Here is a 219,858-nt window from a genome sequence, read left to right as displayed (position 1 = left end):
AATGAATCAAATGGACTTTAATTGAAAGTAGATGTCTACAAGAACCATAACTATACCACGGATTCAAATCCTCAGTCTTGAATTTTTCCTTTGCTACTCATTACACATGAATAATTAGTGGTCATCAGAGTATTTGCAATAAGATATTGGAGAAATTTAACCAGTTTTTATTAAGAATAAGATTGCATGCTAACATTTGTATATACTGAAAAGCATTGACTTGCTGTAACATACAACAGTATTGAATAGCACCTAACTCAAACATTTTGTATCACACGAAAGTAGCAAACATCATCCCTATCTTATACTACTAAGATGTCAAAAGAATAATTAAATAAGACTACCAATGGTTTAGTCATTGAAGTGCTAGAAATAACATGAAAATGAAACTGTGTGACTCTTAAATCCTGAGAATCAGAACACTTCTGTCCCAGTAACTATTTCCAACATAAAATTCCATTTCCTTCATGCTCGATATTTCTGTAATACAAACATAATAAATTTCTTTCTGATAAATGTTCCTTTGCCAGTTAAACTGTAGATCTAATGCATGTTAAGAACAAGATCATGACATAAAGTATTTTCATACTTGTTAGTAATTCAACACCTATCCAGTGACTTTCACATAGTAGGTATAGTAACAGGACAGACAAAATGAGAACACATATATAAGACTTCAAACAGTCTAACCTATTGTAATCACATCCCAGATGTAAAGTGATAGAATGTTACTATAACAGCACAGATATCTTAAGTAAACTTCACAGCAACTCTAAACATTTTCTCAACTTTTCACAAAATCATCAGCACAATGAGAGTATAACATTACCAGCATAGTGAGAGTAACTGTACAGACATCATCAGTAAATATTACACCAACTCTCCTCAAAACTCATACTCTGGTTGTATTATCAAACCACAGATTATTAAAAGCGCCCAAAGTTTGTACTCTTATCCAGATAACCAGAAAAGCGAAAGTGGCTTACTATAAAATATGTGCACCAGTTTCTTTTGGCATCCAGTCTCTAACTATTTGTCTGAATCAGAAAGTAGAAGAGGATGAGATTGTACAGAAAAGTAAGAGAGGATGAGACTTGAAAAGGAAAAAGTCACACCATCTTGGAGCCTTGGGTTTGCCACCTCCAAATTGCAAAAAGAGCTTGCAACCTCCTAAGGACAGACAATTCTTGTGATGTTACATGAGTGATGAAGGCTGTTTGTATAGTTTCAGCTGCGTAACATTCCTGTGTCCAAATAATCTTTTGGACTTAGGATATACAAGTCTATAAGCATTTGGGTGTGGGTTTTCAACAATTTCAAATGGTCCTATATAAATATCAAAAAAATTCTTTATTTCTCTGTTTAGTGCTTTAGATTTGGTGTAACTCTTTGTCAAAACTAGATCCCCAACTTTAAATTCTGTGTTTTTTATCTGTTAATCATGTCATTTCTTTCTTTTTTCATAATAATCTTTCATAGTTCTTCTAACTATCTCCTCTCTTTCAGGTGCTGTTATACTCTTACAAGCTGGAAACTCTATAAGTTCTTTGATTAAGTAAGGTCGCTTTTCGTCAAACATGATCTTATAAGGAGAGTATCCTGTGGTAGTATGTTGTAGGGTATTCATAATGTCTTCAAATTCATTAATTTAACATAATCAATTTGTGTGATCTTTCTGACAGTAAGTTCTACATAATCTACCAAATTCCCTCATGTACCGTTCTGTTGGGTTGAATTTAGGTGAATAGGATGATATTAAGATATGTCTGATATTATGTTCTTTTACAAATTCCTTCCAAAATTTTGAACTACATTGGCTCCCATTGTCAGATAAAATTGCCTTACGTGTACCCACTTTAATGAAATAGTCATTTTCAAATGTGGAAGCTATTTTCTTACTAGTTGCTTTATTTAAAGGATAAAATTTCACATATTTAGAAAACCAATCTACAATGACGAAAATATACTGAAATCCGCCTTCACCTCTTGGAAGTTGACCATACATATCTATCCCTACCAAATCCAACTGTTTATGTGGTACCACATTTTGTAAAAGTCCCTTGTTGGTTTTGTTACTAACTTTTCTTCTTTGTCATTTTTCGCAGCAAGCGAGTAAGTCCTAGCTCTCCTAGAAATATTATCAAAATATATACATTCTCGTACCTTTTGAATACATTTCGATGCACCACAGTATCCGAAGGTTTCATGTATGTACTTTATTAAAGTATTTATGTGAGAATGTGGCCAGCAAACTCTCCAAGCATCACTATCTGTATTGTGTCTATAAAATAGAATACCTTTGAAGACCTGGTAGTATATTTGTACTTTCTCATGACCTTTCCTCCCTAGATAACTTTTAACAAGCTTCCAATGATCATCACCATTTTGATGTCTTCTCAATTGATTACAATTTTTTCTAATTTCACCCTCCTCTTTGACATCTTTAAAATACATTATTTTAAATTTTCTCTCCTGCCTATTGTTTTCATTATCATTTCCATTCCCCACTGTCATCCTTGACAGGGTATCAGCGATGACATTTTCCTTACCCTTTATAAAATGAATTGTGTACTTGAACTGCTGTAAGAACATTGACCACCTGGTAATTCTCCCATGATACAAATTACACTCTTGTAAGTAGCTTAATGCTTTATGGTCTGTATAAACTTTGACTTCATGCCCAAACAAGTAATTTTTAAATTTTTTGAATACCCATGCAATTGCCAAAAGTTCCTTTTCAGTTATCATGTAATTTCTCTCATGTTTTTGTATGGGTCTGCTTGCAAATGCTATAGAATGATGTTTAATTTTCCTGTTAATTTCTTTCTCTTGGAATAAATGTACCCCCCATTTCATAAACACAACTGTCTGTCATCAAACAAAATGGTAAAGATAAATCAGGTCTATGGAGGATTTCACTTTCTACCAATTCTTTCTTAATTCTGTCGAAAACTACCTGACATTCATCAGACCAATCCCACTCTGCATTTTTTCTAAACAGGTTTGTTCAAACACAGTGCATTAAGTGCCTGTGTTTCCATATATTTTCGATAGAAGTTTACGAATCCAAAATAAGACATTAAATCTTTTTATTTCTAGGTTTTGGGAATTTTGCAATAGCCTCAATCTTTTCCCCATCAGGCAAAATTCCTTTTTCATTTATGCAGTGGCCAAGAAAATTTAATTCTTTCACTGAAAACTTACATTTTTCTAATTTCAAAGTTATACCCTCCATCTCATTTTCTCTCCAATTTCCTTTAAAATTTGAATATGTTCCTCCCAGGTCTTACTTGTTACCAAAATGTCATCCACATAAATAATTAACCTTTCTCAGAGTTATTTAGCCAAAACAAAGTCCAATCCCCTAATAAATTCCGCCACAGATACATTTAAACTGAATGGTACAACACAATATTGAAAATATGCCTCATTAAACAAAAATGCAATGAATCTGATGAAATCCAGAAGTCAAGTCAAGGCTAGTCATATGTTTTACATTTTAAAACTTACTTAGTAGTTCATCTATACTTTCAAGGTGGTCAGTTTCTCTCTCCAAATATTTATTCAGGTGTCTAGAGTCGAGCCCTAAAAGAATACCACCATCTCGTTTTGAAACTACCACTAATGGGTTATTGTACGAACTACAACTTCTTTCTATTATTTTCCACCTTTCAATTTTCTGAAGTTCTCTTTGTACTTTCTTTCTCTTACAGGTAGGGCTAGCATACGGTTTTATGAAAAGCAGATCATGAGCTTTCAATTTTAGTCTACACTGATACCCTTTCACTCTCCCTGGTTTTATATCAAATATGTCATTATAATCCCATAAAACATTTTCAAGCTCTCTCCTGTTCTCTGCAATAAGGCTTTCAGTTTCAGATACCTTTTTAGCTAGTAGTTTACTGTAATATATAACACTACCCTCATAAATATCAAATTCTTCCCTTTCTTCACAATAACCATCACTGTTAGTGTCTTGCATCCCTCTAATCAGACTACTTAGACCATCATTTTCCATTACAATACTCGTTTCCCCATGAGTTCCACTTTTTGGTTCAACAAATGTTATTTTCATGCCACCCCAGATAATATTTACTTTAGCCTTAACAATATAGTTCATCAATTATTAAGCATCCTTGTACAAAATGTACATCATTAATCTTAAATTCTAGTATACAATTTTCTGGTAATCAACTTATTGCTTTTTCCTGTTGCCCCTTTTATCCTTACACCTGTGAAATTTTTATTATTTTGATCCTGTCTCTTAGCTTTCTCGATATTCCTGTAACTGGGCTGCCTGTATCCAGAAGACAGTTTCCTATCAAATCGTTAAACTACTACAATATATAGACTTCCAAGTTCTTTAACCATTTCATTGATCTTATTTTCAAATATAAATCCTCTTCTATATCCCCAAAATTCACCCCTTTATCACAATCACTACCTTTTATTACAGATTCTACACATTTATTAATCATATTACCGCCAGGAGAATGTTCCATATTTTTCTTGGCAATTTTATCATCTGAGTACACACTTTGACAAATTTCATTTAACACTTTACACTTTTGATCACTGTACTGACATTTGCTACTATAGTCAGTGACTACACTTAGTACTCTATCACTAATTAGATCTTCTTTTCCATTTTCACAAACAAGTTCAGACACAACATCACTAACATTAACTGGTTACACTAATCTATCAGGCACTGCTCTACTGGTTTCTAACTCATTACTCAAACACACACCAGAATTTTCACAATCATTCAGCTTCAAATAATCAACTTTAACTTCTACATATACCATTCTATCTAATTCTGTAAGAAATATATCATCATCAACATCATTATGATCATCATCTGAGACATTCTCATCAGAAACATTATCACTGCACTTAATATTTTTAACACCAAACTCATTTCACTCTTCACACACTTCTTTAACTACCTCATCACTGTGACTACTCTGTTCTACCACATCCTCATTTTCCTGTCTATTGTCTACTGCAATTTCATCTGGAATTACTCTGTCATTCTCATTTCCATTGCCAAGCCCATGAACATCAGCTTCCACACATACAGCAGCAGTATCAGCTTTTTCACTCATTTCACAGTCACTCAACATTCTCACTAAACCACACTCATCAGATCTGTTCTCATTACTATCAACAACTACTACTGCATTACTACTGTTAAAGAAATTTGTCAAAGTGTTTTCTTCTAGTTCAAATTCCAATTTTCTACTTTTTGTTCATCTTTGTTTCCAGGTAAAAATTTTTTCCAAAATTCCCTATGAAACTTCATTCTATTCACTTCAGGTTGTATTCTGTGTACAAAATTTTGGTATATCCTATTTGTTCTGTTACTCCCCCTTTTGAAATTACTACAATGTGCCTGATTTTAATTCCCATGTCTATTTCTACCATTTCACCAGGCTCTGAAAGGGGCAGGTTTTAGTTTACCGGACCATTTCTTCTGTTTTCAAAATTGTTTCTATTGTTTCCCTGATTTTGCCCCCACTGTCTATTTCTTGATTCGAAATTCCTGCTATCTGGTCTCTGCATTTCATTCCTCTCCCCATTTCGTCTGTTGTCATTTCTGAATCTACTATTAAAATGATAATTGAAAGCTATGTTACTCTTATTCCTGCTGTCATCAGGTATGTCATTACATTTGTCATTTCTCTCCCATGCTAAGTTCAATTTATCTTTATATCTAAGAAATTGTTCAATTGTATCATCAGATCCATAGACAAGACTCTACTGTACCCAGTTCGACAAGCCATGTTTTAATGCATCTACCTGGATCATCTCGTACAGTGGTTTATCAAGATAAGTTCGTAAGCGTTGGTTATGAAAGATTTTCATCCATCCACTACTGGGTTTGAAATTTGGCCCATTCAAAAACTCTGACTTAATTCTGGCTTGTTTAGTTTCTGACCAGAATTTGTTCATGAAAGCTCGTTCTACCACATTAAACATTTTGCCTTTGATTGATTGGTTCGCCCATGACAAGGTCCCCCATCGAAAAATTTAAAAAAAATTAATTTTAAAATTATCGCTCATTTTATTTTCGAAATTATCTTTAATCTGGTACATGAAAATCAACTGGATGTATATTGCCCTCTCCTGAAAATGTTTTTATGTTGACATTGTTCCACAATGGACTGTATCTACAGAAAGATTTCACAGCAACAGAATCTTAGATTTCTTGAAATTTAGATTTGAAGTTTGAAATTTCACCTAAACAGGTGCCTACATCTTCTTTAAATTCTGCGAAATTCTCATTTGCGATTTTAGTGAAATTGTGTATATTTCGGTTTTTTCAAGAAATCTTTGTTGAGTTTTTTCAATTGTAACAGTTCTGCTTTTTCGAAACTGTCCACGGAATATAGCCTCTCTTCCAATTTTTAGTATTCCTGTTTTAAGCTAACGATTTCCCCTTCTACAGTCGACACATTTTCGGTATTCTCATCTACCTTTTCCCAGCATCTATCTAAAGTACCCCCCTCCCCCCTCATGAACCATGGACCTTGCCATTGGTGGGGAGGCTTGCGTGCCTCAGCGATACAGATAGCCGTACCGTAGGTGCAACCACAATGGAGGGGAATTTGTTGAGCGGCCAGACACACACGTGGTTCCTGAAGAGGGGCAGCAGCCTTTTCAGTAGTTCCAGGGGCAACAGTCTGGATGATTGACTGATCTGGCCTTGTAACAATAACCAAAACGGCCTTGCTGTGCTAGTACTGCGAACGGCTGAAAGCAAGGGGAAACTACGGCCGTAATTTTTCCCGAGGGCATGCAGCTTTATAGGAGGACAATTTTATGGAAATGGAAGAGGATGTAGATGAAGATGAAATGTGAGATACGATACTGTGTGAAGAGTTTGACAGAGCACTGAAAGACCTGAGTCGAAACAAGGCCCCCGGAGTAGACAACATTCCAGTAGAACTACAGACGGCCTTGGGAGAGCCAGTCCTGACAAAACTCTACCATCTGGTGAGGAAGATGTATGAGACAGGCGAAATACTCTCAGACTTCAAAAAGAATATAATAAATCCAATCGCAAAGAAAGCAGGTGTTGACAGATGTGAAAATTACCGAAATATCAGTTTAATAAGTCACAGCTGCAAAATACTAACGCGAATTCTTTACAGACAGATGGAAAAACTGGTAGAAGCCGACCTTGGGGAAGATCAGTTTGGATTCCGTAGAAATATTGGAACATGTGAGGCAATACTGACCATACGGCTTATCTTAGAATCTAGATTAAGGAAAGGCAAACCTACGTTTCTAGCATTTGTAGACTTAGAGAAAGCTTTTCACAATGTTGACTGGAATACTCTCTTCCAAATTCTGAAGGTGGCAGGGGTAAAATACAGGGAACGAAAGGCTATTTACAATTTGTATAGACACCAAATGGCAGTTATAAGAGTTGAGGGGTATGAAAGGGAAGCAGTGGTTGAGAAGGGAGTGATGTTATTCAATTATTGAGCGAGCAGTGAAGGAAACAAAAGAAAAATTCGAAGTGGGTATTAAAATCCTTGGAGAAGAAATAAAAACTTTGAGATTCGCTGATGACATTGTAATTCTGTCAGAGACAGCAAAGGACTTGAAAGAGCAGTTGAACAGAATGGATAGTGTCTTGAATGGAGGGTATAAGATGAACATCAACAAAAGCAAAAGGAGGATAATGGAATGTAGTCGAAGTAAGTCGGGTGATGCTCAGGGAATTAGATTAGGAAATGAGACACTTAAAGTAGAAAAGGAGTTTTGCTATTTGGGGAGAAAAATAACTGATGATGGTCGAAGCAGGGAGGATATAAAATGTAGACTGGCAATGGCAAGGAAAGCGTTTTTGAAGAAGAGAAATTTGTTAACATCGAGTATTGATTTAAATGTCAGGAAGTCGTTTCTGAAAGTATTTGTATGGAGTGTAGCCATGTATGGAAATGAAACATGAACGATAAATAGTTTAGACAAGAAGAGAATAGAAGCTTTCGAAATGTGGTACTACAGAAGAATGCTGAAGATTAGATGGGTAGATCACGTAACTAATGAGGAGGTGTTGAATAGGATTGGGGAGAAGAGAAGTTTGTAGCACAACTTGACTAGAAGAAGGGATCGGTTGGTAGGGCATGTTATGAGGCATCAAGGGATCACCAATTTAGTATTGGAGGGCAGCGTGGAGGGTAAAAATCGTAGAGGGAGACCAAGAGATGAATACACCAAGCAGATTCAGAAAGATGTAGGTTGCAGTAGGCACTGGGAGATGAAGAAGCTTGCGCAGGATAGAGTAGCATGGAGAGCTGCATCAAACCAGTCTCATGACTGAAGACCACCACAACAACAACATCTAAAGTATCCTTCGTCTTGGGAATTTGGGTTCCATGATTGTCTAATTTTTTATTGATTGAATTAAGAAGAATCTTCTGTTAATGAATTGATCTTTTTTGTTCTTCCAGTAACTGAACTTACCTATCGAAGGCAGATACATTTGATTCAAATCCACAAAAGGGTGAACATACACTACTGTGGTCATCATCCTCTTCGATTTCACTGTCCCGATTAACTACATTATTTTCAGTAACATCTATGCTGTTTTGCAACTTTCCATTAAGCTCCCCATTATCGTCAACATCCCTATTGTTGTTAACCTCCGTATTATCCTCCATAATGACAATGCAGACGAAAAACAATTTCCAAAAATAAAAATTCAAATAAGTTTTGTACTTGTCTCCAAGTTGCGTTTTCACATAAGTATCATTACATCCTTTGTAGTGTTACTCACTTTTTTCGTTTATCTGTTCTCGAAAAAAATGGAATATTATTTCAACAAGCGGGTTAACTCTGAAACAGTAAACAAGATAACTTTACAGAATTAAACTGCATCCGTGTCTTAACAATCCCAAACAATCCTCGGCATTGTTTAGAATCATTTTTTGATTAATTAATTATTAACATTTACATAGAAAAACTGAAAATACGTATATAACTGTATGTTTATTCCAGTAGGGATAGTACACTACGATATTAGAACTTGTCTGTTATTTTATTTGAGAATAACTTCTCGAATAAGAGATTACAATAATACATTAACTTTTTTATTAATTAATACAGGTTCCCTTCCTCGAAAGTGTTCCCTTCATTTACAGAGCTTCTACACATTTGTGTAATTAAGATTCCATAATTATATTCTTTGTAAATTTTCCACAAATAAATGCACTACTGGCCATTAAAACTGCTACACCACGAAGATGACGTGCTACAGAAGTGAAATTTAACCGACAGGAAGAAGATGCTGTGATATGCAAATGATTAGCTTTTCAGAGCATTCCCACAAGGTTGGCGCCGGTGGCGACACCTACAACGTGCTGACGTGAGGAAAGTTTCCAATCGATTTCTCGTTCACAAAGAGCAGCTGACCGGCGTTGCCTGGTGAAACGTTGTTGTGATACCTTGTGTAAGGAGTAGAAATGCGTACCATCAAGTTTGCGACTTTCATAAAGGTCGAATTGTAGCCTATCGCGATTGAGGTTTATCGTATCGCGACATTGCTACTCGTGTTGGTCGAGATTCAATGACTGTTAGCAGAATATGGAATCAGGAGGGTAATACAGAACGCTGTGCTGGATCCCAACGGCCTCGTATCACTAGCAGTCGAGATGACAGGCATCTTATCCGCATGGCTGTAACGGACCGTGCAGCCACATCTCGAACAATGAGCCAACAGAACCTTTGCAAGACAACAACCATCTGCACGAACAGTTCGATGACGTTTGCTGCAGCATGGACTATCAGCTCGGAGACCATGGCTGCGGTTACACTTGACACTGCATCACAGACAGGAGCGCCTGCGATGGTGTACTCAACGACGAACCTGGGTGCGCGAATGGCAAAACGTCTGTTTACAGCATCATGATGGTCGCATCCGTGTTTGGCGACATCGCGGTGAACGCACATTGGAAGCCCGTATTCTTCATCGACATACTGGCGTATCATCCGGCGTGATGGTATGTGGTGCCATCAGTTACATGTCTCGGTCACCTCTTGTTCGCATTGACAGCTCTTTGAACAGTGGACGTTACATTTCAGATGTGTTACGACACGTGGCTCTACCCTTCATTCGACCCCTGCGAAACCCTACATATCATCAGGACAATGCATGACCGCAAGTTGCAGGTCCTGTACGGGCCTTTCTGGATACAGAAAATTGTCGACTGCTGCCCTGGCCAGCACATTCTCCAGATCTCTCACCAATTGAAAACGTCTGGTCAATGGTGACCAAGCAACTGGATCGTCACAATACACCAGTCACTACTCCTGATGAACTGTGGTATCATGTTGAAGCTGCATGGGCAGCTGTACCTTTACACGCCATCCAAGCTCTGTTTGACTCAATGCCCAGGCGTATCAAGGCCGTTATTATGGCGGGAGGTGGTTGTTCTGGGTACTGATTTCTCATTATCTATGCACCCAAATTGCATGAAAATGTAATCACATGTCAGTTGTAGTATAGTATATTTGTCCAATGAATACCCGTTAGTCATCTGCATTTCTTCTTGGTCTAGCAATTTTAATGGCCAGTAGTGTATTTCAGTACACCTGTATGTCAGAAATCACTGTTTATGGTTAAAGTTTACGTGTTTAAATGGGTTTCATTTAGACTGTTACGTTTCAGTTAGATCTGAAAGATTATCAGCGATTCTAATTGAACAGTGATTAACTACAAACAAGGTAAGAGCAGCTTCTGCAGCTGCACGTTGGTTCGCATGTTTGATAGACTGAAATGGCAATGTTGACTGTCGCGAAGGAGAAAAGGGCTCAGCTGATTTTTAATGTTTCGTACTTTTTCCATGCAGAAGTAAATCTGACAGACGCACATTCAGGTTTTTTTTTTTTCTAAAATATCGTACATACCGCTTGACATTCTTCTGGGACTTGTTCAGTCAGTCATAAAAACAAACCATAAGAGCTCTAGACACTAGTTATTGAACACACAACAACTCACTACAACGCTGTAGTCTGTAACCTGGTACACAGCTCCCAAGTTACGATCAGTAGCACCTGGCAGCAGCCGAGAGATTTCGTGCCCTAGTAATTGGCTGGTGTTCGTTGTCAACAGTGCAGCGTACCATTAGCTGGTGTTGACTGCATTGTCGTCTTCTTTGTTGCTGAGCTGAGCTGTATGTCTTTAGTTGCGCTATATTCATTGTGGTTTCTACAAAAATGAATGATGGTACATTTGCTGACTCATCCCGGGGGCTATCTTCTACTCCATTTCGGAAAAGAAAGACGGTTCTCAGGAGCTCATGCAAGATCAGTTCGTTCTACCCCTCCCCAACCTCCTCCATCCCTCGCAACCCATCACTCCACGCAGTGTAGCTCATCCGCTCTCGTCTCTGCCCTCAAACCCCGCTCGACAGATGCCATGTCACAACTTGTGAGAAGTACAGTACACTAATGTATCCCGCTCGCTACCTAGAATCTGGGGCATTAACTCATAGAGCAAAGCACATTTTTGGTAGCGTGCTGCTGGTACTAAATGCATGTATCGCATGTTTAAAGCCAGCTCGAATCCTGGTGGTGGATGATTTTTGCTGCCGTATTTGGCTGGCCAGGTGAGGAGAATTGGTGGTTTAAAGTTCCTGATGGCTGGTTTTCGCGCCAATTTCCTGGATTACATTCCAAACCTCTCCACAAACTCTCATGAAGAGAGGACATGTGAGACTGTTTGACGCTGAGGCATCCGCCGAATGGAGCTGTTAAGATCGGCGGACCCCTTGATGCTGTTCGTGAGAAATACGATATGCACCAGCTCCGAGTATCAACCTCTCCCTCCTCCACATTCATAAAAAACACAAACACAACACCACACAGTACCAGAACTCATCCCATATGTACAAAAACAAGCTCTATGCTTCACAACTGGTCGGAGGAGGGCAATGGCAAACCACCTCCACTCGGACCCTTCCCAGGATGGCGTTTTGGGATTCCTGCTTTGGCTCTGTCCGCTCAGTTTGTGAGTATGGGACTCTTAGCTACTATTGTACCTTTGTTTACAGGAGACATTAGAGCCATTTGCCACTGCACTATGTTTGCATTGCTGAGTTTGCCAGTCAATAGAGATGTTTGATACTGTTATCTAAAAAATGGTCATTTACATTGCTCAATATGAAGGAAATTTAAGGAGTTAATTTCAGTTTTGTTTTCGGTTATGTGCTACATGTATTAAATTTGAAAGGACAGATCAGAAATACAGCCCGTCTTTGCAACACACTGAGTGAAACTTAGAGTTTCAGTGCAATACATCCATGGCACTATCTTGCAGATGCACAAAGATTTGCATTAATCATAGTATTACCAAATAAATTTTTTTTTCCAAAATTGAGTGAAACCAGAAAAAATAGTCAAAATAAGGCCAAGGATTTATAAGGTGGCTTGGTCTCCTGACCTTCATTTCTTACATATTCTGACCTCAACATCGTACTCTGCATATCAAGACGTTTCAGTCGAGAACAAACTCGATAGGGGGGAGTCAATTTTTACATATTTCCATTTAATCGATATGCAAATCTAATAAATAAATCGCAATTGTGCACCGAGATTAGAAAGTCGAGGCTGGCGAACACAAACATTCAAGACACAATGGCCACAGAGTTTTCGTTTGGCGGTGGCAACCAGCCCGTTGGAAAGTCCACAGGAGGGTGAGTTAGCATGCAGCTGCACTGGCCGGCGGACCATCAAGGGACCAAAATAGTTTTTTGCCAGAGAAAAGGGATAATGGCCTGCGTGTCCACCTTAAAAGGAAAACCCACTGCATTGTTTGGGAAAGCCCCAGCATACGCAATTTTAATGGACCTAGTGTGCAGTTTCAGAGTTCTCACAGGTGGACAGTAAACGCCTAACCAAGATGCTATATATTTCAGAATTGGTCGGATTAAACGGAGCGCCATTCTTATGTTTCTAAGACTAACACTAATTGAAGGACTCTTTCTGACACAATGAGCCGGAGGAGTGAGGGAAAGACAGTGGATGATATACCCTTTTGCTTTTTGTGTGGACAGGAGTAGTTCCAGTGACACTCTTGAAGTGGGAACATGTAGCGGGAGCGAGTGGGCTCATGCGTGTATGCAGAGAGTGAGGAATAAAGTCTCTACTCAGTACTGCACTGAGAGAGCACCTCTGTCACTAGTGAATTGGAGTGATACTCTATATTGAGTTGCTCGCAACAAAGCATTTGTTCACTGTGTTAGTCACTACACTTAATGTGCAGTGTGAACACAGTCAGAGTATTAGTTAGTACCTGCGAGTGAACATTGAGTGGCATCATGGTGGACTGGTTATCTGACCTGTGTACCATGCCAGTAGTTAGACTACGGGCAGATAGGAGTCCTTGACTTCATCTAGGTGTAGTGAGAGTTCGATTGGCGAAGGTCAATCCATATAGAAACAGATAGTTTTGTTGTTTTTCAGTGGCAAACGATGCAGGCAGCAGTTGTCACAGCTCACGGTATTGGCACTGCTGTGTAGGCGAGCCCCATCTTTCCTCCGTTAGAAATAACATACTTCATTCATGTCACTCCATTACCTTCCTCACGCAACAGCCTCGACTGTACTTTGAAAAATTCAGTCCGATAATTATACAAGTTGAGTAGGCGTGGCTCTCAGCCATTCTGCTGAGAAAATAACATTCATAAGGAAAAGGGATAAAAGAGCTTTCCCACACTTCGTATATAAATTTCATTAACAGAATTCCTATCCATAAGAGGTAACCTCCTATTCCGAAAATAACTCAGAAATTAGTGTATCAGTTTATAAATAAATGTTTCACATTATTTTCTCAGCTTTTGCAGTAAATAATATTTTCCGTTTGTTTATTGTTTTTCTTACTCTAACTAGCAATACTCCAGTAGCCAAGTATTCCACTAGTTACATAAGGAAATAGAATATTTTTGTGTCTTTTCTTTACAGCAGACGACTCCAGAAGATATTTATTGCTGAACGTTTTTCAGGCATTTCATTTTGGTATGTTAGGAGCATCTGTCTGACTTCTATAGTAGTGTCGAGTGGAAATTGCTTCTTGCAGGAGCCAAAGAGTACTTGTCAGATCAATCCATTGTGAAACTCGTCAACATAACACCCACACACTTACAGAAACGGCGACCCTGCCAGGATAGATGAGATAGGTAGGTTACCAAGATAGGACAGTGTCAGAATAGGTGATAGATGATAGTGAGGTACAGCAGGTCGCAATCTTAAAAAAAAATGGGTGCTACAGAAAGTTTGTTGATATTGACGCAATGTTAAGTTTAGCGAGAAAGAAATCATTGTAATTTTTTGGACTAAAGAAATTTAGGTCCTTGGAGGATTATTATCACTTTGAAAAATTTTCTTTCAAGTCTTAAAGAGTTATATCCAAAGTTTGAGGACTAGAATAGATACAAATAGCGAGGAAAGCAGATTTGTAGTGAAAAGGTCTTGTGTTATTGTATTGGATAATTTTTGGATTTTTACGATTTTTGAGTAGCTGTTAGGGCAAAGGATTTTCAGCTGATAGGCACAGACGCAGTGTGACGCAGAGACGCAGACTGACGCAGTATCAAATAAGTTAGAATTAAGAAGTAATACTTTTACTCCCTTTGCATGTGCACAGGTGGAATTGGAGACTGTCATAGAGAAAACAGAACAATAGCCGAGAATTCACGACGCTGTTGTTGATGGTTCAACCAAGTGGTAAGTGTTTGTACAGTTTTGGAGATATAGTTGTGGTGTGTTGATGTTTGTACAGTTTTGTAGATAGGGTTGTGGTGTGTTGAAAGAACTTCAAAGTTCACGAGAGCACAAGGCAAAACGTTACATGCTAGACAGCAAGTACACAAGATTAAGGGGTTGGAGGGGGGGGGGGGGAGAATCAATCAGATAAAGCTAGTAATCGAGCTCATTGAGAATAGGACAGACGGTGAACCAGAGAATAGGACAGTCGGTGAGCTGCAGAATCAGCAGGCTCAGGTAGATTTGGATAGAATTGAGACAGATCAGACAGATGGGAATCAAAGGGACGAGAACACAGAATTTTCAGAATACGAAATTCCGTGAAGGGCACATTCTGAGCCATAAATAGACAGCCTACGCAGGAAACGGCAAAAGTTTGCAGCGAAACGAGCTCAGGTAACTCGTTTGCTTGCTGCATATTCAGAGACAGAATACACGTCAATACAGTCAATGAACCGGCAGTTATTTAACGTTCAAAGAGAAGTAGACAGTGAGGAAGAGGGGGAACATTTAGAATACGTCAAACCTCTCGTACACATTCTACATATGCCTCAGCAACAGGCACAGATTTCTGTGGAGTTACGAGTGCGGCGGAAGGTACCTTAGCAGACGCAACTGTAACTGCAAACATAAGACATACACAACAGAGAGGGAAGTGTGTGGAGTTGTTTGCGGCACGAAACTGTTCAATGACAAACGCAACTAGGCCTCAATATAAAGAGCAACACAGGGAGAACGGAAGACAGCACGGATTGTTGCAGTTATAGAACTTAGAAACGTCACAGCACAATCCAGTAAACGACGTAAGTGATCGAGTAGAAAACAACAGCTCAGCAGAAGGTAGTGTTACAGGACAGAAACGCGCTCATGGAGATGTTACAAAACATGAACGATAGTATAACGACACAAGTAGCGAAACAGAATCAGGATATCAATACACAGATGACGAAACAGTATCAGAAATTGAAACAGGATAATCAGGAATTTGGACAGGAGATTAAGACACAGATTCAACAGGTTAAAATCCAGATGGAAGAAGGGATCGCAAGAATTGATAGATCACTCAGATAAATAAAGACGCGAAGAATTTGAAACACGAACAGCTGCTAGCATGAGTTTCTTAGAAGTAGATACCTTAGGGGTTGCGAAACAACTCAAATAGCTTGATGCGGGCAAGTCTTCAGGTCCAGATTCTATACCGATTAGGTTCCTTTCAGATTACGCTGATACAATAGCTCCCTACTTAGCAATCATATACAACCGCTCGCTCACAGATAGATCTGTACCTACAGATTGGAAAATTGCGCAGGTCGCACCAGTGTTTAAGAAGGGTAATAGGAGTAATCCATCGAACTACAGACCTATATCATTGACGTCGGTTTGGATTAGGGTTTTGGAGCATATACTGTATTCAAACATTATGAATCACCTCGAAGGGAACGATCTATTGATACGTTATCAGCATGGTTTCAGAAAACATCGTTCTTGTGCAACGCAGCTAGCTCTTTATTCGCACGAAGTGATGGCCGCTATCGACAGAGGATCTCAAGTTGATTCCGTATTTCTAGATTTCCGGAAAGCTTTTGACACCGTTTCTCACAAGCGACTTCTAATCAAGCCTTTGGGCCTATGGGGTATCGTCTCAGCTGTGCGACTGGATTCGTGATTTCCTGTCAGGAAGATCGCAGTTCGTAGTAACAGACGGCAAATCATCGAGAATAGGCAAGACAACGCAAGCAGTGGCAGATTATTTGAGTCTATGAATTAGCCACGACCCGAATTTACGAGTAGACACGATACGGATCACTTCTTGACAGTTAGAAAATTCCAGCAGTTCAAGGAAGACGGCGATAGCTTGGATGCACGCACATTCATCGAGCAGTTCTAGGTAGGCTTACAAAATCATTAGAGCTTGGCTCACAAACTTGACTTCATTTGTGTGCACATGTCATCGAGCAGTTCTAGGTAGGCTTACAAAATCATTAGAGCTTGGCTCACAAACTTGACTTCATTTGTGTGCACATGTCAGCGACAGTATCGGAGGTGATGCAGAAGATCACTGCTACCTGTACGTCTTACCTACAGTTCAGAACAGCATTTCTCGAAAGATACTGATATGAGGAGGCGCAAAACAAAATTAAATACGAGTTACTTCAGATGAAACCATATGAAAAATGGTTCAAATGGCTCTGAGCACTAAGGGACTTAACATCTTGAGGTCGTCAGTCACCTAGAACTTAGAACTACTTAAACCTAACTAACCTAAGGACATCACACACATCCGTGCCCAAGGCAGGATTCTGACTGAAGCGCCTAGAACCGCTCGGCCACACCAGCTGGCACCATATGAAAACTCAGGAGAGAAAAGCATTGTCAAATTCTTTGACACAATGGACAAAAAGAATCAATGCTTAGATAAACCATAGAGTAACGGAGAGCTGATACGCCTATGTAGAATGAAGTTACCAGTTAAGTATCAGCAGGCGATAGTATGAAACAATGAATATACCGAAGAATTCAAAGAGGTCTTAAGGGAGCTCGAATTCATGTTTAAAGAAAACGAGGCGAAAGAAAAAAGAAAGGACTAGGAACGAATATTCTAATAATGATAATCATAATCCTAATAATAATAATTTCAGACAATTTAACAGCTCAGGACAGTGGCATAATGGAGGTAATTGGCATAGAAACTGGAACCAGAATAATTGGTAGCGAAATAGGAATGGTAATGGACACTCATACAGTGGTGGATATAGGTTTAGGAATCAAAATTCCAACGGTAAGGGGTATTTTGAAAGAGGTCACGATGCCAGAAACAGCAACTGGCGAGACCAGGACCCGAATAATTACAGAGACAAGAACAACGCAGCAAAGGGAAACAAGAAGTAGAAGTTAGGCCATCGAATCCTGAAAAACGTAAAGATTGACGGGAAAATACCGAAGAGGTTAGGCACACTAACGTCCACCCATTAACACAATCAAAACAGAACGTTTATTTCTTCGAATTAGATAAATCAGATTTGGAAAAGAACTGACAATAGCTACAATTCAGATATACAGGGACTTGCAGAAATTTCCGATAAAGAGTCAGCACAACATAGTACCACAACTTATCTACCAACTACAGTATTGAAAAATTATGGATCCAGCAGAAAAAATAAAAGAAATGATTAAATATCCAGTGATTCCCCGAAAGCAACACAGACAAATCGTCGTTTCTGCCTTACAGAACATTCACTTAGCAGCAATGAGACGTAAGATCAGCCAAGACGAGTCTGCCACAAAGAAACGCTTCACCTTGGGCCAGAAAGTATTCATAAAGATTCATTACCTTTCACACAAGATCCAAAATAAATCCAGTAAATTTTTTTCAATCTATAAAGGGCCGATGATAATTTTCAGAATCGCTCACGAAAATGCCATAGAGCTAACGATACCAAAAACAGGTAAGTATATTGGCATCTATTATGTGAACCATTTAAAAGCATGCAAATGAAAAGGACAGAAAAGAAAAGAAAAGGAAAGATACAAAGGGACAAAAGAAATCTCATATCTTACACTAATCACTAAATAAAAGATAATTAAATAATCAACAAATTAACATATTAATTAAAAGAAAGAAAGAGAGATACAAAACAGACTACTAGTTTTCTTGTATCATTGAGTACACTGCAACATGCACACAAACAATAAATGATACACAACTAATAAAAGAATGAAGGAGTGGTAGGGTATATATATATATGGTTTAATTAGATTATCTTTTTGCAACTGTCAAAAAGTTTTTGCATTATGTAGAGTCATAAGTTCCTGCAAATATCAATAATAAACGCCTGTAAAACAAGGAAAAAGATCTACACATCATAGGGACATTGCCACCAACATCAATTGCCAGCTCCCTCAACACGAGATGCTTCGAGATAGCGACGGAGAGGATACAGACATGTTGAGAAAGCACTTAGGGCAATGATAACAACATGAAGATCAACACGGTAGTAGAAATGCAGGGTAACCAGGTTGGACTTCAGGAGGACAACGCGCAGCCCAGATATTTTATGTCATGATACTGCTACTCAACAGACGAGAGTGAGGAGAATCATGGTATGAGGAGACTACAATGAACGTACAAGAAATGCTAAGATCTAAAAACTCAACAAACAATATTTGGGAAAGGCAGTCAGATCCTACAAATACTATACCTCTCCTACATTAGAATCCACAGATTCCTAGTCCAAGAAGAACAGAAGAATGCAAGAAAGAAGAGAAGACCAGAAAACGCAAGACGAAGAAGGGCAGAAAGGAGCAAGGTACCTTTCTCTCCTATCCTAAAAATTATTACAAACGTCTTTCCCTGAACTTTGAGGCATGGTAACCACTTCACCCATCTCTCAAAATATAAATCTTGCATAGTGAAAATAATGTGAATGAACGTCAAACAGCATATTAATCTTGTACCAACAAACATTATCAAGAAATGGATTAAGCTAAATGAACATCATTCTCCTTACTACATCTCCAAACTGCCATACTGAACCAGGTGTGGAGTACCAAGACGTCACTGCACATATAATGGGGGACAGTTGTCGGCAGTCATCAACTTACTACAATCATTGAACTACCATACTGCACCAGCTGTGACAGTAACTTTCAGCAATAAATATCTTCTAGAGTCATCTGCTCTTAGGAAGAGACACAAAAATATTCTACACTCCTGGAAATTGAAATAAGAACACCGTGAATTCATTGTCCCAGGAAGGGGAAACTTTATTGACACATTCCTGGGGTCAGATACATCACATGATCACACTGACATAACCACAGGCACATAGACACAGGCAACAGAGCATGCACAATGTCGGCACTAGTACAGTGTATATCCACCTTTCGCAGCAATGCAGGCTGCTATTCTCCCATGGAGACGATCGTAGAGATGCTGGATGTAGTCCTGTGGAACGGCTTGCCATGCCATTTCCACCTGACGCCTCAGTTGGACCAGCGTTCGTGCTGGACGTGCAGACCGCGTGAGACGACGCTTCATCCAGTCCCAAACATGCTCAATGGGGGACAGATCCGGAGATCTTGCTGGCCAGGGTAGTTGACTTACACCTTCTAGAGCACGTTGGGTGGCACGGGATACATGCGGACGTGCATTGTCCTGTTGGAACAGCAAGTTCCCTTGCCGGTCTAGGAATGGTAGAATGATGGGTTCGATGACGGTTTGGATGTACCGTGCACTATTCAGTGTCCCCTCGACGATCACCAGTGGTGTACGGCCAGTGTAGGAGATCGCTCCCCACACCATGATGCCGGGTGTTGGCCCTGTGTGCCTCGGTCGTATGCAGTCCTGATTGTGGCGCTCACCTGCACGGCGCCAAACACGTATACGACCATCATTGGCACCAAGGCAGAAGCGACTCTCATCGCTGAAGACGACACGTCTCCATTCGTCCCTCCATTCACGCCTGTCGCGACACCACTGGAGGCGGGCTGCACGATGTTGGGGCGTGAGCAGAAGACGGCCTAACGGTGTGCGGGACCGTAGCCCAGCTTCATGGAGACGGTTGCGAATGGTCCTCGCCGATACCCCAGGAGCAACAGTGTCCCTAATTTGCTGGGAAGTGGCGGTGCGGTCCCCTACGGCACTGCGTAGGATCCTACGGTCTTGGTGTGCATCCGTGCGTCGCTGCGGTCCGGTCCCAGGTCGACGGCCACGTGCACCTTCCGCCGACCACTGGCGACAACATCGATGTACTGTGGAGACCTCACGCCCCACGTTTTGAGCAATCGGCGGTACGTCCATCCGGCCTCCCGCATGCCCACTATACGCCCTCGCTCAAAGTCCGTCAACTGCACATACGGTTCAGGTCCACGCTGTCGCGGCATGCTACCAGTGTTAAAGACTGCGATGGAGCTCCGTATGCCACGGCAAACTGGCTGACACTGACGGCGGCGGTGCACAAATGCTGTGCAGCTAGCGCCATTCGACGGCCAACACCGCGGTTCCTGGTGTGTCCGCTGTGCCGTGCGTGTGATCATTGCTTGTACAGCCCTCTCGCAGTGTCCGGAGCAAGTATGGTGGGTCTGACACACCGGTGTCAATGTGTTCTTTTTTCCATTTCCAGGAGTGTATTTTCTTACGTAACTAGTGGGATACTTGGCTACTGGAGTAAATATTATTTATTGCAAAATCTGAGAAAATAAAGTGAAACATTTATTTACAAACTGATACACAAATTTCCGAGTTCTTTTCGGAATAGGAGGTTACCTCTTATGGATAGCAATCCTGTTAATGAAATTTATATACGAAGTGTGGGAAAGCTCTTTTATCCCTTTTCCTTAAGAATGTTATTTTCTCAGCAGAATGGCTGAAATCCACGCCTACTCAACTTGAATAATTATCCCACTGAATTTTTCTAAGTACAGGACATCATCCTAAATTCAGTAAACCACAGGCATCAATAACCATTGGTTAGAAGTACCTCTTCAGGATGACAACGTCAACAAATAAGACCCGGCATCTCATACTATAGTGCTTCTCACATGATTTGTGACACCCATATAAATGAGTAGACGCCTTCCAGTACTTCAATGGGGATTGTCAAGCACAGATGCTGACAGAGTAGCACAAAACGAAAAGACTATTTCGAAAAAAAAATTCTCTCTGTACTAAAACAAACTTAAATTTATGAAAATTATATACATTTGTAATACGATATTTTTCTTCTCTTTCTTTGTAAAAGTAATTATTTTTATTAAATATGTAAAGTCCATAATTTATAGATACCTTAAAAACTTTTGTGAAGAAACTTAGTTAGTACAGTTATATAATCGCACAAACGCAAGGAAAGTCTATTTATTTCTTTTATATGTAAAATTAGAAAAAGATTTACGCAGGATTTGTCTTCTTTAAGTAACATTCAAAAACACCTTTTGGGGGTATTAATATTAATACTAAGGATAGAATTGAGAGGAAACGCTTCTGCATTCTTGCACAAAAAATACAGTGACACATAAAAGAAAAGATAATGCCTAAATAAATAAAACAAAGTAACACAACAGAGATTTTGAGAACATTTACGCAAAAACTAACTAAAGAAAAGAGATAACCACACCTAGACATAATACACTGTACACTAACGTGTGTAGATAAAGAAAGGATTGTAAAACAACTTTTGAAAATGGAAAAGAAAAACAGAGACATGTAATGGCAATTGCAAAGACAACTAATTTTGTATAGTCCATTTCTGCCTAGCAACAAAACACAAATTGTATAATTAGAAACTAGAAACAATAGCTATAAAGAAATAATTACAAAAATTGTTAAGAATGGGTGAGAAAGTTAATTGGAAAATCTGAAAGAACAATTTTTGCCTGACTTTATCAATGTTTTTTGTTTGGCATTGACGAATCCCAGACAAAAATTTTGTCACAAGGGGGGTGATATGAAGCTTGCGTGATCTCCTGACCTTCATTTCTTACATATTCTGACCTCACCATCGCAGTCTGCGTATCAAGATGTTTCATTCGAGACCAAACTCAATAGATTAGAGTCAATTTTTACATATTTCCATTTAATCAATATGCAAATGTAATAAAAAATCGCAATTGCGCACCGAGATTAAAAAGTCGAGGCTGGCGTACACAAACATTCAAGACACGATGGCCAAGGAGTTTTCGATTGGTGGAGGCAACCAGCCCATCGAAAAGTCCATAGGAGGGTGAGTTAGCATGCAGCTGCGCCGGCCAGCGGACCATCTAGGGACCAAAAAAGTTTTTTGGCAGAGAAAAGGGATAATGGCCTGCGTGTTCACCTTAAAAGGAAAACCCACTCCATTGTTTGGGAAAGTCCCACCATGCGCATTTTTGACAGACCTAGTGTGCAGTTTCAGAGTTCTCACAGGTGGATAGTAAACGCCTAAACCAGATTCTATATATTTCCGGATTCGTCAGATTAAATGGAGCGCCATTATCCCACTCGTAAGAGCAACGCTTATTGGCAGACTGTTTCTGATGCAATGAGGCGGAGGAGCGATGGAAAGACAGCGGATGATATACGCTTTCGCTTTTTGCATGGAGAGGAGTAGCTCTGGTGACACTCTTGAAGGGGGAACACGTAGCAGGAGCGAGTGCGCTCGTGTGTGTATGCAGAGAGTGAGAAACAAAGTCTCTACTCAGTACTGCACTGAGAGAGCACCTCTGTCGCTCGTGAATCGGAGTGATACTCTATACTGAGTTGCCCGCGATTAAGCATTTGTTGACTGTGTTGGTCGCTACACTTAATGTGCTGTGTGAACACAGGCAGAGTATTAGTTAGTGCCTGTGAGTGAAGATTAAGTGGCATCGCGGTCGACTGGTTATCTGACCGGTGTACCACGCCAATAGTTAGACTAGGGTCAGATAGGATTCCTTGACTTCATCAAAGTGTAGTAAGAGTTCGATTGGCGACGGTCAATCTATATAGAAACAGATAGTTTTGTTATTTTTTAGCGGAGAACGATGCAGGCAGCAGTCGTCGCAGCTCACGGTATTGGCGCTGCTGTGTAGGCGAGCCCCATCTTTCCTCCCTGAGAAATAACATACTTCATTCATGTCACTCCATTACATTCCTCACGCAACAGTCTCGACTGTACTTAGAAAAATTCAGTCGGATAATTATTCAAGTTGAGTAGGCGTGGCTCTCAGCCATTCTGCTGAGAAAATAACATTCATAAGGAAAAGGGATAAAAGAGCTTTCCCACACTTTGTATTTAAATTTCATTAACAGAATTCCTATCCATAAGAGGTAACCTCCTATTCCGAAAATAACTCAGAAATTAGTGTATCAGTTTATAAATAAATGTTTCACATTATTTTCTCAGCTTTTGCAATAAATAATATTTTCCGTTCGTTTATTGTTTTTCTTACTCTAACTAGCAATACTCCAGTAGCCAAGTATCCCACTAGTTACGTAAGAAAATAGAATATTTTTGTGTCTTTTCCTTACAGCAGATCTCTCCAGAAGATATTTATTGATGAAAGTTTTTCAGGCATTTCTTTTTGGTACGTTAGGAGCGTCTTTCTGACTTCTGTAGTAGTGTGGCGTGGAAATTGCTTCTTGCAGGAACTAAAGAGGACTTGTCAGATCAATCCGTTGCGCAACTCGTTAACATAACACCCACACACTTACAGTTTAATAATACCCGTCAAAAAATCCATGAACCGTCAGAACTAAATTTTACCCATCAAACAACATGAAATTCCGTCAAATTTGTCGCCAAATTCGCCAGGTTGGCAACACTGGTCTACTGTAACACAGCATCCTTTGAAAAAACTTATGTCGCTGTACACACATGTACGAGTGAACACAGGGGTGAGAACCAGGAAGGACACTGTGTGTTTGGCCGCGAGCTTTCCAAGGAGATCAAACCAGCCAGTCTGACACAGCCCAGGGAAATCACGCCAACGGCGTCTGATGCAACAACCTGTGTCTAATGCCATGATCCGTGTCTGGGGACTCGCAGCCAGCATTCCATACACGTTCAAGCCCCCAAGTCTTTGGAATTGATGCTCAGCCCCAGAACTTCATGTCGCATTGAAGTAGGATTGGTAGAGGACAAATTTGTACCTAGGACATCACAATGATGGAACGGAGTGCCTTATGGATACGTTTTTACTGAGAAAAGAGAGACGACATCTACATATGAACTTACCTTTACAATGTGTAAAGGTTGAGTGACTACTCACATAGAAGCAAAGAACTGTATCATAATCATTCAGGCGGCATTATAATACTCCTTCAAAAAAAAAAAAAACTATTGTGTGTAAAATATTAAGTTAACATTGTGACCAAAAAGGCGATATTCATACTTGTGTTGTCTGTTTAAAAACGTGCGGTCACGAATACACAATGGCTGGGAGAGCGGTGTGCTGTCCATGCCCGTCGAATCCACATCCGGTGACACCTAAGGCTTGAGGATGACATGGCGGCGGGTCGGTACTGTTGGGCTCTCAAGGCCTCTTCGGACGGTGTTTGTTTGCTTTTATGTTATAAAAGTCTTCATACTTTTTAGAGAGCAGTTACGAGTCGCATGTCTGTTCGCTCTTGCGAAATGCAAGCAGTGTGAGGTGCAGTTGTGATCTCACAATATACTAACTTATTTTGAGTTACTTAAGTGCTATTTTACTATCGGTTAACCAATCGACAGATCGGTGCAACAACGAAGTGTTACGTATTCCCTGCTTAAAGTACGGAAAAATAAAATTCATAATAAAATGAATAATGAAATAAACACGTGGATGTTTATTTCATTATTCATTATATTGTGAATTTTATTTTTCCGTATTTCTAATAGGGAAGACGCAACACTTCGTCGTTGCACCGATCTACCATTGGCGTGATTTCATTACTAATTTGCAATGTTCATTCTCCCTTATTGTATGTGTGGAACCTGCAATCATTCAGAAAAGAACTCCTTTTTTTCCAAATCAGTCATACAGCATACAGCAACTACCGAACTGCGACATTAAAATTATATTACGTTTAGGCCCACAGCCTCTGTTGCGCCGCTCCCAAAGCCAATCTGGGATCACAGTCTTCATTCAGGTGACGACATTTTAAAACGTTTGTGTTGACGGAACTGGAAGTCAACTCACAACTAGTCCTTATAAGATTGTAAGTCTTCCACATGTGGGAAGATCTCTTCTGGCTTATCTTAAGACCAATGAAATGAAGGGATTATATGCCTACCACTGTATGAAAAGATAGTTAAATAAATGAATGATCGTATTTCCATTATACGTGGTGTCTCATATTTAAAGATAAATTTTTGTAATCTTCCACTGGTTTAACCAATGTTATCAGTGGAAACTATAGTGCACTTAAACACTCGGTAAGCCTTATGCTACCTAGGCTATTTAGATATTTTTTGCTTTATATGAATGTGTAACTAGTAGTAATAAGAAAAGTAAAGAAAACAAACTCTGTGGTGTTAGTTGAAATACTGCTCAAAAACACACATCCTAATCGCTATAGTGGTCTACGACATACTTATCTTAGCCTAAGAACAGCTCAATTAGGTGTCTCTCTCTTTTAATTCCGTGGAGTAATCATCATTCAGGTCCATAGAACACCAAGCTTTCTCATATCATTGTTATAACATATCTGGATGCGCTCTATCGGGTAACACTCGTTTCAAACTGCTTACCGTATTTCGTGACATCGTTTTGACGTCAAGCGCAATATCGACGACAACACGACCGGTTATCGATTTTGTGATAGGAGAGAATATGAATGTTACTATTCTTCGTTTCGCTCGCAGCGATCGTAGCTGTCCTCCTAGGTTTCTGAGCAACCACGCACTCGAAAATGTCCACATATTCCGATATAAAGAGCCAAATATTTGTGAAAAGGCAGAATATGAATTTTCGTTGCTGCGCGTTTTAGTCTCAGCAATAGTATTGGGGGTAGGTCATTTGTAACCCAAAGTACAGCTATTCAAGAAGACGGCGATGACGTCATCCAAGATGGCGACAATGACGTAATCCAATATGGAGGATTTTGGCGGGAAGTTTGAATTTTGGTGGGAAAGTGCAACAAACCCTCCACCAGAAAACGGCGGCAAGTTCAAATTCCAACAGAATAATGTGTCACACCAAGAAAAATGGCGGGAAAATGGGACTTCTCTTCATTATTTAACCAGTTCCAAGCATATGTGTTCTCCACGAGCTCTAGAACCCAACTGGCTTAGTTGATATCGTCACCAGCAGAGAGCGCCACTGTGACGTGATCCAAGATGGCGACCGTGATGTCAATCAATATGACTGCCCCCCAGTGTATCCACCACATGGTGTAATTAGATTAGATTAGATTTACTTTCATTCCAATTGATCCGTAGTGAGGAGGTCCTCCAGGATGTGGAACATGTCAGAAAAACAACAATACATGACAAATATTTACAACTAAAACAAATAAGCTAATGTACCATTCCACAGGTCCCAAGTGGAATGATCGTCATTTTTTAATGAACACTAAGAGTCATTTTACAAATACTAATGCACTGAATTGAAATAAAAAAGTTTTTTATTTATTTATAAGGTAATAAACATGTAATACAACTACTGAAATACTTATTTACAATGAACACATTACTGCACTGAAATGGTGCAGAAGTTAGATTATACTTACACACAACCACACACACACACACAGACACAGACACACAAATTTTCAGTGAACACATTACTGCACTGAAATTGTGCAGAAGTTATGTTGTGCTATATACAAATCAGTTGGTTTTACTAAGAAATTCATCAATGGAGTAGAAGGAGTTGGCCACCAATAAATCCTTTAGGCTTCTCTTAAACTGAATTTCATTGGTTGTTAAGATTTTTATGGCTGCTGGCAAGTTATTGAAAATGTGTGTTCCTGAATAATGCACCCCTTTTTGTACAAGACTAAGTGACTTTAAATCCTTGTGAAGATTATTCTTATTTCTAGTATTGATTCCATGAATTGAGCTGTTGGTTTGAAAAAGTGATATATTTTTAATGACAAATTTCATTAAGGAATAAATATATTGGGAAGCTGTAGTTAGTATCCCTAGTTCCCTAAACAGGCTTCTGCAGGATGTTCTTGAGTTCACACCACATATAATTCTTACTGCACGTTTTTGTGCCCAGAAAACTTTAGCTTGGCTTGAAGAATTACCCCAAAAAATAATCCCATATGACATTATGGAATGAAAGTAAGCATAGTATGACAGCTTTTTCATTTTTATATCCCCTATGTCTGACAAAATTCGCATTGCAAACAGAGATTTGTTAAGACGCTTCAGCAGTTCTGTGGTGTGCTCCTCCCAATTGAATTTATTATCAAGCTGTAATCCGAAGAATTTAACACTGTCCACTTCTTCTATCTTCTTGTCATCATATGTTAGACATATACTCTTGGGACACCCCTTACAAGTTCTGAACTGCATGTAGTGTGTTTTTTCAAAGTTTAGTGACAAAGAATTGGCTAGGAACCAGTGATTAATGTCCACAAATATTTTATTGGCTGATCTTTCTAAGACTACACTTGATTTGCTATTTATTGCAATGTTTGTATCATCGGCAAACAAAACAAACTTGGCATCTGGTAATGTTACTGATGAAAGGTCATTGATATACACAAGGAAAAGTAAGGGCCCCAAAATGGAACCTTGTGGGACCCCACATGTAATTAACTCCCAGTTGGATGATGCCTGATAGCTTGATACATGTCTCTTTCCTAATAACACCCTTTGTTTCCTGCCAGAGATATAAGATTTGAACCATTTTGCAGCATTTCCTGTTACACTATAATACTCTAATTTACTTAAAAGGATATTGTGATTTACACAGTCAAATGCCTTTGACAGATCACAAAATATACCAGTTGCCTGCAATTTTTTGTCTAATGAATTAAATACATTTTCACTGTAAGTGTAGATAGCCTTCTCAATATCAGAACCTTTTAGAAATCCAAACTGTGACTTTGACAGTATGTTATTTGAGATAAGATGGTTATAAAGACGACTGTACATTACTTTTTCGAAAATTTTTGAGAATGCTGGCAACAGTGAAATTGGACGGAAATTTGATGCTATTTCTTTATCTCCCTTCTTAAACAGTGGCTTAACTTCAGCATATTTCAGCCATTCAGGAAATATTCCACTGATAAACGACTGGTTACACAGATAGCTTAATATGTTACTTAGCTCAGAATCACATTCTTTAATTAACTTTGTTGATATTTCATCATACCCACTAGATGTTTTTGATTTTAAAGATTTTATGATGGACATTATTTTTGTTGGGGTAGTGAGGGTCAAATTCATATTATGGAAGTTACTTGAAATGTCTGGTCTAAGGTAATCCATAGCAGCATCTACCGAACCTGACAACCCCATCTTTTCAGTAACAGTTATAAAATGTTTGTTAAAAAGTTCTGCAACACTATACACATCTGTCACCAATGCATCATTTACTCTTAATGCTATTTGTTCCTCTTCATATCTGGTTCTACCGGTCTCCTCCTTCACTATATCCCATATTGTCTTTATTTTGTTATCTGATATGACTATCTTTTCCTTGTAATATATTTGCTTTGACATCCGTATTACAGTCTTTAATATTTTGCAGTATTTCTTATAATGTGCTATAGCATCAACATTGGAAATGTTTCGGATTGACAGATACAGTTTTCTTTTGGTTTTACAAGATACCCCTATTCCTCGAGTAATCCATGGCTTCTTTGTAGACTTTGCTCTAACCTTGGTAAGTTTTGGGGAAAGCAGTGTTCGAATAAGGTAAGCACTTTATTAGCAAAAATGTTATATTTTTCATTCATGCCATGAGCACTGTAAACATCAGTCCAGTGAATGTCTCTGAGGAGTGTCCTAAAATAATCAATTTTTGGCTTACTGATTACCCTCTTGAGCTCAGATTTAACAGATTTTATATCCTGTTCAGTATTAACATTTAACAGAAGGAACTGCATGTCATGGTCTGAGAGGCCATTGACTATTGGTTTTGTAATATAATTTTGTTCATTTGACTTTTCTATAAAGATATTATCAATGGCTGTTTGTGAGCAAGTGGCTATCCTAGTGGGGAACTTTACTGTGGGAATTAAGTTGAATGATAGTGTTACTAACTCAAATAAGTTCTTATTGGGAGAGTCTTTAAGGAAATCTACATTGAAATCACCAGCAACCACTATTTCTTTGTTTTTGGTTGTTAAATGGGCCAGTACAGCTTCAAGGTGGTTTACAAACAGATTAAAGTTACCTGCAGGTGCTCGATATACACTTAATATTATGAAAGATTTTTTGTGAAAATCTAATTCTGTTGCACATGCTTCCATATGCTGTTCTAGGCAAAATTTATGAATGTCTATGTTCTTAAATTTATGACAGTTCCTGATGAATGTGGCAACTCCTCCTTTCTCCATTTCTGATCTACAAAAGTGAGATGCTAACCTAAACCCTGTAACACTTAAAAGTTCTATACCAGTGGTCACATGATGTTCAGAGAGGCAGATTATGTCAGCTGGGTTTGAAGACTCTAATTCATCTATGCAGATAGTTAATTCATTAATTTTATTTCTCAGTCCTTGAATATTTTGATGCAATAAAGATAGCTGACATTTCACATTGACTGAGTTAAAATTGGGTGGAGTTAAAATATCTGCTGACAGTTGAAAATTCTTAACCAATGGCTGTTTATGTTGATGTAATAAGCTGGAATTATGTTTTTTGATTTCTTTCTCAAACTGAAGGTTTGTCTCAGTTCTAACCTCTCTTAAAATTTGTTTTCTTTCTGTCCTCCCTACCCTAAAAAAGGGTCTTTTCTGAATCCTATAACCACTGGTATTTTACCACTCATGACAGTGCCTCCCCCCTTTAACTTTCCTGCTATTTCCCCAGCCAATTTACCCTTCCCCTTCCTGTTGAGGTGAAGGCCATGCCTAGTATAATCCCACCTACTGATAGAATCAACATGAACCACACCAATGTGTAACCCCGCACCCGACATGAGCAGCCGTTCCAGCTCCAAATTAACTCTCTTGACAGAAGAGTTCAAATGAGGTCGGTCATGGCGCCCAAGAACAGATACAAACTCAAGATTGGCCACTTGGCCTACCTCCACTAACCTAACCCCATCTCCAATAAAAATCACGCGAAGTTCAAATTCCAACATGATAATGCGGCACACCTACGATAATGGCGGGAAAAAAACAGACTTGTCTTTACTATTTAACCAATTTCAAACAGATGTGTTCTCCATTGGGTCTGGACTCCAACTGGCTTAGTTCATATCGGTGCTGCCAGAGGGCGCTCTCCTGATGTCAGATCATGATGCAAGTACCGTTATTCAAGATGGCTGCAACCGATGTATCCACAACGAGCTCCAGAGCTCAAGTGGCTTACTTCATATCATGACCACCAGAAGACAACGCTACCGTGATGTTGCGTGATGACACAAGATTGTCTGCACTGTCTCGTGCGCATGCATTATAACCGGACACATGCCACGCCGCCAGACCGCGAGCATCCGACCATTTACGTCACACACCCAAGACCACCACCACCATACGCGTGATAGACATTGTCTTCTGTAAATATGCTAATACCCACATTGTGCATCTAAGCTATTAATTACCTAAGTCCTTACTTACATTTCAATTTTAATCATATTAAACGATTCAATTTACAATTTGATATAGGTATTAAAAGGAATTCAACTACCTAGTTTCAACTACTTTTCAAGGTCCAGACAGCCAACTCGTCCTAGAAACCAGTATCGGGTGTGAATTCTGACAGTAAAGAAAGGTCACTTGCGCTATCGCCATCAACCTAAGAGAATTGGGCGGGAAAGAAAGGACACTTATACTAACCTCATCTACTCGACCGCCACTTCCTCCTAGGAACCGGCGCCAAGTTTGAATTCTGCCAGTAAACAAAGCTCACTTGCGTTTTCGCTACCAACGTAAGAAAATTGCTGCAGACGAAGCTCACCTTCGCCACTAACCTAAGTCGCCAGACCCCCACCTCTTCCTAGGGGCGGGTGGTAAAAGGACAAACCCCCACTGGGCTGATGAAGAGAGGAAGGAGTATACTTTATTTATTTGGGAGCAATTTATTTATGTTTGGAGTATATCTATCACGGAACACACGCTCTGACATGCCCAACAGCATACAGACCTGCAAACTACTCCTACATAACTCATGTATAAGGCTTTACATGCACTCTTGCTAACTGTAAACCGTCAAAAATAACACATTGCACAACCTACATACATACGAACCACTCATAAATAATGCATTATATTTACGTCCAAATAGTCAAACAACTCTTAAGTTCTCAAAAAAATAATCCAACTGAAACACTCTGCTTGCTAATCTTCAACTGTCTAAATCATACACCAGCCTTTATTTAAACAATTAGAGGTAGCACCACCACCAAGTGTATTTGCCACTGAGTCCACAGCCCAACTGACTTAGTTGATATCGATGCCACTAAAGGACGCTGTAGTGACGCAAGTACCATAATCAGAGATGGCACCACCTAGTTGGTTCACCACGATCTCCAGACCCCAACTGCCTTAGTACATTTCCTAGCCGTCAGAGGACACCTCCGCGTCACCACCTGATGACGCAGGTACAGTTATCAATGACGGCGGCAAACAGTATTTTCTCCACAAGGTGTAGTACCCAGAACCACCGGCAGAGAACGCTGTCGTCTTTTTCGAGACGTAAACCAAGATGATGAGTGGAAAAGACTCAGCCTGGTCTGACCAACTGTGGACAGTAAGGAATTACTGCACTCTATCTATTTTCGAACATTTTATTTAGGCATCTATTATATTTATCACACTATCACAAAACACCCACTCAGAAGTGCCTGGGGTCATGTTGCGCTGCCCACAGACGCGCAAACAACTCCTAATTTCAGTGCACAATAGCAAACTGCTCCTAGTTAATGCAGTACACACATGTGCAATCATGCTCAGTACCCATAAACTGTCCAATAACGCATAGAACAGACTACAGGGCCGCTCGCAAGATAACGCCATAGACGCGCGCAAGCACAGTCCACAGCCCCTCTGTCCATTGAGTACACGGGAGGTAGCGCTAAGTGACGTATGCGTCACATGTCAAACCGCGTACAGCCCCTGCTCGGCTTCTACAAACATGAGGTGGCGGCAGCACCCATTCATACGTAACACCTGAGAAATTCCAATCCAAATACGCGTTCACCTACACACACATATGCTGACGTGATCGGGCGGGAGCGCAACCGCGAGCTGCAGCCGAACGCAGGCCAAAGTAGTGTGTAGGCGCCGTAAGTGACCGGGTGTTTATATTCATAGCGTGCAATCCAAGCAGAGCCGCGAGCATTCGGCGTTCCACTCTACCCTTACTCTAACTGCGGTCTGGTGAAGACGTCCCAGAATTCCATTCCACAATAACAGAACCTACTTTCTCCTTAGCGATTCTAACGGACCCTACGTCACGTTTGACTCACGCTTCACCACGCTTAGCTACATAGTACTGCGAAGTCAGGCAGCCGTATCTCGGGTCCCGCGAACGTCGTCGAACACCGGTGAAAGTTGCATTCCAAGCATCGCTCACACCAGTCTCATATGCCAGGCATCACCAGGTGCCAGTTGTCTTTACCGTTGAAGGCAGGGTGTGTTGACACACAAACACTCGTTTAACCATACTTAACTATACATCATGGGTCTCGCCTCTGCGTGACGACTCGCCATCTGGAGCGTTCCCAACATTATTCTTACTTTACATCGTTCTTTACAAAAATAACATCGAGGCCAACCTCTCGGAATTCGTATAATGCCCCATAAGTAGTTAACGCTCGCTTTCTAGATGACTCACGCTGTGTGCACCGATATTCTTCCCATAACAGAACCTGTTTACGAAAATAACATCTAATCCACTCTTCCCAACAATACTAACCTGGTACCCTTCCAGCTCTCAAAATACGCAAACGTTCCTGCCTATATCCCACCGCAATCAATCGAGCATTCTGATTCGCTCTTATCGAATTTACCCGCCGAATTAGTGATGCAGGCGGTATCGAAGCAAGATCCACTTTTTCTTTCCGAGGCTTTCTGTGCTTATTTTGCACAGATCGCTAAATTCCACTGACAGTTAATAACGCTAAATTGCCTGTACATTATCAAATACATGTCAGATTAACAAGAATGTTGGAAGAGAGGAAGACAATTGCCGGTGTAACTAAGATTAAATATTGCCATTGCTGCTATATTCTGACACCGGACAATGTACACTCAATGTCTCCGCTTGACGACTGCGCCGCAGTATCCATAGCGCATATAATTTTCCACGTAAAAAGTCGCTCACTGTTATCCATGCACTCAGTCTATACGTCCCTCACAATACTACACACAGTCATCTTCTCTAGTCATCCCATAACATAAAAAATACTAACTTAACAGTGCAATATATACACAGTTCACATAGTGTAAGCCACTCTGACTTTAAAATACAATATATGCACATTCTACACGAACAGCGCAGTTATGTTTTATATCTGTACAGCACCCTAAAAAATTATCGTATGCCCACACTCACACTGCCTATATGTCACTATGCCAGTCCTACGGAAGCAGCATCACCCTGTTCTTTCTTTCTACAGACGCTACACTGCGTGGCAGCAAACTATTTTACACTGATCATCATTTTGCACCAACAACTAAATATTGCAATCTTGTCTACAGTTCATCAAATACATACGAGACTCGCAGGAATATTGGAACGTCAAACTGATCTCCGACCATTGAATATATCACCGAGTACCGTCTCGATCTAGTAAGCATGCAATTCATATCCCTCAAAACACCAAATCATCCCCTTTACATCAGCGAACCGGACTCACTCTCAGAACTGATGTGCGCGGAGAACAGCGCTACCCTGCAGCACAAACGCATTACGGTTTCCGCTTTCTTGTTCGCATTTGTACAGACATCTCCAGACTCGTCGATTACGAGAACATCCACATTTTCTCTATAATATTACACCATTTTAGCTGTACTTCTCGATATCAAGCACCAGGCAGCATCCTGCCGATGACTCACAAGATAGTTCTGGACATATAGACTTGGAATTATTTCTTTACAAACCGAAACTTTAGCTAAGTGGAGTCTGCTCTAGACAGCTCCATAACTAGAAACAAACAGCCAATCCACCCTCGTCATAAAATCTGTCAATTCTGAAAGTCTTTCGGCTAAGAAACGCGGTATGTGACCGGTATTTGCAACTCCCTCACACCGCTAGATATTTATCGAGTATGTGTAACATATTCTGTCTAGATACCATGTCAGAAGCTTTGTTATATATCCACTCAGTTAAAGGCGATGACTGACAAGGATCACAAAATCGTATACTTACTTGACGTCATAAGAAATGTACACTAGCTTTTCACACCTCTAGTGTTGCGCTATCCACTAGAAATGATGTCTATGATTTGGAATCAGGTGCTCCCTTTCAGCCACATACCTGCGACAGATCACAGCCACAAGTGAATATTATCTCTGGCGCTCTCATATCTCGAAACGAGTCACCTTTATCAAACCTATCCGCTGCAGTAAAAATCCAACATCTTCGTAGTCAGTCCCTAAAAATCTTGCAACTGCTTCCATAGTCACCTTTCTCAAACCTATCCGCTGCAGTAAAAATCCAACATGGTCGTAGTCAGTCCCTAAAAATCTTGCAACTGCTTCCATTTCTACAGCTTTGCGCACGTGATCATGTCATTTTAAGTCCGGATTGAGCAGAAGTCAGACAAAGCCATATCCACCACCTTCTGCAGCCCGTCTACATACAGAACGAACTGAGTTACTGCGACACGACCGTGTTTTGACCATTCGGCGGAATTGCGCGCATTGTGGTGCGTTCCCAAACTACATACAAATACTACCGATCCACGTCCATTCAAATCTATAAGCCCAACATCCTATCAACGTTATTCTCTACCCCTCCCCCCCCCTTCAGCAGACAACAATTAACAACTATACAAGCTCAAATAACTTCTTCCGATATAGAACTCACATAGACGCCATTACTTACGCGATGACGCAGAGCTGCATTGGGAGTCCAGCGCGAAGAGAGTGAGACAGAGAGAGGCAGAGAGAGAGAGAGAGAGAGAGAGAGCGAGAGGGAGATAGAAAGAGAGAGAGAGAGAGGGAGGGAGGGAGATAGAAAGAGAGAGAGAGGGAGTTCGCAATGCTTCACAGAATAGCACAGCGTGCAGCCCCCTCACTGAATTTGCCCGTCAAAGTGCAGCTGCTACTGATCCCTGTGTCGAACAAACCTATTAAATACACACTTATTGATACAATACACAGGGTAGTTTAAAGTTTCATCACCTCTACTCTAGGAGAATGATCGTATCCCACGTACTATACTGTATATCGCAAGAGACGCCCACTGTGACCCTGTTTAGTTCTTTGAAACACTGTTTTCTAATACGCTTTGTACAATCCCAATCATGTATTTTTTCTGCCACTACTTCGACCTCTATATCAGATTCTAAACCGGCAGTATGACGCTCTGAACCACGACCTCCAGAAGAGTTAGTCAGCGTTGTGGAGAGTTTCCACACAACCGTCCGAATGCCTTTCATGACCTCTGCATTTAAGTTCATATGTCGCCGTGACAGAACAGATGATGGCACAGCGTTGCATTTCGAGTTAGTCGTAATTTTGCACTCATGTACGTGATCGCTGTTCAGCTGCTAGCAACCGTCAGATGTAGTCTACCACCCACAAAACGTCTCCCCCAACTCAAACAAGATATGTCAACCAATAACTACGTGGTAACCGATGCACGGATGTGATGGAAAAGAGACCTTCGATGTACTGTAATATTAAGCAACAGACTTAAAAGCGCGAAGAATTTTACACTAATTTCAGCACCGGCAATTGATGTGAGAGCATCGCACCCGGTTTCAGTATCACGGCTAAACCGACCCTTTCTCACATGATTGCCAATGTGGGTAGATTACTGTGCAGTACGTGCATTCGTTGTTAATTCTCGAACGCATACATGATCAAAGTACATCAGACAACGCTCTACATATTTGTAACACTTCGAGCATAGTGTTTAATTTACGATCTGTCTCTTGGTGTATGGGATTCACAGAGAAGTCTCCCCATCTTAGGGTAAAAGACCAACCTCAAACAATCATTGACCACCACACTCTGCAGCACGTCTCATGAATGAATATAGCTCTCCAAGTCCCAACCCATCCAAGTGCAGATTTCTCGAGATGTTACCATGTCGAGGAGCTTAGCACTCCTTATCGATGTATAGTTACAGATTTCAAAGAGCCATAATGTAATAGCATACAGTTAAGAAGAACAAGAAAAGACTGATTTTTATACGCAGTTGAGTTCGAGGCGAATGTAGTTGGACACATTTTTACCTAAATAAACGAAGCTGTCAACTCTAAATTATTGTTCTACACTCTAGGATCTGTACTTGGAAGGTGTTGGTAAGATAGTGATCATAAACACACACACTCCTAAGACTACATCGTTCTGCACTTAAAAACTGGCAATAAGGTTAGATCGTAAACCTTTCCACTCTATGAGAAGTGCATCCTTCTTCACCGTTTCTCTACGCTGAACTATCTTATCGAATGGTAAAACATTTGCTTTGCAAAATACGAGCGCAATATAACTTTGCGAAGACGTATAGTGTCCACTGTTCACATCCGATCACGGTTTTTGAAATTATACGATGCCTGCATAAGGCCTACATAAAATAATAGTTACTAGCAGGGGATACATCCTACAAGGAAACAGATAAATGCAAAGCAGCAGCGTCCGACAGGTGAACATTACAAGTCATTCCGTCACTAACTCTGTAAACAGCACATCAGTCGGGCAAATGCGTACACAGGGATTGCAGCACATCACAAACTCTTACCAACAAGTTAGTTATAATCCTGAAGTCTCGATTTTACACCCAAGATGCGACAGGGGTGATCGCTTAAATGAAAGCTCCTTTAGAGGAGTGTGTCAAGTTTCTTCACGTATGAGATGGAAGTCCTCTGATAACCGATAGGTTTACCGTTAACGATCGCAAGCAGACAGTGCTTTAAAACACATACGGAACATATAGCTGTATACGTGTAGAACGCAGACTATGTCACGCGACTGATGCATCCGGAATCGCTGGACCCTCAATAGACATACAGTATAATGCAGTCTCAATGGGGAAAATATTGACTGCCTGCCTTATTCCCTTCGTTTCGATGTTTACGTTTTCCGGGATTCCTCCTGTTGCAGCATACTTATTCGGATATACAAATTGTTCGGCGCAAACCAGAAGATAGCAAAGTACTTCCTCAAGTTCACTGTATTAGGCTCTATATTCGGTCGATATATACCTATTCCCGGGTCACTTTTCGCAATTTTATCGACTTGAGGTCTGATCTACAGTGTGGTCCATTGATAGTGAGCGGGTCAAATATCTCACGAGATAAGCATGAAACGAAAAAACTACAAAGAACAATACTCGTCTAGCTAGAAGGGGGAAACCAGATGGCACTATGGTTGGCCCACTAGATGGCGCTGCCATAGGTCAAACGGATATCAGCTGCGTGTATTTAAATAGAAATCTCCATTTTTATTACACATTCGTGTAGTACTTAAAGGGATATGAATGTTTGAGTTGGACCACTTTTTTCGTGTTGTGGTAGATGTTGCTGTAGTAGTCACAAACGTATAATTACGTCGTATCACGTAACATTCCGCCAGTTTGGATGGTATTTGCTTCATGATACATTACCCGTGTTAAAGCGGACCGTTTACCATTTGCGGAAAAGGTCGATATCGTGTTGATGTGTGGTTATTGTGATCAAAATGCCCAACGGGCGTGTGCTATGTAGGCTGCTCGGTACCCTAGACGACATCATCCAAGTGTCCGGACCGTTCGCCGGTTATTTAAGGAAACAGGAAGTGTTCGCCATATATTTAAGGGAACAGAAAGTGTTAATCCACATGTAAACGTCAACCACAACCTGCAACAAATGATGATCCCCAAGAAGGTGTTTTAGCTGCTGGTGTGGCTAATCCGCACATCAGTAGCCGACAAATTGCGCGAGAATCGGAAATCTCAAAAACGTTGGTGTTAAAAATGCTACGTCAACAACGATTGCACCCGTACCATGTTTCTATGCACCAGGAATTGCATGGCGACGACTTTGAACGTCGTGTACAGTTCTGCCACTGGGCACAAGAGAAATTACTGGATGATGACAGATTTTTTGCATGCGTCCTATTTAGCGATGAAGCATCATCCACCAACAGCGGTAACGTAAACCGGCATAATATGCACTATTGGGCAACGGAAAATCCACGATGGCTGCGACAAGTGGAACATCAGCGACCTTGGCGGGTTAATGTATGGTGCGGCATTATGGGAGGAATGATAATTGGCCCCCTTTTTATCGATGGCAATCTAAATGGTGCAATATATGCTGATTTACCACGTAATGTTCAACCGATGTTATTACAAGATGTTTCACTGCATGACAGAATGGCGATGTACCTCCAACATGATGGATGTCCGGCACGTAGCTCGCGTGCGGTTGAAGCAGTATTGAATAGCATATTTAATGACAGGTGGATTGGTCGTCAAAGCACCATACCATGGCCCACATGTACACCAAATCTGACGTCCCCGGATTTCTTTCTGTGGAGAAAGTTGAAGGATATTTTCTATCATTATCTACCAACAACACCTGGCAACATGTGTCAGCGCATTGTCAGTGTATGTGCGGACATTATGGAAAGCAGACTACTCGCTGTTGAGAGGAATGTCGTTACACGTATTGCTAAATGCATTGAGGTTGATGAACATAATTTTGAGCATTTATTGCATTAATGTGGTATTTACAGGTAATCACGCTGTATCAGCTGTATCTCAGAAATAATAAGTTCACAGAGGTACATGTATCACATTGGAACAAACGAAATAAAATGTTCAAACGTACCTATGTTCTGTATTTTAATTTAGAATCGTAGAGGGAGACCAAGAGATGAATATACTAAGCAGATTCAGAAGGATGTGGGTTCCAGTAAGTACTGGGAGATGAAGAAGCTTGCACAGGATAGGGTAGCATGGACAGCTGCATCAAACCAGTCTCAGGACCGAAGACCACAACAACAACAACCTATTACCAACTGTTCGTCTAAAATTGTAAGCCATATGTTTGTGACTACTACAGCGCCACCTATCACCAAGCAAAAAAAGTGATCCAACTAAAACGTTCATATTTCTTTACGTACTACACGAATATGTAATAAAAATAGGGGTTCCTATCTTAAAAAACGCAATTGATATCCGTTTAACCTATGGCTTCGCCATCTAAGGGCCAGCCATAGTGCCATCTGATTTCCCCTTCAAGCTAGACAAGCTTCGTTCTTTGCAGTTTTTTCGTTTGACGCTTATTTCGTGAGATATTTGGCCAAGTCACGATCAATGGACCACCCTGTACATATGCGATCATGACATAACATCTCGTTCTGTGTTCTAAAATTGATTGTAAATGTAGCACAGATGCCACCACCTAGCCCTTGTGCATCGATCGGGACATTTAATATAGCACTGCACTCGACTGTATCCAGTCACCTCCACATTCAGAGAGAATTTGCTCTGCTTTCTGTATGTCTCTGTATATGCACCCTTCGTGGACGATTCCCAGGGCCCACAGGAGAGTAGAGTTAGCGGTCGACTGTGGATCCACCGCATGTTATATCCAGATCGGTGCTGAGATGCAGATCCACAAGATGTCACGCATGGGATAAGGTTCAGAGGAGGATCCGTCATGCGCAATGTACGAAACGTTGTTTGGATGCAAATCACAATCTATCACATTCGAGTTAGCGATTGGGTGTGGATCTGCCGTAGACTATATATACGGAACTATGTTCGGTGATAGATCCACCATGCGCCACATCTACTATAGGTTTCGTGGGTAGACCAACCACATGTCCAGACATGTATTCTATTTTCGAAGTTTGGTCCACCAGCCGATGGGACTGGGTCCTGAGAGCCGCCCACGAGACGTGCATATACAGAGAGAGCAGAGCAAATGCTTTCTGAATGTGGAGGTGACTGGATACAGACGAGTGCAGTGCTATATTACATGTCCCCATCAATGCATTTGGGCTAGGTCGTGGCATCTGTGCTACATTTACAATCAATTTTAGAACACAGAACCAGATATTATGTCATGATCGCATATATAGATCTGACCTCAAATCGATAGAACTGCGAAAAGTGACCAGGGAATAGGTATATATCGACCGAATATAGAGCCTAATACAGTGAACTTGAGGAAGTACTTTGCTATCTTCTGGTTCGCACCAAACAATTTGTATATAGGATCAAGAATGCTGCAACAGGAGGAGTCCCGGAAAACGTAAATATCGAAACAAAAGGAACAAGGGAGGCAGTCAATTTTTTTCCCATTAAGACTGCATTATACTGTATGTCTATTAAGGGTCCAGTGATTCTGGATGCATCAGTCGCGTGACATAGTCTGCGTTCTACTCGTATACAGCTATATGTTCCGTATGTGTTATAAAGCACTGTCTACTTGCGATTGTTAATGGTAAACCTGTCGGTCATCAGAGGACTTCCATCTCATGCGTGAAGAATCGTGACACACTCCTCTAAAGAGCTTTCATTTAAGCGATCACCCCTGTCGCATCTTGGGTGTAAAATCGAGACTTCAGGGCTATAACTAACTTGGCGGTAGGTGCTTGTGATGTGCTGCAATCCCTGTGTATGCATTTGCCCGACTGATGCGCTGTTTACAGAGTTAATGATGGAATGATTTGTAATTTGCACCTGTCGGATGCTGCTGCTTTGCATTTATCTGTTTCCTTGTAGGATGTATCTCCTGCTAGTAACTATTATTTTATGTAGGCTTTACGCAGGCATCGTATAATTTCTGAACTGTGATCGGATGTGACCAGTGGACACTACACGTCTCCGCAAAGTTGTATTACGCTCGTATCATGCAAAGCAAATGTTTTACCATTCGATAATATAGTTCAGGGTAGAGAAACTGTGGGAAAATGATGTACATCTCATAGGGTGAAAAGGTTTTCGATCTAACTGTATAGCCAGTTTTTAAGTGCAGAACGTTGTAGTCTTAGGAGTGTGGGTGTTTATGTTCTCTATCTTACCAGTACCTTCCAAGTACAGATCCTAGAGTGTAGAACAATAATTTAGAGTTGACAGCTTCGTTTATTTAGGTAAAAATGTGTCCAACTCCATTCGCCTCCAACTCCATTGCGTATAAAAATGAGTCTTTTCTTGTTCTTCTTAACTGTATGCTGTTACATTATGGCTCTTTGAAATCTGTAACTATACATCGATAAGGAGTGCTAAGCTCCTCGACATGGTAACATCTCGAGAAATCTCCTGCACTTGGTTGGGTTGGGACTTGGAGAGCTATATTCATTCATGAGACGTGCTGCAGAGTGTGGTGGTCAATGATTGTTTGAGGTTGGTCTTTTACCCTTAAGATGGGGAGAATGCTCTGTGAATCCCATACACCAAGAGACAGATCGTACATTAAACACTATGCTCGAAGTGTTGCAAATATATAGAGCGTTGTCGGATGTACAGTCATATTCAAAAGTATCCGAACGACCTGAATTACATTTCACCTGATTCGCATGCAACACACATAACGTAGCTGTCTAGCAGGTCCTCTAATCGCTCCTGGTACAGTCGTTTGACTATTGAAAATGGTCCCAACAAGTCACCACTAGAAAACACTGCTCTGTATCGCAATAACTCAAGATGTAAAGTAATAACACGATACTACAAATATCAGAGAACACCTTATCACAGATAGGACTGTCCTTAAGGCTTGTAAGCTCTCATTTATTACAATAAATGACATACCTGATACGTTACCACCCTCATTATTACGTCAAATAGGTAATGCATGTAGTAAGTTCGTCGGATTCATGATATCCTCTTCAAAGTAACATACCGTACTTAGCATTTAACACAAGATGAGATTAAAAATTTAAGTTATTCACGAGCAGCTAGTTGAGGATATGTATCACCTTCAAATGGCACGACGAACCGTCGCGTTCTGCATATGGATTCAAACCCAGGTCATGCAGACTAAGCAAAGATTTCGTGACTGACGGAAACTAACAGTCACTCCTGATTAGGCATACAGAGAGTGATATACCTCGATTTTAGACAGTATCAGTTAGCAAATATCAACTTTGAATTACATAACGCAAGCATTTTTAACGGACGCGAATTCCTACCCAGCACCTATTGTCCCTGTTAGCGAACTACCAGAGATGTTAAATATTGCTTCTTAACAAGTTAGTTACTTGAATTGCCGTGAGGTAAAGCTTTGTGTCGGACAGGGATTCGAACCCAGAACCTAATCGGATAGATATCGACGCACAATCAACTGTGACATTTCGGATTTTTTCGGCAGTAACTAGATGTTTTAACTGAAATGACGAGACGAAACATTAATTTTTTTCCTTGCCAGGACTCCAACCCGGCACCTATCGCTGTTATATTCTAGAGAAAACGAACGTTAAATATGGGTTTGTTGCACCAGCGGCGACATATGAGCATGTTTGAACTAGAAATAATATGACGAAGAGTTCAGTGCTGACTAGGAATAGAGCTCCACACATATCGTTGTTGACTACACACAATGAGACGTCAGCTACCGAATTTTTCTCCAGCTCGGACTAACATCTTGAACTTACAGTGATCTCGGAAATACTTCTGTGTCTCACTGGGAGTCAAAAAGTCACATATCGTTAGTGTTGACAACGAATGAAAATACATTAAAAATCAAAATTTTTATCCACCAGCAGATAGGTGTTCTCATGCTAGAGCTTGATAATACGTAATGAAATCTTTAGTGCCAGGCCAGGATTCGAACCCATTCATGCGTAATATGTGGAGATGTTGAGGAATCTGCAGTTTTGAACAAACAACAAATTGTAGCCGAGATGTATTGTCATGAAGGGATCAAATTCCGCGTCAAGGACGGTCTGATTTGGATTCCCAGTTCAGAACCAATTTTAACGACGTTCAGAAGCTCAGATAAAAGATGGAATAAGAGTTCTGTGAGCTTACATAGCGTTTGTTTCGTCACTAGAAATAAATAACTAATATAAGAAAGGTTACTGGTGATAGAGTTTCTATATGCCGCCACTCCAGACTTCATTGTGGTTCAACCTAACGTCTACTTGGTAGAGAAGGAACTTTTAATGTTAATTTCAGACCACAATGCCATTATATCTTCTTCACTTGGTGTAGCCAGTAGAGAATGTAATCTGTCTCTCCCTGTCTAAATTAATTGTCAGAAGTTGGAGTCGAACCCAGACCACAGATATACAAACATATCATCGGTCCAACAGACCACCAATCCATCTTCTCCGTGGCTCATTTTTCTATCATAACGCCATTGCGCCACACTTGATGAGAATTTTGACGCACAGGCTCCTTGTAGTAATTTGCAGCATGTTCAGTAAATTTATTTACTTGGTTGACCGAATCACCATGAACTAGCTGCCTCGGCTACCCAGTGCATACATTCGACTTTATTTTGTAATCACCGAAATAAAATCACGTAACTGCCACCTACACAGAACTGCCAACAGTGTAAGATGCAGAAATTGAAACAGGAAATGTTTCTTTCCACTTGAGCTACCCTATTGCGCTATCTCTTTGTTGAAAACGTTGTGCAGTGCAAATGTGGTATTTCATAAATAAAGTTTTGTATTCCTAGAAACCCAAAATCTGCTTGTCAGCGGCGAGAAGAGGAGTTACCTGTTGTACAGCATTGTAAGATTTTCATCGTTTCACTATGAGCTGAAAGTATTTTCTTGCGATTTCCTTATCGATGTTCGATCTGACTGCTTGTAGCTCTTTCACAGAAGGGATGAAAACGGTACAGTCAGCGAGACTGGGACTGCGAACCGTAACAGACGCTTTTTCACAGGTCAGCACGGTACCACATAGCTAGCGAAGAAGTACATGTCTTAGCTTCCTCTTACGAGATCAATTGTGCCTAGAGCTCGTAAACCGCTATTTAAAGGACGAGATTAGTTGCGATTCCACGTGCAACGACTTTCCTGGGCTGAAAACCGTACATTTACAATCTTTTTTAAGGCCTTGTAACCTCCCCCTCACTTATCGACCTTAATGACAGTGAAAAATGAAACCGCGTGTACCTAATGGAAATTTGGGAAAAGCAATCGTCACCGAGGTTAATTTGTCGGTAAAGAGGGAGGAAAGGGTTACATCTAAATGAAAGAAAAAATGCTAATGAAACTGGTGGAAATTAATTTTGAAAAGGGGTAAAGTTAATAAAGAAAGTAAATGTGCGGCCGTTACATTAACAGTTAACTAGTGGTAATTAGATATTTGAGATTTGGGGGAAATTACGGTCGCCAGTCCTAAGGACAATTGCTATAGTAACTGAAAAAGAAAGGTTATTACACATATAATTAGCACTAGAAGCGTGGCAACTGAAGGTTGACACGGGTAGTGTGAAAACTGAAAGTTTGTCAGAAGTAATAAATTTCGCTACACTCTGACTTAATTTAGCAAAAGAATTAATAAAACCGGAAAATCGAAAGTTAATTTAGTGACTGAAGTTAATAGTGAGCTTTCTTTCTGAAGCACATCGAAATTCAGTAAAATACGGTTAGTCTTGGACTACCTCAACAATCATTTCAAAAGCTACTTGAATCTACGCAATTTAGAAATAAGAGATTTAACTTTGAACTTGAATTAAATGATTCTGAACAATTAACAATAGTAAAATTTAGTACGTACCAAGCTGAGCAGCAGTCACAGGTAAGCTAAAACACGGTAACAAAACTCGCACTCTTAATTTGTGCTTGTGTAATCTAAGTATTGTAGCCAGCTATGAATACTTTAACTGAACTTTGAAATTAAAGTAGTGAAATGGAATGATTGTATTTTAATGCTGGCGTCTGAATTTGAACGACACTCGGGTTCATTTCGGAAAAGGAAGGGACCCTGCTTGGTAATGCAATTGGGACAATGAGCAACAAAGGTTCATGCTAAGTAGCTGTAATTTTGTGATGCAACAATTTTAAAAGTTTGACAAGCTGAGGTCTGCCATACAGTTCTAAAACTTTACGTGCTTCCAGTCTTCCTTGTTGGTTGATTGAAGGTTTGAAGCCGTCGATCGAGGAGGTGGCGACAGTCACTCATTGTCGGCCGTCGCTGTTGCAGAAGCTGGATGTTGGCGCGCCTTCTTCTCGACACGGTCACCAGACGAAACGGGCTCTTGATGTGCGCCAGCTAATGCTTCCCGTCCGCGACATAATGTCAGAAACTATCATCGCAAGTCGAGCGCAATTACATGCTGCCAAACCCCGAAAGCGCGGCAACTCGCGGGAGCGTCACACAACACACCTGCTCCACGCGCTACTCCAGCCATACTCTCTCTCTGCCCGCGCTCCACGCGACAGAGTTAACACTCCCAAAGATCCTCAACAATTTGGTTCTCCACACGACCTATCGATGTATCCGTTGGATAGCATAGTTTTCCCTAGGCCAGACCCAGCGTATAAATACAAATAATATTCACAAAACAAACAAACATAAATGCATAAGTATATATATATACAAACAGTAAAACAATTACAATATATAAAGAGACAGAAATGTCATATCTTGAGCTAACAAAGCAAGGAAAAAAATTATAGTACAATAGATGGAAATAGGAGGATATACATTTCCGGCGTTACAAACTCTAGCGACAATAACTCAGATTATTCAATGGAAATGACGGGTAAAATCAAGTTAACTTTGGAGCTTAATTCCGTGCACACCAGGAAGTAACTCGTCGATCACAGAGTTGCCAAACATACGATGCCTTGTGGCCAAATCTCAGTTACAGTACCAGCAGGAAGAAGAAGAACCGATGTGATCGTACAGCGGGCTGGGAAGTGACCTGGATTTGTTCACAGTACTATTTATAAAATCTAACAAATACATCGAACGCCACTCTGGTGTGCAGCGAGACGAAATTACTATAATCTATCAATTAAAGTAAAATGTCTTTAAAATTGTTTTAAACAGTAAGAGTGGGCTCGTGTCAAAACTTTAAACATTGGATTCGCCGCGTTTTGAGCTCTAGTTACTTACAAAAGAAAATGGGATATGGGAATCATGTCAACTATAGGTGCCAAAACTGTCAACTTTACGAGCAGGTCCATTTTAGAGTATTAATTTTATGTGCACTTCAAAGGTTCATTTCCCACTATTTTTACAAAAGTTTAAACTATCAGTTTAAAAAAAAAGATATTTTAGATGAAAGGTGAGACTTTGAAGTTTCAGAAAATAATTTTGGAGCCTACATTTATTTAATATTATTAGAAGGTAGAAAAAAATTCTCTTCACTGTGTCGACTATAGGCGCACTTACCTTATTATAATCTCACTTGTATATACAAATCCTTGGTACCTGTGGGCTATTAAGTGCCTCAAAATGAATAATGCATGTACCAAAGTGAATGCTGTGCACCATAGTAAAAGCTGTCAATTATGACTCAAGAAACCTATAAAATTTCAACTGAAACAGTCGTTACAGCTCTCACTTTAACCAGGGCAGGGCATAAATTAAAAGTTCCAAGAGGCTATGCAATGATTTTAATTTTTTACCGGTATTTATTCACAGCTGATGTAAACAATCTCAAGGAAAACTCTTGTCAAGGTTAAAACACTGTTGTCAACTTCTGTCTTAAGATAATCATTCTGTGGGAAAACAAACTGCAAAATAATTCCCAGAATGAACTGTGAAAATTGTCTAAGGGACACTTTCCAGTCCTAATATTGCAAAACTGTACTGACCCTCTTCCAGGTTAAGAGCTATTTTTCAGGGCACAAACAGGTCAGAGCTCATATGCCAAAACAAAAACGGTCTGCTTAATTTTGGCAGTCTCTCAGTACAAGAAGAATAGGGGCTCTTATTTTAGAAAAATAATGCCTGTACAGTGATAATTTTTCTAAAATAAGAGCCCCTATTCTTATGCCTGTACAGTGATCTGCCTCCCCCATGAACCATGGACCTTGCCGTTGGTGGGGAGGCTTGCGTGCCTCAGCGATACAGATAGCCGTACCGTAGGTACAACCACAACGGAGGGGTATCTGTTGAGAGGCCAGACAAACGTGTGGTTCCTGAAGAGGGGCAGCAGCCTTTTCAGTAGTTGCAAGGGCAACAGTCTGGATGATTGACTGATCTGGCCTTGTAACAATAACCAAAACGGCCTTGCTGTGCTGGTACTGCGAACGGCTGAAAGCAAGGGGAAACTACGGCCGTAATTTTTCCCGAGGGCATGCAGCTTTACTATATGATTAAATGATGATGGCGTCCTCTTGGGTAAAATATTCCGGAGGTAAAATAGTCCCCCATTCGGATCTCCGGGCGGGGACTACTCAAGAGGATGTCGTTATCAAGAGAAAGAAAAACTGGCGTTCTACGGATCGGAGCGTGGAATGTCAGATCCCTTTATCGGGCAGGTAGGTTAGAAAATTTGAAAAGGGAAATGGATAGGTTAAAGTTAGATATAGTGGGAATTAGTGAAGTTCGGTGGCAGGAGGAACAAGACTTCTGGTCAGGTGACTACAGGGTTATAAACACAAAGTCAAATAGGGGTAATGCAGGAGTAGGTTTAATAATGAATAGGAAAATAGGAATGCGGGTAAGCTACTACAAACAGCATAGTGAACGCATTATTGTGGCCAAGATAGATACGAAGCCCACACCTACTACAGTAGTACAAGTTTATATGCCAACTAGCTCTGCAGATGACGAAGAAATTGAAGAAATGTATTATGAAATAAAAGAAATTATTCAGATAGTGAAGGGAGACGAAAATTTAATAGTCATGGGTGACTGGAATTCGAGTGTAGGAAAAGGGAGAGAAGGAAACGTAGTAGGTGAATATGAATTGGGGCTAAGAAATGAAAGAGGGAGCCGCCTGGTAGAATTTTGCACAGAGCACAACTTAATCATAGCTAACACTTGGTTCAAGAATCATGATAGAAGGTTGTATACATGGAAGAACCCTGGAGATACTCAAAGGTATCAGATAGATTATATAATGGTAAGACAGAGATTTAGGAACCAGGTTTTAAATTGTAAGACATTTCCAGGGGCAGATGTGGACTCTGACGACAATCTATTGGTTATGACCTGTAGATTAAAACTGAAGAAACTGCAAAAAGGTGGGAATTTAAGGAGATGGGACCTGGATAAACTGAAAGAACCAGAGGTTGTACAGAGTTTCAAGGAGAGCATAAGGGAGCAATTGACAGGAATGGGGGAAAGAAATACAGTAGAAGAAGAATGGGTAGCTTTGAGGGATGAAGTAGTGAAGGCAGCAGAGGATCAAGTAGGTAAAAAGACGAGGGCTAGTAGAAATCCTTGGGTAACAGAAGAAATATTGAATTTAATTGATGAAAGGAGAAAATATAAAAATGCAGTAAGTGAAGCAGGCAAAAAGGAATACAAACGTCTCAAAAATGACATCGACAGGAAGTGCAAAATGGCTAAGCAGGGATGGCTAGAGGACAAATGTAAGGATGTAGAGGCTTATCTCACTAGGGGTAAGATAGATACTGCCTACAGGAAAATTAAAGAGACCTTTGGAGATAAGAGAACCACTTGTATGAACATCAAGAGCTCAGATGGAAACCGAGTTCTAAGCAAAGAAGGGAAAGCAGAAAGGTGGAAGGAGTATATAGAGGGTCTATACAAGGGCGATGAACTTGAGGACAATATTATGGAAATGGAAGAGGATGTAGATGAAGATGAAATGGGAGATACGATACTGCGTGAAGAGTTTGACAGAGCACTGAAAGACCTGAGTCGAAACAAGGCCCCCGGAGTAGACAACATTCCATTGGAACTACTGACGGCCTTGGGAGAGCCAGTCCTGACAAAACTCTACCATCTGGTGAGCAAGATGTATGAAACAGGCGAAATACCCTCAGACTTCAAGAAGAATATAATAATTCCAATCCCATAGAAAGCAGGTGTTGAGAGATGTGAAAATTACCGAACAATCAGTTTAATAAGCCACAGCTGAAAAATACTAACACGAAGTCTTTACAGACGAATGGAAAAACTAGTAGAAGCCGACCTCGGAGAAGATCAGTTTGGATTCCGTAGAAATACTGGAACACGTGAGGCAATACTGACCTTACGACTTATCTTAGAAGAAAGATTAAGGAAAGGCAAACCTACGTTTCAGTATAGACTTAGAGAAAGCATTTGACAATATTGACTGGAATACTCTCTTTCAAATTCTAAAGGTGGCTGGGGTAAAATACAGGGAGCGAAAGGCTATTTACAATTTGTACAGAAACCAGATGGCAGTTATAAGAGTCGAGGGACATGAAAGTGAAGCAGTGGTTAAGAAGGGAGTAAGACAGGGTTGTAGCCTCTCCCCGATGTTATTCAATCTGTATATTGAGCAAGCAGTAAAGGAAACAAAAGAAAAATTCGGAGTAGGTATTAAAATCCATGGAGAAGAAATAAAAACGTTGAGGTTCGCCGATGACATTGTAATTCTGTCAGAGACAGCAAAGGACTTGGAAGAGCAGTTGAACGGAATGGATGGTGTCTTGAAGGGAGGATATAAGATGAACATCAACAAAAGCAAAACGAGGATAATGGAATGTAGTCGAATTAAGTCGGGTGATGTTGAGGGTATTAGATTAGGAAATGAGACACTTAAAGTAGTAAAGGATTTTGCTATTTGGGGAGCAAAATAACTGATGATGGTCGAAGTAGAGAGGATATAAAATGTAGACTGGCAATGGCAAGGAAAGCGTTTTTGAAGAAGAGAAATTTGTTAACATCGAGTATAGATTTAAGTGTCAGGAAGTCATTTCTGAAAGTATTTGTATGGAGTGTAGCCATGTATGGAAGTGAAACATGGACGGTAAATAGTTTGGACAAGAAGAGAATAGAAGCTTTCGAAATGTGGTGCTGCAGAAGAATGCTGAAGATTAGATGGGTAGATCACATAACTAATGAGGAAGTATTGAATAGGATTGGGGAGAAGAGAAGTTTGTGGCACAACTTGACCAGAAGAAGGGATCGGTTGGTAGGACATGTTCTGAGGCATCAAGGGATCACCAATTTAGTATTGGAGGGCAGCGTGGACGGTAAAAATCGTAGGGGGAGACCAAGAGATGAATACACTAAGCAGATTCAGAAGGATGTAGGTTGCAGTTGGTACTGGGAGATGAAGAAGCTTGCACAGGATAGAGTAGCATGGAGAGCTGCATCAAACCAGTCTCAGGACTGAAGACCATAAGAACATAACAACAACCACAGTGATCTGCTTTTGTTCTGACACTGTGTAGGATCATGAGGAAATTTTTCCTTGCCTCTGCATAATAATCATGTCAGCATAAATTAAATAAAAATCCCCTTTAATTACATATTAATGTTTATCATTGCAGTTTGTGAACAATTTGAAAAGCTTACTACAAATGCAGCAGAAGACAATTAGTCAACCTTAGAGCTTAAAAACTCACTTTTTAACAGAAATTTTAGGCTTACCTTAGGAGTAACCTTTAGAGATAGAAAAAGTTGTTCTTACACTGAAAAGTGAGGCCTGTTTTCTGCAGAGTTCATAAACTGCCAATGCCATGCACAATGTCACATTTTCATGAAGTTTTGTACAACATTTTGGGAACTGTTGCGTATGAATGAAATATACATACCTGTACTTGCTTCACTCAAACAGCATTCTGAATTTTTTATTGCAAGCTCATGTGACAAATCCTTAGTACCTGGTGTCTGTAGTGGATGTATTTTATCAGAGGTGAACACTATCCACTGCAGTAACAACTGAGGTAGTAGAAATACTTTTGTGATTGACACTCCAATGATATTTACAAACATGCACTGCCAACACCATACACAATCTCACATTTTCACTAAGTTCCGTAGCAAATTTTGAAAGCTGTTGCATATGAATGAAATACAAATACCTATACATGCTTCACTTAGAGTCTACTGAATTTTGTATTACATTCTCATCTGACAAATCCTTACTACCTGGTGGCTATAAGGTATTTATAGCAGACACATTTTACCAAAGTGAACACTATTCATTGCACCAACTACAGTTGACTAGGAATCAAGAAACTGGTTTAAACTTTTATGTGAAACAACTTTTGGGGGTTTCAATTTCCATAGATAACAAGAAAAGAAATACATGTTGATTCTTTCAAGTGCTTTTCTCATTTTAAATTTATTACACTTTTTTCTCAGTTGCTGCAAGTATTCAAAGAAAACTAACATCTCTTGGGAAAAAATAGATATTCAGGAAAAAATTAACTCAATACTTTATTTCACAACATTATTTTATTTCTTACAAAATTTTATTTCACATTTTCTTTCTTACAGCAAAATATTTTCCAACAGATTTATTTCTTAAGTCCATATTCTAAGAGGGCAGACAGTGTTTAACAGATAAAAAGATATAGAAGACACTGACAAGAGAATAAATCTAGTAAAAATATAAGGGCCCAAACAAATTAACAACACAACATACAGACCTAGATGAAACAAAAAATAAAAAAGACAGTACATAAATATATATTCTGTTAAGAGAAAAAGAATATCTAGGTTTACATAAAACAAATGGATCCAATTGGTCTGAAAACAGAAGTAAAGTCCAAACATATACTGAAAAAGGCTTTGTGGATGCTGTATGGGCACTTAGAAAGGCTAAGAACTCCAGATACCTCTGTCTGTACTTTGTGTAGACATCAAGGTTCAAATATCACCTTGGCAATTATTATATCTAATGTAATAGGGATCAGACATAGAATATTTAATATCCCTTAAACAACACATTTTTTGTGTATAAACTCCTCACACAACCTTTCTGGAATGTTTCTGTCACAGTATTTCCAAAATGGTGATTTCTAATTTTAAAATACTCAAATAAAATTGATTTAATTAGAGCATTTCTGTAATTTTCTGTGGGCTCAAAGTCCATAATATGTTCGTTGATGGATTGAAAAACACTACAATCAACATCTGCCATAGCACATGAAACAAGAACAAGCATAGCGTTTTTCTTTTGCTACATTCCCTTCGCCTGTTGCAACCAATAAGTTTGCTCTGCTGCTTTGCAAATTTTAATAACGTCGGCAGAAGGCGTAACTAAACCTGCCACATTCTTTCTTCTGATTAGTTTAATGTCGCTGTCCACTGTCCCACATAAGGAATTTGCACATTATACACAATGTACTGACTTAGTCAATTTACGCACAATGAATCCTGCTATGTATGCAACAACATTCCGTACATAATTTGACAACTGTTCAAATGAGACAGCAGGAATGCTGTATCAGTGAACATGAGAGACTGATGCAACATCTAGGCCTAACATTTCTGAATTACAATTGATAACTGATGTAAACGGATTAGATTGCGTCACATCCAGTCCAGAAGATACACTGACAATGGAACAATCTGCAGTATCCAAAGTAGATCCAAATTCTGACCCTCTTACCTGCTGATGGATAAGCAATCGTTTGTAGGCTGCTTTGAATTGACCTGCTGTGGGATTGTTGTTATCACCTCCATATCTTCTGACTGAGCTGAAAAAATGTCTCTATGTGGTACTGTAGCAATTTATATGTAAGCAAGAAATTTGGTTTTGGTTGAGAGCTGTTTATGAGAGAAACATATAATTTTCTTAGGCTCTGTATACATACAAGAAAGCCAAGGTAACCAGTCTTTCTGTTAGTATACAAAATAGATGGCCCATTAGCCTCAAGCCTCAGCTCCTGAATAAATTTTTCCACTTCATCAAGAAATGGTAAAATATGGCCAGCTGTCTTCATTGACAGAGGTGATTTATACCATTTGGACAGGCAATTCCTACTATTGAAACAATCGAAAGGGTTGTTCATTGTCCTTATAAATTTAACAATATGTTCACAGCCTTTAAAGTCAACTAGCTGCAAATCTTTGCAAGGAATTCTAGAGCATTAGCTGCACTACCACTAAATGTTTGCACAGCAATCCTTACATTCATTTTATGGCGATACCACTCAACGTCTTTTGTTCTTACTTTTGTAGCAGCCAGAAGTTTCTCCACTTTTTGCAGCTCATGTAATTTTAATACATAATCCCATTTTATTTGATTTCTATTTCCATCAAAAATGACACCTTTACCAGCTAATGTATTGAGTATCAACTTGAACATGTGACACAGATCAAGGAATACGCAAACATCATCCTTACATAGAGGGTGATTAAAAAAAGATTTCATTCTGCACGTTGAAAGACAGGCTACCATTGTAGTGTTTACGAGAGCACCATCAAAAGTAACAGAAATTACTTCTACTACAGCATCATATGTAAATTTCAATGCCTCCTTAAGTAGGTTTGATTTTTCAACAGCACCTAGGCCATTGACTAAAATGTATCCAACTGGAATTTTCCATGAACCATTAACGACAGTCAACATGAATGTTAATGCCTCATTTGCAACAGGCAGATTGTCATTTTCAAGATCTGTACCATAATCTATGTAACCAATAAACTTGTTTCACGAAATTCAACATGCTTCCTTATGGCAATCTCATCAAATGACAGGGCACAAAGCAATTTCTTACCTTTGCTAATGAGTTCCTGACTCTTTATTCTAAGCGCTATTGCTGCTTCTTTACTGAAACCAGAATCCCCATCAACAACACTGTACCACTTTCTTAATGTTCGTGGATGTGGCAGTGATGTTTGAAAATTTTTCCTTGCATAGCTATATGCCTTGCTACTGTAAAAATTTAGTGTTATAGCAAAGGTCTGGAGAGCCGCTGGATACATATTTGCTTCTTTACCTTTACTGACACATTGGAGCAACTCTGAAGTACCAGGTGGCAGCATCTGATAGCAAAAAGCCGCAATCATTTAAGCACAAATATTCCAACCTGCAATCAGTCATACGTTTTAAAAATGACAGGCATTACAAATATACTTGCCTTTAGTAAATTAGCCAGGGATTCATTTATAACACGATTATTTTCAAGATTATTTATCAAAGATTTCAAAGACAAGACTTTCTTCTTCATCCCACGACATGACCACTGCAGGTTCTTTAACTTTCTGGCTTTGATGCTAATCTGCCGTCTTGCCGCATCTACCACTTTTTCTGCAATGCGAGGAGTAAACAAATCGATCTTAGAAAAGTCCCCAATATACCTGAAACTTTTGTTTTTCGCCGGCCGGAGTGGCCTTGCGGTTCTAGGCGCTACAGTCTGGAACCGCGTGACCGCAACGGTCGCAGGTTCGAATCCTGCCTCGGGCATGGATGTGTGTGATGTCCTTAGGATAGTTAGGTTTAAGTAGTTCTCAGTTCTAGGGGGCTGATGACCTCAGAAGTTAAGTCCCATAGTGCTCAGAGTCATTTTTTTGTTTCTCGGGGTGTTCGTTTCCATATCGCATAACGTGACTGTAAACAAAACAAAAATGCATGTTTTGAGGTGTAATTTGTGGGCGAAGCCTGTCCGAAATGGCACTTAACGTAACGTGCTACAGTTCTATTCTAATACAATATTTTACTAACTCGCAGTTATCACACACATCCTAACAACATTCAGACATACAGGCATTGGAAGCACAGAATTCAGAAGACGAGGCATCATCTAACGAACGCCTTCTAGTGTGTGATTTACGGAGCTTAGGCCTCTTCGATTTCATATGCTCCGGAAAATCAAAAAGTGTCGGGATAGCATCACTACTTAGCCAATTCCCTCCAGTCTTAGCCCTATACAAACATCAGGTTTAAAAATGACAGACACTGTAAATATAAATTATAAATATACATTGTAAATAATAACTAACCTATCAAAACACTTCTACTCGAAGTGCTTCGAGCAAACGCGCGTATGTGCAGATGGCTTAAAAGCTTTTCCGTTTCAGGGCCTGTATCCAAATCTGCCTTCGGTTTTCATCCTTAGGGAACCTATGAGTAGGAACGAGAAACAGTTATACTTACTTCTGTAACAGAATTATCACAGATACTTTCCAAAATGTAATATGAGTCTGACTTTACAGGCATCACTTTCAACACTTTAATTAACGTGATACTGTATTTCAAGTGTAAAAAACATATAAAAGTCACTTCAGCATATTTCAATAAACGCATCTGCACTATCATAGAAACACTTACACGTGAAATGTAATGCCATTTCCCCCGACAAAACGCTGAGTACAGCCATAAGCACAACACGAAACAACCATGTTTTGCCAACATTCACGTGACATCAGACCAGAGATGTTGGAGCCACGAAAATGACGTCAGGGCCAGTCTATTATATTTATGGTCAAAGTACGAAGGGCCGCGCGGGATTAGCCGAGCGATCTGACGCGCTGCAGTCATGGACTGTGCGACTGGTCCCAGCGTAGGTTCGAGTCCTCCCTCGGGCATGGTTGTGTGTGGTTGTCCTTAGGATAATTTAGGTTAAGTAGTGTGTAAGCTTAGGGACTAATGACCTTAGAAGTTAAGTCCTATAAGATTTCACACACATTTCTGAGTTACGAAGGTGGAGGCATTACTATTCAGTCAACGCTCGTAGATAGCTCGCCAGGCCACATAGCTTGTGCGCAAGTATTTCCCGCGTACCCTTACGTCTAGCGGCAGTGCTGCACGGCAGGAAGGTTGAGTACTATCTATTTATCTATCGCTTGCGCCTTTGTCCCGCATTTTCCGAGGGGTTGGCGTGGTTAAATCAGATTTGGCATGTTAATTTGAAGGGGTGGCCGGATGCCCTTCTTGCCGCCACTCCGTACCCCGTACCCCCTGGGACGGAATCAGAGTACCCCATCTGTCTGCGTCTAGTGGAAAGCATGGAACAGTGCGGATGTGTTTCAAATGTCTGTGAGTCGTGTAACGGAGGCGGGACGTGGGGACCAGCCCGGTATTCACCTAGAGGAATGTGGAAAACCGCCTAAAAACCATATCCAGGCTGGCCGGCACACCGGCCCTCGTCGTTAATCCGGCGGGCGGATTCGATCCGGGGCCGGCGCACCTACCCGAGTCCAGGAAACAGCGCATTAGCGCTCTCGGCTAACCTAGCGGGTCAGGAAGGTTGAGCACTATCTGGCATAATTATTACCGCAGCTCACGCTGCGGAACTGGCAGCCACGGCCAGCGCGTGAGCGAAATACGTCGGAAAACAATACAACACAGCACATTTAGACTTACCACACGACAATCCATCAGCATCGAAAAGAATAAACTGGATAAATTTAAAGGTACTTTGCAGTGACGTTAAATGTACCACTTCATAACCGATGTTTATATTGAACATCAGTGGCAGAGTAGGTACGTGTGTGTATTCCGAGATACATTTTCACTGCGTGTTTGCAACCTGCGGTAACCTGTCAACAGCTCCGGTGCAGTGTAGTAACAGTGTTTCTGCTTGGGGCTGGTAGCGGACGGTGTCTGCCCAACCCCCCCTGCCCCGAGATCGTGGAGCAGCCTACAATGACACTTCGGTCGACACAGCAGCCATGTAACTACCTGACATAGCAAACTGTTATGAATCGGTAACTTCAAGAACAGCTCCGAGCCAAACGCCCTGCAGAGCACCATTTATGGTATGCAGGATATGTGTTTATGATCTCTAGGTGAAGTTTAGACAAGGTTTTCACATCTGCAATATATTTGGATCACGAACTGTGCATATAGATGGTTATGATTTTATTTTTATTTTCTTTCCTTCTTTCTTTCTTTGGGCCTTCATCCCGCTTCAACGTTGGGTCGGTATTGTTATCACGGATTTGTCAGTGTTAGTTGCAGAGGGTGGCCGGATGCCCTTCCTGCCACCACCCCAAACTCTCTGGTTGAAATGGCTCTGAGCACTATGGGACTTATAAGGTCATCAGTCCCCTAGAACGTAGAACTACTTAAAGCTAACTAACCTAAGGACATCAGAAACATCCATGCCTGAGGCAGGATTCGAACCTGCGACCGTAGCGGTCACGCGGTTCCAGACTGTAGAGCCTTTAACCGCTTGGCCACCCCGGCCGGCCAAACTCTCTGGGACGGAATTAGTGTACCCTAGCTGCCTGCGCCTAATGTAAGCCATGAGATAGTTTGAACGTGTTCACATGTCTGTGAGTGTAACTGAGGCAGAACCACATCCAGGCTGGCCGTCATACCGGCCCTCGTTTATCTGCCAGGTGGATTCGATCTGGGGCTGACGCGCCTCCCCCAGTCTTGGAAGCAGAGCATTAGCGCTCTCGGCTACACTGGTCGGTCTATGATTTTCTTTTTATGGCCAGTATTTAATAAAGGCATCCCCCCCAGGATAACAGTTGCACCTTCCACACCGGCAGCTAAGCTTTTTCTGCTAGTTTGCAAGGGTGCATGAACTCTATGATGCCACAGTTGTGAGCACCCTCTGGTGGCAGTATTGTGAAAGAGAGGTCCTTCCACATCCAGAAACACGCACACACAAACACACACACACACACACACACACACACACACACACACAAGTGGTATCGAGAAAATGGGGGGAAGCGGCGGGATTGTGAATTCTTCTTCCAACAAAATAACACTGGCACCTTCCGAAAATGAGCTATTCCATATCCTTCCACAGCACAGATTGAGCATTTCCCTCCAATTTCCAAAGGGAGCGATGGGAAATGGGGATAGGGAGTAGTATTGTGAATGAGGCCGGTCGACTACAATTCAGGTCTCAGCCAGAATTCCACACTATTACATACATAGCCCTGCAGGTCGGAAGTGGCAGCTGGCCTTTGTCAGGCAGGGTGAGAGGGGAAACATATTACGTCACAGTTTCTGGTCCTGGTATTGACGTCAATGTGAACAGGCCAGTCAGCCCCGCATGTCAAGGTGGGTACTTGTGACAAGAAAGAAACGTGAGGGCGGGTGGACGGTGGAAAGTCGGAGCAAGGGGTAATATTGTGAATTTTTCTTCCTATAGGATACAAACTGTCTGACACTTCACTCCTTTTCGCTTTTGTCAGAAGTCAGCAGAAATACACTTTGAGTGCATTAACGTCTGTAGAATAAATGATTGGGGTAGGGAGTGTACCCTTACTTCTATGGCAGAGCACAATGGCATTTAAGCTGTAAACAAATTAGTTTTAATCCTGAAATTTTTATAAAAGAAATACACGAATTTAAGCAGTTTGCAACGTCACAATGTTAGGACGGTTGTCAAGATAATGCATCTCGTCCTGAGTAATCGAAATAACTCGAAACACAACAATATCAAATTTTACCCAGAAGTTTCTTTACAGCATTATTAATGAAATTGGCCAATATTACGATAAATCATCCAATTCTGGTTTTAAGTTTGGTACTATTTAGGGTGTCAATCAAGTCTACAGAGAATGGTTAGTTTTGTGACAAGCTGAGCAAACGCTTACCAAAGGTTGCTCGAGTTCACAGTGGTTGCAAGGTGGTGAACCAACAAGTTACACCACTGTTCGCGGTATTTACCTTAGCTGCAATGAGATTTTGTCGGTATGGCAGCTCTCGTCCTCTGAAGTTCCTATAAAGAATAATCAAAACCTTTGCTAATTTTATCAGCAGAAACCCTCCTATGTTTCTCGTTAGGCGAGAAAACATGCCCTCGTCCCTAGTCTTGAAATATAGCGATATGCACGCGCATGGCTCGAACAATGTTAGAATGTCCTCTCAGTTCTCACAAGAACAATTAACTAAGTGGCTACTTCGTTTCACCACAGTTGGAGCTCAACGATGTTAGAGCTAATATCTAGCTGGATGCCAGCCACAGTGAACGCAGTGTTCATACAAATTTTCTCCTCTGCATCGTACAGAGCATTATGCGTCCCGTTGTGCACTTGATGCCAGTTTAGAGGAGAGTATCCCGAAATTTTCGGTCTTGTCTTTCTTGTAGCAAAACTGTCCTCATCTGAGTCCTCTTGTGCTCCACGTCATGGCTTTTTCCAACCAATAGGACCATTCCTCTTTTTTGTGAAAACTCTCTGCCAATGGCAAAGGCCCCACCACTAAACTGCATCGAAATCTCAGCACTTTACTCATTCCCAGTTCGTTTCCGCTTTCGGACATTTTGAGCCCACTCCATATGACTAAAAGTTACATGCCTACATCATGTGCGTACCACACGCTGTTCACATGATCAACTGCATCACTGGTTTGTTCGTATCCATTTGGAAATTTCGAAACGCATTTTTCTAAGGCTACTTTCTGTCCCACTCCGGTGGTCAGCTAGTTGCCTTCCTTGCATGAGTCACCTGGGCCGTTCGTTGACTTTCGCCATGGGACGCCCCTTAGACCTTTCCATTGTACTGCCCCTGGCGCGCCTTTCTAGCCGGCTCTCGCCTGCTTCTAAACGATACGCTTCCTCTAGCTGTTTATCCTTTTGCTCCTTGACACGCAGTATACAGGATCGGTGGGTTAATACCGTCGATTTAGTGTCATCCCTTTGCATTGCATACCGTACGTTTGTATAGGCAAAACTGCTCTTTTTCGCCGAAGTAAGTCTGATATCTTATTCACCTTTCTGTTACAATGTACAAAAACTGTCATGTAAGTTGCGAAATTGTCCTTCATTCACCTTACATATCCTCCTCCTTCTGTGTTCAACTTTGTGCTGGGTCAATCAATGGTTGAGAAACTGATTGAAGTCAGTGCAAAACTATTTGCAGTTGCTGACTGTAGCAATTGACATAATTACTGACCAACCTCTTCTTTTAATATTTTGCATAAATAAACAATCGTATGGTCTAGCCTCCTTATCGTTCTTTTACATTGTAATTGATCTCATGTTTACAGATTTAAGCATTAAAGTAATATTATGCCAAAATTTGAGATGTTCATTCTAATTTTCTGATTTAATACAATTATTTAAGTTATTTTATGGTCTTTTTCTTTCTTTGAGGTTGTCTACGTTTTAATTTTTAATTTAAATTCAAACAAATCAGACCTTTTCTACGAATTTGTATCATTCTTAAATTTATTTTTTCAGACTGATCTGTTTTTGACTATACAACTTATGTTAAATGATGATGGATATGTACTGAAGATGAGAAAACCTTCATTTAACATTATCCTCTCCTTTTTCAATATTTTTCGCGTTTTCTTAACCTTTTATATCAATTATAATAGAAGAAAGTTTCATTTCTTACAATAATTTTTTTATCTATGTTAAACTTAACCGCATCATTCTCATGACTTTAGAGGCATAAACCTATTCATAAACATATTTATAACCCCCAAAAATCTTAAATTTATACGCTATAACTTTACAAAAATTTTTAAATTTAACTTTTAGAAATATATTAAATTTCTAATCCTACTAATGACTTTGCAAACATTAAATTGACGTGATGGAATAGCTAAACCCATTCATATTTATATACCCTATATTTTTAACAAACACATCACATATTAGAACCTTAATCTCCCAAGAAAATGTTAACATTTGGTTTTCTTAACTTAGACATGTTACAAAATATGAAATAGAAGGTAATATTATTGATATGACAAGCTTAAAATTTTAAAAGCATTGTTAATGAAGATCTGTTGCTGACATGCAAGCTCCTTCGAAAATTAAATATTTTTAAACACAATCATAAAAGTTATATATTTTTTTCTCAGTTTACTCGGATACTAGTCTGTCACAAACAGTTCTTTCTCCTATATTTTCAACTTGGTTCATTGAAGTCGACGCTCTCCTTTTCCTGCGTCTCGTCGTGCCTCTGCCGAAAATGAAATGAGTGTCACCATGCGCCTCACTGTGTTTCCGCTGAGCATGGAATGACAGTCGGCGGAGAGAAAGGTTGTTGAAGGTCTGAGCATGTCTCCAATGCTTAGTTCCCTTTGTTCCATTTCGCATGTGCCCATGGCGACATTGTATTGCAGATCTATTCTTGGCAGCATAAAAAGTTTTCTTCATTCATCGAATCTTTATGCCAGTCCATCGTTGGTCAATGCGTCTCCAAATTTCCATACGAGTAGGCATCTCCCATCTCTCAGTGTGACATCCGAAAGTGTACAGTAAAAATTGGATTTTTTGTTGGTAGTTAAATACAATAATGGTCTTATATGGGACGGGATTTGGAAAGTTTTGTTGATCTCTTCTGGTCCAGGCTCTTATTTCTTCCATATCTTCTGTGTTGCATCTTCTGGTCTGGTTGCACCTTGCTGTCTTCTCACTTGTGTTTTAGTTCTCCTCTGGACCAGGAATTTGGATTGAAGAACTGCTTAACCTCGTTATCGTTTAATCCGTTCTTATGGTGTCTCCTTTCAAACTGTTGTGTATTCTTTATTGTATCAGGTTGTTCATCCAGATAGATTGGACAGCCTTCCATCGCTTTCTTGCTTAGTCCCATGAGTGCTCAGGGACTGCTTCGCAGTGGTTCAATTCCGTGTAGTATGATAACAGTTTCACCTATTCTGAACACTGAGTTACAAAAAATGGCTCTGAGCACTATGGGACTTAACTTCTAAGGTCATCAGTCCCATAGAACTTAGAACTACTTAAACCTAACTAACCTCAGGACATTACACACATTCATGCCCGAGGCAGGATTCGAACCTGCGACCGTAGCGGTCGCGCGATTCCAGACTGTAACGCCTAGAACCGCAAGGCCACCCCAGCCGGCAACACTGAGTTACAGAAATGTGTCTCTTCTTCAAGTGAATTTAAACACCCGCTTGTCCTTGATGCAATATGTCCGCCTCCATTCCGGTTAGCTGGACATCCATCATCTCTCCTTATTCTGCTCTAAACAGTTCACGATAGAAGTGCTAAGTATCTAACACTTTCTCAAAACCGTTGTTATAACGCTTATATGTGGCTTTCATGTGAATAAAGCTCATGTCATGGTACATGTTGGTCGTATCCAGGATGCGTTGTAGATCTCCAAACTTTTCCACAGAGGTGTTATCCTCTTGGACCATTGCTTCCACCAAGGCCGCTTCTTTCGTCATCTCGTAAGTTGACGTACCAGACACTCACACTCAGTGTCCATTCCTCTCACACCTAACCGCTCTCCTGATGTCTGCTGTCGATCTGGCTACAATGATGCTGCATCATGTTTGATGAATTCATATCTAATACAATATTTGTCCCAATTTTTGGTTTATCTTACCTTTCTTACATCCTCACCTATTCTCTAATTTACATGATGTCATTATCTATTTTATTATAACCTTTATCCCCTTAAATTACGCTAAAAGCTTTACAAACATTAAATTCTTAATAAATTTTACAAAAAGTTATTATTTAAACAATACATAAACTTTTTATTGTCACTGTTTTTATTAGTTATCTCGTAACCCCATTCTATGTAATGTTTCTTGGTATAAAGGCCCTGGCTTCCTCATCTTTATCAAGATGGATAGTAAGAGTGAAATTGATGGTGATGAAGGTTAGTGAGCTCCTTTCTCCCTCTTCTTTTTCTTTCTAACTATAGGTGAATCATATTGTCATGAAAACTTCGCACCTTGACTCCGACTCCAGCGTCTTTTCCTCTGCAATATCTTCTTTTCGGTATTAGCTGTAACAGAACTTCAAAATACAATGTATCTCTCCTCTTTGCTTTTCCTTTTCAAAAACTTTCTCTATTGTTCTATTGCATTGTTTTAGGGTTTATTTTTTTCTCCTTTTTCTAGATAGTAAACTTTTATATTCCTTTCTTCCCCCATCATACTCTTCCTTATTGAAATCCTTTCTGGGTTAAACTTACCTCCCTCTATCTACTTCCTTGCATGAAATAATATGTTTCTTGCTTAGGTTAATAATTCAATTCTCTCTCTTAATTCTTACCTCCTAACGCCCTCTTATATTTATTTCCCTCATATCTCTATTTTCATGTCAACCTGTGGTACCTTCCACAAATCTTATATGCTTCTTATATTCCCCCAAAATATCTTCTTAACTATATGTTCACCGTCCTCGACAGAACAAATTAGAAATGACTGTCTCCTTCTTACCTAATTCTATGCTTCCTTCCTACTTCTTTACTTCCGTTTGTCCACTTAAATCAACTTCCTCCTCCTTTACAGTACATCTTTAAGAGAGAATCTACTACTGTTCCGTCAAACTATCCACATGCTGATCTCTATCTTCCTCCTTGTTTTCTACTCTTTCCCCAGAACATGTTTCCTTTGCAGAAGAGTTACTTTAGTTCTTTCTTTACTGTTTTTCCTTCACAATTATTCGCTTACCTTATGACGAAATTTGCTTTATTTATTCAAATGAGATAAGTAAAAGTTAAAAAGTCTTATCTGTGTGCATTTTGTTATCTTTCCTACTCTTTGATTTCTGAATATTTAATAGAAATAAATTTTCTTGTGGAGTTACTCTTTTACTTTGCTTTTACCCTTTGTACAATTTCAAATGATTGACATGGTGCAAACCCAATGACTTTTCTGTTTTTAGATTAGTCAATTCAACTGCAATATCATTGACTACTTTACTCGCTTTCATGGGGCCTTTGTATATTGAAGAGAACTTGCTTCAACGCCATAACCTTCCTGTTGCTTAGTGCTAGTTTTACTTGATGTTGATGTTTCACTTTGGGTACTGGTGGGATTTTACTTCTAACTTGGGTATCACTATTGGTGTTGTCAATGGTGCATTATCCTCTTAGCATATCATTTCTCTCTCACTTTCGTACAAATGAACTACATCTTTCACAAGTTGGTCATCAGTTTTTGCGCTGCTGTGTATATTAACTGTTAACAATTCCTGTTCCTCATCATCGGTCGATTCCCAGTCAATAGTCTCCCAGCATGCTGGTGTTTGTATCCGATCACCCCCTAAACCTACTTCAGAATCTTGCTGGTCAAAACTAAGTCTATTTACATGTTTAATTATAAAATTAAATTCAGTTGGCGACTGAATCACTTGTGACTGGTCTTCGTACCGTTTGGTGGTCTCAACTCGACTTCCTGCAGCGGTTCACTTCGTGTGTTTTGTCCTGCTGAAGTCTGATTTTCCCGACCTTTCTGCGTTCTAGGCATTCAAGTTCTACCTGAATAATTTGGGTGTTGTTGTGGAAAAACCTCTAAACTTTCCTGCTTCGTTTGCACAGTGATTATACCTCGGATCATAGTTACCACCATAGTTTCTGGGACCAAATCCATTATTGTAATTCCATGGTTCACCAAAAAGATCCGTTTACTTTTCCCGTTACTGGATCAGGAACTTGAGAATTTGTTACATGTGTAGTCGTAACTTGCTCTGTTGTCACAACCTCGCATTCGTTCGGAGGGTCGGTTGGCGCTCTGTTGGAATTAGAAATGGGCAAAACTGTTCTTTTCAGAGATTGGATCAGAACTGTTCACTCCCTGAAATGAATTAGCTCTTTTTCATGACTCACCACTCATTTACAATAGAAAATAAATGGAAGGCACATTGCCCTTTAAACTTGGTTTATTCCAGTACTATACCTGTATTTGGATCTTATTTGATCCTATTTTGAAGTAACACAGATAATGAGTAAGAATTTTGTATTGTTTATTGAAATTTCCACGATATGACAAAGTTTTTGATTATTGATTTATTTTGCACTATCGTGGTTTTTTGGGTGATCGGAAAGTGTTGTAACTTGAGATTTACATTAACAATATATTTGGCTATAATGTATTAAAATTTCATTAACCTCGTACAAATACATCGCAAGCCATATATTTTTAAAGTGAACGTTTCCTTTCGAAGACGCCTAAAATCGCAAAATCCGTACCAGAATAAGAAAAAAAAATATAAATTTGACTGTAAAACGAAAGTGCTGCATATAGCCTTATGCAGAATAAAACAAGGAAAATATTGGTTTATCACATTTTGCGATACGTTTATCGGTTCGCTCGTAATTAAAGCGTAAATTCGAGTGTCCATAATAAAAATCCTATAGTAAGAGGAGTCATCAGGAACCTAATCTAATCAGTTTAAACAAATAAAAATAAAATAAAAACAATTGATGTATACATAACATAATAATGTAATATACATAGCGGTATTACTACGAAGAACAATATCCAGTGGGGACGAACTCCGATGCAGAGGCGCTGAGTCGAGCAGGTCGAGCCGCGGGCTGTATTACTGCGTGAGCTGAGACCGCAGAGACCAGAGTGACACCTGAGTCGCTTTGCTCGACGCTCTGGCTAGAGTCGAGATGGTGGGGTGAGCGTTGAGCGGGCGAGTTCTGAGGGTGGGGGGGAGCGGTGAACTTACCCGCTCTGAGACAAATCGTCCGTTCCCTTGCGAGCAGGTTTTTGCAAGTAGTTCCTATGTTATCCGCTAGGTGGCTCTCTGTCCTGTTGCTCGCATCAACTGCCCAGAGGGCAGGACGTGCGACTGAAACGATCGCTGACAGAGTGTGATGCGAAGTTAAGCTGCGCCAGACACTGCACAGTGCACACGACAGACGACGCACAGAGACGGCACGGCATATGTGAAACACAAAATCCAATGGGGCACTGCACAATGCAGGCAGCCAAGGTAGGAGCAGGGCAGAGGCCGGCGCTGGCTGTGTTGTGTGGCGTGCACTGTGCTCTGACAAGCAGAGGCGCTGCTGATATGCTCCGTCTCTCTCTCTCTCTCTGCCGTGGGAAACGTTTGGAGCTACCGTTCTTTTTTTCTGAATCACTGATTGTTCACTCGTTTGAAAGATTGAACTCTATGAATTAGTTCAAGAGCGGATCCCCCATCTCTAGTTGGAATGCGCGCAGTTACCGTTTCTCGCACCATTGTCTGCTGTGAACGCACCGTACCTGCCTCGCTCACCTGTGTTAATTGTTCTCTTCCCATTTGAATCTGTTTCGCATTGGAAATTACTGACGCAACCTCTTGTGGATATATAAGTGGAATCTCATGACTCTTCTGTTTTTCCGCTACTGCCACGGATGCTTGCATAACTGACTTGTTTACCTCTGGATTTCTCTCTACCACTATGTCGCATGATACTGCAGATTCCGTCGCCTCACTACTAATTTACTACTTTCTGTGCGGTTCTCGATACACTGTCTCAGTTCTGTACGAAGCTGTTCATACTGTTGCTGATTTTTTCGAGACGATGTTTTCAATGCGTGTATCGAATCATTTTAATGCGGCTCGCATGACACGTTTTCTGACATTGAGCCCTTCCACGACCTGTTGCGCCTTACCAGACGTATTACGTGCTAACTTATCAACTCTTTGGTCAACATTAGACACTGTACCCTGCACCTGGTCAACGTCAGAACGCATCTCTTTCTGTTCAGCCATTAGAAATTGTATAAGCTCGCTCGAGTCTCTCGCCTCTCCCCGGATTTCAGTAAACTGTTCATTAACTTCCATTCGCAACTTTTGCTGCGCTTCGCGGACTTTTTCGAATCCAGCGTAGGTTTGAAATCTGAGACCATTCAAGGCCGCATTTGTCTCTGTTTTTAGATTTCCTAAGCCTGCATTCATTTCCGTTTTTTAGTCTGCTAACACTGAATTTGTTTCTGTTTTTAAATCCGTCTATGCATTTGTCGTTTCCCTCGTTTGCTTTACGACAACAGTGGGTTGCTTCAACACGCTATCAGATTCTTCGCCATCGTCACCTGCGCCATTTGCTGTAAAATTTGTCTTTCGCCTCTTTCCCGTGACGTCTCACCGACTTCCGTAAATAGTGCAGACGCACTTACACACACACATTCTGTTGGCAACTGTCCCGTTTGTTTCAGAATTACTACATTTGGCTCAACGTACTGAAGTTTCTCGTCCTCTGATTCTACTTCTGACCCACTAGATCCGTCATTTGTTCGTTTTTGTGCATTCTGAGAGTGTGATACCAATAGCGAAACTGCCCCCACTCCATCTGTACTATCACTTCGTTAGGTTCTGTGACTCACACTCGATACTTTTTGTTGTACATCAATCTCTATCCTGTCAAATTCTTCAGTTTTCCCTATATGCGATATCCTCCGTCCTTCCGCCATCTCCGATTGACTAACTAAGCTCCGTCATTCTCGAATTGCGAGAGACTGAGCTCTCGTCATCATCAAGTTACGTGATCTTACACATCTCCAAAATATCACAGAAAGTTTCTTAGCCTAAGCACACATCATTAGCAACGCCGTCCACTGTTTGTGATTATTCAAACCAACTCAACAACGCCGCGAATAACTTCGCGCGTGTCAGCAGGGTCAAGCATCAGCTACTTTTACACAAAAACAAACTTTATCGTACTTGTTAATATAATTTTTCAACTTTGTGGATCACACATTTACTGTATTCTGAGCACTATGCATAAACATACATTGATTAAACCTGTCACAAAAACAAAAAACAACAATTTTTTTGCTTCAGTACTAAACTTTAATTTCTCTTCTAATTTCACTAATTGCCATCCTGGTTCAAATGGCTCTGAGCACTATGGGACTTAACTGCTGTGGTCATCAGTCCCCTAGAACTTAGAACTACTTAAACCTAACTAATCTAAGGACATCACGCACATCCATGCCCGAGGCAGGATTCGAACCTGCGACCGTAGCGGTCACGCGGCTCCAGACTGTAGCGCCTAGAACCGCACGGCCACTCCGGCCGGCAATTGCCATCCTGGCAGGGTCACTATTCTCTGACACTTCACTCCTTTTCTCTTTCGTCAGAAGTGAGCAGAAACACTCTTTGAGTGCATTAACATCTATAGAATAAATGACTGGTGTAAGGGGTGGACCCTTATTCTATGAAAGAGCATAACGGCGTTTAAGCTGTAAACAAATTGGTTTTAATAATGAAATTTTTATCAAAGAAATACACGAATTTAAACAGTTTGCAATGTTAGGACAGTTGTCAAGATAACACATCTCGTCCTGAGTAATCGAAATAACTCTAAACATGACAATAACAAATTTTACACAGAAGTTTCTTTACAAAATTATTCTACATCACGAAGTTGGCCAATATTTCGATAAATCATCCAATTCTGGTTCTAAGTTTGGTACTATTTAGGATGACAATCAAGTCTACAGAGTTTTTCTGACAAGATGAGCAAAAGATTATCTAAAGTTACTCGAGTTCACAGTGGTCGAAAGCTGGTGAACCAACAATCACATCACTGTTCGCGGTGTTTACCTTAGCTACAATCCGCTGTTGTCTGCATGGCTGCTCTCGTCCTCTGAAATTCCTATAAAACCTAATCAAAACCTTTGCTGAATTTTATCAGCTGAAACTCTCCAATGTTTCTCGTTAGGCGAGAAAACATGCCCTCATCCCTAGTCTTGAAATATGGCAATATGCACGCGCATGGCTGGAACAGCGTGCATGTTAGAATGCCCTCTCAGTTCTCAGAAGAACAATTAACTAAGTGGTTACTTCGTTTCACCACAGTTGGAGCTCAACGACGCTACAGCTAATATCTGGATTTCAGCCACAGTGAACACAGTGTTCACACAAATTTCTACTCTGTGTCATACAGAGCATTATGCGCCCCATTCTGCACTTGACGCTGGTTCATAGAAGAGTGTACCGAAATTTTCGGTCTTGTCTTTCTTGTAGCAAAACTGTCCCCCACCTGAGTCCTTTCATGCTTCACATCATGGTTTTTTCCGACCAATAGGAGCATTCCTCTTATTTTGTGGAAGCTCTGCCAATCGCAAAGGCCTAACCATCAAACTGCATCGAAATCTCAGCACTTTACTCCTTCCCAGTTCGTTTCCGCCAATCGGACTTTTGTGCCCGCTTTAGGTGCCTAAAAGTTACATGCCTACGTCATGAGCGTACCACACGCTGCTCACATGATCAACTGTGTCACTAGTTTGTTCGTATCCATTTGGACATTTCGAAACGCAGTTTTCTAAGGCTACTTTCTGTCCCACGCTGGTGGCCAGCTAGTAGCCTTCCTGCATGAGTCACCTGGCCCGTTCGTTGACTTTCGCCGTGGGACGCCCCTTAGAGCTTTCCATTGTACTGCCCCTGGCGCGCCTTTCTCGCCTGCTCTCAACTGCTTCTAAACGAAACGCTTCCTCTAGCTGTTTGTTTCACCTTTTGCTCATTGACATGCAGTATATAGGGTCGGTGGGTTAATACCGTCAATTGTCATCCCTTTGCATTGCACACTGTACATTTTTATAGGCAAATCTGCTCTTTTTCGCTGAAGTATGTCAGGTGTCATATTCACCTTTCTGTTACGATGTACAAAAACTCTCATGTAAGGTGCGAAACTGTCCATTTATTCTGCCATCTTACAACTACCCTTCACCAGAAATTATGAAATAAAGAAAATGCCAACCTATGTTCTTCCACGCTGTCATATCAGTACAACTGAGCTTTTCCCATCAATTACCAGGTGGGGGAAGCGAGCTGAGGGGGGGTGGGTATGGGTGGGAGGAATCCATGATGTCCCAATTTCGAGAACCCTGTGATGGCAGTATTGTGAACTAGGTCTGTCAGTCTACGTTCTTGGAAGAGGACATATCGTTGGAATCGTGTGTGCTTGCCTGCAGGAAGAACCATTATTACTTCAGCGTATTAGTACGATCGCGTGGTGTCCACCACACACTGTAGAATCTACACTGATGTGCCAAAGAAACTGGTTAAAGGTATGTGTATTCAAATATGCATATACACTCCTGGAAATTGAAATAAGAACACCGTGAATTCATTGTCCCGGGAAGGGGAAACTTTATTGACACATTCCCGGGGTCAGATACATCACATGATCACACTGACAGAACCACAGGCACATAGACACAGGCAACAGAGCATGCACAATGTCGGCACTAGTACAGTGTATATCCACCTTTCGCAGCAATGCAGGCTGCTATTCTCCCATGGAGACGATCGTAGAGATGCTGGATGTAGTCCTGTGGAACGGCTTGCCATGCCATTTCCACCTGGCGCCTCAGTTGGACCAGCGTTCGTGCTGGACGTGCAGACCGCGTGAGACGACGCTTCATCCAGTCCCAAACATGCTCAATGGGGGACAGATCCGGAGATCTTGCTGGCCAGGGTAGTTGACTTACACCTTCTAGAGCACGTTGGGTGGCACGGGATACATGCGGACGTGCATTGTCCTGTTGGAACAGCAAGTTCCCTTGCCGGTCTAGGAATGGTAGAACGATGGGTTCGATGACGGTTTGGATGTACCGTGCACTATTCAGTGTCCCCTCGACGATCACCAGTGGTGTACGGCCAGTGTAGGAGATCGCTCCCCACACCATGATGCAGGGTGTTGGCCCTGTGTGCCTCGGTCGTATGCAGTCCTGATTGTGGCGCTCACCTGCACGGCGCCAAACACGCATACGACCATCATTGGCACCAAGGCAGAAGCGACTCTCATCGCTGAAGACGACACGTCTCCATTCGTCCCTCCATTCACGCCTGTCGCGACACCACTGGAGGCGGGCTGCACGATGTTGGGGCGTGAGCGGAAGACGGCCTAACGGTGTGCGGGACCGTAGCCCAGCTTCATGGAGACGGTTGCGAATGGTCCTCGCCGATACCCCAGGAGCAACAGTGTCCCTAATTTGCTGGGAAGTGGCGGTGCGGTCCCCTACGGCACTGCGTAGGATCCTACGGTCTTGGCGTGCATCCGTGCGTCGCTGCGGTCCGGTCCCAGGTCGACGGGCACGTGCCCCTTCCGCCGACCACTGGCGACAACATCGATGTACTGTGGAGACCTTACGCCCCACGTATTGAGCAATTCGGCGGTACGTCCACCCGGCCTCCCGCATGCCCACTATACGCCCTCGCTCAAAGTCCGTCAACTGGACATACGGTTCACGTCCACGCTGTCGTGGCATGCTACCAGTGTTAAAGACTGTGATGGAGCTCCGTATGCCACGGCAAACTGGCTGACACTGACGGCGGCGGTGCACAAATGCTGCGCAGCTAGCGCCATTCGACGGCCAACACCGCGGTTCCTGGTGTGTCCGCTGTGCCATGCGTGTGATCATTGCTTGTACAGCCCTCTCGCAGTGTCCGGAGCAAGTATGGTGGGTCTGACACACCGGTGTCAATGTGTTCTTTTTTCCATATCCAGGAGTGTATGAAAATCGGCAGAATATGGCGCTGCGGTCAGCAACGCCTAAATAAGTCGAGTGTCTGGCGCAGTTTTTAGATCGGTTACTACCACTACAATGGCAGCTTATCGAGATTTAAGCGAGTTTGAACATATTGTTATAGTGAGCGCACGAGCGATGGGACACAGCATCTCCAGGGTAGCGATTATGTGGGTATTTTTCCATGCCACTATTTCACAAGCGTTCTGTGAATATCAGGAACCCAGTAAAACATCAAATCTTCAATGTCGCTGTAGCTGGAAGAAGATCCTGCAAGAACGGGACCAATGACGACTGAAGAGAATCGTTCAACGTGACAGATGTACAACCCTTCCGCAAATTGCTGCAGATTTCAGTGCTGGGCCATCAAGAAGCGTCAGCGTGCAAACCATTCAATGAAACGTCATCGGTATGGGCTTTTGGAGTTGAAGGCCCACTTGTGTACCCTTGATGACAGCACGAAACAAGCTTTACACTTTGCTTGTACCCATCAACACTGAAATTGGACTGTTGATGACTGAAAACATGTTGCCTCGTTGGACGAGTCTCGTTTCAAATTATATCGAGTGGATGGACATGTAGAGGTATGAAGACAACCTCATGACCCATGGATCCTGCATGTCATCAGGAGACTGTCCAAGCTTGTAGAGGCTCTGTAATGGCGTGAAGTGCGTGCAGTTGGATTGATATGGGACCCCTGATACGTCTACATACGACTCTGACAGGTGACACGTACATAAGCATCCTGTCTGGTCACAAGCATCCATTCATGTCCATTGTGCATTCCGACGGACTAGGGCAATTCCAGCAGGAATATGTGACACCTCACCTCAGAATTGCTGCAGAGTGGCTCCAGGAACACTCTTCTCAGTTTAAACACTTTCGCTGGCCACCAAACTCCCCATTATTGAGCATATCTGGGATGTCTTGCAATGTGCTGTTCAGAAGAGATCTGCATGCTCACAGGGGCCGTACACATTATTAGGCTGGTGTACCAGTTTCTTCGGCTCTTCGGTGTAAGAGTAATATTACCTACCTGCTGGATAAGTGGCTCAAATGGTTGGTTCAAATGGTTCTAAGCATTATGGGACTTAACATCTGAGGTCAGCAGTCCCCTAGACTTATAACTACTGAAACCTAACTAACCTAAGGACATCACACATATCCATGCCCGAGTTTGTATACGAACCTGCGACTATAGCAGCACTGCGGCTCCGCACTGAAGCACCTGGAACCGCTCGGCCACAGCGGCTGGCGATAAGCGGCAGTTGCCTCTTGCGCCACCAGAGCCCTAGCGGTTGCTGCATGCAGCGAGTATCTTTGCAATAACCGGTCCGTGGGCCCGAGATAGTGCAGTAATGGTGTTTCTGCTCAGAGCAGTCAGCGGTCGTAGCGTTCAGTGCAGTGCAGTGGTCGTGTTTTCTAGCACTGTACATATGCTTGGAGCTGTTAGTCGACCGTGCAGGTATCATTATACTCCATTTGCAGTGCTTGTTAGGTAGCATTCTTAGATCTTCGTTAGTGACATTTTACATCTTTACAGACACGGCTTTTTGCGATATGTTATTCCCGCAATCTGTAGTAGTGTAATTATGGCAGGGCATAATTGCAATCTGTAGCTGTGTAATTATGCGCAGTGGATGTTTTATGTACCTGTGCTGCCGTTTTTGGCGATATATGTGGTTTATCATAAACTTTTGTGTTTAATTAGAGCAGGACAGCTCCCCAATAGTTTGCAACACTTTCCGTTGAGATAACAACACTTGTGATACTGTGTACTGAATTATATGATTGATTATGTGTAATTAGGGCATAGATTAGTGTTTCCCGCCAAAAACTTGTATTTAGTGCGGTATTACGAACTAGGTCACACATGTAGGCTGCAGACTAACTACCAATTCTATTTCCAACCAAAATTTTTAATTTACCAGCAATTTTAGCCCTGGAAATGATGAAGTAAGGAAAATTTTCCACCAGGGTAACACCCAGAATAAAGAAAATAAACTACACTTTTTGCTTCCACATCAACAGCTCAGGACATACTTAGTTAACTTTTCCATCAATTTACAAGTATCGGAGGGGAGTAGAGGTGGGGAATAGTAGGGGAAGTGAGGGAGGAAAGGTGGCGGGATGCGGCATGGGAGGAAAATGCATGCGATCATCCAGTGATGTCTTTAGTGAGACACTGCCACATCTACACCAGGGACAGCAGTGGGGTGAGGCTGAGGATTTCTTCGACGTGGAGTGGATTAATTTAATTAACTAATTAATTAATTATTTTCATATCAAAAGTTTGATGTTATCAGTGTGATCATCCAGTGATGTCTTTAGTGAGACACTGCCACATCTACACCAGGGACAGCAGTGGGGTGAGGCTTAGGATTTCTTAGAGGTGGAGTGTATTAATATAATTAACTAATTAATTAATTAATTTGATATCAAAAGTTTGATGTTATCAGTGTGATCATCCAGTGATGTCTTTAGTGAGACACTGCCACATCTACACCAGGAACAGCAGTGGGGTGAGGCTGAGGATTTCTTAGAGGTGGAGTGGATTAATTTAATTAACTAATTAATTAATTAATTATTTTGATATCAAAAGTTTGATGTTATCAGTGTGATCATCCAGTGATGTCTTTAGTGAGACACTGCCACATCTACACCAGGGACAGCAGTGGGGTGAGGCTTAGGATTTCTTAGAGGTGGAGTGTATTAATATAATTAACTAATTAATTAATTAATTAATTAATTTGATATCAAAAGTTTGATGTTATCAGTGTGATCATCCAGTGATGTCTTTAGTGAGACACTGCCACATCTACACCAGGGACAGCAGTGGGGTGAGGCTGAGGATTTTTTAGAGGTGGAGTGGATTAATTTAATTAACTAATTAATTAATTAATTATTTTGATATCAAAAGTTTGATGTTATCAGTGTGACATTACCACATCTACACTGGAGGGAGGGGGGCCAGGGGATGGGATGGGGGCTGAGTCTGCCTTCTTGAATAAATTAGGCAACAATGCTGACTGCACCTGCTTCTGTTTCACTTCACTATTGGTGTTATTCTCTTAACCTAAGTGCAGAGTAGTGTTATCATTAAACCATTGTCATTCTCTACAGCTAAACTCATTGTCACACTGCAGTGGTGGTTTCTGCTGAGATTCAGATGAAAGATGTTGGGTTATATACCTGTTTCGAAAGGTGAATAAGGCAAAAGGAGGAGATGTACTCCACGTCAACATAACAATCTGATTGAATAGCCTGGGAAGACAAGAATCTTTAGGGACTGTGAGTGAATGTAGTTCTGCAGTTTGGAAAATCCCTAATTCGATCCAACTCTTGAATATTCTCGCATTCTCGGACAGACCTTTTCTTTTTAATTTTACTGGTTTTCCCGAACGTTCCGCGACAGCCCTCCCAACAATGGAATAGTTATACTACAGTTTGTCACAATATACAGGGTGAACAAAAGGTCAGTATGAATTTGAAAACTGAATAAATCGCAGAATAATGTAGATAGAGAGGTACAAATTGACACACAGTCTTGGAATGACATTGGGTTTTATTAGAACCAGAAAAATACAAGCGTTCAAAAAATGTCCGACAGATGGCGCTTCATCTGATCAGGATATCAATAACTATCATAAGAAAGAAAGACAAAGCAAAGATGATGTTCTTTACAGGAAATGCTCAATATGTCCACCATCATTCCTCAACAATAGCTGTAGTCGAGGAATAATGTTGTGAACAGCACTGTAAAGCATGTCCGGAGTTATGCTGAAGCATTGGCGTCGGATGTTGTCTTTCAGCATCCCTAGAGATGTCGGTCGATCACGATACACTTACGACTTCAGGTAACTCCAAAGCCAATATAGCACGGACTGAGGTCTGGGGGCCTGGGAGGCCAAGCATGATGAAAGTGGCCGCTGAGCAGACGATCATCACCAAACGACGCGCGCAAGAGATCTTTCACGCGTCTAGCAATATGGGGTGTGTTTTTTTTTTGGTTCTAATAAAACCCCATGTCATACCAAGCATGCGTGTCAATTTTTACGTCTCTATCTACATTATTCCGTGGTTTCCAGACGAATGTTCCTCTAAAGCAACGGGTCAGAGACCTTTGAAGACCTTCGATGATTTGCTTGGAGAGAGAGGAAACCTGATGACTCATCAACGGAACTAATATCATCAACAGAATCTGGAGGCTGCCAAGCACTTTCTTCTTCATTTTCATCATCTTGAACGAGAGCCGCTAACCAGCTTAGCTCACAAAGACACACTGAGGTTGAAGAGAACCGAGAAGAGTTGCGTCGATTTGTGAGCTGTATTTCGGTACCTCAGTTGACAGAGCACTGGTCCACGAAATGCAAAGGTCTCGAGCTCGAGTCTCGGTTAGGAACACGGTTTTAATTTATCAGGAAATTTCGTATCAGCACACACTCTGCTGCAGACTGAAATCTGGAACTCTTCCAGTGCCTCACATATAAGCAAAACCACAGAAAACAAACTCATTGACGTATACAAAGAAGAATTAAAGACGAAATTTTATCCAGAGTTAGAGAAGTAAATTTTTTTTACCAGTATGCTTGGCAAAACCTCCGACACTTCTCACTTTAAACAGCTCAGTTTATCTGTCTGTTACCTTCACGATAGAAATCGAAGGAAGGATTTTATTAAATTTTGTGATGTTTATGAGAATAATCGTCTATAAAATGCAAATGAAGAGTTACAGTCTAACTGGATTCGCTCTTGGCGAAATAGTTAAAGATCTTCCCAAGTAATTTAATGTTAATAAGAAAATGTTTATTGAGAGTTATCACTGACAGCTTTTCAGTTATGGTTTCTGAATTAAAGGGTACCATTCGGGAGCTCACAAACATCCATCAATGCAAAATACTGCACTTGTAGCAATCTTTTACTGAACAACTGTCTCGAAAATTCTTCCAAGGTCACTATTTGTCCGAACGCATCAGCAGCAATGAAGAAGATAGTAGCATTTGATAATGCCTCTGCGAATAGACATAATGTCTTTAAAAAAGCGCTTGGCGGATTCACAGTGCACGAAATCCGCAAGACGCGTTGAGTGGAGAGGCCTGACGGTCGTCTGTAGTTTCAAGGTGACGATTTGCTAAAATACGCAATGCCCCCCACAAGATTTAACGGTGGCGCGACGGTGCAATCCCTTTCGAAGCCCAATGTCTTCGGCAGGATTTACGAAGTCGTCAGTTTATTCTCGCCGCTGTCTGCTTGGGCAATTCGCGAGTATTACGTAAGTTGTGAAATATACTAATGTTTTTAACTTTTCTTTCTCTCACCTATTAGAACTCAAATTATTATCTTTGTTATTTTCTTAAGTTCTTCACGTTTGTTTTCTGATACATTTGCAGGGATAACTGTAACGCTCAGCAGATTCCTTCGTCAATTACTGTACATATAAAGAGAGCAATCGATATGCGAAGGCTACCAATATGTGGATTCAGTTTACCGTCAGTTTGTTCTTTGAAGCTCAAGAAGTCGCTGAGCGCTTGGATGTGGATATGAAAGCACCACGTATTGTTTCTTGATAGGTCCTCCGAAGAATTCTTTCGAAGACCCTTGTACATCCCGTTGTTGGAGAACATCATATCGGATCAGAAGGAAAGACACTACCCAGGTGTGATGAATCTGTATCATGTGCATGATACAGTGAAGAAGACACTGTAATTGTGAAAGAACCAAAGGAGATGTGGAAGTACCTTCTGGGTACTTCTATTTCATTTGTAGTACAAGAGCTGAAATTATGGGTGGCTAGGTGAAAGTGCTACGTGGAGACTGGTTTTAAAATTCCGCGATCTCTTCTTGATATAAATCGAGATGTACGACAGATTAATTGTATCCTTTCATTTGCATGATTATAAAAATGTCAGCCACTCCACCAGTTAGTGTAGCAACATCTGAAAGTAGTTCTCGACCCTTTGTCGTCCGAAGACTTGGCTTACAATAGCTGCGGGTGACGAATGACTCTTTGGTCTAGCTTTATTGTATATTCACTGTAATATTGATTTTAGATTGATTTAGTTATTACTAGATCTACAGATGTTAAGAAGAGGCTTCTTGGGTTCGTCCTGTGAGTTTTTTAATGCAGTACATTACAGTTAACATTACAGTCCTATGCAGTAGTTATTACTAGATCTGCAAAAGTTAAAAAGAGGATTCTTGGGTTCGTGTTGTGAGTTCTTTTTAATGCAGTAAACATTACAGTTAACATTACAGTCCTATGCAGCTATGACAAGCTATACAGTATTTATACAGGGAAGTGGGAGGGGTGGGGGAACGGAGCATAGGTAATTTACAATAAAAGTATAAAAGTAACCTAAACACTAAAATGGTGTTACTTTCATTCCCTCCCACCCCTCTTTTGCTTCAAAAGAGATGTCAGTGGTAAAACATTTTAAATATCATTCTAGATCATGAACAGTTTGCTGTAATAGCAACGAAAAATAAATGCCAAATTCCGATCTTATTCTCTTATGTCGTCGTTCAACTTTCTGAATGCTAATAATAAATATTCTTTAAAAAGAATATGCGGACAGTAAAAGATATAAGGGTGAGTAACCCATATTACAAGAAGTGTGATATTAGCAGGTTGTTAGTTCTCTGTCACATAAACCAAGGCACATCACAACCAAATCTACTGATCATACATGAAATTTAAATAAATATTGCTCCTCCATGTTTCTAAGCTGCATCCATTCTCTCTATCACATTTATTTCGAGTGACTGAAAGTTTGAAAACAAATATTTTGTTCTTGATCCTTTTGTTAATTATTAATTTCATTGACAATATTTACTCAGATCTATGATTTGAATATACGAAAATGAGGCTTAGGCATGGGTCCTTACAGATCAGCTTTTTTTTAATCACTGTACATTTGTGTTCTAGCTTGATCAATTGATTCTGTGTTAGCTGAAATGGTTACCACATAGAAACTATCAAAATATGAAAATGTTTTCTTATGTTTCAAATTTTACGTTAAAATTTCGTTATTTTTGTTGTCATGGTGCAGTTAAAATAATGTACCTCATTGACTATTTATTTCATTCAATTAATTATCTTGTTAGTTAAGATAAGGAACCAGTCGTTTTGCATTCACATCACAAATTACTTTCTAAATATAACTACACATGGAACATAAATAAGACTTTTAATATTTCATTTTCATTAATTTTTTGGAATATATGAATGAGAAATAGTAATTTCTATTTACCTGTTACATTAGTAGAACTTCTTCTATGAAATGGAAAGAACTGTCAAGGAAAACCTTTTCTGGTTTGTTTTCAAATTTTACTTCGCTGCCGGTCAGACATTTTATATCACTGAATAAGTTCCAAAACATTTTTGTAGTGACGTTGTGCACCACTTTTTGTGCTAAAAACAAACTTAATGTGGAGTAATGACTGTCATTTTTCCTTCTGGTATTGTAACTATGCTTATCGTTCTTCCTTTTGAACTGCATCATTATTTACAACAAATTTCATGAGGGTATAAATATACAGTGAAGCAGTAGTCAAAATGCCCTAGTCCTAAACAGATGGCTATAAGATGATTATGTGAGAGCACCACATATTATTTTTACAGCACATTTTCGAGCTTTGAAAACATTCTTTCTTAAAGATGAGTTAGCCTAGAACATTTTTCCATATCATATTAGTCACCGAAGATACGCAAAATACATGGCCTTACTGGTTTGTGTCTCCCCAAGATTTGTAATGACTCCACGAAATGACTCCAACTGCAAATGTGGTTGAATTTATGTGTTACATTCTGTAATGAAGTCAGACTAATGTCCTGTTTGTATCATTATGACGCATAAATGAATCTGGGCGAAGGTATCTGTCTAAAAACAGTTGAAATATAATAAAATAAGAATGCAAATACGTGACTTTTACCAGCCATTGCAGTAGCTGTCTTTCGCCAATCACGAGCTAGATATTGTTCTTAGATGCGAGTAATTGCGCGTACCTGCGTTTTACATCTGTTTCAGCGTAATTTTAAGAATCATAAACAAAATCTGCGTCCTACAAATTTTGTTGTACAGGCGAATTCGAAGGTGCAATGAGTTTGTCTTGTCAACACAACGTCTTTGTGGTACTTACTTTTAATGTTGCTTGTCTGTAATCACAATTCTGCAGTTCACACGTGGCAGTTAACAGGAGGTCCTGGAGCTGCAATTAGCATAACTTCCCTAGGCTTTCAGTGAATGCACCTGTTGTACCTATCACTGCTCCATAGACTTTCATCCTATTCAAAACCTTGTCCAGATTAACAATAGCCATATATTAAAGTGCACCACTAAAGTCAAAGCACAGAATGAGTACAGACTTTCACAATTGAATATACTTACAATGAAGGTCATACATTCTCCTGAATGCCTTTTTCCTGTCTCTAACAACACCTTGTGTAACAGAGGTGAAAGAATAAAATATGCTCTGTTGGCCAAGAAACAGTACCTTGCTTTTGACTTAAAAAGTGTTCCAGTTTCATCTGTGGGCCTCTGTCTAATATCAGTTAAAATTTTCTCAAACTATACCATTGTATGAGAAACGAGAGAAAACCGACTATTCCAATATTATCTGCATTTTCAAAAATTTCCTAATACTATGTTTCCATAAAATTAGAAAGCTTTTTGAACTCCAACAGCATTATAATATCTTCTCAATACGTTTTTCACACAAACAGGTCAACCATAAATGCACTGTATGAATTTTAAAAATGTGCTCAGGTCTAATCGATCATAAACAGCCTGTTCTCAGTATATTACTTAACCAATCCAAATCTTTTAATATTGTCAACCATAAGCTGCTCCTTGCACAATTTGAGAAATTTGGAATCAGGGGTACAACCCACAGTTGGTTCAGTAGTTATGTAAGTGAAAAGATACAATATATAGGAATCAGATACACTAAATGTATCTTGAGATGTCCCACAGGGGTGTGTTCTTAGCCCAGTCCTTTTCACTTTGTTTATCAATGACCTCCTAGAAAACACCGTTAATGCTAATTCTTTTTTGTATGCTTATGACACAAACATTTTAATTTCCAATGGAGAAGAAGCGCTTCAAGAAACAGTCAATGAAACTACCAGACACATAAAACCTTGGTTTGAGGCAAACAGACTGCTAATAAACACTTAGAAAACTGTAAGCGTCAACTTACACACAAGGCAGAACATTACCAGCTTCAGTGCAAACATACATATTAGGAAATATGGAACTTTCAGTGTACAGGACACCAGATTCCTTGGACTAACTGGCAGTGGTACACTAAACTGGAAATTGCGTGGCTGGCTGTTGTGGCCACCAGTTTTAGGCGCTTCAGTCTGGAACCACGCGACCGCTATGGTCACAGGTTCGAATCTTGCCTTGGGCATGGATGTGTGTGATGTCCTTAGGTTAGTTAGGTTTAAGTAGTTCTAAGTTCTAGGGGACTGCCGACCTCAGATGTTAAGTCCCATAGTGCTCAGAGCCATTTTTTTGAAACTGCATGCAGAGACAATTATAAAGAAGCTCAGCAAAATGTGCTACCTACAATAATAGGTGCAGCCAACACTGACAGTTTGATGCTCATGTACCATACCAAATATTAGTTTTGGTCTAATTTTCTGGTGAAATAATTCTGAATCCAATATCATTTTCACGTTATAAAAGCAAGCAAGTGATCAGAATAATGGCATCAGAAAACAGTAGTGAACACTATAAACCACTGTTTAAAGCATTAAAAATCCTGACAATGCCATGCCCTCATATAATGGGACTGGTTTGTTTTGTAACTTACTATTTAGGAAATCTACACATAAATACAGACTGCCACACGCATAACACTAGAAACAAATCTCAGTTAATAATTATAACACACAGATGGGTTTCAATAAAAATTTACAACCATCTCCCATCAGAGGTCAAGAATATTAATAATCTGAACGACATGAGAATAAAACTGAAACATATTTTTTTAAATACGGTTTTTACTCCATTACTGTATTTCTTGACACAAAATTCTAGTTTCTTCAACTTATATACAACGTAACTCTCTTTAAATTGTTATGAATTTGTAATACAGAAGTGAGTTTGTCCTTTGTAATGTGCTTTTAATATATGCTTTTAAATTCCCATATTATTTGTTCTGTCCATGTTCTTTACTTTGTATGTAAACCCAAACGCTTTAATACAGAAGTGTGACAACTTCACTGTTTTGATTTAGTAACGAATTTTAAAATGTATATGCTACTTTCGTATTTCTATTTTATTTGCTTACATATTTCTTTCCCTTAATAATGCAAACTTAGAAATATTAGGCACTTCTGAATTTTTCACAAGATATCCACCTATATATTTTTCTGTTTCTTGGCATTACATACATATCATATGGACATTTGTATCATTATAATATCACTGTCATTTTATGTATGTATCATCTCATCTTCATTTTTGACTTGTTCTATATCATCATGTGTTTCTCTGCACACAAAGTATGATCTACAAGATAAATAAAATTACAAGTTACAAATCACATGAACTCTTTCAGAGTGCTTTGATCAGGTACAGCTAAATATTCATTAAGGTAATTGATATATTATCAAGAGAAGTAGTGGTAGTATAACTGTTAGAAGCTTTTTAAACATTATTTGTATTATATATATTTGACTGCAATTTTTTTCTTCAACTTTTAGAACTAACAGAAAATCTGTAGTGACCTACAACATAATTATGTAAGCTCACTAGTTGTTAGATGTACTATACAGGGGTACATTCTGTGTTTGAGGGAAACTAAAGTACTATAATTTAGTGACCACATAAGAAACAGAAGAAGGGATCGGTTGGTAGGACATGTTCTGAGGCATCAAGGGATCACCAATTTAGTATTGGAGGGCAGCGTGGAGGGTAAAATGGTAGAGGGAGACCAAGAGATGAATACACTAAGCAGATTCAGAGAGATGTAGGCTGCAGTACGTACTGGGAGATGAAAAAGCCTGCACAGTATAGAGTAGACAGAGAGCTGCATCAAACCAGTCTCAGGACTGAAGACCTCAACAACAACAAAAGAAACAGCTAATATCACTTTACTCATTCCAAGAACGTTTATATCATTCAGTGAATAAAAATTTAATTATAAAAATCAGTCTCCTAGCTGATTATTCCGTTGTGTGGAATTTCATATTATCAGTAGGCCTGCATGATACATTATCTTAACGTCAAATAACTGGAGTAGTGGTCTGGTAATGATATGTCATTTTACTGATGTTCTTGTTTTGTAAATAAGACCGGCTTTTCCTGCTGCCACTTAATTTATTTTTCCCAGGCTGGTTTCTTCTTTTCCTTGTTCTAAGGCGCCATCAGGGGGATGATTTGCTGTGATCTGCATTTCCTCTCATCTGGTTTGGAGGTCACACTACCACTTTATTTAGGACACATAAGCACAATTTTGAAATCCGACCTTTTTCACACTGATTACCATGTTTCTCCTTTTTTGTTGTGTACTATTGTTCGTTTAACGTTATTAAAAGCAGTGCCTGAAGAAATAGTTATAATGAATGCCAAAACAAGTATTTCTGCACTTTCTGTGGAGTATGGCCAAGCAAACGAACTTGTACTGATGTTCTGTTGTTTCTGTAAGCCACTTCTGCTAAATGTCTGGACAGTTCATTTAGAAATGCTATCTCAGTTTTGTTCATCTGAGAATGTACACCTTACATAGCAACAAGCAGTCTGTAAGCTTTAAATTTCTATCCATCAATATGTATCTCCTATTACTAATATTTTTCAACTTTAACTTCTTCTCTGTGAATAGCAGAGGCAGTTAAGAGCGACTTTTCTCAATATGTTGTTCTATATTACTTATGCTGCTATAAGAAGAGAGATGTATCCCAATGATCAAGAAATCATCAAGAACTATACTCTCTCAAACTGGCATTGGTCTTAGGAGTATATTTTTTATACATAAATGTTATGCACAAATGAGTGAGTTTTATTGTGAGAATTAACAAAAAACTGTAGATCAGGAAACCCCTTTAATTATTAAGATCTACAAATGCAGAAAGGAAATTTATTTGCAATACTTCCACATAAAAATTTAAGGAAAGTAAATTATGAACATATACTAAGAAGTTTATAATGGAAAAAAATTACTGGCAGCTGAGAGGTGCTTTGGAATGATTTTTTTTTTTTTTTTTTTTGCTATCCCTGGGAAAGCATTAGCACAAGTTGTGAAGAAATGGAGACAATGTACACACAACAAGTCTTCATTGTGATCTCCACTGCAAAGTATGATTGATGAAGCTCTTTATCCAAGTCTGTTCTCTGAAATTTTGTTCTTCTCTGTGTAACTGCTAAGACCTACACCAATATGAACACCTCTATTGAAGTCAAGCCTTGGTCTCTCTCAACAATTATAATTTGCACTAACTTCCACGTTGTTACCAGACAAGTTATTCCATGTGACCTCTAGACATGTCTTATCGATACATATCACAGTGAAATTCATCATAGAAGAAACAAAAAATAATTTTATATTTAACTTTAATTATTTACAAGAATTAGAAAATGTAATGTAACTGACATTCTTTCCAAATTCAAACAAAACAACAAATTGTTAAACTATTATCTGACAAAATAAAGATCGATGTACAGTTTCAAATACAGAAATTGTTACATACAATAAAATGCTCATAAAAATGAACAGAGAAGAAACAAATGATGAAAAAATACTTTATAAAAATACTGCTGACACATATTTTTATATATTCTGGTCTGCATAAAAGAAACATACGCATTCAATTCTTAGGAATATATAAAACTAACATTTGAAATAAATAACTACAAAAGTTTAAATACACATTTCTCTGTTATGGGGCAATACTTTTCATCAAATCACTACCAGTATAAGAGGGAAATGTTCTGTTTGAATAATGTTATTACATTGATAACCATTATTGTTGAAATTGTTTTTAACATAATTTTTTGCAATTAATGAAAATAGATTATGGTTTATTGTCCTGGTGATGATGCTGCATTAGTGATGGAGCATAGGCTGCATTTGGGTCATGTTCATTTAGAAGAAATATTCGCCTTAAATATTCATGTGTAGTTAGTTAACATAACATAACATAAATCTGTGTAGCTAAATAAGAATGTTAATCCACTCTTCATAAATGTCAATACAGTGTCTCAACAACTGCAACACCCTGCTTGGTTACAATGGAGGAGATGTGTTTTTTTTCATGTGGTACATATTTTTTTGTAAAAAAATCTTAAAGAAGTAACAGATTCGAAAAACACATTAATTTAGTCGTCTTAGGAAGAAAGAAAAAAGTAATAAGGAACATAGGGGTAAAAATTTGAAAAAAAGAATTAGATAAAGTTATAAAGAGAAAAAACAATATGTTTAAATATATGAATCAAACAATAGAGAATAATCATCAAATTTACGAAGAAGAGAGAAAAGCAGCAAACTGAGAAGTGAAACAAGCTCATCAAATATCTTGTGACGAGTTTATAAGCAAATGACAGGTTGCAAGACAATGAAAATGCTCAGCCAAACAGAAAAAAAAGTTACTCAAACAAATAACATCCAACAAGCAAAATGGATAGAACATTGTGAGAACTTTGTGTATGAAGAAATATGCACCACAGAGAATAAAGAGGATAAAACTGAAATAAAATGTGAAGACAATTTACATGTGGACGAATTAAAAGAAGTTGTCAATTCCACAAAGAATAGAATAGTTACTAGTACGCCGAATTGATAAGATATGGATGCATACGAGTGCAAAAGAGGTTACTACATTTATATGCTGGAGAAATTGAGTTATTCCAGAAGCACTTGCATGGACAAAGATGCTATCACTGTTCAAAAAGGGAGATCATTACAACTGCGAGAACTTTAGAGGAACCAGTTTACTGGACCTGCATAAGTTTATGGAAGAATAGTGAACAAGAAGTTGAAGATTATAGCTAAGAATTCATTGGGCCAGGAACAAATGGGATTTCAGAGGGCAGCTCGACAACAGATTCAGCATTTACAACTGAACATATAATCGAAGAACATGTGGAGTATGGCAGGGAAACCAACTTAGTATTTATTGATTTTATTAAGGCATACGATCATGTTGGCAGGAGGAAACGGTGGGCAATTATGACGAAAAGAATATATCCACAACAACTATAACGTTTTGAAAATCTGCACAAACACACAGCTGTAATTTCAGATTTAAATGGTACAGACTATAGCTGCAAACGAAAGTGTTAGATAAAGGTGCAGCATTTCACCCACACATTTTAATACACATTTTAAGATTTATTTTGTTGGTGCATTTGGGAAATGGAAGGAGATTTTTTTAAAGGGAGGATTGATGTTAACAGATATTCCTGCTTGAATTGTGTTTTATGTGCAAACGATGCCACACTGCTAGTTGAGAATGAAGATGATCTAGAAAGGCGAATAAAATTATTAGTAATAATGGTGAAGAAAACCATTTGACTATTTCAGAAAAGAAACAAAATCAATGACGTTCAAAGGAAAACATCCTTTAGTGACAAAAACAGAACAAAACAACACATTGAATATTAGCTGTTTAGGGTATGGCGCAACATATGATTATGAGGAAGATGTAGACAAGAAATTGGAAAAGCTTGGGAATATATGTGGAGCAATATACAGATATCTAGAAAATGAAGCGAGGAAAGGAACAAGGCTGAAATTATCTCAGGGTTATAAGTAAACGTGAAGATAGTCACATACAAGCAGCAGAGATGTGGTTTTTAAGAAAAGTAAAATGGTGCTCAAGAAGTGACAGATTTAGAAATTCAGAAATTAAGGAAGAACTGAACATATTTAACATTTCTAATAAAATGCAAAAAATAAGAGAAACTCGAATGAAGGCCCCAAAAGGATGAGTTGAGAAAGATTGCCTCTCCAGATCAGAAGATTTAAGCAATTTTGGAGAAGAAATCAAGGAACATGGAAGGAACGATGGGTACTGTAATAGGCGAACCAATAAAGGGCCTAATGCTTGAAATGAAGGTGATGATGATGAAATTAATCACGAAAATTAATCTTACCTTAATCATATCAGATTTGCAAGGAAAATCATCAACAGTAACATGCACGTTGCCATGCACTAGATACCTGCATGATAATGAATCTCATATATACATTTGTTTGACCTGTAATATGCGTGCAGAACATTGTTACACTAAGTACAGCATTCACATCACTTTTTCTGAAAACTTCTGTAAGTAGAAATATTCTGCTTGATTTTTGTATATTTTCAAAAAAACGTCAATGATGAAGGAAAGATGGTGCTCCGATATCCCCTTTGGATGTTTAAGGAAACAAAGAATCTCCGTTTTTTTACTTGTATTTTATGAACAAACCTTATTTCTGAATGCAATGTGCCGATTTCCGATTGAAGGGATCCAAACCAAATTCTCACTCATTACTCAGCCATTGTTTATGGAATGAAAAGTAGTATTTCAGAAGTAATGAACACGTTCAGAATTCGGAATTCGAAATGGATACCTTCATGTGTAGTAGACGAACATGCTATTTGTTGATTTCTCTGATATGAACACCATCTAAGACCCATTAAATGCACTCATCCGATATAAATACGTTTCCTGCTTGCGAACCTTTGTGTTCGTTCAATTAAGTTGACGCTTACTGTAGAACTGTTTATAATTAGTTTGTATTAAATATATTAAGCGGTCTATGAACTAATTCTGTGCATGCCACCACGTCATATTTTACTAATTATTGATAAACTAGACATAATGTCACTCATAAACAGACAGCGATATCTCAGACAATCAGTAGTACTGAATAAAGACAAAGTGAATCGTGACTCTGGGCGGTACAGAGGATTACATTCAGCAGCTGAGGCTTCTGGTGCTTTGGTGGAAACATATGAACTCTTAGGAACTATTTTCTACATTTATATGGGTGAAACGAGGTTTTTTGCTGCAGACATCATGCAAGGAACATTGAGGGTGGCCATGGCCATTATGACCGAAGCATAGACTCCGTGTCAAGGATGATGTGAAGCACGGCGCCTGCACCTTGCCATGCAGGTCCGGCCGGCTCTTGTTTTCTGAGCGATATCTCTGACCGACGATGCGATTCACGTCAGTGAGCAGCGACACCAGGTCCTTGGATCTGCCGTGGGCTTCAAGTTGAGAACACAGTGTCTCAACGTACCACGAGCCTTTTTTTGGATTGCGGAAGGAGTATAGACCTGCAACATCACAGAAAGCTCCCAGGAATGACAGAAGCACAGTTTGTCCAAGTAAGGCTCTGTCCATGGAAGAAATAGTTACTCCAAAAAATATAAAAAAGGTGGTTCCAAGACAAGTTGTGGAAAATGCACAGTCATTCAGGGTAAATAGCAAAGCTCTGAAAGAATAGTCTCAATAATTGCAAACATGGAGTACATGTAAAACTGTGAATTAATGATAGTTTACTACTATAGCACAGAGTTCCTTGCAAATGAGTGTTGCATTCGTGCTCACATCCTTTGTCCATCCCGAGAGTAAATTCATATTTCGAATATTTCGTAGATATAACTGCTTGAATTTAGACATTTACACCAAGGTGACAAAAGCCATGTGACAGCGATATGCACAGGCACAGATGGCGATAGCATCGCGTACAGAAGGTATTGTATTGTATTGTATTGTATATTAACTGGGGACCTAGAAACGACAGAGAGGCTCCGTCCCCGCCGCAGCCGCAGTGGTCCACAACCCCACGACGGCTACCGCAGTCCACTTCACCCCTCCGTCGCCCCACACCGAACCCAGGGTTATTGTACGGTTCGGCCCTCGGTGGACCCCCCAGGGAATGTATCACACCAGACGAGAGTAACCCATATGTTTGCGTGGTAGAGCAATGGTGGTGTACGCGTACGTGGAGGACTTGTTTGCGTAGCAATCGCCGACATAGTGTAACTGAGGCGCAATAAGGGGAACCAGCCCGCATTGGCCATTTCACCGGACCTCAACACAAATCCGCCGGGTGGGTTCGTGCCGGGGACCAGGCGCTCTTTCCTGCCCGGAAAGCCGTGCGTTAGACCGCACGGCCAACCGGGCAGGCCACACAAGGTATTCACTGATCAGTCCGAGCATTATGACCACCGATCTACAATCGATATAAACCGGTCCGGGCGATATCAGCATCACCTGACGAGGAATGAGTGCTACTCAGACACAAGCTCGATGGGTGTAGTATCTGTGAACGTGCTGTCTATGTGTAGAATGTGGAAGGCGCGCGATCTATCTGAGCCTGACCGAGGCTCGGCACGAGGATTTCGAAAACTACACGACTTGTCGGGTGTTCGAGAGGTGTCTTGAACACGTGGCGAAACCAAGGTGAAACTACGAGCAGACGTCCTGGGATTGGGCAGCCACTCCTCATTACAGATGTCGGACGTCGTTGGCTGTGCACACTGGTAAAACAGGACAGGCGGCGAACTGTGGGGGAACTAAGACCAGACTTCAATGCTGGGCAGAGTACAAGCGTACTGAAGACGCAATGCACCGACGCTCATAACGATGGGCCTCCGCAGGCGAGGACCTATGCGTGTCCCTGTATTACCACCACGATGTCAGCAACTACTATTGAAATGGGCACGTGACCATCGGCACTGGAGGTTGGCGTAGCGACAGAGGGTGGCACGTTATGATGAATCCCGACACCTTCTTCATAATGCCGATGAGAGGACGCGAATCCAGCGCCTTCCACGGGAACAGCTCCTTGACATCTGTACTGCAGGACAGAAAGAAGCTGTCGGGGGCTCCCTTATGCTCTAGGGAACATTCACGTGAGCATCCTTTGGTCCAGAGGAGCTCGTGCAAGGCACTTTGCCGGCCAAGGTGTATCGACACTGATTGCAAACCTCGTACACCTCTTCACGACTAACATCTTCCCTATTGGCAGTGGCATTTTTCAACAAGATAATGCGCCATGTCACAAGGCCAGGAGTGTGATGGGATGGTTCGAGGAACACAGTGGCAACTTCCAGTTATTGTGCTGCCCCCCATTCCCCTCCCACTCGCATGATCTAAATCTGATCGAATACACTTGGGATTTGATTGAACATGGCGTCAGAGCTCATTGCCCCCTTTCCAGAAATTTACTACGTTAAGGTGACTTGTGAGCAGATGTCGTGCCAACTCCCTCCAGTGACCTACCAAGACCTCATTCCTCCCGTGCCAATACGTGTCGCCACTGTTATCTGTGCCAAAGGTGGCCATATGGGCTATTAGGAAGGTGGTGATAACGTTCTGGCTGGTCAGTGTGAAAAGGCAGTGGTTTGGTGGAGCTGTCATTTGTACTCACTCACAAGGGAACCTCCCCATCGCACCCCCCTCAGATTTAGTTATAAGGTGGCACAGTGGATAGGCCTTGAAAAACTGTACACAGATTAATCGAGAAAACAGGAAGAAATTGTGTGGAACTATGAAAAAAATAAGCAAAATATACAAACAGAGTAGTCCATGTGCAACATATGCAATATAAATGTGAACATTCACTCAGGAACGCCGTGGTCCCGTGATTAGCGTGAGCAGCTGCAGAACGAGAGGTCCTTGCTTCAAGTCTTCCCGGCAGCGAAAGTTTTAATTTTTTATTTTCAGACAATTATTAAAGTTCAAGCACTTACACAAAATCGACTTCACTCTCCAGAATTCCAGGACATGTTCATATTTGCTTGGACATATGCAGGATTTGACGGCCTACAAGCGTAAAAAATTGAAAACGTTAAAAACATATGTTTTGACAGAGCACAAAGAAAACTGTGCGACTGCGAAACTGTTGCATTCATTTGTTGCAGTTTATGTGAAAAACTCCTATGTTTTCATCACTTTTTGGGAGTGATTATCACATCCACAAGAAAAGCTAAATCGGGCAAGGTAGAAGAATCTTTTTACCCATTCGCCAAGTGTACAAGTTAGGTGGGTCGACAACATTTTCCTGTCATGTGACGTACATGCCGTCACCAGTCTCGTACAGAATATATAGGACGTGTTTTCCTGTCGAGGAATCGGTTGACCTATGACCTTGCGAACAAATGTTTTCGGTTCCCATTGGAGAAGCACGTCCTTTCGTCTACTCATCGCACGGTTTTGCGGTGCGGTCGTAAAACACAGACACTAAACTTATTACAGTGAACAGAGGCGTCAATGAACGAACGTACAGATCACAACTTTGAGAAAATAAAGAATAAAATTATTTAACCCGAGGGAATACTTGAACCAAGAACCTCTCACTCCGCAGCTGCTCACGCCAACCACGGGACCACGGCGCTCCTGAGTACGCCATTTCCTTGATGTGGCCTATCTTGCACATGGACTACTCAGTTTGTATATTTTGCTTATTTTTTTCATAGTTCCACACAACGTCTTCCAGTTTTCTCGATTGATCTGTGTTCAGCTTTTCAAGGCCTATCCACTGTGCCAGCTTATAACTAAATCTGAGGGGGGTGCGATGGGAAGGTTCCCTTGTCAGATGAGTCATATAGAAAGGTTCAAATGGTTCAAATGTTTCTAATCACTGTGGGACTTAACATCTCAGGTCATCAGTCTCCTAGACTTAGAACTACTTAAAACTAACTAACCTAAAGACATCAGACACATCCATCCCCGAGGCAGGATTCGAACCTGCGACCGTAGCAGCAGCGCAGTTTCGGACTGAAGCGCCTAGAACCGCTCGGCCACAGCGGCCGGCTATAGAAAGGTATCCGACGTGATTATGGCCGCACGATGGAAATTTACAGACTTTGAAAGCGGAATGGTAGGTGGAGCTAGACGCATGAGACATTCCGTTTCGGAAAGCGTTAAGGAAATCAATATTCCCTGATCCACAGCGTCGAGAGTGTGCGGAGAGTACCACATCTGAGGCACTGCCTCTCACCATAGACAACGCAGTGGTCGATGGCCTTCGCTTAATGACCGTGGGCAGCGGCGTTTGCGTAGAGTTATCAGTGCTAACAGACAAGGAACCTGCGTGAAATAACCGCAGATATCTCTGTAGTTCCTACGATGAACGTATCCGTTAGGACAGTGCCACGAAATGTGACGTTAATGAGCTATGGAAGCAGACGACCGACGCGACTGCCTTTGCTAACAGTACGACAGCGCCTCCTGCGCATCTCCTGGACTCGTGACCGTATCGGTTGAACCCTAGAGAACTGGAAACCGTGGTCTGGTCAGGTAAGTCAAGATTTCAGGTGGTAAGAGTTGATGCTTGCGTTCGAGTGTGGTGCGGACACCACAAAGCTGTGGATCCATGTTGTCAACGAGGCACTGTGCAAACTGGCGATGCTCCGTTATTGTGTGGGCTGTGTTTACATGGAATGGACTTGGTGATCTGGTCAAACTGAACCGACCATTGGTTATGCTGGGCTACTTGGAGACCATTTGCAGCCACTCATGGACTTCATGTTTCCAAATAACGGTGGAATTTTAATTGGTGACAATGCACCAGGTCTCCATGCCACAGCTGTTCGTGATTGGTTTGAAGAACATTCTGGACAATCTGAGCGAATGATTTGGCCACCCAGATCGCCCGATTTGAATCCCATCGAACATTTATGGAATATAATCGAGTGATCAGTTCACGCAGAAAAATCTGCAGCGGCAACACTTTCGCACTTATGGACGGTTATGTAGGGAGTATGGCTGAGTATTTCTGCAGGGGGCCTCCAACGACATGTCGAGTCGCTGCACTACGCCATGCAAAAAGAGGTCCAACATGATGTTAGGGGATACCCCTTGACTTTCGTCATCTCATTTTGTAATGCATACCATACATGGGGGAAAGAAATACAGTAGAAGAAGAATGGGTAGCTTTGAGGAATGAAATAGTGAAGGCAGCAGAGGATCAAGAAGGTAAATAGACGACGGCTGGTAGAAATCCTTAGGTAACAGAAGAGATACTGAATTTAATTGATGAAAGGAGAAAATACAAAAATGCACTAAGTGAAGCAGGCAAAAAGGAATACAAACGTCTCAAAAATGAGATCGACAGGAAGTGCAAAATGGATAAGCAAGGATGGCTAGAGGACAAATGTAAGGGTGTAGAGGCTTATCTCACTAGGGGGAAGATAGATACTGCCTACAGGAAAATTAATGAGACCTTTGGAGAAAAGAAAACCACTTCCATCAATACAAAAGCTCAGATGGAAACCCAGAAGGGAAAGCAGAAAGGCGAAAGGAGTATATAGAGGGTCTATACAGGAACGATGTTCTTGAGGACAATATTATGGAAATGGAAGAGGATGTAGATGAAGATGAAATGGGAGATACGATACTGCGTGAAGAGTTTGACAGAGCACTGAAAGACCTGAGTCGAAACAAGGCCCTGGGAGTAGACAACATTCCTCTAGAACTACTGACAGCCTTGGGAGAGCCAGTCCTGACAAAACGCTACCATCTGGTGAGCAAGATGTATGAGACAGACGAAATTCCCTCATACTTCAAGAAGAATATAATAATTCCAATCCCAAAGAAAGCAGGTGTTGACAGATGTGAAAATTACCGAACAATCAGTTTAATAAGTCACAGCTGCAAAATACTAACGCGAATTCTTTACAGACGAATGGAAAAACTGGTTGAAGCCGACCTTGGGGAAGATCAGTATGGATTCCGTAGAAATGTTGGAACACGTGAAGCAATACTGACCCAAGATTTACCTTAGAAGAAAGATTAAGGAAAGGCAAACCTACGTTTCTAGCATTTGTAGACTTAGAGAAAGCTTTTGACAATGTTGACTGGAATACTCTCTTTCAAATTTTGAAGGTGGTAGGGGTAAAATACAGGGAGTGAAAGACTATTTACAATTTGTACAGAAAGCAGATGGCAATTATAAGAGTCGAGGGACATGAAAGGGAAGCTGTGGTTGGGAAGGGAGTGAGACAGGGTTGTAGCCTGTCCCCGATGTTATTCAATCTGTACATTGAGCAAGCAGTAAAGGAAACAAAAGAAAAGTTCGGAGTAGGTATTAAAATCCATGGAGAAGAAATAAAAACTTTGAGGTTCGCCGATGACATTTTAATTCTGTCAGAGACAGCAAAGGACTTGGAAGATCAGTTGAACGGAATGGACAGTGTCTTGAAAGGAGGGTATAAGATGAACATCAACAAAAGCAAAACGAGGATAATGGAATGTAGTTGAATTAAGTCGGGTGACGCTGAGGGAATTAGATTAGGAAATGAGACACTTAAAGTAGTAAAGGAGTTTTGCTATTTGGGGAGCAAAATAACTGATGATGGTCGAAGTAGAGAGGATATAAAATGTAGACTGGCAATGGCAAGGATAGCGTTTCTGAAGAAAAGAAATTTGTTAACACCGAGTATAGATTTAAGTGTCAGGAAGCCGTTTCTGAAAGTATTTGTATGGAGTGTAGCCATGTATGGAAGTGAAACATGGACGATAAATAGTTTAGACAAGAAGAGAATAGAATCTTTCGAAATGTGGTGCTACAGAAGAATGTTGAAGATTAGATGGGTAGATCACAAAACTAATGAGGAGGTATTGAATAGAATTGGGGAGAAGAGGTGTTTGTGGCACAACTTGACTAGAAGAAGGGATCGGTTGGTAGGACATGTTCTGAGGCATCAAGGGATCACCAAGTTAATACTGGAGGGCAACGTGGAGGGTAAAAATCGTAGAGGAAGACCAAGAGATGAATACGCTTAGCAGATTCAGAAGGATGTAGGCTGCAGTAGGTACTGGGAGATGAAGAAGCTTGCACAGGATAGGGTAGCATGGCTAGCTGCATCAAACCAGTCTCATGGCTGAAGACCACAACAACAACAACCATATATTGGATATATTAACTTTTTTTCATTCGAATTCCGCTAATAGTGGAGAACGTGAGAAACTTGGCGAATGTTGTTAGTCTGTAAACTATATTGCAAGCTCAGTCATCCTAGCTAGTCCCAGTAGCTGTCGGCAGAAGTTAATATTTCTTGTCACAATAAATTTAAATAAAAAGGGTCCTTTTGGTATTAAGCGATGCTGTGCCCTATACAATGAAGGCAGGGAAAGCAATTACAATATTTTATCCTAACCCAAGCACTTCACATGTTTAGCCTGTACGCTGCATCATGCAGCTGAACGAGTAAACCTAAAATATGACAATGTGAATACGCTGATATCCTCCACAAACAATGGAAATAGTCATACAAAATACAAGGGTTTGATAATTCTGACAGCATTAATTAAATCATATCCCGACTATTTTTACATTGGACATATTCTTGAAAGCACCTTTCCGTGCAGCGGCATTTAGAGACATCCTTCCAGTCTCAGCTTTGTCGTCATAGCTTATTTTAACCAGGTGGGGTGTCTGGATAAACGCTGCCATCTTTTCCTTTGCTAATTTTCCTGAAGCCAAGTCGGTAACAGACCATAAATGCCCGCAACTTTATTGAAATTAACACCTGTTTACTTCACTTGATTCAAAAGCCTCATAATTGCGTTTTCTTTTTTTCATTTTTAGATTGTGGAAATGACATTCAAAGTAACAGATTTGAAGCAAAACCTGATATACATTAAATCAACTAGGAAGTCACATGTAACTGGTGGAAGCTCCGACAGTTATTGGAGAGGGTGAAAAACATTTTCAATCATCCTATAGAGAAATTGGTTCTGTACCTTTTAAGATAAATAAATTCATCAGTTAAAATTCTTATTTTAAGTTTACGAAGTTATTAGAATATATTTTGTGGTAAAAATGTAAAATACTTTCAGCATGGTCTGACTTTGTGCGAAATTTCTTCGCTTTCACGCTTTTGACGTAGAAAGATATTTTTTTATGTACACAAAGTTTTGTCTGATAAGTTTAAGTAAGGAAAACTTGAAAAAAATTGTTTGTTTTTTACTATTTTGGAAGGAAACAGAAATATATACGGAACTGAATATTACTACAGCACATTTTCTTAGCCTTTTTTTTGTTTTGTTTTGCTGCCTCATTGTGCATGTTGCAATGATATGATACTTCATGAATGCATGCGTGTTTTGCGGTTTGATAGTGCATGAAAATCCACGCTATAATTATTTCGTTTGCAGAAGGGTGGTAGCGCTATACGCATTGGTTCAGAAATGTCTTCCCTTTTGCGACTGGAGAGTCGCAATGCCTCACACACCCAATGCCCGCTAAACGGGTAGACACTTGGAGACAAATGCAATGATACTGTAGCGATGTCAAGGAGCTCAGTGTAACCATCTGAATGAGTGCTAATAGGATAGAAATGATTTTATCGGAAGTAATTTGTCATGACATAACGTGTAGGACAGTATATTGAATGGTACTGTGAAATCAATGTATTGATAGGTGCCATACACTTTGATGAGTGTATGGACCACAAGAGATTGTCACAACACATGAAAAGCATGACAGTGGTCGCAAGGCTTAAAGAGTGAATTTCGCAGTGACGATTCTATTTTGGAGAACTACAGAGCACCTGGACCAGCCTGCGTAGAGTGTTTGACACCATCTGGTATGGTTTGGGTTGGTTACACTTAATTCATTGCACCGGCTTTCATTGTCCAGAAGCCACAACAGATCTTAATGTAAGAGTACGTTCTCGACATTGGAGATTTGTTGAGTGGTAATATACAGTATTTTTGCACGTGACTCGACTCAACACATCACGCAATGGCGAGAGAATGCTACCATGGTGAGCACAATCGACCAGTCTGCATTTTTGAGCTATGTAGTGAACAGACGACAAAAGTGACAAAAAAGAAACTGTATCTGTCGGCCGCAAAAAGCTCTGATGTTGATGCCATAGCCTATTAGAAGACAAATTGCAAAACATTGAAGGTAAAATGTATTACGAGAAAAAAATTTCATGTAAAGTAACAAAATAAAGACAATGTGAGACAATGAAGTAGGAGACTGGTTGAAGCAGAAAAGAGGAAGTGACAGCGTTAAGAATAACTGATAAAAGGGTGACAGGTGTGTGCAGAGCTGCAAAGCTTTTAGCAAACATTTCATAACTGTTTTGAAAAGCTTGTAGACTCAATAGAAGCTGCCCTGGAGTATCTCAGACCAGCCATTACAATTTACTTCAGCAACATTTTTAGTACGACTATCACTAAAAGAGTAGAAGCACTGTTCGGCATAAAATCGAAAAAATCTAATAGTTACGCTAAAAAGGCAAAAAATTTAATTAATGAATTTTCTACGGAGTTTAGTAAAATATTACTTTGCATAGCCAGTCATTTATCAATGGAAAATACCCCGAATTGTTGAAATATGTTAAAGTGAAGACATTTATGAGACAGGAGATAAGGAAATACCATAAAATTTCCGTCTAATTTCACTTTTATCATCACACAGGAAAATTTTATGAAAGGAAATATACTGACAACTTCTTAATCATGTGAATACAATTAATATATTGCCAAACTCACAGTTCATATTTTGAGAGGGTTCTGAAATAGAGAAGGTTATTGACACATATAGCGAGAATGTACTTGTTCCTTGAACAATAAACTAACGGCTACTACTACATTTTCTGATCCGCCAAAGGCACTTCACTGTGTAAATCATAACATCATTTAAGTAAAATGTTATGGTGTAACAGGGAATTTTGCAAAATGGTTCAAATCAAATCTCTCTGACAGGAAATAAATGGCTTCAATAGGAAAGAATTTTGTGATAAGCTACTGGGTTTCATCCAACTGGGAACTGAAAACATGTGGCATTCCACAAGTTTCCATCTTAGGGCCGTTAATCTTCATGTGTACGTCAACGACCTTCCATCAATAACATTATTGGATTACATATTTGTTGTACTTGCAGATGATACAAACATTGCAATAAGCAGAAAGCAAGTATAATTTTAAAAAGGTCAGTTAATGAAATTTTTGTGGGCACCAACAAATGTTTCCTAGCCAATTCTTTGTCACTAATCCTTCAAATAAATAAATAAATAAAAACGCACACTACGTGCAGTTCAGAATCGGTAAGAGATTTCTGTAGAACAGGCTGACAGTGTTAAATTCTTGGGATTACTTCTTGATAATCAACTCGCCTGGTTCACAGAACTGTTGAAGCATCTAAATAAGTCTTTACTCGCAATGCGTATATTGTCAGACATAAGAGGTGTGAAAGTAAAAAAAGTGGCATAATTCACTTACTTTCACACCAAAATGTGATATGGCATCATTTTTTGGAGCAATTCGTCTAGCCAAGCTAAAGTTTTCCAAGTGCAAAAGCGTGTAACAGGAATTATTTTCGGTGTAAACTAAAGAACGTCCGCCAGAAGCCTTGTCGAGGAGCTGAGGGTACTAACAACTGCATCACAAATATATTTATTCCTAACGAAATTTGTCATAAATAATATATCTCTTTTTCAAACCAACAGTTCAGTTCATGGAAAAAAAACCGTAAATAAAAATAGTCTGCACAAAGATTTAATGTCACTTGCATCGTCTGTAAAAAGTGTCTATTTTCAGGAACACACATTGTCAATAACTTGGCAGCAGTCACGCAAAGTTTAATTTTTAATAAAGTTAGGTTTAAGACGATCCTAAAGGATTTATAGTTGGCTATGTCCTACTCCACTAACGAATTTATGAGTATTACCGACTGATGCACAACTATTACTAATAATATCAAATTCATTGTGTCAAATATGACTGCCTGATATCGTCACTGCAGGAATGAGATGAATGTAAATAAATGTTTTAAGCTGATTTTCTGTTCGATAATACGTGGCTACAGTAACCTAAGCCTTATGTCGTTAGAATGTTGTACAAAACAGATTTCGTCAGAAGTTTGTAATTATCTGAGAAACAAAAATATATGTATTTAAGATTTTTTGACTTTCTGATATGGTGTTCATCCTTGAGGATCTCCTCACTAAGAATCTATGGAACAAAAAGTACGTCTAATCTAATCTAATTTCTTGTGTGACATGAGATGCAACGAGCGATCTCGACTTCTTCATGTTGAGGAAGGGCTGTAGAACAACAAGTGCCACTTTCGGGATGTATTAGTGAATACTGCTGCAAAAGGGACTTGGTTTGATAGGATCTCATCGGGATGGGTGCTGCAAGATTTGTAGATTGGTTTCAGGTACTTTACATTTCTTTTTTCAAAGAATGTGAAGGCAAGAGAGCTCCCATAGGAGATAACTTATCATGAAACTTGAATATTGACGTTATCAGATATCGCAAAGAAACACAGAATCTGTTTTTCTGCCACCTAACTCAACGGACTAGCGTCAGCCATTAACCGTAACGTTGGAGAAGTGATCTGGGAGAATGGTAGTTGGGAGCATGTTTGATGAAAACATCAACAGACACGCAATGCATCCCTATCACTTTGTCAAGTTAGTGAAAAACTCCATGGAAGATGTAGATCCGATGGAAACGTCCGATCCGATTTCGCAATACAGCGCTCTAATCGTTTGATGCAAATCAGGCTTTGAGTGTTCTTGTGAAGGTAACACCCACAGCCAGCCCGGATCTAGGAGGGGGGGGGGGCAAATCAAATATGAAATATGTGTGAAATCTTATGGGACTTGACTGCTAAGGTCATTAGTCTCTAAGCTACCACAGAACTTAACCTAAATTATCCTAAGGACAAACACACACACCCATGCCCGAGGGAGGACGCGAACCTCCGCCGGGATAAGCCGCACGGGGGGGATACCGGGGTATCTGCCCCAGGCGTCAATTGGAGGAGATACCAAATTCCAAATTCATATTCTTGAAAAAAAAAACTTATTTCACAAAGCGCCTATCATCCAGGACACGTTGGTCTGTCGATTATTCGTATGATTTTGAAACGCATCACTGTTGGCTTTTGAACATTTTTGAACACTTTCTAAGTTGATCTCTGAACGAATAATAAGTCGATTTTAGAATCTGTACATAATGTGCGTGATATCTCTGCCAGGGAAATCCCGGTCTCGTCTAGAAACAAAAAATTTTCTCGTAGACAAAAGGGGATAGGGCTATACGAGCTGAGCCGAATAAACCCGAACGGATGAATGCCAATCGCTGTTTGTTTATGTGGTTGATGGGGTGTGTGAATGATCAGCGTTGTTATAACTATTAGCGAAATCCATATACTCCGACTACCAGAGTGGAAATAATGACTTACAGGAATAACAGGTAAGAAAGATTACATATTAATCTTCTCCGTGTATGCAAGAAAATGAAATTTTGACGGAAAATTTTTGCCATATGCCTACAGAACTAAGGGTCAGTTCTACAGCCACCAGTTAGAAGCCTCCAAGTTTCATTCTCGGAATTGCGCGCAAAACGCGTTGTACGAACACGTAATAATGCCTAACCGTAGAATAAACGAGGCAAACGAAACTGGTGATTCCGGCAGGGTTAGTGAAGTTAACCGGGGAACAGGATTTGACAATGGTAGGAATAGTTACAGAATTTGTGATGACAAGATTTGTTAGAACGAGGAAGGAGAAGAAACGGTGACATCATACAGATTATATGGAAGAATACGACGATTCCAAATTTATATAAAAATTTGGTATTACCACTTTTCGGTCTCTTGCTTGAGAAACTGGAGCGTATGAATGTATTTCCAAACATGAAACTGTTAGCTTATAGTAGGCATAATAGGCATCTGATATTGGTACTTTGTGAATTACATTCTGCCGTGTTATTTATGTAAGTTAGTTAGATAAAAATGACCATTTGTGCCAAAATAGTCTCGCTTATTTGGAGTGTGTTACAATTGCTGCAATATTAAAAAGGCCTATTCCGTTTTACCTATAGAGAGTGGCAAAATAGACGTAATCAAATCGAGAAACCACACATTTGGGTACGTTTCATATTAACAGCTTTTTCAGTATAAGACAACGACATTTTGATTTTTCATGTAGCAAAACGATTAACGAACTCTCATGGCGTAATAGATTTTTCCCGCAGAAAGTAAATCACGCCGTGTAAAGCTGTAGCAAGATTATAGAGAAAAAAATGCTGGGACCTAATGACTGAAGAAATGAGTACTGTCTTGCTAAAAATGAAAATATCGCGTGACTAGGGCCTCCCGTCAGGTAGACCGTTCGTCAGGTGCAAGTCTTTCGGTTTGACGCCACTTCGGCGACTTGCGCTTCGATGGGGATGAAATAATGATGATTAGTACAACGCAACACCTAGTCCCTGAGCGGTGAAAATCTCCGACCCAGCCGGGAATCGAACCCGGGCCCTTAGAATTAACATTCTGACGCGCTGACCACTTTTTTTAATTTTAATCTCATTTTGTTCGTTTTCGTTCATTGTATCTGCCCGTGGCGGACGTCTTAAGACACCCGTTTCAGTTCGTCGTTGATCCATTAACTCAGTTTTTTTTTTTTTTTTATTACAGAGGACAGCTAACCCTCTACCCGAACATGCTGAGTTACCGTGCCGGCGCACATATCCATCCCAGCCAGGAATCGAACCTGGACCTGCTGCATGGGAGGCAAGCACGTGACCACGCAGCCAAGCAAGCGGACACTACTCAGCTAGCAGGGGCAGACACTGTCTTGCTTGTCTCTTGCCTTTACTAGTTTTAAGTTTCCTATATTTAATTTCATGTCACACAAAAGAGAAAATTATTAGCTAATAGGCAATGAAGCGTGCAAATTTACTGAATAGTTCTTATTGTCCCAATTACAAATAATCCCACTCAGTATTAACTGGGTTTTTTGTAAGGGGGGCGAGGGTAGGATGTCAAACCAGGCGACTGACAGCAGGAGAAACCCCACAGGACATTTCAGTTTCCACTGTCCTGACTATAGGTTTGATGGCTACCATTACAAAATACACACGTTTGAATTCCTCAGAGCGAAATACAATGACATGCGATAGAAGAATGCTGTGTGAAGAGGTGTTTTTTGACGTCATGTCTCAAATGCTCGGCGGGGTGCGACACTATAAAGCATTTTCCCATGTTCGGCTGCCCACAATAACGAACAAAATAAAACAGTAATTGAACACTGTTTAACTAAATTTCCCTATGATACGCGTTCTGGAAACGGGCGCTCACAATCAGTTAGCCTCACACAAAGAAAAAAAGAGTGGATTTCCACCGTCTGATGAAGATTCTGACACCAGAACAACATCAGGAGATTCAATGTACGCATTGGATATTTAAGATTACCTTGATCTTAATAATGCTCGCTACTCTAAGGTCTCTCTAGAGCCCTAAGCTTTGTTCTTACGCAACAGTATATCATATTTCACCTGATTCATGTGTCTGGGAATATGCAAGACTTCCCTGAAGAATGTCTAGTACCACTAATACTCTAAACTGACCGTTCACCTGTCATATTTTCCATTTATTATTTAGAACGGGGTTAGTTTGCCATATACTAATGGTGGTCATTCGCTGCTGATGTTTTGTAGACTCGTATACCCGTCGGGAAGGGAGACAATCCCCGTGGAAACAGTCCAATCCTTCTTGAATGCATGCCATAAAGTTTATACATGGTCACCGCGGCACTCTGGACAATACCTAGTGCCCCAGGTCACAAGTAATGAACGGATCTGTAATCGTAACAACGTGTGTGTTTCCATGTGCTGCCAAAGAGATGGCGACCCTCAAACTTCATTTGGCCATGTTCTTCCGGAGTTGAAATTTTTAAGGACACTAGTGTACTACTTACAGTCATGCATATCTCAAGTAATGAGTTCGTGAACACTCCTCGTCCTTAGGGTAGTAGCCTGCTATCTATCTTTACTTCGCCAGTCACCTTATGGTGTGTCGCACATAGTACTGTGCGCACCACTTGTGATATGCAGTCAAGAGCCAAAGAAACCGGTACACCTGCCTAATATCGTGCAAGACCCCCGGGAGCACGCAGAAGTGTCGCAACACGACGTGGCACGGACTCGACTCTTCTCTGAAGTAGTGCTGGCGGGAACTCACACCACGAATCCTGCAGATCTGTCCATAAATTCGTAAGAGTACGAGGGGGTGGAGATCTCTTCTGCTTAATAATGTTCATGTCTGGGACGTTTGAGGCCCATCAGAAGTGTTTAAACTCCGAACAGTGTTTCTGGAGCCACTCTTTAGCAATTTTGGACGTGTAGGATGTGGCATTGTCCTGTTGGACTTGCCAAATTCCGAAGGAATTCACAATGGACATGAATGGATGCAGGTGATCAGACAGGATGCTTACGTACGTGTCACCTGTCAAGGTTGTATCTAGACGTATCAGGGATCCCATATCACTCCAACTGCACATGTCCCACACCATTGCAGAGCCTCCACAACCTTGAACAGTCCCCTGCTTACATGCAGGGTCCATGGATTCATGAGGCTGTCTCCCTACCCGTACATGTCCATCCGCTAGATACAATTTGTAACGAGACTCGCCCGACCAGCTAACATATTTCTAGTTATCAACAGTCCAATGTCGGTGTTGACGGGCCCAGGCGAGGCGTAAAATTTTGAGTCGTGCAGTCATCAAGGGTACGCGAGTGAGTCTGCGACTCTGAAAGCCCATATAGATGATGTTTCGTTGAATGGTTCGCACGTTCGACACTTTTTGATGGCTCAGCACTGAAATTTGCAGCAATTTGCGGAACGGTTGCACTTCTGTCACATTGAACGATCCTCTTCAGTCGTCGTTGTTCCCGTTCTTGCAGGATATTTTTTCGCCCTCAAGAATGTCAGAGAATTGATATTTTATGAGATTCCTGATATCCACGCTACCCTCGTGAAATGGTCGTACGGAAAAATCGCCTCTTCATCGCTACCGCGGTGATGTTGTATCCCAACGCTCGTGCGCCGACTACAACACCACGTTCAAAGTCACTTAATTTTGGTAACCTGCCACTGTAGCAGCAGTAACCTATCCAACAACAGCGCCAGACACTTGTCTTGCATAGGCGTTGCCGCCCGCTCCGCCGTATTCTGCCTGTTTATATGTCTGTGTGTTTGAATACCTGTGTATTTGAATACCTGGACCAGTTTCTTTGGACTTACTAAAAGGTAGTGCCAAACTTTCAGGAAACATTCCTCACACACAAATAAAGAAAAGAGGTTATGTGGACATGTGTCCGGGAACGCTTAATTTCCATGTTAGAGCTCAAAAAGTTTCGTCAGTACGTACTGTACTTCCTCGATTCACCGCCAGTTGGCCAAATTAAAGGAAGGTAATGTTGACTTCGGTGCTTGTGTTGACATGGGATTCATTGCTCTACAGTACTAGCATCAAGCATATCAATACGTAGCATCAACAGGTTAGTGTTCATCACGAACGTGGTTTTGCAGTCGGTGCAATGTTCACAAATGCGGAGTTGGCAGATGCCCATTTGATGTATGGATTAGCACGGGGCAATAGCCGTGGCGCCGTAGTTTGTATCGAGACAGATTTCCAGAACGAAGGTGTCCCGACAGGAAGACGCTCGAAGCAATTGATCGGCGTCTTAGGGAGCACGGAACATTCCAGCCTATGACTCGCGACTGGGGAAGACCTAGAACGACGAGGACACCTGCAATGGACGAGGCAATTCTTCGTGCAGTTGACGATAACCCTAATGTCAGCGTCAGAGAAGTTGTTGCTGTACCAGGTAACGTTGACCACGTCACTGTATGGAGAGTGCTACGGGAGAACCAGTTGTTTCCGTACCATGTACAGCGTGTGCAGGCACTATCAGCAGCTGATTGGCCTCCACGGGTACACTTCTGCGAATGGTTCATCCAACAATGTGTCAATCCTCATTTCAGTGCAAATGTTCTCTTTACGGATGTGGCTTCATTCCAACGTGATCAAATTGTAAATTTTCACAATCAACATGTGTGAGCTGACGAGAATCCGCACGCAATTGTGTAATCACGTCATGAACACAGATTTTCTGTGAACGTTTGGGAAGGCATTGTTGGTGATGTCTTGATTGGGCCCCATGTTCTTCCACCTACGCTCAATGGAGCACGTTATCATGATTTCATACGGGATACTCTACCTGTGCTGCTAGAACATGTGCCTTTACCAGTACGACACAACATGTGGTTCATGCACGATGGAGCTCCTGCACATTTCAGTCGAAGTGTTCGTACGCTTCTCAACAACAGATTCGGTGACCGATGGATTGGTAGAGACGGACCAATTCCATGGCCTCCACGCTCTCCTGACCTCAACCCTCTTGAGTTTCATTTATGGGGGCATTTGAAAGCTCTTGTCTACGCAACCCCAATACCAAATGTAGAGACTCTTCGTGCTCGTATTGTGGACGGCTGTGATACAATACGCCATTCTTCAGGGCTGCATCAGCGCATCAGGGATTCCATTCGACGGAGGGTGGATGCATGTATCCTCGCTAACGGAGGACATTTTGAACATTTCCTGTAACAAAGTGTTTGAAGTCACGATGGTACGTTCTGTTGCTGTGTGTGTCCATTCCATGATTAATGTGATTTGAAGAGAAGTAATAAAATGAGCTCTAACATGGAAAGTAAACGTTTCCGGACGCATGTCCACATAACATATTTTCTTTCTTTGTGTGAGGAATGTTTCCTGAAAGTTTGGCCGTACCTTTTTGTAACACCCTGTATATGGTGTTGGTGGTGCAGGTATAAGTATTTTCATAACTGATACTTTAATATGTACCCACTTCACTACGTTAGTTGGTGTTTCCCTGCATCTAATAGTCTGTCAGCAAACACATCACATAATTTACTAACTGACGATTTCTGCAGTTTCAATTCAACTGTGAACAGATTACAGTTACCAGTATAGAACTTCTTGTTTGGCGTCTATGCACCCACACTTCAGTTCAAAATGGTTCAAATGGCTGTGAGCATTATGGGACTTAACATCTATGGTCATCAGTCCCCTAGAACTTAGAACTACTTAAACCTAACCAACCTAAGGACATCATACACATCCATGCCCGAGGCAGGATTCGAACCTGCGACCGTAGCAGTCGCGCGGTTCCGGACTGAGCGCCTAGAACCGCTAGACCATCGCGGCCGGCTAAACATCATCCATATGGACTTTCAGAACCGCAGGCCCACTCGTGTACCCTTGATGAGTGCACGACACAAAATTTTAAGCCTCGCCTGGGCCCGTAAACACCGACATTGGATTGTTGATTACTCGAAACATGTTGGCTGGTCGGACGAGTGTCGTTTCAAATTGTATCGAGCGGATGGACGTGTAGGGGTAGGGAGACAACCTCATGAATCCATGGACCATGCATGTCAGCAGGGACTATTCAAGGTTGTGGAGGCGCTGTAATGGTGTGGGACGTGTGCAGTTGGAGTTGTAAGGAACCCCTGATACATCTAGATACGACTCTGACAGGTGACATGTGCGTAAGCATCCTGCCTGATCACCTGCATCCATTCTTGTCCATTGTGCATTCCGACGGACTTCAGCAATTTCAGCAGGACAATACGACACCCCACAGGTCCAAAATTGTTACATAGTGGCTCCAGAAACACTCTTAGGAGTTTAAACACTTCCACTAGTCACCAAACTCCCCAGACATGAACATTATTGAACATATCTCGGATGCCTTGCAACGTGATGTTCAGAAGAGCTCTACACCCCTCGTACTCTTACGGATTTATGGACAACGCTGCAGGATTCATGGTGTCCATAACCTCCAGCACTACTTCAGACATTAGTCGAGTCCATGCCACGTCGTCTTGCGTCACTTCTGCTTGCTCGCAGGGGCCCTACACTATATTAGGCAGGTGTTCCAGTTTCTTTGGCTCTTCAGTGTACAGCGAGAACCTTTTGTCATTTATCGTGAGCGCACCTGCGCAAGAATACTGGCTTATTTATTTATGGAAAAACCTTGATTTATAATTATTGTAAATTATCTGAGGTTTGCAGAATGTTTATAAGACTTCTGTATTTAAATACTGTTATAATATATTAGTTTGGTGTGGGAAAGTGGTTAAGTGAGTCAAATTATGTCTGTAGAGCTTGAAAACGATGTATTCTTGCTGGGGATGGCCTTCAGCCAATGAGAGTTGGACTGTGGTGGAATACTGCTGGAGTCAAGTGGAAACTGGGACTTCCCGAGTGAAGAGCTCAAGGGAGCTGGAAGAAGATAGAGCTGCTTGTGGAAACGTGCGTGATTCTGACGTATAGGTGGTAGATTCTTGGCGGTGAACAGCCGCTATGAGACTATAACTTTCTGAGACCCTTTTACGGGAGTGCTGGAAGAAGGAGACTGATCTGGTAATGTGCGTCATTCAGTGATGTATGATTCTAGACGGAACTGCCGCTACAATTCACAACTTTTCAAGGGACTCTAACTAACGAGAGATCTAAGCTTGCTACGCTTATATCACGGAACTGTTGACAGATAGAGTGTGGGTTATAATTCTCGGTATGGCTCATGTTAATTTGTGAATCATCCTGTTAAATTCTGAACTGTTTTGAGCTGATGAATACTTTATATGCTGTGATCACGAAATGGACTTCCAAGGGGAGGCCACGACGTTTGGAACGCAGATTTACTGCAAACTTCCGTACACTCGTAGTACTCCATGAGGACAAGAAAATGTGTAAGCAGTAGCGCGTACTTCTCAAGCGTTATTGAGAAAATCGCAAGATAATTTCGGTCGTCAAATATATACCTGTGCGTGGACATTTTTACCACGAAGCGGCAGCAGCCGAGGATGCCGGCACGGTAGCTCAGCATGTTCGGTCAGTGAGCTGTTTGGTCTCTGTAATAAAAAAAAAAAAAAACTGCGTGGAAAGATCAACAAACGAACTTTAACGGATGTCATGCGACGTCTGCAACGACCAAACCCAACGACCAACAACGAGAGAGAGAGAGAGAGAGAGAGAGAGAGAGAGAGAGAGAGGAAGTGGTTAGCGATCAAGACGCGTAATTAGTGGATCGAGTCCCATTCGTCAGTTTTTCTTATTTTCAACACTATCATTTTCTTTACTATTAATACGTATTACATTTGATATAATGGGAAAAATATATGTAATCGGATGAACTCTTATTAAATTTACAATGGTTTAAATTTTACTTTGTATTCTGTGTATTTTATTAACTCGCAATTCTATCCAATGCATAGACTATTTGACTTTAAGATCACAGCTAGAGTTTATTTTTTGCAACGAATTACCTGAGGGGCACGAAAGCAGACGTGCTCGGTTTGACCCTATGACTACATCGAGATATTATTTTTTTAACAGAGCCGTGCATAGCCCAAGTAAACAAGTACGAGCAATCGGAGGTAAAGAAGCAACTGGTTTGCACGTATGGGATGCTGTTTAGGAAGAGAAACTACTCAGCAGTAGCCGCTAGGTACAGTCGCAATTTACATATTAGTGTGTGTGTGTGTGTGTGTGTGTGTGTGTGTGTGTGTGTGTGTGTGGAAAAGAGTGTGGACTGGAAAACCAGAAGACTTGTAAATTCATTATATCTTAATCAAAAAGTTTCAATTAAAGCGAGAGGAGAAAGTACAAACTGGAACGGACTAGGAAAAGGAGTAAGAGAAGGATGCTGTCTATCACCTACGCTTTTCAACCTCTACTTGGAAAATATGATTGACCAATGCTCATTAGATGACAAAGGCGTAGAAATTGGAGGAAGAAGAGTAGGGTGTTTGAGGTTTGCTGATGACATGGTCCTTCTAGCCACAGAGGAAAAAGAATTACAGGATTTGGTGGACACCATTGAAACTAACGGAAAATAATATGAAATGAAAATTAACACAAATAAAACAAAAGTATTGGCACTAGAAGGAAATAAGGAAATAAAAATTATGCTGAATGGAGAAATACTAGAACAGGTGCAAAATTTTAAGTATCTTGGAAGCAGGATAGACGCCGACTGGAAGTGCACCACAGAAACTAAAACAAGGATAGCAATGGCAAAAGAGGCGTTTTATAAGAAAAGGAGAATTTTCTGCAGCGGTCTGGACAGAGAACTCAGGAAGAGACTCATAAAATGTCTTGTGTGGAGTGTTCTTCTATATGGCGCTGAAACATGGACTATGAGGAAAAAAGACAGAGAAAGGCTGGAGGCTTTTGAGATCTGGACATGGCGGAAGATGGAAAGAATAAGTTGAATGGACAGAGTAAAAAATGAGGAGGTACTGAGAAGAGTGGGAGAGAAAAGACAGTTACTAGATGTAATAAAGAAAAGAAAAAGAAATTGGATTGGGCATATATTAAGAAAGAATGACGGACTGATCAAAACAGTTTTAGAAGGTTATGTAGAAGGGAAATGGAAGCGAGGAAGTAAGAGATTCCAGGTATTGAATGACATGATGGACGGTACAACATACAGCAGCCTTAAGAAGGAAGCAATGGATCGCACAAAATGAAGAGGCAAAGGACCTGCTACTATAGCAGATAACTGATGATAATGTGTGTGTGAGTGTGGGTGTCACCTTTATATAAATTTGTTATATAATTAATGGGTATATGCAAAAAACTTTGATAAATTTTCTAAATTTTTTTGTTATCAGTTACAGTACACAAACATTTTTGCCCGCAGCGTCTCTCAGAATAAGGAAAGACTTTGAAACGTAGGCAACCTTTAAGTCAAACATATGGAAATTGTCGAGGCCGTACCTTCGAATGTCGAGTATGAAACGATGATGTCGGCGTAAGAAGGCACTGGGTAAGTGAGCTCCTCGGCGCGGCCATTGTCGGGCGCGTCTGTAGTGAGGTCGCTCACCGTCACGCCGGCATCGGTACCTGTTCCCCTACACGCCTGCAACACAAAGAGAGCGCTCCAGCCGGGATTCATAGCAGGAACACATGAGGCTGGTAGTGAAGTCTCAGCCAGGTCGGTGGGTTACTGGAGCCCCTTGCATCATGATCCACTGCAACAGAGAATTGATTTAGAATTTTGTGTGGCTGTAAGAAGTAAGCTCAGTGGAACACGTATTTATCACTGCCTGCAAATACTTTACTATACTAGTGGCTGTGTAGCGTTGTATACAGGGTGTTACAAAAAGGTACGGCCAAACTTTCAGGAAACATTCCTCACACACAAATAAAGAAAAGATGTTATGTGGACATGTGTCCGGAAACGCTTAATTTCCATGTTAGAGCTCATTTTAGTTTCGTCCGTATGTACTGTACTTCCTCGATTCACCGCCAGTTGGCCCAATTGAATGCGGTAATGTTGACTTCAGTGCTTCTGTTGAGCCGGCCGCGGTGGTCTGGCGGTTCTGGCGCTGCAGTCCGGAACCGCGCGACCGCTACGGTCGCAGGTTCGAATCCTGCCTCGGGCATGGGTGTGTGTGATGTCCTTAGGTTAGTTAAGTTTAAGTAGTTCTAAGTTCTAGGGGACTTATGACCTAAGATGTTGAGTCCCATAGTGCTCAGAGCCATTTGAACCATTTTTGAGCTTCTGTTGACATGCGACTCATTGCTCTACAGTACTAGCATCAAGCACATCAGTACGTAGCATCAACAGGTTAGTGTTCATCACGAACGTGGTTTTGCAGGCAGTGCAATGTTTACAAATGCGGAGTTGGCAGATGCCCATTTGATGTATGGATTAGCACGGGGCAATAGCCGTGGCGCGGTACGTTTGTATTGAGACAGATTTCCAGAACGAAGGTGTCCCGACAGGAAGACGTTCGAAGCAATTGATCGGCGTCTTAGGGAGCACGGAACATTCCAGCCTATGACTCGCGACTGGGGAAGACCTAGAACGACGAGGACACCTGCAATGGACGAGGCAATACTTCGTGCAGTTGACGATAACCCTAATGTCAGCGTCAGGGAAGTTGCTGCTGTACAAGGTAACGTTGACCACGTCACTGTATGGAGAGTGCTACGGGAGAACCAGTTGTTTCCGTACAATGTACAGCGTGTGCAGGCACTATCGGCAGCTGATTGGCCTCCACGGGTACACTTCTGCGAATGGTTCATCCAACAATGTGTCAATCCTCATTTCAGTGCAAATGTTCTCTTTACGGATGTGGCTTCATTCCAACGCGATCAAACTGTAAATTTTCACAATCAACATGAGTGGGCTGACGAGAATCCGCACGAAATTGTGCAATCACGTCATCAACACAGATTTTCTGTGAATGTTTGGGCAGGCATTGTTGGTGATGTCTCGATTGGGCCCCATGTTCTTCCACCTACGCTCAATGGAGCACGTTATCATGATTTCATACGGGATACTCTACATGTGCTGCTAGAACATGTGCCTTTACAAGTACGACACAACATGTGGTTCATGCACGATGGAGCTCCTGCACATTTCAGTCGAAGTGATCGTCCGCTTCTCAACAATAGATTCGGTGACCGATGGATTGGTAGAGGCGTACCAATTCCGTGGCCTCCACGCTCTCCTAACGTCAACCCTCTTGAATTTCATTTATGGGGGCATTTGAAAGCTCTTGTCTACGCAACCCCGGTACCAAACGTAGAGACTCTTCGTGCTCATACTGTGGACGGCTGTGATACAATACGCCATTCTCCTGGGCTGCATCAGCGCATCAAAGATTCCATGCGACGGAGGGTGGATGCATATATCCTCGCTAACGGAGGACATTTTGAACATTTCCTGTAACAAAGTGTTTGAAGTCACACTGGTACGTTCTGTTGCTGTGTGTTTCCATTCCATGATTAATGTGATTTGAAGAGAAGTAATAAAATGAGCTCTAACATGGAAAGTAAGCGTTTCCGGACACATGTCCACATTACATATTTTCTTTCTTTGTGAGTGAGGAATGTTTCCTGAAAGTTTGGCCGTACCTTTTTGTAACACCCTGTATACTGCAAAATGGGTACCGGGAGACATGATCCTGCACCGCTGACACAAGTGACACAATGTCTGTTAAAGGAGAGGTGTGTCTGTGCCAATCGCTCTTTGTCAACCGAGAACAGTAAAATGTGTTTACGACGGCCGGTGTGACCGAGCAGTTCTAGGCGCTTCAGTCTGGAACCGCGCGACCGTTACGGTCGCAGGTTCGAATCCTGCCTCGGGCATGGATGTGTGTGATGTCCTTAGGTTAGTTAGGTTTAAGTAGTTCTAAGTTCTAGGGGACTGATGACCTCAATATTGAGTCCCATAGTGCTCAGAGCCATTTGAACCAAAATTTGTTTACGTGGTCACCATGGTCTAGTGGTAGTGTCTTTCACTCGTGATCAGAATTTCCCGGTACCGGGTTCAGTCCTAGCAATTATCGGTATTGGTATATGGAGTCACCCTCGTTATTTCTACAGTGTGGTCAAAAAGGACGCAGCACCTGAGAGAGATTCAGACAACTTTTGACCTTGGAAGGGGTAATTGTCCCTAAAAGGTGCAAGAATCAGCAATGACCGATAGCATGAGAATGTAGAAGGCAACACAAATCACTGCACGTATCTACAAGACATACGGCCTGTGAGTGAGAAGTTGCATGATAATCTCTCCACCATCTAACCTTTCCCGACTAGAAAAGCAATCGTATCTGTGGGAAGGAAGTGCAAAGTGAGCGATGTCTATACGAAAAAGACTGAATAACAAAACAGAGTTTGTCGCAAGATGGCGTCAGTCGTCCAGCAGCCGCACGAGCAACAGCAAGGAGCCACAGAGATGCCGCGTTATAACATGAGGAGGAGGCGTTCACGCCACACAGTTTATAAAGCTGTAGACAACATTGATATTAATGTCAATAGTGTTAATGGACAGGTGTTTTTGCACGGCCCTGCTGTTTTTTGTGGTGGAGTGTTTAATTTTACTCTACAAAATAATGATCAGAATAGAGTGTGAAATGTCGGAAATCTGCATGTGGCAGGGAAGAAATAAAATTTGAAAAGGGAAATACAATAGTTCCGTCCATATATAGTGCAGGACCATGAAATGAAATGGAATGAAGATGATGATTTATGATCAAACGAATATAAGAGAATATCAACAGTAGCAGCAAATAGTGTTGGGTGAGTAGGCTTCATAACGAATAAGGAAGTGGGCCATAGAGTAGGTTACTGTTAACATTTCGGGGATAAGATTATTTTCATCAGAATCAGCAGCAAACCAACAACAACATTTCAGGTAAGTCACAAGATGAAGATGAAAAGGCAGAGATGATGTGTTAGGATATTGAAAGAGTATTCAGTAAGTAAAGGGATATGAAAATCACAATTGTGGGTTAATTGATCGCTGTAGCAAATGGTTCAAATGGCTCTGAGCATTATGGGACTTTACTTCTGAGGTCATCAGTCCCTAGAACTACTTAAACCTAACTAACCTAAAGGCATCACACACATCCATGCCCGAGGCAGGATTCGAACCTGTTACCATAGCGGTCGCGCTGTTCCAGACTGTAGCGCCTAGAACCGCTTGGCCACTCCGGCCGGCGAACGCTGTTGCAAGTACGGGAGGGCGAGGGGGTGGAGGGGGGGGCGGAAACAGACGTACAGGACAATAGGCTACCGGTAGTCGGAATGACGGAAGAAAGAGACTAAGTCAGTTCAGCTATAAATTTCAACAAGTAACAGTGAATACGCGGTTAAAAAATGACAAGAGGAGGATGTATACTTGCAAATAGCCTGGACACATGGGGAGATTCCAAATACGTTACACCATGGTAAGGCAGAGATTCTGAAGTTAGATGTTGGATTGTAAGGCGCTCTCTGGAGTAGATATCACAATTTAGTAATGATGAAAAATAGGCTTTAGGTTAACACACGCGTCCGCAAGAATCGATGTGGAAAGATCTGGAATGACGAAGTGCTTTTGAAGTCCTCTAACGATGGAAAATCCGACAATAATGAATACTACAATACGTAGTTCAGGTGAAGAGGGTGGTCATCTCTAAAGGCGATAACAACTGAAGTTGACCAGACAAATATAGGTACGAGGAAGTCATTTGCGAACAAACCTCGCGTAACGGGGGAAAAATTCCATTTAACCGTCGAAACAAAGAAGTACAAAACTGTTCAGGAAAGAACAGGAACACTACAATGTAAGTCACTTATGAATGAAATAAATAAGTACAGGGAAGTCAAGGCAAAAACGACTACAGAAAAACTTTGAAAAAATCGAGAAAGATATAGTCGTCCGAAGGACGGTTCCGGCGCATGAGAAACTGAAACTAACCACCAAGGAAATTAAAATCTAAAGCATTAGTAATAAGGGGGATAGGACGTCAAACGGGACGACTTGGAGCAGGAGTGACACCACAGGAATTTTTAACTTCCATGAATTTTGTACAGCATACAAACCATACGTACAGGTGTATGAAGCTCTAGAAATTATTTAATTTATGAAAAAATGAATGTACTGTTACATTTTTAACTTTATGTTTAGAAAAAACTCAAATATTACCGTTAATTATCTCAATTTTTACCACAGTTTTTAATATATTTGGAAAATTCTAGAGTTTCATACACCTGTAAGTATGGTTTGTATGCTGTGCAAAATTAATCGAATAATCTCCCTTATTTATGAAGAAAAGTGTACCTATAGCAACAAATGCAGCCAATGGTAAGTGAAAAAAAGGTGAAATACAAATGTAAAAAAATAAATTATTTTCTTATAATTTTGAACTTCCACCACTATACGTGTAAATCCTGAATCGTTTCTGGTCATTCTCACAAAGTTTTATGAATTTATTTTTAAAAGTATAGACAGTGGCAATTAAAATGTCCTGTGGTGTCTCTCCTGCTCCAAGACGGCCCGTTTGACGTCCTACCCCCCTTAAGAGTGCAAGAGGAATTCCACTCTGATGAAACTCAGAGAAAAGAGCAAATAGATGGAATGATATGATAAAAGAAGAAATGGGAAGCGACGTGGAAGGCAGAGGGGATTTATATTTACATTTACAGGGATACTCTGCAAATCCATTTCAGTGCCTGGCGGAGGGTTTATCGAAACACCTTCACAATAACTCTCTATTATTGCAATCTCGTGCAGCGCGCGGAAAAAACGAACACCTATATGTTTCCATGCGAGCTCTTATTTTCCTTATTTTATTATAATGATCGTGCCTCCCTATATAGGTCGGCGTCAAAAAGTATTTTCGGATTCGGAGGAGAAAGTTGATGATCGAAATTTCGTGAGAAGATTACGCCACCCCAAATCTTGTATCATTTCAGTGACACTCTCTCCCCTATTTCCCGATAATACAAAACGTGGTGCCATTCTTTGAACTTTCTCGATGTACCCCGTCAGTCCTATCTGGTAAGAATCCCACACTGTGCAGCAGTAATCTAAAAAAGGACGGATAAGCGTAGTGCAGTCAGTCTCCTTAGTAGATCTGTTACATTTTCTAAGTGTCCTGCCAATAAAACGCAGTCGTTGGTTAGACTTCCCCAAAATATTTTCCATATGTTCCTTCCAATTTAAGGTGTTCGTAATTGTAATTCCTAGGTATTTAGTTGTATTTATGGCCTTTAGATTTGACTCATTTAGCGCGTAATCGAAGTATAACGGATTCCATATTGCACTCATGCGGATGACGTCACGCCTTTCTTTATTTAGGGTCGAATTGCCAATTTTGCACCGTACAGATATCTTTTCTAATACGTTTGACAATCTGTTTTGATCTTCAGATGACTTTACTAGTCGATAAACGACAGCATCATCTGCAAACAGCCTAATATGGCTGCTCAGATTGTCTCCTAAATCGTTTGCATAGATGAAGAACAGCAAAGGATCTATAGCACTACCTTGGGAAACGCCACAAATCACTTCCGTTTTACTCGATGACTTTCCGTCAGTTACTACGAACTGTGATCTCTCTGACAGGAAATCAGAATCCAGTCGCATAACTGAAACGATATCCCATAAGCACGCAATATGATAACAAGCAGCTTGTGAAGTACAGTGTCAAAAGCCTTCTGGAAATCTAGAAATACGGAAACAATTTGAAATCTTTTTCCATAACACTGAAAAATTGTTGTGAGTAAAGAGCTAATTGTGTTTCACAGGAACAACGTTTTCTAAATCCGTGTTGACTAGGTATCATTACACCATTTTCTTCGAGGTAATTCGTAATATTCGAACACAAAACTGCTGCATATCGACGTTAATGATATGGGCCTCTAATTTAGTGGATTATTGATATTGCCTCTCTTGAATATTGGCGTGACCTGTGCAACTTTCCAGTCTGTGGGTACGGATGTTTCGTCGAGCTAACACTTGTTTTAAGAATCATGATAGAAGGTTGTATACATGGAAGAACTCTGGAGATACTAAAAGGTATCAGATAGATTATATAATTGTAAGACAGAGATTTAGGAACCAGGTTTTAAAGTGTAAGACATTTCCAGGGGCAGATGTGGACTCTGGCCACAATCTATTGGTTATGAACTGTAGATTAAAACTGAAGAAACTGCAAAAAGGTGGAAATTTAAGGAGATGGGACCTGGATAATCTGAAAGAACCAGAGGTTGTACAGAGTTTCAGGGAGAGCATAAGGGAACAACTGACAGGAATGGGGGAAAGAAATACAGTAGAAGAAGAATGGGTAGCTTTGAGGGATGAAGTAGTGAAGGCAGCAGAGGATCAAGTAGGTAAAAAGACGAGGGCTAGTAGAAATCCTTTGGTAACAGAAGAAATATTGAATTTAATTGATGAAAGGAGAAAATATAAATATGCAGTAAATGAAGCAGGCAAAAAGGAATACAAACGTCTCAAAAATGAGATCGACAGAAAGTGCAAAATGGCTAAGCAGGGATGGCTAGAGGAAATATGTAAGGATGTAGAGGCTTATCTCACTAGGGGTAAGATAGATACTGCCTACAGGAAAATTAATGAGACCTTTGGAGATAAGAGAACTACTTGTATGAACATCAAGAGCTCAGATGGAAACCCAGTTCTAAGCAAAGAAGGGAAAGCAGAAAGGTGGAAGGAGTATATAGCGGGTCTATACAAGGACGATGTACCTGAGGTCAATATTATGGAAATGGAAGAGGATGTAGATGAAGATGAAATGGGAGATGCGATACTGCGTGAAGAGTTTGACAGAGCACTGAAAGACCTGAGTCGAAACAAGGCCCCGGAGTAGACAACATTCCATTGGAACTACTGACGGCCTAAGGAGAGCCAGTCCTGACAAAACTCTACCATCTGCTGAGCAAGATGTATGAAACAGGCGAAATACCCTCAGACTTCAAGAAGAATATAATAATTCCAATCCCAAAGAAAGCAGGTGTTGACAGATGTGAAAATTACCGAACAATCAGTTTAATAAGCCACAGCTGCAAAATACTAACACGAATTCTTTACAGACGAATGGAAAAACTAGTAGAAGCCGACCTCGGGGAAGATCAGTTTGGATTCCGTAGAAATACTGGAACACGTGAGGCAATACTGACCTTACGACTTATCTTAGAAGAAAGATTGAGGAAAGGCAAACCTACGTTTCTAGCATTTGTAGACTTAGAGAAAGCTTTTGACAGTGTTGACTGAAATACTCTCTTTCAAATTCTAAAGGTGGCAGGGATAAAATACAGGGAGCGAAAGGCTATTTACAATTTGTACAGAAACCAGATGGCAGTTATAAGAGTCGAGGGACATGAAAGGGAAGCAGTGGTTGGGAAGGGAGTGAGACAGGGTTGTAGCCTCTCCCCGATGTTATTCAATCTGTATATTGAGCAAGCAGTAAAGGAAACAAAAGAAAAATTCGGTGTAGGTATTAAAATCCATGGAGAAGAAATAAATTTTGAGGTTCGCCGATGACATTGTAATTCTGTCAGAGACAGCAAAGGATTTGGAAGAGCAGTTGAACGGAATGGATGGTGTTTTGAAGGGAGGATATAAGATGAACATCAACAAAAGCAAAACGAGGATAATGGAATGTAGTCGAATTAAGTCGGGTGATGTTGAGGGTATTAGATTAGGAAATGAGACACTTAAAGTAGTAAAGGAGTTTTGCTATTTGGGGAGCAAAATAACTAATGATGGTCGGATTAGAGAGGATATAAAATGTAGACTGGCAATGGCAAGGAAAGCATTTCTGAAGAAGAGAAATTTGTTAACATCGAGTATAGATTTAAGTGTCAGGAAGTCATTTCTGAAAGTATTTGTATGGAGTGTAGCCATGTAGGGAAGTGAAACATGGACGCTAAATAGTTAGGACAAGAAGAGAATAGAAGCTTTCGAAATGTGGTGCTACAGAAGAATGCTGAAGATTAGATGGGTAGATCACATAACTAATGAGGAAGTATTGAATAGGATTGGGGAGAAGAGAAGTTTGTGGCACAACTAGACCAGAAGAAGGGATCGGTTGGTAGGGGATATTCTGAGGCATCAAGGGATCACCAATTTAGTATTGTAGGGCAGCGTGGAGGGTAAAAATCGTAGGGGGAGACCAAGAGATGAATATACTAAGCAGATTCAGAAGGATGTAGGTTGCAGTAGGTACTGGGAGATGAAGAAGCTTGCACAGGATAGAGTAGCAGGGAGAGCTGCATCAAACCAGTCTCGGGACTGAAGACCACAACAACAACATGGAGCTATTGCATCAGCATGCTCTGAAAGGAACCTAATTGGTATACTTTTTGGAACTGAAGCCTTGCTTTTATTAAGTGGTTTAAATTGGTTTACTGCTACGAGGATATCTACTTCTAAGATACTCATGCTGGCAGCTACTCTTGATTCGGATTCTGGAATATTTACTTCGTCTTCTTTGGTGAAGGTACTTCGGTCGGCTGTGTTTCGTAACTTTGCTTTAGCACCACTGTCATCGACAGTATTTCGATTGCCATCGTACAGAGAAGGCACTGATTGTAGTTCGCCGATGGTATATTTTATATAAGGCCAGAATCTCGTTGTGAAAACTATTATAAGCATTGAGGTCCGCGCTAAATTTAGAGCTTCCGCGAAAGGTTAACGATCTTGGGGTTTTGCGTCTGTCTAAATTTGGATTGATTTTTTCCTTGTTTCTGTAACAGTGTTCTGGCCCATTTTGTGTACCAACGAGGATCAGCTCCGTCGTTTCTTAATTTATTTCGTATATATCTCTCGATTGCTGCCGATGCTATTTCTTTGAATTCAAGCCACATCTGGCGTACACTTACATTGTTAATATGTAAGGAGTGGGGATTGTCTCTCAGGAAGGCATCAAGTGAACTTTTATCTGTTTTATCGAATTGGTATGTTTTTGTTTATTTTTGGAGGATTTGGTGGTTGCAATATTCAGTCTCGCTACGACAACCCTGTGTTCAGTAATCCCTGTATCCGTTTTGATGCTTGTTATTAACTCAGGATCTAGCATTAAAGTCAAACTTAACCCGAGCTCTGAAATACTTGCCATCAAATAAGGTTCAAATGGCTCTGAGCACTATGGGACTTAACAGCTGTGGTCATCAGTCCCCTAGAACTTAGAACTACTTAAACCTAACTAACCTAAGGACATCACACACATCCATGCCCGAGGCAGGATTCGAACCTGCGACCGTAGCAGTCGCGCGGTTCCGGACTGCGCGCCTAGAACCGCGAGACCACCGCGGCCGGCATCAAATAAGGTACTCAAGCTGCAGGCAAGAATAATATACAGTAGAATGGAAAAGAAAACAGAGGATCTCTTAGACGAGACCTGTTTGTCTTTCGGATGGGTAAGGGGACCAGAGAGTCGGCTCTGACGTTGCTACTAATAGTCGAAGCAAGTTTTAAGAAAACTCAAGTCACGTACATAGGGTACGTCGACCTACAAAATTCGTTCAGTAGTATAAAATGGTGCAAACCGTGCGAAATTCTGAAAAAAAATGAGAGTTCAATAACTGGGAGGCAACAGTTAGAATGGAAGATCAAGAACGAAGACTTCGGATAAAAAGGGTGAAAGACAGGGATGTAGTCTTTCATCTCTGCTGTTCAGTCCACAAAAATCAACTGTTGATGCAGAAGAGCCCGAGCCAGAGGATGACGAACGGTAATAGATGCTGATTACATTAGAGATTAGATTACTACTTGTTCCATAGATCATGAATACGACACTTCGTAATGATGTGGAATGTGTCAGGTTAATAAAAGGTGTCTATCCAAGATATTACATTATACCAGATATCACATGACACTTAATATTTTTAATTTTTTGGTGGGGGGTGGGGAAATTACCCACTTACTATATCCCAAAATTCATCTAATGAGTAGAAGGAGTTGCCATTCAGAAATTCTTTTAATTTCCTTTTAAATGCTATATGGCTGTCAGACTTTTGATGCTATTAGGTAAGTGACCAAAGACCTTCGTGGTTGCATAATTTACTCCCTTCTGAGACAAAGTTAGATTTAACCTTGAGTAGTGAAGATCATCCTTTCTCGTAGTGTTGTAGCCATGTACACTGCTATTACTTTTGAGTTCGTTCGGATTGTTAATAACAAATTTCGTAAGTGAATATATATAATTTACTGAGATGTATATCGGCAAAATTTGCAATGACCCTAATAGCATAAGTAGCTGAACTCAAACGTTTCAGCAGATCTTCAGTGTGTTTTTTCCAGTTCAACCCCTCATCAATGCATACACCTAGAAATTTTGAATATTCTACCTTAGCTAACGATTTCTGATCGAAGTCTATGTTTATTAATAGTGTCATTCCTTTTACTGTGTGGAACAGTATATACTGTGTTTTGGCAAAGTTTAATGAGAGCCCATTTGCAGAGAACTACTTAATGATTTTCTGAAAAACATCGTTTACAATTTCATCAGTTAATTCTTGCCTGTTGGGGGTGATAGCTCTACTTGTATTATCGGCAAAAAGTACCAGCTTTGCATCTTCGTGAATATAGATGGCAGGTCACTAATATACAGGGTGGTCCATTGATAGTGACCGGGACAAATATCTCACGAAATAAGCATCAAACGAAAAAACTACAAAGAACGAAACTCGTTTAGCTTGAAGGGGGAAACCAGATGGCGCTCTGGTTGGCCCGCTAGATGGCGCTGCCATAGGTCAAACGGATATCAACTGCGTTTTTTTCAAATAGGAAGCCCCATGTTTATTACATATTCGTGTAGCACGTAAAGAAATACGAATGTTTTAGTTGGACCACTTTTTTCGCTTTGTGATAGATGGCATTGTAATAGTCACAAACGTATAAGTAAGTGGTATCACGAAACATTCCGCCAGTGCGGACGGTATTTGCTTCATGATGCATTTCCCGTGTTAAAATGGACCGTTTACCAATTGCGGAAAAGGTCGATATCGGGTTGATGTATGGCTATTGTGATCAAAATGCCCAACGGGCATGTGCTATGTATGCTGCTCGGTATCCTGGACGACATCATCCAAGTGTCCGGACCGTTCGCCGGATAGTTACGTTATTTAAGGAAACAGGAAGTGTTCAGCCACATGTGAAACGTCAACCACGACCTGCAACAAATAATGATGCCCAAGAAGGTGTTTTAGCTGCTGTCACGGATAATCCGCACATCAGTAGCAGACAAATTGCGCGAGAATCGGGACTCTCAAAAACGTCGGTATTGAGAATGCTACATCAACATCGATTGCACCCGTGCCGTATTTCTATGCACCAGGAATTGCATGGAGACGACTTTGAACGTCGTGTACAGTTCTGCCACTGGGCACAAGAGAAATTAAGGGACGATGACAGATTTTTTGCACGCGTTCGACTTAGCTACGAAGCGTCATTCACCAGCAGTGGTAACGTGAACCAGCGTAATATGCACTATTGGGCAACGGAAAATCCACGATGGCAGCGACAAGTGGAATATCAGCGACTTTGGTGGGTTAATGTATGGTGTGGCATTATGGGGGGAGGAATAATTGGCCCCCATTTTACCGATAGCAATCTAAATGGTGCAATGTATGCTGATTTCCTTCGTAATGTTCTACCGATGTTGCTACAAGATGTTTCACTGTGTGACAGAACGGCGATATACTTCCAACATGATGGATGTCCGGCACATAGCTCGTGTGGCGTTGAAGCGGTATTGAATAGCATATTTCAGAACAGGTGAACTGGTCGTCGAAGCACCATACAAAGGCCCGCATGTTCACCGGATATGACGTCCACGGATTTCTTTCTGTGGGGAAAGTTGAAGGATATTTGCTCTCGTGATCCTCCGACAACGCCTGACAACATGCGTCAGTACATTGTCAATGGATGTGCTGTTGAGAGGTATGTCGTTACACGTACTGCCAAATGCATTGTGGTTGACGGACATCATTTTGAGCATTTATTGCACTAATGTGGTATTTACAGGTAATCACGCATTAACAGCTTGCGTTCTCAGAAATGATAAGTTCACAAAGGTACATGTATCACATTGGAACAACCGAAATAAAATGTTCAAACGCACCTACGTTCTGTATTTTAATTTAAAAAACCTACCTGTTACCAACTGTTAGTCTAAAATTGTGAAACATATGTTTGTGACTATTAAGCGCCATCTACCACAAAGCGAAAAATGTGGTCCAACTAAAACATTCAAGTTTCTTTACGTACTTCACGAATATGTAATAAAAATGGGGGTTCCTATTTTAAAAAAAACGCAGTTGATATCCGTTTGACCTATGGCAGCGCCATCTAGCGGGCCAACCATAGCGCTATCTGGTTTCCCCCTTCAAGCTAGACAAGTTTCGTTCTTTGTAGGTTTTTCGTTTGACGCTTATTTCGTGAAATATTTGACCCAGTCACGATCAATGGACCACCCCGTATATTAAGAACAGCAGAGGGCCCAAGACCGAACCTTGTGGTACCCCATTCTTGATTGTTTCTCAGTTTGAGAAATCACCAGTTTTTTATATGTTATGTGAACTGCTTATTTCAACTTTCTGCACTCTTCCAGTTACGTATGATTTAAACCATTTGAGCGCTGTCCCATTCGTACCACAATACTTGAGCTTATCTAGAAGTATTTCATGATTTGCTCAATCAAAAGCCTTTGAGAGATCACAAAAAAACCCAACGGGTGACATCCGGTTACTCAGATCATTTAATATTTCATTAGTGAAAGTATATATAGCATTTTCCGTTGAAAAACCTTTCTGGAAACCAAACTGACATTTTGTTAAAATTTTGTTTTTACAATGGTGTGAAGCTACTGTACAGTACATTACTTTTTCAAGAATTTTGGATGAGGCAGTCAGAAGAGAGATTGGGTGGTAGTTGTTGACATCAGACATATCCCCTTTTTTATGCATTGGTTTAACAATGGCATACTTCAGTTTATCTGGGTGATACCCTGCTTCAGAGAGCTATTACATATGTTCTAAGAATCCCACTTATCTCTTGGGAACAAGCTTTTATTATCCTGCTGGAAATGCCATCAATTCCATGTGAGCTTTTATTCTTGAGAGAGTTTATTATCTTCCTAATTTCGGAAGGAGAGGTGGGTGGAATTTCAGTTGTACCAAATTGTGTGGGTAAGGCCTCTTCCATTAACTGCCTTGCTTCTTCTAATGAACATTTAGATCCTATTTTCTCTACAACGTTTCAAAAATGGTTATTCAAAATGTTTTCGGCTTCCGGCTTGTTTTTTGTCAAGTTTCCATTCGATTTGATGGTAATGCCGTCATCCTGTATGCACTATGTGCACTAGTTCCTGGAACATGTAGTTGTTGTAGTATTCGCGCTCCCATATTAGGAGCCTCGTGATGACTGGGTGTTGTGTGATGTCCTTAGGTTAGTTAGGTTTAAGTAGTTCTAAGTTCTAGGGGACTGATGACCATATATGTTAAGTCCCATAGTGCTCAGAGCCATTTGAACCATTTTTGAACCACATTAGGAGTAAACGTGGTGCGAGGACTCCCATGATTCACTTTTGTTGGAGCTAAGGAGCCAGTTACTGGAAAAGACAGCCGAATAATAGTGCAGATACTGCACTGTTTTCTGGTATTTTTCAGCATACACGACACGGACTTGACGGTTAGTTCCATTTGCCAGACCATAAGATAGTGTTTGCAATTTTCCGTGTGTAATATTAGGTTTCCACTATGCTGGTATGTAAAAGGATAAAACTACAATGGAATTCATTTCACAAGCTTATCAAACACCAAATAGTTCCAATAGAATTAATGTATGCACTGCATGTACCCATAAACGTTAATACAGTTCACACTAACAACACTAACAGAAGTTTACTGCATACTAAATCCATGATCAATACCAGAGGAGTGTGTCCTCGTTTACATACTGTGGTGTGTAGGATGTTCGTAATATCAAAGAGCCTGCAGTAAAAGTGAAGCGTTTCACGATAGGGAAGGTGGACAAGTGCTCATAGCTCTTAAGGCACGCATTTTAGACTCTATGTTTACAGAGTACTTTTATTTTGTTTTGGTTCACGCTACGTTTCTTAACACCCTGTTTTAGATCTCTGGTGCGACTTTCACAAAGAAGTTTCATTAAATATGAATATTATTTTTTTTAATTAAATTGATCGATTTCAATTTGAAATAGTGTTTAAACCAGTATTGCATAAATTTATTACAACATAAACAATGAAATTATTTCTCTGTAAATAAATAAAATGAAAATTTGAATAAAATAAAGCAAAAACTGAGAATGGGTTTGATAAGAAATCAGGAGTAAGAAATGTGTAAGTAATATACTTAAGGTGCGAATATCAGCAAAAGCACCAAAAAATAAAGCAAGATGGTTTAAGATCTTGTAGTAAATCTAAAGAAACACAGAGCACAGAGGAATTTGGAAGAGAAATAGAAATAGTGCAGTCTCCTTAAAGGAAATGCATAAATGCAGAAGCTAAAAAGCATTATGATCAGCAGTGGCAATAAAGGGAGATGGCTTAAGACTTTCAGTAAATTTAAGGAAAACGAGAGTCTTAAGGAATTTGGTAGAAAGTCAGGGAAAGTAAGATATGCCTATAAAAAGTGGATAAATCTAGATGTTCTAGAACAAAACCGACTTGGACTACAGTAAAATAATTTTGAAGCACGTTGTAAATGTGAAGAGAGAAAGAGTGTAAAGTAATTTACAAGAAAAATTAGCAAACCCAATATTTGTTTGTAAAGAATGTGTAGTTATTGATTTAAAATAAATATTTAAGTAGGCCTGTAAAAATAATTACTTAAATTTGAACCGTATGTATTCAGTACTGTGGAACATTCTACCGTCACACATTATGCATTAATCGTAACTTTCATTAATAATCACGTCTGTCCACAGAGGTGTCATTGCTACTGTACTACGTGTTTAGTGCTTTTGTAATAAAGTTTGTATACGGCAAAAAAATATCGTGTGTTTAGCCGCTGGCGCACTGAAGATCCACAGGAAACGCACTTTTTTTTTTTTTTTAGAGAGATACGAATATGTTAAAAAAATGACAGTATGCAGAACATTCCATTATGGTATCATCTAGATTGCACTGCGAGTTGAATGGAGCAATTCTGTACATTGGCTGCTCTGTTCCGTAGTGGCTCTGTGGGTAAATGCAGCACTACAAAACCCGAGGTCTGGGGTTCAGTCATCAGTCACAGTATACTTTTATCTTTCCGTTAATTATCGTTTCTGTCTACTCTCTCAAGTGGTAGATAACAGCTTTACACTTCTTTGTGTGTATAAACTGTTCATGTTGATGTAAATTTGGCAATTGTAAGAAATAGTCACGCTTAGGAATAATGTAAGAAATAGGTGTAAAAGCCAGTGTGCTGTTGTTTGAAACGAAAGTGGCTCTGGGGAGTGGAAAAGGTGGTAAGGGCGAATTGGCGCGCTACCTAGAGCAAGCGCAGGAAAAATTTGCACAAAATGCCTAGGATGAAGACTGCAAATGGCGTACGGCATAGCTGCGTGTTGTTGGGCTACTGTATATAAAATTGAACGACGCCAAGAAGAGAAATTGAGCCCACACAACAAAGTAGTTGTAGGCCATACTGTGGGTAGTGTAGCCGTCATAACTGTTCGCCATACCCAAGCCTACAACAACCAGATAATATTTATTTGTATTTTACGCTTGCACAGCGTAAACCATTAATTTAAACTGTGATTTTAATAATCATTCTTGATTAATCCGAGTGTCCTCTTTTACAGACTTATGAAGTACCAAGTTAATATAAGAAGGCACCATTTCAATTGTTTTGTGTAAATAATGAGAAAGTTTTCTTAACTAGTGCAAAGTGTTATAGTAAAAGTTTGCTTACGTAAAATTCAGTCAGAGTGAAGCAAAATTCCTAGAATCTGTTAAATGACTATAAAGAGTTAGTTCAAAGAGTAACAGCTGAGCGGAGTGGCCGCGTGGTTTGAGGCGCCGTGTCACGGATTCCACGGCCCCTCCCGCCGGAGGTTCGAGTCTTCCCTTGGGCACAGGTGTGTGTGTTGTTGTTAGCATAAGATAGTTTAAGTTAGTTTAAGTAGTGTAAGTCTAGGAACCGATGACCTCAGCAGTTTGGTCCCTTAGGAATTCACATACATTTGAACATTTTTTCAAAGAGTAACAGCTTTTGAAAGTAAATTCTAGTAAGAAAGAGTTTTTTAAATAAAATGTTCAGTATAAAATTTGGTGCTTTAGTATCTAAGTATTTTAGTATTTAAGTATATTGATTAGGAAAAATGCTTTTCTAAAGGTCCTCCGTGGCCAAACTTTATTAGCTTTCTTGAAGTTATCTACTGGGCTTTTTCTCTTTTAAAAACGTAATTTATAAGGGTGTAGTCCAACATTGTTTAAGTGTAGTAATATTTATTTGAAAAACCGAATATGACAGTAGCAAGAAAGTAGGCAAAAATCATAGTTCCGCTTTTCCAATAATTCACTGTTTCACTTCCTGGATAGGCTGTCGACCATTAGCACATGTTTTAAACCACTAAACGAACTTGGAACTGAGTTGTCCTAGCTTCAATATAATATTATTCATACTGCGTTTCTATCTAACCGCTGGGTAAGATCTTAGGAAAAGAAGTGAATAGTCTGATTTACTTTTCCATTAGCCGCAACACGCGGTCTAATCCTGTAAAAAGGGTAACTCTATTGATTAGCTTGTCCTATAAAGAGGACTATCCTCCCAAAGTGTACTTTATATGGAAACTAAACCAAATTTTAGTAGGAGGGTTGTACGTGGCAACATAGAGACAGGTTTTCTGTTATTTAGGTAAAAGCGTAGTAAATTACAATACTAATGGTAGGATTATAAAAGGAGATAACAACCTGTGAAGTCCAGTCCCCCCTGCAGGCACACTATTTGTAAGTCGGTTTTTGAAACTTTCTTATGTAATGAATCTGTTGTCATCAAGTATAGACGTTAGTGATCTGCCAAAATAGTAGTAATCTCTGTTCTGGTAACGTAACAATCCAGAGGTGCCTGGCATGCGTAATTAGAATCCATGTCGCACTTCCTTTTTAGGTCGCTGCATTAGGAGAATTATACAATCTTCTGATGCCTTATTCTTATGTCTGTACGAGGAAGAACTGGCACAGTTACATGTATCTTATTTACAATAATAAATTAACAATAATTAGTGAGTGTATTACAGACCAACATTCTGTTATCGTTTCCGTCTCCTACACAAATATTGTAATGAGTAATATATTTGCATGTCTATTTGACATTGCAACTAACGGAGACGTTGATCGCACAGTGTCTTTCGACGTCTTTTCGAACCTGCATCTTCGCGATTTCTTTCCTAAGATTCATTTTTTAACATGGTATACAACTAAACCGTCCTACTTTAATACCATAAGTCGACAGATATATGAGCAAATAATTAGAATTTATTTGCAATACACGAAACACTGTGTGTCAGATCCGGACTCCGATGAAGATTCGTTAGTTCCATCACCAATACTTTTATTGATTGAGCCATACAAGCTCCATCCGTGACAAACCTTCTCGATTTCAGTTACGCCAGTACCCACCTCCTGCAATCAAAACTTCACAGCACCCGTCATGCATAGCCTGCTGGACAAATACTCCTTGATATTTCGGAGGAATGGATTAGCCACAGTCTTTTACTGACAGGCAGCTTCATTCATGGAACTACAGGCAGGTTGTGCTTAAACCATTTCTCTACAATGACCTTTCTTCCAGAAGAGATACTCCAGCAGAACTAGACAGAGACCATCTGCGAAGTTTGGAAACTGAGGCAGAACTCAGGCACTGAACGCAGGTTGTTGAGATCCGTACTGGACAGCTTAGTCGGTAAGAGCACTATCCACGAGAGACAAGAGTCTAGTCTCCTGAGACCTGATGTCCATTATAAGGGACATAAGAGTTTCTCCCTCCCACTATCACAGATTCTGCATTTCCCATCGTAATACCTGTCGTCCACTTGAAGGGACAGCATAGTACAGCGACCCGGTGTGAGAGACGGTCCCTACGATCACTTGGCGCCAACTAGCAGCTTTTTTTTCAAATGACATTATCTGACACATTATTACTATTATTATTATTATTTCACCATAGTAGGTAGTATCTTCCGTCCATGAATCATAGACCTCGCCATTGGTGGGGAGGCTTGCGAGCCTCAGCGATACAGATAGCCGTACCGCAGGTGCAACCAGAACGGCAGGGTATCTGTTGAAAGGCCAGACAAACGTGTTGTTCCTGAAGGAGGGGCGGGGGAGGGGCAGCAGCCTTTCAGCAGTTGCAGAGCCAACGGTCTGGATGATTGACTGATCTGGCCTTGTAACATCAACCAAACCAGCCTTCCTGTGCTGATATTGTGAACGGCAGAAAGCAAGCAGAAGCTACAGCCGAAATCTTTGCCGTTCGCATCCATCTCTACTGTATGGTTAAATGATGATGGCATTCTCTTGGGTAAAGTATTCTGTTGGTAAAATAGTCCCCCATTCCAATATTCGGGCGGTGACAACTAAGGAGGATGTCGTTGTCATGGGAAACTAAACTGGCGATCTACAGATCGGACCGTGGAATGTTAGATCCCTCAATTGGGCATGGAGGTAGAAAATTTGGAAAAGGTTAAAATGGTTCAAATGGCTCTAAGCACTATGGGACTTAACACGTGAGGTCATCAGTCCCCTAGACCTAGAACTACTTAAACCTAAATAATCTAAGGACATCATACACGTCCATGCTCGAGGCAGGATTCGAATCTGCGACAGTAGAAGCAGCGCAGTTCCAGACTGAAGCGCCTAGAACGGCTCGGTCACAACGCCCGGCTTTCGGAAATGGAAATGGATGAGTTAGGTATAGTGGGAGTTAGTGGAGTTCGCTGGCTGGTGGAACAGGACTTCTGATCAGCAGAATAAAACGTTATAAATTCGAAATCAGATAGCTTGTAATGCACGAGTAACTTTAATAATGAATAAAAAATAAGAACACGGAAAAGCTACTACGAACAGCATAGTGAACGCTTTATTGTAGCCAAGACAGACACGAGGCCACATCCACCACAGCAGTATAAGTTTATAAGCCAAATTGCCATGCAGGTGATGAAGAGATTGAAGAAATGTATGATGAGATAAAAGAAATTGATCAGATAGTTAAAGAAGACGAAAATTTAGTAGTTTTGGGTGACTCTAATTCGATAGTAGGTAAAGGAAGAGAAGGGAAAATAGTAGGCTAATATGGACTCAGGGAAAGGAATGGAGGAAAAAACCGCTTGGTAGAATTTTTCACAGATCATAATTTATCATAGTTAACTCTTGGTTTAAGAATCATGAGAGAAGGTTGTATCCGTGGAAGAGACCTGCAGACATCGGAAGGTTTCTGGTGGTAAGACAGAGATTTCGGAACCAGATTTAAATTGTATGTCATTCCCAGGAACAGATTTGCACTCTGACCACAATTTACTATATTGGTGATGGACTGTAGATTAACACTGAAGAAACTGCAAAAAGTTATGAATTAAAGGAGATGGGATCTGGATAACCTCAAAGAACCAAGGGTTGTAGAGGTCTAAGAGGGAGTATTAAGCAACGATTGACAAGAACAGGGTAAAGGAATACAGTAGAAGAAGACTGGGTAGCTTTGAGAGATAGAATAGTGAAACCAGCAGAGGACCAAGTAGGTAAGAAGACGAGGGCTGGTAGATATCCTTCGGTAACACAAGAGATACTGAATTTAATTGATGAAACAAAAAATATAAAAATGCACTAAATGAAGCAAGCGAACCGGATATAAACGTCTAAAATATCCGATTGACAGAAAGTGCAAAATGGCTAAGCAGGAATGGCTAGAGGATTATAAGGTTTGAAGAAGTGTATATTACTAGGGCAAGATAAATGTTGCCAACAGGAAAATTAAAGAGAGCTTTAGAGAAAAGACAACTACCTGTATGAATATCAAGAGCTCAGACAAAAAACCAGTCCTAAGTAAAGAAGGGAAAACCGGAAGGTGAAATGAGTATATAGAGAGTCTGTACAAGGCAGATGAAATTGCAGGCAATATTATAGAAACAGAAGAGGACGTAAATGAAGATGAGATGGAAGTCATGGTACTGGGAGAAGAATTTTACAGAGCACTGAAAGACATAAGTCGAAACAAGGTCCCGGCAGTAGACAACATTCCACTAGAACTACTGATAGCCTTGGGGGAACCAGCCACGACAGTACTCTTCCATCTTGCCTGCAAGATGTATGAGACAGGAGAAGTGCCCTCAGAGCTCCAGAAGAATATAATAATTCCAATTCCGAATAAAGCAGATGCAGACAAGTTCAAAATGGTTCAAATGGCTCTAAGCACTGTGGGACTTAAAATCTGAGGTCATCAGTCCCCTAGACTTAGAACTACTTAAACCAAACTAACCTAAGTACATCACATACATCCATGCCCGAGGCAGCATTCGAACCTGCGACCGCAGCAGCAGGGCGGTTCCAGACTGAAGCGCCTAGACCCGCTCGGCCACAGCGGCCGGCAGATAAGCCTGAACACTACCGAACTATCAGTTTAATAAGTCATGGTTGCAAAATAATAACACGAACTCTTTACAGAAGAATGGGAAAGATAGCAAAAATCGACTTTGTGGAAGATCAGTTTGGATTCCGGAGAAATATAGGAACACACGAGGCAATATTAACCTCACAGCTTCTCTTAGAATGTAGGTTAAGGAAAGGCAAATCTACCTTTATAGCGTTTGTAGACTTAGAGAAAGCTTTTGACAGCATTGACTGTAACGTTCTCTTTGATATTTTGAAGGCAGCATGGGTAAAATACAAAGAGCAAAAGGCTATTTACAATTTGTACAGAAACCAGATGTCGGTTATAAGGGTCAGAGCCATGAAAGGGAAGCAGTGGTTGAGAGGGGAGAGAGACATGCATGCAGCCTGTCCCCGATGTTACTCAATCTGTATATTGAGCAAGCAGTAAAGGAAACCGTAGAAAAGTTTTTAGTAGGAATTACTGTCCAGAGAGAGGACATAAAAACAGTAAAGTTCGCCGATGACATTGTAATTCTGTCAGAGGTAGCAAAGGACTTGGAAAAGCAGTTGAACAGAATGGACAGAGTCTTGAAAGGAGGACATAAGATGAACACCAACAAAACAAAACCAAGGATAATGGAATTTAGTCGTATTAAATCAGGTGGTGCTGAGGAAATTAGATTAGGAAACGAGACACTTAAAGCACTAGATGAGATTTGTTGTATCAGTAGCAAAATAACAAATGTTGGACGAAGTAGAAAGGATATAAAATGTAGACTGGCAATGACAGGGAAAGCTTTCCTGAAGAAGAGAAAATTGTTAACGTCCAGTATAGATTTAGGTGTCAGGAGGTCTTTTCTGAAAGTATTTGTATGGTGTGTAACCATGTATGCAAGTGAAGCGTGGACGATAAATAGTTTAGACAACAAGAGAATAGAAGCTTTTAAAAAGTGGTACTGCAGAAGAAGGATGAAGATTAGGTGGGCAGATCACGTAACTAATGAGCAGGTACTGAACGGAACTGGGGAGAAAATAAGTTTATGGCCTAACCTGACTAAAAGAAAGGATCGGTTGGTAGGATACATTCTGAGCATCAAGGATGATCAATTTACTGTAGGGAAGCGCGGGCGGTAAAAATCGTAGTGGGAGACCAAGAGATGAATACGTTAAGCAGATTCAGAATGATGTAAGTTGCAGTAGTTATTCGGAGATGAAGAGGCTTGCACAGGATAGAGTAGCTCGGAGAGCTGCATCAAACCAGTCTTCGGACTGAAGATCACTACAACAGGAGGTAGCACGTTAATACATCCATTTTCTGGAACAACAAGAAAGTTAAAAATACCCAAAGTGGTCCACCTGACAGCAGACGATATTTTTGAGTATCAAGGACGTGGACCTGTTGACCAGAGCGTGAGCGAAGACAAACTAATTTCTATTGTAAAACTGTGTGACTAAAAGCCAGTCATTACTGCAACAGCGAAGTTTGGGAAGCAGCCTACTGATCAATGTAAAAGATGGTCAAGGAAAGATGGGTGATACATTCAGGTACCGTGTCCAGCAGTAATCGGCTGCTACTGTAAAAGTTTTGGTAGTATAGACCCAATTGATCGGAGAATGAGTTTCTAGAGGCTCTACACCAGAACTAGAAAGTGTAGTGTAAGAACTATTTTTCACTTCATAGATCTGAGAACTGCAAATGACTGGATGCAGTACATGACTAACCGAATGAAGAATGATGAGCCAAAGAAAAATATCCTACAGTATCTTGATTTCAAACCCAGAACTGCAGAGCATTTGTTTAGTTGCTAAGAGGAACAACATTCTGAAGAAGAAGAAGATGTGGATTGAACTCCAAAATGTGAAGACTATCGACCTCACGATCACTCACCTACTACAGTTCGTTTGGCTAAAATGACTGAGTGGAGAAATATGAGTAGCATGAGGTATAAGAATATTGGCTACAAGATGGAAACCAAAATAAAGTGCCAACTTCGTTAAGTTTCTCTCTGTCTAACGTCACAGAACAATCGTTTCTCTGAGTATCATCCGAATGTCTTTATTTTCAGATTTATTATCAGTGTACGATACATGTGATTTATGTCAAATACGACTGTCTTTTGCTACGTAAACTACCAATGAAGTACATTTTTCTTCATATTTTTCACTTTCTTTTCCTTCTTAGTTATATATCACAAAGAACCCATGTCCACTGTAGCGAAAACTCCGGAAAATCATGAATTTTCTTTAAATTCTAAAATTTTATATGAATTGCCTTTCACCACCTTCTGTAGGAGTAGGGGAAAGAAGGTTAAAGTGGCCAGTCTGGGAAAAGTGGCCACTGCTTATCTGATGTCTTCAGCAATGCTGCTTCCTATCGAGAACTCGCCAGACTAGGTGTAATCGACACCATTAGTGTTGTCGGTGACGTTGGCGAAGGAAGCCTGTTCGTTAACTTTCCGTGAAAGCGTTTAGATTTTTCGATCGCTTGGTGTAAGGCAAATCACTCATATTACTTTAGATGCTTCACTTCTATGTAGAACTATAGGTTGTTGCGATATCACGTTTCACGCAATGCCTTTTGGCTTGCAAATACAAGTCTCTCTCGTTTCCTTCGGTTGTACTGTCCCGCGCGTGAATCACTGATACAGCCATGATGTCCGATTGCGTAAGATGGCCACGCTATACGTCGGCAAAAGTGGTCCGACGGATAGCCGCTGTTCCCGACAGTTCGTTTTCAGTCTGTTTACCCCAATGAGAATTAGCTAATTCCATATTTATGCACAGTATAACAATTAAAACTAAAACATTACAAATCATTTTATACACAAAACTAATATCCGTTCTTCTGTTCTTCTGGAAGTGTTTGCAAGAGCTTGAGGTCGCCAAGAAAATACATTCGGGAAACATAGCAACAAAGATAAGATCTTGTTGCGATGCAAACGGCAACTGAAGCAGTGAAGAATGAGAACCTGGCTTTTTCAGCAACAGCAGAACAATTAATTTTTCCACATAATACGCTAAAAAAGATTTCTAGGGAGAAAATGAGATGCAGTTGGTAGTAAGAAGGTCATGGGTATCTTAAGGGCAGTGTTCAGTGAAAAAGAAGAGCAAGAAATCCTTAATTACATTTTTGAAGTGGAGAAGCGATTTTATGGAATTGCAGTGAATGACCTGAGGCGATTAGCATCCCAGTTGGCAGAGAGTAACAAATTACACACGGTTTCAACAAAGAGTCTGAAATGGCAGGCAAAGATTGGGTGTTATGCTTTACAGAACGGCATCCTAACATCTGTCTTAGGAAGCCAGAATCTCTCTCTATAGCTAGAGCACAAGTTTTTAACAATGTTTTTTGATATCCTTAAAACATTGCAAGATAAACAATTTCATCCTGCTCAACGTATTTAGATCGTAGATGAAAGCGGTCTTCTGACAGTTCAGTCCAAGAAAAGCAAAGAGTTTGCACTCAAAGATGGAAAACAAGTCGGAGTCGCTACTTCAGTTGAGAGAGGTTTGCTGTCGACGTTTGTAATGTGCACGTCTGCACGAGGAAATTTCATTACCGCTTTTGTAGTCTTTCTTAGGCGAAGAATGAAGGTTAAACTTAAAAATGGTCCTCCTCCAGGAACCGAATGTGCGTGCCACACTAGCAGGTGGACGAAGAGCGAACGTTTTTTTTATTAGTTTGAGCATTTTCTTAAAAGATGCAAAACCAACCGTTCAAGATCCAGGTCTACTAATCTTAGATGGTCACTCCATCCATACTAAGAACATAGGTTTCATTGATAAGGCCAGAGAAAATCATAAAACTGTTGTATGTTTGCCCCACACTATAGCCCTTCAGGCACACTTGGAGGAAGCAAGCAAGAAATTGATAAGGATCCACGGATATTGGGGAGAGGAGGATGGTTGGGAACTGGTAGCTGGTAGGAGGATAGGAAGAAAGAGAATGCGATCTGAGAGTTTTATCATCAACACCAAAAACAGGTCTCTACCACTGCTGGAGTTAGTGGAGAAGAGCCTCAGGTAGAACGAGGAGCAGAAAATGTGCAGCACATTTCAACTGAGGCCAAGAAGCTTAGGAGTGTACGAAGTGTTAGGAAGAAGAAAGTGCTGCTGCTAGGTAGTAGCCATGGGCGAGGTGAAGGTCCTCAGTTACAGGAAAGTTTAGGGGCAGTGTACCAGGCCACCAGTATCTTCAAGCCAAATGCAGGTCTAAGTCATGTGATAGAGGAACTATGGTCTTTATGTAATGAATTTACTAAAGAGGACCATGTAGTGATAGTGAGTGGGGCGGGAGACAGCTTGGACAGGGATGGGGCATATGACATAGGTGGTGACGTGGACAGGATAGCTTCTCTGACTCATGGCAGTAAGGTACCCTTTCTTGAGCTGTTCCGGGGTCATGATCGACCACACTTTGACTGAGCTGTGATGTGAATGAATGTGGGGTTAGGGATCGCTCTGAGGGCAGCCACCATTGCTCATGTTTCTCTGGTGCCTGTTGGGACTATCAACAAATGGGGTTTCACTAGGCATGGTCTACACCTAACAGGGCTGCAAAGGGAAGATTGGTACAGCTGATTCATGAAAGTTTAGGGGTTAGATCTCGGGACACACATGGTCAAATACCTGTTGTTCAAATGGAACAAATGGCTCTGAGCACTATGGGACTTAACTTCTGAGGTCATCAGTCCCCCAGGCCCCTATAACTTAGAACTACTTAAACCTACTAACCTAGGGACATCACACACATCCATTCCCTAGGCAGGATTCGAACCTGCGACCGTAGCGGTCGCGAGGTTCCAGATTGTTGCGCCTAGAACCGCTCGGCCACTCCGGCCGGCCAAATACCTGTTGTCATGGGTAGGAAAAGTAAGTCTTTTTTAGGATAAATCCAGACAACAGGTTCCCCTACCTAAAGAATATCTCCAGGACTTTAAAAAAATACTGAAACAATCACTCAGAAGACATTTTAACACTCCAAATATCACTCATACCAGATGTCACAAAGAAAAACGAACGATTGGAAAGAGTAACATGGGGCATTTCACAGCCTTACAATCCTTCATAAAAACATGCAATCAACAAAAAGTAAAATACAATTATTAGAAGTTGAGCTCCAGTCTTTGGACTGCACAGTAGTTTGTGTTACTGAGCACTAGTGTAAAGACAGAAATCCAATATGTAGTGTTATCATCTTATGATAGGACAAACTCTTACTGCAGAACTGCTTCAAGGGGTGGAGGATCATGCATTTATATGAAAAGAGGATGATAGTTCAAATCAAGACATGACCTCAGTACAGTAAGTGAAGACAAACACTTTGAAATATCAGCTATTGAATTAACAGGCCTTAATATCACAAAGAAATTAATCATTTTATGTGTGTATAGATCTCTCAGTGGTAGTGTGGACACTTTTTTCAATACATTAACACAAGTTCTAGATAAAGTCTCAAGTACAGAGGTCAACATAATTCTGTGTGGGGACATTAACATCAATACTAACATCATAAAAGAATCCAGCAGCACCCTCATAAATATCCTTCAAAGTTTTGGAGTGTCCCTATCTGTCAATAGTGCAACAAGGATTACTACAATGACTGCAGCAGTTATTGACCATGTGGCCACAAAAATGAACAGAGAAAATGTGATGTATCTGTAAAATATCTCGGACTATCAGACCATCTCTGTCAAATAACAACAGTAAAATCAGGCATCAAATCATTCCCTTAAACTACAAGCCTACAAAGGACATTTATCACAAATCAAAATAAAAGATTTTTCAAAGGAACTTGCAAAACAAAGCTGGGATGAAGTGTATAAGGAAACCAATGTGAATATGAAATTCTCTAAATTCTCCTCATTATTTAAACTGAACTTTGAAAACGCATTTCCAGAAGTATGCATGTCTGTTTCAATATTTCACAAAAACAGATGGATAACAAGAGGCATTAAGAAGTCCTCCCAAACACTTCAATAAGTCAGTTCCATCAAAAAGAGTCACAATGATCCAGAATACTTAAATTTCTATCACAGGTACAAAAAGATCTATAGGGAGATGCTGATTGTTGCAAAAAAGGCATTTAATGACAAAATAACATATAATGCAGAGAATAAAAGCAAAGCAGTCTGGGATGGTACAGAAAAGGAAACGGAGAGAGGCAAAGAAACACAGAATAACATTCTGCTAAGGGAGAGGGATAAGGTAATAAATGATCCACAACACTTAGCAAACTATGTAAATGAGCATTTTTAAAGTAGTGCAGAGGAGTTACAGCAAAAATTCCCCAAAACAAATATAACATATGTAAATAATGTTGCACTAAATACAATGATGTTACTTCCAACCACAGAGGATGAAGTCAATCAAACTGTTCAAAGACTAAAAAATAAAAAGTCAGTAGGCTTAGATGAAGTAGTAATATGTGTACTGAAAAAATGCATAGAGATTATACAGGGCTTCTTAACAAATATATTAAATGTAACCATCACATCAGGGACATGCCAGAGCAGTTAAAACAGGCAAGAGTCGTATGTACCTTTGCTTAAGAAAGTTAATGCAGAAGACATAGAAAATGACTGGCCCATTTCCCTGCTGTCACCATTCTCAAAAATAATAGAAGCCATTATGAAAGACAGATTAATGAATTACCAGAATAAATACAACCTTTTGAGCGAATCGCAGTTTGGTTTCCAAAGTGGCAAAAATATGGTGTAGTTGATGCTCTTGACAAAGATGAGTGTGTCACAGGCATATTTTTAGAACTTTCTAAGGCCTTTGATACAGCTGACCACAAGATTATATTAAATAAATTAGAAGCATTAGGAATAAGAGGGGTAGCTAATGACTGGTTTCGATCATACCTAGCAGATAGGATAAAAAGAGTAGAGACAACACAAACTTCAAATAGATCTAAACATTTAGTAAAACACTTAGCAGAACCAAAATGCATTAATATAGGGGTTCCACAAGGTAGTGTATTAGGACCAATACTATTCCTGATACATATAAATGACTTTCCCAGTAGTGTTATAGTGAAAAAATTCTCTCTGCTGATGACAGCAATGTTAAAGTCGCTGAGAAAACAAGAGAACTCCTTGTAGAGAAAACAAAGGAAACTCTCAAGGAAGTTTATGATTGGTCAATAAGCAATAAAGTGACATTGAACACAAAGAAAACTAATGCCATGAATTTCAGCTTGAAGAGGGAAAATGAAAATGTTAAATTAACTGTAAATGGGACCTCTATAGACTGTGTAACAAATGAAAAATTTCTAGGACCGAATATTGATTCTCAGTTGAGGAGGTGTGAACACACAAAGGTACTTGCCAACAGAATGCCATCAGCATGCTATGCCCTTAGAATCCTATCATCAGTGTTTAACATGCAGTGTCTTTTAGTTACATACTGTTCACATGTACACTCAATTCTTAGCTATGGCATTCCTTTATGCGGAATAAACGCACAAAATATGAACACAATTTTCAAAATCCAGGAAAGAGCCATAAGAATAATAACCAAAAATTGTAGTCGACTTCATTGTTAAGATCTCTTCAAAACACTGGGGATTTTAACTGCTCTGTGTGAATACATTTACCAATCAGTTGTACACATCAAAAATAACATTGGCAATTACTGCTAAGCAGCTTTGCCCATGACCATGGAACAAGAGCTAGACTCAACTTACATTAACCAAGAAAAAATAAACATAAAACTCAAAACAGCATTTTTTACCAAGGAATAAAACTGTACAATAAATTATAAAACGAGATGAAAGAAATTGCAAAAATACACTTATTTTAAAAAACAGCTAAAAAGTATCTGTTATACGATACATTTTATACATTGAAGGATTACCTAGGTAAAACAGAGTAAGGGTTTGGTAAAAATTGTTATACAAATAAATAATAACAATGATTATAAAACATCCAACATTCCACATAACACCTTCACACTGTTTTTCCTTCTTTTTTCTTTTTCTAGAAAAACTTAGCCCCAGGCTAAGCATTGCACAATACTAACACCTCTTCCTCTTTCTGAGCTCAACATCCCACTTATTATAGAGGAATGCTGACTCAGTTTTTCAGGATACCAAATGGGAAGCTGTGGTACCGAAAATGACCCAGTGTGTGTGTGTGTGTGTGTGTGTGTGTGTGTGTGTGTGTGCATGAGTAGTGGGTGATGTGTTATGAAACTACATGTGTATAGTGTGTGCAGTAACTGAACTGAGATATGAGTGAACAGTGTGGCAGTACATTATTTAATAAGTTATTTGTAAATTGGTCTAAACTTGTAAATACTTTTCCATGTATTATATCCTTGTAAAAAGAGATCTACAGATGGATAAAGCTACTACTACTACTACTACTACTATTAGTCACAAACGCCAGTTTTTTGATGTGGCATTCATGTCTTCTTTTAAAACATCTACACACAAGCTAGTGAAATTTTTTTTCGCAATAATCCACGAACAATTATTAGGCAGTTTCAGTTAAGGGCATGCTTGGGTGAAGCGTTTCTTTGTACAGCTGTCTTAGTGTCAGCAATCAATGGCTTTAGAAAGTGTGCAATTTTTCCTCTAGACCCTAATGTGTTTACTGATGAAGACTATACTGCAGCTGAGATTACTGATATTCCTTTGGAAAGGAACAGTAACATTGTGCCTTGTTCAAATATTTGTTCTTCTCATTGCGAAACTGCTGAGTCTTCTGCACGTACAGGTCCCTCTGGACGCTGTACTGCTGTGTCTTCTTCAGGTAGGTCTACTGGCTTATTTCCAGATTCAACTTATGAGCTGTACTCAAGTGCAGGCTGCCTTCATATTATAACTGACAGGACTTCTCCAAGAGAAGGTTCCCCTTAGCGTGATATCACTGAAGAACGTACCTCTTAGTATCCAACAGGTGGGTTCCACATTAGCCCAAAGGATGTAAAACACTGCCCTAGAAACAAAGTATGAATCGAAGACAAATTGGCCGGCCGCGGTGGCCGTGCGGTTCTGGCGCTGCAGTCCGGAACCGCGGGACTGCTACGGTCGCAGGTTCGAATCCTGCCTCGGGCATGGGTGTGTGTGATGTCCTTAGGTTAGTTAGGTTTAAGTAGTTCTAAGTTCTAGGGGACTTATGACCTAAGATGTTGAGTCCCATAGTGCTCAGAGCCATTTGAACCATTTTTGAAGACAAATTAGGAGTAAAGAAAGAAAACCTACCATAATCACTTCAATCTCTTGTAAAAATGTGTTTGTTGAAAGTAAAAGAGAGAAACAAATAGAGCTTTTAATGAAAAAAAGGGAATTCCGAAGAAAAACAACAGATAAGGCCTATATTCAACAATGTAATGCAACACAGAAACAAGTAGTAGTAGTAATAGAAGGGTTGTGTGGGCGCACGACAGCAAGGTAAGAAGCTAAAAGTGGGAGCAAACACTAAGAGAGTTTCTGCTAAAAAGAAGCTTTCTGAAGATGAAGTGGAAGAAGAAAATTCCACTGATGAGGACAGTGACACAAACTGCTTTTACTGCAAGGAAGCGTTTTCCAAATCTAAAGAAAATGAAGAAGACATAAGATGTCAGAGGTGTAAACGCTGGGCTCATGAAGGGTGCACTGGATATGATACGACAACTTGATGTGCGAATTTTGTACATGATTTAATAATGTTTCTGAATGGATAAATTGAGTATGAGTTAGACTGAAACAGTAAGCCATAGATAGTCGTTGATCTCTTTATTTACACCGTTGGGAATAATTAATACTTTTCATTTGTTGTCCTTTTTGAATCAACAATGTATTGAAACAAGTTCCCTTCTCATTTGCTTTATTGTTCTCCTAATAATAATCAGTGGTGAAATAAAAACTATTAGCCAAACCATTTTTTTAACTAAGCAGTCAATTTGGGAATGGTGTCAGAGGACTGCCCACTTTACACCATCAGGTAGGGAAAAGTGGCCACTTTACAGGGTGATTCACGGAGATATGCAAATATTTTAATACGTTATTCTACAAGAAAAACTAAAGAAAAAACTTCATATAAACATAGATCCGTAAATATTCATTTATGGAGTTACGGCTAATAAAAGTTTTTACCTATAAATTAGCAACTTCGCTAATATGAAGCCATCGCAAAACTGTACGACATTAAAGTAAAGCACGATTTCCATTGATTTCTACATCTACATCTACACCTACATTATTACTCTGCAATTCACATTTAAGTGCTTGGCAGAGGGTTCATCGAACCACAATCATACTATCTCAGCGCGCGGGAAAAACGAACACCTAAACCTTTCTGTTCGAGATCTGATGTCTCTTATTTTATTTTGATGATCATTCCTACGTATGTAGGTTGGTCTCAACAAAATATTTTCGCATTCGGAAGAGAAAATTGGTGACTGAAATTTCGTAAATAGATCTCGCAGCGACGAAAAACGTCTTTGCTGTAATGACTTCCATCCCAACTCGCGTATCATATCTGCCACACTCTCTCCCCTATTACGTGATAACACAAAAAGAGCTGCCCTTTTTTGCACCCTTTCGATATCCTCCGTCAATCCCACCTGGTAAGAATCCCACACCGCGCAGCAATATTCTAATAGAGGACGAACGAGTGTATTGTAAGCTGTCTCTTTAGTGGACTTGTTGCATCTTCTAAGTGTCCTGACAATGAAACGCAACCTTTGTCTCGCTTTCCCCACAATATTATCTATATGGTCTTTCCAACTGAAGTTTTTCGTAATTTTAACACTCAGGTACTTAGTTGAATTGACAGCCTTGAGAATTGTACTATCTATCGAGTAATCGAATTCCAACGGATTTCCTTTGGAACTCATGTGGATCACCTCACACTTTTCGTTATTTAGCGTCAACTGCCAACTGCCACACCATACAGCAATCTTTTCTAAATCGCTTTGCAACTGATACTGGTCTTCGGATGACCTTACTATACGGTAAATTACAGCATCATCTGCGAACAACCTAAGAGAACTGCTCAGATTGTCACCCAGGTCATTTATACAGATCAGTAACAGCAGAGGTCCCAGGACGCTTCCCTGGGGAACACCTGATATCACTTCAGTTTTACTCGATGATTTGCCGTCTATTACTACGAACTGCGACCTTCCTGACAGGAAATCACGGATCCACTCGCACAACTGAGACGATACCCCATAGACCCGCAGCTTGATTAGAAGTCGCTTGTGAGGAACGGTGTCAAAAGCTTTCCGGAAATCTAGAAATACGGAATCAACTTGAGATCCCCTTTCGATAGCGGCCTTTACTTCGTGCGAATAAAGTGCTAGCTGCGTTGCACAAGAACGATGTTTTCTGAAACCATGCTGATTACTTATCGAAAGATGGTTCCTTTCGAGGTGATTCATAATGTTTGAATACAGTATATGCTCCAAAACCCTACTGCAAACCGACGTCAATGATATAGGTCTGTAGTTCGATGGATTACTCCTACTACCCTTCTTAAACACTGGTGCGACCTGCGCAATTTTCCAATCTGTAGATACAGATTTATCGGTGAGTGAGTAGTTGTATATGATTGCTCAGTAGGGAGCTATTGTATCAGTGTAATCTGAAAGGAACCTAATCGGTATACAATCTGGTCCTGAAGACTTGCCCGTATCAAGCGATTTGAGTTGCTTCGCAACCCCTAAGGTATCTACTTCTAAGAAACTCACGCTAGCAGCTGTTCGTGTTTCAAATTCTGGAATATTCCATTCGTCTTCCCTGGTGAAGGAATTTCGGAAAACTGCGTTTGTTGTTATTGACCTGGTTAATCTAATAAGACATGTCCCACATGCGTATCTGCAGCAGTTTTCCAGAACATCCAGAGAAGCAAAGATTATTATACAAGTAAATTTGTAGTTAGTGAGTTTCAGTCGTTTCCTAACTTTCAATCGAGTTTGTTTTCTGTATTTTTCAGTGAAAGAACATAATAACAACAGTGTACTTAAGTGAAACCACATAATAACTGTTGCAGTTTGTAGGTTATTTATGAAATAGGGATGCCTTTCAAATTTACGACAGAGGAATACGCCGATATGAATTTTTATTTATGGCAGATGTGATAGTAATGCTACGGCTGCAGTTAACGAATATCGCGTACGTTAGCCAACTCGCAGGATTCCGAAGGCACGAACCATTAGTGAATTATTTCGAATGTTATGCCAGATAGGGTATGTACCTGGCGTTCATAATCAGTAGGAGCGATCGATACGTGAGGCCGATGATGAGAATATTATGGATGCTGTTCAACGTAGCCCGTGTACCAGTACACGACGTGTCTGTCAACGATGAAGCATTTCACAATCTAAGGTATGTCGTACACTGGAGTACAATAATCTGTATCCTTACCATAAATAAAAAGTGCATCTTTTACATCCGGGAGATCCTGCCCTTCGCTTGGAGTTGTGCAACTGGTTAAATACTGATCGGCAGTTACAGAAATACATTTTATTTATTGATGAGGCACAGTTTACTCGAGATGGTATAAACGATTTACATAACGAGCACGTATGGTCTGAAGCAAACCCACATGCAACAGTGCAACGCAATTTCCAGCAGCGATTTAGCATAAATGTGTGGTGTGGTATAATCAACACACAATTTATTGGACCATTCATTTTCCCAGCACGTCTAGCTGGCGAGACGTACTTACAATTCCTTCTAGAAGAAATACCCGCCTGCTCGAATATGATCCACTTGCTACGCGATTGCAAATGTATTTTCAATATGGCGGCGCGCCTCCACACTTCACCAATTCCGTTACAACACATTTGAATGAACGTTTTTCCCAGAAAGTACGGTCAATACACGTGAGGCATTAGTTGCTCGCATTATGAATGCAGTAGGCGAAATTAAGAACAATCATACGAAGCTGAAGCAAGCATCGAAATCTGTTGACACAAGTGCAGCTAAATGCATTGGACTCGGTAGAGGAATTTTTGAACATTTATTTTGAAATTGTATGTACATTGTACAACTTCCTTAACACTGAGCTTTGTTTTCTTCGGTTTAACATGAATTCACGTCCGCTATGGTATTAATAAAAGCAGATTATCTGACACATTCATACAGCTTCAGTTAACGTTATTACCATTATTTTTTCGAAATTTAATTCTCTAAAACTTCTGCTGAAAGCTTAATTTTGGAAAACTACTGCACGTACGCGTCTGGCACACGTTTTATTAGATTCACCAGACCAACAACAACAAAATAAATGGAAATCGTGCTTTACTTTAACATCGTACAGTTTTACGATGGCTTCATATCAGCGAAGTCACTAAATTTCAGGCAAAATCTTATATTAGCTGTAACTCCGTAAGTAAACCATTGCGGACCTATGTTTACATGAACCTTTTTGTATATATTAAACATGTGCACATCTTCGTGAATCATCGTGTATAAGCATTCAGGAAAACGTTTATATGTCACATAAAATATACTTTTACCTTAGCTATAAATATTTGGTATCATACCTGACGTTTTTACACTACTGGCCATTAAATTTGCTACACCAAGAAGAAATGCAGATGACCAACGGGTATTCATTGGACTAGAACTGACATGTGATTACATTTTCACGCAATTTGGGTGCATAGATCCTGAGAAATCAGTACCCAGAACAACCACCTCTAGCAGTAATAATGGCCTCGACACGTCTGGTCATTGAGTCAAAGAGCTTGGATGGCGTGTACAGGTACAGCTGCCCATACAGCTTCAACACCATATCACAGTTCATCAAGAGTAGTGACTGGCGTATTGTGACGAGCCACTTGCTCTGCCACAAATGACCAGACATTGTCAGTTGGTCAGAGATCTGGAGAATGTGCTGGCCAGGGCAGCAGTCGAACATTTTCTGTATCCAGAAAGGCCCGTACAGGATCTGCAACATGCGGTCGTGCATTATCCCGCTGAAATGTAGTGTTTCGCAGGGATCGAATGAAGGGTAGAGCCATGGGTCGTAACACATCAGAAATGTAACGTCCACTGTTCAAAGTGCCGTCAATGCGAACAAGAGGTGATCGAGACGAGCAACCAATGCCACCCCATACCATCACGCCGGGTAATACACCAGTATGGGGATGACGAATACACGCTTCCAATGTGCGTTCACCGCCATGTCGCCAAACACGGATGCTACCATCATGATGCTGTAAACAGAACCTGGATTCATCCGAAAAAATGACATTTTGCCATTCGTGCTCCGAGGTTCGTCGTTTAGTACACCATCGCAGGTGCTCCCATCTGTGATGCAGCGTCCAGGGTAACCGCAGCCATAGTCTCCGAGCTGATAGTCCATGCTGCTGCAAACGTCGTCGAACTGTTCGTGCAGATGGTTGTTGTCTTGCCAATGTCCCCATCTGTTGACTCAGGGATCGAGACGTGGCTGCACGATCCGTTACAGCCATGCGGATATGATGCCTGTCATCTCGACTGCTAGTGATACGAGGCCGTTGGGATCCAACACGGCGTTCCGTATTACCCTCCTGAACCCACCGAATCCATATTCTGCTAACAGTCATTGGATCTCGACCAACGCGAGCAGCCTGTCGCGATACGATAAACCGCAATCGCGATAGGCTACAATCCGACCTTTTTCAAAGTCGGAAACGTGATGGTACGCATTTCTCCTCCTTACACGAGGCATCACAACAACGTTTCACCAGGCAACGCCTGTCAATTGCTGTTTGTGTATGAGAAATCGGTTGGAAACGTTCCTCATGTCAGCGTGTTGTAGGTGTCGCCACCGGTGCCAGCCTTCTGTTAATGCACTGAAAAGCTAATCATTTGTATATCACAGCATCTTCTTCCTGTCGATCAAATTTCGCGTCTGTAGCACGTCATCTTCGTCGTGTAGCAATTTTAATGGCCAGTAGTGTAGATTCGAGAAGTGTATGCCACAAGCTTCTATTAAGAGCCATGCCTTCATGAAAATGCAATTTCACTTGGAGTGGTCACTTTACCCCATCTTCCCCAACATAAAATCTGTGACACATAAATTGATTGCAAGTTCAATACAGCTATCCTTACATTGGAGACTGCAAGAACAGTTGAGTTATATCTCAATTTGTGGAAGAAGCTGTTATGATTCAAAGTGATATCACAGCGCTGACCAAAAAGCCTACTGAAAACAGAAAGAGTAAAAAAAAAATCGCCGGAATCTGTTTCGACCCCTTGGGGCTGCGTACCTGTATGAAGAAGAGCTTGGGTTTGCCGGCGAGAGAGGGGCACAGCCTGGCTGTGAACGGTTCCCACAGCTCGCTGACGTTGTACTCGCGGTCCCTGGCATCCAGCTGGCCGTTCCTCTCACCGTGCGTGAGCACCGCCACTGCGACGCAGTCACGGTTGCTGTGGTTCTGATCGGCTACTGAAAACACAGGGTACACGTGAGAGTTGGCAATACTGTCTTCGGTTTTAAAGGTTGGCTACAGCGCGCAAACACAAGCTCTGGAATCTAAGATATTGTTGTCGCTCTTCACAGCGCACGGATTAATTTAGTGTAGAGATGGGCAAACTGAAACACGTAACTGTTTCGAAACAAATGAAACAGTACAATGTAATGGTTCGATACGCTGTTTTGAAACAGTGAAACAGTTTGTGTTTTGTAATCTAATAAACCTACACATTTTATCATCTTGACTGTCTACTGTATAAGTATGTCCACATAAACACAAATGAGTTGCGAGAGCGCTAGTCATATCGCAGAAAGTATGAAATTATCACTTAGGCGTCTTGGCAGTTTCGTATTTCTGCAGCAAATGCGCTGCTTTCGTGTCGTGTGACTTTCATACTTTTCAATTGGCTGAGGAAAGCCATCGCTGAAGACCGAAAGGCCACCACGAACGGAACTGGAGGTGGGAGCAAACTGCAGAAACAACGGATATGCTACTGGAATTCCCACATTCCGTTAGTATGGATAATATACCCATCCTGCTAATTTCCATGCACACAAAGAGAATCATTGAGGATAATAGGCACAGTGACTATAGACTCACAAATAACGCCAAATAATTCGAATAAATAACAATATATAACAGAAAAAAATTTTGTCTTTCAAGGTGTTTCGAACCGTTACTATAAATTCACCATACTTCCTAGTCCTTTCCGTTCACCATTACACTATCAGTGATATGTCAAACAGATTGCTTGCAATTATACCTACATCAAATTTATGTATATGTCTAATAACTGTCACTCTACGCCTTTTTTTATTCAAAATGTTGTAGGCTTACTTACGTTTCTTAATATGAGTACTGTATATGAACAGAGGAGAGTATGTTATCAAAAAGTGTAATTTAACTGAATGATTTTCACATATTTATTATTTTGAATGTGAATAGTATGCGTTGTTTTATTGCTTGGTTAGTGTTTATAAAGCAGATGTTACGCTATTTCGGAATATGACAGTCAGCTAGAAACGAAGCTTTATTTTCGGATATCTTATGCTTCATGCTATTGCTTGTCAAAAAGATTTTGACACTCTTGAAAGTGTTTCATGAAGTGGTATGTTAAATGTGTTTCAGTACCTGTGCCGAGCCCGAATCTCGTCCGACACAGAGGGGAATGAAACATCACTGTTTCGATACAATTAGTCCGTTCCAAGCACTGGTGCACTGAAACAGCCTTATTTTGATACAATGATACAGTTTCTGTGTCTGGCTCCAGACCGAATCTGGCCCAGTTATCCGAGACAGGGGTGGAGTGAAACACCACTGTTTCGAAACAGTGAACCGTAGCCGTTCCGAAACACTGAAACAGTTCCACGTATCGATACACTGTATCGAAACATAGAAACAGTGGCCAAGTCTAATTTAGTGGCAGTTTGGAAGCCAGTGTAGGTACTGTGGTGCGCACGCGTGTCGGGCGAGGGGTCGTCGCTGAGCTGCCGTACTGCCGTGTCCGCCGGCAGCGACACAGGATTTGGTATTGAGTCGATATTTTTTATAATTTGCAGCGTGCTTATTAATTCAAACAAAAGGGTTTGTGTATGTGCGTAGCAGCAGACGGTAATTTTGATAATAATAGGAGTTGAATTCTTAAGGGAAACCACTGTTAGGCGAATAGGTTAAGTATTGATTTTTGTCATTGATTTCTTTTGTAATTGTCAGGGAATTGTTTCACTATGTATTTAAATGAGAAGTATTTGAGTCTGTCTCAAGAGTTTGATTAATTTGTAATACTGCTTTAATGCCACTGGAGGCAGATCTACATACCAAGCGATTGTTCAAAGAGCTTCTACCGTTTTGTTAATTAAATGAGAAAGAATTGCTTTCAGAATATACTTTTTGAAAAAAGGAATTACTTGTTTGGGTTATCATTTATCGAGTTTAGATTTGACCAAACCCTTTCTCTTGAATTATATGTAGTTGTAGTAAGCAGCAGCAGCCGCAGCAGCAGCAGGAACCGCCATACAGAACATGCATTGCACTCAGCATGAATAATAGGTTTTTTATGTTTTTGTTAAATAATGGAATGCAGCAGATCAAGCAGTGGCAGCAGAAAGACCAAGTAAGTTATTTGTTGCGCACAGGACCAATTAAAAAAAAAATAAAGCTCAGGCGAACTCTGTAATAGTAAAGTTAACAAGAGTACAAGCACGAGATTTTCAGTAGGAAACACAAGATAAGAAGATAGAGCCCGCGACTTTTACACGCTTGAATTCCGAAGAATCTGTCACTGTCCTTGCGAATTTAATTTATTTATTTTTGTACCACGATACACTGATGAGCCAAAGAAACTGGTACACCTGACCAATATCGTGTAGGGCCCCCGCGAGCACGCAGAAGTGCCGCAGCACGACTTGGCATGGACTCGACGAATATCTGAAGTAGCGCTGGAGGGAATTGACACCATGAATCCTGCAGGGATGTCCATAAATCCGTAAGAGTACGAGAGGAGTGAACAGCACGTTACAAGGCAACCCAAATATGCTCAATAATGTTCATGTCTGTGGAGCCTCGTGGCCAGCGGAAGTGTTTAAAATCAGAAGACTGATCCCGGAGCCACTCTGTAGCAGTTCCGGACGTATGGGGTGTCACATTGTCCTACTGGAATTGGCCAAGTCCGTCGAAATGCACAATGGACATGAATGTATGCAGGCGGCTGACTTACTTGTAACCTGTCAGAGTCGTATCTAGAAATATCAGGGGTCCCATATCACTCTAAGCGCACACGCCCCACACCACTACAGAGACTCCACAAGCTTGAACAGTCCCCTGCTGACAGGCATGGTCCATGGATTCATGAGGTTGTCTCCATACCCGTACACGTCCATCCGCTCGATACAATTTGAAACGAGACTCGTCTGACCAGGCAACATGTTTCCAGTCATCAACAATCCAATGTTGCTGTTGACGGGCCCAGGCGAGGCCTAAAGCTTTGTGTCGTGCAGTCACCAAGGGTACACGAGTGGTCCTTTGGCTCGAAAAGCCCATATCGATGATGTTTCGTTGAATGATTCGCACAGTGACGCTTGTTGATGGCCCAACATTGAAATCTGCAGCAATTTGCAGAAGGGTTGGGCTTCTCTGTCACGTTGAACGATTCTCTTCAATCGTCGTTGGTCCCGTTCTTGGCAGGATCTTCTTCCGGCCGCAGCGAAATCGGAGATTTCACGTTTTACTGGATTCCTGATATTCACGGTACACTCGTGCAATTGTCGTACGGTAAAATCCTCACTTCATCGCATACCTCGGAGTTGCTGTGTCCAATCGCTCGTGCGCCGACTATAACACCACGTTCAAACTCACTGAAACCTTGATAACCTGCCGTTGTAGCAGCAGTAACCGATCTAACAACTGCGCGACAGGTGTTGTCTTATATAGCCGTTGCCGAACGCAGTGCCGTATTCTGCCTATTTACGTATATCTTTATTTGAATGCGCATGCCTGTACAACTGTCTTTGGCGCTTCAGTGTATTTCCGAAATAGCCAAATACAAAATTAAGGAATCATCTGAATAATCAAATTACTAATTTTTTTCAGATAAAACACATTTAACCAAATTGTCTACTTCGCAGTCGAAAATAGAAATTCAGATTTAACGAGTCATACGCCACTAGGTACAGTCATAGACAATGAAAAGCGAACTTCGTAATAACATTGAATAATTGAGCCACAAAGCCTGGTTAAAATGTGCCTGAACACGTTTCGAAATCTTGGTTGTCATGACGCCTCTTCGGTAACGTAGTCCGAGGTCTATGTCAAGTTGGAAAGTGACAATGTGTATGTTGGTGCAGCCGTGAAACTCGAAGACCGTGGAAACACATTAATTTTTGTCATAGGTTCAGGCCTGCGTTCGCTTCTCACACAGCGCTGGCAACTAAAAATGATTCAAATGGCTCTGAGCACTATGAGACTCAACTTCTGAGGTCATCAGTCCCCTAGAACTTAGAACTACTTAAACCTAACTAACCTAAGGACATCACACACATCCATGCCCACACTGGACTCGCATTCGGGAGGACGACGGTTCAATCCCGTCTCCAACCATCCTGATTTAGGTTTTCCGTGATTTCCCTAAATCATGTCAGGCAAATGCCGGGATGGTTCCTTTGAAAGGGCACGGCCGATTTCCTTCCCGATCCTTCCCTAACCCGAGCTTGCGCTCCGTCTCTAATGACCTCGTTGTCGACGGGACGTTAAACACTAACCACCACCACCACCACATCCATGCCCGAGGCGGATTCGAACCTGCGACCGTAGCGGTCGCGCGGGTCCAGACTGTAGCGCCTAGAACCGCTCGGCCACCAAGCCGGCGCAGGCAACTAAAAGAGGCTACTGAAAATATATCCAGAACGATGAAATTGTAAGTAGGCTGTTTATGTTTTCTTTATGTAAGTTTGATGTTTATGTTTTCTTATTGGCAACGTTACGTAGCGCTCTCTGTATGAAAATCACTGGCTGTGCTGTGTGCAGTATGTGGCTAGTTTGCATTGTTGCCTGCCATTGTTGTCATGAACTGCTATAGCTGGATGTGAACAGCAGATTGCGTTGGGCAGTTGGAGGTGAGCCGCCAGCAGTGGTGGATGTGGGGAGAGAGATGGCGGAGTTTTGTAATACAGGATGTTAATTATGAATATTAAGGTAAATACAGTGTTTGTTCTCTATTAAAATCTTTCATTTGCTAACTATCCCTATCAGTAGTTAGTGCCTTCAGTAGTTTGAATCTTTTATTTAGCTGGCAGTAGTGGCACTCGCTGTATTGCAGTAGTTCGAGCAGCGAAGATTTTTGTGAGGTAAGTGATTTGTGAAAGGTATAGTTTAATGTTAGTCAGGGCCATTCTTTTGCAGGGAATTTTGATAGTCAGATTGCGTTGCGCTAAAATAATATTGTGTGCCAGGTTAAGCACAGTCATGTACAATTGTTCTAAGTGGACGTTTCACATGTAAAATTGTTCAAAGGGGACGTTTCATATGTCGACCCTTAGCCTAGGATACCTCACTGGAATCTTCTGATTTTTTTCTTGTAGTTTGTGTATTTAGTGTAGCTTTTGTTTATTGCTAGTGCGTAATTGTAGAGAGAATCTCCTTTATAGTTGCAGCCTTTCATTGTTGTACAGTAAAACAGTTGTGGCATGCATGTAGATTTGCACCAAGTATTTCGCAGCTGCAATTAACTAGATATTATTTTCAGTGCTATGTTAATGTGTTCTCTTATTTTTGCTATTCAAATTGTGCTTTTCTGTGTTATCGTGTGAAATATTGTGACAATAATGGCGTGTGAAAAACGTAATACTCGGCTCCAAAGTAAACTAAGAAATGACAGTGAAGACGAAAGCAGTGTGTTGGCCCCACCATGTAATGAGTTAACTAATGTTCAAAGTAGTAATTTGGAAACTGTGCATAGGGAAATGGAGCGGGCGTCAAACAATGGCGTAGACAGTCAAACAGGTAGTGAACAGGGAAGCATTATCGCTCGATCGGTCGGCAACAGCTCACCTCAGGAATCCGAAATGATAGGACACAATTTTGCAAATACTGTAGATTCAGGTTTTGCGTCCTCACCGTTTTCTCAAATGAGTCAAGACACATTTTCTGCTTGTCAAAATGTGAATGCTGCCGGTGAAAACGCACTGCCAAAAAGCATAGAGAAACAGATTCCAGACACTAATACATTATTATTGCAATTAATGCAACAAATGGAACAAAATCAGAGACAAATGGGACAAAATCTTCAAAAGTTAGACACAATGGAACAGAATCTTCTAAAGTTAGACACAATGGAACAAAATCTTCGGAAGTTAGACACCACACTTGAACAAACACGTGAAGATTTAACTACTGAGTTACATAACATTGAATCGAAATGTCAAAAGGTCTGTAATGACGTAAAAACACAAATTTGTGAGCATTTTCAGCCTATTTTTTCGCGGCATGAAAACGCATTACAGAATCACGAAGCAGCCATAAAAGAACTGCAAACTATTGTTCATGAAAATCATGAGACCTTGCAAGCTAAAATGGACTCAGTTGCATCTACCGATTCGGTTACGCAACTTGCAAAAACTCAGGAAAACTTAAAGGACACAGTAGAAAGACACATGGGGGAAATTAGTTCATTATCAGAGAAAGTAGCCGAACTTTCGGATCAGGTCACTAACTTATCTACAAAGGTAGATGATGATCTGAATGACACAAGACCCATAACCTTCACTGACACAGAAGAGTATGAACAAATAAGAAAATTCAAACAAAATCAAAATCAAATCAATACACAGTACAAAAGAGAAATCCGGGAAGTACAAGATCAGTTGACACAGGTAATACAAGAATTACATATTTCAGAGGATACTCGCGCTCCAACACGGGAAGAGGAACTTATAAATACGGAAAAGCCACAAAATAATAGCACAGGGCATTTCGGTAATTATGAAAGAAATTGGCAAGGTACACCGAATTTTGAGATGGAACCGCCGAAACGACGTGACAATGACCGACATGCTACTCGCCGACACGATGACTTTGACTATAAGCTGTTCATTACTACACGTAAATTCAAAACATTTAAGAATTCTGGCAACGACATTCATCCACAAGCATGGCTCCATCAATTCTCTCATTGTTTCCCTCCCAACTGGTCATTGGAGCACAGGTTAGAATTTATGTGTGGCTACTTAGAGAATGAACCAGCTGTAAGAATGCGATCGGTCATTCACGATTGCCACAGTGAAGGAGAATTTTACCATGCCTTCCTCTCAGCATATTGGTCACAAGCTACACAAGATCGCGTAAAACATAGCATCATGATGATGAAACACTTTGAACAATCTGAATTTTCCAGTCTTGTCAAATATTTTGAAGACATGTTGCACAAGAATCAGTACCTATCAAACCCATACAGCCCCTCAGAACTCATCCGCATTTGCTTAATCAAACTGCCTGAACATTTACGACATATTATTTTGGCAGGACGTTGCAAAGACGACATTGAAGCTTTTCAGGGATTGTTACAAGAACTGGAAATTGACACAGACAGTCGCGGGATGCGAAAACAGGAAAACAATCACTACAGGTCACATCCGTCTCAATTCCGTGACGACAGAAACAATAAATGGCCACGACAAACCTATTCTTACAACGTAAATCGTGACCAAAACAGACACCACCCATATGATAACCACTGGCAGAGTAATAGTTACAGAGAAAGATCGCTTTTCCATAGTAATGAATGTGACAGAGACAACCATAGAAACAGACAATATGGGATCCAAAATAATTATTATCAAGGGAGACAGAATAACTTCAGACGCAACGGTCCACCACGCAATTACGATTCCGGGAGAAATTCTCCACCACGTGACCGATAAGAAAGAAACTATCGAACCTACCGACATGACGACAGACGATATGATCGTAACGACAGACCTGAATTGCATCAGAACTGGCGAGTTTTAAACAGAGCTGGGCCCTCTCGGCAAGGCGAATTTGTGGAAGTTAGGCCTCCTAATCCCAGTAACGGCGCGCGCCAACAAAGAAACAGACAATGACTCGCACCGCAGGCAGCTGCGTGCGCCGGCTGGCTCCGAGAAAAATGACATTGACGCTAACCTTGAGCAAAATTCCCGTATTCTTTACGGACGAATACCGCATGATAATTGCATACAAGTTGAAACTCTGCGTACTGAGAAGAGCAAAAGGTTTACACCACATTTCTCATGTAAAACCATTTATTGACAGATAATCTGCTTTTTAACTTAGTCTTTGCAATTTTCACTTCACGCTACTTGTACAATTTGTCCCACTGAGAAACTGTTAACATGCAACTATGTTTTAAAGCTAACTAACTATCCAGTCAAGAACATAGCTAACTTAGACAAGTAATTGCGAATGCATTGTTATTGCGAACAGACGACACAGTGTTGTTATTTATACATTCTTCCTTGTTAGTTGCACGATTACGTAACGACTATGAGGCTCACATACTTGGAACATTTACCAGTACTGCTAATGAGATTTTATTGCAACATTTTGGTTTGCTTGAGAGTGGATTCTGGATCTGAGGTGCTTTCTGTGAAATGCCAGATGACACAGTGGTTGGTTTGTGTGACAGCTACACGATTATATCACGACGTTACTAATGAGTGACAATTTACAATGTTGCTTTTGCGGTGTATCTGTTTGATATCTGCACAGTTTTTCTGAATTCTTCTATAAAGTGAGACATGTTTTAGTGGTGACTTTTGTGCTATTGCTACAAGGAGACAGCCTTTTCCGTAGGACAACAATACGTTACAGCACAGTACTTTCCTCATCACGGCAATAAGCGTAATAACTAAGAAATCTATACGCAAAGCATTTCACTTTTGTGTATCATGAGGTAAGTACATTGACTTCTGCAGAACTTAGCTTTCGGAGGACAATAACTACGACACTCCCCAGAGATTATCTTAGAGCAAGACGCACATTTAGCGCTACTGGACACGTATTTGAGTGATTAATTTTGTACTTAAGACATTTATTTTTAGAGATTTTTGAATTACAAAGAAAGTTTTTCGTGACACATTTCATTTCATTGCTGTAAGCTGTAATACCTGAGGATACAATTACAATAAACCTCAGGGGGGTACACGCCTACTTTGTGTACCATGTGTTTGGCAAGCACAAGGAGCCCTAGCTAATATGGTATTTGCTTATACAATTTAACACATCGGTACCATATTTCTCTAACACATAAATTACACAGCTATCTGATCATTTAACAGAGAAACAAACATCCTTTTACTACGTCAGTGACACATGTTTACGCAATTACAGAGTTGGATTACTTCACACTTAAGAAATTGTACTTTGTCTGTACTTTGTGCACTGTTCATATTTTTTTGGTACCATTGTGATACTATGAGAGCTTTGAATGATGTATTTGGTAAGGGAGAATGATTTTAAAGTACGTTTGAGGCAGATGACACCTTTGACATGAGCAGAGAATTTTGTTAGGTTTTGAAATTATTGGAGGAAGCTACGACGATTTTGAGATTTGACTGAGGTTTTATGATGTTATTTTTACGACGACGATGTGTATTATGCTGTTGAGGTACGTTTATGTCAATAAAATTCTTGACCTGTGAAATGTTTTTATATGAGACTGTCACTGTAGCGGAAACTGCTGTCGTAAATATTTCCGTAAGAAAGTTAAGTGACCACCTGCACATAATGCGACGTGGGCACCCAGGTGTGTCAGACACCTGGAGAACAAGCCTTTTCAGACGCTCAGGTAGAAAAGAAAGCCATTAGGGTGTGCCAGAGGCACAGGTGGAAGAGAAGGACAAAGAGAGGCCTATACCACTGTTTATGACATTCCTTTGTAGAGGGCATCGCTAATGTGACACGCTCGTTACTTGAAAACATATGATTTTTGTAATGCGTTGTGGGCACACAGCTGTGTCAAACACCTGGAGAACAAGCCATTAAGGTGTGCCTTTCATCGCTAATGCGACACCCTCGTTACTTAAAAACATATGATTACTCGCACTTTGTGCTAATTATTGAAATGCTTATGAATTGATGGGAAATATTCGTACATCTGCTCACCTGATTATGACAAGTGTCTTTCTACGAGAGTTGAGAGCCATTAACTTATGAAATGAAATGTCACATGACTACTGAATGATATTTTTATGCTTTGGTTTGCGTAATTGCTTATTTCATTTGATATCTGGTTTCCAGCTGTGTTGCAGCATTGCTTTTATAAAATGAGATGCATTTGCTAATGTGAACTCTTTCTGTCAACAGATCTATTAAATGATAATTTTGTAATCCACATTCTTTAAGAAAGGAGCATTTGGAAAGGAAAGAACAATAAGAAGAAACTAGCAACAGTAACACATAATTTTCTTTTCTAGTACATGGTAATATTTTTTTTTACAATAAGTTGTTATGGTGCACCACTTTAATTACATAGACATTAAGATGTGAATAGACATTTCCCTTGTCTGCACTGTTGTTTTTACTGTAATATTTATTCTGCTTGAGCTATGTCATGTCTAGGTATAAGTTTCTACTGTTTGCCAGGTATAGTGTTATTGAATTTGACTTTTGCTAATTTCTTAATGCTGCTTGCTTCGCAAATCTGCGTTTTTTTTCATTGCTGTTTATATTAACTGTGTTATGTGATGCTGCATTGCCTCGTCCCTTGGTATATATATCTGAGCTCAGTAGATTTAAGTTAGCTTAAGAGGGGGTAGACTATATAAGAAACTGACTATGGAGAATAGGTAAAGTATGCATTGCAAGGTTACATGAAAAAGATTTGGGCCCAAATGAGTGTTGTACAATCAGAAATAATCATTTTGAAAGAAATATGAATAGAATACAGGAAGGAGGTATAGGTAGGATTTTCTTGGAAATAAATGATGAGGTAAGCAATGTGTGAACATATAAATACAAAAAGCATGCTTAGATAGGATTTTTTTGGTGGAAGCAAAGGTTGAAATAAGACGAACGATCTATGGAATGAAGGGAGATCTCCAAGCAAAATACTGCAGTAAACCAAACCCTGTCCTTTCCTCTTTGCTGCTTTTTCCAAATATGTAATTGTGTGTTGTCCTTTCCTTTTGGTGTTATCCCACTATGTGTTTGTGTACCCTTGTGTATTTGTGTTTTTCCTGTCTTTATGTGTTTAGCTGATGAGAGCTATGTTGTAGAATTTTTCTAATACTCTGTTATTTTCTTTGTAATGATGCTTAGACATTATTTATTCTGTTTTGTTTTAATGCTCATGTGTGAAATTGATGTTTCGAAAGTGATTCTGATCTTTTATTTTTGTACTCATGTCATCATTCCTGTAACACTGATGTATATGTTTATTTCTATTCTTTTGTAAAGCCCCTATTACTAAAAATGTTATGTTTTTAATGATGTATTTTGTACCTTTGTAATTGTATTCTTATGTTATAATATTGTGATTGACACCAGTTCATCTAATCAAGTAACTTGGAAGTTCCATTTCACTGCACACATTTCTGTTGGTCATAGTATATGGACAATATGTGAGAAGTAGGGACTGATAGTGTTTGCACGTGTGTTAATAATTCAGCAAGGGACTGGATAACAGCATTGCTGGTTCTAAGGACAATTCCCAAAAAACTTTGTGAATGCACAAGTGGTGGTATATGGACTTGCTATATTCTCTGCAAGCCTCTTCGATGGTGATTGTGCACCTGCACAGTCGCAGCAGATGGCTGCTGGCCATCTCTACAAGGACTACAGTGGGCCTGTCCACAACTTCTACAAGGACTACAGTGGGTCTGCATCTCTGGTGGCCCACCAATACTCTCTACCAGGACTGCAGTGGGTCTGCTCAGTGATGACCTACCTACCAATATTCGTCAGAACTTCGAATGACTCTGCTGTGGGTTTGCTCCATTGTGGCCCATTACCTGTCAGCATTTCAAGAGTCAGCACTGTCTTTCCGTTGGAAGGACAACACTACTTCTTCAAGACTGCATGGAAATCCACTACTTCTATGTGCAATTTCTTTTACTAATGAGACTTTGTGAAAAACAAAAACTGTAATTACTATTATGATGAACAATCTGGACTGTCTTTATGGACTGTGAGAAAATTTTAGCTTTTGACCAACATTGTATAAATAAGTGTGTGCATTTGATATCTTTGTTATTGTAATTATGAAAAATTTTATCAAATCTTTATTGGCCACTGCCCAAAAATATTTTGTAAAATTTTTTTGTGGGGAGCATGGGGGCTATGTAAGTAGGCTGTTTATGTTTTCTTTATGTAAGTTTGATGTTTATGTTTTCTTATTGGCAACGTTACGTAGCGCTCTCTGTATGAAAATCACTGGCTGTGCTGTGTGCAGTATGTGGCTAGTTTGCATTGTTGCCTGCCATTGTTGTCATGAACTGCTATAGCTGGATGTGAACAGCAGATTGCGTTGGGCAGTTGGAGGTGAGCCGCCAGCAGTGGTGGATGTGGGGAGAGAGATGGCGGAGTTTTGTAATACAGGATGTTAATTATGAATATTAAGGTAAATACAGTGTTTGTTCTCTATTAAAATCTTTCATTTGCTAACTATCCCTATCAGTAGTTAGTGCCTTCAGTAGTTTGAATCTTTTATTTAGCTGGCAGTAGTGGCACTCGCTGTATTGCAGTAGTTCGAGCAGCGAAGATTTTTGTGAGGTAAGTGATTTGTGAAAGGTATAGTTTAATGTTAGTCAGGGCCATTCTTTTGCAGGGAATTTTGATAGTCAGATTGCGTTGCGCTAAAATAATATTGTGTGCCAGGTTAAGCACAGTCATGTACAATTGTTCTAAGTGGACGTTTCACATGTAAAATTGTTCAAAGGGGACGTTTCAAAATATATCTGAGTTATAGTAGATATGTTGCGAATTTTCCGACCTACGCAAGTAATTTCAAACTTTTATGCGTGCCGAATTATGACACCACCTACTTTAACAACGGAATACCACGTTTCTCTCCTAAGGTTCGTCAGGCGTATCTTTTCTGGTGTTTTCGGCAGATATTTTCAATTTCGTTTCTGCACTGTCTAGTGGGAGCCAGCCCAAATAATTACTGCTAGACACATCTTTCAGGCGACGCCCGGTGTCAATTCAAAGCGTCGGTTTGTTTCCGAGTACTGGTGCCTTGGCGGGCCTGTTCCCCAGATTCGACGCCTGTAGACTTTTTTCTGCGGGCAAAGTTGAAAGACGCAATCTACAAGGATATGTCAACAACGTCCGATGACATGGAACGACGTATAGCTACAGCCTGCTCGGACATCTCCGCTGAAATGCTAGCATGTGTGCAGAAGTCGTTCCATACCAGACTGGAGGCGTATATTGCCGCTGCCGGTGGTCATTTTGAACACAACCTGTGGTGTCCAGTTGTCTTGTTTTTGATCAGAGTCCACATAACCAGTATATGCACTTGTGTTGTTCTTTAGTGTGCACTGCCACAGGTATTGTACAAGTGTCGCTGTGAGAACTTTTCAAAATGCGATACCTCGGTCGTGCAACAAACACCGCTGACGTTCTAATTTACCTTACTTTTAGTCTGTTAACGTCATCAGGCATTGTTCCACACAAAAATGTGTACGTTTTCACAAAAAATACACTTTATAAGTATTATTACAATTTGTTGATTGGCTACCAATTCTGTTTCACAACTCATATTACACGCATCTAGAAGTTTTCGAGAGGCTTAGTAGATCAAGTTTTACATTGGAACCAATGTTAAGAAACGTCATCCAACGAAGCTACAAAAATTATAAAAATTAAAATGCAGTATGCAACGTCCTCAGTTAAAAATGTTCTTTTGGCTAAATGAGCGTCTGACATTAAAAACATATGCTGATATACTATATGTGAAATTAGGACTCATACTTGAAATCCATAAAAAGCGCAAATACTATACAATACAACCCTTAGCCTGGTTAGGTAACATACAACCTTTTATCAGTGCCAGAAAAAAAAACACTTCTATCCTAAGAGATCAGTTAACAGTGAACGTGATCATAATACAATTAATAAACTAGTGACTCTTAATTAAAAATAGAAAATCTATAATCGATATAACAGTAGAGTGCCGTATCGATAGCGAATATGTCGTGGCTTCTCTGCATAACTTCCTTGTTTTCCTGTGCCTGAGCTAGCGGAGGACGGCCCAGTCTCCCCGTCGCCGGCGGCCGGCACGCGCCAATCCCCTGGGCTGCTCCACACTATTCAAACTAGTAGGTCTCTGAATATATCAAAGTAAGCATTCAGGTTAAACTCGTTCTGTTCTTTCAGCAGTAATTCCGGTTATTGTTTTCTGTGCACATAAATCTCCGTTTCTTCGAGCAGGTTCATTAACTGTACCTTCGACGCCCTATGCAACATTTTCATATTACTGTCTATATCAGGGACGGCCAAGAACGCGGCATAATAGAAATACACCTTTCGCACACGTATGTCGATCCAAACACTGATATAACTTTTGCAGCTTCATTGTGGAGACGGGGAAACTCTTCCCGAGGAAAACCTTCGTAAAATTCCTGGACAGTTTTTACGTAAAAAACAATTTGTCCTTTGAACGGGAATTACTCTGCAGATCGATCAATTCAATTTGCAAATGCACTGGAGTACATTCAACTGAAACGGCAAAGGGCCTAGAAAATAGTTCAAAAACAGATGTCAGACTGGCAGTGTCCTGAAAACGTTTAGAAAATTGTGCCTGTAGTTCCTCCAACACAATAATTTTGTAGAAGCATTTACGCCCCCCACATACAACCCAGCTCAATATAACATAGTAATTCCTTTTCCCAAAGATTTTGATAATCAGTGAACAATTAAACGTACTAAATTACGCATACATGTAGTCAAATAAGCAAATACATTTACGTACATACACACCCCTCTCACCGAGGATAGGGCATAACACTGAATGATTTTAAACAAAGGACAGCCACAACACAAGGAAACTAGAAGAGCCTGGTGGCGTTGTGGCGACTTTCCAAACTACCCCCATCTACATCTAAATGATTACTCTGCACTTCACATTTAAGTGCTTGGCAGAGGGTTCATCGAACCACAATCATACTATCTCTCTACCATTCCACTCCCGAACAGCGCGCGGGAAAAACTAACACCTAAACCTTTCTGTTCGAGCTCTGATTTTATTTTAATGATCATTCCTACCTATGTAGGCTGGGCTCAACAAAATATTTTCGCATTCGGAAGAGAAAGTTGGTGACTAAAATTTCGTAAATAGATCTCGCCGCGACGAAAAACGTCTTTGCTTTAATGACTTCCATCCCAGCTCACGTATCATACCTGCCACACTCTTTCCCCTATTACGTGATAATACAAAACGAGTTGCCCTTTTTTGCACCCTTTCGATGTCCTCCGTCAATCCCACCTGGTAAGGATCCCACACCGCGCAGCAATATTCTAACAGAGGACGAACGAGTGTAGTGTAAGCTGTCTCTTTAGTGGACTTGTTGCATCTTCTAAGTGTCCTGCCAATGAAACGCAACCTTTGGCTCGCCTTCCTCACAATATTATCTATGTGGTCTTTCCAACTGAAGTTGTTCGTAATTTTAACAAAAAATGGTTCAAATGACTCTGAGCACTATGGGACTCAACTGCTGTGGTCATAAGTTCCCTAGAACTTAGAACTACTTAAACCTAACTAACCTAAGGACAGCACACAACACCCAGCCATCACGAGGCAGAGAAAATCCCTGACCCCGCCGGGAATCGAACCCGGGAACCCGGGCGTGGGAAGCGAGAACGCTACCGCACGACCACGAGATGCGGGCGTAATTTTAACACCCAGGCACTTAGTTGAATTGACAGCCTTGAGGATTGTACTATTTATCGAGTAATCGAATTCCAACGGATTTCTTTTGGAACTCATGTGATTCACCTCACACTTTTCGTTATTTAGCGTCACCTGCCACACCATACAGCAATCTTTTCTAAATCGATTTGCAACTGATACTGGTCTTCGGATGACCTTACTAGACGGTAAATTACAGCATCATCTGCGAACAACCTAAGAGAACTGCTCAGATCGTCACCCAGGTCATTTATATACACTCCTGGAAATGGAAAACAGAACACATTGACACCGGTGTGTCAGACCCACCATACTTGCTCCGGACACTGCGAGAGGGCTGTACAAGCAATGATCACACGCACGGCACAGCGGACACACTAGGAACCGCGGTGTTGGCCGTCGAATGGCGCTAGCTGCGCAGCATTTGTGCACCGCCGCCGTCAGTGTCAGCCAGTTTGCCGTGGCATACGGAGCTCCATCGCAGTCTTTAACACTAGTAGCATGCCGCGACAGCGTGGACGTGAACCGTATGTGCAGTTGACGGACTTTGAGCGAGGGCGTATAGTGGGCATGCGGGAGGCCGGGTGGACGTACCGCCGAATTGCTCAACACGTGGGGCGTGAGGTCTCCACAGTACATCGATGTTGTCGCCAGTGGTCGGCGGAAGGTGCACGTGCCCGTTGACCTAGGACCGGACCGCAGCGACGCACGGATGCACGCCAAGACCGTAGGATCCTACGCAGTGCCGTAGGGGACCGCACCGCCACTTCCCAGCAAATTAGGGACACTGTTGCTCCTGGGGTATCGGCGAGGACCATTCGCAACCGTCTCCATGAAGCTGGGCTACGGTCCCGCACACCGTTAGGCCGTCTTCCGCTCACGCCCCAACATCGTGCAGCCCGCCTCCAGTGGTGTCGCGACAGGCGTGAATGGAGGGACGAATGGAGACGTGTCGTCTTCAGCGATGAGAGTCGCTTCTGCCTTGGTGCCAATGATGGTCGTATGCGTGTTTGGCGCCGTGCAGGTAGCGCCACAATCAGGACTGCATACGACCGAGGCACACAGGGCCAACACCCGGCATCATGGTGTGGGGAGCGATCTCCTACACTGGCCGTACACCACTGGTGATCGTCGAGGGGACACTGAATAGTGCACGGTACATCCAAACCGTCATCGAACCCATCGTTCTACCATTCCTAGACCGGCAAGGGAACTTGCTGTTCCAACAGGACAATGCACGTCCGCATGTATCCCGTGCCACCCAACGTGCTCTAGAAGGTGTAAGTCAACTACCCTGGCCAGCAAGATCTCCGGATCTGTCTCCCATTGAGCATGTTTGGGACTGGATGAAGCGTCGTCTCACGCGGTCTGCACGTCCAGTTCGAACGCTGGTCCAACTGAGGCGCCAGGTGGAAATGGCATGGCAAGCCGTTCCACAGGACTACATCCAGCATCTCTACGATCGTCTCCATGGGAGAATAGCAGCCTGCATTGCTGCGAAAGGTGGATATACACTGTACTAGTGCCGACATTGTGCATGCTCTATTGCCTGTGTCTATGTGCCTGTGGTTCTGTCAGTGTGATCATGTGTTGTATCTGACCCCAGAAATGTGTCAATAAAGTTTCCCCTTCCTGGGACAATGAATTCACGGTGTTCTTATTTCAATTTCCAGGAGTGTAGATCAGTAAGAGCAGAGGTCCCAGGACGCTTCCCTGGGGAACACCTGATATCACTTCAGTTTTACTCGATGATTTGCCGTCTATTACTACGAACTGCGACCTTCCTGACAGGAAATCACGACTCCAGTCGCACAACTGAGACGATACCCCAATAAAGAGCTAGCTGCGTTGCACAAGAACGATGTACTCTGAAACCATGCTGATTACGTATCGAAAGATGGTTCCCTTCGAGGTGATTCATAATGTTTGAATACAGTATATGCTCTAAGACCCTACTGCAAACCGACGTCAATGATATAGGTCTGTAGTTCGATGGATTACTGCTACTACCCTTCTTAAACACTGGTGCGACCTGCGCAATTTTCCAATCTGTAGGTACAGATCTATCGGTGAGCGAGCGGTTGTATATGATTGCTAAGTAGGGAGCTATTGTATCAGCGTAAACTGAAAGGAACCTAATCGGTATACAATCTGGTCCTGAAGACTTGCCCGTATCAAGCGATTTGAGTTGCTTCGCAACCCCTAAGGTATCTACTTCTAAGAAACTCATGCTAGCAGCTGTTCGCGTTTCAAATTCTGGAATATTCCATTCGTCTTCCCTGGTGAAGGAATTTCGGAAAACTACGTTCAATAACTCCGCTTTAGCGGCACAGTCGTCGGTAACAGTACCGTCGGCACTGCGCAGCGAAGGTATTAACTGCGTCTTGCCGCTTGTGTACTTTACATATGCCCAGAATTTCTTCGGATTTTCTACCAAATTTGGAGACAATGTTTCGCGGTGAAACCTATTAAAAGCATCTCGCATTGAAGTCCTTGCCAAATTTCGCGCGTCTGTAAATTTTAGCCAATCTTCGGGATTTCGCGTTCTTCTGAACTTTGCATGCTTTTTCCTTTGCCTCTGCAACAGCGTTCGGACCTGTTTTGAGTACCCTGGGGGATCAGTTCCATCTCTTACCAATTTATGAGGTATGAATCTGTCAATTGCTGTTGCTACTATATCTTTGAATTTGAGCCACATCTCGTCTACATTTGCATAGTCAGTTCGGAAGGAATGGAGATTGTCTCTTAGGAAGGCTTCTAGTGACACTTTATCCGCTTTTTTAAATAAAATTATTTTGCGTTTGTTTCTGATGGATTTGGAAGAAACGGTATTGAGCCTAGCTACAACGACCTTGTGATCACTAATCCCTGTATCAGTCATGATGCTCTCTATTAGCTCTGGATTGTTTGTGGCTAAGAGGTCAAGTGTGTTTTCACAACCATTTACAATTCGCATCGGTTCGTGGACTAACTGCTCGAAATAATTTTCGGAGAAAGCATTTAGGACAATCTCGGAAGATGTTTTCTGCCTACCACCGGTTTTGAACAAGTATTTTTGCCAACATATCGAGGGAAGGTTGAAGTCCCCACCAACTATAACCGTATGAGTGGGGTATTTATTTGTTACGAGACTAAAATTCTATGAACTGTTCAGCAACTATATCATCGGAGTCTGGGGGTCGGTAGAAGGAGCCAATTATTAACTTAGTTCGGCTTGTAATGTCCCCACAGCAAATACCCTCTACCACGCACCAATTAATCATTTTCAATCAAACCATCCACATTCATTCACTTTGGAAAAGTTATCTAATCTGATTTTCTCGTAATATATGCGGCGACAGCTCGACGACGCCAAAGTATTTTCTAGTGCGTTTATTCTTTGAAATAACAGAGATGCATATATGCATTCTCCATGGTTGTTAAGAGGGTAACTAGGACAGCTTCTGGAGTATCTGTCGAGGGATTGACGTGTTTCTGAGAGATACATATTCTGCTTTTCTTCTCGCTAAAGCGAGCCAATTAACATCTGTGCCCCTAGCGGTTTGTTTGAAGAGCAAGAGACTGTAATCGGAAAATAATTAAGGCGTGGAATCATCGGAGATCTGGACATGTAATGGAGATGGATTTAATACACAATTTCCTCCATAAATAAGGTTTGTAACTTTTTTGTTCTGGAATGAATGAACGAATGAGTTTTTTCTGAATCATTTGATGATCACGTTGGCCCTGTAATTAGTGGGGAAGTTTCAGCTGTGTCGAAGAGAGCCTGCAATCACTGAGTCTGTGTTAAATCGTCCAAAAAGGCTTCGTACACATCTGGAATTCGCAATCTTTCGTAAAAGGAACAAATTGTCCAAACGATTGATTCTCCCGACTGACTGCAATGTGTAACAGTAATAATAAATGTAAAGATCTCTTACAGCAAGCCAGCCGCTGATTACCAAGACGAAGGACTCCACCAAAGATCCTATTTGGCTGATTTCACGTAATGAAATATTATATTAAAAACTGTACATAGATAAAGGAGAGAAAGAGAGAGAGCGAATGAAATATAGATAATACTAATAATCCTCCATTAGTCTAATTTTTCGCCTGTCTTATCACGGATCAGCCAAGAACGGGGAGGCCCTTACTTTACTGTATAGATTTATGTGTGAAGGTGAAGGGATCTTAAAGGCAACAGATGCACGTCTATACAGACAAGACATAACACAGAGATAGCGGCTAGCTGCATTCATCATCTATTCTTAGATAAAGAGACGGCAACTTATTATCCGAACATTTAAAAAATGTTAAAGACAGTTAAGTATAACCTCCACCCATACCAATTCGCACAGAGTATCTACTTCGACTTCACTACAAGATAAATCACTACTTACAGACACAAACACTCCACCACCAATTCTGCCTAATTTATCTTTCCTGAACACCGTCTGAGACTTAGTAAAAATTTCTACAGAACTTATTTCAGGCTTTAGCCAGCTTTCTGTACCTATAACGATTTCAGCTTCTGTGCTTTCTATTAGCGCTTGAACTCAGGGACATTCCCAGCACAACTACAACAATTTACAACTACAATTCCGACTGTTCCTTGATCCAAGCACGTCCTATATTTGCCATGCACCCTTTAAGACTGCTGCCCACCCCGTACTTTCCCGAGGCTTTCTAACCTAAGAAACCGCCCAGTCCACGCCACACAGCCTCCACCACCCGTGTAGCCGCCAGCTGAGTGTAGTGAACTCCTGACCTATTCAGCGGAACCCGAAACCCCACCACCCTATGGCGCAAGTCAAGGAATCTGCAGCCAACACGGTAGCAAAACCGTCTGAGCCTCTGATTCAGACCCTCCACCCGGCTCTGCACCAAAGGTCCACAGTCGGTTCTGTCAACGATGCTGCAGATGGTGAGCTCTGCCTTCATCTCGTAAGCAAGACCGGCAGCCTTCACCAAATCAGATAGCCGCTGGAATCCAGAGAGAATTTCCTCAGATCCAAAGCGACACATGTCATTAGTGCCGACATGTGCAGCTGGCTGCACCCTGTGCTCTTCATGGCATCCGGAAGGACTCTTTCCACATCAGGGATGACTCCACCTGGAACGCACACGGAGTGCACACTGGATTTCTTCCCCTCCTTAGCCGCCATATCCCTAAGGGGCCCCATTACGTGCCTAACATTGGAGCTCCCAACTATCAATAAGCCCACCCTCTGCGATTGCCCGCACCTTGAAGGCTGAGAATCATCCTCTGAAACAGGGCAGGCAGCTGCATCTGGCTCTGCCAGAGACAGTACCTGAAACCTGTTTGTCAGACGCACTGGGGAGGCTTCCTGATCAGCCTCTGGGGACGTCTTTCGCTGCCTGCCACACCTTGGAACGACCTCCCAATCAACCACAGGTGAGGGCTCAGCCCCACTGCAGACAGCAACCAGGGCAACCACAGCGGCAGACCGATCTGGGGACAGACGGGACGAGGTTGACATCCCCGTGATACCCAAGTCCGGCTCCCCACAGTGGTGCCCATTGGCAACAGCCTCAAGCTGCGCGACCGAAGTCAGCGCCGCCTGAAGCTGTGAGCGAAGGGATGCCAACTCAGCCCTCATCCGAACACAGCAATCACAGTCCCTGTCCATTCTAATCGATGTTGAACAAAAGTTACTGAAACACGAGTCCGTGCCTAGATAATGCAAGGGAAACACGCAAAGAATGTATGAACTAATCTGTACAAATGCCTAACGACTGCGCTACAATCTGCCATAATTTACGATTACAGTAACTAAAACTCGAAATTACACCTCCTATACGAAACTCACACGCAATTTAAGTAAGAATCTACGAAGTAAACACAGAAAAGAAGCTATATACGTATCTTTCTGCGCTGTCGATGTGCACCAACTGGGAGCTCAGGCCCCCCCGAAAGTGATTGACGGCCTCTACATTTAAACTCATATGTCGCAATGACCCAATAGTTGATAACTCTGCCTTCCATCCATAGTGATTGTTCATTTTGCACACAAGTACGGGATCACCGTTTTCCGTGCTAGCAACCCCAGAAGAAGCGGTCCATCAACCAAAATTTGTTCCCCAACTCATACAAGCATTGTCAATCAATCATTATGTGGTACCCAATGCACGGCCGGTATGGATAATACACCACGGATCTACTGTAATATTAACCATCACAACTGATATCGCGAAAAATTTTACAGCAAGTCCAACACTGGCCAATCATGTGACAGCATGTTTTCCTAATTTCAGTATCATAGCTAAACCATACCTCGTTTACTTTGCAAGTATCATTGCGAGCATTGATAGGCGACTGCTCAGTACATCCATTCACACTTAATTCTCGAACACATAAAAATGATCCAAGTATACCAGACCATTCTATACATATTTCTGAGACCTCATGCATAGTACTCGATCAATCTCTCTGTGTATGGCGGTCACAGAGCAATCTCGCCCTCCTACTTTAAAAGACCGTCCTCACCTCGGCATTGACCAGCCTACTCCACAACATCGCTACCCAATTAATCCTCAACCGAGCAGACACATATAGCTATACTTCACCTCTCTTGACTGAATAGAGCTTCCTAGTCCTAACCCCTCCAAGTGAACCACATTTCTCGAGATGTAACCAAGTATTGGAGCTTAGCCCACCATATCGATCTATAGTAACAGATCTCAAAGTGCCTTAATTTAATGGCATACAGTTAAGAAGAACAAGAACGGAGTGATATTTATACACAACGTAGTTGGACACATTTATTGTAGAGAAGAACAAGTTGCTGAAGGTCGATTTTTTTTCCAGTATTCTATTTGGATGCTTTAGTCATGTGATATAGCCTGCATTCTAATAGTATGCAGCTGCAGTACTTTACACATGATACATTGGATTATTTAGGTAAAAATGTGTGCCATCTCTCTCGATTACAAGTAATCGATTGTCACTTCTTTTCTATTAAAATTATTTCCGTTCTTGTAGATCTCTATAGCTTCTCTATACATGCAAGTATAATAATGTGAGGTCTTAGCTGTCACGTTTGTCTCACTAAATTTTTTTTCGTGATCACCGTCTTTCAAAACATGTTCCGCTACAGCTGATTACAGTTCCTTTTGTGTTATGTCAGGTATTAATGGAGTGAATTAATACTTAGTATGTGTTGGATAGCTTTTGTGATAGTATGGAAATTTGAGACTGAATATGGAGGTGTGTTCGTGCTGGACCGTTATTCCCTCCCATGTAAATTGTTCGATTGACTGCTTCTGCACATTTCGCGCATGTATTTATTTGACAGAAAATCGATTGTCGTGTGTGCATCTAGCATGTGGAAGAGACGTTTACTGGATCTCTAGACATGAGAAACGCCTTAGTTGATCTTGTAAATTGTAGGGATGATTTGGGATATGCTACATCACCGACACCGGTATGTGCGAGTGAAATATCAATTTTCTCATTTTTTCTCGAGTTTCCGCGTAAATGTCTTCACAGACGTGACAAGTTTCTAGTTAGTCAGCTGTTTACAGCACACCCCACCTAGTTTCGTGTTTTGTAGAGAAATAATTTCCAGTTTATGTCTTTGGAATTATGTCGTGCGAGCGATCGGTAGGATACTGCTGTGTGCTTGATATCGAGAAGTACCGCGAAAACGGTATAATATTATGGCAACCCATGTGAAAATACATGTGTTCTTGTAATCCCCGGGACTGATGTGGGTGTAGAAAAGCGAGCAAGCATTCAGGTCTGGATTAGAAACAATAGCTTGTTTGTGCCGAGGGGAAAGGAGTCTGAATTTGTAGAACAGTTCTGAGAGTGACTTCGGTCTGCTGAGTGCGCTCTGGTCACCTGTCTGGGGTTGATGACAGCCGCCCTTGCATGGAAATATCCAGTACTGCGAGGAGTATATATGGTGCTGTCTGTCTTCGTGGTATATGCACGAATGATGTAAAAGAGATGATTTTGTATGGCGCAGGATAGGAAATGTATGTTTACTACATCGACACAGTATGAGGTGATATTTTGCTAGGTTGGAGATCTGTTTTGTACTCTAATATTCAAGCTCCTGCCCTCAGTGGGAGAGTAGTGTAATTGAGTAGAAGTCTCCCTGTATTTTACGATATGTAGGGCACGTTGCAGGGTTTAATTGTCGATGCAATATGGTGATCTGAACAAAATACAATCATAATGCTCTATTCATTCACAAGACATCCATTGTGCCGGGACATAGGAGCATCTACAAACTGATTTGAACAAGATGGAGACAAGGTATGTACAGAAAGTTCAGAGAAAGCAAGTTGGTTGGTTGGTTTGGAGAAGGAGACCAGACAGCGTGGTCATCGGTCTCATCGGATTGGGGAAGGATTGGGAAGGAAGGCGGCCGTGCCCTTTCAGAGGAACCATCCCGGCATTTGCCTGGAGTGATTTAGGGAAATCACGGAAAACCTAAATCAGGATGGCCGGACGCGGGATTGAACCGTCGTCCTCCCGAATGCGAGTCCAGTGTCTAACCACTGCGCCACCCCGCTCGGTAGAGAAAGCAAGTGTTCAAAGACAAGATGAAGCTGACCATCCATCTCTGGCGAGGATGCCGTCACTCATCCGCCACTGTGGCATTAGGACATCTTCAGACCTGTAGCTGTAGGATACTGAAAATTCCGGCCATTTTTTTTCTCTTCTGTTTGACAGTGCTTCGAATTCTGTTCGCATAACTGTTCTGATTTCCCCCGTCTGTGCTTAGAGAGTGCTCTCTTTCCAAACAAAAAGAATGCTTTTATGATTAACGGTGTTTTCGCGAGCGTGCACAGGCTTTTAGCGGTGAGAACGTTTGCTTATGTTGAAAGCAGGAAGGGTAACACGTGATGGACGGGCTGCCACGTTATTCTGCGCTATTTTCGTAAACAGGTTCTGTTGGGGCAAGAATTTCCGTGCATACCAGCCGAGACATCATGGAAACTCTTACAAAAGCGCACGTTAAGTATTTCTGGAACACTATGCAATTTGCGAGAGTTCGCTAGAGATACTGAGATTTCGTTCCAGACCCACAGCCGTCCAGAGACATTACCTGTACATCGATCAGTGTCAGATTGTAGCAGCAATCGTAATATTCAATTGTAGTTACACTGGTAAATGTGATCCTGGCTTCCAATATTCTTGTGAGTCTTGTATGTATTTGATGATCTGTAGACAACTTTTGCAGTGTTTAATTGTCAGTACAATCCAGCGATCTGTGCAAAATAATTTTACTGCTGAAAGTCTTGTCTGCAGAAAACAATGGCGAAAGGATCGCTAGGAACAATGCACTCTGTGCTACTCTGGAAAGCATTGAAACATCTCTCTCGGTGCTGGACCATACCACAGCTATGCGTCATCACATATGAGACCAGCGTGAGCACGCCTTGGAGTTCTGTATAACCAACCAATAGGATGCTGCGAATTAAGAAAAACTACCCCATACATGTGAAGAATACTGATTTAATTAATTTGCATAAATTTTTTATGTCAATGCGGTGTTAGTGATACATTAGTTAATGAGTGGGAGTGCGTGAGTGGGTAACATGGAGCAGAATAGCAGGTTATATGCAGAACACAACGTTAATTTGCATAATTTTAATGTAAAACGCAGTACAATAGTTTAAGGGGGTGGGTGAAAACAAAAATGCCCCAGAAATGGCGTTGAAAAGCATGTGAAGTTCGAAAAGTGTACTAGAAAATGGTGAGAGGACATAACTGATTACTTAATTTGGTATCAAAGGCGGCACAATAGTTTAAGGAAATGGGGGTGACATGGAAAACCAGTTAATGGAACAATAGGTTAAGTGCCGACAAAGGCCCAAACATTAAGTTAAGACACACAGAGTACAGTACTGAACCTTAGGTTATGCAGCATGTTTACCCCATGTAATTGCTTTTTGAAAGACCTACATGTCTGAAAAAGCAGAGAATGATGAGCAAGATAAATCCAATCCCCCCAAAATTGAATTTTTTATAAATAAACAATATAACCTTGAATTTCCTGTTATGAGATCCTTCCCCTCCACCAATTTCCATATATCTCACAAAATTCCTTGAATCTTCTAATTGTTTAAATAAACAATATTCCACACAATGTCTAAATTGTTTAAACAATATTCCATACACTACAATCGAATACCCTCCAAATGATCGCTCAACTGTGTCTTTTTTCCTCCAATTCCTAGGAAGAGGTGGCTGTTGGATGACTTAGGTTAGTGGAGGTGCCCTTTATTCCCACCACTTTCTAAGGTTAGTAGCGGTTGCATTGTCCTAATGGAATTTGAACTTCCCACCAGGGGGACATGGCCAGGGGGGTGTGGCACTTTCCCACCAGAGAGGTTAACTAATTGATCAATTTAATTAAATAGTCCATGAAATTGATAAGAGTGAGAAGGGGGCCTATTCCAAGAACTCAGACCTGAATGTGTACCTGTAGCAGCGAGGGGGGAGGGGATTGGAGGAGGGGGAGGGGGTGGGGGAACAATAGGTTAAGTGCCTGTCAATGAGAAGGAAATGGGGGTGACATGGAAAAGCACTGAACAGAACAATAGGTAAAGTACCTGTCAATCAAAGGTGAACATTAGGTTTCCCCCTGAGTGCATACCTGCCCCTGATGTAGGCAACCCATGAGATGGTTCAGAATCTTTCTTGCCCCTCTACTCACCCCATGATCCGTAGTACTTTTCTCCAAGTTCTGAAAGTTTCTCACTACATGGTAGAAGTAGATAAATACGGGATGCAGGTATCCCTGTCTCGAAACTGCACATTAATTTATTGGGATATTTGTGTCCCATCAACTATGAAAGGGTTAACTTCTTCCTCAAAAGATGTGGAGAAGGTTTCATTCCAGGGGTGAGACACTCCATGAATTTCTTAGTGTAACTTTTTTTTTTTTTTGTCATCAGTCTACTGACTGGTTTGATGCGGCCCGCCACGAATTCCTTTCCTGTGCTAACCTCTTCATCTCAGAGTAGCACTTGCAACCTATGTCCTCAATTATTTGCTTGACGTATTCCAATCTCTGTCTTCCTCTACAGTTTTTGCCCTCTACAGCTCCCTCTAGTACCATGGAAATCATTCCCTCATGTCTTAGCAGATGTCCTATCATCCTGTCCCTTCTCCTTATCAGTGTTTTCCACATATTCCTTTCCTCTCCGATTCTGCGTAGAACCTCCTCAATCCCTATCTTATCAGTCCACTTAATTTTCAACATTCTTCTATAGCACCACATCTCAAGTGCTCCGATTCTTCTCTGTTCCGGTTTTCCCACAGTCCATGTTCCACTACCATACAATGCTGTACTCCAGACGTACATCCTCAGAAATTTCTTCCTCAAATTAAGGCCGGTATTTGATATTAGTAGACTTCTCTTGGCCAGAAATGTCTTTTTTGCCATAGCGAGTCTGCTTTTGATGTCCTCCTTGCTCAGTCCGTCATTGGTTATTTTACTGCCTAGGTAGCAGAATTCCTTAACTTCATTGACTTCGTGACAATCAATCCTGATGTTAAGTTTCTCGCTGTTCTCATTTCTACTACTTCTCATTACCTTCGTCTTTCTCCGATTTACTCTCAAACCATACTGTGTACTCATTAGACTATTCATTCCGTTCAGCAGATCATTTAATTCTTCTTCAGTTTCACTCAGGATAGCAATGTCATCAGCGAATCGTATCATTGATATCCTTTCACCTTGTATTTTAATTCCACTCCTGAACCTTTCTTTTATTTCCATCATTGCTTCCTCGATGTACAGATTGAAGAGCAGAGGCGAAAGGCTACAGCCTTGTCTTACACCCTTCTTAATACGAGCACTTCGTCCTTGATCGTCCACTCTTATTATTCCCTCTTGGTTGTTGTACATATTGTATATGACCCGTCTCTCCCTATAGCTTACCCCTACTTTTTTCAGAATCTCGAACAGCCTGCACCATTTTATATTGTCGAACGCTTTTTCCAGGTCGACAAATCCTATGAAAGTGTCTTGATTTTCTTTAGCCTTGCTTCCATTAGTAGCCGTAACGTCAGAATTGCCTCTCTTGTCCCTTTACTTTCCCTAAAGCCAAACTGATCGTCACCTAACGCATTCTCAATTTTCTTTTCCATTCTTCTGTACATTATTCTTGTAAGCAGTTTCGATGCATGAGCTGTTAAGCTGTTTGTGCGATAATTCTCGCACTTGTCAGCTCTTGCCGTCTTCGGAATTGTGTGGATGATGCTTTTCCGAAAGTCAGATGGTATATCGCCGGACTCATATATTCTACACACCAACGTGAATAGTCGTTTTGTTGCCACTTCCCCCAATGATTTTAGAAATTCTGATGGAATGTTATCTATCCCTTCTGCCTTATTTGACCGTAAGTCCTCCAAAGCTCTTTTAAATTCCGATTCTAATACTGGATCCCCTATCTCTTCTAAATCGACTCCTGTTTCCCCTCATAGAGTCTTTCAATGTATTCTTGCCACCTATCTGCTCTCTCCTCTGCATTTAACAGTGGAATTCCCGTTGCACTCTTAATGTTACCACCGTTGCTTTTAATGTCACCAAAGGTTGTTTTGACTTTCCTGTATGCTGAGTTTGTTCTTCTGACAATCATATTTTTTTCGATGTCTTCACATTTTTCCTGCAGCCATTTCGTCTTAGCTTCCCTCCACTTCCTATTTATTTCATTCCTCAGCGACTTGTATTTCTGTATTCCTGATTTTCCCGGAACATGTTTGTACTTCCTCCTTTCATCAATCAACTGAAGTATTTCTTCTGTTACCCATGGTTTCTTCGCAGCTACCTTCTTTATACCTATGTTTTCCTTCCCAACTTCTGTGATGGCCGTTTTTAGAGATGTCCATTCCTCTTCAACTGTACTGCCTACTACGCTATTCCTTATTGCTGTATCTATAGCGTTAGCGAACTTCAAACGTATCTCGTCATTCCTTAGTTCTTCCGTATCCCACTTCTTTGCGTATTGGTTCTTCCTGACTAATGTCTTGAACTTGAGCCTACTCTTCATCACTACTATATTGTGATCTGAGTCTATATCTGCTCCTGGGTACGCCTTACAATCCAGTATCTGATTTCGGAATCTCTGTCTGACCATGATGTAATCTAATTGAAATCTTCCCGTATCTCCCGGCCTTTTCCAAGTATACCTCCCCCTCTTGTGATTCTTGAACAGGGTATTCGCTATTACTAGCTGAAACTTGTTACAGAACTCAATTAGACTTTCTCCTCTTTCATTCCTTGTCCCAAGCCCATCTTCTCCTGTAACCTTTTCTTCTACTCCTTCCCCTACAACTGCATTCCAGTCGCCCAAGACTATTATATTATCGTCCCCCTTTAAATACTGCATTACCCTCTCAATATCCTCATACACTTTCTCTATCTGTTCATCTTCAGCTTGCGACGTCGGCATTTATTAGTGTAACTAGAAATTGTAAATTATGAGCCTGTCTCATTCAGTTTCCAAAAGGGCTTCTCCACTGATCGTGCCTCAAAGCATGTCACTTACCATGTGTTAAAAAAACCTAATGACAAAATTTCATCTACCAGACCCTTGTTTTTTCTATCGCTTTGCGGCATTCAACTGTGAAAATCACAACATTGTTTTGAAGAGGCTTTAAATTTATTACTTGCAAGGTAGGAAGAGTCAGTGTTCCAGCTGCTGTTTAATTGACCGTATTCAGTAAGTTTTCGTGCTGAGTTTTTTTCTGAGTGGGGAAAAAATTTCCTACTGGTGTTCCGCAAGGTCGAATAGTTGGACTGTTCCTATTCTTTCCATATACAAAAGACCTCTCATCCTCCATAAGCAGAAACATAACGCTTTGCTAATGATGCAAGCATGATACTAAACGACATTATATGTGTAACAATAAATAGAATATTCAAAATAGTTATATATTAGATTTTAGTAAATGATATATTTATCAATGCTGCAGTTGTTTTCAAATTGTGACTAACTGTTCATAACAAACTTCATAACAGAGCTATTCCGCTGTGTTGCTGTACTATAAAGTGACTACGTGAGACTTGCAGATGGACACCAGATATTACTCTTACGCCATTACTGAATGTAAGAATGTAAAATAGTTTTCTAAAGCTTTCATGACCAAAATAAGCAATTACACATAAAGCAAATGCTACTGAACTTAACTGTTTGAAAAAGTAAGCAGTATGTAATTTCCAATTAAAATTTTTATCAGTATTCACACCCAGGAATTTTTAACATTCAGCTTTAGATATTTTGTTTCATCCAAGTTCTATCATTAGCGGTGACAATATTCCCTGTGTGATTTTAGGTTATCCTGGCGTCGGGAAATCTTGAATATTTCTCGGGTATTCAGCGGGTGGAGTCGTCCAAAAGGCGTGATACTTCTGGCGTTCCTGGAGACTGACTGACGGATGCCGACTCTGTATAGTATTTATTCCTCTTCTGCACCCTCCATCTCGGCGCCATAGCGCAGTACGCGGAAGGTGGTGAGGGAAGCTCGGCGCCGGGTGGTGGAGGAAGCGCGACGCCCATCGACATAATAAGAACCGCAGTCCTTCCGCTGTCGTGGCCACAGGCATATTTCTGTCTCTGTGGAGAAAACGCGTCTTCTTCTTCTTCTTCAAATGTCCTGACCGGAGCGGATTCCGTTGTAGACCGCAGATATAATTTTATGATACTTAAGGCTGCATCCCGGGCCTTCCTAAACTGAAAGCCGCTGTCCTTACTTGTTATCTCGTCAAGTAGTCGGATCTCCACTGCATCAATCCCAGAAGGTGTTCGATTGCTGCAACACCTTTGTGCCATCGTAGTTCATGTCATGCCAATTGCAGATGCAGTGCTCTGCCAAGACGCACTTTATCGGCTGTACGTTGTCTGTGTGAAGTTTACGTTCAGTGCGTCTCTCCTGTAACGTCCGAATGGTCTGGTTCACATAATACATTTCCCCACACTGGCAAGGCATGGGGTAAACTACACACCTGGCCATTACAACTGCTACACCACAAAGATGCGGTGCTACAGACGAGAAATTTGATCGACAGGAAGAAGATACTGTGATATGCAAATGACTAGCTTTTCAGACCATTCACACAAGGTTGTAGCCCGTGGCGACACCTACAACGTGCTGAAATGAGGAAAGTTTCCAACCGATTTCTCATACACAAACAGCAATTGACAGGCGTTGCCTGGTGAAACGTTGTTGTGATGCCTCGTGTAAGGAGGAGAAATGCGTACCATCACGTTTCCGACTTTCATAAAGGTCGGATTGTAGCCTATCGCGATTGCGGTTCATCGTATCACGACATTGCTGCTCCCGGTGGTCGAGATCCAATGACTGTTAGCAGGATATGGAATCGGTGGGTTCAGGAGGGTAATACGGAACGCCTTGCTGGATACCAACGGCCTCGTATCACTAGCAGTCGACATGACAGGCATCTCCTCCGCATGGCTGTAACGGATCGTGCAGCCACGTCTCGATCCCTGAGTCAATTTGCAAGACATCATGATGGTCGCATCCGTGTTTGGAGACATCGCGGTGAACGCACATTGGAAACGTGTATTCGTCGTCGCCATACTGGCGTATAACCCGGCGTGATGGTATGGGGTGCCATTGGTTACACGTCTCGGTCACCTCTTGTTCGCATTGACCGCATTTTGAACAGTCGACGTTACATTTCAAATGCGTTACGACCCGCGGCTCTACCCTTCATTCGATCCCTGCGAAACACTACATTTCAGCAAGATAATGCACGACTGCGGACCTTTCTGGATACAGAAAACGTTCGACTGCTGCCCTGGCCAACACATTCTCCAGATCTCTCAGCAATTGAAAACGTCTGGTCAATGTTGGCCGTGCAACTGGCTCGTCACAATACGCCAGTCACTACTCTTGATGAACTGTGGTATCGTGTTGAAGCTGCATGGGCAGCTGTACCTGTACACGCCATCCAAGCTCTGTTTGACTCAATGCCCAGGCGTATCAAGGCCGTTATTACGCCCAGAGGTGGTTGTTCTGGGTACTGATTTCTCAGGATCTATGCACCCAAATTGCATGAAAATGTAATCACATGTCAGTTCTAGTGTAATATATATGTCCAATGAGTACCCGTTTATCATCTGCATTTCTTCATGGTGTAGCAATTTTAATGGCCAGTAGTGTACGTTTTTTCGGAGTTCTAAGTCGTCTTTGCTGATCCTAATAAGGTTTTCGTATTGCATGGAGGGCGAAATAAGCACTTGACATTGTAGTTTCGGAGCATTCTGCCGATCTTTGCCAACGTGTTCCGGACGTACAGTAAAATCGGTGTCGCAGCCGATCTGTCTTCATCCTCGGCAGGCTGCGATCTCGGCTTCTTCGGTCTCACGGCACGTTTTATGTGGAGGTTCTTGTAACGTTCGTGCGGAACACGGCCTGTAAGTGCTGCATTTCATCTGCTTAGCTGTCATGGTCCGAGAATTCGCGTGCTCTGTGCACCCGTGTGCCCGGGCCGTCTTCTCGCTGGGAAGGAACATGACCGCTGAGGCATGCAGTTACCAACCCGCATGTGTCAGTTTGCGATACATACTGCGTCCTAGTGATCCATGTGGTCTTCGCCTGATGAGCACTTCCAGAAATGGGAGCAGGTGGATTTTTCAACCTCCATCGTGAACTTGGTATTCTGGTGGCAGCGATTTCATGTGCTGCAGGAAGCCTTGTAGGCGATGCCGTCCATTTCGAATTCATCGTATACATGTCGAAAAAATCAAATAGGTTTGGAGATTGCCAACTGCAGGGCTTCTTCTTCAAAAGCCTCCATAAAAATATTGGCTACTATTGGTGACAGTGGGCAGCCCATCGCTACTGCATCATATGGTCGTAGTGGTTCCCATTGAACAGGAAGTACGTTGACATGAGCACGAATTCGAACACTTTCGTTAGCGTTGGTCCGAACATTTCTCCTGTGAGGCTTAACGAGTCTCTTAAGGGTACCCTAGCAAAGTGGGCTACCACGTCGAAGCTTGAGATGAGCTCGTCGTAGCCCAATCGGATGTTCTGCACCTGCTGGACGAAGTTCGCCGAATTTCTTATGTGCTTCAGACATTCGCCCGCAAACTGGCTGAGCATTAACGGCAGGTATTTTGCTAATTCATATGTTGGTGCTCCATTGTTGCTCTCGGGGTGTTGTTTTGGGGGAAGGGACCAAACAGCGAGGTCATCGGTCTCATCGGATTAGGGAAGGACGGGGAAGGAAGTCGGTCGTGCCCTTTCAGAGGAACCATCCCGGCATTTGCCTGGAGCGATTTAGGGAAATCACAGAAAACCTAAATCAGGATGGCAGGGCAGAGATGCATTCGTTCCATGTTGACTTTAGGTAGTTAGTAGAGTCTGGAAGCGGTAGCTGCTCGTGGACGAAGTTTCTTCCTCCTGTTCTTATCTGGAAAGGTGTGCTGGAGAAGCTCAATGGTCTTCCTTTTTACTCTGTTGGTAGGCTTGTCCTCAGTTCTCCTATAGGCGTCGCCTTCCAATGGGTCGTCAGTTTTTGCTTATATAAGTTACGTGGTAGCAGGACTGTTCAATTTCCCTTTGTTGCTGGGAGGATGAAGGATGGCATTCTCGACATCTCCACGGTGCCGTTTCAGTGCTTTTCTTGTCGGCATCGGTGTGAAATTTAGTCCCTTTCCAAGTACAGATAATTTAGCATCGTCAATTATTTTCTCTATACAGTTTATGACAGTTCTCTGAGGTTCTCCTTTCGGTGGTTTGCCTACAAGCCATTCGTATTTAGCAGATTCCTGGTGGCTGATTACCATGACCTGTTGGCTTGAGACCAGCTAACTGCATCTATCCACTCACAAAACCAAACAGCACTCAAGAGTTTCGGTGTTGCAAGACAAAAGGGAAAGCCAACGAAAGTGGTTATTTTGTGAAGCACTTCCAAGAAAATGATCGCTTGTTCATTTGATTCCACTAGACATGTCACAACCATTACCTTAGAAATCAGAGAATAGAGAAACAGTTGAATGATCATGATGTACAATAATTTGTTTGCCACAAGTATCAATTATATCAGGAAAACCTACCGAAAACGTCGCATCATTCTTCATCATGACAGTTCTAGCTGTCAGGCAATAGTCAGTTAATTATTTCACATCAAAAGACATAACATCTATTAATTCTAATATAAATTTCGCGATAGAAAAAGAGAAAGGAGGTCAAATTTCATTTTTGGTTGTACAGGTAGTTAAAGAACTCAACGAACTTCAGGGTGGAAAGTTTACAGAAAGCCCACTCATACGGACAGATACCTTCAGAGAAATTTCAGTCACAATCGCGAGCAGGAAAAGGAGTGATAAAAACGTTGACGGACCGAACTGAAAGGATATGTGAACCACAGTACTTGGAGCTCGATCATTTAAAAATTGCCTTCAGAAGAAACGGCTACCCAGACAAAGAGATAAGCAGGACACTACGCCATAAAAGTTCTGGTGCTTCTAATGTAAACGAAACAACTAAGGCGGAAGTTTACTTCCCATTCGTAGAAACAATGACAGATCGCTTCAGCAGCGTGTCCAGAAGACACGATATTGACGCAGTGTTTAAACCAATACGAAAAGCGCGCGTATATTTTTGAACATTACAGGGGACCTACGCTCGGCGCTTGCTACAGTGTAAGTACGCGTATAAAAAGCCCTTTGCACATACGGTTAAGGGTATATAGGAGATGAACAACTGTCGTCTTTGCAACATGGATAAAATGGTATTAGCAGATTATGCAGAGAAATTAGGGAACACCAAAATTTGTTTATCTGGCTCAAATGGCTGTGAGCACTATGCGACTTAACTGCTGAGGTCATCAGTCGCCTAGAACTTAGAACGAATTAAACCTAACTAACCTAAGGACATCACACACATCCATGCCCGAGGCAGGATTCGAACCTGCGACCGTAGCGGTCGCTCGGCTCCACACTGCAGCGCCTAGAACCGCACGGCCACTCTAGCCGGCTTTGTTTCTCTGACACTATGTTTTCATCAAGATGCAACCATTACTATGCTAGGATGTATAGGAAGGACATTGAAATTCAGAAGCAAGAAACTACTTTAACAGAAATGAAGCAGGACTGTAGATAAGTTGTTTGCCCTAATGAAGAAAAAAAAAAAAGCAAACAGCTCCAAATATTTCTCACTACAAATTTTTCAATGTTTGACAGCTGTCTGATGACGTCACTGATCCACCGTCGTGTGGATTCTAATCACCATTTCAATACTTTGAGTACATTTGTTTTTGAGTTACCAATCTTAGAACAGAAAATACTTTTCCGTTATTTGTTCTCACGCATGCAAAGGGGTATTAATTTTAGTGGTGAATATTTTTGGAAACAGTAAAACGATTTGTACTAAGGAAGCGTTTTTTGCTGGTGTCGTAAACACGTAAAAGACTGCCCTCGTACTTAGCCAGCTCCATGTTGAATTAAATGTGCTTGCAAACAGTAGAAACAATTTTAAATCGAACTGCAGTTATTTCTCCTCTCCCCTTGACTATTACTTACCCCGTCTCAGCTCATTTCTTATTTGGTAGTGGCACAGATCGTCGAAACAGAGTACTCCGAAGCCAAGACTTCTGAACATATCACGAAGAGCGTCTCTGTCGACTTTTGTGCCAAGCCTATCTTCTGGTCGGTGGTTCCCATCTGCGTACTGACGAACGTCAAATACCTCGTGGCTGAAGATGAGGGCTACACCGCGCTCCCGGTTGCCCATGAAGTACTCCTCAGCTTCGCGGGAGACACCAGGGTTTGGCAGAACGTTAGAGGAAGTTGGTATCGACTCCGCCTGTGTCCGCCTGTAACCAAACAATTAATTACTTGGTGCTTATCGCAACATACAGTAGCTCTGAACTCATACCAACTTCCAGCATTTTATAGCAGTCTGCAAATTATCCATTCACCTGCGAATCTAATGAATCAAACAAACTGGTATGGGATTAAAGCGGACTGTGAGGCAACGCAGAGTTGAACAGTTTGTAGTTCGCGCTAGTCTAGCAGTTCGTAGTTCATGCAAGGCATTAATTATTGAGAAAACAGTTGGCTGTAACTGAGAGACAAGCTGAAATGGTGGAAGTTGGCATCTGACAATAGCTACCTTATTCTCGTCACTACCGCTAATGAAGCACCACTCATGTAGCTTGACAAAGGGCCTTGTCGTCATTTAAAGTTTACGCAGCTGCTGCTAGCGAAACAAATTGTCTGTCTCATACTCAGACAGCGCAAAAATACGGAACCCACGATATTATCTAATATGAAGAATGTGGGCTGTGTCAGTGAAGAGAAGACGGAGATCAAAAGCAAGACTCCCTTCTGAAGGGTCAAAATATTCAGCTGGAAGAGTAAATAATTCAGACAACGAAAGGACGCGTTGACAGTTGAACAGACAGAGTAAACACATGATTAAGAAAAGTGTTGTAAAATATGTAACTGAGAAGTCTTCGCAATTGTATGTACTTAATTTAAGTGACGGTAAATTTAGAACTTAAGGATGAATTCAAAAGCATTCACAGATATGAGAAGGACTGCCAACCAACGGGAAAGCTTTATCTCGGCCATGGTGCAAGGCCTGCGAGATACGAACAACATAGGTGAAAGCGTGACGCAACTTGGCAACTTGGGTAGGAGTAGTGCGGTAGGAGACTTTCGCTGAGAGAAGTAGAGCATCCAGTGTCTCAGTATTATTTAATCAAGGCAAATTTATTCACTATGCTGTATTTCTAGAAAGCTGGGAAATCCGGTTTAGATCCAGCAGCTGGTATTGTAGACTATTTAGCCGTTACAAGTCACGCTGCCCGGGGTGCACCACGTGGAGGCTAGTGTACTTTGCATCGAGGCAGTGAATAACATCGTATCCACTTTAAAATTTCCAGTATGGAAATTATAAACCTCTATAAGCCTCCAGCCCAAGCTTGAAATGACAACACAGTCCGAGATATCCAACACCCTGCAGTCATCATGGGAGACAACTATCGCAGCACTCAATGGGAATACAACTATACCAAACAAGGTGGCGAAGAAGTATACAGATGGACAGAGACACAGAATACTTTTCTAATGTATGACCCCAAAGACAGGAGCACATTTCACTCTGCTAGATGGAGTGGAGACTACTGCCCAGATTTGTGCTTCGTCACAAAAGATGTACAAAATACACCTTTACTCTGCAACAAGAATTTCCCTCGCAGTCAACATAGGCTTGTTCTGCTCAACGTGGGGACACAAATTCCTGTCATCAGATCGATTCCTAAACCCCGATGGAATTTTGGTAAATCTAACTGGGAGAACTATACTTCTGAGCTAGAGTTTAACATTCAATAGATTCCTCCAAAAGCAGAAAATTAGGGGGTGATTTGTGGGCCTGCTTATATTCATCGCCGGAAAGTACGTCCCCAGGAGCTATCGGAAAATATACATTCCTGGATGGAGCCGGGAATGCACTGACCTCTATAACGAATACCTGGAGAATGCCGACCCTGATGTCGCTGACTAGCTTTCGCAATGTTTGGACTCAGCTCGCCAAGAGAAATAGCACATATTATTGAATGAAATGAGTTCCGAACATTCCAGACTGGGTGCGACTTCAATGAAAACATTAGACAATACTGACTATATAAGACCCAATGATGTTACCAGCAGAATTTCGAAACTTACGAGTAGAATGCCAGAGACAGAGAAAAAGAAAACCAGAGAAATCATAGCAGAACTGAACTGCGTCAAAGGAAGAACACGTGACACTGACACCTCAAAGAATTTTGAGACATCCGAGATCTCCAAGGCCATTAAGTACAGAAAAACAGGGAGAGTTGCAGGCATAGACGGCGTATACCCAGAATTTCTTAAGCGTAGCGGCCCCACTGCTCAACGATGGATGACAGAATTCTTCAACGACATATTACAGACTGGAAGACTCCCAGCCACTTTTAAGAAAACAAAAATCATAGCAATCCTAAAACCGGGAAAGACAGGAAAGCACCCTGAACTCTATACACGATGATGATGTTTGGTTTGTGGGGTGCTAAATTGAAGACTACAGACCCATAGTTCCCCTGAGCATCTGCTATAAATTGCTAGAGAGGCTCATTCTCAACAGAATAAAACCCACTGTTGAGGAGAAGATACCAGTTCAACAGGCTGGCTTTAGATATAAGAGGAGCTGCAGCGACCAGGTACTAGCAGCAACCACAAATATCGAAAGGGGCTTTGAAGAAAAGAAAAAATCCACAGCTGTACTTATTGATCTATCGTCTGGGTATGACACAGTATGGAGACAAGGAATGCTACTGAAATTCCTATGCATCGTACCTCGTAAATAACTGGCCACACTACTTAACAACATGCTGGCAAATAGACACATCGAAGTACACCTCAATGGCAAGAAAAGCCGCAATTACCAACTGAACGACGGCCTTTCCCAGGGATCAGTTCTTTCTCCTGTGCTCTTCAATGTGTACGTATCTGACCTATCAAACTCCACCTCTAAAAGTTCATTTACGCCGACCACATATGTTTAATTAGGCAGTCTGTCGACTTCGAGACATCAGGAATTACACTTGAAAACGACCTGAAAAAGATGGATGGATATTTTCAAGTTGTTGTTGTTGTGGTCTTCAGTCTAGTCACTGGTTTGATGCAGCTCTCCATGCTATTCTATCCTGTGCCAGCTTCTTCATCTCCCAGTACCTACTGCAGCCTACATCCTTCTGCATCTGCTTAGTGTATTCATCTCTTGGTCTCCCCCAACGATATTTACCCTCCACCCTGCCCTCCAGTACTAAACTGGTGAACCCTTGATGCCTCAGAACATGTCCTACCAACCGATCCATTCTTCTAGTCAAGTTGTGTCACAAATTCCTCTTCTCCCCAATTCTATTCAATACCTCCTCATTAGTTATGTGATCTACCCATCTAATCTTCAGCATTCTTCTGTAGCACCACATTTCGAAAGCTTCTATTCTCTTCTTGTCTAAACTATTTATTGTCCATAAAATACTGATATCGACAAATGCATACAATATCAAGTCATGTAGAATAAAATAATAGATGATGTATTAATTCGATACTTTACTGTATGGAATTAATACATCATCTATTATTTTATTCTATATGACTTGATATTGTATACATTTGTCGTTATCAGTATTTTATCTTATAATCAATATTATACATATATATATTATTATACATATATACATATATATATCATATATCTCATATATATATATCATCTATCTCACAATGCGCCAGATGTAATCTGATTCTGTATTACTGATGTAATCTGACGCTGCATTTAAAGCCATAGGAAGTAAAAAAATAAAAGAATGCAACTCTGAGAAAATTGGACCACGATGTATCAGACACCGTTCTCACCTAAAACGTGTGTGCGTAATATGACTACGCAGCGTACGATTAGCTTTTTGGGGAACTTTTTGGTCTAACTTTATAGCAGTGTTTGTTACTGATTATGGATTTGTCACGACAAGTTGTCATACAATGCTATGACAAGGTCCTGATATAATGACAGAGATTTTCGTTATAATTGATTGTCTTTGTTCAATTTAAGTAATAGACAGTGAAGTAAATTGTCTGTTTAGTTTTTATTCAGTTATATACAGGAGATGTATCCTAATCAATGGTTTAATCGCATACAGTTGAAAGTACACTGTACCAGAAGCAAAAAAAAAAAAAAAAAAAAAGGTCTCGATAAACAAGGGTTCTCAATCGCATACCTTAAGAGCGTCCTCATAGCTCTTAAGGTAAGCAATTTAGAGCCTATGCTTACCTGACGTCTCTTTCATTGATCAGCTCCACACTGCCACCTCTGAAAATATGGAAAGCCGAGAGTTTGCAGCAGAAGAGATTTGGTTCATAGTGTCGAAGATGAAGAAGTGTTCATAGCTCTTAAGGTACGCGTTTTAGAGTCCATTTTTGCTCATACTTTTTTACTTCTAGTATTTTGACTTTCAACTGTAAGCGTTGACACCCTTAATTATGAGACACTCTGTATAATCAGTTTTGTTAAGACGAAAGGTTTTGTGGATCAGGAAAATATTATTATTTTCCTGATCCACAAATTAACTTATTATTAAGTTAATTGCATAACTTTACGCTTTTCTTGTTACTGAAATGGTTCTTTTATTATTCATTTTTGTTGACACGTTGCTTGCTAAATATGGCAACTTCACTAACCGAATTCCCATCTTGCGATACTAATGAATTAACATGAGAGAAATGTGCAGGGAATGGCAATTGAACCTCAATGTAGACAAGTGTAATGTGCTGCGAATACATAGAAAGAAAGATCCTTTATCATTTAGCTACTATACAGCAGGTCAGCAACTGGAAGCAGTTAATTCCATAAATTATCTGGGAGTACGCATTAGGAGTGATTTAAAATGGAATGATCATATAAAGTTGATCGTCGGTAAAGCGGATGCCAGACTGAGATTCATTGGAAGAATCCTAAGGAAATGCAATCCGAAACCAAAGGAAGTAGGTTACAGTACGCTTGTTCGCCTACTGCTTGAATATTGCTCAGCAGTGTGAGATCCGTACCAGATAGGGTTGATCGAAGAGATAGAGAGGATCCAATGGAGAGCAGCGCGCTTCGTTATAGGATCATTTAGTAATCGCGAAAGCATTATGGAAATGATAGATAAACTCCAGTGGAATACCCTGCAGGAGAGACGCTCAGTAGCTCGGTACGGGCTTTTGGTGAAGTTTCGAGAACATACCTTCACCGAGGAGTCAAGCAGTATTTTGCTCCCTCCTACGTATATCTCGCGAAAAGACCATGAGGATAAAATCAGAGAGATTAGAGCCCACACAGGGGCATACCGACAATCCTTCTTGACATGAACAATACGAGACTGGAACAGAAGGGAGAACCGATAGTGGTACTCAAGGTACCCTCCGCCACACACCGTCAGGTAGCTTGCGGAGTATGTATGTAGATGTAGATGTAGAAATGCCCAATGTGTAGCTCTAGGTTAAGCTACAACGGTACTAGACAATGTAGCTACTGTTTAAAGTGTGTCTCATTTCTCGAACATGTTAATAATATACAAAATAATAAAAACAATTCGACGTTCAATCTGCTACCCTATTAAATGAATGCAGTACAGCCCTCAAGAAACGAGACACATTTTTAACTGTAAGTACTTTTGGGTTTCACTTTCGAACTTTTATCTGAAGTGTTTTAGATCCAAATCAATAAGTGTAAACCAACACCAGGTAACATTTCAAAACACCCACTGAAGATGCCTTTTTAATTAAGGCGAAACACATTTCGGTGATTAAAAACATTCTTCAGAAGCATTAAAAAGGCGCTTTTATTGACACATGTTATTTAGCTTCTATGGAAAGTAGTCACTTGTTTCCTGTATACAGTGGTATCAACGACGATCAGCTACACAGAGCCTCCGACATTTACCACCAAAAGATTTATATAGACAGTATCATTCATAAGTACTTCTATGGTTTTAGAAGATAAATGTGTCAAAACTGTCAGACCTACAGAAAATAACACATATCACAGGACAGAGCATCTCGAAAGTTTTGATTCTTCATCAATACCATGCCATAGATGCAGATGCAGAGAAGCAGGCGCGTCACAATATGCAGACATTCCCCTAATCCACTCCGTATTGTCGAACTGAACTACAGAAGTCAACACCCGCAGGCAGGCAAACCAGTGAACAGATTTCCAAAGTGGACTGCTGTTTTACCAGCCTCATGCAAATCGCAAGCACATACTGTTCCGCTGTAACGACAACCGCCGACACGAAGATCAAGAACGTAACCGCAGAGAAGGCTGTGAGACGACATCAGCCAATAGAAGGCTGCTAGGGCCTAACCACGATAGGAGCGGCCCCTATCCGAAGAGAATATAAGCGCCGTTCCTGCCAGGCTCGGCCGGACAGTGGAAGGCGCGCACTAGCAGAGGCACCAGCAGACCTTAACTAGAAACCGCGCACCAGAAGGGCCATGATTAGTGATCCATATGAACTTGTGTGAGTTACTCGCATAGACATTGTATACCACGAAGAACATTGATTATATGCATGTCGCCAATTGTTTGCGACCCAAAGTTAAGTATTGCCAATCTACACTACTGGCCATTAGAATTGCTACACCAAAAAGAAATGCAGATGATAAACGGGTATTCATTGGACAAATATATTATACTACAACTGACATGTGAATACATTTTCACACAATTTGGTTGCATAGATCCTGAGAAATCAGTAACCAGAACAACCACCTCTGGCCGTAATAATGGCCTTGATAAGCCTGGGCATTGAGTAAAACAGAGCTTGCATGGCGTGTACAGGTACAGCTGCCCATGCAGCTTCAACACGATACCACAGTTTATCAACAGGACTGACTGGCGCATTGTGACGAGCCAGTTGCTCGGCCACCATTGACTAGACGTTTTCAATTGGTGAGTGATCTGGAGAATGTGCTGACCAGGGCAGCAGTCGAACATTTTCTGTATCCAGAAAGGCCCGTACAGGACCTGCAATATGCGGTCGGGCATTATCCTGCTGAAATGTAGAGTTTCCCAGGGATCGAACGAAGGGTAGAGCCACGGGTCGTAACACATCTGAAATGTAACGTCCACTGTCCAAAGTGCCGTCAAAGCGAACAAGAGGTGACCGAGACGTGTAACCAATGACACCCCATACCATCACGCCGGGTGATACGCTAGTATGACGATGACGAATACACGCTTCCAATGAACGTTCACCACGATGTCGCCAAACGCGGATGAGATCATCATGATACTGTAAACAGAATCTGGATTCATCCGAAAAAATTACATTTTGCCATTCGTGCTCCCAGGTTCACTGTTGAGTACACCATCGCAGGCGCTCCTGTCTGTGAAGCAGCGTCAAGGGTAACTGCAACCATGGTCTCCGAGCTGATAGTCCGTGCTCCTGCAAACGTCGTCGAACTGTTCGTGCAGATGGTTGTTGTCTTGCAAACGTCCCCATGTGTTGACTCAGGGATCGAGACGTGGCTGCACGAACCGTTACAGCCAAGCCTGTCATCTCGACTGCTAGTGATACGAGGCCGTTGGGATCCAGCACGGCGTTCCGTATTACCCTCCTGAACCCACCGATTCCATATTCTGCTAACAGTCATTTGATCTCGACCAACGCGAGCAGCAATGTCGCGATACGATAAACCACAATCGCGATAGGCTACAATCCAACCTTTATGAAAGTGGGAAACGTGATGGTACGCATTTCTCCTCCTTACACGAGGCATCACAACAACGTTTCACCAGGCAACGCCGGTCAACTGCTGTTTGTGTATGAGAAATCGGTTGGAAACTTTCCTCACGTCATCACGTTGTAGGTGTCGCCACCGGCGCCAACCTTTTGCGAATGTTCTGAAAAGCTAATCATTTGCATATCACAGCATCTTCTTCCTGTAGGTTAAATTTCGCGTCTGTAAGACGTCATCTTCGTGGTGTAGCAATTTTAATGGCCAGTAGTGTACTTCATCGTAATAAAAACCATTGTTATGATTTGCTTGTATGTTGTCTAGCTATCCGAGAACAGCTTCCTAGCCACCGTATAAGACACGTTTGGGCAGGATCGCATACATACTGATGCTTGCTGCATCAAAAAAAGCAACTGTAATGTAACTGAGAAGCTAGGAGTGTGCTCTAGTGAGCAGCAATGGCCCTGTAACCCTCACTTGGGTACGCCTGAAGTTACTTACACATCTGAAGATTTGCATTTTTAGAACAACGTGATTGTTTCAAAGTACTAAGGAGTCCTGAATCCACTTACAAACCTGATGCGATATTCCATAAATTAGTATTTTTTCAATAAGCAACAGCGCAGAATTTTACCAAATACCTTCCCATAGTGAACGAACACACCTTCAATTTGGACACTGTGATAAATTTCCTTTTGGATCTTATGGACGAGCAGAATTTAGTTTCACTCGATCACTGCTCATATATGGTGCTATTAACAGTGGGGATTTACGGCCTTCATAGGCCAAATGTTCCATTACTAAAATCAGCGGTATAGTCCTGTAACACATCTGTCCGACTGCTCTTCTTGAAAACGGGTATGGGCTTCATCTATTCGCAATGGATCGCTTCGTTGCTCCAGCGAGGTTCAATGCAATCCTGTTAGAAGGAGAATGGATCGTGGTACTAATGTGTTTCTGGGCGGTTGGTTCATAATTTCATAGTCTGATAAGAGTTTTCTTGGTTATTTCAGTTATTTCCTCGCTTACCTGTTCTCATCGACAGTGTTGGGTGCTTTCGTTCAAGCTTCTATGTAATAACAGTAACGTAAGCCAAACATACGTAGAAACTGCCCGCTGAGCAACCCTCAGTTTTATCGAACATTTGTAATGGAAAGTCCACAGCTCATTGTCGTAAGACAGAAACAGCATAAACTCTGTCCTTTCCAAGCATAACAGAAACTTAGCTTTGAAAACACTGTTTAGTTTACCGAAAGCACTCACGTCATTCTTGGTCTTCTGGTATTTGCTTTGGCGTCTGTTTAGTTTCTTACCTCAGCTGCCCTAAAGACAGTCCACTGAGTCTCATTTTAATTTCATTACAATTTTCAGGCTCACTTACAAAATTGTTGTCTTACGTCCTTCCGTTTCAGCCAAGAGGGCGTAAGAAGCATATGCCTAATACACGCACAAAGAAGATAAAGTTCTTTCGTCTGTTGTTTAAGTACATCTTCATTAGCTGCAAACTTCAAGATCAGTTTTTTTCCTCACGCTGGGTACCATAACCAATGAGAATTTGTCGGTGATTCCACGGACTCTGTTAATATTTTTGTCAACATTAAACCTTATTGACGATTCGCTGCAGATCTATTTCGGATTTTAATGAAAAAATTGGAGCGTATTAGAGATCAAACAGTAGCAGTACGAACTCATATAGCTGGAAATGTAACTGTTGGAGAAATTTGTGCGTGACATTTATCCAGCAGTGCATGTCTACCGGCTATTAATGGTCACGTTGCTAATTATTGTAATGACGTGTAGTACAAGTGTGCTAGTATTTTACCACCGGGCAGAGGTGTGTTCCAAGGACACATCTAACACCACTACCTCACCTCTTACACACAGTTGACGTCTCAGGTCTCCCGCCTCCATTATCTCGTGTAACTACTCCAGTACCCTGCCATCGTCTTCTGTTCTGCCGTCAGTTACACCTTTTACTCAGAGAGTCCCACCCCGAGAGTCCCACCATCTTCCACTCACCAGTTTATCTCCTAGCGTAACCTATGGTTTCTCTAGATAACCCCTTCAACATACTCTGGCAACAATTATAGCAACAAATAACCCTTGAATTCTGCCCCCGAGGCCTTCATCTACCAATTTTCCTCACAAAACACTAACATACCTAAGGATAACACTCGAACAAATGGCTTCAAAGCAACGTATAGTGTAAGTCTGTTGTACCAGCGCTGTCGTATTTGAGACCCCAAGACACTAACAGACTATTGATTGCGATTGCTTCTTGTTAATTTCTGTCGTGTGCACTCAACGGATGTTTTAAAAAGTGTTACAGTGATTTCGTGAATACGAACAGCACAGTGTCAGGAAGGTATTTTTAGACGTTTCTCTGGTCTTAAAGGCATTTTTGGTCTAGTTAGACGATTGATTTAGCGTCGTAAATGTAAACAACAAGAGAAGTATGTAATACAACAACGTTGTTCGTAATCCACTATTGTCCTCAATGTGGACTAACCCCTGTTCTCTTCCCGAAGTCATTGTGAACATATTTTACTGTGTTTGGTCTGTTTAAAATCTTTCCTTCTCATTGCATTGGAGTGGAGAGCTTTTGGAGTTGGACTGATAGGAAATCTAAAGTCGAACGACTGAAATACGACCACTACGTAAAAGTAATCATCACAACCAAAATTCGTGTATGTGGTTGAAAATATCGTTTGAACGAGTCAGTAACGAATGAAATGTAATTCCTTTGCTCTTTTGGCTATAATCAAAATCATCAGGTTGGTTGTCTTGATCAAAACACACCCACTAGAAGCAAATGCTTAGGACAATTGACATGGCGGATGTCGCTTTCAAGTCATGACAGTTCCCCTTATTATGCCTTCACGGTTATTTTTTATTCTTCAGATTGATCAGAGAATGTAACGATTAATTCCGCTTACGTAGTAACGCAGGTGTATCACTTTGTGTGTGCGGACACTTACATAATGACCAAGGGGGTGAAACTCATATAGGGACTTCCTGTAAGATCTTGGTTCGCTGCCAGGCCACTTGGAGCGCTGCAAAGTTATCAATCCTTTCTCATGTCATTTTCTTATTGAGTGAATTAACGTCTTCCATATTTGTTTTGTTTCGTTGTGAGCAGAAGATGGTTTCATAACATGGTGTTCCTAATTGCGACTCTGTTCGTGTAGCACTGTTTGAATTGCATCATAAACATACTGTTCGCATTCTGCTTGACTTTTGCTCGCATCCATAATAAAACGTGTGGTAAGTGATTCATTATTTGTTTAATTTTTCTGTAAAATGGAAGGTTTCGTGTTGTACTTTATTTTCGCTTACATCCGATTTTCGTACGTTTTCGTATTTAAAGGAAAACGTTTGACGGAACTGGTATTCAGCTTTATTACCTCTTGACACGGAGTGAGTACGTAATACTGCTTTGAATGGAGTTGCTTCCTGCCACGACGTCACTTACAAAATTTTACGTGACTGTGAACCACAACTACGAGAAGTTAACCTAAATTTTTGATTCAGGTTTCTCGAATCTCTTACTTTTCATGGTCACAAAAAAGTTTCGTGGCACGCACTTTACCAAGAGACTATGGGGACCACCCTTAAAGTACAAATGAAAAACTTTATCGTCTCGCATCTCGCAGTATTCGTTAACTACAGAATCACTTCCCTTTAGGGCCAGAGACCATTCCACCGTAGTGGTGCTATCTTTGACTCGATGTGGCACACGCAGTGTTCTCTATACTACCTGCATGTCGAACTGCCTGAGCGCACCTGTCAACGATACTCGTAATTCGTTTCTTGTCTAACTACAACTTGGCTGCCACGAAATATCATCAGAACATAAAATGAAAATGCTTCTTGATTATGTTCCGACATCAGCCTACTACATCGCACGTTGATATGAAGTTGATAGTCTACCATAAGTAAACAATTCTGTATCACATACAGATCGTCAGAAATTTTTTTCCCTAACTGCAACGTGGCATACTGTGCACATGACAAGAAACTGCGTTCACTCCGAAGTGGCATGCTCTGAGAGAAGAATGCTACGTTCAGGTAGTATGAAGATCACTGAGCAAGTAATGATGCATCAGTGGTATAAGCTTTCAGGAGATACTGTGATAACCGAGATAATACTTCTATAAAAATGATAGCAAAACTACACTGTCGTGGATTATAGAGCCAAACGAAGGTTTTTGATCATTCCTATAATCACTTTTAGCAACCAAAATCAAATTCACATTCTGGATGTATTACAGTAGAGCCAAACGAAGGTTTTTGATCATTCCTATAATCACTTTTAGCAACCAAAATCAAATTCACATTCTGGATGTATTACAGTAATGGAATTTCTTTTGTAGGCAGCTGTGGCCCAGCAGGTTCTAGGCGCTTCAGTCCGGAACCGCGTGACTGCTATGGTCGCAGGTTCGAATCCTGCCTCGGGCATGGATGTGAGTGATGTCCTTAGGTTAGTTAGGTTTAAGTACACTACTGGCCATTAAAATGGCTCTGAGCACTATGGGACTCAACATCTTAGGTCATAAGTCCCCTAGAACTTAGAACTACTTAAACCTAACTAACCTAAGGACATCACACACAACCATGCCCGAGGCAGGATTCGAACCTGCGACCGTAGCAGTCCCGCGGTTCCGGACTGCAGCGCCAGAACCACTAGACCACCGCGGCCGGCCTGGCCATTAAAATTGCTACGCCAAGAAGAAATGGAGATGATAAACGGCTATTCATTGGACAAATATACTATACTACAACTGAGATGTGATTCCATTTTCACGCAGTTTGGGTGCATAGATCCTGAGAAATCAGTAACCAGAACAACCACCTCTGACCGTAATAATGGCCTTGATACGCATGGGCATTGAGTCAAACAGAGCTTAGATATCGTGTACAGGTACAGCTGCCCATGCAGCTTCAACACGATACCACAGTTCATCAAGAGTAGTGACTGGCGTATTGCGACGAGCCAGTTGCTCGGCCACCATTGACCAGATGTTTTCAGTTGGTGAGAGATCTGGAGAATGTGCTGGCCAGGACGGCAGTCGAACATTTTCTGTATCCAGAAAGGCCCGTACAGGACCTGCAACATGCGGTCGTGCATTATCCTGCTGAAATGTAGGGTTTCGCAGGGATCGAATGAAGGGTAGAGCCACGGGTCGTAACACATCTGAAATGTAACGTCCACTGTTCAAAGTGCCGTCAATGCGAACAAGAGGTAACCGAGACGTGTAACGAATGGCACCCCATACCATCATGCCGGGTGATACGCCAGTATGGCGATGACGAATACACGTTTCCAATGTGCGTTCACCGCGATGTCGCCAAACACGGATGCGACCATCATGATACTGTAAACAGAATCTGGATTCATCCGAAAAAATTACGTTTTGCCATTTGTGCTTCCAGGTTCGTCGTTGAGTACACCATCGCAGGCGCTCCCATCTGTGATGCAGCGTCAAGGTTCAAAATGGCTCTGAGCACTATGGGACTTAACTTCTATGGTCATCAGTCCCCTAGAACTTAGAACTACTTAAACCTAACTAACCTAAGGACAGCACACAACACCCAGCCATCACGAGGCAGAGAAAATCCCTGACCCCGCCGGGAATCGAACCCGGGAACCCGGGCGTGGGAAGCGAGGACGCTACCGCACGACCACGAGATGCGGGCACAGCGTCAAGGGTAACCCAGCCATGGTCTCCGAGCTGATAGTCCATGCTGCGGCAACGTCGTCGAACTGTTGTTGCAGAAGGTTGTTGTCTTGGAAACGTCCCCATCTGTTGACTCAGGGATCGAGACGTGGCTGCACGATCCGTTACAGCCATGCGGATAAGATGCCTGTCATTTTGATTGCTAGTGATACGGGGCCGTTGGGATCCAGCACGGCGTTCCGTATTACCCTCCTGAACCAACCGATTCCATATTCTGCTAACAGTCATTGGATCTCGACCAATGCGAGCAGCAATTTCGCGACACGATAAACAGCAATCGCGATAGGCTACAATCCGACCTTTATCAAGGTGGGAAACGTGATGGTACGCATTCTGCTCCTTACACGAGGCATCACAACAACGTTTCACCAGGCAACGCCGGTCAACTGCTGTTTGTGTATGAGAAATCGGTTGGAAACTTTCCTCATGTCAGCACTTTGTAGGTGTCGCCACCGGCGCCAACCTTCTGTGAATGCTCTGAAAATCTAATCATTTGCATATCAGAGCATCTTCTTCCTGTCGGTTAAATTTCACATCTGTAGCACGTCATCTTCGTGGAGCAGCAATTTTAATGGCCTGTAGTATACTTCTACGTTCTAGGGGACTGATGACCTCAGAAGTTAAGTACCACAGTGCTCAGAGCCATGTCAGGGCTGTAACAGTAATTGTTAATATACAAAAGTCATGGGCCGCAACAAGCAGTAAAGGTGGTTTCCATTTTTCAATAAGTTGATTTGCTGGTTATCAGTGAGAAGTATTAGCATAAAAACACTAAAGCTTCATTCATCAGTCAGAGATTAACCGTAATTAAAAGTACCAATGCTTCACTTGGCCTGTCTTTTATGTACTTCATATGTAAACTCTTTGCGCATGCATGTGACGTACATGCAATGAAACTAGTGTAGCCATACGTATTAAAATACAGAGATATTTAAACAGGCAGAATACGGCGCTGCGGTCGGCAAAGCCTATATAAGACAACAGGTGTCTGGCGCATTTGTTAGTTCGCTTACTGCAGCTACTATAGTAAGTTATCAAGATTTAAGTAAATTTGAACGTGTTGTTATAGCCGGCGCACGAGCGATGGGATCCAGCATCTCCAAGGCAGCGGTGAAGTGGGGATTTTCTCATACCACTATTTCACGAGGGTACCGTGAATATCAAGAAACCAGTAAAACATCAAACCTCTGACATCGATGCGGCCGGAAAGAAGATCCTGGAACAAAGGGACCAAAGACGACTGAAGAGAATCGTTTAATGTGACAGAAGTCCAACCCTTCCCAAAAGTGCTGCAGATTTCAATGCTGAGCCATCAACAAGTGTCAGCGTGCGAATTATTCAACGAAACATCATCGATATTGGCTTTCGGAGCCAAGGCCCACTCACGTACCCTTGATGACTGCACACCACAAGGCTTTAGGCCTCACCTGGGCCCGGCAACAGCAATATTGGATTGTTGATGACTGGAAACATGTTGCCTGGTCGGACGAGTCCCGTTTCAAATTGTATCGAGCGGGCCGGCCGCGGTGGTCTAGCGGTTCTGGCGCTGCAGTCCGGAACCGCGGGACTGCTACGGTCGCAGGTTCGAATCCTGCCTCGGGCATGGGTGTGTGTGATGTCCTTAGGTTAGTTAGGTTTAAGTAGTTCTAAGTTCTAGGGGACTTATGACCTAAGATGTTGAGTCCCATAGTGCTCAGAGCCATTTGAACCATTTATTCTATCGAGCGGATGGACGTGTACGGGTATCGAGATAACCTCATGAATCCATAGACCCTGCATGTCAGCAGGGGACTGTTCAAGCTGTGGTGGACGCTCTATAATGGTGTGGGGCGTGTGCAGTTGGAGTGATATGGGGCCCCAGATACGTCTAGAAACGACTCTGACAGGTGACACATAGGCAAGCATCCTGTTTGATCATTTGCATCCATTCACGTCCATTGTGCATTCCGACGGACTCGGGCAATTCCAGGACAATCCGACACCCCACAGGTCCAGAATTACTAAAGAGTTGCTCCAGGAACACTCTTCTGAGTTTACACACTTTCGCCACGAAACTCCCCAGACACGAATATTATTGAGCATATCTGGGATGCCTTGCAACGTGCTGTTCAGAAGAGATCTCCACCTCCTCATGTTCTTACGGATTTCTGAAAAGCGTTGCAGGATTAATGGTGTCAGTTCCCTCCAGCACTACTTCAGACGCTAAGTCGAGTCCATGCGACGTCGTGTTGCGGCACTTCCGTTTGGTCACGGGGACCCTACACGATATTAGGCAGGTGTACCAATTTCTTTGGCTCTTCATTGTATCTCAGATGCAAGTATCACTTGACAGTAGATTAAAAACCGAATAAAATATGTAGCGAATGTCAATAAATTTTAATTTTGAGAAAAAGTTTGCAGCCCGGATGGATTTAATCTGGAACAAGTTCGAATGATTAAATTTTTGTAGCTGTTGTATTCTCTAACATTAAGTATTCATTGCTAAAAAGATAATGAGAGTTGAGTAACGACGATTTCATCAGTCGTGTGGACAGCTGTTGAAGCAACTATACAGGGTGGTCCATTGATAGTGACCGGGCCAAATATCTCACGAAATAAGCATCAAACGAAAAAACTACAAAGAACAAAATTCGTCTAGCTTGAAAGGTAAAACCAGATGCCGCTATTGTTGGCCCGCTAGATGGCGCTGCCATAGGTCAAACGGACATCAACTGTGTTTTTTTTTAATAGGAACCCCAATACATATTCGTGTAGTAAGTAAAGAAATATGAATGTTTTAGTTGGACCACTGTTTTCGCTTTGTGATAGATGGCACTGTAATAGTCACAAACGTATAGGTACGTGGTATCACGTAACATTCCGCCAGTGGGGACGGTATTTGCTTCGTGATACATTATCCGTGTTAAAATGGACCGTTTACCGATTGCCTAAAATGTCGATATCGTGTTGATGTATGACTATTGTGATCAAAATGCCCCACGGGCGTGTGTTATGTGTGCTGCTCGGTATCCTGGACATCATCCAAGTGTCCGGACCGTTCGCCGGATAGTTACGTTATTTAAGGAAACAGGAAGTGTTCAGCCACATGTGAAACGTCAACCACGACTGCAACAAATGATGATGCCCAAGTAGGAGTTTTAGCTGCTGTCGCCGCTAATACGCTCATCAGTAGCTAGAATCGGGAATCTCAAAAACGTCGGTGTTGAGAATGCTACATCCACATCGATTGCCACCCGTACCATATTTCTATGCACCAGGAATTGCATGGCGACGACTTTGAACGTCGTGTACAGTTTTGTCACTGGGCACAAGAGGAATTACGGGACGATGACAGATTTTTTGCACGCTTTCTATTTAGCGACGAAGCGTCAGTCACCAACAGCGGTAACGTAAACCAGCGTAATATGCATTATTGGGCAACGGAAAATCCATGATGGCTAAGGCAAGTGGAACATCAGCGACCTAGGCTGGTTAATGTATGGTGCGGCATTATGGGAGGAAGGATAATTGTCCCCCATTTTATCGATGGCAATCTAAATGGTGCAATGTATGCTGATTTCCTACGTCATGTCCTACCGATGTTACTACAAGATGTTTCACTGCATGACAGAATGATGATGTACTTCCAACATGATGGATGTCCGGCACGTAGCTCTCGTTCGGTTGAAGCGGTATTGAATAGCATATTTCGTGACAGGTGGTGGATTGGCCGTCGAAGCACCATACCATGGCCCGCACGTTCACCGGATCTGACGTCCCCGGATTTCTTTCTGTGGGGAAAGTCGAAGGATATTTGCTATCGTGATCCACCGACAACGCCTGACAACATGCGTCAGCGCATTGTCAATGCATGTGCGAAAATTGCGGAAGGCTAACTACTCGCTGTTGAGAGGAATGTCGTTACACGTATTGCCAAATGCATTGAAGTTGACGGACACCATTTTGAGCATTTATTGCATTAATGTGGTATTTACAGGTAATCACGCTGTAACACATGCGTTCTCAGAAATGATAACTTCACAAAGGTGCATGTATAACATTGGAACAGCCGAAATAAAATGTTCAAACGTACCTACGTTTGGTATTTTAATTTAAGAAACCTACCTGTTACCAGCTGTAGGTCTAAAATTGTGAGCCATATGTTTGTGACTATTACAGTACCATGTATCACAAAGCGAAAAATGTGGTACAACTAAAACATACATATTTCTTTACGTACTACACGAATATTTAATAAAAAATGGGGGTTCCTATTTAAGAAACGCAGTTGATATCCGTTTGACCCATGGCAGCGCCAACCATAGCGCCATCTGGTTTCCCCCTTCAAGCTAGACGAGTTTCGTTCTTTGTAGTTTTTTTCGTTTGACGCTTGTTTCGTGAGATATTTGGCCCCGTCACGATCAGTTGACCACCCTGTATATGTTAACAGTAGTTTGACAACACTTTTTGCTTTCTCATGAAATTCCTTATGCCATTTCTTATGCAATTCCCGTAAATTTATATCTAAGGAAGAAGAGTTAGCACTGTCATAAAAAGTGACAAATTAGATAAGCATAAGGCTGTGACCTTGGTGAATTAGAGTTGTTGGGAATAACGAAACCGTATTAAAAAATTTATCAATGATTTGTACTTCATAAATGAATATCAGAACACGTAACGCTGGTATGTTCCCAGCACACGTCAGTGCTTGTTTACCTACCTACCGCTGGCGTTTCCATCGGGTTTGGCGTCCACAGCGTCGTCAGCGATGTTTTGGTTGGGCTGGCGGGCGATGTCCACTTCGTCCATGTCTCCTCTGCCGTTAGAACCGTAGCGATCCATACTTCTCCTAACAGAACCTTCTTTCTTCTTTAATGGCCGTTATATTCTGCAAGAAATGAAAGAAATACAGAAAAACGAGTCCGCGGTTTTTCATCTATTCGAGGAGCATCGTCCTACAAGGATCCTGTAAAGTGAATGCCTGAGGGTACTTTTCGTTTTACCGTCTGACAGGGTTCCCTCTTACTCGAGTCATAGATGGAACATGGAATGAATGTTAAATGTCTCTTTGTGTGTTGTTAATCATGTCTTATCTTCGGCTGGCCTTAGTGGCCGAGCGGTTCTAGGCGCTGAAGTCTGGAACCGCGCGACCGCTACGGTCGCAGGTTCGAATCCTGCCTCGGGCATGGATGTGTGTGATGTCCTTAGGTTAGTTAGGTTTAAGTAGTCCTTAGTTCTAGGGGACTGATGACCTCAGAAGTTAAGTCCCATAGTGTTCAGAGCCATTTGAACCATTTGAATCTTACCTTCACAGTTACAGTGGCAGCTTTATGTAAGAAAACGCTGGACATTCATGGATTCTGTGTTGACCACGGTTTACACTATTTTTTGGGTTAGATTATAGCAATATATAAGTTGTGTTTCATTGTCCGACGATTGAGCTCTTTATATTAAATGCACTTCTTCAGCGAGGCAAACTTTCTCAGTTTGGTTGACTGATGATACGTTTTCGGAATTTTAGCCCTGATGACTAACCCAGGTTAAACACAATATTTCGGCGACTGAGCTAGTCGTTCTCTTCAAGATGTAGGGCCTGCTTTGCAATCTTAAATACAATATAGACCTGGTGAACATCACATTACTTGTAAATATGGTACGACTTTCGTCGTATAGCGCGCGGAGAGAACGAACACCTGTATCTTTCCGTGCGAGCTCTCTGATTTTCCTTATTTTATTATGATGATGTAGGTCGGTGTCAACAAAATATTTTCGCATTCGCAGGAGAAATTTGGTGATTGGAATTTTGTGAAAGATCACGTCGCAACGAAAAACGCCTTTCTTTTAATGATGTCCGGACCGAATCATGTATCATTTCTGTGACACTCTCTCCCATATTTACCGGTAATACAAATCGTGCTGTCCTTTTTTGAACTTTCTCGATGTACTCCGTCAATACTGCCTGGTAAGGATCCCACACGCCGCAACAGTATTCTAAAAGAGGACGGACAAGGGTAGTGTAGGCAGCCTCTTTAGTAGGTCTGTTACATTTTCTAAGTGTCCTGCTAATAAAACGCTGTCCTTGGTTAGCCTTCCCCACAATATTTTCCATGTGTTCCTTCCAATTTAAGTTGTTCCTAGTTGTAATAACTAGTTATTTAATAGAATTTATAGCCTCATTTATCGTGAAACTGCAGTTTAACGGATTCCTTTTAGCACTCATGTGGGCGACCTCACACTTTTTCACCATACAGTTATCTTTTCTGAATCGTTTTGCAATTTTTGTTTCGATCTTCTAATGACTTTACTAGCCGATATACGACAGCGGCATCTGGAAACAACCTAAAAGGGCTGCTCAGATTGTGTCTTAAGTCGTTTATATATTATAGATAACGAACAGCAAAGACCCTGTAACATTACCTTGGGGAACGCGAGAAATAACGTCTGTTTTACTCGACGACTTTCCGTCAGTTACTACGAACTGCAACATCTCTGACAGGAAATCATGAATCCAGTCACGTAACTGAGACAATATTCCAAAAGTACACAATTTCATTACAAGCCACTTGTGTGGTACAGTATCAAAACCTTCTGGATATCTAAAATACGGAATCAATTTCAAATCCCTTGTCAATAGCACTCAACATCTGAGTAAATAACTAGCTGTGTTTAACACCGAACGATGTTTTCTAAAACTCTGTTGACTGTGTGTCAATAGACAGTTCTCTTCGTGGGAATTTCTAATGTTCGAACACAATATATGTTCCAAAATCCTGCTGCTTATGGACGTTTTGATATGGACCTGTCATTTAGTGGATTACTCCTACTACCTTTCTTGAATATTGGTGTGACCTGTGCAACTTTCCGGTCTTTGGGTACGGATCTTGCGTCGAGCGAACGGTTATATATGGAGCTATTGTATTAGCATACTCCGAAAGGGACGTAACTGGCATATAGCCTGGACCGAAAGATTTGCTTTTATTAAGTGATTTGAGATTCTTCACTACTCCGAGGATATCTACTTGTACATTACTCATGTTGGCAGTCTTTGGTGAAGGAATTTCCTAAGGCTGTGTTTAGTAATTCTGTTGTGACACCACTGTCGTTTAAAGTATTTCCACTGCTATCGCGCAGAGAGGGCATTCATTGTGTCTTGCCGCTAACATACTTCACAAACATACGACCAGAATATCTTTGGGTTCTGCCAGGTTTTGGAACAAAGTATCGTTGTGGAAACTCTTATAAGCGTCTCGCATTGTAGTCTGCGCTAAATTTCGAGCTTGTGTAAAAGATCGCCAATCTTAGAGATTATGCGTCCGTTTAAATTTGGCATGTTTTTTCTTTGTTGTTTCTGCAAGAGTGTTCTGATCAGTTTTGTGTGCCAAGGAGTCGTTTGTTAATATATTTGGTATAAATCTCTCAGTTGCCCTGCCGATACTGTTTCTTTTAATTCAAGCCACATCTGGTCTACACTTACTTTGTTAATTTGGAAAGAGTGGGATTGTCTCTCAGGATGGCATCAAGTGAATTTTTATCTGCTTTTTTGAAGAGGTATATTTTTCGCTTATTTTTCGAGGATTTTGGGATTCCAATATTCAATCTCGCTACGACAACCCTGTGTTCACTAATCCCTGAATCGGTTTTGATGCTCGTTATTAACACAGGATTATTTATTGCTAAGAGGTCAAGTGTGTTTTCACAACCGTTTACTCTTCACGTGGGCTTATGAACTAACTGCTCGAAATAATTTTCAGAGAATGCTTTTAGCACAATTTCGGATTAGTTTTACGCGTACGTCCTGATTTAAACAGATATTTTCGCCAACCTGTCGAGGGGAAATTAAAGTCACCGCCCACTATAACTATATGAGTCAGGTACGTGTTTGAAATTTAATTCAAGTTTTCTTTGAACCATTCAGCAATTGTATCATCCGAGTTGGGAGGTCGGTAAAAGGATCCTATTATTATTATTTTACTCCGGTCGCCAAGAATTATCTCTGCCCACACAAACTCACAGGAACTTTATACTTCAATTTTGCGATAAGATAAACTTCTTCTAACAGCAAGAAACACGCCACCGCCAACTGGGTTTAGGCTATCCTTTCGGAACACTGTTAGATATTTCGCGAAAATTTCGACTGAACTGAAAGCTTCAGCCAGCTTTCAGTGCCTATAACGATTTGAGCATCAGTGCTTTCTATTAGTGCTTGGAGCTCTGGTATTTTCCCAACACATCTACGATAATTTACAACTTTCATACCGATGGTTCCTGTATCTACGTTCTTCCTGTGTTCGGCCTACACCCTTTGCGACTGAAGCCCCTTTTGTGTTTTCCACGAGACCCTCTAACCTAAAAAACCGCCCAGTCCACGCCACACAGCCCCTGCTACCCGCGCAGCCGCCTCCTGCGTGTAGTGGACTCCTGACTGCCCTATGGCCTAAGTCGTGGAATCTGCAGCCTACACGGCCGCAGAGCCGTATGAGCCTCTGATTCAGACCCTCCACTCGGCTCTGTACCAGAAGTCCACAATCAGTTCTATCGACTATGCTGCACATGGTGAGCTATGCTTTCATCTTGCAAGCTAGACTGGCAGCCTTTACCACTTCTGTTAGCCGCTCGACCCCGGAGAGAATCTCTTCCAATCCAAAATGATACAGATCATTGGTACTGACGTGAGCCGCCACTTGCACTTGGCTACAGCCTGCGCTCTTCATGGCATCCGGAATTATCCGTTCCACCTCTGGAACAACTCCACCCAGTATGCACACAGAGGGCACATTGGCTAATCCCCTTCTTGGCAGCCAGGTCCCTAATGGGCTCCATAACGCTCCTACCATTGGAACGCCCAACTGCCAATAAACCCACCCTCTGTCATTGCCCTGATCCTGCAGGCTGAGAGGTTTCCTCTGAAACAGGACAGGCGACTGCATGTGGCTGACTGACAGTGTCAGCCACAGACAGCACCTGGAACTTGTTTGTCACACTAACCAGGGAGCTATGCCCCCTGGGAAGTCTTTCGCCGTCTGCGACGTCCCAAAGCGACCCCCCCCCACCCCCACCCCTCGATCAGAGATGAGGTCTCAACCCCAGTGCAAGCAGTAACTGGTCTGGCCTCTGGTGAGGACCAATCGGAGGACTCAGAAATGCTGGACGTCCATTGGATCCCCACTGCCAGCCCACAATAGTGATGCCCATCCACAGCAGCTTTGGGCTATGTAGCTGAAGCCATCACAGCCTGGAGCTAAGAGTGAAGTGTCACCAACTCTGCTCGCATCCTGATACAACAGTAACAGTCCAATGTGCATGGAAAAGTGGGTAGTGGCAGGTACAGTGTCCAGATCGACGGATTCGCACTGCAAGTGGAACAAAAACTGCGACCTGATTGAAAACTGACTATTGCTCGTCTGGTTTACGAATTTGCTCGTACTGGACGTTCACTATTTACACTATGGTACCAAAAAATCTCGGATATCACTCATTTTGTGCAAGATTGGTGCCGAAAATTTTTTCCGGCCTGTACAAACATAAAAAAATCTCTAGATGACGAGCGTTTCTTGGCCGATGTCGACGAGGTGGAGATAATTTTTTTATACATTTTTGCGGACGTGGCTAGCCTACATTAATGCGCAATGGAAACGATAGTCAACGCAATGACGCTTTTCAACTTCGCCAAAATCGAAGCTCAAGCCCATCCTTGTCCACTGGTTCAGTTTCCTGGCAGAGACAGTTACGGAAAGTGCTTAAAAATGAACGGCAATTTAATTGGAAAGTAAAGTAGAGTGTGAGAAATTAACACCGCCCATAAAGCTTTTTCAACTTTTAAATTTTTAATGTCCTAGTGTCCTTATTTTTCGAATAAAATTCGCAGAAGCCTTCTCAATTTCTCTCCAGTCGAACGTAGAATTTTTCCACTTAATACTATTTCAAAAAGAATTAAATGGTGGAAATAATGGCAATGTATTAAAATTATCCATTCAGTGATTAATACAATTTCATTTACAAAAATTGGTGTATCTGGGATACATATGACTGGAAAGACTTTTTCCACAGACTAGGTGCGCTAGAATACAGATGATCTCTGCAGCACACAGGGTGTCTGACTGAGGATTCAGAATGCTACGAATCTCAGTAGATTTACAAATATGATAACTTGTCTTTGTGAAAACACGACTATATGTTGGCCATAAATGGATTTTTTAAATCTTGATCTACAACATAATTTGATAGCTGTAGCCCAACAATACGTATTGTCTAATTACAAATTCATCTATGAAGCAAAAGAAATGATGTAGAAATGATTTCATTTTATTTTAAAGATTTCACTATCTGCCAAGACTATGAATTCACAAGGGAGTCTGTCAAAAATTTTTTTGGTGCTTGCGTTCCCGCTTTCTGTGCACCAGTAAAGCTAATATCCAAAACTCCAGATGTCAGATACTTAGATCGGTACCAAACATTTACGCCGATAGAGTATCACCCAAAACTCCGATTTAGTTCGTACTATATGCTGTCGTCCAGCAGGATGGACGTAAACGTAAATTAAATGTAACACCAAATTTACGGAGTACAGAAAAGCATGACTGTGAGTAAATCATGTGTACGAATGCTGTGGGGAAGTTGGTAGAGCGGTGGATCAGCGTGTAAAGGGTGCTGGGTTCAAACCCCAATGACGATTTTTCTTACTGTATTATACGTGAAAGTGTTATATACGAAAAAATGTTTATGACATTATATAAAAGGGCTGTTTGGAGTTTACAGCAATGACCTCTCGGCAGTCTGCTTTCGCTTTGTCTCTTTGAAAGTAGTTGTAGTTTCGCAGAATATACAGCCAGAAGAGAAAAATAAAGAAACGGTCGCATTACACATGCAGACGTAATAATAACAATAATAATAATAATTAATAAAACTAATAGTAGTAATAAAAACAAAGTAATAAGATCGTTAATAAGTACATAACGTTCAGCTAAGGAAGCGAAAGCAGCCAAAAAAACTTTGCTACAAACTCTGAAAAGTACTTTTACATGTCAGGAAAATGTTACTCCATATAGAAGTTGTCAACAGTCTAAAAAAATCGGTCAACAGGGGGTTTGAATGCGAGACCTTCGATTCGATGACTGCAAGCTCTACCAACTAACCCAGGCGAGTTTTTCTCATCTGTTACTGACAGATACGGTTTTCTCGCGCTCCGTATGTGTGGTCTTACTTTTAGTCACCGTTTCTGCATGTTCTAGTTGACGACAGTACATATCACGAACTAAATCGGTGGTTTGATTCATACTCTATCGACGTCCAACGTTTGGTACCGAGCTGAGTATCTGATATCTGGAGCTTTGGGTGTAAGTTTGGCTATTGTTGTTCCTAGTGCCATATTTCTGAATGCAAATATTATTTTCAGTTTGTAGCTAATTCCTCAAAAGAAACTTCTTAAGAAAATAAATACATTGTGAGACAATTGCTGGTAGGCCTCTTTTTTAAACAGTTGCGTACATGAATTTCGAGGATGGGGACCAGATATTATCATTCTTAAACTACGTTTCTGTGCACTTAATACTCTGTGTCCGTGTGTAATTGCCTCAGAAAATTATTCCGTATGGCATCAAGATCATCAAAATCAGCAATTACACGAAAAGCCAATGTTCATTAAGTCATTCGTTTGAGAAGATGAATGACATATGATTTCTGATTAAAATTATGATCAACATGCATGTCTAGGAATTTTGAACCATCAGTTTTATAATTTTCCTTCCCCCTGTGCATTATAGTTATTGATGACGACGTACCTTGCTTCTATAAAAAAGAAATTATTGTATGGACTTTTTGACTGGGAGAACGCATGTAGAGTTGTTCGGTCACCTAGTGCAAATTTTTTATTTATGGCACTCCGACGATTTGCACGTCGACGATAATGAAATGATGATGAGACAACGCAACATCCAGTCCCCAACTGGAAAAATGTGCGCCCAGGGCGGTAACTGAACGTACGCTTGCAGCTGACCACTCAGATACGAAGGAGGACAAACTGTCTTCTACAGAGTTCAATGAATTGCGTATTTCTGCGCTACCGAGGAAAACCCATTACACTTTTGAAAATTTACTCCTTCTGTTTTTGCAGCTCTGATGGGCTTGGTGCTGATGCCTGCATAATAAGCAATGTGCGCTTTTTCTGCTTTGTCAGTGCAAGATGGAAAGGTCATTTATACAGGGTGTTACAAAAAGGTACGGCCAAACTTTCAGGAAACATTCCTCACACACAAAGAAAGAAAATATGTTATGTGGACATGTGTCCGGAAACGCTTACTTTCCATGTTAGAGCTCATTTTATTACTTCTCTTCAAATCATGGAATGGAAACAAACAGCAACAGAACGTACCAGTGTGACTTCAAACACTTTGTTACAGGAAATGTTCAAAATGTCCCCCATTAGTGAGGATACATGCATCCACCCTCGCATGGAATCCCTGATGCGCTGATGCAGCCCTGGAGAATGGCGTATTGTATCACAGCCGTCCGCAATACGAGCACGAAGAGTCCCTACATTTGGTACTAGGGTTGCGTAGACAAGAGCTTTCAAATGCCCCCATAAATGAAATTCAAGAGGGTTGAGGTCAGGAGAGCGTGGAGGACATGGAATCTGTTGTTGAGAAGCGTACGAACACTTCGACTGAAATGTGCAGGAGCTCCATCGTGCATGAACCACATGTTGTGTCGTACTTGTAAAGGCACATGTTCTAGCAGCACAGGTAGAGTATCCCGTATGAAATCATTATAACGTGCTCCATTGAGCGTAGGTGGAAGAACATGGGTCCCAATCAAGACATCACCAACAATGCCTGCCCAAACGTTCACAGAAAATCTGTGTTGATGACGTGACTGCACAATTGCGTGCGGACTCTCGTCAGCCCACACATGTTGATTGTGAAAATTTACTATTTGATCACGTTCGAATGAAGCCTCATCCGTAAAGAGAACATTTGCACTGAAATGACACATTGTTGGATGAACCATTCGCAGAAGTGTACCCGTGGAGGCCAATCAGCTGCTGATAGTGCCTGCACACGCTGTACATGCTACGGAAACAACTGGTTCTCCCATAGCACTCTCCATACAGTGACGTGGTCAACGTTACCTTGTACAGCAGCAACTTCCCTGACGCTGACATTAGGGTTATCGTCAACTGCACGAAGTATTGCCTCGTCCATTGCAGGTGTCCTCGTCGTTCTAGGTCTTCCCCAGTCGCGAGTCATAGGCTGGAATGTTCCGTGCTCCCTAAGACGCCGATCAATTGCTTCGAACGTCTTCCTGTCGGGACACCTTCGTTCTGGAAATCTGTCTCAATACAAATGTACCGCGCCACGGCTATTGCCCCGTGCTAATCCATACATCAAATGGGCATCTGCCAACTCCGCATTTGTAAACATTGCACTGACTGCAAAACCACGTTGGTGATGAACACTAACCTGTTGATGCTACGTATTGATGTGCTTGATGCTAGTACTGTAGAGCAATGAGTCGCATGTCAACACAAGCACCGAAGTCAACATTACCTTCGTTCAATTGGGCCAACTGGCGGTGAATCGAGGAAGTACAGTACATACTGACGAAACTAAAATGAGCTCTAACATGGAAATTAAGCCCGCATCTCGTGGTCGTGCGGTAGCGTTCTCGCTTCCCACGCCCGGGTTCCCGGGTTCAATTCCCGGCGGGGTCAGGGATTTTCTCTGCCTCGTGATGGCTGGGTGTTGTGTGCTGTCCTTCGGTTGTTTAGGTTTAAGTAGTTCTAAGTTGTAGGGGACTTATGACCACAGCAGTTGAGTCCCATAGTGCTCAGAGCCAGCCATGGAAATTAAGCGTTTCCGGACACATGTCCACATAACATATTTTCTTTATTTGTGTGTGAGGAATGTTTCCTGAAAGTTTGGCCGTACCTTTTTCTAACACCCTGTACACAGCAGTTAGATGAGCTGTCCCTTAATGGAACCTTGCGGGACACCAGTAGTAAATTGTCCATATCAGAAGAAGATTCATCATGAGAGCTTTAAGTTATGTAACATGACTCTTAGCTTGCTTTCAGTTAAATATGAAGTGAACGACTTACTCATTGTACCTTGAAAGCGATAAGCTTTAAATTTCTCCAGCAGAATGTTGTAGTTTGCACAGTCAGACGCCTTAGACAGCTCATGAAAATTCTCAGTAGAAGATATATTGTCATTCAGATATTTTAAATACAACAGAATATGTAATTCAGTCTTAAACACATTAGCCATAAGACATTTAATGCATCCTGACAAGTGCTTGAATACAGATTTACCAATGACCCGACACATTTCTGTGATAATAAAAAGATAGTTTTTGGTCCCGTACTAAATTCATGGATTGCACAGCTTCTGGAGACAAGAGAAATATTGATGACTAAAAAGAGCATTAATAAATATATGTATTCTGAAAGAGTTTCCATAATTCTAAGCTATTGGAAGAGATGTGTGCAGGACGATATAATTCTTATATTCTGACTGTACGCTCTGAAAATATTGTCCCTGTAAGTTATGTGCCCTCATACCCAATTCTGTAACACATTAGTAACTGGCAATATGTAGAAGAAACTAGTTTGCTAGACTGCAAAGCAGCTATAGAGCTATAGAAGAACTAATGCTTACTGCAAATGTAGTTGAACTAAAAAAAATTCTTAATTCTGAAATGCTTATGTTCCAGTTAAGTTAGAAAAACTTAACGGCATGTATTACTTTTATCTCATTTATTGAGAAGATTATTTTTATAGCAAAAAGATTTTTACAGGAAATACTGTGTTGGGTGTACAGAGTATCATCCAAATTTTATGTCAATCCGCTAGCCTTGGAGCATTTGTGACACATTCAAATATTCAGTCAGCTATTTCTTCGTACATCAGAAACAACTGAGGAATCAATATAGAAGCCTGTGACTGGTAGCTTTAAATTCTGAATTCCATCTTTCTATGAGATCAATGTGGTAATAATACAGTGCAGATAAGTGAGGTTTTGCTTTTGACAACTTTCAGAATAGTCCCAATGGTAATTCCTTACTGCTGATTTGTCCTTTTTTGTAAACTGGCTTGACGACAGCTTATTTCATTTCGTTTGAGAAAATACTGCGGCGCGGCACGTTACTTTTTACCGCCCTGCCAGTGTCCAGCAATATTTATTTGTCTAGCTAAAAGCTGTAGTAGAAAATACTAGACCACTACTGTCGATTGCAGGTCGCAACATACATAGAATTGTCCGGTAAACGGGATGTGGCTAGCTACTGAAATAAAAGTTTTAACTCGGCAATGTAAATTTTCAGGTGTATTTTTACGATAAAGATCACAGTTAATACTGCCATGTCCGTACTAAGTGGCAACACAATGTAAAGTTCACACGCACACCACAATCACACACGTAGCCAGTTTATGGTATGTACACCCGTTACCGAAGTTAATAGAGTTCACCGGTTCGTTTAGTTATGAAAATGCTCGCTCAAATGTTGTGCACTCTGCTCTACACGTAACACCTGTTCCAGTCTTAGATCGCACAACACGCCACGCGGTTTTAACTAACAGTCAAAAGCAATAATTTTGATATTCCGTCCGAAATTCCACACGACTTCCACTATGCCGTTCACTTAAATACACTTTCTACTACTTCGCGAACTCGTAATTAGCACTTTTCCGCGATTTTACAGTACTGTCGTCGGAGCTGCTTTCATTGAGATATTACAAGTTCGAAGCCTCAGCCCCGACCACCATAGATCACACCAAAGGCTTTGTTCCCAGCATAGATGGCCGTGAGCCTGCATCTTTCTGATTGGCTGATATCACAAACAGCAAATCAGGTTGCAGTACTATCCCGCGCTAACCCGCGCTTTACTTCAATGACCAATGATTGTAAACATTTCTTTCTATGGCAATTCCTAAATAAATAAATTTAGAAAAGTATCAAATATAAAATTACTCCTTCTGAAATTACCGATTAATTTGTGTTCTACTCACGATTTATTAGCACCATAAACTGACTGCATATACAATTATAGTAAATAGTGTATTTTAACTGGTACTTCGCGAATAAACAAAACAACTTTCATTTACTTCTGTTCTTCTTCACTCATACAACACTCACACTGCTAATTACTACACATATAAAACAATTATAATTATGCAAATACATTAAATATTAATCAAACAGAACTTTACAACATTGTTTTGACTACGACTGCTAGCACTGTCCGTCAACTGCTGACCTCTGCCGCCTACTAGTACAACTACGTGCAGCTCTGTAACTCAGGTCCATGTCAGCTGGTAACCTCTGTCGATATCGTCCTAACAAGTGACAGGAGCGATGCGAAGACGCTACGCCTCAATACCACTATGTAAAGAATCCTTATATAAGAAACTTCATATATTACAAAATTCAGCTGAACTTTTGTATTGTAACCACTTATTTATAAGCGTGCTGACAGTCTTAAAAATGTCTTTCGAAGATATAGGATCTATATTACCAAACGACTAACTCAATGCACAGTGAGTTGCAGGTTACATATCCAGGAGAAACGAAACTTGGTTTTCAATATTTCACATTGTTATTGACCGAATTTAAAATTTAAAATGTTCTCATAATTTACTCATTAAGGACTATAATGTGATGTTGAAGGTTTAACACATTAAGTTAAGTGTTGCAGTTAGAAACCGTGTATATGTGTTCGGCCAGTGTAACTCATGGCGTGTAAATTACCCAGACGACATTCATCTAGTATTTGAGAATGAGACGACTTACAATTTTCCAATACGTTTTGCACATAACTCCAAAAATTTACGAGTATATTTCTCGCTGACACACCTCACTCGCTGTTAATACTGTACATCTGCAGCATCAGGCAAGAGATTTCAATTTTTTCCTTCTTTACTACTAACTTCATTCGCAACATATTTTTAGGTAGTATCTACATATACGACTGCATGTTCCTGCAAAATTATATCGTTGTACGACTCATAGTTCGGGAGATGTGATGTTTTATACATGGGAGCTCGATTCTTTAAAGAATCGGAGGTGGCGGTTTACTGGTGTAGTTAGATTTCATCAAACCTCTTTCGTAACGCTCTTACTAGAAGCTGTAGCCTATCCGTTAAAAGTATTCAGGCAGGTCGCAGAAATGTCCGGTGAGTTTTATCTGGCGAGACTGCAGGACAGCTTAACACTCAGAAGTAAGTTGCAGATACCTCACAGCTAGGGTGCAGGCATTGTCATGCTGAAAAATAGAATGTTGAGTTGTCTAAGTAAGAGGCAATGCCTGTGACTCTGATAGCTTCCTGATGTCGTCTACATGTCTACATCTACGTCTGTACTCCACAAGACACATCACAGTTTGTGGCTGAGGGTATTTTGTGTACCAGTGCCAATTCCCGACTTTTTCCACTTCAAGTCGTGAATGGCTCGCTGGTAAGTTTCTGTCGGCTCAAATCTCTTTAAGTTTATTTTCACGGTCTTTTCGCGAGATATACGTAAAAGTGCGCTATGGGGGCTATAGCCCCCCCCCCCCTCCCCGAATGGAGTATCTTATTACACTGGAAAAAATGACTTCATAAATCAGCGAATGTATTACTTCGACAGACTCAATCATTGTTTTTATAATTATGTAGCAGTATAGGTCGCAATGTATTTCAAACATATTTTAACAAAAGAATAAGAGCGGCATATAGCTTACTAACTAAACCAATAAGTATCATTTAACTTAAAATGGGTGTCTTATTATTTATTAATGTACACTGCATGTAAATTATGGTACGAGTACCACTTACAATAATCAGGAAAGCTAAATATGCCGGGTATGCCTACCAACACTTAAATTGCTGACCCACGACAAAAAACATCGAAATCGCCGGACATTTGAGTCAAATCGTATTATTTTCTCGGGCACACACGTTCTGTAGACACGTTTTTACCCTGAACTCCAAAACGGTTACCGGAAACTACTTTAAGCAATACCAAATTCTACCAATTTGTCGGTGGAGGGCCCCAACTCTCCTTTTGTTAAGCGATATTCATATTCCCCAAACGTCCCGGAAAACCGGGATTGTCCCGGTTTTCATCCCTGTGTTCCGGTGTCCCGAAAATTTGTTTCGGGACGCTCAAAAGTCCCGGAATTCAGTTTTTAAATACATTTCGTGAAACTTTCTCAAATTTTTGCGATTTCGCTATATTAAAGGAAATACGAGAAATCAATATATTTTAGCTTATTTGTCTAAAACCTCCATTGTCGCATACTAGTAATCAAAGTGTCAGTATTGATACACTCAGGCAATAATTTACTTTGAGCGGTACTTTGGCCAACAAGTAGTAAGTTGTATTATTGTAACAGAGCTATGAAACCGTCCGATTGTCGCGCCACTTACTCACACACTCATTGTCAGAACAGTGTAGTAGTTGATGTTTTGTCAGACAAACTGCAATAGTTTTTTCTCATATTAGTGGTGTTATTGCTGCAGTACTGTGAAACGCAATGCCGAAGCATGCCTGCAAGTTCAGTGACTGTTATTCCAAGGAATGTAATTGCATGAAGAAAGGTCGTTTTGATTACGAAGCAGAGTGTTCCGTATGTAACTGTTTTATTAGTATAAGTCATGGTGGACGTTCCGACATAGTTGATCACATCAGGTCAAAGAAACACATTAACAGATACAGTGCACCGAGCTGCAGTAAAACTCTACAAAATTATTTTGTGAAACATCAGTCAAGTGAAGAGACGAAAGTTCGAGCAGCCGAGTTTTTTTAAAAGCTGTGACTGTCTTCAGCATTACTCTGAGTTGGTAATAATTGCAAGTTATTTATTTGCAATCCCAGCCCATAATGCCAATGTGGAAAGAATATTTTCGTTCATGAATAACCAGTGGACTGATGAAAGAAACAGAGTGGAGGTGGCCTCTCTTGAAGCAATCTTGCAGATCCTGTACAACTACAAAATGGATTGTACCGAGTTTTATCACTGTGTCTCAAAGAACAAAGACACGATCAAGAAGGCTGGAGGCAGTGAAAAATACCCTTTTCTCCAAGGACAGTCAATTCCGTCTACAAGTGCTCAGTAATATTAAAGCTCATGTTAATATTAATTGATTAAATGTTGAATGGCTGTAAAATTTTGTAAAATCCTAATACATTTCTTTATTACTGTATACGCTTATTAAATGTCATTAATTATACAGATAATCTAGATTATATCAATCTTTTGTATCCTCTTATTAGTTATAATAATCGGGTTAACAAAATGTATCAACAAAACATCAATATATTTTAAATTAAGAAACCTGGGTACATGTGGAATGAGATGTCCATTGACACCCGGGTGAATGTGTCCAGGTTTTCACCGAAAATAATTTGGTCACCCTACCCAAACCCCCTCTCCCTCCAGCCATTAGCCCCCCCCCCCCCCTTGGCCGTCTTCTAGAGCCGTCCCTGGTTAACCTTAAGTGCATTCCGAAATTGAATTTATTTGTACTGTGAGGTTATTTGTACTGTTCCGCGAACAGATAAAAACGAGGAAAAGTAGTCTGATAAGATAACTTCACGTTGCAGTAGTCTCCCGCAGTATCCGTTGCAAGCAGTTTCAAATTACGGATAACAGAAACACGCCGACTTCTTTCCTTTATGAACACACACACTACACCTTCGTACACACCCTACACAACGTACATACGCAATACACATTCACATAATTTTTATTTTAATCTGGGGCAATGGACAACATTATCCCGGAAATAAATTGAAATAGTTCCAAATCCCCGATGCCGATCTAGGTTCTGGAAGGTTTTCAGCCGTTGTCAGGTGAATGCCAGACTGGTAAGCTCGTCGCATTTATTCCGTATTGGGAACCCTTCTGTTCATTCGTCAGGTAATTGGTTTAAAAGAACTGTGACTTTCTACATCTACATTCTACATTTATACTCCGCAAGCCACCCAACGGTGTGTGGCGGAGGGCACTTTACGTGCCACTGTCATTACCTCCCTTTCCTGTTCCAGTCGCGTATGGTTCGCGGGAAGAACGACTGTCTGAAAGCCTCTGTGCGCGCTCTAATCTCTCTAATTTTACATTCGTGATCTCCTCGGGAGGTATAAGTAGGGGGAAGCAATATATTCGATACCTCATCCAGAAACGCACCCTCTCGAAACCTGGCGAGCAAGCTACACCGCGATGCAGAGCGCCTCTCTTGCAGAGTCTGCCACTTGAGTTTGTTAAACATCTCCGTAACGCTATCACGGTTACCAAATAACCCTGTGACGAAACGCGCCGCTCTTCTTTGGATCTTCTCTATCTCCTCCGTCAACCCGATTTGGTACGGATCCCACACTGATGAGCAATACTCAAGTATAGGTCGAACGAGTGTTTTGTAAGCCACCTCCTTTGTTGATGGACTACATTTTCTAAGGACTCTCCCAATGAATCTCAACCTGGTACCCGCCTTACCAACAATTAATTTTATATGATCATTCCACTTCAAATCGTTCCGCACGCATACTCCCAGATATTTTACAGAAGTAACTGCTACCAGTGTTTGTTCCGCTATCATATAATCATACAATAAAGGATCCTTCTTTCTATGTATTCGCAATACATTACATTTGCCTATGTTAAGGGTCAGTTGCCACTCCCTGCACCAAGTGCCTATCCGCTGCAGATCTTCCTGCATTTCGCTACAATTTTCTAATGCTGCAACTTCTCTGTATACTACAGCATCATCCGCGAAAAGCCGCATGGAACTTCCGACACTATCTACTAGGTCATTTATATATATTGTGAAAAGCAATGGTCCCATAACACTCCCCTGTGGCACGCCAGAGGTTACTTTAACGTCTGTAGATGTCTCTCCATTGAGAACAACATGCTGTGTTCTGTTTGCTAAAAACTCTTCAATCCAGCCACACAGCTGGTCTGATATTCCGTAGGCTCTTACTTTGTTTATCAGACGACAGTGCGGAACTGTATCGAACGCCTTCCGGAAGTCAAGGAAAATGGCATCTACCTGGGAGCCTGTATCTAATATTTTCTGGGTTTCATGAACAAATAATGCGAGTTGGGTTTCACACGATCGCTGTTTCCGGAATCCATGTTGATTCCTACATAGTAGATTCTGAGTTTCCAAAAACGACATGATACTCGAGCAAAAGACATGTTCTAAAATTCTACAACAGATCGACGTCAGAGAGATAGGTCTATAGTTTTGCGCATCTGCTCGACGACCCTTCTTGAAGACTGGGACTACCTGTGCTCTTTTCCAATCATTTGGAACCTTCTGTTCCTCTAGAGACTTGCGGTACACGGCTGTTAGAAGGGGGGCAAGTTCTTTCGCGTACTCTGTGTAGAATCGAATTGGTATCCCGTCAGGTCCAGTGGACTTTCCTCTGTTGAGTGATTCCAGTTGCTTTTCTATTCCTTGGACACTTATTTCAATGTCAGCCATTTTTTCGTTGGTGCGAGGATTTAGAGAAGGAACTGCAGTGCGGTCTTCCTCTGTGAAACAGCTTTGGAAAAAGGTGTTTAGTATTTCAGCTTTACGCTTGTCATCCTCTGTTTCAATGCCATCATCATCCCAGAGTGTCTGGACATGATGTTTCGAGCCACTTACTGATTTAACGTAAGACCAGAATTTCCTAGGATTTTCTGTCAAGTCGGTACCTAGTATTTTACTTTCGAATTCACTGAACGCTTCACGCATAGCCCTCCTTACGCTAACTTTGACATCGTTTAGCTTCTGTTTGTCTGAGAGGTTTTGGCTGCGTTTAAACTTGGAGTGAAGCTCTCTTTGCTTTCGCAGTAGTTTCCTAACTTTGTTGTTGTACCACGGTGGGTTTTTCCCGTCCCTCACAGTTTTGCTCGGCACGTACCTGTCTAAAACGCATTTAACGATTGCCTTGAACTTTTTCCATAAACACTCAACATTGTCAGTGTCGGAACAGAAATTTTCGTTTTGATCTGTTAGGTAGTCTGAAATCTGCCTTCTATTACTCTTGCTAAACAGATAAACCTTCCTCCCTTTTTTTATATTCCTATTAACTTCCATATTCAGGGATGCTGCAACGGCCTTATGATCACTGATTCCCTGTTCTGCACTTACAGAGTCGAAAAGTTCGGGTCTGTTTGTTATCAGTAGGTCCAAGATGTTATCTCCACGAGTCGGTTCTCTGTTTAATTGCTCGAGGTAATTTTCGGATAGTGCACTCAGTATAATGTCACTCGATGCTCTGTCCCTACCACCCGTCCTAAACATCTGAGTGTCCCAGTCTATATCTGGTAAATTGAAATCTCCACCTAAGACCATAACATGCTGAGAAAATTTATGTGAAATGTATTCCAAATTTTCTCTCAGTTGTTCTGCCACTAATGCTGCTGAGTCGGGGGGTCGGTAAAAGGAGCCAATTATTAACCTTGCTCGGTTGTTGAGTGTAACCTCCACCCATAATAATTCACAGGAACTATCCACTTCTACTTCACTACAGGATAAACTACTACTAACAGCGACGAACACTCCGCCACCGGTTGCATGCAATCTATCCTTTCTAAACACCGTCTGTGCCTTTGTAAAAATTTCGGCAGAATTTATCTCTGGCTTCAGCCAGCTTTCTGTACCTATAACGATTTCAGCTTCGGTGCTTTCTATCAGCGCTTGAAGTTCCGGTACTTTACCAACGCAGCTTCGACAGTTTTGTAATGGATCGGATCTTAAAAAGCCCGCTCTACTCTTGCTTGGATTGGAAAATGAAAAGTGAAAAAAAAACAATAATCAAGGAAAATTCGACACCGCTTCGCTATGTATCATTCGGTTGCATCTAAACAGCGTTGTGTCTGTGTGTGTGAACGAGTTTTTCATTGAGCAGAACAATCATATAAAGCTAAAAAAGTCATTCGGGCTTGAAAAGAATGGCGCTAAGAGTAATGAGTGAAATTAGTTGCTGGAAATCTACGTGAGACGCGTGATATATGATTTCGAACCGAGAAAAAGTACTATAGAAAGAAACCTGATCGTTTCCTTAATAAGGAAAAGAAATATTTAGATACATTCCAAGTATTTGTGAATCCAGAGGAAGACATTGAAAATGCTGAGAGGAGTAATAGTTTCATCGTCGTGATCCAAGTGCACACAAAATACCGAGAAAGAGTTCAATGGATTAGACATTGGTTTAAAAAAGATGTTAAGTGCTGATCAAAGCTACACAGTAGTTGAACATATGCAGCATAAGAAAGATAAATTTGTTTCATTGCTGTCTTTGCATATTCACTTTAGAGCGAAATTTTTATCGCATATTAGCTGCGAACCTTTCATTACAAAATAAGAACTTACTACAGCGTTACAAGCGGCGTCTCTATCTGCAGCTGCATTAACTTACTAATAAGTTTCTCCTTTGCTATGACGAAAGTGTTCTAACTGGAATTAAATGAAATTCTAGACAGACCCCGTTTAACAGAGTGGCATATTTCTCATTCATACCCTCAAAACAAGGCTAGGATGCAAAAATTCATCGTTGAACGAAAAGGCTCTCTTTGCTGTACTGCACTAGAAGAGAGTGTTCTTCCTTGGAACCCTTTTTACACTTCTGCCTGTAGTGGAAAAAGAGTACCAGAAAACTAGGGTTTTTCCAAATGTGAAAAACTGTTCCAAATACAACGTGTCAGTGTGGGTACCGATCAAGAAAATCTAGTAAATACTGTATTTTATTGTCTACGTATTACGTTCCTATTCTACCACACACCAATAATTAGGAAATGAAATTAAATTAAAAAGAAGTGTTATTAAAAATCAATTGAAACTTTAAAATATTTTGAAATAGTAGCTATTGACAACTAACGCAGATTTCCATTTTCGAGAAACGGAAAATTGTTGAGAGATTAGAGAAACTCAGTTGATTTACAAATATCACTTGTTCCATGATATGAAGATCTTCCGTTTCACGGTATAGCATAGTCCCTGGCTTACGAAGTATGACTTTACCGTGCACACGTTACATAATTGGTTTTTAAAATATGTTGAATGTTACTCGCCATAAAACGGTGTTACTGTGGAATTAACAGCATCTTGAAAACGGCTTTTAATGCATTATACAACACTAAAATATGTTGAGCTCGTTATATTTCCAAAAGATGCACGAAACGCAGCTTCACGTCTCACAACAACAGAAAACAGTAGAAAATGCCAGGAACTGCTAGCGCAGGCTCCTTCATGTGATTCTAAACTCGATCTCAAGATTGAGAGACTACCCGGGAAATACGTGCTGTGATACACTATCCCCCAGGTACAACACTCCTATCAAATTCACACCGTTTTGTACAAATTTCTTCACAGAGGGAACAAAATAATTCGTTTCCAACTGGACCAAATGCATTGAAGCTATATTAAAACATGATGCGAGTGCATAAAAAAGTTATTATGTTTTTTTTTTTTTTTTTGTCAAACGCAACAGTTTAGCCTCGAAAGACCAGCTGTTCAACACTTTAATATTCCTCTCGAAGTACCTGTATGACGATATCGTTTTTTATTAATTTTATGACAGCTATTGCATCTTTAAGACTTGGATTCCCTGTATATTTTTCATAGCGACCTGCACAGTTTGCTAGTGACTGTAAAAGTTCCACAAAATAAAGAGCAGACGCTTACAAACTCTTGCAAACGAGCCTCACACGGGCTGCTGTACTCACCTGCACAGTCAGCGACGTCTTCGTCTAATTCACTGGCTTCCTCAACACTGCAGACAAGAAAGTGTGGCTGTTTGATGCACAGATCTGACGAACGTCAGCGACCGCACGATACGCTGATAACAGAACTCGCCAATCAGGACCTTGAAACCTTAGGGGTCACGATCTCTGCGTCGCCGGTTTGGGCGAGCACTGCAGAACATAACATTATTTATTTTTCAGTCAGTCTTTTTTTTACCATTTCCTTCTTGCTCAAAGAAGACCTCGTTCCAGCTTCAGCAGCTCCTCATTCTTGGTTTCAGAGTTGTGTACCTCAATCGGTAAAAACAGAACTCTTACACTATCACTTTGTTCTCCATCTGCCTGCCTGACTGTTAAGACCGCTCTTTCTCAGAAAGGATAGAGGTATCAAGCTGAAATTTATTTTAAATACTAAGGTGCACAGTCCCTTGACCGTGTAACAAAGTTAAGCTTCTAAGTCAATGCAATCAAATGATTCGGCTATTTACACGTATGTCACATATTTTGATGCTCACAAACACACTCTTCAAAACCTATAGGGTACCTTCTGTTAAAAGAGAATCATCAAATTCGGCAAGAAGCTAGGGTTCATATTACAAATAAAGGAAAATTCCGAAAATACTTTTAATTTTTATCTAAAATGCGTAAAAACATTGTTTTGCCATTTTTTGTCCGTCTGTTTCTCTCTCCGGCTGTGAAGACCCCTTTTCCTCGGGAACAGACAGAAGTTGAAATTTACGTCAAATAATAAGGGCTACGGTCCCTGGCGTAAAAACCTTATGCTTCCAAGTCAATGCAATCAAAGGAAGCTGCCTTTCGCGTCGATTATTTTCATACTAGCAAGCTCACCCATAAAAACCCATAGGGTACTTTCCTTTGACCAAGAATCTTGAAATTTGGCAAGAAGCAAGGTTTCACAACAGAAATAAAGGAAAAATTCTTAAAATTGTTAATTTGTAAACATATTACATAAAAACAATCTTTTGCCATTTGTTGTCTGCATGCCTGTCTCTCAATTTATTAAGACCTTTTTTCTCCGGCTGGGTGCAGTTATCAAGCTGAAATCTATGTCAAATACTAAAGTCTACGGTCCTGTGACGGTGTAAAAACTTTAACCTTCCAAGTGAATAAAATCAAAAGATACAGCCTTTTATATTAAGTGTTCTGATACTCAAAACTCTTTAGATCATCTTTCTATATACATAATTAAATTTTTACACAACTCTGAGAGCGCGTACTTGTTCGGGTTTTCTCCGCCTGTTTATTTCTTCACGTCCCTGTAATGTTTGTGTTTTCTTTCTTCTACTCTCACACTTCCAACTTTAAGAGGAA

At 41.1% G+C, this 219,858-nt stretch overlaps 1 protein-coding gene across 1 annotated transcript; it reads right to left on the bottom strand.

Annotated features, from left to right (window-relative positions):
- Positions 1 to 83,929: 83,929 nt before the first annotated feature.
- LOC126092772 (caspase-1-like) lies at positions 83,930 to 218,608 on the bottom strand. The gene is made up of 6 exons (XM_049908503.1): positions 218,509 to 218,608; positions 198,542 to 198,709; positions 180,380 to 180,672; positions 145,276 to 145,454; positions 108,968 to 109,109; positions 83,930 to 87,673 (listed from the first exon to the last, which is right to left on the bottom strand). The coding sequence occupies exons 2-6, from the start codon at positions 198,661 to 198,663 to the stop codon at positions 87,354 to 87,356; spliced, it is 1,056 nt and encodes a 351-aa protein (XP_049764460.1). The 5' UTR covers positions 198,664 to 198,709; positions 218,509 to 218,608; the 3' UTR covers positions 83,930 to 87,353.
- Between the last annotated feature and the right edge of the window lie 1,250 nt (positions 218,609 to 219,858).

This window comes from Schistocerca cancellata, chromosome 1 (genome assembly GCF_023864275.1).
Source record: "Schistocerca cancellata isolate TAMUIC-IGC-003103 chromosome 1, iqSchCanc2.1, whole genome shotgun sequence".
NCBI classification, from domain to species: Eukaryota; Metazoa; Arthropoda; class Insecta; order Orthoptera; family Acrididae; genus Schistocerca; species Schistocerca cancellata.
The sequence above is the reverse complement of the archived record's forward strand: the minus strand, read 5'-3'. Positions and strand labels throughout refer to the sequence as shown.

Excerpts from the sequence above, each read along its gene's own strand:
- LOC126092772 (XM_049908503.1), bottom strand. The coding sequence starts at position 198,663 with ATGGATCGCTACGGTTCTAACGGCAGAGGAGACATGGACGAAGTGGAC. Across the intron at positions 109,110-145,275 it reads CCAAGCTCTTCTTCATACAG|GCGTGTAGGGGAACAGGTAC; the intron begins GTACGCAGCCCC and ends TTTGTGTTGCAG. Across the intron at positions 87,674-108,967 it reads TTCATACTCGACATTCGAAG|GTCTATACTCCTTCCGCAAT; the intron begins GTACGGCCTCGA and ends GTGATGTTGCAG.